The sequence below is a fragment of the Vulpes lagopus genome, chromosome 10 (genome assembly GCF_018345385.1).
Source record: "Vulpes lagopus strain Blue_001 chromosome 10, ASM1834538v1, whole genome shotgun sequence".
NCBI lineage: Eukaryota > Metazoa > Chordata > Mammalia > Carnivora > Canidae > Vulpes > Vulpes lagopus.
The window spans coordinates 36,721,750-36,991,630 of NC_054833.1; the positions used below are offsets into that span (position 1 = coordinate 36,721,750).

Sequence of the window (269,881 nt, forward strand, 5' to 3'; positions counted from 1 at the left end):
TATGCTGTGCCTTTCCAATCCCATGACTCATTCAGTCCGTACTTGGAAGCCTGAACCTCCAGGTCCCCTTCGCTCACTTCGCCCTCTCTCCAGCCCTGCCCCTCTGGCAGCCACCAGTTTGTTCTCTGTCTTTATTAGCATAAAATTCTTGATTGACATTTATCTTCTCACACTCTTTGCACTTTATGTCAATATTTATCAATTTGTATCATTGCTGAGGCTCTGTCAGCTGTTAAAATATTTCACTGAAGAATAACTTACTAATACCAATTTTCACAAGTCATATATTTTTAAACTGTTTCGCTACTACAAAAAATCTGGGATTTTAATATCTTCCTGTTAAATTGATTCTTTTTTTTTTTCTTTTTTCTTTTTTTTTTTTTTTTTAGAGAGAGAGAGAAAAAAAAAAGGGTGTACGCTGGGGAAGGGGCAGTGGGAGAAAGGGCCAATCCAAAGTAGGCTTCACCTCAGTGCAGGGCCCTATGCAGAGCTAGACCTCATGCCCTGAAATCATGACCTGATTAGAAATCCTGAGTGGATACTTAACTGACTCAATCATCCTACCACCACAAATCGATTCTGTTATCTTTATAAAATAAGCTTAATACTCACCGACAAAAACAAATGTAATCTTGCATTCGTGACAACATGGTTGGATCTCGAAAGTGATACGAGTGTAATTAAGTGATATAAGTCACAGAAAGAAAAATAGCATATGATTTCACTTACACGTGGAATCTAAACAACAAAACAAACAAATAAGCAAACAATAAAACAGAAACAGGCTTAACAAATAGAGAACCAAGGACAGTGCCAAATTAGGTGCAAGAAATAAAGGTAAAATTTTCCAGTTATCAAATAATAAGTCACAGGAATTAGAAGTACAGAAAATACATAATTTTCTGTGATGACAGATGGTGACTACACTTATCCTACATTTCCTCATGTAGATCATTGTCAAATCACCATGACTAATATAATATTGTAAATCAACTAGACTTCAATAGAAAAAAATTTAAATATCTTTACATTTCTTACATCCTACCTTAAAGTTCACTTTTTTTGATACGAATATAGACTTGGGTTTTTTCCTGGTGTTTTTGTGGCATATATTTTCCACTCTGTTTCCATTTGTAAGTTTCCATTCTTTGTATTTAATGAATCTCCTTATAAATTAGATAATTAAGAATTTTTATGTCTGTTTGTAACATTTTAATGTTATTTGAGATGGTTAATATATCTGATTTGCTGATACAGTTGGATTTAAATTGAACATTTTTCTATTTGTTTTCAATTCATACCTTAAACTTTTTTTCTTTATTCCTGTGCTTTTTCTGTCTGCCTTGTATTAATCAAAGTATTTAATGTATAAAACAAGAGTCCATCATTTTATTTTTTTGTTATTTAACTTATCTCATTATTCCATTATCTTTTTATGATATGAAATATAATTTTTAGTATTATAACTTACTTACATTAGTACTTTTACCAAATCCTAAAAATCCAAGACTCTTACAATCATTTAACTCCATGTAACAGCTAATATATTTTTATATTTTGTCCTATATTTTATTTCTATGTATGTTATAAACCTCAAAGGATATTATTATTGGTGTTTTAAATGGTCAACATTGCTAAAAAGTGAACAGTGTTTTATATTTACCTATAATTTCCCTTTCCAGTCCTATTTATTCCTTCTTGTACTTCAATCCTTCTCACCTGCTTTAGATATGCTTATGATGCTATTTTACATGTAATCTCTATAGCAGAATAGTTCAATAGCATTAGAAAACTGGAAGAACAGCAATTTGGGACCTTCAATCCCTTGGTATCTCCCAGGGCCATGCTATCAAGAAGTAGCTCCTTTTAGAAGCACTGTCTCTGTGGCTCTTTAAATTTACAATCTCTATAAAAGTCTTTGGGTGTTATTGTGACAAACAACTCTGTAAGGTTCAACAACAGATTTGAGCAAATCTCCCAAAGACTGTGCTTCTTGGGCTTACTTGGAAAAGTTAGAAAGCTGGAGGTTACCCTTTCCTTATACTGACCCTCCTTATGCTACTCATTGAATGGGAGGAGGAAACAGATGTTTAAGGCCAGAGCAAACCAGAGAATGTAGTGACCAGTCCTCTTGCTTACTTAACCTCATGGGCTTTACCTGCCTTGTCTCCTAAATTACACTGTTAACCAGATAATTTCACCTGAAGCCCAAACAGGTTCTTAGGTACTTAGCCCAAACAGTTTCAAAATGAGACTTTCATTCCACCCCCAGAACTCACCTTTGTTACTTTCTCTACTCTCGAGTTATGTCACAGCTGTCAGAGCATACTGACTTCTCCATCAACTTGACGTCCTCACACACTTGGCTACCATGTGCCACCTGCTACACCACTCTCAATGTCTGCTGCTACTGCCTCACCTGGATCATCATGAAGGTGTGTTTCTTCTTTTCTGAGATGCAACTGAAAAGGCTCTCTCGATGTTTCTCCCCTAAAGCTTGCCTTCCTCCAAACTATCTTCCTTGTTGCTATTATGTCTCTAAATGGAAATGCCATCATATTGCTTGCTGTCACATTTGTGTATTTCGATAACCTTCCAGAATGTGAAAGATGAAAGTCCTTTTTCTTATTGTCTAATTTTTCCGACTCCTCTTCTTATGCCCCTATGCATCTTTTATATTGGGGCTATAAGCTCCTTGAAGGGATGTCTGTGTCTCTGTAATCTTTATACCTATGGTGTGTAGGATTTAATACATATTTGTATATTGAATGGGTAAGTGTGTGGATTTAGGCAATGAAAGAGGAAAAAGAGAACAAAAAATGTTAGAGGGTGGTAAAACAACTTTTTATTTCTTTAACCCTCCAACAATCAAACGACTAATATTTGATAGCTTTGTTCAGAGGTAATATTTATGTTAGCTAAAAATCCTCACAGAAGATATCCTTACAGTCTTGGAACTGTTCAGAATCTTTACTGTGATGATGGATACCCCAAACCACTCAGGCATTACAATCATGTACTACTTAATACACACCTACGCACACATATGACACATGTACAAATAAAATTGGGCAAATTTGAATACAAATTGTGGATTAAATCAATACCAATATGTTGCCATTGGGGGAAACTCCATGTATTTATGCAGTGGATGTCTTCACTTTATTGGTTAAACTTTATATGATTCTACAATTATTTTAATAACAATTTCAACTAAAAAATGACACTGATATTTATCTTACATATCACCATTAAACATTTAATTACTTTCAAAATGGTTTTGTTTAACATATATTATTACAGAATTTTTAATCGTTCACCATATTTCCACTTTAAAACTATTAATAGGTCTCTCCTTAGGCACCATACGTACCACAATGTACCCTGGATGATACTATACTTGTTTTTCTCCCTCTCCAGATAACAACCTTCGTGAATACAGAATCTGTCTATTATTTTGGTATATCTATTGCTTATCGCATGACTTAACATTCAGTAAATGTCCTATAATATTTTGTGCTAGGATGAGTAAGTAAAATAGTAGGATGTTACAAAAAACTTGAAAGAATCCAAGTGACTCCAATGGCTAAGTAATTTTGATCTAACTTGTCCTCAATTTTCTCCTTTATAAATTGAGTAAGGTTATAAATAAGGCCATATCAGTCTGGTTTATTGAAATGAACACTGTAACTGACCTCTTAAATGGATCACGGTATCATGGTTTATATTGATCATGCCTTTAAAGATGGTGCAATTTTCTTCCTAGCTTAGTTTCATAACTTACTTAGAGCAAGATATACATCCTAGCACAGATGGGTTGTCTTGCTAACAGGTCCCTGGAAGGCAGATGCTGCAAGTCTGAGGAGTCTGACAAGTGATCTCCAGTTCTAACAGGAATCTGCCAGGTTTCTCTTCTTTCTTGGTATGCTAGGTGGCATTGGCATTTACTGCATTAACAGGATACAGGTGAGACTCAAACCATTTGTTTTCTGAAAAATTACTTTAAGCACTAACAGTATAGGTATATATTTGAATGACTTCTTTTGAGGTTCATGGCCAAAACCTTACCTCCCAATTATGGGATCCAAGTCCATTTTACATTTTAAGTCAAACAAACGTGACCCACAGACAACAATAAGTCCATGTAAGTAACACTTAGAATCTGCTTTAAATTTGGTAGAGACTTTCAATATTTATTGGTAGCATAATTTTGTGTCTAAGATTATTTTCTTATTTTTCATATATTTTCTATTCATCCCTTATTTACTCACAAAACTAATTTTGAGATTGCAGAAATTAGGAACTTTGCATTTAAGATAAAAGGAGCTCTGTAAATATTTAACAACAATCTAAATAGTCATTTCTGTGACCAATTCAGTACAAATACTGCATAAAGTACAAAGGTAGACAAATATTTACTTTAAAAAATCTTGGAAAAAAATAAAAAATCTTGGAAGTCAAAGTGAAAAAATTAAAGAGTTCTACTTTGTAATTATTTCATAAATTTGAATAAAGCCATTCTTGACAATCAAGTATTTTTGGTGTGATATTGTATAATGTAAAATTTCATCATGTAGGTACTATATTATAAAATGAATTGCAATTATTACATGTGATGTTTTTCAATATAACGATCTAAAAATTGAAAGAGAGTTTTAGATAGTTTAATTTAAATTGACAAAATAAAATATAGATATATTGTACTGAAGAGTAATTCTGGAAAATACTCTTTAGGGTATAGGAGTAACCACTTTCCTGATGATTTACTTGGTAGAACATAAAAGGGAAGAAATAAGTCATCATCCTTTCTTAGATTATCACCATAAATGGCTGCTTATACTGGGGTTTTGGCAAGCAGTTAAGAGGGAAAATTAAAAATGTATTAAATTTTAATTAAAAAATTAAGACTGGATAATTGAAATGTTCCTTATAAGTATAATGTTCAGGTTGGTGGTTCAATTTAATTCTAAATATATAAAAGAAAATAAATAAATAAATAAATAAATAAATAAATAAATATATAAAAGAGAAGCTAGCCACATCTGGTCTTTCTTCTTTATTTACATTGGGTGAATATTGACTTACTGCCCACCCTGAGCAGAGCTTTCTTCACTTCCTTGTTCCTCAGGGTGTACACCACAGGGTTTAGAAGGGGTGTCAGCACCGTGTAGAAGACTGCCACGACCCCATCCACAGCATCCCTGGAGCCTGGCCTCAGGTAGATGAAAATACCAGGGCCAAAGAAACAAAGGACCACAATGCAGTGTGAGGCACAGGTCTGAAAGGCTCTATGCCTTCCCTCCGAGGTGCGGATCTTCAGGATGGAACAGACGATGGACACATAGGACAACACTATCAGGAGGAAGCAGCCCGAGGCCACCACCCCAATGTTGACAAAGATCACCATCTCATTCACGGAGGTGTCTGCACAGGCCAGCCTGAGGATGGGAGGGGCATCACAGAAGTAATGCTGGATCTGGCTGGGCCCACAGTAGGGCAAACGGAATGTCAGTGTGGTCTGGACAGCAGAGTGCAGAGAGCCACTGAGCCAGGTGCCGGTGGCCAGGAGGGCACACGTTCTCCCCCTCATCATGCTGGCGTACCTGAGTGGGTGACTGATGGCCAGGTAGCGGTCATAGGACATGACTGTGTAGAGGAAACACTCGGTGCTGCCCAGGAAGTGGAAGCAGTAGAGCTGGGCCACGCAGCTGTGAAAGGAGATCATCCTGCCTCCTGGAGACCCCAAGGTCATCAGCATTTTGGGCACAGTGACTGTGGAGAACCACATGTCAATGAAGGACAGGTTGGTCAGGAAGTAGTACATGGGGGTGTGGAGGTGAGAATCCACCATGATCACCAGCAGGATGAGGAGGTTCCCCATCACGGTGAGTACATAAATCACTAAGAAGATTGTGAAGAGGGGGATGTCCAGGGCTGGTGCATGGGGAATGCCCATGAGGATGAATGTAGTTACAAAGCTCATGTTTGTCATTTTCCACGTCCTTGATGTCTCTCCCTATGGGAATAGAGAGGGCACCCAGCATTAATTAAAAACTTGAAATCCATTTTCATGTGGCAAGTGCATCATCCTTGGTAGATAATTCTAGAGTTAATTCAACTTTGCTTCTTACAAAAGTTTTTGGTAAAGATGATAGAATTATCATCATCATTCTCCCGCATGTACTGTCTCTGTCTTGCACACACACACAAAGGCATGCACACACAAACTGAGGAACACTAGATCTATGTGGTAGAAAAATGCTAGGTATCCACTGTATTAATCTCCTGTTATGCATTATAAGTGACCACAAATGTAGCAACATAAAACAATACAAATTTCCATTCTTACAGTATTTAAGTCAGGTGAGCTCAGTGTTCTGCTCAAGGCTGAAACCAGATGTCAGCTGAGTCTGGAATCTCATGGGAGACTTGGGGTCTGCTTCCAAGCCTGTGGAGATCATTGGCAGAATTCAGTTCCTTGCAGTTTAGGACGGAGGTGTCTGTCTGTCCTGCTGACTGTTAGCAGGGATCATCATTCTCAGCTTTAGAACCCACCCTCAAGTCCTAACCACTTGACCATCTGATAACACAGCCGCGTACTGCTTCAAAGCCGGTAGGAGAACCTCTCTTCAGTTTGCTGTACAAAGTGTGATGCAAAAGAATGCTTCACGAGTGTTTTCCTATCATATTCTCAGGTCTCACCTGAATTCAAGGGGAGAAGATTTAACAGAGAGTGTACACTACAGGGTAGCTGGGGGCGGGGGTGCTTTGGGAATTCTGTTGTCTCTCCAGAATTCATATGGTAACTTAAAGAATCAAGAATTTAATTGTGATACCACTGCACACTTTAAATGTACAGTACACCTGAATAATTTTGGGTGGTCGTCATATATAACTTGGCAGCAGTAATACAGGTTAAAAAAAAACTATAAGTATTAAATAAGGCAAGAGATGGCTCCTTAATAAAGGGTCTGGCACTTGAGAACTGCTTGAGAAATTATAATGAATCATACAAAATTGTTGCCTTGTGATATAAAATTCCCTCTCTATATACTTACCTATCTAGTCTCCTATATACCAATCTATCTATAGAAAGGGAGGAATGAGAGGAGAATAAATTCTCTTTGTGCTATAAAGATTTCTCAGTTTCAAAGCTAGATCTTTGAAGAGCCCTTCATCACTGGTATTGGGACTTGTGTCTCACTATAATCACCAGCTACTTATAAAGGGACCTCCTTTAGAGGAAGTTAAGAAACTCAACTCCATGACATGGTCCCTGTAATCTTCCATATGATCCAGAAAATTCCAAGGCTTCTACACTGCTGGCTCCATGCTTCTCCATGCTTATCCTTCCTAGGTTCTAAGAACGTAAAATTAATGTGTTCTCCGGAACACAATCCACTGGCAGTTTTCTACTTATATCCTTCCATCCTAAATATCTGGATATTTTCTAATTTGCCATATCTTGAGATAATATCCCTCCATCCACCATCCACTCCTCATATTCATAAATTCAGGCAATGCCCTTCTAAAAGAAGACCTCCCCATCAAATGTATGGCTTTTATTTATGACCTACTACCTGAGACAGGAAGAACAGAACCAACTCCAGAGGAAAGGATGTATGCCAGATTGATGTCAAGAAATGTTGGGACTCTGTTTAATAAAAAGTGAGGCAGAATTGATATTTTCTATTTAACCCAAATTAGTCTTGAGTTAAGGATTGTTATTATTATTGTTATTGTTATTATTGTTTGAGGGAAGATTATGTAACTGGCTCCACAGTATGAGAGAACATGAGGATCTCTGTTCTCAGCAAAGCTTAGACAAAATGTATCCCGTGTCTAGACAATGTGGCTCAAGCTACACCAAGCTATAATTTTCATAGGTAAAGGGAGTGGGAGGTTCAGGCTTCCAGGTATAGAATGAATAAGTCATGAGAATAAAAGCACGACAGAGGGGGCACCTGGGTGGCTCAGGAAATTGTGCATCTGCCTTTGGTTCAGGTCAAGATCCCAAGGTCCTGGGATCAAGCCCTGAGTCTAGCTCCCTGCTCAGCAGGAGTCTGCCTCCCTCTCTCTCTCTCTCTCTCTCTCTCTCTCTCTCTAAAATAAATAAGCAAATAAAATCTTTTTAAAAAAAAGCACAGCATAGGAAGTACAGTTTGTATTGCAACAGTGTTGTATGGTGACCCATGGTAGCTATGCTTGTGGTGAGCAGGGCATAAAGTACAGAGAAATTGAGTCACTATGTTGTACACCTAAACCTAGTGTAGCATTGTGTCAACTATACACCCAAAAGAATTTTGGAAGCATAATTTTTCAAATCAGAGAATATATAACAGAGACAAAATTATTATAATCACCTATATTGATACCAGAATTCAAAAACTTGAATAAATGTATCTGAAATTTCTACTTGAACAGGAGTATCCCATACCCAGGATAACTTCATATTCAGATTAGATCAAATAGGAACCTTTCATAATATGAATTGCAAATAGCTTGAGATTTAAGGCAGGACTATCAATTAGAGCTGTCAGTTGTCAGCTGTCAGTTCTTTGCCCACGATGCAGCAACTTAGTCTCCATTTGTAGACCTTTAATTAATAATTTTGAGTGTATGTGTGTGGAGAGAGAGAGAGAGAGAAAAGGCAGAAAGAGGAGACAGACAGAGGAGACAGAGAGAACAGAGAGAATAGACAGAGACAGTGGCAAAGTGAGACTTGGTATCCAAGGTGAAAGGAGGTCTAACAATGCCCAAGCATCCTATCTCTCAGTGGAAGTTCAAGAGGGAGAGCAAGGACACTAAGAGAAATCTACCATTTTATGAACTCACCTTACAGTATGTGCTTCATTTCGGTATAAAACTCATCTGTGTTTTCTTTCTTCCAATTTTTCACTATCATTATTGAGACTGTACTTTGCATTTACTATGATTCTTTGGTGATTCAAGACCCAACTCGTTGAACTGCAGGGAATGGAAACTAACGTGGCTAGATGAATAGGAACTTAACTTGATTTAGTGTCTCAGGGGATGGGATTCCTCTTGGGTCTTTAGATTCCCTTGATTAGCAGAAAAACAGGGAGAAGAGACTGATCAAAGTTTTTTAATAATGCATATATTTCCCACTGTATTTGCTTTTTGAACCTTCTTGAGAAGAAGTCATATCGTTCTGAAAGTAGTATTTATACCGTGGAGGAAGGAGTGCTCGCTTCGAGCACTATACTATATACTATATAGTATACTATACCTAGTGTATACCATATACTATAGCTAGGAGGAAGGAAAGAGGACCCAGTCACCATTTTCCCTCAACGGTAATGTATATAAGCACATAACCAGGACTCTCAACTCAAAATTGTCCAGAATCCATAAATGGTCTCAACTGGTCCCACTCTCTATCTCATGCCACTCTCTTGCCTACTATCTTTTTAAGGCGTGTTTAAAACATAAGTTTTAAATGTTTTAGGTTGTTCAGAGTTTTAGAGCAGCTTTTCTAAAAGAAGTACCTAAGGATACTTAACTATTTCCCAGTTGTATATGTAGTAGATTGCATTGCTGTCATAATTTTTATGCTCTGTGTGTAAACACTTGACATATAGAAGTGGATCTTCATTTGTAAATAAGCTTTTCATGAACTGTATTGATTTCTTGATTTAAGGTAATAGTCTTTTGCTTATGAGCATTTTGAACTTTTACAGACTAAGATAACTAATTCAAGTTACTAATATCAACATCTATTGCTGGCTTGGATGAAGGAAATAGCTTCATCATCCCACAGAGTGTTGGTACAAATCTGTATAGTTATAGCACCTTCTTTAGAAAAGCAATATAACAGTAGTTATTGTGTTTAAATTATGTACACTTTATTTCCAGTAATTCCATTCCAGGAACATATTCACATTTATAAAAAGCACCAGGGTAAAGGGTCTTTATTCAAATAGGTGTTGACACATGGTTTCTAGTGGCAACACAATTGAAAACCAAGTGAATAACCTTAGAGAAAATAAATTATGCAGTTGGAACATCATGAAATCTTAAGCAGCTACTAAAAGATTGAATTACAACCACACAAGTTACCTCTGAGGGATATTGTCAATGGGGAGACAGAAGTATGGTCAGCATTGTGCCATTTTTATAAAGCAAATAATCACAAACTCTATATTACAGGAATATAAGAAAGGAGTAGAAGGATATAGGTGAGGTTATTAATCTGGAGTGGAAAAGTGGTGGTATGAAAAACAGACAAAATATATTCAAAAAATGAGAATAATAATATAACATATGATATAATCTAATTACTTTAAAATTTTATTTATTATTGTATGCCTAAAAAAACAGAAATAAAAGAATTGGATCTTGATCTTCTGACCTGTATAGGAACAGCAACATTATATATTTTAAGTAAAAAAGCAAGCTAAACAAAACTTTATATTTCAATTGAAACACATTCCCCCCACACACACACAAAAAAAGGAAACACATTTCCCCACACACACACCAACATGAACTCTAGTAAAGAACACCTACAAAAAAACAAAAGAATCAAACTTGGAAAAGAACAGGAAACAGGAAAAAGTAGAATTATTCAAAGATCATGCCTAATAAATAAGTGGTGAAGGTCCACTGACCATCAATGTGTGGTGAAATCCACTGGGGCTTACCATCACCACCACAGGGGCTACTAACACCACCATGTGTTAAGGGGCATAAACCCCTTAACACACTGCAGGATGCTATCACCCTACCTTTCAAATCTCTATGCTGCTAATCCTGTCATGATCATCACCTGAATCATCCTCTCTTGCATGTGCCTTTAATTGCCCTTACTTCTGACTCAAAATCTAGGTTGATATATCTTATTGGTCAGTCCAAATCCCATGACCATGTTCCATATTTACTAGAGGGAATGGGAAAGTATCTGCTATTGCTGTTTCTGTAGCAAAATGCAGGCCCACTTACTGCAAGAGGGTTTAAATGATATATAGCCAAAGTATATGAACAAATAAGCGTGCCAATAAAGATCCATGCCTGACCATGGCACTGACTACACACCATCTGTATACATCCTCTCCTGCCTACTTACATGCACACAATGTCAGCACCTGCTACAGAGCAGCTGTATTCTTCATGTTATTTCCTTCACACAAAGAGCCATTCTGATACATCCCCATTTATTCCATCCAGATCCAAACCTGGAATCTCTGAGTAAAGTCAGTTCCATCTCTAGTCTGAGACAACTCTAACTCAACACCATGTGCCTTATGGACAAACTAGCAAAATTCCATGAACACAATTTACATAAGAAAATCCAATAAATAGGGATCCCTGGGTGGCGCAGCGGTTTAGCGCCTGCCTTTGGCCCAGGGCGCGATCCTGGAGACCCGGGATCAAATCCCACGTCGGGCTCCCAGTGCATGGAGCCTGCTTCTCCCTCTGCCTGTGTCTCTGACTCTCTCTCTCTCTCTCTCTCTCTCTCTCTCTGTGACTATCATAAATAAATAAAAATTTTAAAAAAATCCAATAAATAAAGGGAGGAAAGTAAAAAAAATGGCAGTACATACATGCCAAAGTAATGCAGATATATATTTAGAAAATACAAGACTTACTTTGCAACTGGTTATGAGGAAATAGCTAGCATTAAGGACTTCTGTCTTCTTCAACACATCCTCTTATCAGGAAACTCAGAATATCAATGTTGCCGATGGGGTGAATCACACCATTTTTTCTGCAAGGCACAACTATGTTTTGATCTTGCCAAATTTTGATCTTGCAATATATGCTGCAGTCATTTATGATTAATTTTTATGTCTGGATGTAGTTATATGCAGGGGCTTCCCATAGAATCACCTAACTTCACTGCCTGCATCAGGAAGAAAGCAAAATAGACAAATTATTGCCTTATGTGTTTGTACAAATACTTTTTCAGCCGGGGGATAAATGCCAGCAATTCTACATTTTATGTCATATGACAGGGCAAATATTTTTCGTCACATAGTGGGCCAAGAAAATGAAACCTTGGAGAGCCCCTCCATGTGGAAATAGGAATAGCAAGGGAAGTCGTGTCCTTCATCCTATGTCAGTACATCACATAGATCCTTGGAACTACTTATTTGGTATTTCAGGAGTAAAATGAAATAAAAGAAACTAGAGCATAGTACAAGCTGACATTGCTGAACATTATCAAATTGGACTGGATTTTGTTGACTAACCTATCCCAACAGAACTGTCACTGAAATGGTAGTTTGTTTCTGTAGGTTTTATTCCCACAATGCAGTACACATATGAGTTTGCAGGGCATCTGGGTTATCTTCTCGAAATTTCCTGCACACCAGCTCCTATTAACATGATGTCACCAGTATAGTTAACTGACATAATATCCTGAGTGTTTGTGAGCATACAAGTCACTATAGTTAAATCATTACACAAAAAGCATGATCTCAAACTATACCTGTCACATATGGAATAAAAATTACCTTTCAATAAAAAAATGAAAGGTGTAAAGAAGGCTTTCTCTTTAAAAGGCACAAAATCCAGCAGCCCGGGTGGCTCAGCAGTTTAGCGCCGCCTTCAGCCCAGGGCCTGATACTGGAGACTCAGGATCTAGTCCCATGTCAGGCTCCCTCCATGGAGCCTGCTTCTCCCTCTGCCTGTGTCTGCCTCTCTCTCTCTCTCTGTCTCTCTCATGAATAAATAAAATCTTTAAAAAAATAAAATAAAATAAAAATAAAAGGCACAAAATGAATTAAGTAGAAATTCTCAAATTTGATATAGTTGAATTATCAAAAGACATTCTAAAGATAGAGAAAAGGTTAAGTTATGCATTGAGAAAAGGTATTTAATATACATAAACTAAATGGAAAGCAAAAAGTATTAGTAGTTGTAATATAGAAAAAATATTAAATCAGGAAGTAAAGAAAACAAACATAATAGGCAAAAGTCACACACAGACTTTTCAGAGAAATGGAAAACAAGAAACATTGAAAAACCAAAGAAAACATGCTCAAAATCCTTAGTAATCACAGAAATGCATATTTAAACTACAATAATATAATAAATTTATGTTTTCAAGTTTAGATTAAGAAAAATGTCATCTCTGATATACGAAGTACTAGCAAGACCGTAGACTGTAAGAGCCCTTAAGCTCCTAGTTGATGTGAATATCAGTGTGAACACGAGATCTCCAATACAGTTACAGATCTGCATACTGTGTGGTCCATCAGAATCTTCTCCAGGGACCTAATAGATTTTGTACATCTGTTCTCCTACCATATATAAATATATCCTTAGCAGCTCTGCTTGCATGCAGCAAAAAATGTTCATGCTCGAATGTTGTTTGGAAAGAGAACATTGTGAAAAGAGAGACAGAGAGATGAAAAATATGCTTTTTTTTCCACAAAAATGATACCACAGAGGTTTAAAAAAAAAAAAACGTGAATAAGCCACAGCCATGAAAATCAGTGAGTCTCAAAACACACCTTTTAGGTAAGAATACTGCACTATGATGCCCTTTATATAAAGTTCAAAATAGAAATGAACACATATTTGGTAAACTGACGAAAGAAAATCAAGGAAAGAAGTAACAGAAATTTCAGGATAGTTATTCTCTCTCTTATCTGTCTTAGGAGGAGCGGAGGATGCCATGGAAGAAAAGCACAAAGACGATGCAGTGGTTCTTGTAACATTTTATTCTTAAATTCGATCATGGTTACACATATATTGTTTTATAAGTATTTATTCATGTGTATTATGTATACATCATATGAATCTAGTTTGTAAAAGTTTCCGACTACATAGGTGTGCATTAAAACTTTCAACATACAAAAATGTGGAACATATCTGGAAACAGTTACAAATCAGGTATATTTATCAGTTGCAGACACTGATGTGCTGATAGCTGTGCTGATATATCCTAACAAGACCACATCTAGATCTGGACCTGTGTTATTACTCAATACTTCGTTAAGCTTGAAATTTTCTTGGTTCAGAGAACCGTTTATCACCTAACAAGGGAAAGTTCAATAAATGTGTTGGTCTGATTATTTTTTCCTGCGTAGTTCCTGTATGGAATACAGGTCCATTTGGAGAAAGATAGCAAGAATATGCACAGTATATACTTATGTTGTAACTGCAGGGAAATTTGTGTCTTTCCTTCTCCAAAGTGGCATTAAATCAGTGAACTGGCTCAACCAGGAATTGGGTAAGAGCATTTATACCTGTGGTGGCTCAATTTTGGCCTCTCTTTATGTAGGTGTTGTTATGTTAATAAAAATAGACTTCTTGGGCTGGCTAAATTCCCCCACACACACACACACCTCTCATCTGTGAGTTAAGACCCACTGCTTATGATCCTTAAAAATACTGTAAAAATTAAAAGCTCATTTCAATCACAATAATTCCAGCCAGTATCTGGCTCCTGATCATATCCTGTATCAATGTCATTCTTATGACTCTTGTTAAAGGGAATATCTTCTTGGCCCTTTCAGGGGATATTGTTTACATATAAGTTGGCAAGTTGAAGGTATGATAAATCCACTTCCATATTGCCAGTTTCTCAAATCATTAGATTGCTTTCACTGTATTATTATTTAGCATAAGCCACTGTTGAGTCCAACCATCAGCCAACCAATCAGTAAGAAGAAAGAGTAAGGCTACTGTCGTCTGATGAAACTGGCACGATGGCTGCAGAACTTCTGGAAGGCTCATCATGGTCATTTACCCAGATATTGCAGGGCAGTCTTTTCTCCTCAGTCAAATTCTTTTGGAATTCATGTTCACCTGACTAAAACTAATGCTGATGTTGGTGGACTGGGGAGGGAGAAAGGGCACTTGAGGTGTGTGACTGAGCAAAACTTCCCTCCTCCTAAAAGAGAGGCCTCGTGGATTTCCAAGCAAGGCAAGAACAGCCTCATCAGATGGAGCAGGAGGGCTTGATTCTTCTCGGTAGGGAGATTCAGTGTGGGATTGGAGATTCAGGCATGACCTCATCCAAATCCTACCACCAGTTCCCAGTTCATCTCTTAGAGCTCTGTTCTTTCTGGTCATTCCCTAATTTTACATGAGAGCACTAGCAAGCAAGGAAGTTCATCTGATATTCTAGCTAAAAATCCACCATCAACGTATGTGGGGTTTTGTTTTTGTTTTTCACTATTTCATCCCTGCTCCATGACAAAATAAGGTATTATTTATAATAGAAGGCCACTGGGCTTCAGTATGTTCTTTATTTGAATTGACGCAGATTGGGGGTTCTCAGACCCTCCCTGTAAGTTGTCGCTTATGTGAGAAATTGCCACCTCCCTCCCAGAGACCTTCCATGGCCCCATCCATAAAGAAACTCAAATAGGAGGCAAAGGGAGCTCTAGAATAGAAAAACAGCCATGTAGGCTCCCTAAACATGGATAAAAGGTCTTTCCTGACATTCCAAGGCCAAGAAGCCACATCAGAATTAGAACCAAAGCCCCAGTTTGTAATCAGGTATTCTTTTGCCTGGTATTATTCTAGGTAAATATTTAGTCCCATCAGGGATACCACAAAGTTTAAAATCCCCCTATGACAGGGGAATGAGGTGTCTGGAGTCTAAGTTCCTTCCATCTTTCTTTCTACATGTAGAATTCTCTCTCAGCAGAACCCTAAATCTCACTTAAAATTTATATCATGAGGAAGTATAGAAAACTAGGGAATCATGTCCTTATACTAAGGGAATGTACTAATCAACTGATGCTGATTTTCTTAAGTGGAGAATGGCTCAGTCAAAAAATAGAGCAGTTGCAAAGTTGTGTCTCACAGCATGTTACATAAAAATTACACACCAACAATGGTTCAAAGTAAATAATTAAAACACGCTAAGAAACAAAAACTTTTTCAACTAATTTTTATTGATCTATAGTTTGACCAGTACTATTCCAGAACTACATGTTGCTCTCTTCTCACAGATATAGTCCTTATTATATACAACATAGACTTAGAGGAGATTGTATCTACTACGTACGCAGTACAATCTTTCACTTATGAACCTATTCTCTTTATTTTATTTTTTCTCTCTTTTTTTAAAGATTTATTTATTTATTTATTTATTTATTTATGATAGACAGAGAGAGAGAGAGAGAGAGAGAGAGAGAGAGAGGCAGAGACACAGGCAGAGGGAGAAGCAGGCTCCATGCCAGGAGCCCCACACGGGACTCAATCCCGGGACTCCAGGCTTATGCTCTGGGTCAAAGGCAGGCACTAAACCGTTGAGCCACCCAGGGATCCCCTATTTAGAACTGCGTTTTTTTTTCAAGTGTAAAATAGGGGTGTGCTCTAGATCATTTCTCCAAAGGGCCTTCCAGCTCTAATCTAAGTGTGTTTCACTTTTAAGGGATTGCCAAAATTTCATACTCCATCTACCTTGGTCTCTTATTTGCATATTGGATGATCAAGACATTTCTGCTTGAAACAGTATTGACTGTCTTAAGAATTTACCCTTTGAATTTGAGTGGAATTCAAAGGGCACTTTTAGGTGATTAGTGTATGGCATTCATGTAGCATCTTCAGCTTTAAAGTTCTTTCAGATTCCCTCCCCCACTTTTATGGGATAAACAGATAAGGCAACATTAGCTCCAATTTAGATAGAGGAGTGATACTCCCTGACTCCTGATCAAGTGAATGGTCTTAGCAGGATCCTATGCTTCAGGGACACTACTAAATAAACTTCCTGGATTTGCCCTAGCTCACATATTGCTGCTAATAAAGCCCACTGCAACTTGTTTTCATGCAAGTTAATTGCCCCTGAAGGGTGAAGCAGAAGTGATGTCAGCCTCGGCCCCCGCCCCATGGGGACCACAGGAAGGAAGAAGCTACTGGCCAGAAAGTGAAACTCCAGAGCTCAAAGCCCAGAGACATCACTGCCAACACTTTCAAAAAGGCCACAAAGAGAAGGGACATGCCCAGAGAAGTGTACAGAAGGAATACAGTGACAAAATCAAGCTGGGACATGTCAGAGGAGCCCAAGGAACCTGTCCAACTCAGAAAGGGGCTTCCACAAGAAACAGCAAAGAGCAAGAAGCTGAAGCAAGCAGCAGGCCATGGCCTCATGGCAGACTCACAGCCAGGTAGTGGCCCTCAACAGAGAAGACTCCAGAAGGCAGGCAGAGGTGTAGCGATGGAAGTTCTTCTGACATATATTTATTAGAAGTATGTGAGAGGTGCTGGGAACACCCAGGACAGCCAAGATCTCCTAACAGCATATGCTTTACAAATACACAAGGGTGGGGGTGGGGGTGGAGGTACCTTTATGCTCTGCTCACCACCTCTCAGAATTTTCTGAGCTACATGAGTTTTGGGGCCTACCTCAAGCCTAGTTCAGCTCATTCGGGGTTTGAAATGGCCAAAGAATGCTAGTATATGGGTACTGGTGTCCTTTATCCCAGGACTGATTGTGGAGACTGCTTCTTTTTCTCAACACAAAGATGAGTATATCATATGTTGATAAGATCATGTGACCCAGATTAAACTGTATACACCATGCAACTGGAGCAGTTTTAGTTTCTAATGGGTAAAGGAGGGTATTTCTTGGTTCTCCTAGGGGAGAAATTATAATTTCTGTGTAGAGAGAACAAGATATTGTAAAAATGAATGAAAATGGAGATGGCAGGGCAGCAGGGAGACAAGAGAAAAAGTACAATACAAAAGAGAATTGGGGCTAGCAGGAAAATTGATCATCTATATGTAGAAACTAAATTTAAAATTGTAATTTATATGGATGCAGGAGAGATTGTGATTTCTTTTTGGGACGCAGGAGTCACCTCTCTCTCTCTCTCTCTCTCTCTCTCTCTCTCTCTCTCCTTTTTAACAAAAGAGAAACTGAGATTTAAAATATTAAGTGATTTGTTCAAAATAATGTAACTAGGAAGTAGTGACACTTGATACTGTAATTCTTATGATCTCAGAATTAAGACCTACCTAATATTATCCTGGATTCAGTATTTAGACTACAGGGACAACCAGACAGAGGAGAATGAATTTATTCAATAGGATTTAAGAATCTCAGTGCAAGGGGTGCATGTGGACTTCAGTCAGTTAAGTGTCCAATTCTTGGTTTTGGCTCAGGTTATGATCTCAGGGTCCTGACCAGCAATATTGACTCAGGTCATGATCTCAGGGTCATGACCAGCATGGTGGGGCTCTGCGTTCAGTGTGGAGTCTGCTTGGGTTTCTCTCTCCCTCCCTCCCTCCTTTCCATTCTCTATAAAATAAATAAATAAATAAATAAATAAATAAATAAATAAATAAATATTAAAAAAAAAAAAAAAAAAAGGAAGAAGAAGAAGAATCTTCCAGTGCAAGATATGCCACAAACATGAGATGAAAAGAAAATGAGACAAAGTCCCTTTGGAGCTCACAGTCTAATAGGGGAATTCAGGCACTCAGAAGGGTAAATTGCAGCATGCTTCGTGAGCCCATAGAAATGTGAAGGATTGTGGAGGCTACAAAGATGGAGTGACCATCTGGGGGAAAGGGAAGAAAGGATTTCCTTAGTAGATCACACATGAATGAGACTTGAAAGATTACCAGAAAATGTGGGGACATCTAGAACAAGGCCTTCTGGATTAAAGAGATTGATGTTTAAGGAAACAGGAAAGAATGTTTGGCTATAGCATAAATTAGCGGGATGGAGCAGAAAAGGGAGGCTAGGGAAGTAAATCAACACCGTATCGTGAAGCCAGTTTTCTAGGCCATGCTAATAATTCTGCACTTGCCCTTGGGTGCCAGTAAGGATGGTAAGCAAAGAAGTGTCTAAGAAATCTCTAAGAACTCCCTCTGAAATTCTTTCAGAATAGATTCTCTACCTCTATGGTAAGAGATTATTAGTTTCTCTGTGATTTAGACCCTTCCTGAGGGTGACCACCTGTCTCAGTTTGTTCTGGACTCTTCTAGGTTTAACAAGGAAATTCTCATGACAGGAAATTTCTCAGCCCCCATAAACCTGTTTGCACTGTAAGAGTAGTCTCTGTGGCACTGAAGAAGGTGAGGAGGGATAGGATTCTGGATACATAATGAGTCACATTAGAGGAGAGAGGAAGTAGCCAGATGGCAGCCATAGTTACAGTGTTGGGTCTTCTACCCTTTCAGAGTCCAACTGGAAACCAAATTTCAGTCCACACCCACTGAAGCCTTCTGAATGATTCTGGAAGGTGCCACATCATTTTGAATGCTTGCCTCCACTTGGTAAACAGATTATTAAAGCAAAACTGCATAGAAGGAAGGTGACACTAGGAAGGATCCCCTCACATAAGCCCTCAGCATCTGAAAGAGCTCTGGTCATGTCCCTGATTTCTACCTTTCACTGTGGCTGGTGCCAATCACCAGTAGTCCTAGGATAAAAGGTTCTTTGTCATGCTGCTTCAAATCTGGGGACTCAAATCTGCTATGGGACAACTCACAGGAAGCTACAGGCCCACTTCAGACCTCAAGCACAAATGCAATGACTGAATTTGCCTAATAATGAGGACCATGCCATATAGTGGATGGAAGATAATAGCTAATGTTGATGGAGAGCTGCTATAGATTATGTGATTTTATTTAATCCTTACAACAATCCCATGAAATGAGCACAATGAATGTTCCCACTTATAGAATTAAGCAAGGAAAGGGGAAATGGCATTTCCAAGTTTACCAATATATGAGTATAAGTGGAAGAGCTAGGATTTTTAATTCTGGTCTGACCTCTGAGGGCATGCTCTTCAGATATAATACATTCTTCCTTAGTGAATGGATGGATGGATGGATGGATGGATGGATGGATGGATGGACTGACAGACTGCATTTATCAAGAAGCAGAGAGAAAAGATGACAATAGGTGTCTTGTGAATGTGATTTTGCATTGCTTCACTATCTTGAAAGATTTAAAATGGCATGTGTGATTTTGAGATGCACTTCATGAAAATGGTAATTTCTACTTACAACTTCATTCCATGTGTAGCCCAAATAATGCATGTTTAAAATTTTATGCTGATTTTTATTGGGCACATCTACATTAGGAAATATAATTCCAACTTTCATGTTAAAAAAAATGAATAAGTTGTTACTTATCTTTCTGCTATATAGATTACCAATCAAAGTGAAGGAAAACAATGAAATGGCTATTTTTTCATGGATTGATTTAGGTTTTATATGACTGTGCTTCTTTCTGACGTGAATACCTCTGTATATGGTCTTTCTTTCAGTGCCCTGAATTACATACACATAACCTGTTCCATAGGTTTTAATCTTGGACAAAACAATTTCTTCCTGGAATCAAGCAGAATCCCAAAATCAAGGGTTGGGCAGGTGGGTGGGGATGAGGGGTGGTTGGGTTGTGAGGGTGGCAGAATGATTAAGGACGAGAGCTAGAGCATGATCTCTCTTTCTGAGACTCTTCTGTCCATGTTTGAGAATGACACAGAATATATGTTCTATGCCTAGAGAGTTTAAAGGGCCTTGAGCTTTCCCTTCTGCTACTTCTTCTGGCAGATGTGAAGAGCAAGGAAATGCACAGTGGAAACCAGACTTCTGTGTCCCATTTCATTTTGGTGGGCCTGCACCACCCTCCACAGCTGGGGGTGCCACTCTTCCTGGCGTTCCTTGTCATCTATGCCCTCACTGTCTCTGGCAATGGGCTCATCATCCTCACTGTCTTGGTGGACACCCGGCTCCACCGCCCCATGTACTGGTTCCTGTGTCACCTCTCCTTCTTGGACATGACCATTTCTTCTGCCATTGTCCCCAAGATGCTAGCTGGCTTTCTCCAGGATAGCAGGGTTATCTCCTTCGGAGGCTGTGTAATCCAACTTTTTTCTTTCCATTTCCTGGGCTGTACTGAATGCTTCCTTTACACACTTATGGCTTATGATCGTTTCCTGGCCATTTGTAAGCCTTTACATTATGCGACTATTATGACCCGTAACGTCTGTAACTTCCTGGCTTTGGGTACCTGGCTGGGAGGCACCCTCCACTCACTTTTCCAAACCAGCTTCATATTCCGCCTGCCTTTCTGTGGCCCAAACCGAGTAGACTACTTCTTCTGTGACATTCCTGCCATGCTGCGTCTAGCCTGTGCTGACACCACCATCAATGAGCTGGTCACCTTTGTAGATATTGGGTTTCTGGCCCTCACCTGCTTTATGCTTATCCTTACTTCCTATGGTTATATAGTGGCTGCCATTCTGCGAATCCAGTCAGTTGATGGGCGTCGCAATGCCTTCTCCACCTGTGCTGCCCACCTGACCGTTGTCATTGTTTACTATGTGCCCTGCACCTTCATTTACCTCCGTCCTGGCTCTCAGGAACCTCTGGATGGAGTGGTTGCTGTCTTCTACACTGTCATCACTCCCTTGCTTAACCCCATCATCTACACACTCCGCAACAAAGAGATGAAAGCAGCACTGTGGAGGCTGGGAGGCCGCAAAGATGTGCAGCCTCACTGACTCATGTATTGCAGACATGCAGAAGACACTAAAATTTAGGACACAAAATGGGATACAAATAACTGGGGAGATTTAATACAGTAAGGAAAGAAGGATCCATGGAGACGCTAGAAGACTCCTAGGGGCAGAGATAGATATTCTGGATTATTTCCTGCTTTCAAAACAATTTTTTTCATATTTCTTCCTTCAAATCTAATGAGAATCAAGCAAAGCAACTTAGCAAGGATGGAAGCTTGCAGAAAATATCCAAGATAAGTAAACATACACATAAAAAGTCTGTTTCTCTCTGGCATCAATCTACATGTTATTATTGCTTCTAATCCTTGAGCTGATTGCCATGTTGCTTTTTACATGTTATAAATAACCTTCATGCAAAACATGAAGATTGACATTGACATCAATTATATGAGGTAGGTATTATTATTATTCCCATGTAACTGTGGGAAACTGAAGCCAAGGGATAGAGTGTTTTGTTCATATTTCCTGTTTTCAGCCTTCTACTTTAACAAAAATGGTTGATGAACTTGAACTTGAGGAGGCAATTCGACCACACCGTGAGGGAGCCATTTGTGTGCACTGCATCACTACCTCACCAGTTCTAGACTTCGTGGGTTGTGCACTTTGGTAAAACTGAGGGAAGTATGTCAAGGATAAGCTTATCTCTCTACACACATAGACCAGATCCCCTGGTGTTTCCATGGACAGCAGTGAAACAGATCATATGAGGTGGTGTGAGAATGTATGTGCTTCCACATTCCGGCATTTTCCCACAACTGTTGAGCATGAATGAGGAGCAGGATGGCATGGGGCATAGACCTGGTTGCGAGATGATGATCTGAAGCCAGTCCTGTTGGTTTTCCTTGTGACAATATTGCTAGTATGTAGTGGAAGCCCTTCATTCCTAGGCTATGGGATACAGGCTGCAAGACATGGTTTCATTGTTTCGAATGTATGTGAGAGAGTGCAACCCAGAAAGGATCCCTATAGTCTCTAAAACCAATTCCAATTGTTAAAAAAAAAAAAAACTATGATAATGAATAAGAACTATGGAGCAGAAACTCTCAGAGATGAAATGTATATGGTCAGTGGCTTTTCTTGCTGTCTGCTGTAAGAGCAGGGATGCAAGCTTGCACACCTAACTTTGCGCGAGGAGGCAAGCCAGTTCAACTCAACAGAAATGTATTCAGTGTAACTTACAAAATGTGACATTGTTGTCTGTTTCAAATGAGTTTATAGTCTTATGAGAAGGAAGTGCATTTGTATCTGAGCATAGAAATAAAATTTATGAGAATATAATGAGCAAGAAACAACTGGTACAGTTCAGGAAAAGGGGGCAGAGATGTACAATAAGTACTGTAGTAGTTCAGGAAAAGGGGACAAAGAAAGGGCATTGGGTCTAGATTTTGTAAAGCGGGCATTATGGTTTGAAGGTCTTGAAAAATCTACTCAGAAGAAAAGAATAGATGGAAGTTTTTGTGTGAAGGGAAAAACAAAAATCCCCTAAGGATAATCCTAAGAGAATTGTTCTAGAAAAGTCTAGTTACCTATTTTAGGAGGAGAAGCCCTGGGGCTAGGAAAAAGCAGTTACAAACTCTACTTGGCACACGAACAAACTCGGTGTCATGGGCACCTCAACATCCCACAGCCCAAGAGGAGGCTGAATTGAATAAGCCTCTGGGCCAGAACAGACCACCTAGAAGGTGGATGAAAGCAAACATAAGGACTTCTCTTCCCGTTAAGGCCGATGACACATCATCCACAAAACTGAAGGCTTACATCAAAAATTCCATTTGTTGTTTGACTTTTAACAGAGAAATATATGTTTCTTCAATTTTAAAAAAAGACATCTAAAACCATAACACAACAAATTTTACTGTAGCCTCCAACCAGTTACAGCCACAGCAGAGCTGATGGGTGAACCTAAGTCTGAGTCTAGAGTTTGAACTCTTCACTAGAAGGAACCACGGGGAGTAATGTTTTCTATGGAACTTCACCTCTTAGGAGGGTGTTTTCTTTTCAAGTTTGTTTTGAGGTTATCTAGGCTTGGGAGTGGGAATAACTAAAGTGGAGGGAAAGTACTGGCCTGAATGTTTCTCCAGCGTTAAAAATGGAAACTCAGAACATACCACTGCTTAGAGTTTGAATATTCAGTATGCTTTGGCTTCCTGCTAAATTTGGCTCATATTTTAAAATTCAAGAAACTCTCTGGCTTCATATTTTAAAGTTTAAGTAATTTATCCACGTAGGGTTTTATATTAGAGAAAGATGCAAATTAGAAAATTGTGTTAGCTTTCATTCCCAAATGACTAGCTAATTGTCACATGACACTTATTAAATATTTGTCACACATACACACATCCTTAATATGCTACCTTTTAAATATACTAGATTCTTATAATTATTTGATCTTATTTCACAATATCCTTTATATATATGTATGTGTTTTATATATATATATACTCATATCTTTTATATGAGTTTATATGAGTTTATATATATATACTCATATCTTTTATGTATATATATGTATGCGTACACACACACAGACAAAATGCAAATTCCATTAATATGTCTCTTAGCACAAACTTTTTGAATACCTGCACTTTAAAAATATTTTGAAATACCCAGTAGGACTACTCTCCCATCTTTTCTATTCATGTTTGGATTATATCCAACTTATAATTATTTAGGTGGACTTATAAATATTTTATAATTTATATTTTCTGTATTATGGTGTAGTATATATTATATTATTTAGAAATGTCTTGATTTATATGTTTTGCTGTAATGATCTAATAGTCACTCTAGGTTGTGTTTGTATATATCTGTTAAAATCACTTATGTAGCAATTTTTTTAATTTAATATTCCACAAGAAATCTGATTGTGCTTACTTTTAAATTCCTAGAGAACATTTCAATTTACTCATTTCACTTAACCTTTCTAGAACTCATTTTCTTCATCATTTAGTTTTAAAATAAAGTTAAGCAACATACAATCTCTAAGCTACCTTCTGTTTTGATATTCAAAAGCTCTGTAATTGTCCCATTACCACTATTACCATGAAATATTTTTAAGTATGTAGGAAATGTTCTTGAGAGAGAGATAGGAAAAGAAGAATCATAAAAAAAGTATCAAAGACTGACAGCCACTGGCCTGATTTTTTTCAGTCTTCATTTATATGCCAGAAGTAACAAAATATAGTATGGACAATTTTATCAAAACTTTGTTTCTGTTTCTGCTTACTGCATAATTTGATTATTTCATTGCATTCAAAGGGTCAGGGTAGAGCTAACTGATGGAAGTGAGGTATCTTAATTTAAACTGCATGTAAAGAATATTCTAATATATATGAACTGTCCAACAGTGTAATGGGCTTTTCTGTGAAGTAGTATATTCTCATACGGAAAGGGTCATGGAGAAATTGGTGGGTTGGTCCAGTAAAAGTGAGGATGTTGTGCTATGTCACATGTCCCACAGTTAATGGCTACTGTTAACAGAATACTTGTTATGTATAAGTATTTTAGAGAAGTGGAGTTGACATACTGAACATGAGGTGAGAAACTGAGCCATCTGGCCAGTAAGTGATGATGATAGAATGTAAACTCAAATCCATGTAACTCCAAAGTTCAGGCTCCTTGTGCTATACTCTCTCAAAGATGCTCACAGAAAGCACAGAAATCCATAGCACAGCACTTCTTCCTAGAGGGCTCTGATGCATGTACAGAGAAGGTTGAAGTAGTCCACTAAGCCAGTTTGAGAATAGGATCCCCAACACAATACACTGTCATTGCACCTGGAGTTCACAGAGGAGCCAGGACACTCTTAGACAGAGTAGGAAAACCTTCTGGAGGAGAAAAGCTCGATCTTAAGCTCCAATAGTGGTATAGATTCTTGCTTCTCAAAGTGCAACCAACCCATGGACTAGCCACATGGGCATCACAGGGGAGGAGTCAGAAAGGCAGAGTCCTGGGCCCAACTCTACACCTGCTGAATTAGGTTCTGTATCTGAAGATTCTCAGGGGATTCACATGCACATGTGAAGGTCTAAGGAGCTTTGGAGATATTCTCAGATGAAAACGAGAGTCGATTTCTTCAAGGCGGACTAGAGCAGAGTGAGGAGAACAGGAGGAAATTGTGATTAGGAAACGTGAGGAAATCTACCTGAATAGAGAAGTCTACTGAATAGAGGAAGGGTGGAGGAAAAAAGAATAAAGAAACAATAGTCAGATTTTAGATAGTCTTGAATTGTGAAGCGAAAACATTATGGAGCACAGCAAGGAAGCATGTGGGGGTGTAGTGGTTCACATTTCAAGGGGGAGCAGTGAGATACCCCTGGCTGGGATATGATCTGACAGTGACATGCGGGGTGGAGTGACTCATTCAAGAGGAGAGGTGGCGATTGAGGAAACCTTGTAGGCGACTATTCCCATCATCCAGTGAGGATGAAATAAAAGAATAACGGTAAATGTTGTAAAAATTAAGATTCAGATATAGATGGAGAGACATTAGGCTAGTTAGACTGAAATGAAAATAAAAATTCAAAGAGAACTTTGTATTGGGCTTGATCATTGAAGAGACTGGCAAGGGGTGTGCAGAAAGACAATTTCTGAAAACCTGAAGAGACAAAATCCATAGAAGAGCATACCATGAACCACGGGAATTGACTCTCTGATCATCCAGTGAACACACAATCCCAAGCTTTGGGAGAGTCTGTACAGCTCGGGCTACAAAGAGCTCATTCTGATTGTATACAAATTGGGATCATTATGTTTCTCCCAATGTAATAAAATGCAGACTCCAAGCAATAGTTTATACAAGTTTAATAAACCTTTCCATGCCTCTGAGAAATAAGGCCTTAGCCCATCACATCTGCAGTCTAAAAACCTTTTAAAAAGCAAGAGAGGGGTGCCTAGGTGGCTCAGTTGGTTAAGCTTCGAACTCCTGGATTTCAGCTCAGGTCATTATCTCGGGGTCAAACTCTGCCCTGGGCTTGGAGCCTGCTTGAGATTCTTTTTCTCCCTCTGCCCCTTCATGCCCACTACGCTCTCTCTCACATGGACACATACACTCTCTCTAACAATAACAATAAAAAGGCAGGATAGTAAAAGTCTGGAAGAAATCAAGTTTTGCCCCACCTTCAGTAGAAGTTGGATTTTCCAGGCTCTCTTGGAGATAATGCATTTACTCAGATAGGACGTTAGTCCTTTCTCCACCTGGCTATACTCTGTGTGTGGAATGCAATGAGCAATTTCTCTACTGAGGGATTCATACAGACAGGAAGCAGCCAATAATAAAGTTCTCTGACTTTTAAGGACCTGCAGAGTTATATGTTTTTACATGTCCCATGAAGGAAATGGCACTTGGAGGTGACCTCTTTAAAAAAACAAATGTTAAAATGCAAAATTTGGACACAGGTAGGTAAAAAGAGGAGCAAGTAACCAGCTACTCCAAGTGAAAAGATGGTCATGGGGATGAATGGTACAACTACAAGCAGGTGAATCCTTCCTCTTGAGCAGCACATCCAGTGTCACTGTGATTGAGAAGCTCTCATGCTAATGACTGTGGGCTCATTATAAAGCTCACCTTTTCCCCTGAATCTCTTCTTGTATCACTGCTGTAAGCATAGCATCTGTTAGGCGTTGCTAAACTATCTTTATCAAGTATCTAAAATATAAAAGACATATATTGCTAGGCCCCTCAGGAGATACACATAGATCCAGATGCAGTATAAAGCACTAACAAGAGGAATTGGCTATTCACACGGAAGGAAAATGCTAGGTTCAGTTGACAGAGACGGACCTCGGCTGCCTTGAAAAGTGTCGATTGTGCTTCAGATGGTGCAATCTCCACTGTTTAAGTGGAGAATCAAGAACGGTCAGTGCAAAAGCATCATATGGAAATATTGAGAGGAGTGTGAGATACTAAGTGTGACCAATTAGTAGAAATGAAAATATATCAAGTGTGAGTGTTTACATTATTAACCAAAGTGTTTTTAGAGAAAATAGAAAGGTACATAGTAGAGCTAATTCAAAGATGGGCATGAAGTCATAGAATATTAGATGCAGAATTATAAATAGTGACCCATTAGTGAGCAAATTATTCAGCAGTTGCTATAGCACACCTAGAAACCTTGTAAAACCTTACAGCTTAAGTATTTTTTTTTTATCAATTTACATTTGAGGAAACTAAGTTTCAAAAACTTCAAGAGACTTCACAACAAGCTACTCTGCTTGCATGGATTTGAACACAAGTCTATTTCTTTCCAGAACAGATCAATGGAACAGAATAGAGAACCCAGAAGTGGACCCTGAAATGTATGGTCATCTAATATTCGATAAAGGAGGAAAGACTATCCACTGGAAGAAATACAGTCTCTTCAATAAATGGTGTTGGGAAAATTGGACATCCACATGCAGAAGAATGAAACTGGACCACTCTCTTTCACCATACACAAAGGTAAACTCAAAATGGATCAGAGATCTAAATGTGAGACAAGATTCCATCAAAATCCTAGAGGAGAAGACAGGCAACACCCTTTTTGAACTCGGCCACAGTAACTTCTTGCAAGATACATCCACAAAGGCAAAAGAAACAAAAGCAAAAATGAACTATTGGGACTTCATCAAGATAAGAAGCTTTTGCACAGCAAAGGATACAGTCAACAAAACTAAAAGACAACCTACAGAATGGGAGAAGATATTTGCAAATGACCTATCAGATAAAGGGCTAGTTTCCAAAATCTATAAAGAACTTATTAAACCCAAAGCAAAGAAACAAACAATCCAATCATGAAATGGGCAAAAGACATGAAGAGAAATCTCACAGAGGAAGACATAGACATGGCCAACAACCCCCTGAGAAAATGCTCGGCATCACTTGCCATCAGGGAAATACAAATCAAAACCACAATGAGATACCACCTCACACCAGTGAGAATGGGGAAAATTAACAAGGCAGGAAACAACAAATGTTGGAGAGGATGCGGAGAAAAGGGAACCCTCTTACACTGTTGGTGGGAATGTGAACTGGTGCAGCCACTCTGGAAAACTGTGTGCAGGTTCCTCAAAGAGTTAAAAATAGACCTGCCCTACGACCCAGCAATTGCACTGTTGGGGATTTACCCCAAAGATTCAGATGCAATGAGACGTCGGGACACCTGCACCCCGATGTTTCTATCAGCAATGGCCACAATAGCCAAACTGTGGAAGGAGCCTCGGTGTCCATCAAAAGATGAATGGATAAAGAAGATGTGGTTTATGTATACAATGGAATATTACTCAGCAATTAGAAACGACAAATACCCACCATTTGCTTCAACGTGGATGGAACTGGAGGGTATTATGCTGAGTGAAATAAGTCAATCGGAGAAGGACAAGCAGTGTATGTTCTCATTCATTTGGGGAATATAAATAATAGTGAAAGGGAATATAAAGGAAGGGAGAAGAAATGTTGGGAAATATCAGGAAGGGAGACAGAACATAAAGACTCCTAACTCGGGGAAACGAACTAGGGATGGTGGAAGGGGGGAGGAGGGCGGGTGTTGGAGGTGAATGGGTGATGGGCACTGAGGTGGACACTTGACGGGATGAGCACTGGGTGTTTTTCTGTATGTTGGTAAATTGAACACCAATAAAAATTAATTAAAAAAAAAGAAATTTACTCATTTTAGGCATACAATTCAATTTTTTTAAGTCTACACGAGCTGTGCATTCTAATTTTACAGCATTTCTATTACTTTATTCCTATTTGTGACGAGTCCCTGTTCCCACCTGCAGCCTTGAGTTTCCACTAAATCTACTTTCTGCCTTGTTCATTTCACATACATGTCATGATAGAATATGTGATCTTTTGTGTCTGACTTCCTTTTAGTTAACATGCTTTTGAGGTCCATTCACATTCACAGTCAGACTCTTTTTGGGGGCTCATTATTTTAACAATAGTTACTATCCACATATGAAGCATATCAGTACTTCATTCCTTTTTATACTGAATAGTATTACATACTCTACATATTTCATGTTTTGTTTATCCATTTACCAGTCAATGGACTTTTTTTTTTAAGACAGGGAATACTTTATTCAAACCCATCAGAGAAATGGACAGCTTGGGTCTGTAACAAAGCGTTGTGTTTTAAAGCATAGGTCAGTAATTGTATATGAGAGTATACACTGCTACATACAAATTAACTGATCAGAGCACAACTTTTCAATGTTCAAAACAGAATAAGCTTCCCTGTAAAAGCAGCACCTTTGTGACATTTTTGACTTTAGTATTCCTCTTCTTCTTCACCCTCTACTTCAACAGAATCCACACCAACCTCCTCATAATCCTTCTCCAGGGCAGCCATGTCCTCATGGGCCTCAGAAAACTCTCCTTCCTCCATGCTCTCACCCACATACCAGTGAACAAAGGCACGCTTGGCATACATCAGGTCAAACTTGTGGTCCAGGTGAGCCCAGGCCTCAGCAATGGCTGTGGTGTTGCTCAACATGCACACAGCTCGCTGTACTTTGGCCAGGTCTCCATCGGGTACCACAGTGGGAGGCTGGTAATTAATGCCTACTTTGAAGCCAGTGGGGCACCAGTCCACAAACTGGGTGGTACGCTTGGTCTGAATGGTAGCAATGGCAGCATTGACATCTTTGGGAACCACGTCGCCACGGTACAACAGACAGCAAGCCACGTATTTACCATGGCGAGGGTCACATTTCACCATCTGGTTGGCTGGCTCAAAGCATGCATTGATGATCTCTGCTACAGAAAGCTGTTCATGGTAGGCTTTCTCAGCAGAGATGACAGGGGCTTATGTGGCCAGAGGGAAGTGAATGCGGGGATAGGGCACCAGGTTGGTCTGGAACTCCGTCAGATCCACATTCAGGGCTCCATCAAATCTGAGGGAAGCAGTGATGGAGGACACAATTTGACCTATCAACCTGTTTAGATTAGTGTAGGTTGGGGCTCAATATCGAGGTTTCTACGACAGATGTCATAGATTGCCTCGTTGTCTACCCTGAAGGCACAGAGTGCTCCAGGGTTGTGTGGGTGGTGAGGATGGAGTTGTAGGGCTCTACTACAGCTGTGGACACCTGGGGGGGGCAGGGTAGATGGAGAACTCTAGCTTGGACTTTTTGCCATAATCGACAGAGAGACATTCCATCAGCAGAGAGGTGAAACCAGAACCGGTTCCCCCTCCAAAGCTGTGGAAAACCAAGAAGCCCTGAAGACCCATGCACAGATCAGCCAGTTTCCAAATTCGGTCCAAGACAAGGTCAATGATCTCCTTGCCAATGGTGTAGTGCCTTCGGGCATAGTTATTGGCAGCATCTTCCTTGCCTGTGATGAGCTGCTCAGGGTGGAAGCGCTGGCGGTAGGTGCCAGTGCGAACTTCATCAATGACTGTGGGCTTCAGGTCTACAAACACTGCTCTGGGCGTATGCTTGCCAGCGCCGGTCTCACTGAAGAAGGTGTTGAAGGAGTCATCTCCTCCCCCAGCGGTCTTGTCACTTGGTATCTGGCCATCGGGCTGAATGCCGTGTTCCAGGCAATAGAACTCCAGCTGGCATTGCCAATCCAGACACCTGCCTGGCCAACGTGGATCGAGATACACTCACGCATGGTTGCTGCTTGGCGGCTGCCGGGTGGATGGCGGAGAAGAGGAGGGGTTGTTGCTTCTAACAGTGCGACTCTTAGGCAGTTGATGTAAGAGAACCTGCCCAGTCAATGGACTTTTGAATTGGGGCTATGTTTCAGCTATTATGAGAAGTGCTGCCAAGAATATTTGTATGTAAGTTTTCATGAGACCATGTTTCAGTTCTCTCGGGCATATAACTAGAAATGGAATCATTGTGTCATATGGTAACTCTCTATATTTTTTTCTCTATATGTTTTCCTCTCAATTTTGAGGAAATTGCAAACTATTTTCCATAGTAGCTGCATCAATTTACATTCCCACCAACAATGCATGAGGATTCCAATTTTTCTACCATTCTTGCCAATGTTTGTGCTTTCTTTTTTCTTTTTCTTTTTCTTTCTTTCTTCTCTCTCTCTCTTTCTTTTTGTGCAAAAGGATCCTGAAACATCTGTTGTGCCAGAAAATAAGGAAGTATATGAAAAAGATGGAGCATGTCAAGAAGACACAGGCGGCAAAGTAAAGAATCTCCAAATAACCAAAGCAACTACAATTTGAATAACAAAATAAGTAATTACTGTATTGGGTTATAGTTAATCTCATAACCAAATATATATCCATGAGTCCCTACCAATATAAATAATTAAATAAATAAATAAGTGGGGAAGAATAAACAGTTTTTCTTTACAGAAATTCCAAATCATATTGTAAAAGATCAAAGGAGGGTTTTTTAATCACCATTAGACAAACCACAAATAATCATATTTTCAGGAAAAATACATAAATATATTCTAAAATCAGTGAGTGAAAAATTGACAAGAAATGGAATTTAAGCATAGTCTCAAAGTATCTCCCTCCACCCCAAGACATTTCACATTACCAATAATGAGACATATTGATGTCACTTATACCCTGAAATAGTGCCCTGAAAATATACAACATCATTTCTGTGGTATGATTGCCAAAAATGCATAGGCTCAAACTACTCAGGAGAAAGCAACATACATACCCAAAGTGAGAGACATTGTATAAAATAATTGGCAAGTACTCATCAAAACGGTAAAGCTCATCAACTACAATGAAAGAATAAGGACTGTATTGGAGAAGACTTGAGAAGATAAAGATCCTGTGCTGGGTCCTGGAGTAGAAAAAGGAAACCGGGGGAAAACTGATGACATTTCAGTATAACCTGAGGTTGAGTTTATAGTATAAGACTGGCAATTTCCTGATTTTTATAATTTTACTACAGCTCATAAATTGTTAACATTAGGGGACATTGGCTCAAAGTATAAGAGAGCTCTATTCTATTTTTTTTTATTTTTTTATTTGAGTATAGCTGATACAATATGTTACATTAGTTTCAGGTGTACCACATAGTGATTCAAGGAGTTGATCTGTTATTCTATGCTCACAAGTATAGCTACCATCTGTCACCATAAACACTATAAACACTGACTATATTCCCTATGCTGTGCCTTTTATTCCCATGTCATCCAGTTTTTTAAACTTTTCTGCAAATTTAACATTTCAAAATAAAGTTTTAAAAATTAGAAAGAATGTAAATATTTTTATGATACTCCTCCTTGAGCAAACAGTGTCTCTCCATTTATTTAAATCATGTTTTCTGACTCAACAAATTTTTCCTTTTTAAAAAATATTTCTTTTTTTCAACAGCTTACTAAAATATATGTTGCAACCATTAAATTAACCTAAGTACACAATTCAATGATGGCTAGTAAATTTATAAAGTTGCACAACTATTACCACAATTCAATTTTAGAACATTTCCATCACTTCAGGAAGAACTTTCTAACCATTTGTAGTCATTCTCTCTGTCTCAGCTGGGTCCCAGCCACCCACTAATCTATTTTTTTCCTTTATAGACTTGTCTTCACAGGATGTGTCATCAAAATGGAAGCATCTAATATGTGACCTTTTGTGTCATGCTTCTCTCACTTAGAACACTGGTTTTTATTTGTTTTGTTTTTTTAGTGAAAGGGAGAGAGGCGAGGGAGGAACAGAGAAAGGGAGAGAGAAGGAGAGAGAGGGAGAGAAAGAATCTTAAGCAGGATCCCTGCCCAGCACAGAGCCTGATGCAGGGCTTGATCTCAGAACCCTGAGGTTATGACCTGAGACAAAATCAAGAGTCAGACACTCATCTGACTGAGCTGAACCACCCCTAGCAAACTCTTTTTGAGGTCTAACCATTTTATAAACTACATTAGTATTTTGTTCCTTTTTATTGCTGAATTATATTTCATTGTTTGAATATACTCTTTTTTTCAATCTATTCATCAGTCATTGAACAACAAACATGATTGTTTCCAAGGCTTTGGCTATTACAAGTAATTCTTCTATAATCATTCACATTGATAAGGACATAAGTTTTCATTTCCCCTGTGTAGATTCCTAAAAATGGAAATGCCAAATCTTTAGGTAAATTCATGTTTAACTTTTTCAGTAACTGCCAAACTGTTTTCCAAAGTGACTAGACCACTTTACATTTTCTCCAGCAATGTATACAGATTTCAGTTTCTCTACATTCAATAATACTTGTTACCATTTGTCTTTTTTTCTTTATATCACATCCATTCAAGTGGGTGTGAAGAGAGAAATTCTAAACTAAATTCACTGAGCTATCAGGGATACACTGATATAAAGGACATTATGGTATATTGATTCACCCAGAATTGAAATGAACTTTCTTGTGAAGTAGGATTAATTACTCCATTACTGAATTTGTCCAAACAGATGCTATATCATTTTTTGTTAGAAGCATCATGGGAAATATTATTGCACTGAATAAATTAGTGCATGTGAAGAAATATAAGGCCATATGTTATGTGTCCTGCTGCATTCTAAGTAAAATAATAATTACCACAGATGATGATAACCCCATTTTTTAAAAGATTTTATTTATTTATTCATGAAAGACACACAGAGAGAGACAGAGACATAGGCAAAGGGAGAAGCAAGCTCCCTGTGGGGAGCCCAATGAGGGATTCGGTCCCTGGACCCTGGGATCACGCCTTGAGCCAAAGGCAGACACTCAACCACTGAGCCACCCAGATGTTCCAATAGTCTCCTTTTTTATTTGACAAATGGAGGAACAGAGAAACAAAGCACCATGATCCCTCTCCTTCAGCTAATAAGTACCTGACCAGGGATTTAAACTTAAGTTTATAAAAATCGAAATAAACTTGGCTCCTAAATATTTCTACTGTTTCCCAAAATGTTCTTGGGAAACTAGAGAAGGCACAAGATATTTTCCCTGTGTTCCTCTTGAGAAGACATGACATATGCACATGGAACACTAAAGTAGTCGAGACCTACCTGCTTAGGTATTGGTTCATAATTATCATGAAGACCGTAGGTATTAGAAATGAATAAAGGACTTATGGAGGAATTAATGTTCAAACTTAACTATAGAGAGTAGATTTGTGAAAGATTAAATGAATTTCATTCATGTTCAATAATGGAATGCAGTGATGAGATCAGGGAGAGATTATGGCAAATTGCGGAGAAGATGAGGCAAAGCCATCCCTAGATAAGAGAGATTTCTTTAGGGGGTTGCAGGAGATAAAGATTTTGTGATAATAATTGAAACAATGTATAGATAGTTCTGAATATCAGACAAGAATGCAATTTATGCCTTAGGCAGTGGAGAACCATAAAGAACAGAGATAAGTTAAACAATGTTGCTATAAGAAGATTGACAAAGAAGCTGAATACAGAACCATCTGATACATTCAGGAAGAGAGAGAGATGGAACATAAAACCATTGTGAAAAGGTACGTATAAAATATGCAAGTGCAGGGTTAGGTCCATGGGAATTGAAGATACAATAGAAATCAGGAGGTGTTTGTTTGGTTTTAGTTTATTTATTTATTTATTTATTTGAAAGAGATTGAGAGAGAGAGAGAGAGAGCACAGAGGGAGGGGCAGACTCCACACTGAGCAGGGAGCCGGAAGTGAGGCTTGATCCCAGGACCCTGCAACCATGACCTAAACTGAATGTGGATACTTAACCAACTGAGCCATCCAGAGGCCCCTAGAAATTAGGAGTTTAAGGAAAATTTTCATATAATGCAACATCTAATTAGATTTAGGAGGTAAAGGATGGAAAGAATCAAAGAAAATTCTTAGATTTCAATTCCACCTCAACAATCAAAGCACAGGAAAACATCTCCCAAAAGGTTGAAACAAAGATTTACAGGAAGAGCAAGAAATGTACTTAACAATTTGTCCTTGTAATTATTCAGTCAATTCTCTAAGGCTTCATTGTCATACACCGGAGAGATGGTTATGGGTAGTTGCTAATTCCAAAGAATTCCCTCTGGGTGAGGGAAGGATGGAACTGCTGGGTTCCCAGCTGACTAAACAGTACCCAAACTCTGGGCAAGTCTCCCCAGAAGATGGGATACAATTCCCTGGTGGTACATGGCAATAAAAGCCTGCTGATTCATATCTGCATATGGCAGAGTAAATTAGGAGATTGGAGGCATCACAATTCTGGAATATTTGCAAAAAAGAGATGGTCCCTGAGAGTAAGACTCCCAATCCATAGTTCTATTGCTGTTATTTAGGGAATGCATTTCTCCAAACAATTGTTATAGGACTTTATGTGCTTCTAGAAAGATTGTGGATCCCTCCTATTGAAAGATTTATTTTTGAAACAGCAGTAAGAAAACACTAGAAGAGGTCAAAGAGTGAAATGAATCTGTATATCTTTCTCCCATTTATGGGGCAAGACCAAGCTGGCTGGCATAGCCCAGTGACCAATGACATTTCAGCAAAGAGGAATGACTGTTTATTATGTTTGTTGATGTCAGTTTTGCTGCAAAGGGGATAACTAACCGCTCTGGGTGTGAGCAGATGGCCATGGAGACGGAGGACCCCAACCAGACTGTGGTGAGCCACTTCTTCCTGGAGGGGCTGATGTACACGGCTGAACAACCTAGCCTCTTCTTCCTCCTCTTCCTCCTCACCTACAGCATCACCTTGACTGGGAATCTCCTCATCCTCCTGACTGTGGGCTCTGATCCTCACCTCTGCTCCCCTATGTACCACTTCCTGGGGCACCTCTCCTTCCTAGATGCCTGTTTGTCTACAGTGACGGTGCCCAAGGTCATGGCAGGCCTCCTGACCGTGGGTGGGAAGGTGATCTCCTTGGAGGGCTGTGCTCTACAGCTTTACTGCTTCCATCTCCTGGCCAGCACTGAGTGCTTCCTATACACGGTCATGGCCTACGACCGCTACCTAGCTATCTGCCAACCCCTGCGCTACCCAGTGGCCATGAACAGCCGGATGTGTGCAGGGCTGGCTGGCACCACCTGGGCGGTAGGTGCTGTGCACTCCGCGATCCACACCTCCCTCACCTTCCACCTGCCCTACTGCGGTCCTCACCACATTGCCTACTTCTTCTGCGACATCCCCCCGGTGCTGAAGCTGGCCTGCGCCGACACCACCGTTAATGAGCTTGTCATGCTTGCCAACATTGGCGTGGTGGCCGCAGGTTGCTTGATCCTCATCGTCGTATCCTATGTCTTCATCGTGGCAGCGGTGCTGAGGATCCGCACCGCCCGGGGCCGGCGGAGGGCCTTCTCCACCTGCACCTCTCACCTCACCGTGGTGCTGCTGTACTACGTGCCACCTGTCTGCATCTACCTGCAGCCTCGCTCCGGGGGGGCAGGAGCGGGGGTCCCTGCGGTCTTCTACACAATCGTCACTCCCATGCTCAACCCTTTCATCTACACTCTGCGCAACAAGGAGGTCAAGCGGGCTCTGCAAAGACTTCTGAGCCGAAGCCCGCGGGAGTCCCCGGCAGGCAGCCCGCCCCCCTGACCTGCGCTGGGACTCTTGATTTGCCTGCCAAGAAAGCAACCGGTCCCACAGCAAAATGGGGAGAGGGAAATCATTCCAGTGAGAGTCATTGCAACTGAGCTTCAGCTCAGCCAACAACTCTTCCCCTTCCCTTTGGCCAAGTGGCATTTCTCAAGGTCTCAGTCACAAACTCATCTATCAGATGGAAACACTGTCACCAAAGAGTAGCTTCAAGGTCTAAGTTCCATGGCTCAGAGGTATGTGAAGTGCTGTTCATACCCTCGTTTGTTTTAGTAAATGATTTATTTTCATTTTATATGCAATAATCCGGTTAAGTATAAAGCACATGTTGAAGAATACCGATAAAAGAAATGTAATGAGCAAACAATAAATCAAACTTATGTATCACCTAACTTAAGAGAGCAAATCACATTTTTAAAATGATAAAATACAACTACAAAGAGAAAAGTGACTTGCTCAGGGTCACTTAGAAAGTGTCATTATCTTTATTCTCACACTCAAGATGGAATATAATGAAGTAGTAGAAATAAGGTGGATTTTGAAGTCAGTTAGACCTATGTATATTCTAATCTTGACCCCATCAGTCAGTAGATGGAGACTCTTGTGCAAATTTTATAATACTTGGGGTCTCTGTCTTCTATTAATAATAAGGTTAAAAATAACTACTTTGTAGGATTTTATGAGGGCTAAATGATATAATAATGTTAAATGCCTAGTGCAAAATAAATGTTCCTGTTTCTTACCAAGCAGGCCAAGGATAGAGCTAAGGTTCAAAGTATCTCTGAAGAATCGGCAGGGTTTTGACATCTTCGTTGAACACAGAGGAAGCAACCACAAAATATATCTATATTTCTAGACTCCAGGGTAACAGTAAGTCAAGGCTTTAGTTAGAGCACCTTTCTGTATAAGTGGGTGGAGCCATGCTGTGTTCAAAAAAGTGTGTAAATGACCTAGAACTACTCTATGGACTGAAAAGGGCCTCAAATGTCAAACTAAAGAGTTTGGATTATACGCCAGTTCTTTATTTCTCCTGTTCTTCTATAGGAAGAAGAAGCAGTCACATTCTTAAATGCTAAAACGTGGGATAAGTGAGAAGAGAGAGGAAAAGAGACAAATGGTAGAATGACCCGTTAATAGCTCATTATAACATCCTAGACATGAGAGAAATGGTATCTAACTTGAGTGTTATCATTGGAGAAGAAGAGGCATTTTACAGAATGATGGTAGAGGTATTGTAAAGGGAACAAACTGAAAAGTGTTAGAATTGGAATGATAACCATAATCATTTCGAGCATATGCATGTACAAGGCACTGTGCCTGTTACTTTATATTATTCCTCCTTAGAATTATATTTTAAGACATTGTTATAGATCACATTATACAGATAAGGAAACTGAAACTGAAGGAGGTGACATAATTTTTCCAAGGTCACAGAACCAATAATAGTTGAAGCCAGGATTTCAACTCACATCTGTATGGCTTCTGAGACTGTACATTTCAATTATACCAAAATACCTTAGAGAAAATTGAATCTAGCCTTTGGTACTTATGAACTCCCAATTACATCAGAGGTCTTGACGTCATGTTAGACCTTTAACCAAGGGCAGTCCTCTTTGATGTAAGAATTTCCTTACCTTTAAATAGTGCTTGGTCTGCCATAAAGGCAAGGTCTGAAACTGGCATATCTGGAAGGGAAAAAATACACACACACACACACACACACACACACACAGGAAAGACGAAAGGAAGAGAGAAGAAAGAAATGATGAGAGAAATGAGAGAAAGAAGATGCAGCACTCAGCCAAAATTCAGAGTTAATCTCCTTTGTTACTAATATATCTGTGGGAAGGCCAAAAGGAGCTCAGATAAATTCATTATTCCCACAGAGTAAGTTTTAAGCATAGGTGGAATAGAGGGAGAGCCAAACATAGAATGGGAGGCAGTGCAAAAAAAACAAGCTATGGTCCTCTGCTAAAGCATTCCTCTATCTCTTCAAATGGCTGCTTTGTTGAAGTAGGATAAATCACAGAAGAAGACTGTACCTATGCCATTCCAGTCCCTTCTCAACTTTGGCCCTAACCATGTTATTCCTGTCTATCCGATGAGCATCCTTTACTCTTTCAAACTCTACTCTTCCATCTTCATATCTGACCTGGTCAGCATGGATTCTTCATCACATTGATCTATTATAACTTTCACAATGGCACTAAAGCTATCCTGTCTTACATAGTTATTGAATGTGTCACATGCATAACTAGACTATAAGAACTTTAAGAACATATAAAGTTCTTATACCTCTTGTATGTCCCAAAAATTAGCTATAAAATATTTGTTCAGCTCAATATTCAAGATCTGAAAATCCTTATACCTCTTATATGTCCCAAAAATCAACTACAAAATATTGGTTCAACTCAATATTCAAGATCTGAAAATCCTAGACACTCTCTGTTCTTCATAATAAATGTGTCAAGTCAGAACATTGGCTTTTTTTCATCCAGTGGGGAAAGGAGACAATTTGTTCCTCCTGATTGTTTTCTCCTTTTAGGCATTTTGATCTTTAGGTTTCATTTTTAGATTTAGGAGACTTGGTGTATTAATAATATTATTTATAATATTACAGATTCACTTGAAATTTAAGGGAAGCAGACTAGAGAATTACTGAGTATTAACGAAAGTGAAAACAATACTTCACAAAAGGAGGACGACTCCATAAGGTTATCATTCTCCCAGGCTCCCTGCAATGCAAATAGGGCACAGACTGATTTTTTTGTTTTTTAATGAATATGGCAAAGGGACAGGAAACAAAAGCATTATGTAGGCAGGATAATTGGCAGAGAAAGACATGCTACAAGAGTGACTAAGAATTCTAATTATTGGTCATCTATGGCATGGAGCTTCTGAGGAAGAAGTTCACCAGTACTCCTGAAGGTAGAACGTGCAAAGGAAATTGTGAACCACGTGATCAGGAGGCCTAAGGAATCCCATAGAATGAAGGGCTTGCACAGCAGCAGTGGTGGCATTCAGGTAATGAAAATGCAAGTGATATATGATTTCAATAATGTTGTTGTTTCAATAATGTGAAAATCTGGGGCGCATGGGTGGCTCAATTGGTTAAGGGTCTGCCTTTGGCTCTTGTGGTCCTGGGATCAAGCTTCACGTTGTCGGGAGTCTGCTTGTCCCTCTCCCTTTGCCGCTCCCCCTGCTTGTCTTCTCTCCCTCTCTCTCTCTCTCTCTCTCTTTTCTCTCTCTGTCAAATAAATAAATAAAATTTTTTTAAAAAATAATGTGAAAATATGTAAAACATATAATTGTGTCACCCTCACTGGCAGTAGTAGAATTGAATAAAATAACATTTCTTTCAAAATAGTTTGTTACTTATTTTATTTTATTTATTGCCAAGTTTATATCCACTTCCCATTTTAATGATTGCTAAAAGTTCTGCTATGTAATAGGGTAAATATCTGAAAATATTAAAATGGGGGAGTACAGACTTAGAGAAGCTATGACAAGGTAATGTTTGCCCAGAATGTTGTAGAAATGTGTAAGCCTAGGAGTCAGATGTTCAAGAACTGGTTTTACCACTCTTTAATTAAGGGGAGTTCACTTTGAGATAAGGATTACCCAAAGTTTGAGTAGCATTCTTTAAACTTAGATCATTTTCTTTCATTCTCTCTTTCTCTCTCTCTCAGCTTCTCTCTCTTTTTCTCCCCCAAACCTTTCAACAAAGGTTCACTAAATTCTAACATATTGGGGCAGACTGTATTTTTCCGAAGATGACCACAACAGCATTATCCATTCCAAATGTCCTTCCTGAAAAGAAATGATAACACTTTCGCATCAAGAGGTAGTACATCCATTCATTCCCCCTCCCCTCTGAATTTGGAAGATGCTAGATGACTTCGCAGGCTGGATCACTGTAGGCAATGCAATCTCACCCTGGCTTTCGAAGGCATTTACTCTTGGAATTACTCATGGTTCTCTGAGGAAGGGTAGACAGCCATGGACCATGTGGGGAGAGGCCCACATGAAGAGATGTTAAGCCCTGGGCCCTGGGCAGGTAAGTTCTCAGAGACAACCATGAGTATGGGCTTACCAGCCATATGACTGAGCCATCTAACTTCAGGCTGCCCCGGAGAATACCAGTGAAGAAGAGATGAGCCTTTCTCACCATATCTGGCACAAATTCCAGACTTGCGACCAAATCAATGATTGCTGTTTTAAGATACTAAATTTTGTAATGTTTTGTTGCATAGAAAAGAATTAACAGAACACAATCTATATACATGGTCGCTGCCACTAACATGGGTATAGTGTCATCCCCAAGAATCCCTCAGGAAACATTACTTCCAAATAATTTACCTATTGTTCTTTATATTCTGTTCCCTCATACATCTAGTAATAATAGAGCAAATAATAGAACAAACGAATTCCAAAGTTAGCAGAAGTAAGGATATAATAAAAATTGGAGTAGAAATAAATGAAATAGAAAATAGGGAAACAATAGGAAAAAATCTACAAAACTAACAGGTTTTTTTTTTTAAGATAAACAAATTTGACAAACCCCTAGCTAGACTAAGGGAAAAAAGATAGGGAATACTCAAAGAAATAGAATCAGAAATAAAATAATAGCCTTTAAAACTGATGGCCAGAGATAAGAAAGATCATCAGGAACTATTATGAACAAAATAGATTCACAAATTTTGCAATGTAGAATAAATGGATAAATTCAAAAAACATAAAACTTACCAAGACTGAATCATGAAGAAGTAGAAAATCTGAATACATCTATTAACAAATATGCAGATTACATAAGTACTCAAAATCCTCCCAACAAAGAAAAGCCAGGACCAGAAGTCTTTACAGATTAATTCTACCAAACATTTTAAGAAAAATTAATACCAATATTTCTTAAACTCTTGGGTAAATCAATAGCAGATGGTAGGAATCAGGTATCTTGCTATGAAAATTGGCAGCTTACAAACAAGCAAGGAGAGAAAGCAAGTGGTAATGGATTAGAATTGGAGTCATCAGTATGGATTCATGTTTGACTTAATATAGCTACAGATTATTACATATGGAGATATTTATAAATATGTGTATATACATTATTTCCTTGTTCTGTCAGCTTAAAGGGCCCAGAAACAATGATACCCTAGAAGCACCAAATATACTACATGCCCAGATGTTGGTTTCTCATGATGTTATCAATTGAAAGAAGCTAGGAAAAGAACTTGGGCAGGAAAGCTAAGCCTGAAGCATCTTGTGGTGCCAGAGGCAAAGAAGTGCTGAATTACACACACACACACACACACACACACACACACACACACACAGGGTTATATCAAAAAGACACAAGAGCTGGGGCACCTGGGTGGCTCAGTGGGTTAAGTGTCTGACTCTTGATTTTGGCTCAGGTCATGATCTCAGGGTCATGGAATCGAGCCCTGTGTGGGACTCCACACCCAGCTGGGAGTCTGCTTGAGATTCTCTCCCTCTGCTCCTTCCCTCTCTTCTCTCAAATAAATAAATCTTTAAAAAAAAAAAGAAAAGAAAGAAAGAAAGAAGAAGAAAGAAAGAAAAAAAGAAAGAAAGAAAGAAAGAAAGAAAGAGAAAGAAAGAAAGAAAGAAAGAAAGAAAGAAAGAAAGAAAGAAGAAAGAAAGAAAGAAACAGAAGAGCCAATTTGAAGGGTTCTCAATGCCGAAACTTGAATAATTTGAGCAACAAAAGAAATAAAGCAGTAATGGATTATAATTTAAAATGCAAAATAAAAAAAATATATAAAAATAATAAAAATAATAAAATACAAAATAAACGTCCATCGTCCATCATGATATAAATGAATAATGGAATGAATGAATAAAAAAATAAATAAGGAGAATGGACAAATCCTTGTTGCAGAAGTCCAAAGAAAACAGAAAAAAAAAAAATTGCCTCTCTCCTGTGTGTGTGTGTGTGTGTGTGTGTGTATCATGAATAAATAAATAAAATCTTTAAAAAAAGAGATGTCTGGGTAGCTCAGTGGTTGAGCATCTGCCTTCAGCTCAGGGCATGATCCAAGAGTACCAGGATCAAGTCCCACATTGGGCTCTCTGCATGGAGTATGCTTCTCCTTCTGCCTATGTCTCTATCTCTATCTCTGTGTCTCTCATGAATAAATAAATAAAATCTTAAGAAGAAAAAAAAAAAGGGGGATGCCTGGGTGGCTCAGCAGTTGAGCATCTGCCTTTGGCTCAGGACGTGATCCCAGGGATCATGAGTATCACATCAGGCTCCTTGCAGGAAGCCTGCTTCTCCAAGTCTCACATCGGGCTCCTTTCAGGAAGCCTGCTTCTCCCTCTGCCTTTGTCTCTGCCTCTCTCTCTGCGTCTCTCATGAATAAATAAATAAAATCTTTAAAAAAAAACAGAAAAAAGAAATAACAAAGATAAGAGCAAAAATATATAAACCATAAACAATATTTGTAATCCACACACCCAACAAAGGACTTCCTGGAATGCATCTAGAATGTATTTTTAAAAAGAGAAAGAGGGACATCTGAGTGGCTTTGTGGTTGAGCATCTGCCTTCGTTCAGTTTAGGGCACGATCCCGACCTGGGGACTGAGTCCCACATCAGACTCCCTGCGAAGAGCCTGCTTCTCCCTCTGTCTGTCTCTCTGCCTCTCTATGTGTAATAAATAAATAAATAAATAAATAAATAAATAAATAAATCCCAACAGGAAGGAAGGGTGGAAGGAAGGAAGGAAGGAAGGAAGGAAGGAAGGAAGGAAGGAAGAAAAAGAAAGAGAAAGAAGGAAAGAAAGAGAAAGAAAAAGAAGAAAGAAAGAAAGAAAGAAAGAAAGAAAGAGAAGAAAGAAAGAAAGAAAGAAAGAAAGAAAGAAAGAAAGAAAGAAAGAAAGAAAGAAAGAAAGAAAATTCTCAAAACTGTGGTAAAAACAACAACAAAACAGTCCTTTTAGGAAATGGGCAAAAGATATGAAGAGGCGGGTCACTGGAGGTATTATGGTCACATGAAAATATGTTCAATATCATCAGGAATGAAAGTAATAAAAATTAAAACCACAATGAGATATCATTTCACATCCATCAGAATGACCAAAATAATATATAGTGATGAAATGATGGCACAGGTGTGGAAAAACTGGATCATTCATATATTGCTGGAGGGAATGTAAAAATGGTAATTCATTTTCTTTTCTTTTTTTTAATTGAGATATAACTAACATATAACATTGTGAAAGTTTTTAAGTGTATAATGTGTTAATTTGGTACATTTATAATTGTGATATGATTACCACCATAGCATTAGCAACCACCTCTGTCATATCACATAATTCTTTTGGTGTGTGTGATGAGATTAATTAAAATCTAATGTCTTGGGCAGCCCTGGTGGCTCAGAGGTTTAGCGCCACCTTCAGCCCAGAGCCTGATCCTGAAGACCCGGGTTCGAGTCCCTTGTCAGGCTCCCTGCATGGAGCCTTCTCCCTCTGCCTGTGTCTTTCCCTCTCTCTCTCTCTCTCCTCTCTGTGTTTCCCATGAATAAATAAATAAAATCTTTTAAAAAAAATCTAACCTCTTAGCAACTTTGGAGTTTATAATAGAATTGCTGACTATAATCACTATGCTGTGCATTAGCTCTCCAAGATTTATTTATTAGTTGGAAGTTTGTACCCTTAAACAATGTCTGCCCAATTCCTCCATCCCTTAGGCCCTGGTAACCACCATTTTACTCTGTTTTTATTAGCTTGGCTTTTTTAGATTCTACATAAAAGTCATGTCACGTGGTGTTTGTCTTTCTCTGATTTGTCTCACTTAGCATGATGCCCTCAAGGTCCATCTATGTCAAAATTGCAAAAATTTTTTTCTTTCTCAAAGCGCTTAAACATGCAACTAACACTCAACCCAGCAATTGCACTCCTGAGTATTTATCCTAGAAATGTCCATACAATAACTGGTGCACAAATGTTATAGCATCTTTATCCATAACAGCAAAAAACTGGAAACAGCTGGGATTTCCTTTCCAGTGTGAATGGTCAAATTATTGTGTTTACATATTATGGAATACTACCCCGTAATAAAGAGGCAAATATTAATACTTGCAACAATTTGGATGATATTCAGAAAACTACAAGGAGTGAAAAAAATAATGTCCAAAGGTTACCTACTATATGATTCCACTTATGTAACATTCTGGAAATGACAAAATTGTATAAATAACACACAAATTCATGATCGGTAGGTGTCGAGAAAGAGGGGAGACTGAGAGAGTAGTGAGTATAACTATAGAAAGGTAATGTTAAGATCCTAGTTGTGATATGTAATGCTGTTTTGCAAGATGTTACCATGGGGAGGAAACTAGGGAGATGATACATAGGACCTCTCTTTATTACTTCTTACAGTTGCATATGGATTTATAATCATATCAAAATAAAAGCTTTAATCAAAAAAGACTGAGGGAGGAAGAAAGGACTGTAATTCCAGTTATGTATCAATATCGTATTTAATACAGTTGATTAGGGGCACCTGGGTGGCACAGTTGGTTGAGTGTGAGACTCTTGGTTTCAGTCATGCTTTCAGGGTCGTGAGATGGAGGCCTGGTTAGCTCTGCATTCAGCACAGAGTCTGCTTAAGATTCTCTCTCCCTCTGCCCCTCCCCACCCATGCCTTCTCTCTCTCTAAAATACATAAATAACCCTTTAAAAAAATAAAAAATAAAACAGTTGATTAAATATGTTAATCTAGGGCAGCCCGGGTGGCTCAGTGGTATAGCACTGCCTTCAGCCTGGGGTGTAATCCTGGAGACCCGGGATCAAGTCCCACATCAGGGGGACTTTCACTATATTTCACTATATTTCACTATATATATTAATTACATATTCTTTATTCATTCATCAGTTGATGGGCATTTAGGCTCTTTCCATAATTTGGCTATTGTTGATAATGCTGCTATAAACATCAGGGTGTGTGTATATCCCTTTAAATCAGTGTTTTTGCATTCTTCCTCTGCTTCTTCCTCTGCCTGTATCTCTGTCTCTGTCTCTCCTCTCTCTCTCTCTCTCTCTCGAATAAATAAATAAAATCTTAAAAAATATATATGTTAACCTAATAAATGTTAGCTAGTGTCACTAATGTTTTGAACTTGATATATCTGAATTACTTCTTTAAAAATAAATTAAATTTTACTTTAAAAAGATGAGAAATTTTACTAAAATTAACAATAAATGAAATAAAAAACTCACAGAATGGACTTCAGAGTGGATTAAAGGCAACAGAGGAAAGAAACAGTGGACTCAAATGTGAATCAAGAGCGATTATATGATGTGAATAACAGAAAAAAAAATAGACTAGACAAAAGTAAGCAGAGCCTCAGGGACCTATGGAACAATAACAAATATTGTTGTCTTTGGAGTCACGGAACAAAAAAAAGTGGAGAGTAACACAGAAAACAATATTCAAAGACATAGTGGCTTACCCAAAGGGCACAAGAATATTAATTTGAAAGGGCACATGCACCTCAATGTTTACATATACAATGGAATATTACTCAGCAATCAAAAAGAGTATCTTGCCATTTGCAATGACATGGTTGGAGCTAGAATGTATTATGCTAAGTGAAATAAGTCAGTCAGAGAAAGACAAATAGCATGTGATTTCACTCATATAGGCAATTTAAGAAACAAAACAAATGAACATAGGGTGAAAAGAGAGAGGCAAACCATAAAACAGACTCTTAACTAGAGAGAACAAACTAAGGGTTGCTGGAGAAGAAGTGGGGGGCCATGGATTAATGGGTGATGGAGATTACGGAGGGCACTTGTGATGGGCACTAGGTATTATAGGTAAGTGGTGAATCACTAAATTCTACTCCTGAAACCAATTTTACACTATATGTTAACTAACTAGAATTTAAATAAAAACTTGAAACAAATAAACAAAAATAAACAGACATAGTGGCTAAAATTTTCTCAAAATCAGCAGAAGTTCAAGAGCTGTGCAAACCTTAGACAGAATAAATCCAAAGAAATCCATGTCATGGCTCATCATAGTCACATTTTTAAAAACTGAAAACAAAACAAAATCTTCCATGAAGGTAGAGAGAAGTGACAAATAACCTACAGAGATATAATGATTAAGATGACAGCCAACCGAAATAATGAAGAAGAATGGGGTTTCAGCATAAAGGAACTACCAATTTTGAATTCTTTTTTTTTTCAAGTTTTTATTTAAATTCCAGTTAGCATACAGTGTAATATTATTTTCAGGTGCAGAATTTAGTGATTCAACACTTGCATACAACACTAAGTGCTCATCACAAGTGTCCTTCTTACTCCCCATCACCCATTTCACGCATTCCACCATTCACCTCCCCTCCAGAAACTCTCAGTTTATTCTCTATAGTTTAGAGTCTGTTTTCTGATTTGCCTCTTTTTTTTTTCCCCACTATGTTCATTGTTTTGTTTCTACAATGAGTTCCACATATGAGTGAGATTATATGGCTTTTGTCTTTCTCTGATTTATTTTGCTTCACATAATATACGCTAGTTTACCCACATCACTGCAAATGGCAAGAATGTATTCTTTTTATGGCTAAGTAATATTTCACTATATGTAGTGAATATATAGAGAGTAATATTTCACTATATATATTAATTACATATTCTTTATTCATTCATCAGTTGATGGGCATTTAGGCTCTTTCCATAATTTGGCTATTGTTGATAATGCTGCTATAAACATCAGGGTGTGTGTATATCCCTTTAAATCAGTGTTTTTGCATCTTTTAGGTAAATACCTATTAGTGCAATTGCTGGATTGCAGGGTAGTCTATTTTTATCTTTTTGAGGAACCTCCATACTCTTTTCCAGACTGTCTGTACCAGTTTGCATTTCCAACCAACAGTGCAAGAAGGTTCCCCTTCCTCCACATCCTTGTCAACATCCATTGTTTCCTGTGTTGTTAATTTTAGCCATTCTGACTGGCGTGAGGTAATATTTCACTCTAGTTTTGACTTGCATTTCCCAGATGATGAATGATGTTGAGTGTCTTTAATGTGTCTGTTAGTCATCTGTATGTCCTCTTTAGAGAAATGTTTATTCATGTCTTCTGCCCATTTTTAAACTGGATTGTTTTTTGGTGTTGAGTTTTTGTTTTTGTTTTGAGAGAGAGAGATAGTGTGTACATTTGAGCGGAGGTAGGTGCAGAGGGAGAAAGAAAATCCCAAGCAGGCTCCACACCCAGCTCAGACCCCAAGGCCAGGCTAGATCTCAGGACCTTGAGATTCTGACCTGAGCCAAAATCAAGTGTTGGAAATGGTTAACTGATTGAGCCACCCAGGCACCCCAAGTGTTGAGCTTTATAGGTTTTATAAGTTGAGTTTCGTAAAAGAATATTCAATGAAAAAAAAAGACAGTCTCTTCAACAAATGATGTTGGGAAAACTGCACAGCAATATGCAAAAGAATGAAATTGGACCACTTTCTTATACCATACACAAAAATAAATTCAAAATGGATGAAAGACCTAAATGTGAGGCAGGAAATTATCAAAATCCTAGAGGATAACACAGGCAGCAACTTCTTGATCTCAGCCAGAGCAACTTCTTACTAGATATATATACTGAGGCAGGGAAAACAAGCAAAAATGAGCTATTGGGACTTCATCAAGATAAAAAGCTTCTGCACAGTGAAGGAAACAACCAACATAGCCTAAAGACAACTTTTGGAATGGGAGAAGATATTTGCAAATGACCTATCTAATAAAGGGTTAGTATCCAAAATCTATAAAGAATTTCTCAAACTCAACATCAATATTGAATTCTATATCCACTAACAATATCCTTCAGGAATAAAGGGGAAATAAATACATATGCAGATGAAGGAAATCTAACATAATTTGTCAAGATACTGACCCTTTCAGAATGGTAAAAAAGTATATGAAACAGAAAGGAAATGATCTCAGGATGAAGCCTGAAACTCCAGGAAGGAAGAACTATTGACTATGGAAAAATAGAGATAAATAAGCTGTCTTCATGATTTTTTAGAACAATTTTTTGACATTTGAAGCTAAAGTAATTACACCATCTGACGTGACACTCAATGTATGTAGAAAAAAAATACTAAAGACAATTTTTTTTAAAGATTTATTTATTTATTTATTCAGAGGGAGAGAGAGAGGCAGAGACACAGGCAGAGGGAGAAGCAGGCTCCCTGCAGGGAGCCTGACACAGGACTTGATCCCGGGCTCCCAGGATCACACCCCAAGCTGCAGGCAGCGCTAAACTGCTACACCACCAGGGCTGCCCTAAAGACAGTTTTTTTTTAATGGAAAAGAGTAAAGGGAAGTAAATAGAAGCAAGTTTTCTACACTTTATTCCAGGCCATAAAATGTCAATACCACTAGACCATATAAGTTACATATGTATACTGTGCTATCTAGAGTATATAGACAGAGACACTTCCTCCAATCACTAAGTATAAATCAAAGTTGAATTCTGAGAGAGGTCAAATAATTGATAGGAAGGCAAGAAAAGAAGCGGAGAAACAAGAAACAGTGGAAACAAAGAGAAAATAACTCAATATTAGAGTCAGCCCTCAGACACCAAGAAATCAGTAATAGTCTAAACAAATTAAATGGAGAGGCCAATTAAAAAGCAGAGATTTTCAAGGTTCATTTAAAAACTCAACTACATGTTACCTAAAAGAAACTTGCTTCAAATATAACAATGAAAGTAGGTTGAAGTAAAAGAATGAAAAATAATAAACCATAAGAACTAATGAGTTGTTTATATTTTCTTAACACAAGTCCATTATCAAATATATACATCCTTGGTTTATGATTTAACTTTTCATTTTCTTAACTGTGTCTTACAGTTTAATATTGAATAGAGAAATAACCTAATCAGAAAAAAGTCACAGACATGAAAAGAATAGCATAGGGGATATAGTGAATAATATTGTTAACAACATTGTATGGTTGCAGATGGTACCTATATTTACCATGATGATCATTACATCATACATAGAATTATCAATTCACTACATTGTACACCTAAAATTAATATAAAACTCTATATCACCTACATTTCAATTAGAAAAAAGAAAATAGACACAATATTTAAACTGATATTTCAAAGAAGGTATACAATTGGCTAATAAGCATATGAAAAAATGCTCAGTGTTATTCATTAAGGATGTGCAAATTAAAACCAAAATGAGGGCAGCCCCGGTGGCTCAGCAGTTTAGCGCTGCCTTCAGCCCAGGGTGTGATCCTGAAGACGCAGGATCCAGTACTGCGACAGGTTGCCAGCATGGAGTTTTCTTCTCCCTCTGCCTGTGGCTCTGCCTCTCTCTCTCTCTCTCTCTCCCTCTCTCTCTCTCTCTCTCTCTCTCTGTCTCTCATGAATAAATAAATAATATTTTTTAAAAAATGAAATACTACTGCACCACCTGGACGGCTATGATTAAGAAGACAGACATTACCAAGTGTTGGCAAAAAATATGGAAAAAATTGTCAAATATTGCTAGTGGGAATGTAATAATAGTAGAGTCTCTTTTGAAAACAGTTGAGCAGTTTCATAAAAAGTTAAACGTAGACTTTCCATTTGCCCAGTAATTCCCTTCCCAAACTTTTATTTAACTCACTCAGAAGCACAAAGGCATTCATCAGTACCTAGCAGCGCCAGAGCCACACATTTCCCCTTCTCCACTACTACCTCTGGATCCAAATATCTTTGTTGACTTGAGTCTGAACTATTTTTCAACTAAGGATGCTAGGATAATTAGATATCCATATGCAAAAACATTTACTCTGACCAACAACCCACACCATATAGAAAAAGTAATTCAAAACAGATCATGGACTTAAATGCCATACTACTTAGAGAAGTAAACATAACAGAGAAATCCTTGGAACTCTAGGATAAGCAAAAGACCTGTTATATATGACCCCAAACGTTCATGCCATAATAAAAATTGAGACATTAGAATTCATCAAAATTAAGATTTTCTGCTTTTTGAAAGATAATATTAAGAGAATGAAAAGAGGAACACCTGGGTGACTCAGTGGTTGAGCACCTGCTTTTAGCTCAGGTCAAGATCCCGGGGTCCTAGAATCTAGTCTCGCATCAGGTTCCCCACAGGGAGCCTGCTTCTCCCTCTGCCAATGTCTCTGCCCCTCTCTCATGTCTCCCATGAATAAATAAACAAAATCTTTTTTAAAAAAAAGAGAATGAAAAGACAAGATAAGTTAGGAGAAAATATTTAAACCACATGTCTGATATACTTTGCATTCAGAATATATCAAGAAATCTCAAAACTCAAGACTGAGAAAACAACTCTATCTGCCCTGTGAGAGCACAGACATTGCATGTCTTACTTACCACTATATCCACGATGTTTAACAACAGAGCTTGGTCTAGGATAGGTGCTCAGAATCTATTTGTTGATGAAATTACTGTATTGTTTGTGCCATTAAACTTCTGAGACAAAAGGGACAGTGGAAATAATAAAGGGAAAATGCTGTTTACTAAAAGGATTTAAGATTTTTAGGACTATTTGCGAAAAAGACAAAAATTCTTCTACTAATACAGCCTCTCCCATTATCTATATTTCCTGCCCTGAAATCCCAAGAGGCAAAACCCAGTGTTCCTTTTATTCCTGATAGCTCTAAAAGGTTATCTTAATTTCTTGTCCTTAGGATCTAGGATCAGAAGGAAATCTCCCTTTACCACACTCCCTTGAGACCAGAGACCAGAGGGAAAAGGGAATCTTTCTATTTTTATCTTCTTTGGGGAAACAAAAGAATCTCCCTAAACAAAATGTACTACAGCAGTCTAATAGACAACTCTCACTCCACCACAGCCTTTTTTTTCACCCCCAATGAAGGTTTATTGAATGAAGAATAAAAACCAAATCTCAAGTCCACCAAAGTCCATATATCCATGACAAAGCTCACAGGAATTCCAAGCATGCCTCAGCCAAAAATCTCACAATTTACCATTTCTGGATTTACCAACATACAACCCTTTATATTTAAAACTTAATAACTTCTGAAAATAAGCAGAAGAATGACAAGTGAACTCCTTTTTACCTTCTATGAAAAGATAAAGGACTGATCCCTCTTCTTCTTTATGTTGTTTGTGTGCAGTGATTTATAAATAATTAATTTACCCTATTATTTGAATCATTTGCATTTCTATTTTGACTTCTTACTGTTCTCTGCATAGCTTCATACACTGTATGCCCTTGCTAGGATTTGGAATCTGGAACTAAAACAGTTTCCATTTATGAGAATACCCTTTTCTTCAAAGTCTTACTCAGTGCAATTTTAACATCTTTGTTCCTTAGACTGTAAATAAAAGGATTCATCATTGGCCCCACAATGGTATAAAAAACTGTGGATACTTTATCTCGATCCAGGGACCCAGCAGGAGAAGGCTTAAGGTACATGAATGCTGATGCTCCAAAGAAGAGAGAAACAGTAACTATGTGAGAGCTGCAGGTACTGAAGGCTTTGGACCTGCCCTCTGTAGAACGGATATGGAATATGTTGGAGAGGATCAAGGTGTAAGAAATGGAGATAGTGAGACTGGGCACTATTACATTGATGCCCACCACAATGAAAACCATGACCTCATTGATGTAGGTGCTCGTGCAAGAGAGCTGGAGAAGAGGAGGTATGTCACACATGTAATGATTGATGATGTTGCCATCACAGAAGCTGAGTCTCAGCATACATCCGGTGTGGGCAATGGCACCCACAAACCCCATCACATATGTTCCCACCATCAGCATGAGGCAGACCTGATGGGACATGGTGACCTTGTAAAGCAGGGGCTTACAGATGGCCACATACCGGTCATAGGCCATTGATGTCAAAACATAGCACTCATCGATAACAAAGAAAGAGAAAAAACAGAGCTGTGTCATGCACTCTGCATAAGAGATGATGTTCTCCTTTACAAAACTCATCAGCATTCTAGGGATTATGACAGAGGAGTAGCAGAAATCAATGAAGGAAAGGTTGAAGAGAAAGTAGTACATGGGAGTGTGCAGGTGAGGGTTCAGCCCAATCAGAAGAATCAAGCCCATGTTCCCCACCATGGTGACCACATAGAATCCTAAGAAAATGAAGAAGAGAGGCAGCTGGAGTTCTGGCTGTTGTGTTAAACCCAGCAGGATAAACTCGGTCACTGAAGAGTCATTTCCTTTGGCCATTCGTCCCTGGGGCGTATCTGTGAGAACAGGACAAACGGTAACATTAAAATGAGTACCCAGCTGTCTCTCCCCAATTCCTCCATAATGAGACTGAGACCCAGAATGAAAGAATGAACTCAAACCCACCCTGCTGTGTGCCTTGGTCGTCTCCACTGTATAAAGGCTGAGCGACTGTTTAAAGATGTATATCAAAAACAGTAACAGGCTAGTGCTGTTAGGGTAAGACTGAGTTATCCTGTGGCCAATCAAGATGACATTATTTCTCCTCCACTTCTGCTTTGATGATCTACCAGCCCCATTTGATGACTAATCGTTGTCTCAGCAGAGAGGAGATAATAATGCCACTCCAGATCTTCAGTTTCCTCAGGGTTGGGAGGAAGAAGAACAGGACAGATAAAATTCAATACTCACCCTTCTGCACCGGGACTTCAATACTGGGCTTTGCTCATTTTTCTCCCTTCTCAGAGGCACAAGTGGCTTTGATGACTTTTAGAGGGGAGCAACTAAGAACAGATATTCTTCTTCATTACAGTTTTTGTTTTGAGTGAGTTTTGGACCAAGGGAACCAGAGCACAGACCTCTGAGGAGCCACGACTTGCGGAACATGATTTCTGATAGTGGCTTTGCCAAAAGTGTTTTTCTCCAGACTAGGGGGTAGGTAGTAAATATCATCTTCTGGTGCCAAAAGAGCCCCCATGCTAATATGATCTCAGGGGTTTTCATGAGTTAAGAAATACTAGGGACCTGATTAAAAACTGGAAGACCTGTTCTCCCAGTGTTTTCCCCAGAGATCAGGCTTTATAGCAAAAATAAATTACCTACTCTGCATTTATAGCCTAGTTCATTATAGTAACAGTGATGTATTGGAAAATACCATTTTAACACCTTTTGGTGTGTTGTCAAATAAGGCAACATCCCCAAACAGAAAAGCAGATGATCTTTCCTGCATCCATAGCACCCACTGCCATACAAAATACTATACATTGTTTGTTCATTGTGTCTTCCCACAACACATACACACACATTAACACACTCACGTACATTTGAATTTAAGTTCTAAAGGGACACAGATTATGTCTGTTTTCTTCAACACTATTTCTGTAGCAGCTTTGTAATTTGACACATATACAGTCAGCACTGACTAGATATTTTTTTAATTAGATAAATGAATGAGAATCCCTTTTTCCATCTTTCCTGGGACCTATACTAGTTACTAAATGCAACAGAGGTCTTGTTCTATAGGCAAAGCCTTGTGTAGTGTCGATGTTTTTCTTCACACACCTGAGTGTGGAACAAAAAAAAAAAATACCAGTGAAGTATGTGAAGGCCACTGCTGAACTCCTGGTGGCCATGGAGGAGCACTTCAGATCAAAGTTACTGAACTCAAAGAAAGAATATCATTTTCCTCCTCTCTCAGTGTCACATTGAGGACTTCCACAGGCACTCAGAGGGCCCAATGTCTCCCTCCAGGGACTGCAGCACAGACTCAGATCAAAAGACAGATTTGGATCTAGTTTAGGAAGCACTAAAATGCCCAACTCCAGGTCAGCTCACCATGGGAGGCCAACGGGAACCGTTCAGGGTTTTTATTGCTTTTTTGGCACAGGATTGAAATAATCAAAACGCAGACTCAGGAATATTAACATGGTGCACACCAGCAAGATGGACTGGTATAAGATGGAGTGGAGGCAGGCTCAAGCTTTGGGAGGCAATCACAACATCCACTGACTGTGGATGATTTTTAAATGCCCTGAAATAATAGTGCTGCTGTGAGTAATTCCAAGAAACAAATATATTCAAGAGACATTGCAAAGGAAGATTCAGCAGGACTTCTAACAAAGAAGATAGAAAGAAATAGACAAAAAAAAAAAAAATTCCAAAGGATACTAGCCTAGGTGTTTTGATAACTTATGCTGTTACTACCAACAGCAGGAACTCGAAAAGATTGGAAATATTTATGAGAAGTATACATTCAGTGTTGAACATGGTGAGATTGTTGCAGGACACCCAAGCAGAAGTACACATTAGGAAAATGTCCAATGAAGGCTAAATAAATATAAGGAGGAAGGTCAGTACATGCGAAAGAGATTTGGGCATTGTTTCTTTTGAGGCTAAAGCCATGGGATTAGGTAAACTCAGGGAGAGAAAAGAAAGAGAAAAAAAGAGCAGAAAGGCAAGAAAAGAATTTGAGAAATCTTCCAATTGTGGATTTTATATTTAAGAAAATTTTAAACCAAACCATTACTGAAATGAATCCCAATTATTTTTCTCAGACCCCTCAAAATTACTAGGCGGCTAAGAATGCCTCAGGCCAAATTTGAATAGTGTCCCAACTGGATAGACATTCCTTAGGCTACAACAGTGATAAGTACCTGGGAGGGCCCACAAAATGTGTTTTCTTTTTCTGATTTTTTTTTTTTTTTTTTTTAGAGACAGAGCACAATGTGGGGCTAGAGCTCATGACCCTGAGATCATGACCTGAGATGAAATCAAGAGTCAGGTGCTTAACTGACCAAGCCAACCACCCAGGCGACCCCAGAAAAGGTGTTCTCTGTGAAAAGTTACAAACTCTTACTTAGCTGATACAATAACTAGAAATACTCCCTCTAAACATATCAAATCACATTGCAAGAAGGATCTTATGCTAAGGCTCTAAGCTACAGCTGAAAGTCATTCTTTCATCTTTAATATAAACCCATAAATATGGGCAAATGTGGAATGAAGATAGGGAGGGTCTGAGCTTATCCTTATATTGCAAAACCCTCATTCCCTCCCTTCCTTTCTCCCATTCTACATAATGGTCACCTTAGCCTAATTCAGTTATAACATTAAATGGTCTTGTTTTCTCTGACATACATCAGCACTTCTTGCTCATACCTGACTCTTTTTTTTTTTTTTAAGATTTTATTTATATATTCATGAGAGACACAGAGAGAGTCAGAAACACAGGCAGAGGGAGAAGCAGGCTGTGGGACATGATCCCAGGACCCCGGGGGATCAGGACATGAGCCAAATGCAGATGCTCAACCACTGAGCCCCCCAGGTACCCCACCTCACTCCTTTTTAAGTAACTCAAGTTCAATATATTCTAACTGTCAAAGTCAGTGGTAATTAAAGCTTTATGTGATGCTATATTTTCTAAAGATGCAAGAAATCATGTATTTTAACCCGGGGCCTGATGTTTTGATATATGCATACATTGTAAAATGATCATCACAATCAAGCTATTTAACATATTCATTACCTCAAATAATTATGAATTCTCTGTGATGAGAACACTTACAATCAACTCTTACCAAATTTCAAGGATATATTAAAGTATTATTAATTATAGTTACAATGTTGTACATCAAATTTCCATAACTTATGCATCTTGCAGAACTGTAACATTTTTCCCTTTAGAGAGCATCTCCTTTTGCTCACTCCCCAGCCCTTGACAACCATCATTCTCCTCTAGGCTTTCATGAGTTTGACATGTTTAGATTACATATATAAGTGAAATCATGCAGTATTGGTCTTTTTATGTCTGCCCTATTTCACTTAGCATACTGTCCTCCAAGTCCACCTAGGTTGTCCCAAATGCAGAATTTTCTTTCTTTTTTTAAAGGCTGACTAAAAATCATAAGCATTTTTTTTACAAGTTAGTTCATCCTAAGATTAATTCTTCTTCTCTAAATTCTAATCAGTAAAGAATATGCACAAAGGCCTCTGGTCAAATAAGATACAAACCAGCTGTAGCAATGGCAAGGGGGTCATTATCTGTAGAAAGCAGAACTCTCTAGTAAATATTAGATTGGAAAAATCTTTAATCTTAAAGCCAAATGAGGCTTCCTACTTATTCTCTCTGGCCCTGAATCAACAAAAGGAAAATTGTGGACATTCCTCACCAGCAGAAAAGCGATTCTATGTATTAGTCTATTTACTTTGCAGGAGTAAGGGTGACGAGATGGTGCCAAAGAGAGTCATTTTTCTTTTTTTTTTTTCTTTTCTTTAATAATAAATTTATTTTTTACTGGTGTTCAATTGAAACGCCAAGGACACCTGCACCCCGATGTTATGTATACAAGGGTCTTTTTTTTTTTTTTTTTTTTTTTATGATAGTCACAGAGAGAGAGAGAGAGGCAGAGACACAGGCGGAGGGAGAAGCAGGCTCCATGCACCGGGAGCCTGATGTGGGACTCGATCCCGGGTCTCCAGGATCGCGCCCTGGGCCAAAGGCAGGCGCCAAACCGCTGCGCCACCCAGGGATCCCCTTTTTTTTTTTTTTTTTTAATGATAGTCACAGAGAGAGAGAGAGAGAGAGAGGCAGAGACACAGGCAGAGGGAGAAGCAGGCAGGCTCCATGCACCGGGAGCCCGACGTGGGACCCGATCCCGGGTCTCCAGGATCACGCACTGGGCCAAAGGCAGGCACCAAACCGCTACGCCACCCAGGGATACCAAGAGTCATTTTTCTATTAATAAATGAACTGGTCCAAAGAAAAGGATGGAGTTGCCTTCTTGCTTTTGAAGCATGATAGCTCCACCTACTGGTAAAGGTATGGCCCAAAGAATTTTAGACTCCAGATGAGAGGCTCCTCTTCTGTTAGGAAATCAGGTAAAACGGGAAAAATCCAAGATTTCCAGAATGTGGAGAAGAAAGGAAGTCCTTTCCTCCATGGAAATGTGAGAGGAAAGAATAAATATTTCTGAAGTGCTAGGAAACAGGGTCTGGCACAGACTGGGTGCTCCATAAATATCAGTGACGGATGCTGCCATCAGATTATATTCGTCTGGTATTTGTGAAATAATCACACATGTGTAATAAAGTGGGTAGGAGCCTGGATCCTGGGGCAAATGACGATATTTAAATCTTCTGTCGTCTTGTTAGCTGGCTGACCTTAGGCAAGCAGCTTTCTCTACAACTCAATTTCCTAATCTATAAAATAGGGACAAAGTAGTTCCTGCCTCATAGCAGTGTTGAGGATTAAATAAGATTCTGCTAGCAAAGTACTTGGTTTACAAAGAAAGGACTCCTCAAATGTCATTATTACTGTATTGAGCTGTTGGGAGATTGGAATATGTTAATGAATATAAATAATTTAGCATACTTACTGAAATTTAGATAAATATGCACTGGCATAATAATAATGTTATTACTATTATATTAATAATAATAGGTTAATGATTAATATCAATATTCCTAATATTATTGTTATTAAATTATTATTCTATGTATTACCTTCCTGTTTTCCTCAAAATATAAAAGCACAATTCATCTCTAAATGACATATTGTCCCTGAATTCAAATTAAGTCTCTCTCAGTTTCTACTTGTAATTAAATTAAAATTTTATTAATAAGTCAAAATATTTATCATTTGAGTTGTTGGTTTTGAGGCACAACCCAATCACCACACAGATATCCCCACAGTGTAGGATGTTCTTTCATTCATTTTTGAAGCTGCCTGAAACTTCACCAATCTGGTACTCTTTTAGGCTAATCTCTGAATTTTTTTTTATGCTAGTAACTCTGGAATTGAAATAGCGCAGTCAGTAATCCACTGCTCTCGTGTACATATATCTTTCTCGCATACGCTTTACTAAGATAACAAGTGAGGGTAAATTTGTATGACAAAGGAAAAAAGTACCCCTACAAGAGTACTCAAATAGCCAATAAAAGATTTTGTTGAGGAGGAAGATGGTCAGATTCCAGAAAAGGATTTGGAAAGTATCAAAGACAACCTTCACATACTTCACACATATTTTCAACTTGGGCAATTTCTCATATAATTTAATGTTATTATGGAGTAGTTTCTGAGCTAACTCAGCCAATAGACATTTCAATTTTCCCTAATCATTTGCATTGATTCACCAGAGTAAGCAGGTATAAGAGAGAAAAAAAAGAAAAGAGAAGAGGACATGCCTATTTTGGGGGAAAAGATAGCAGTTATGTAATCTCCCCTCAGAATAATATTCCATCTTTATTCTAAGATGAAATATTATCATAAGGACTTTTTTTTTCTCAGAATGAACATAGATATCACCAGGTGTGTTATTGAACAACCCACTTGGATTCATTTCTTGTTTCTTGGCCTGTTCTTATGACACATGGCTTTGGGGTCAAGTAGGGCACAAAACACCCTTGGAGGAAGGTGATTATCTGCCAAGTTTTATAGAAGTCCCACTCTAATTAGAATTTCTAACAGTTAAGTTTCAGTGAAGGAAACAAACTATTCAAGGATTTTTAAGCAAAGAGGATTAAAAGGAATTAAGTGCTTACAAAATCATCAGCTGTGCTTAGGAAATGGATCCTAGACTGGGATTCCAGGATGGACTCCAAGTTCTCTACAGATCCAGATCCAACCCACTGAGGAGATGAGAATGAAGGTGGGAACAGCTCACCCACAGTAACCACCATGGCATTCAACACTCAAGCACACTTCCTCTGATTCTTGAAAATCAAAGCAAGCCTGGCTCCTCACTTTCCCATAGCAAAACTAGATGGCTTTATAGGGGCACCTGGTGCCTCCGTCAGTTGTGTCTGCTTTTGCCTCTGGTCATGATCTTGAGATCCTGGGATCCAGCCCTGCTTCAGGCTTCCTGGTCAGTGGGAAGTCTGCTTCTCTCTCTCTCTGTCCCTCCCCCTGCTTGTGCTCTATCCCTCTCTAATAAACAAATAAGATCTTTAAAAAAAATAAAAATAAAAAAACTAGATAGCTTTTACTGACCTCACCATTCTATCTGATTTAAAGGGACAAGATTTGACAATCTTGGAATGTTTGAAAACTTTTCTCTAGACAGACAACTCTGATCAGTGCCAAATTATCTTTTATCCATTGTATATTTTAAACTATATTTTATTTAGCCTGTGAATCCCTAAGAGTATCATAGAATATCTTCCCATTTTCAAGAAGAGAGGAAAAAAAAAAAAACACAATTAGCTACAAATAAAAATCCCGAGGGTATCCCTGGGTGGCTCAGCAGTTTAGCGCCTGCCTTCAGCCCAGGGCATGATCCTGGAGTCCCGGGATCAAGTAGCACATCCGGCTCCCTGCATGGAGCCTGCTTCTCCCTCTGCCTGTGTCTCTGCCTCTCTCTCTGTGCATTTCTCATGAATAAATAAACAAAATCTTAAAAAAAAATCCCAATGCACAGTCTGACATGACTATATTTCCTAATTCCAACCAAGGTTGGACAACCATCATAGAATTTTTAAATATGTTCTTTTGATTTTATCATATCTCTGCTAAACCAATAGTATTCACAATTCACTTCGTGCTCCAGAGTGTGCAAAATTTTTCAGTAGAACAACATCTAAAAAGCAGGCTCTTGATGACAGTTCACAGTCATTTTAAGGGACTTGAAGTTCAACATTTATTCAGGGGATGGGGGTAGAGTAAGCAGAGAAAAATGGATACTCTGAGCTTATAGAAATCGTATAAATGAGAAGAGAATTTTTATTCTGCTGGATAATGAGATAAAAATTCAAGTGATTTGGGCAGGCCCCGGGGGCTCAGCAATTTAGCACCGCCTTCAACCCAGGGCATAATTCTGGAGACCCGGATCGAGTCCCACGTCAGGCTCCCTGCTTGGAGCCTGCTTCTCCCTCTGCCTGGGCCTCTGCCTCTCTCTCTCTCTCTCTCTCTCTCTCTCTCTCCCTCTCTCTCTGTCTCTCGTAAATAAAATAACTGAAATATTTTTAAAAAATTTAAGTGATTTTTCTAATCTTTATTGATTATCTTAGTGCAAATTATATACAACCCATTCCCTTGAAAGTCCTGTGCAACTCATTTTCCAGGTGAGGAAACAGACACTCAGAGAATTTAATAACATATTCAAGTTCATGCCACAAATTGTGTCACAACTAGTATGTGAGTCGATATCTAGTATTTATTAAAAATAGGTTTATTTTGTTATTAGTGCTGATAATATATAGGTATTTAATTTTTATAATTTCATTACATTATTAAGATAGCCAAGACCTCACTGAGTCACTACCAAGTTCAAAAGTATTTCCTGAAGTTTGAATATAGTGGCAAATTTTCTTCTACCCTGTACTCAAGAAATAGCTTTATTTTTCTTTTTAAAGAAGTATGCTGCCACTCTATGACAAAACTCAAACAACTTACTCCCCATAGCCTCAAAGGACTAATTACATTGTTTATTTTTAACAAAGTTGGGTCAAAGTTGTTCCCTTTTGGGGTTTCAAAGCAAGTTTAAAGCAAGTTAAAGTAAATTTTAATTGATCAGTTATGGCAAGAATTAATCATGCGAAGTTAAAGGAACTTTTCTTTCAACACCACAGTGGAGTTTTGCTTAGTATCACTTGGAGCAAACAGGTGTCAATACAAGAAGCCTTCTGTGCGTTTCATTGACCATGAACAGGAGCCCTGTAGATCCTCTGACTTTACATTCTTCAAATTGGCCAGGAGAAGAAGCCTAAGAAGTGCAGTACTAGAACAGGTACAAGCCAATTTATATCAGCCTCTTCTCTCAGGCAACTTTGTATGCTCAGAATTTATTCTTACTCTGACTTAGAAAGGAGCTTGTTAGAATTAAGTCTTGTGTATACAGAAGTTAAGGCTTATAGTTTTAGAGTACTACAAATATGGCATATTTCATTGCACACAGTAAAACAATTTGTTTCTCTGAAGGAAGATAGGAATGAGAACTCTTCATCGCTACTTTTGGCTGTTGAGTTCTACACACATAGCCAATAAAGTAAGGTACTATGGGAAGCTTTGATATTTGTGTTTCGAATAACGAGTTAATTAGACTAACAACTTTCTCTTTTATTAAGGCCTCAAACACCATACCTCCAGCTTTTGGAAAACTTTGTCCTTATTCTTCTCACTGAAGTCTCATGTAAAGATCAAGTTTTGCATGTAGAGAAGTAATGGGTAACCTATCGTATGTAGGATAGCACAAGACAAAGTACCCTGCCCAACAAATTTCCGGGAAATTTTTCATTCAACAGTTACTGTGTTAGTCATTCTAACTTCAAACCTTTGAGAACTAAATTGTTTCTATCAAGAAGTAACTGAGGACACCCGGATTGGTCAGTGGTTGAGCATCTGCCTTCAACTCAAGGCGTGATCCTGGGGTCCTGAGATCAAGTTCCAAGATGGGCATCCCAAAGGGAGCCTGCTTCTCCCTCTGCCTATGTCTTTGCCTCTCTTCTGTGTTTCTCTCATGAATAAATAAATAAAATCTTTTTTTAAAAAAAAGAGGTAACCCAAAATAGTCACATTTCTTTTTAAATTAACACATTAATGATTATTTGATAATTACCTAAAAGCAAGAATACTGTGTAATAAGTATATAAAGGCCTACTAGCAGAGATGGGAAGGATCCAATTAAATTTTATCTGTCTCAAGAGCCAGTTTATGCTCCTAGAGCCTTTAAGTCCATCAGGTTTGAGTCATTCTTCATCCAAGAAATAGTATGCCCTGGTCTTGCTATTTTTAAGAAGAAATATACTTACATAATAATTATAAGTGTATTTTAAACCGTAGTTTGATAATAAAAAAATGAATAATCTTTATAATCTCATTTTCCTATTGAAAAACTCAAAAGTTGGTATTTTGGGTTACTTTAAACCTGGAAGACTCATATCCTTTCTGGATCTACAATTCCTCCTTAAGTGTTTGGTTAAATGTTATTAACCTTATAAGTATTCCATGCTGCCCCATACACAAAATTTTTTCCTTTCTTTTCTCTGCCCCTACATGACTTTGATTTTACTTTTATCACAGCCTTAAATGAATTCTAATGCAATTTACAATTTGCAATCAATATATCTAACACTTACTACACTATGGCTCCGTAGCAATTCAACTTTTATCTCCAGTACCTGATAAAATAACTGGCACAAAGTGTTCAAGGTTGTATCTAGTCTCTTATGTATGGGGGTACTCGTATGGGGTACTTGGTTAGCCCAGGCCTGAAAGGAATAATCCCTGCATATTTGTGGGCAGACTGGAGCATGGGTTAGCCATCTGAAGTGTTGTAAGAATTAATAGCCTGGATTTATGGCTTCTCTGGGTCATATGTAAAGTTAGCTTTCCACCACATTGGTGATGGTTTTAGTTTAGAAAACTAGGCCTCTCATTTCTGGGCTCTTCTATTCCGTACCTACTACTTAGTCTCCTCTTAATATCTCAGCCCTTTTTCCTAACCTTGCTCAAAAAGCCCAACTGTCTTCTTTCTCTCTAAATCCAGCATTTCTCAAACTCTAAGGTAAATAAGAATAACCCAGATAAATTGTTAAAAATCTGTATTCCTGGGCCCTATCCCCAGAGGATGATTGCATTTTTACAGGTAGAGCCTAGAAATCAGTATTTTTAATCAACAAACTAGATGATTCTGGCACAAGTTTTCCATGCTCTGAGGAAATAATTCAATAAACCTAGATTCTCCCTTGACTAATAAAATATAAAATGTATTCAAACCTCAAGATACCAGGAGTATACCTAAAGAGGAAAAAAAGAGAAACTAGCTATGCAAATGTGTTGCCAGTGGAAATGAGAAGGATTTGGCTAAGGGAAACAGGAGAGGAGCTCTGAATGGATTGCCAGAGGACTAAACAGAGACGTGGACATACATCCTGGAAATGGGAAATTTGCAAGACCAAATGGTCCATGTGGGTGAAAGGATTGAGAAAGGATCTCAGGGACACCGGGGTGGCTCAAGCATTTAACTCTTGATTTCAGCTCACATCATGATCTCAGGCTCATAAGATACAGCCTCAATTTGGGCTCCACATTGAGTGTGGATCCTGCTTAAGATTCTCTCTGCCCCTCTCTCTCTGCCCCTACCCACCCCCTCCAGCTCACATGCTTTCTCTCTCTAAAGAAAAAGAGGAAAAAAAAAGAAAGAAAAGAAAAGGTCTCATAGCCTAAGTTTATGGTAAATTCTGGCAGGAGGGTCCTATATTTCAGAAGGGAGATGGGAGAGTTTTGATTATTCCAACCAGATTTAGAATAATAGGCCAAATGTGTAATGCCATGAAGGAGTCCTTATTGGGAATGGAAAGTAGCTAAGTACCTGTATGTGATTCTAGATCTATAAGCAACCCAAGCAGAATGCTCTGCTTTCTACATGATATAGATCCAGCATACCCTGTGATAGAACTTGAAAGACAAGGAGGACAAGTTTCTAGGATATACTCAGGTAAGGGAGTCCTTCTGGGGATGGAGAGTAGTGATTGGGGCCAAAACACCCAATCTCACTTCTCTGTAGAAGCTGAAAGCCTCCGAGATAAGGCTCAGTCTAGCACACATTCTGAGGGATAGTTTTATTTTTTTAGGACCAAAGCTTTAAACTACAATAACTAATTTCCATATGCACAATTCTTATCATTAACCCACAAATGAAGCAAGGTAACAATTGGAAGTTGACGTCAAATCAAATTTATAGTCACGAACTCTCTCCCGCCTAAGATATTATGGCTGAGCAGTTACAGTCTCTAAAGTCAAACTTCCTAAAATTCCAGTCCCTAACTTTTCTACTCACTAGATATGGGTCCTTACTTTCTACATAATTCCTTTGCCTGTAGAATGGAAGTAATGCTTAGCTTGCCTGGTTGCTGAGAGATTTAACAATGAAATGAATGAAAAAAGTCCTTTCCTAATACTACTCAGTAAATGCTGTTATTATTATGAGGCATTATTATATTGCAGCACTCCAAATTTTTTTCCCCTCTGGCAGGTTCAAATTTCAAGTAAAAATAGTTTTATTTAGTAGTGCCATGGTCTGACATCAGGGTTGGATCATCTTAAATGTTCATCTTAGCTCTACCTCTGAAGTTTTTTTAACCTGATGTGCTCCAATTTGCTCAGTTATAAAGTGGACAACAACAGTAGCGACCTAATTGTGTAGATTAAGTTATAGTGCAGATAGAATTGAAAATGTGTGTACATGTGTGTCCTTCATAGCTCTAATTCCCTCCATTGGCTCTCACCTTGCCAAACACTATTTTTAGTGTGAAGTAGATGGGAACAAGAAATCATTTCCATTAATAACTTTAACAACTTCTAACTATGAGTTTATGCAAGACTTCTTAGACATTAGGCTAACTAACCAACAACATTATTTGGAGGTCCAAAATGAGAAAAAAAAAATTAAGATTTTATTTATTTATTTGAGACAGACAGAGAGCATGAGTGATGGGGAGGGGGAGAGAGAGAGGGAGAAGCAGACTCCCAACTGAGTGCAGAGCCTGAAATGGGGCTGGATACCAAGACCCTGGGAACACGACCTGAGCCAAAGTCAGACACAACTGACTGAGCCACCCAGCATCCCCCAAATGACAAAATTTTAAACACATATATGTAGGGATTATATTTTTATTATGTGGAATAATAAGAACGACAGCCAGCCAACTGGAAATTACTCAGAAACTTGCAAGTAGCCAGTAGGTTAACTGCCAATGGAATGCTGTATAACAGACTTTAGTGTATGTGTTTTATAATAGTAGATAAAAGCTAATATTAAAAATTTGCCAGCTAGGCTTTATAAGCTATTTTTAAACACAATATTTACCCAATACTTTGGGAAAAGCCATAGTTAACATATTTTCCTTATCTGAAATGATTATGTCATCCCTAAATACTCTAACATCCTTTTCTGAGTTTTATTGAGGTATTTAATTGACTTTGGAAGTATAAAGCTTTACTATTAGCTAGCTACTTAATCCCAGGATTTATTTCTTACTGACATAACCAGAACTTGCCCTGAAGGTCTTTCTTTCAGCCTTGGAACCAAGATTCTCTGCCTCTGCTGATAATTTTTCTTAAGACTTCTCCAGACAGACTTGAGAAAATATTTATGTTCCCCATCTTTAATGCTGGAAGTCTGGAGTAATAGATGTTCCTGGATTAAACTTTGCAAAAGCTCTCAACACTTCATTCTTCGTCAATTAAAGAACTTGATGGTAATTTGCATTCTTTCTGTCATAGAATGTTTTCCAACATTTTCAGGCAATGAAATTGACAGGCAAAATCTATGAAATTCTGCGTATTTGGTGCTGGATATGACAAAAGGATCCTAGAACCAAGATGTCTAGTGAAACTCAACCCTGCAAAACTTATGGATAAATTTCAAAGTTCTAAAGTTCTAAAGACAAGATGAACATATCTCCAAATGAAGGTAATAGTTGAAGAGGCAAATTGCTACAACCTATCTCCTTGGGTAAGCTTCCCTCCCCCTCTTCACCTTATGCCACAAACACGTTGGGAGAGCTGAGGATGAGAGGAGGCTAGTCAATGTTACACCTGAAGAGGGATTTTCCCATAACCCAGAGAAGGAAGAGTTGGTAAAAACAACAAACCAGAAAGGACTTGGACTCTCCACAGTTTCATCACCTGTGACACTCTGGCTGATTAAGAAAAATAAAATCTCTAAAGACACTGAAAGCCCTGATTTTTATTGTTATCTTGTGTTAAGCCAGGACATAGAAGGACCACAAGCACTGAGAGTTCTTGATCCCAATAAGATTTTGCTCATAGTTCATTTATTCTGTAAAGTCTTCTCTGACCCCTCCACTCTTCTGGACCCCACTCATGTGATACCCAGCCTGAGTGAAACGGAAAGAAGTATGTGCATGGGAGCCCCAGAAATCTGGTTAGAAATCCTGCCTCTACCACCTGCTCCCTATTTGATCATTGAAAAGTTCCTTAAACTTCTTCAGTCATCCTTTCTTTACCTAGAAGAGAGAATAGTTATATTTATCTTTAAGAGCCACTGTGAGAGGAGATACTGCATCCAAATTTCTTAATACATAATTAATGTTCAATATCATATCATCCATGTTATTATTGATATACAGCTTGCTATCATACCTTATTTCTCTTTTTTGTAAGTCACTCCTAAGCAGAAAGATGAGTATAATCTCAGGATGTAAGGAAGTACCAGGTGCTTATTATTCTGTTGATCCATTAAATGATGATTTATGGCTATGGAACCAGTTACAAAATTCTGTTTCATTTCTCCTCCAGGTCACTGGAGATGAGTCTGGAAAACTGGACTCAGGTGACAGAGTTTGTTCTTTTGGGTTTCCCCAGAAGCCACATCCTACAGTCCCTGCTGTTCCTGGGGTTGATGGTGACCTACATTGTAACGGCCTCAGGCAACCTACTCATTATTGGGCTCACCTGGGTGAGCAGACGCCTACACACACAGATGTACTTCTTCCTGAGGAACCTGTCCTTTCTGGAGCTGTTGCTTGTGTCTGTTGTGGTTCCGAAAATGCTTGTCATCATTCTCACAGGGGATCACTCCATCTCATTTGCCAGTTGCATCCTCCAATCCTACCTCTACTTCCTCCTTGGCACCACCGACTTCTTCCTCTTAGCTGTCATGTCTCTGGATCGTTACTTGGCAATCTGCCGCCCCCTCCACTATGAGACTCTGATGAGCGGTCGCGTCTGTTCCCAATTAGTTCTGGCCTCCTGGCTAGCTGGATTCGTCTGGGTGCTCTGTCCCACCATCCTCATGGCCAGCCTACCTTTCTGTGGCCCCCGTGGTATTGACCACTTTTTCTGTGACAGTTGGCCTTTGCTGAGGCTCTCTTGTGGAGACACCCGCCTACTGGAGCTGGTGGCATTTGTGCTCTCCACGGCAGTGTTACTGGGGTCACTGGCGGTGACCTTGGTTTCCTATGCCTGCATTCTTGCCACAGTTTTCAGGGCCCCCACAGCTGCTGAGCGGAAGAAGGCATTCTCCACTTGTGCCTCACATCTTACTGTGGTGGTCATCGTCTATGGCAGCTCCATTTTTCTCTACATCCGTGTGTCAGAGGCTCAGTCCTCACTGCTCAACAAAGGTGCCTCAGTCCTGAGCTGTATCATCACACCCCTCCTGAACCCATTCATCTTCAGTCTCCGCAATGATAAGGTGAAGCAGGCCCTGAGAGATGCCCTGAGGTGGCACAGAATCATGGCGATGAGAGACTACGAGGATCACAAGTAAAATAAAATATATATATATATATATATATATATATATATATATATTAGATTAGGAGATTAAAAATTTATGCAATTTTTTTTAAGATTTTGTGTATTTATTCATGAGAGACACACAGAGAGAGAAACAGAGACACAGACAGAGGGAGAAGCAGGCTTCATGCAGGGAGCCTGATGTGGGACTCGATCTTGGGTCTCCAGGATCACACCCTGGGCTGAAGGCAGGTGTTAAACCACTGAGCCACACAGATGTCCCAATTTATGCAATTTTTAAGACTGGGTTTGAAGTTCAAATCACTCAAGCAACACCCTGCACTTTTGTCAGACAATTAAAAAATAGTCTTCATATGGAGCACCCCAGTGGCTCAGTCAGTTAGGCATCTGACTCTTGATTTCAGCTCAGGTCATGATCTCGGGATGGTGGGATTGAGCCCCAAGTCAGGCTGTGCAAGGAGTCTGCTCAGAATTCTCTCTCTTTCTTCTGCCCCTCCTGCATACATGCATGTGTGCTCTCTCTCTCTCTCTCTCTAAAACAAATAAAATCTTTAAAAAGTCTTCATAAATATACAATATAAAATAGGGAGCAAGCCTTAATTTTCCTACCTCCTATCTTCCTGATGCCTCCCCTTCTCGCTCCCTCCTAGAGAAGGCTGATCCAATTGGTCAAGTTTCAGAATTCTGGTTAGGACACATTTACTTTGGGGCAGGTAAGGATGTGGCCTTTATGCAGGGAGACCGTTACTCTTTCCTCACCTGTGTTCAGCACATTTATTACAGCTTCAGGATCCTATATCATGAAGCCAACCCGCAGATGCTAAAACATGGAGATTCAGATCAGGAGCTTACAGGGGAAGGAGTAAGAAGCTTTCTGCAGCCTTCCACCTAGACTGAGTATTACAAACAAGATTAACCAGAACCTGTATACAGAAAATTAAATTTTGGCTGTGGTAATAAACGGTTCTTGGATTTTCAATTGCTATTGCTCTTTATGTGACTTGCAGCTCCAATAGGGATCGCATAAAGGAAGAATGCTGTGACCATCAAAATATTTGGATATCCCAAATTCCCAAGTCTAAATACAAGGACAATTATTCAATCATTCCTTTAAGAAATATTATTAAATACCTAGTATGTTTAAGGCACTGAGCCAGGCAGGGATGAGACTAGGGTAATGTCTTGGGCCAATGGAGATGTGTGGGGCACAAATTTTAAAGAGACTTACACCCTCTTGATCACGTTCTTGGTCATGCAAGAGCAGGGTAGGGCTATGCACAAACCTGGGAGTGAATGCCTCCTCAATTATACACCTGAGGCTGCTCTTTTGTTGCTTGTGAATCTACTAGTCTAGTAGTAAACAAAGTAGACATAGCCCTCACTTTTACAGTATCCTACTTATATTATAGTTTGGATTGGTGCCCCAAAAAACCAAACCAACACAAAAACAAACAAGAAAACCTAAATACACATCTTAGTATGTAGCTGCAATTTGTGATAAATGTTTTTGAGAAAAGAGTTGAGTTTTGTTAGAGGAGCTAATAAGGAAAAATAATTTAGATTAAAGACTCAGGAACATACCTCTGGAGAAATGAGCTTTAAATTGAGGCCTCGGACTGAGGAGCAGTTATCCAGGCAAAAAGTAGAGGAGGAGCATTCCAGAAAGAGCAAGTAGCATTTGCCAGGTCCCAGAGTAAGACAAGATGGACTGGGAGAAACAAATGTACAAGAGGCCTGGAAGTGGAGAGGTGGGCTGAGGTCGGTTCAGACAGGACCTTATCTATAAGCTTTATGTGGACCTTTCTTCCTTTGTAAAGGCAATGTAAAGATTTTGAAGGGTCTTAAGTGAGGAAATGATCTAATTGTATTTTTAAAAATCAATCAGCTGTTGTGGGAACAACTGGTTAGAAAGAGGAGTGGATTTTAAAGGATCAAGTAGGAAGCTACTACATGGCCTAGGGGACAGATGTGCTAGTTATGACTTTACAACTGGCAGTGGAGGCTGAGAAAAATGGACAATACGTAGTTTGGAAACAAGCTTGATAAGACGAACCCTCTACCTACCCACATAGATCTTACAACCTAGGAAAGAGCCAGGCTAGTAAAGGGTCAAGCTAGAAGGAGGGAAACAGCAGATTCCTAAGGGAGACTGTGGTATTTTCTGAAGGGAATGACGACCTACATAAGGGGACTATGTGCATTTTTCTGCATAGAAGTAAGTGTACTAGGGGTATCTGGGTGGCTCAGTGGTTGAGCATCTGCCTTTGACTCAGGACATGATCCCAGGGTCCTGGGATCGAGTCCCACATCGGGCTCCCTGCCTGGAGCCTGCTTCTCCCTCTGCCTGTGTCTCTGCCTCTCTCTGTGTGTCTCTCATGAATAAATAAATAAAAATCTTTAAAAAAAAAAAGTAAGTATACTAGATCTTGCTAAACTTGAGCTCTTTTCTCTTCCTATCCAGCAATATGGCAATTAGAAGGAAAATCATTTGGGTTATTGAAAAATAAAGAAGCCGCATATTATTTGCACATTATATGTCCTCTTCAGTGTATTTGCACTATGACTTGTATAAATAAACATGCTTCCCTTCTACAAATCCAAAGTATAGTGGCTAGAGAATTACACTCTTGCTACTAAACCAAACCACATGGAAAGAGAACTCTGACTTAATTCTTCTGATTCCAAAATTATCTTTCCACTAAAATATACTCTTTTCAAATAGCTTACGTGTTTCCTCTATGCTGTCCTATCTGTTCTTCCAAAACCTTCCAGCTCCCTTTTCCCTAAACCTAAGCCTTTCCTCTTCCCAGTTTGACCCACGCTCTAGGCTCTGTATACTACACATTCCCTCTCAACCGGCTACTATTATGGAAAGGAACTTCACTTATACTAACTTACTTACTAAGATATAAGTGATGAGTAATGACTTAATGCTAAGATTGCAAATACATTTGTTAAATATCATCCTCTTTCCATCCTACATCCATGGTAGGGATCACCGATTGATTAAATAACATTTAACATAAATAAACAAAACATTGCTTTGTTTTTATTTTAAAATAGATTCTTAGGTATGAGAGTGAAGATAAAAAAAAAAGGTGCAGGTCCTATGATAAAAATAAGAAGCCAAATGGTTGACTTGGTGGTAGGAGACGCAGAAATGTGGATCAGAGAGTTAAACTGTGAAGGAGTATTAGAGAGACGATGTAAGAAAAGACCATGAGCATCTCTCCCTTCCCTCTTAAATTGCAGTATAGCTTCTAGGGGTACTGATGTTACCACTTCAGGTGTTTGTGGCAGTTGTACCACTCCTTATTTAGGGGCCGGCAAGTAATCTATTTTTCCACATTAAAACCCAATTCTGGGGGGATCCCTGGATGGCTCAGCGGTTTAGTGCCTGCCTTCAGCCCAGGGTGTGGTCCTGGATTCCTGGGATTGAGTCCTGAATCGTGCTCCCTGTCTCTGCCTCTCTCTCTCTCTCTCTGTATGTCTCTCATGAATAAATAAATAAAATCTTTAAAAAAAAAAAACAACCAATTATGCCTTTTCCTTTGGGTTCAGTTGTCAACAAATTATCTTTTTACTCCATCTCCCCACATTCCAAAATCCAGTCCATTTCACTCTCTCGACTACACTAGACCAAGACCAAGTTAGAATGTATTATCTCTACCCAAGATGCCAGTTTAACTTGCACAAATTCTCAAAAACAGAGTGACCCTTAGTGGCTTCAAGGAATTTTAGATATGACCAAGAACTTGCCTTCTAAAGTTAAACAGATCTGGGTTGGATTCCAGAAACAAGCTCTAAAGACTTAAATAATTTAATGTCTCTCAGTTGCCACTGATTCATCATTAAAATGAAGATGATACCTACCTTGTAAGAATGTTGAGAGAATTAAAATAAATAGTAAATGTAAACGACTTGGGACAATGCCTGGTACATGGTAAGCTCTTAACAAATATTATTTAGATCATGATGATGGTGGGATGCCAGGGTGGCTCAGTGGTTGAGTGTCTGCCTTTGGCTCAGGACATGCCCCCTAGGTCCTGGGATCGAATTCTGCATCAGGCTCCCAACAGGGAGCCTGCTTCTCCCTCTGCTTCTGTCTCTGTCTCTCTCTCTGTGTCTCTCATGAATAAATAAATAAAATCTTAAAAAAAAAAAGATCATGATGATGGTGACTGCCTTAAGAAATTACAAGAAGGAAGTAATTTTCCCAAAACAAGTCTATTTCTCTTTGTTGACATTAAATTCAATCAGCCTTTCAAAATCAGAACTCATTGTCCCACATTTAGATTAACCTCCAGATCACTCCTATCTCCAGGAAGTTTATAGTTGTTTTGAGCTCCTCATATATATTTTGTGTCCAAGAAGAAATATCAGAAAAGAAACACCAGATGTACCATCTCCATGCATACTGCAGCTGGAACTTTCTTAGTAGGGCCAACATCATCACATGGGCAAGGGGCACCTAAGCCAAACACCATTTCTGCATAGCACCTAAGACCTTTTCTCTAAGAGACACTTGGGAGAAGTTCTAGGATACTCATTTCATTTTCTTTTTATTTTTTTTAAAGATTTTATTTATTTATTCATGAGAGACACATGGAAAGAGGGAGAGGCAGAGACACAGGCAGAGGGAGAAGCAGGCTCCATGCAGGGAGCCAGATGTGGGACTCGATCCTGGGTCTCCAGGATCTTGCCCTGGGCTGAAGGCAGGCGCTAAACCACTGAGCCACCCAGGAATCCCCTGCTCATTTCATTTTCTGTGTTAAAAGTTCAGGTCACCAGAACTTGACTGAGGCTGAGAACAATAGAGAAGCAAGTAGTAGAGCAAGTATTAGAATAGACAAGTAGTTTGGACTACTTTGTAGGTCTTCTCAATCAGGCTGCTACACTGAAGCAGCTCTCAGATTCTCAGGCTCTGCCCCTGCTAATCTGGGGGAGGGCAGGGAGGTCAGTGCTCCAGGGGACCCAGAAGGTCTTTTTGCCTTCTCCACAGCTTCTTCATGGCCATGATTGCTTCCTTGTTTCTCAGGGTATAGATGGCAGGATTCAGCATGGGAGTGACCATCGTGTACAGCACAGAGACCACCTTGTCCATAGGGAAGGTGCGAAATGGCCTTGCATAGATGTAGACACAAGGCACAAAGATTAAGGTCACTACGGCAATATGAGAAGCACAAGTGGATAGGGCTTTGCTGCGGCCCTCCCAGGAGTGGCCTCGGAGCATGACCAGCAGTGCCGTGTAGGATCCCAGGAGCACCAGAAAACACATCAGGGTCACCAGGCCATTGTTAGACACCATCAGAAGCTCTAAAACAAAAGTATCTGTGCAGGCCAATTTGATCAGCTGAGGCACATCACAGTAAAAGTTGTCCAGCTTGTCAGGCCCACAGAATGGCAGCTGGATAGTCAGTCCAACCTGTACAATGGAGTGGATGAAGCCCCCCACCCAGGAGGCTACCATGAGGAGCCCACAGACTGTCCTATTCATAATAATCCTGTAGCGCAAGGGCTGGGAGATGGCAATATAGCGGTCAAATGCCATCACAGTCAGCAGGAAGATCTTGATGCCTCCAATGAAATGGAAGAAAAAGAGCTGAGTCAGGCAGCTACCAAAGGAAATAATGGGGTTGCCTGAGAGCAAGTCAACCAGCATCCTAGGTGCCGTGATGGTAGAGTAGCAAAAGTCTAGGAAAGAAAGATTGCCTAAGAGAAAATACATGGTTGTGTGGAGGCGTGGGTCAGAGGTCACTATGGCCACAATAAGGAGATTTCCCATTACAGTCATAAGATACACAGCTGAGAAGACAATGAAGAAGAAGAACCGGAGCTCCCATACCTGAGAGAGCCCCAGGAGGACAAAACCTGTCACCTGGGTATGATTTGCTGGATTCATCTGCTTGATATGACCTGGTAAGTGAACCTGCTGAGGAAAGCGGACATATTCATCATGGGATCCATCAGCTTCTCTGCAATAATTTCCCCTACCCTGTCTGGGAAATTCTCCCCATCTCATTTAGTATAAGACAAATGTTTTAAGTAGTTCTATAGGAAACCAAGTACTTGGACATCAGATACTGGTGCAATCAAAGTCCAAGAATATAAAACTCAGAGTAACACTGATACTATTTATAATTCATGAAAATCAAAAATAGTCCTCAAAAGTGGAGAACTGATATGCAGAGAAAACTTCTACCCTGGGAGTGACTCTCACTTCTCCCAGTAGCCAGCTGCACAAACAGGGACAATCTTTGAAAATTCTCTAAGACTCATACTCATTTCCCTCATCTAGGATGTACATTAGCTAAAATGCCTGCAAGGTCTCCTGTAGTCTAATATTTTATAACTATAGGTGACCTTTATTAAGAAAACCCAAAAAAATCCCCCACTGGCCAAATATTTGGACATTATAAGGTTTGTGAATTACTGTTTCTCTAAAGCCAGATAAGAAAACATGTGGTACAAGGAGCTTCATTTCCAGTGGCTGCAAGAAACCCAAAGAAACTCCAGTCCCCGGGGAAATACAGGGAAGGGCAACTAAAATATTGAACCCCCCCTGAAAAGTTTGCTTGTCACTGCTAATTTGGGGGACATCATCCAAAGACTAATTTCTTATTCATATGAGAAGCAGCAAGAGAAGGCCATAAATATTAACTGAAGGTAAAAAAAATCACTAGTTAAATGCAAAACCTGCCTCAACCTTTGAAAACCTTAAAAATAGAAAGGATGTTTTTATAGAGTTAAGTATTTTTTCAAAGATACTGAGAAAGCTGGCTATTTGTAAGAATTCTATAATTAATCTCTTCATACTGTTTAAGAGAAATGTGAAGTATCATTCCACACTTAATTTTAAGTATGACTTTTCAATTATATTTTCCTTCCTTGGTTCTTTCTTCATTCAATATGCTTTTATTAAGCATCTTCTATTTACTAAGCACTACTTTAAACACTAAGGATTTTAAAAAATAAGACACAAGTGATCTAATGTGTCATACTCTGCATAGGACCTTCACCCTGACACCTGCCCACCACCACCACCCCCCCGCCGTTTTGTCCTTTTGTATGTAGCACCCACACACACAATGATCTAGCATACCGAGCTACTTCAAGTTACTCAAACTTGCCAGGTTCACCCCATGCTTCCCTCATTTTCTTTATTAATCTCCATTTTATCTTATTTTAATGAAATCTTTTTATTTTATCTTAATTGTAATGATTTTATCTTATCTTATGTTTATTGATTTTATCATCATTTTGTCTCATCCTCATGTTAATGAAATGTCTCAAATACACAAAGTTGGGATTTCCGGTTGTACCTAAAACATGTGAAGAACTTGGAAATCAATATCCTTACCCTTGAAGCAAGAAAAAGCCAAGAAAAATGAAAGGCGATGACTCTTCTCGGAGCCATTAGAGAACAGAAGGTCACAAGGCAAAACACTCCCTCAAAACCTGGAGACACAAGGAAAGCAAGGGAGAATCATAGCAAAGACCCGCCTACCTGACACAGGACCGCTGGAGTCAAACACTGGCAAGAGCCCTTAAATAGCAATTTTGACAAATTGTGGGAATCTGAGTGTAGACTGGCATGGTAGCCCAAGACTCCTGGGAGCTGCATTCGTAGGGAAACCTCACACTTTCAAGGGCTCTATCTCCACAATGAAGAGTGAAAAGAGATACTCTCCTGGCACTAGCAGTGTGGAACTGGCCTAGGTGATTTTCCATAAAAAATACTTATTCTTGGGGTGCCTAGGTGGCACAATTGCTCAAAGCGTCTGCCTTTGGCTCCAGTCATGATCCTAGGGTCCTGGGATGGAGCCCCAGGTCCAGCTCCCTGCTCAGCGGGGAGTCTGCTTCTCCCTCTCCCTCTGCTGCTCCCCCTGCTTGTGCTCTCTTTCTGTCAAATAAATAAAATCTTTTTAAAAAATACCTATTCTCTAGGATAGAAGATATTACTAGAGCCATCTCCCACCTGGGAAAAGGACATTTCTCCCACTTCAGCACCCTATAAGCCTTGCTGTGTTGAGTAAGTGACAGGCGGGGCTAGGTAGGGAGAGATAGATAGGGGCTATGTGGTCAGGCTCACAGAAATTCCAAAAATGTGGAGGTGAAGGAAACCAGAGATGAGGGAACACACCAGACCACCTTGGCCTAGGTGTGTGGGAGGAGGAAGGTGTCTTTTTTTATGACAGTCCCCTGTGACCAACAAAGGATAACCAGACTCCAAAAAGAAGTAGGCCATTAAAGATGTTATCACCTAGTCCTTACTCAAACCAAGATTATCACAAGAATGATGAGGCCACAAGCTCCCTGGTCAATTCTAAATTAAAGACTGCCAGTGAAGCTCCTATAGGCAACGCTATCAGGAGCCTTCTCACTTCTGAGAGCTTTTCTTGTATCCTGGCTTAATAATCTTCCATCGCTTTACTCTCATTTGTCTACAAAATTCATTCTTCAACTCCATGAAACAAGAACCTAGCTCTCTTGCTTCAGTGTCAACCTAAGGGTGTGAGTGTAGGACACAAGCCCACTAAAGACTGAAGTTTAATCACAAGATTATAGAATGCTTCCCTCCCTCGGGGACCTCACCTCCATGTCAACCGGGCTCCAGTGCTGATGAGGTAGCAGAAGGCAAGCTGAAGACAAAGCACAGGCTGACACCTGCAACCTTCACCTCCACCCCAATTCCTGGATGGGATAGTGAGGTGGCATTCCTCCAGGAAGCTCCCAACTGTCTTAATGTTAATGCCTTGCTAGAGGACAAAACAACCTTAATTTGACAATGACAAGGCTGGTCTCCTGTGAGTCTTCTTTAACATATGAAAATCCTTCTGAAACCTCTGTTTTCGTTTACCTCCCCCAAATATATAATCAGTCACCCCCACAACCCTAGCACAGCAACCCTTCTGCCCACAGGTCCTGTCTCTGTGCTTCAGTAAAACCATCTCTTTGTGCCAAAGACATCTCAAGAAGTCTTTCTTGGTCATGGACCCCGGACCTTAACCCACCAAATCTCACCTGCGTTCCAAAACTACATCAATGTGATAACAGTGGGTTACAGCTAAAGCAGCCACAAAGTACAGACTCTCTAAGAACAAGTACTTAAGGATGCCTAAAGGCAATGTGGGAGACCACAGAGTAACGTGAAACCTTGACTCCTGCAACTACTAGCCAGATTCACATAAATTCTCATATTAAGATTTCTTTACCTCAGTTCCTATTATTATTATTATTCCTATATTCCATGCTTGGTTTTCAACAAAAAAGTCACAAGGCATGTAAAAGGCAAGCAAAAGCACAGTCTGAAGAGACAAAGTAAGCACTAGACTCCCCTGTCACACAGATAGTAGAATTACTGAGTAAAGAAGTTGAAACAGCTATGATTAATATGTTACAGGCCCCAACAGAGAGAGTGAGCTACCTGCAAGAACATGTTGGTTATGTAAGGAGAGCGATGGAAATTTTATAAAATTATGAAAGTGAAATGCTGGAAGTCTAAAACACTGTAACAGAAATAAAGAATGGCTGTGATGGGTTCATCAGTAGGAGGGACACAGCCAAGGAAAATACAAGCAAGCTTAAAGATAGGTCAGCTGAAATGCAAGCAGAAATGCAAATGATTGAAATGGCAGAGATAAACAGAACAGAGCATCCAAGAACTTTGGGATATAGTTCTAAACGGTGCAATATACACACAATTAAAATACCACAAGGAACAACAAAAAGAAGTATAAGAAGTCCCCGAAATAAAAATGGGTGAGAATATTCTAAAAATCATGATATATACGAAGCCACAGATCCAGGGAGGTCACAGCACACCAAACAGAATACCAAAAATTTTTTAAATTATACCTACGTATGATGTAGGAAAGATATTAGGGTTTGAAGCCAATGGCCCAGAAAGAATTATTGAAATGTCTTTGGTGCAAAAAAGGTGGTTTTATTAAAGCACAGGGATGGACCGGAGAGCAGAAAGAGCTGCACCAGGGTCAGGCCCATTATATACTTTCAAGTTGGGAGGGGGTTAGGGAGAGCGTAAGTCTCTAAAAAATTTTGGAAGCACGGTGTCCAGGACCGTAAGGGGACTAGCTATTGTTGGGAAGAGGTCATTTATTACTGTCTAATCAAATTTTAGTATGAAACCTTTCATATGCATATCAGTGGGTCATATGCTTGGGGAATGATTGCCAACATGTATCTTGAGATGGTAGAGATAAAGGAAGTTTCCAAAGGAATTTTTATATGTTAAAGTAGACAGACTCACAGGATCCTGGGGGTTGGGCTAAGATTGTCTTTTGCCCTTAGCAAAGTATGAACATCAAGCAATTGAGTCCCTAGAGGAATGTCACTCTGCCTGTTTCAAGGACTTATAATTGACTTATAATTGACTATAGGTTGTAAGGAAATTTAATTTTTCTTTTGCCTTTGTTTCCCACATCAGGTACATCATAGTCAACAACAGAAAACCAAAGACAAGGAGAAAAATCTTGAAAACAGTCAGAAGGAAAAATTTCTCAACAAGAGAGGAACAAAAATTAAGAATTAGAGTGCAAGCCTTGTCAGAAACCAAGAAAGCAGGAAATAAGTAGGCTGATTGATACATCTAAACAAGTATTGAAAGAGACAAAAAGAGCACCAGCCTAGAATTCTAAATCCAGCAAAATTATCCGTTAAGCATTAAAGAAATACAGACGTTTCTCCAGCAAATTCCAGCTGAAAGAATTCATCATTAGCAGACCTGCCTGACAAGAAATGTTAAAAAGAAGTTCTTTAGGGAGAATGAAAATGATGTTGATCGGAAACTTGCATAGACATAAAAAAAAAAAAAAGGAAGAGTGTTAGAGAAAGAATAAATGAAGATAAAATAACTTTTTAAAATTTTTCTTATTCTTAAGGGAAAACTAAGAATGCATTGGGTGACGGATAACTAAAGTTAGGAGTTAGTAAAAGGAATGGTATCAATGTCATAAGAGATGGGATTGTGTTCACTCGCTAGGGCTGCTATAACAAAGCACCCCAAATTAAGTGTCTTAAAGAGCAAAAATGTATTGTCTCAGTTCTGGAGGATGAAGTTTCAAGATCAAGGTATTGGCAGGATTGGTTCATTCTGAAAGACGTGAGGAAGAATCTGTTTCTTGCTTCTCACCTCACTTCTGGTGGATTGCTGGCAATCTTTGGTATACCTTAGCTTGTAAAAACATCACCTACATCCCTGCCTTCATCTTCACACTCCATTCTCTGCATGTGTGCTTCAGATTTTCCCTTACAAAAAGATACCAGTCATTGCAATAAGGTCAATCCTAAAAATCTCATTTTAGGTTGATTTCCTCTGTAAAGGAGCTGTGTTAAAATACAGTCACATCTGAGACATTAAGGGTTAGAACTTTAACATAGAATGGGGAGAAGGGGTGAAAAATACAATCCAAACCGAGAGAGAGGAATTGGGAATACTCTTGATGAGAAGGACAAAGGCAAAAGAAATGTAGATAAAATTGAATTTCCTCAAACCCTGCATCCCATCTATAAATTCCCGAGATATGCAGAGTGTGATATTCCTCCAGAAACTCATTGCTGTCTTAATGGTAATACCTTGCTAGAGGCACAAAGCAACCTTAGCTTGACAATAGCCAAATCTCCAGGATCCTGTAAATCCTTTTTTAGCACGTGAAAATCCCTTTAGAGGGCACCCAGGTGGCTCAGTGGTTGAGTGTCGGCCTTTGGCTCAGGTCACAATGAGGTGGGGGGGGGGGGGGGGGGCTGGGATCAAGTTCTGCATAAGGCTCCCTGCAGGGAGCCTGCTTCTCCCTCTGCCTGTCTCTACCTCTCTCTGTGTGTCTCATGAATAAATAAATAAAAGCTTTTTTATAAAAAAAAAAAAGAAAATCCCTTTAAAAACTTCCTTATTTAAATAAATAAATAAATAACTTCCTTATCTCTACTGCCACTACCACCACCCCCAACATAAAAATATATAATCAATCACTACTCACAATCACAGTGCAGCTGTTTCTGCCCCCTGGTCCTGTCCTTGTGCTTTAATTAAAAAACCTTTTGGGATCCCTGGGTGGCGCAGCGGTTTGGCGCCTGCCTTTGGCCCAGGGCGCGATCCTGGAGACCCGGGATCGAATCCCACATCAGGCTCCCGGTGCATGGAGCCTGCTTCTCCCTCCGCCTGTGTCTCTGCCTCTCTCTCTCTCTCTCTGTGACTATCATAAATAAATAAAAAATTTAAAAAAAAAAAAAAAAAAAAAAAAAAAAAAAAAACCTTTTTTTGCACTGAAAAGGTTTCAGGAATTCTTTCTTGACCATTTCCACAGTGGCACCACAGCACTCTGACCTATAGATGCAACACAATCTCAACCAACATCCTGGCAAGCTATTTTATAGATATCAACAAGCTGATTCTAAAATTTATGTGAAAAGCAAAAAGCTTAGAACAACCAACAGAATATTGAAGAAAAATAATGTTGCGTGACTGACACTAACTGATCTCGATACTTAGTATAAAGTTACCATAATCAAGGCAGCATGATATTAAATATAGAGAAAAATAGAAATATAGGTCAATAGATTATGATTGTCCAGAAAAAAATAGACAACTGATATTTGTCAAAGAAGCAAAGGAAACTCAGTGGGGAAAAGGTTGTCTTTGCAATAAATGATGCTGGAACAATTGTACATCCATATGCACAATGAAATTGTACACAGATTTCATACCTTTCATGAAAATTAACTCAAAATGAGACATAGCCCTAAATGTAAAATTCACGCTGTAATATTTCTACCTTCCAAAAAAGGAAATTTACTTAATTTTGAGTTTGGTGATCAGTTTTTACATGCAACAGCAAAAATATAATCCATAAAAGAAAAAAATTATAAATTAGACTTTCTTAAAATTAAAGACTTCTGTTCTACAAAAGACACTGTGAAGAAAATCAGAAGACAAGCTCTAGCTGAAATAAAATATTTGCAAAACATGTATCTGGTAAAAGATTCGAACCCAAAATATACACAGAGCTCATATAGTCAACAATAGGAAAGTAAACAATCCAATGAAATGGGCAAAAGATCTGAACAGCTGTTTCACCAAAGAAGATATACAGGTTGCATAAAAGCATATTAAAAGATGCTAACCATCATTGGTCATTAGGAAATTACAAATTAAAACAATAACAAAAAAATACACCTACACACATCTACTAAAATCACTAATTTTTTTTTTAAGTTGATAATATCAAACACTGTTTATGATGCAGAGCAACAGGAAATCTCATTTGTCGCTGGTAGGAATGCAAAAGGACACAGCTACTTAGGAAGGTAGTTTGGCATTTTCTTCCAAAGCTAAACATTGTCTTGCCATACAATTCAAGGGTTGAACTCTTTGGTATTTATCCAACTGATTAGAAAATTTATGTCCACAGATAAATATCTATAGCAGCTGTATTCAAAATCACCAAAATCTGGAAGCAAAGGAGTTCTCCTTCAAGGAATGAATAGATAAACAAACCAAGTTGCATGTGTATAATGAAATATTATTATTCATTGATAAGAGGAAAGGAGCTGTCAAACCACCCAAAAAAAAGAAAGGATGAATCCAAAGTGCATGTTACTAAGTGAAAAAATCTGGTCTGAAAAAGCCAGAGATTGTGATTCCAATTATATAATAATCTGGAAAAGGTAAAACTATAGATAGAGATGATAAAACACTCAGTAGTTGCCATGCTTGTGGGGAGAGGATGTTGAATAGGTGAAGTACTGGGGGGCATTTAGGACAGTGAATCCACTGTTTGATATGTGTTAGCGGATACAGAATACTCTGCATTTGTTAAAACCCATAAACCTTTAGATTATAAAAAATGAGCTTTAATGTATGTGAATATTTTTTTAAAAATTTTTAGGAGGTCATGGGATCCCAGGGTGAAAAGCACAATGTTACAAGACAATCTAATTGTATTGCAAATGTATGAAACAACCTCGCTGAGGAGGGTGAGAGGAATAAGTACTGATCTAAGTCATTTTGGAAATAGGTACAGTCAGTAGAGCTAAAGAGCATTGTACTCTAGGTGATAAGAGTAGTTTTCCATAGAGATAAGGATGACAATTCTGGTAGCACTATACATGTATATAGGAGCTGAACAACTAAGCAAATGACTGACAATGCAAAGAGCCAAGTTTCTCACTGTTGGAGTATAAACTTACAGATAGGCAAGAAAAAAAAAGCCTAGAATGATCCATGTTATAATGGACTAGAGTTGGAGGCATCAGGCATCAGTATAACTCATGCTTATCTAATAAAGATTAAGATGGTTACATATCAAAATATTTATACACACACACACATGTATATATATATACACGGGTAAGTAAACACATATATATCCTTGGTCTGTCAGCATAAAATACCTGAAAGGGATGACATCCCATAGCAAAAGCACGCATAGCACTCACATCTTGGTTTCTATTGCAGTCGCTATTAAAAGGGACCAGGACTTCTTAGAGAAATAGTGGATTCTGGGACTAGGGAAGGAAAATGCAAGAGGAGCCTGGAACACTAGTAAAAGAAAGTATGGAAGCACTCAAAAGAATTGATGGAAAAAAAAAAAAAAAAGAATTGATGAGATATGTGAAAAGGACACAGGAGTAAAATAAACAAGCTCTCAGTGGCCAAAGCTGAAACAATTCCTGCAACAAAATAAAGTAGCATTGGATTATAATCTAAAGCATAAGATAAATATCCATGTTATAAATATATGATTGAATAAATAAATGAGGGAGAATAAACACACCTTCCTGAGAGAAGAATTCTAAATAATTTAGGTAGATTCTTTATCCTCAAGGAGGTAAACTCTTAAGTGTAAATTAAACACAGTCACTATCAAGGTATGAAAGTGAGAAAGAAATAGTTTCAAATGGAGAAAAGCTGAAAAACACTTTTATAGTGACATCAACAGTGAAGTTATGTTGATATGTTTTCTTAATATATGTGACATTTATATCACATACATGATAGGATGTCATAACAAAGTACGGTCTATTTCAGAAAAGTAAGGATGGTTTAACATTTACAAAGCAGACATTGTGAATTATCATATTAATAGGATAAAAGAAAAAATGATATGATCATTTCAACTGATATGGAAAAAAGCATTTGGCAAACTTTGACATCTGTTCATGACTATTAGAAATAGACATATTTTTTTATTATTTTTTAAGCCTTTTTTTAATTTTTATTTATTTATGATAGTCACACAGAGAGAGAGAGAGGCAGAGACATAGGCAGAGGGAGAAGCAGGCTCCATGCACCGGGAGCCCGACGTGGGATTCGATCCGGGGTGTCCAGGATCGCGCCCTGGGCCAAAGGCAGGCGCTAAACCACTGCGCTACCCAGGGATCCCAGAAATAGACATATTTTCAACCTCATAAAAGATTCTTACAAACAATCTATGCTGAAATATTGACTACTTTCATCTAGGTCAAGAACAAAGGAAAGTTGGCCCCTCTTATCAGTATAAAACAAATGAAAGACATAAAGAGTGGAAGGGGGCAGCCCTGGTGGCTCAGTGGTTTAGCGCCAACTTTGGCCCAGGGTATGATGCTGGGGTCCTGTGGTCAAGTCCCAAGTCAGGCTCCCTGCATGGAGCCTGCTTCTCCCTCTGCCTGTGTCTCTGTCTCTCTCTCTCTCTGTGTCACTTGTGAATAAATACAATTAAAAAAAAAAAAAAAAAAAAAGACTGGAAGGCAAGAAGTCAAATTGTCCCCGTTCACAAACAACATAATTGTTCATGGAGAAAATCCTAAAAAAAAATTACAAATTTTAAAAACCAATTATAAGAAAAATGCTTTAAAAATATACTTTAAAAAAACCACTTTGGGATTTATTCATCTAGCAATATAGTTTCAAAATATCTAAGAAAAACATGTTATAATTACAAAAAAATATAAATAGTAAGTCCAGATGTGAGAAACTGCCAAATTATGTAAGCAAAATATATATAATGCTATAGAGAATTTGAATGACACACCTAATCAGTTTAAACTAATAAATTTATAAAGCAGTGTACTCCCCAAGAGAGAAAGTGACATTCTTTTCAAATACCTATGTTTTCCCCCAAATTGTCTAAATATTACATCATAGAAAAAAATTCAAGAATTCAATAAATTCTTAATGACAGAAGTTATGCTATATTATTAGAAATTAGTGGAAAAGTAGGCAAAACAAATCATCCCCTAAGAAATTTTAAAATATCTTGTAAGCTATATATATATATATACACATATTTTTAATATTAATAATAATTAATATCTTATTTTTTAAAGATTTTATTTATTTGAGAGAGCAAGAATAAGATATCAAAGAGGGAGAGAAAGAGGGAGAAGCAGACTTACCACTGAGCAGGAAGCCCAATGACAGGCTGGATCCCAGGACCCTGAGATTATGACCTGAGCCAAAGGCAGATGCTTAACAGACTGAGCCATCCAGAGGCCCCTATACTATATCCCTTCATTAAATCTTTCATTTAAGAACTCAAATGTAAACTAAATATATTTAGAAAATAATAATTAGAGTACTGTAAAAAATTTGTAGATGGTTGGCAAAGTAGTAAGAAGAAAAAATATAACCATAATTTTCTATATTTGAATATTAAAAATAAGAAAACATATGAATTAAAAATCTAACAGAAGACACTACAAAAAGGAAAAATATTGAGAATCAAAAAGGAAGGATATCCCTCCCACTCCAGCACCACCCTGAAAAAAAACTATAGGCATAATAATAAAATCAAAAGCTTCATTTGAATAAAATAATAAACTAGAGACAAAACTATGGAAAGTTTGAACAAGTCCAAAAAGAAAACACTACTTATACATACACAGCAGTAAGAACTGCCAAATTATGTCTATGTGAAATTATACAAATAAATTTTAAAATCTAGTGAAATGAATAAAAAAATATAAATAAACTAACCAATTTATTTAAAGGGGAACCATGATTGTGTAAATAATAATAAAATAAATTGTAAGGTTAGTCAAAGATTTTTCCTGAAAGGCAAAATCTTTTGTAGAGAGGATCTACCAAACCATCAAGATACAGATTATCCCACATGCTACTATATGTCCAGCAGAACTTAAAACAATTTCAGGCACATGATAAACCAGAAACTCAATCCATCATTGCTGAATGAATAAAAGTTCTATTAACTGTTAGTAACCACAAAAACGATGACCCTCCTTATTCTTTTGATAATGCTAATGTAATTCTATTCCTACACTCAGAAAAAAACTCGTATATCCAACAAAGAGGTAACTATAAATTAACCTAAACACAACATAGGTTTAAATTCAGAGTATCAGGGCAGCCCAAGTGGCTCAGCGGTTCAGCGCCTGCCTTTGGCCCAGGCTGTGATCCTGGAGACCTGGGATCGAGTCCCACATCGGGCTCCCTGCATGGAGCCTGCTTCTCCCTCTGCCTGTGTCTCTGCCTCTCTCTCTGTGTCTCTCATGAATAAATAAATAAAATCTTTAAAAATAAAAAAAATAATAAATTCTGAATATCATAGTAGAAAGTTAAATTCTAAAGACAATGACATTTTTTGTCTTCCTGAAAGAGTTCTGGAGGAAAAAAAAGAAAAATAGATTATACTCTTATTTCCAATAAACCCAAATGCTACAAAACTACCTAAATTAAGCCTTATGAGACATATGTATGACCCATTTAAAAAAAAAATCTAAAATCTGACTGATTTATTTATTGACTAACCTTAAACATATGCCTGTTTGAAGGATAAGAAGCTACAATATATTTTAAATTTTTAACATTTCCCCTTCAAATTTATAATATTAAGTAATTTTAGCCAAAATGTCACCAGAAATTTTTAAGGAATTTAACAGGATATTTTGAAATTCATCTATAAAAGGAATGTGCTGGAGATACTGGGTGGCTCAGTCAGTTGAGCTTCTGAGCCTTTATTTCGGCTCTGGTCATGGACTCAGGGTTGTGAGATCGAGCCCCACCTAGTATAAAATATTTTATCTTTTGTTCTGCTTGCTTTGCTTCCTACCAGTCTGCATATGCCCAAATGAAATTCCTCTGTTCATGGCTTCAGCAGATATCTTACTCTAGGACCAATCTTCATTTCCGATCACCTCTGATTTATTGCCTTTTTTTTTTTTTAATCTCAGGTGTCCAGTCTAACTTTTCCTCTCTCCCTAAAGAGCATATCATGGAAAGGTTTTGCCCAACATATTTGCCAAGTAAATTTCAGTTTCTTTTTTTTTTTTTTAAGATTTTAAAAATTTATTTGTTTGACAGAGAGAGCACAAGCGGGGGGCGGGGGGAGGGATGGTGGTAAGGGGAGAGGCAAAGGTAGAGGGAAAAGCAGACTCCCAGCTGAGCAGGGAGTCTGATGCAGGGCTCGATCCCAGGACCCTAAGATCATGATCTGAGCCAAGGGCAGAGGCTTAACTGACTGAGCCACCCAGGCACCCCAAATTCTAGAGTCTTCATGCATGACTTTTTGACCCCAGGAAGCACAGCCTTTCTTGGCTAAATATTCAGTCCTATAAACTTAGCCTAAATGGAGTCAGATCAGAGTAAAGGTCAAGTACAGGCAGTGTATTTTATATGCACCACATCCCCTCTCCAATTGCCTACACAATTCATAACTGCAATGGCTACTAATTCAAACTGGTGCATGAACCATTACCACATAATATCTCCACATAGCTTCATTCTGTATGAAATCATTACCCAAGCACCTGCCTCTCCTATGAGCCTTTAAGACCATAAAGACAGAGACTGTGCCTTACGGATCTTCCTAACCTAGAATATTAATGGGGCTTGATACCTAATAGAAAATCAACATATATTTGTTAAAGGAAGAAGAAAAGGAAGGAAGAAAGGGAGGTTGGGAGAGATTGAAGAAAGGAGGGAAGAAAAGAGGGGAAGATAGAATGACTGGTGACTGGCCACCAGGAAGCATTTTGGGGGTATTCTCTTCAGGTGACCCCTGACATCACAGTACCTGTTTAGATAGTAGGGTTAAATAATAGAGAGCACCATCTTGTATAAAGTAGAAACTATTTGTTGGATACAGCATTACCTTTAGATCCAGGCTAAAAATACTCTTGCTAAGGACCACTTACCTTCACAGGGGCAAGGCATTAGAGGGGCCAAAGTGAAGTGCTCGTGGGGTCGTTTGCCCCCACCCCCTGCCATAGGGAGAGTACAAATGGAGACCTGAGATCAATGTCCAGTTATTTAAATTTTTTTTTTTTAAAGATTTTATTTATTTATCCATGAAGGACAGAGAGAGAGAGAGAGAGAGAGGCAGAGACACAGGCGGAGGGAGAAGCAGGCTCCATGCACCGGGAGCCCGATGTGGGATTCGATCCCGCGTCTCCAGGATCGCGCCCTGGGCCAAAGGCAGGCGCCAAACCGCTGCGCCACCCAGGGATCCCAATGTCCAGTTATTTAAAGTTACAACTAAAGCTAGTAAACTGTTAAATGAAATATATTCTTGCTCACTTGTTGAATATACCTTTGTAAGGTCCAGAAAGCCAGGTCTGAATTTGGAAGTCTTGGTCACATAGGAATTCTGCTCTGAAATGTGACAGGACGGGAAGAGACAACTCCAGCTTGCTTGCTTTGTCTTCAGAATGGTTCCATCCCACACGGGAGAGGCCCTCATCATGTGTGTGTGTGTGCACCTGCCCCACCACCAGTAATACAGTAGTCATCCCCAGACAATCTCTCAGGCATAGGGAGATGTTTACTCCTGTCACAGCCCATCCTTGGGAATGCAATCCTCAAAAAAACTGGAAGTGGGATTAGGACCATTTAGACAAAGTCCTAAGTATGGTAAGCATGGTAGGGAAGGGTGAACTGGATCCCTGGGCACTTCACCTTGATACTTCTGCTGCTCTGCCCCTCCAAGGGTAAGTGGTCCTGGGTAAGAGTCCTTGTGGCCTGAGTCTAAAGATAACACCATATCCAACAACCTGAGTGCCTACTTTATACAAAACTGTGCTCTCTGTTACATGTTTTTTTTTTTTTTTGTAAGTGTACTTCAGTGATGCCTGAAAAAAATTAAAAGAAATATTATAATAAAAGGATAAAACAAAACACCAGAAAAATGCAGGATAGACAGAAAACCTAGGAAAAAATAGCTGGAAAGCCTTTTATTGTTTACTCAAATTCCCACCTTTCTGAAACACTTCAGCTCCAATGAGAATAATCTAAATTTGTGCTACCCAATACAGTAGCCCTTGGCCACATGTGACAACTTAAAATTAAATTAATTAATTTTTTTTAAAGATTTTATTTATTTATTCACGAGATACGGGGGGGGGGGCGGCAGAGATACAGGCAGAGGGAGAAGCAGGCTCCATGCAGGGAGCCCGACGTGGGACTCGATCCTGGGTCTCCAGGATCACACTATGGCCTGAAGGCGGCGCTAAACTGCTAAACCACCCAGGCTGTCCAAATTAAATTAATTTAAATTGAAAGATCAGTTTTTAAATTTTACCAGCCACATTTCTAGCACTCTCAATAGCTCCATGTGGCTAAGGGCTAACATATTGAAGAATACAGATTAGAATATTTCTATCATGACAGAAAGTTCTGGTGAACAGTACTTACAAAGAAAGAAAACGAGAAAGAAAAAAGAAAGCTCCATTTTGACCTTTAAATAACTTTCATTAATGACATTAATGAAAATCAAGCAATAACCTTCAAGGTTAATTGTGTTACAATGATTTGGTGCCACTTTTGTATTCTCTATCAATATCTCCCACACACTCAACAGCTATTTAGGAAATTGTGATGTAAGCAATACCTTCAAAAAATCTCGTTCCTGAACTGAAATATTTTGTAAGACTAGCCACAAAACCTTAAAGAATTAGACAAGATGTTCTGTTTGGACCAAGAGAGAATACACTAGTTTGAATCCAAGATCCTATGAACAGCCTGACAAAAGCCTGTACTCTTATGGAAACCATATCAGAAAGTCTAGATTCTAATTCTAGTTTTGCACTAATATATGTATGTGATCTTGGCAAAGTTAACGTCTCTCAACTTTAGTTTGTCAGTAAAATGAAAATGATAAAAATATGCCAAATTTGCCTCAGTGAGGCATTCTAAGTATGATATAAAAATATCATATTTAAATAAGGTATGATTAATATCCTAAAGAAGATAAAATTTTTTTTTCCAAACTAATTTTAAGCAGACGTACTGCTACAGATGAGCCAAGATGGGGAAGATTTTACTCCAGTTCATCATCACATATGAAACCTTCCTTATATTTTATGGGATCTTCACTGCAATAGATCTTATAGCTAAAAATGTAAATGTAGATTTCAGATTTTTAACTGGCATAGTCGGTCTCCAACACACATTGTTAGGTATAATTCTGTACATACAAGTATGAGTTTTCTCTTCCATCCAATTCAGTGATGATTTACTCTCAGAATTTTTTGTTTGAAGCAGAGAGTATCAGCAACTAAAACACAGTGCATTAGTTATTTATTATAATGTTATTTATTATTATGTATATGTTGTGTATATTATTTTAGATGAAAAGACAAGGAAATAATCACTTTGTAAATTAAGAATAAATTTGGGGTGCTTGGCTGACTCAGTGGGTAGAGCATGAGACTCTTGATCTCGAGGTTGTGAGTTCCAGTCCTATGTGTGGCATAGAGTTTACTTAAAAATAAATTAAAAATTTAGAATAAATTTAAAATGTGATAAATGTCCTAAAAGATTATATTGGGAGGAAATATTGGGAGGAAAATATTCCTTCTGTTTGGAAGACCAAAGAACTGTGATATGCTAAGGGCAGGAGTATGTTTCATCACTTGGTACATAGAGGAAGCATCTGACAATAGGCCATGGCTGTCACAGGGATTGTGTAAACTTGCAGGTTTTTTTTTTTCCTGCCAGGTGTTGTATGTATGGTGGTTTATGTTTCAATATATTGGAGACTTTTCATTTTATTCAAGGAATCTGTTCCATGTTTAAAAGCCTTGATTAAAGAAGAAGTTTTTTATAATCTTAAAAAAAAAAAAAAGAGTATGTTTCATTCATTTGAGGATCTGTACTCGCAGGGACCAAACAGGTACTCAGTAACTTTCACATTTGCTAACACTATACCAACAAACTTGGACAAAGGAGATGGCAGGTACCTAGTACCTCTGCATAGACCCTGGCTTTGGCACCCATTAACTGTGAGCACCCAGGCAACTCCTACTTGTTCTAAATCTATTCTGTATAATGTGGGCTACGATGCCTACCTTGCAGTTTTCTATGTTGTAAAATGAGCATAATGACACTTAACCTTTAGAGTTTTGGGTTAAGTATGAAATGAGATCATGTATAGAAACCTTTTAGCTCAATGGCCGGAAGGGTACTAAGTAGCCCTATCTTACATATAAATAAATGGTAGCTGTATCATGAAATTTGGAAAGGATTTTTAACTGTCAGAAATAGGGTGGAAGAGAAATGACACATTTCAGAGCTAAGAGACAGATGAAGAAAATATGTGGAGAAAAGACAGTGAAGGGAATGTCTGGGTAAAGTGAAAATGTCTAGCTTGAACTAGAAATAGTGGTAAGAGATAATATCAGAAAAGTAGATAGAAGGCTGACTGTGACGTCACCTTCAGGTAAATGTCAGGTTAAAGAGTTCCTTTTTTCAAGTTTATGAACAGGGGAGTGAGGAAATCAGATGTAGGCCCTATTACTGTCCAGCTGTGCCATTCCAGCATCCAATTTAAGGAATGATTTAAGGTTTGTGAATTCTCTCTGGCTAAGAGAATCACAGAGGCTTAAACTATTTGTTCAGTTACGCTATTTAAGTGAACGTGTGTTGCTTTTTAAAAAGGAACCACTTGGCAGCCCGGGTGGCTCAGCGGTTTTAGCGCCTGCCTTCAGCCCAGGGCCTGATCCTAGAGACCAGGAATCGAGTCCCACGTCAGGCTCCCTGCATGGAGCCTGCTTCTGCCTCTGCCTGTGTCTCTGCCTCTCTCTGTGTGTCTCTCATGAATTAAAAAAAAAAAAAAAAAAAAGTTGTGTTTTAAAATAAATAAATAGGAACCACTTAATCTAATTTTAAATCTTATTCCTCATTCTGAAAGTGGAGAGACCACAGCAGGAAAAATGGTCTTAGATTTTAACACCAAGTCATTCAAATTAGAGACCCCGAGAGGTGAAATAATTTGCTGAGTTCTCAATGTTAGCAAGTAGCAGAGTCATGAACTAATCTCGGTGCCATGTTTCTCCAATGGACAATTTCAGGATTAACCATCTCCAAATGATTGAAGAAAAGCCTAAGAAATACATGAGCATAGCCATGATGCACTTACCTGGAGCTTTCCATTTAGGATATCCCTATAGTAATCATCAATATATAAATTCAGGTCAAAATATTTAAGACTACAAAAGATTCCGTCAGGCCTCTGACAGGGCTTTGGGGAATGGAAGTTGCTAATTTTAGTGCAAAGGGATTATTGACAGAGCAGGAGGTAAATACCAGGTGTGGGGTAAGCAAACCAGCTAGGTGCTCTCCCAAGCCAAATGTCACTGGGGACCACATAAAGGAACCAGAGCTTGAGAAGGGCAATGACTCAAGTAAACCATCCCTACAGGATAAATTAACTGCTCTCCCTCTAGTTTGGAGATGTTTCTATATCGTATCCCAGCCCCACAATTCAAAGATCAAATTTGTAAATATTCATCTCCAAAATTCCCTTTTCCCATCTTCATCTTGCATCCTGTTTTACAGCCATGCCGCAGTACTATACGGATCAAAGATTTAAATTATTTATTTTATTCATGAGAGACACAGACAGAGAGGCAGAGACATCAGCAGAGGGAGAAGCAGGTCCCCTGCAGGGAGCTCAATGCAGGACTTGATCCCAGGACCCTGGGATCATGCCCCGACCGAAGGCAGACACTCAACTGCTGAGCCACCCAGGCATCCCCAGATCAAAGATTTAAATGCAAAAAAGTAAACTAATGAAAAGTTCACTGAGAAAGTAAGAGTTGGGAAAACCACCTTGGACCTGTACTTCAACCTGACTTTATTATCCTCTACTAACTGCTTTTTGCACAATTATTCTTGTTGAAGATTTAAAAGATCACTTACAGCGGCCCTCTGGGTGGCTCACTGTGTTAAGTGTCTGCCTTCTACTAAGGTCATGATCCCAGAGTCCTGGGATCGAGCCCCATATTGGGTTCCCTGCTCAGTGGAGAGTCTGCTTCTCTTTCTTCCTCTGTCCCCGCTCCTGTACACTCGTCACACTCTCTTACTCTGTCTCTCAAATAAATACAATCTTTTTTTAAAAAAGATCATTTATATATTTGATAATACTTGTACATATATTCATGTGGAAAATTATATACTACACAAAATTCTCAATTTGTTGACACCTTAGAACATATCCCTCAGAGATACTCAGTGTACAGAATGCCGGTTGAATATTGATTTCCAGAAAATTTATTCCAATTCAGTTATGTGAGATCCAGTCACACCACATTCTTGCCATCAATAGATATAATCCATTTTTATGTCATATTTGGTAGAATTTCCTGAAAACATAACTTATTATTGAAAATAAATTTTTAAAAAGACTTTATTTATTTATTCATGAGAGACACAGAGAGAGAGGCAGAGACACAGGCAGAGGGAGAAGCAGACTCCCTGCAGGGAGTTTGATGTGGGACTCGATCCCTGGTCTCCAGGATCATGTTTTGGGCTGAAGGCAGCGCTAAATTGCTGAGCCACCCAAGCTGCCCGAAAGATAAATATTTTTTTTGTTTTTTGAAAACTCTCCAAGCTTTCTTTTTTTTTTTTTTTAATTTTTATTTATTTATGATAGGAACATAGTGAGAGAGAGAGGCAGAGACACAGGCAGAGGGAGAAGCAGGCTCCATGCACCGGGAGCCCGACGTGGGATTCGATCCCGGATCTCCAGGATCGCGCCCTGGGCCAAAGGCAGGCGCCAAACCGCTGCGCCACCCAGGGATCCCTCTCCAAGCTTTCAAGTTGATATTAGTATCTTTTCTGTTCCTTGCCCAGACTTCCCATGCATTATTTGTTTTTGTAGACTTTATTTTTTTTTTTTAATTTATTTATTCCTAGGGACACACACACAGAAAGAGGCAGAGACACAGGCAGAGGGAGAAGCAGGCCCCTTGCAGAGAGCCTGACGTAGGACTCGATCCCAGGTCTCCAGGATCACGCCCTGGGCTGCAGGCGGCGCTAAACTGCTGCGCCACTGGGGCTATCCCCACTTTATCTTATTTTTGCATTACTTCTTGAGAAGCTGTAGCTACATATAAATAAGCACTCATTTCCATATTCATATGCACGTTCACAAGCATGTACATTTATATGTAAGTAGGTAGCCATGCATTTAAATGTTAATTTTTAAATATTATTTGTGTATTTATTATTATATAAACTGTTTAAATATCTATTATTTGTGTAAAGACTGCTTCTTTTGTTTTTTAAATGTTATTCCAAGAAGGAAGTTCATATTGTAGTATATTTCCCAAAAAGAGCTTATGTAGAATTCCTTGAGCATGTCACATGCTTAAAACTGTTTTCAATAGCCTTGAGTTTTGAAGGAATGCTTGGCTGGATATAAAGTCATCATTTTAGCTTTTTTTTTCACCCTTTTTTGAAATGTTGCTTCATGACCAGATCTACAAGTTGTGTTGGCAAAGTCTTATGTCATTTAATTCTCTTTAAGTTATTAGTCCCTTTGCCTTTTCTAAGCATATGTCTATACCTGGAATTATCATGTTTGTTCTTTTAATTATTTCTGTTATTACCTGCCACTCCCTACCCACCAAAAGTAGAGACCTTGTATATCTACTTAGTCATAATATTCCAGCACTTAAAATACTAGCTTACACACAGTATCCATGATCGTGTTCTTTGACTATAAAAGTTTTTAATTTTGATGAAGTCTGTTATTTTTTCTGTTGTTTCCTATACTTTTGGTGTCATAACTAAGAAATCATGACTGTCTCCAAAATTATAAAGACTTTCTCCTGTGTTTTCTTCTGTGATGGTTATTTTGTGAAGTTTAAAATATATTTATAATAAAAATTTATGATAATGTGAAATATTGTATTCAAATGGCATCAGGGAGACTTTAGAGTACTGTTAATATTGTTTCTTTATTTGAGTGCTCATTACACAGGCCTGTTCTCTTTGTGAACATTTAAAGAGCTATATACACACTTCTCATTTGTGATCTTTTGTGTATGCGTGTTATACTTCAAAAAAGGTTATTCAAACTATCCTCCAAAATAAAACAAAGCAAAAGTAACAAGATAACATGTAAAATAAAACAAACTGGGCAAGGAGAGCACAAAAAGAGAAATTATAGCCAAATTTTCCTTATAAAGACAGATTCAACCAAAATAAATAAATAAATAAAAAGTAAAGACAGATTCAAGAATTCTTAATTAGAAAATTTATTTCAGCAGTTTATTAAAACAAATGTAACATGACTAAAAAGGGACTTTCCCAGGCATGCAAAGCGTTTAGTAATGAGAAACAGGAGAAGAAAATTAGTTTGGGAAAATTTATATGGGAATATCAGATGAGTCTGCAAATTTAATTTAAAACAATCCAAAAAAAAAAAAAAATTAAAACAATCCAAAACAAATGGGGCATAACGTTAAGGTTTTATAAGTCCAGGCAATAAGACAAGGTGGTTGTTGCATTGTTTTCTACTTTGTTCTGTATGTTTGAAATATTTCACAATAAAATACATAAAATAAAATTTTCCAAAAATTATAATTTACATAAAAGTACATCCTATTTTTGGAATAAAAAAATTCAACTGATATTTCAATAGATGCATAAAATTTCAATAAATTTACTTTTGGTAAAGTCACTCTGCAAATTAGATATATAAGAAGTCCTTTAATTTGATGAGGCAAATATGCCAAATTCTACAGTGCATATAATAACAACTATTAGGATTAGAGAGGCATTTTGATTAAGATAAAGAATACAGAAAGGATGCTTATAATCTTCTTCCCATTCAACCTTATCTTGGAAGTCTGTGCCAATGAATGAGACCACACAATAAAAAAGAAATAAGTGATATAAGTATTGGAAGGAAATAAACATCTTTTCCACAGCCACTGTGTTTTCCTCCAAGGATAACATGAAAGTGTATATAGATAATTAAAATAAGGATTTAGTAAGGTTTCTAGATACAAAATCAGCAACTTTACACCAATAAGAGGCAACTAGAAAATATTATAAAATATTTCAACTCACAAAAGCACAAAACTGCTAGTTACCTATAAAAGATCTCTGTGGAAAAAAAAAATCACGGAACATTGTTGAAGGACATGAAAGAAGCCCTACATAAATATTACCATATTTTTGGATTAGATGGATAAATATTATTAGCATTGTTAATTCTTCCCAAATTAGTTAATAAATTAATATAATTCTGAATCAAATCATAAGTAGGATTTTTGTGGAATTATACAAGGTAATCCTATTTATTTGGAGACCAAAAGGCCAAGAACAAATCGAGATAATTTTTTTTTTATTATTTTGAACAAGAACAAGGACTTGGACATATTAAATATCAACACTTTCTTTTCCAATTGTGATTAAGATTGTTGTACCATGCAGGGATATAAAAATAGACCAATGGAACATGCTATAGAGATCAGAAACAGACTCCCATCTGTGTATATCTGATGTATGAATATACTGATGTTACAAATCAGTAAGACAAGAAATTAAGCCATAAAAATGTTCCAAATAAATAGTTATCCATGTGGAAAGTAGATAAAACTGGATCTATGTATCATTCACAAATATTATTCCCAGCAAGAGTAAAGAGTAAAGAAGGATTTCTTAAATAAGATGCCATAAAGCACCCACTAAAAGGGAAAAGTTGATATATTATATTTCATTTGAATGCCTCTGTAAAACAAAAAAGACATCGTAAGCAAAATTAAAAGCCAAGGCACAATAAGTTAATATTAGTTTCCAATATATAAGAACTACAAATCAGTAAGAAATAGGCAATTCATTTAAAAAATGATCAAACAGTAATTCACTGAAGAGGAAATACAAAAGCTCAATAATGAAATGAGAAGGTGAGAAAACTCCATGATAGTTCAAATAGAGACCAAAAAAAAAGACTAATTACATAAGTGTTGGGAAAACTTAAAGAGACTAGAACTCTCATCTCATACACTGGTGGCTGAAGTATAAATTTTAACAGCCATGTTTGACATCATCCTGTCAACATTTAGGTAAGTTGAAAATGAATCACTTATTGATTCAGCTATTCTGGTCCTAGATAAATACCCTAGAGAAACTCCAGCTCATGGACAGGTGTGTGTAAGAAGGCTCATAGCAGCACTATTGTAACAGAATAATAATAAAAAAAAAAACTAGATTTTCATCAACTGGAGAATGAGTTTTTTACATTGTATCTCTACAATAGAAAGCTTAATCGTAGTTTTAATGAAGTAAAACAAAACTTAATGAATCACAAAACCTCTACATACAGTTGAGTGAAGAAAAAGCAAGAAGCAAGTTGCAAAAAATGATCTGTACGGTCTGACTTTTAATAATCTCTGAACGCTTGGAAAGCTAATCTATATAATTTTTAAAGATGTATACAGTGGTAAAAATAACAGTATAAAATGATCAACAGTGCATCATTAAAATTATTTTGTGAATAAGAGCACGGGAGGGAAATGGGATTAGGGAACTTTTTCAGTTGAATATCACTTTTATCTATAAATTTAACTTGAAAACATCTAAAGCAAATAGGGCATAATGTTAAAATTTTGTAAATTTGAGTGATGTATGTGCAGGTGTTTGTCATCATTTTTTGTACTCTTTCTGAATGTTTGAAATGTTTCACAGTAAAATAAAGTACAAAAGATATTTTACATTATTTAGATCTTTGTGATGTATAGAGTTAATAATACGGCAAGTATTAGTTATAGGATAATATTTATTATTATATGAATAACAAATGTTATTAAATCGTGTGAACAATTAGAAGAAACTGTTTTTTTTTTTTTTTTTAAAAAGCCACCTTCTGGATTTTCTTATAGACCCTGACCCAGGCATAGTCATTAAATAATGCCAAACAAAGACAATACAGTTGTAGAGAGGCACACAGCACATATCACGCAAAGCTGTTTCCATTAAGATAAGCATATACTGAAAGATCAATTGTCAAATCATAGAGCCCAGGTTACACGACGAGTTTGGAGTTGTGGTCTGTTTGGAGAACCTTCCCTTGTATGAACAATACTACGAGGCGCTGCTGCATTTTCTGGTAAGGAAACAATTTTTACAGAACTCTCAGATTCCTCTATGTCCTCACTTTCTCTTTCAGGTGTATGGATGAGGGTCGCACAGGCACAAGCACTGGTGGACTTTTTACACTCTAGGAGAGAGAGAATTCCTAGGGGAAAAGAGAAGCCAGTGAGAGTGATGAAGAAACAATGGAAAGTTACAGAAACATTTCCCTCTGTGTCAGCGGAAAGACTCCAACCCAAAGCTCAGTGGGTCCCTTTGAACTGCCCCAAGATGGGAAGTGTATGTAGAAGAGCTTAAATGCTGTACATGTCAACAGCACCGAGGACTCATGTTGAAAGGAGACATGCTTCTGAATTTGTATGTGCTTTCCAAATGACATTTTAAAGACTTTTGAAGAAAAGAAAGGTCTCCAGTGTTGGCACATGGCCATTTAACATCAAAAATTGCTTGTCTCTGACCTCAAAGTGCCTTGGCACCACACTGGATACCCAAGGTACCCTGTCCCTCTCCACATCAGTAAACATTCCATATCAGCCACTCTCCTTCATCCTGACTTTGATGATTATCTCTGCCCTGAAGGGAGAAAGGTCTGAAAGACAGTAGAAACAGCAGAAATTAGAGCTGCCCTAGGAGCAAACTTACTGAACATTCCACACAGCTCTAATCTCCACCTCTACCCTTGGAGGAACTGTCCCCAAAGAGTGAGTCCACTTGAACTTTAGCCCTTTAAAACACAAGGTTGGCACCTTTTCTCCATGCCCCTTGCCCATCCTTTTTGACTCTCCTTTCTATCATGTATGGACTGGTTCTTATTACCCACTGGAGGCCCTGAATATACTCACCAGAGGCCATAAAGAAGGAAACACTTAAGTAGGCAGTGAAAACGATCCAAGTGATCTTGTAAGTAGAGTAGTACACAGATTGACCTTGCTTTAGCTTTAGCTGATACAGTATGAGTGCACAGAGCAAAAGGCTACCTTTCATAAAAGGAGAAAAAAAGTCCCTTCTGAGAAACTTTGGCTCTTCTATTCAAGTCTCAACCCCAAATATGCCTGACTTCCAAGCTTCCACCCTGTACACCTGCACCTTGTCCAAAAACCAATCCCATTCAGGGGTAGATCCAATTCAGAAGCTGCATAATTGATCCAAAGAGCTAGGAAGACTACAGCCTGGACCCATAAACCAAGTCTGTCCCCAAGCCTGTGTTAGGGAAACCAGGAAGTTACCTGTGAAGAAACTGAGGAAGACAGTGATGAAGAGGACACATTTAGTTTGAGGAATGAAATAGGTAAATTCCAAACCCAGGAACAAGTTATGGACAAAGGAAAGGCTGAGACACAAAATCATCATGATCCTGACCACTTCCAGGCCATCTGTTGGAAAGCAGAAGCTGTGTTGAGAGAAGGACAGACATTTCTTCTAGGCTCATTTCCACCTGAGGACCACAAATTTCTAGGTAAAAATTGGAATGGGGTAAAAAGATTTGATTAAATAAAAAAGAGGGACAAGGGGAAAGAATTAAAAGGCAGGGATCCTTAAACTGAATGAGAGAACCAGAGGAAACTGCTCTCTATCTTGTTGTCTCTATAAGCTTCTTTTCCTTCTATTCTTTTGTCAGAACAGATTTCTTGTTAAATACAATTCATCCTGTCCTCCTCTAGTGGCAATACAAGATAGTTTCCTTGTCGCCAGTTACCTTTATTTTATGCCCTTATGTCCTAGATGTGCTGACCCACCCTGCTGCTACTGCCAACACTTCTCAAATGTCCAGTAATTAAGTCTGTGAACTTTTAAACTTTTCCCAAAAATATGCGAAATGGTGAGATTTTGGAGTTGGTCTTAACTGTTGATTATGGAACTGGGCACAGTACACCCTGAGGAATTTGCCCCAGAGAACAATGAGTAAGCTGATGAGACAAATGGAAGTCAAGGAAAGATGAACCCTCCCATTCCACCCATCTCTTTCTAGGATGGTTCTGACCTTCTGGCCAAAGAGTAGTGCAACATATCCAAGGACTGTGGCTTATTGTATTTTTCTTTGTTTCCAATGTCAGTTCAACCCATTCTTCTCTGAGGATTCCTAGCGCTAAGAAGATTAAGGCCCACGAGGAGAAGAACATGTTGGTGGCCTGGATACCTCTGGGTGATACTTTTGCCATTGCGAGTGGGGATTTCAAGCTGAGACCACCACCAATATCTCACATCTCTCTTCTCTTATTTGATTACTTCTTCACAAGGAAAGAAAAAAGTCTAAACTCTTAGTAATTGCTGAGGCACTGGAAGTGGTGGAGCTGATGTAGCCTATAAAACAGAGAAGATAAATCCCACTCCCCACTACTCCTGTATCTGGGCCAGGCTGCTGTCAGGGTAGCCAACTGCCATGGAATCATCTATTGGCTTGACCCTTGACCCTGGTGACTAGTACAGTGGAAAGACCAAGGGGACTACAGGTCCTGAGTGAGTTGTCCTTTATAGGGCAAGATATAATATCACATATTAGACAGAGCTGCCAGATATGGTGATAACTAGGGGCCTTGAAAGAAGTTAAACATGCCTGACTGAAGAAGCCCAATTTTAGAGCCAGGGATCAGTGAAGAGCAGAAGGAATTCAAGAACATTGAAGGAGTAATCAGCCAGCTAGCATCACAAAAGGGAATGACCACTCAAAACTTAGGATGTTTTGGAGAAACTCGTGTCCTCATTTGGAGAGCCTAAAGAAGTCTAGTTAGGTGGGCCTCTGGGAAATAGACCAGTGCCTCAAAACCACAAGAAGTGGCTTGGAACACTGAAGCATTTCAGTCTAATATCATTTATAAGGCACAGACTATTAATTCTTGACTATTTAATCTGTAACGTGGCAGAGAAAACATTTACTGATTTCTTGTGTAGAAAACCATGGTATGCAGTAAGCTCAGAGTCAAAAGACTTATATTAAAATCCTCCCTAAAAAAGCTTTTTACTGAACTAAGATAAAAGTTATACCTAATGGCCTCTCTTTGCCTATTTGACCTTATTGCAGTCTACAAACTGGCTTTCTTTCATTGCCTCAAACATGCTATGCCGTCTTTCTTCTAGACCTCTGTACATATCTTGGTATATTTTTAAATTTATTTAAATTTTTTAAAAACAATGCTCAATATACTTAATTTTACAAGGGACACTTTGTAGTTAAGAAAATGGACTCAAGGGTCACCTGAGTGGCTTAGTTGGATGAGCAGCAAACTCTTGATTTCAGCTCACATCATGATCTCAGGGTTGTGAGATCTAGCTTCTCATCAGTCTCTATGCTCAGAGGTGAGTCTACTTGAAATTCTCTCTCTCCCTTTCCCTCTGCCCCTCCACTCACATTCTCTCTCTCAAAAAAAAGAAAGAGAAAAAGAAAAAGAAAAAGAAAATGGACTCACGATCCTAGCTCTAAATCCTAGCTCTACCACCAAACAGCTTTGTGATCCTACAGATAATAATTTGTCCTACTACATAAGAAGTTTGTAGATTATAGGAGTTTAGAGATGTAAAGCACTTAAGAAGAGTTCTTGGCATGACAAATGATATGTAAGCAATTACCATAGCATTAATTTAGTCTCCCTGGGACAGCAACTCTTAAGGCAGAGAATTGTGTGTAGACAGTTTATTGGGGAGTATACCTAGCAGTCACACCTGCCAGTGTTTGTGGGAAGTAGATTTGAGCAGAATTTGAACTGAGATGTAGTTGCAACAAAAGAAACATTAGCCAACCGCCACAGGAGCTCTGGATCTGGAGCAGATTTCTGGAGTCATCTCGAATGGAGCAAGAAAGCTCAGTTTGCCATGCAATGCAGGCTGTCCCTGGACTGGTATCTCCGTTCTGTGTCCAGGACAATTCCTTTCTCTCAGAAACTGCAAGCCTCAGTTCCATCACTTATGGTGAGCAAGGGAATAAGCTCCTATCCCTGTCCCACTCCTATATCAGGGCCAGCTTGCTTTTAGGGCTGCCAACTGCCATGGAATCAACTATGGGTTGACCTTTGACCCTTGGGGACCAGTGTAGCAGAAAGACCAAGAGAGTTACTGGCATCCATGATAATTTATATTATTGTATTCTTACATATTGATGCTTTTATATCAATGCAATAGATCCTTATGAGTCAGATTCTGGGCTGAAAGGTTTATGTCTCTTTTAAACTTTGATAGGTAGCGACATAAAGATATAAAGATGTAGCCAGATTAGAGAAACTTGTGAGATGTGATGGATTTGTGAGATACAAATCAAAGAAGAAATCATGTGCCCAGCTAGGGACAACAGTAGTCAATGATGCCGTTAAGTAAGGTGTAAAATGTGGGTGGAAGCACAAGTCTGGTGAGGAAGAAGCTAGTAAGTAAAAACTGGTTTGGGTTCAGTTTAAGGAATCTATGGCACATAAAATAGATAGAATTTAGTTCTGGAACTTGAAGACAGATTAGGGGTTACCAGCCTGGGGATGACCATTGAAACATGGGTGTGCATATCCCTATACAGGGATGTGACAAAAGAAGGGTTAACTGTTGGCTATGTTTCTCACATTTTCATATCACTTTTCCTCTATCAGACCTCTTCTCAGGATTGCCTACGGAGAAAGGAGCTTCTTCCCTTCCAATGGGGAGCTCTAACCACTGTCATTCATGTTCCTCCAAGAGGACTGACTACTGACGAAGAAACTCCAGAATCACAAGGCAATATGCTTTACCATTGCTATAATAAGTTACAATAAGCTGCAAAAAAAAATGTTATTAAAGGCAAGTATTACCAAACTTGAAGCACACATATAAAAGTGTATCCATTGAATGACCCCAGGTCCATTGAACCCTATGTAACCTACTCTAGACCTCAAACCAGGCTTCTCAGAATTGGTGAGGAGATGACTGAAGGCAAAGATTTGCAAAATTGAATTTATAATCCCCACTTCGTGTGACAATCAGAGATCTGGACTCAGAATTTTGCCTCATTTGTGGTGGTCTTTCCTTTTTGACCTGTCTATACCTCTTTCAGTTTCTGCTCAGAGGGATCTAAGTACTCAAACTTGAGTGATATGGCTTTTTTTCACCACCCTTGTAATTTCACTTTTTGTTAGACTGCTATTTTGTTATTTCCTTCTGACAAGAAACCACAGCAGAATTCTGTTCCTGCATTTGTGGGCTATTATACTAAGGAAGTTCCCTTCATGACCTCCAGAAGCATTTATACTCTCATTCCACTAGAGAGCCTTAGTTATATTCATATCAAAGAGAAAGCCTATTGCTGGATAAAAGAAGACGTTTGAAAATACACATCACTGACATGGGAGTAATATCCAGCATACTTAAGGAACTGCTATAAATAAATATGAGAAAGAAAAGTTTTCCAGTAGGAAAATGTGTTAAACATATGAAACAGACACGTCACAAAGAGAATATCCAAACGGTCACTAAATATATATATTTATATATATATATAAATGGTCAAACTTATTTGTCATCAAGAAATTGAAGAAAGTACAGAAATGTTGAGCAATGTAGTGTGTGAAACATTCTCAAAGTGAAGAATTATGGAACAAAGGTGATTTGTTATTACCTGTATTACTTAAGCAGTTTCTGAATGCTCAAGCAGTTTTAGGGCCTTTGAGAATATAATAGCCTCTAAGATACATCTATGAATAGTAATGAAAAATGTAAAACATTTCCATGCACATATTCCCTTTGTTCTCTTTGGAGAAAACTAGAAATTCTACCAGGGGGATGCCTGGGGGGCTCAGTGGTTGTGCATCTGCCTTTGGCTCAGGGCATGACCCCGGGGTCCTGGAATCGAGTCCCACATCAGGCTCCCTGCATGGAGCCTGCTTCTCCCTCTGCCTGTGTCTTTGCCTCTCTCTGTCTGTCTCTCATGAATAAATAAATAAAATATTTTTTTAAAAGAAATTCTACCAAGTTTCCTGTTATATCACTACGGAATTAGTTCTTTGCAATATGTAAATTATGCAGAAGAATGAAAGAGGAACCTCTTGAATAGTCTGTGTGAATCAATGCAAAGGATGCTATAAAGCAGGAAAAAAAGACCTGCACTCTACTTCCCATTCTGCCCCTAACGGGCCTGCCCCTAACAACCCTAAGGTTGTGACCTGAGCAGAAATCAAGAGTTGGCCTCTCACCTGACTGAGCCACTTAGTTGCCCCTCTTTGCCTTTTTTTTTAAACAAACTTCTTTTCTAAAGTTCTAAGTTATCAGAGACTAAAAAGTTTTGCTTTTCCAAGATCTATGTTTTTAACTTGCACTTGCAGTTATAGAAGTAGAAGGGAATCTCACTTGATTGTCATACACATCCGTGGTTAGAGAGGATTCTATCCCCATTGGGTCCTCTGATACATTTGACCTTCAAAAAGAGTTAAAATTCAGATAGAACATATTAGAATTATGTCTATCTTATCAATAAGAACTCTTACTTAGATAACTTGCACAAAGGCCACATAGCAGCTAGTCAATAACAGGAATGGATCTTAAAATATCTTCAAAATGAGCCCACGTGAGTTTTCTCTTTCTCTGAATATCCACTCCATGCACATATTAGCCATCAAATTAGAAGCGTCCATGAAAGAAACATATGGCACAAATCATGAATCATGTCACTCATAAGACAGATAATAATGTAAGGTCCAGTTATAATTTTAAAAATTGGAATCCTCTGCCTCTCTCTCTCTCTGTGACTATAATAAATAAATAAAAAAATTAAAAAAAAAAAAAAAAAAGGGATCCCTGGGTGGCGCAGCGGTTTGGCGCCTGCCTTTGGCCCAGGGCGCGATCCTGGAGACCCGGGATCGAATCCCACGTCGGGCTCCCGGTGCATGGAGCCTGCTTCTCTCCCTCTGCCTATGTCTCTGCCTCTCTCTCTCTCTGTGACTATAATAAATAAATAAAAAAATTAAAAAAAAAAAATTGGAATCCTTTTGGGACTGTGTACCTGTGCACAAATGTTCTCTCACATGAAGGTATCCTGGAAAGTAAAAAGTATAATATTGTAGCATTCATGATTACAGTATTCACTTGTAAATAATTGAACATAGTCCCATCTGGGGCAATTAAAACTTTTCCTAAACAAAATGAACTCCAGAGACTATAAGGGAAAATGGAATAACTATGTATCTAAATCAGTGTCTATGTCACTTATTAGCTTGATTAGGCATCTCCATGATCCAAACAAGAATTTCGAGAACAAGAGCATTGTGAGCCTCAGTCTCCCAGGACCAAGAATTAATGGGCAATTCGTTATACTGTTCTGGGACTCTCAGCTGGATAAAGAGTTTTCCTTCACTTTAAAGGGAATGGTGTTAAAAAAAAAATAAAAAAAAAATAAAAAAAAAAAATAAAGGGAATGGTGGCTACTTCCCCGAACTCCACCAGAAATACTGCAGTTTGGAATTGAGAGACCATATGCTAACGGGCCTCATATCCTGAGGACCTGGCTTGTCTGATGCCTGTCCTAGGAACATGTATTCAAGGCAACACTGTGCTATTCCCTGTGCCGAAACAGCTATTCCTAACATCTTCCTAAAGGGAAAGACATAAAGAATCCACATGAAACCCTGGAGCACATGTATAAAAGTGGGATTTCCCCTTCTACCTGTTGGCCCTGATGGTAGTGATTGTGGTGTTTATGGGCAGATATTAGTTACACAGCACGTGTTTATGGTCTGTGTCTAAACTCCCACTCAGACGATTTTTTCCTGTCGCTCAGCTGCCCTATTCTCTTCTTCACTGGGATGTCCTCCTGAGGTTGGGTTGGGCCTGGGCTTCCAGGACAGGATCCTCTGAGGTACAGAACTGGGTGATGACGTTTTGACATTTTCAAATGGATAAAAATCCCAGGATCTCTTGATTCTGTGCCCCTCTGGAATGCTTATTGAAATCAAAGATTATTTTTTTCAACCCCAGATCTATGGAATCAGAAGTGTGTGTGTGGGGGGGGGGGGGGGGAACCATTTTGGCCAAGTTCCCGAAAGATTCTTCAACAAACTAACATTTAAGAATTTCTTGTGGGATCCCTGGGTGGCGCAGCGGTTTGGTGCCTGCCTTTGGCCCCGGACGTGATCCTGGAGACCCGGGATGGAATCCCACATCAGGCTCCCGGTGCATGGAGCCTGCTTCTTCCTCCGCCTGTGTCTCTGCCTCTCTCTCTCTCTCTCTCTCTCTCTGTGACTATCATAAATTAAAAAAAAAAAAAAAAGAATTTCTTGTAGTCATAGCACTGACTGCCTGGGAATGATTGCGGTTCCTCGTCTTCGGATGTGTTCCTTATGCTTCTGGCCCCTTTCCACAGAGATCAGAGTCTTTGAGATGGAGTACAAAAAACCTACCTGTCCAGGAATCCTAAAATGAGAGGGCTTTTACTTCTGGGGCTTCTTTTTCATGAATTGCCTGAATATCTATGCAGATGATGAGTCTGGTATATTTTTTAAAGAGGTCATTGAGAAAAAAGATTAGCAAATATTTTTCTAGCCACGTGTGCCAGCTTTATTACTGAGGGAAATCTTTGCCTTCACATCGGTTTGCTTTTCTTTCTTATTTTTTCCGGTTTGCTTTTCGAGTATAATGATGTGGCTAAATCCCCTAGGAGACACTTAAAGTTCTCTTTATCTAAATCCAAATATAAGCAGCCACCTTCTTGTTTGCTATCCTTTTGGGGGGAGCAAGACATGGGCTCTGGGATAAGGCTTTGTGGATTTGCTTCTTTGTGGATCTGCCACTTACCAGCTGTGTGGCCTTGAGCAAATTTCACAATCATGCTGAGCTTTGTAGTCTCAAGGGTAATATGGAGTTCATTAAGTACTTACTGCTAGCAAATGGGATTTGCTAAATGTTTACCAAATGTCTGGATCAGTAATCAACAAATATCAAGTCCATTCACCTTATCTTCACCTCATGTGTGTGTGTGTGTGTGTGTGTGTGTGTGTGTGTGTATGTACGTACTTGCATCAAATGTCTGTGGGCAATGGGCAGTGCAGACACATCTGGACGCAAAAGATGATATAATGGGGGCCATCTTCAAGTTTGTGTTTATATCAAGACCAAGAATTCTTGAAGAATTCAAATGGAGAAAAAGCACAAACTTGATTTGATGAGTCTGACCCAGTAAAATAAGCTCTATCCAACCTCAGAGAGGTATAAAATCTGAAGTATGGAGCAGTCGGTGAAATTTGACTCTGGGCCATCTCCTTTTGTGATATTGGAGGGAGCAAAACCCAAAAATCTAATTTTAGTACAACTCTCTGTGAGACATTGCTGCACCATTAGCATTTCTTGGATCAACACCTGGCAAAGTACAACGTGCAAAGTGTTAAAATACGTCTTCACCCCCTGACCTTAACTCTGTTAGAGCTGGAGTAGCAATGCCTGGTGGAAGCTGCTCCCACTGTTGGGTAGTGGTGGGGCAGGAACTCTCCTGATTAGGGTATTTCTAGTGCTAATGATAATGATAGCAAGAGTTAAGGCTGTGAGTGGGTCCTGTGGTTCTGCCCAAACCTAAGTGCCCTAACTAAATGCCTCAGAAGGCTCTAGTTTTGGGGCACCTGAGTGGCTTAGTCAGTTAAGCTACCAACTCCTGATTTTGGCTCAGGTTATGTCCTCAGGGTTGTGAGTTGGAGCCCCACATAGGGCTTTGACTGGGCATGGAGCCTGCTTGGGATTCTCTTTCTCATTCTCCCTCTGCTCCTCTCTCCCCCTCTGCTACCCACCTCATGCACTCTCCCTCTAAAAAAAATAAAATAAAATGCTTTTTAAAATCATTTAAAAAAGAACTCTAGCTTAGAAGGGTTTAAAAAGCAAAACAAAAAATCATACAACAACAAAACCGAAAAGTAACAAAACAACCTCTAGTGTCCTGGCTTTATTCTAGCTCATCTGACTTTATAATTTTCTCATTTCTCTGGTTTGTGACAACACCCTGAATATTAGTGTTTAACGATAGGAGAGTGAGAAAAGGAAGAATAGAAATGCATCCAAATCATTCTCTGTCTTTACACTTACATTTCTGTGTGGCTTCTTGATCTCCATGTTTTATTTCATTATAGAAACTTCCCCAGAGGAGGCAAGGGAGAGTAATTGGGTACACAGTCAGCTAAATCTATAATTTTATCTCCAAAGGAGCATCTAAATTGGTTATCACATCAGTCATTTTACTTGATCCCAATACCCCAAATCCTGTATCCTTTGCCTAAGAATTAAAGACAATGCTCTCCTAGGGTAACCTGTACCCAGTAGCATCTTTCCAGTTGATTCCACATGCCAATGATGGAAAATAAATAATATAATTACGTGTATGGAAATGAGGATCAATGATTTGCTGGGCTCATCAGAGAAAGAGGTTGATGAATCAGGAATGATTACTCTAAGTCAAATAATCGTTGGTTATATATAGGCCTCAGCTCATCTTTGATTCAACAGTGAAAAAGTAGAACACACAGTTAATCACCTAGATGATCACATTCCACATTGGAAGGGACTCCTGCTATAACTATAAAGACACTGCTTTTCCTGAGTCAGCTTTGACTTATCCACATTACAAGGAAGAATAGCAGATAATCTGAACATTTCTCTTTGCCTTTGGGTTATGTTTATTCATGTGCATTTTGCAATCAGGCATCTCCACATATTTGTATAACAATTTACAAATAGCTTTTTTTTAAGATTTTATTTTTAAGTAATCTCTACACTCAACATGGGGCTCAAACTTACAACTCTAAGATCAAGAGTTGCATCAACCAGCCAGGTGCTCAACAAATAGTTTTTTTCCAAAAATAAACTACTTTCATGGTGAGGCAGTCTCTCTCTCTCTCTCTCTCTCTCTCTCTCTCTCCACACACAGCACATCATAATAGGATTATCTGAGATTTATTTTACTAAACATTCACAATATGCATGATTCATGGGCTGTTAACAAGTATCTTTACAACACATGAAGTGTTATGCTTAAAATACAGTTCCAGGGGCACCTGAGTGGTTCAGCTGGTTAGGCATCCAACTCTTGGTTTTGACTTGGGTCATGATCTCATGGGTCATGAAATAGAGCCCCACATTGGGCTCTGTGTTCAGCGGGGAGTCGGCTTGAAAGAGTCTCTCTCTGCACCCCTTCCCCCATTTATAAGCACTCTCTCTCAAATAAATAAATCTTTTATATATATTATATATATATATATATATATAAACTAAAAGTCTACTTCTGTATATATTTCTATTAAAAGAATTTCTGTGAGAAAATAATAACCTTTTTAAAAAATCTATTCCATTTCTTTAGCATTATATTCTAAATAATTCCTAATGTTGGGCCATACTAATTGCATTACTCTAGAATCATGACCACATCAAATGGCTAAGTTTACTTATGTGAAAAGAGGATGATAGGCCAGTGCAGAGACAGTTCTTACAAACAAATATGCTAAACCTCAGGAGGTAAGAAACCCGAGAGGATTACTTTATTTTCCCAGACATATAATACTTGAACTGAGACTAGAAGTCACAAATTCATTTAAACCTGATCTTTGTTTGCTGTGGCTGTTTACACACTTAAGGAGAAAAAGGTATAATTATCCCATCTCTATCCCTAACGTAAAAGGATAGGAAAAAGAAGAGGCACTCAGCACGAGGCTTCAGAGGAGGAAAGTGAGTTTCACAGTTATAATGTTCATATTGCATAGGTACTAAAACATGTTCAACATCGACTGCTGATTATCCTCAGGAGCTCTAGAGGTTCTGATGTTTGCATGCCACTGAGCCCAGGAACAAAGGGCAGAAGCCATGGGCATTCATCTTGTACTCAGCTGTGCATTGCCTCCTCACCTACCTCATCTAAGAAGACTTGTTTCTAATCTGTGAATTAATCTGTGAAATCACCAGCATCTAAAATATGAGTTTTATAAATATATACTCCTAACAGTGCACAGAATATATTTACCCTTATGTCTTATTTAATTTGCACAATTTTAAAAGTATTACTTATTTTTTACAGATTAAAATATGAACCCGTAAAAGAATTTATGAGTCAAATATTACACCATAAGTCTCAGGACAGTGGTTGAACTAAATCTTATGACTCATAGCTCAGTGCTCTTTTTGCCAACTCTGGGCTAATGATTTCCTTAGTTTAAAAGGGGTCATGGAAATTTGATAAGTCAGACATAGAAAAAAAATTCTGGATCTGTGATGCCCAATACTGTAGCCTCTAGCCACATGTGGCTACTGAGCATTTCAAATGTAGCTAGTGTGATTTTAGAAGTGCTGTAAGTATAAAACACATTAAGAACTTCAAAGGTCTGTACCAAAAAATAAGATAAAATAGTTCATTAGAATTTTTATAACATAATACATAGATCCTTAAAGAAGGAATTTTTATATCATTACATGTTGAAATGAGAAAATTTTACATATATCAAGTTAACTGAAGTAGTAAAACTGACTTCAACTCTTTGTTTTCACTTTTTTAAAAAAAGGGACTTCTGAAATTTCCAATTACCCATATGACTGCATGTATTCCTATTGGGCAATGCTGACCTGGCATTGCTGCCCAAGCTGTAAAATACTTTTGATTGTGATAGTTTTAACAGCACTGTGTGGGGCATTCAAATGTTTAAAAACACGTTGTAAAAAAAAAAATTAAAAAAAAAAAACACGTTGTAAGCTATTAAATTACTTTTGAGTTCCTGAAAATATTTGAGATCTGAATCAGGTCTGAGTCAGTATAGTAGATCACTTTGGAAAGTGGTCAAATACAACCTAAAAATTTTTAACTCCTAAAAACCAAAACTTACTATTTGGTAGATGATTAGATAAAGTAGATACTTCTTTTTTTTTTAATTTTTTTAATTTTTTTTTTTTGGCAATGTTAGCATTGTGAGCTCACATTGTTAACAATGCTAACATGTACACACTGTTAGCATTGTTCGTGTCTATGTGGATTAAGGTATGACTTTATAACATTTCTTTCCTGCCAACACAAAAGCATAATACAATTTGTTGAAATAAGCTATGAGACCTGCAGCTTTCACTGTCTGAAGTCTCTGAGTCTACATAGGTAGCAAAATACTGAAATGCAAAATACAGTTTTATCTTCCATCCAAGAAAGTTATTCTTGAGAAGCTGTTTCCAAAGATGGGCTTCCCATCTTTCCCAGAACACTTTCTGGTGCAGAGAAGAAGCAAACAAAGAGGTTCAGAGGAAGATAACAAGAATGAAGAATGATGATTTCAGCTCCAGGAGACAATAACCTAAAACAATGCTTCTCACACTTTAATATACACACAGATCGTATGGGAATCTTGCCAAAATGTAGATCCTGACTCAATTGGTATGGGTTAGGTTTTGAGATGGTACATAAATTTGCAGATCTTACAAATTTCCAAATAATGCTGGTGCTGGGTCTGTGGACTGCACAATGAGTAGCAAGGACCTAAAGCACTGAAATGTGTGAAAAGCAGAAAATACAGGAGAGAAAATCATAACTAACTGCAGTAGAAGGCAGAAGGGTTCAGGGCCCTGGAACGGAATAAGGAATAGAGGCAGGACAGAAGACATGTGAATTTGATAGAGATTCCAGTAGGAATTAGAGGAAATGTGGGACAATTAGAAATGTAGCCAGACTGCTCAGTGTGCTTGTGTCTGAAGACACACATGAGAAGAGATTTAAGGCCAAAACTGAGTTTATGTATCTTCTTGAACATCCTTTGATATCTCTCTCTCTCTCTCTGTGGTCTCTATGACCAGACTATTCTTGTGTATGCTGATTGGTAAGGGATGAAGGGAAAGGAAGATCCTGGAATAATTCAGCATCAGACTAATTGGACAATCTCTCTTTTGCACATGGTTCCCCTATGTCACCCCTCGGGATGGGAGAAGAAGAGCAGATGCAAAAGTCATGTGTTTCTAGAATTCTTCAGAGAACAGCCATTCAGTGTTATGAAGCTTCTTTGTTTTCAACTGATTTGGGAAATCAGGAGGAGGCACCTGCATCCTTGAGAATGCAAGTGGCCAAAGGAAGTGTGCTTTGTCCTAATGTGACAGTAATAGATTGAAAGTAGGAGGACATGAACGGCTCCTTGAAGAGCCAGGCAGAAAGATAGGTCCTGGGCTGGGCAGGTTGAGAAAATGCTAAACTGGGTGTCTGAGCAGGGCTCTGTATAAACTCTGGGTGAACATGAGTCTAGGCAGTGCTCTATGACAGCCCAACACTGAAAGAAAAATTTAAAGTTTTTCAGAGATAAGGCCTGGGTTGGCCCCCAAGCAGGTAACTCCAGGTCATGTGCCATCTTTGTCCCCTCGTGAGAGAAGTGTGAGTGAAAGAGAGTGAAAGATAGGACACAGTACATGGGAGCCTCCAGTGGAAGCACAAATATCCGGGTTGTTTGCATTGCCAAAAGCAGCAGTGCTGACTATAGAGCATTCAATCATGCTCAGAGGCCTTGGTGAGAGGGGTAGGCTTAGCCCACAGGATTACCCAAGAGTTGGAAGGCAAAAACTGTTTTAGGAGGTTTGCTGTTCTACCGTTATTCAGCTTTACCAAAGTGTATGAAGAATAAACTTCCTACCTAGAAATCACTTGTGATTAGATTAAAAATAGAACGAACATGCAAATGAAAACACAGTTTCTTAAAAGGTTCCAAGGCACACTAGTGCTAAAATATGTTTTGTTAAAAAGCAGGTGGGGGACTCTACAATCAAATGAATTTGGAAAATATTGTTACCTAACTCTCTTGAAGATTCCTAAATATCTTGCAGTTAAGAAAATTAATTAATTTATTATTATTATTATTTTAGTTAAGAAACCTATTTAACTTTGGCTGATTTGCTTTAGAAAGCCTCTCCTGTGTCTTTAGGCTTCTCTCTGGCTCTAGAGTTAAGCATTTCATACTTGGCTAAAAGAATTTGACACGCCGGAGAGCCTGCTAAAGTTCATTTCTAGTTCCTAAAACCTACAGTTAAACAGATGCTTACTTACTATGTTATCAAAGTTCTGCCTTGGGGGGTGTGGGGTTCAAAATCCCTGCACATCAATGAAGGCACAAGCGTGGTGCCAAGGTGATAAGATAACCTTAGTTGCACATTTTCATGCCAGAAGTACCTGGGCTACAGGGAATCAGAGACAGGCTAGGATTCTGACTGCCTGATTTGGCTCTTTTCCTCTCATCTCCACAGATTTCTCAGAAGAGAATGGGTCTAAGAAATCAATCTGCAGTGACTGGGTTTCTTCTTTCAGGACTAACCGACCAACCTGAGCTTCAGCTGCCTCTTTTCTGCCTCTTCTCAGGGATTTATGCAGTTACGGTGGCGGGAAATCTCGGAATGATCTCAATAATTGGGTTGAGTTCTCAACTTCACACCCCCATGTACCATTTCCTCAGTAGTTTGTCTTTTTTAGATGTATGCTATTCTTCTGTTATTACCCCCAGAATGTTGGCAGACTTTTTATACAACGATAAAGCTATCTCCTATTCTGGATGCATGACTCAGCTATTTTTTTTTTGCATTTTTGTCATTTCTGAGTGCTACATGTTAGCTGCCATGGCCTATGATCGCTATGTCGCCATCTGCAGCCCCCTGCTGTACCATGTCATCATGTCTCCTCGGGCTTGTTCTCTGCTGGTAGCTGCTGGCTTCTCAGTAGGCTTGATTGATGCTATGATCCATGGAGGTTGTATATTAAGGCTGACTTTCTGTGGCCCAAACATCATTAAACATTATTTCTGTGACATCATTCCACTTATTCAACTCTCTTGTTCAAGCACTTATATTGATGAGCTTTTGATTTTTGTCATTGGCGGATTTAACATGGTAGCCACCAGCCTGACGATCATCATTTCTTACGGTTTCATCCTCTCCAAAATCCTCCACATCCACTCTATGCAGGGCAGGTCCAAAGCCTTCAGCACCTGCAGCTCCCACTTGACAGCTGTTCTAATATTTTATGGGACTCTCATGTCCATGTATCTCAAACCTGCTTCCAGCAGGTCACTCATCCAGGAGAAAGTGTCCTCGGTATTTTATACCACTGTGATTCCCATGTTGAATCCCTTGATATACAGTCTGAGGAATAAGGAAGTAAAAAATGCACTCATGAAACTCTTAAAAAGAAAAATATCTTTATAATGAATATGTTCTTTAGTAAGATTTATTTATGTTTTTATAATCATCATATGCATGTATACGTGTTTATACCTTGACTCTTTAAAAGTCATTTGAGGTGAGATGAAGTTATATACATAATTTTATATATTAGTATATACATAACATAAATTTGTAATATCTAAAATGTAATTAATATATATTTATTAACATTTGTACTCTCCAGAGAATCCCTCTTTGTTTCCATCCACGATGTATAAAATAGATTTAGGGGCACTTGAGTGGCTCAGTTGGTTAAGTGTCTGCCTTCAGCTCAGGTCATGATCCCAGGGTCCTGGGATCCAGCCCTGTCTCAGGCTCCCTGCTCAGCAGGGAGTCTCTTCTCCCTCTCGCTCTGCACCCACCTCCTGCTCATGAACTCACACTCTCACTCTCTCTCAAATAAATAAATATAATCTTTAAAAAAGATATACTTTTAGGGACAAAAAGTCAATATATTCAAGTAGCAGACAAGTCATTAACCATAAAGCAATAAAACTGAAATCTCAGTTTTATTTTATTGCATTGTGGTTAACTTAATAGCATTGTATGGTGACAGATGGTAGCTACACTTGCAGTAAGTATAGCACAACATATAGATTTGTTGAATCACTATGTTGTATACCTGAAACTAATGTAACCTTGTGTGTAAACTATATTTGAGTAAAAAAAATTTTTGAAAAAAAGAAAAGTGCATAAGAATTGGGAACAATAATGTAATCTACCAAAGTTGGTTAATATTTGCCATATATATCTTTTTTCTATCCTTTTATTTTTTTCAGCTATTTCTGCTTCTGATTTAGATTTATCTCCAGTAACCAGATATAGTTTGATTTTTTTTAACCTAATCCAACAGTTTCTGACTTTTAATAGAAATGTCAAAGTTTCAAGGCTTTGATTGGATGAACCAATGGGTCCCAGGAACTAAGTGATATTGTGATATAGAATGAAACACAATAGACAAAAGCCACAACGCAAAGAACACACATGAAAGGACACTGTCAGAGAGTAATGCCAGTTGGACACTTCTCCATTACATATCTTCTCTTTTGGAAGGGTCTCAACCCCGTATCTTTTGGAGATTACATTTAGTCAATTTAGAAAATGTCTGTATTCACTTATTGGCACTTAATCATAACTCCAATTCACCAACCTAAGGATTTTTAGGCCAATATGAGGACCAAGTATAGTCTAAATATAATAAATGAAGAGAAAGTCACCTTTTGTAGGTTTTGGCAAGAATAGGAGAATTTTTCTTCATTTTAACAGAGGGGGGAAAAAGGAAAGATTATCTTTTTCAGAGCAGTGACAGGATTATTATTGCCAGCATCCCTGGGAAAGGAAAACTGACATAATTTTGTCAATTATTAGGGAACATCAAAAGTTTTCTAGGTTTCAATTTCCCTAAAGTTCTAAAGCAGGCCACCAAGCTTTTATTAACTGAATAAAACAAAACACCTGTGATAATTCCCCTGGAGTCCTGAATGTGTCTATTTGGCATCTCTAACTAAACTTTGTGATTGTTTTTTCAGGGCTAAAATTCTTTGATTACAAAATAGCAATTAACCTCTCTCACCTCATATTCCCAAGAGCTATTCTCAATTAAATCCTTGAGAGCGAGCAAGAGCTTCAAATATTACTGTTTTTTCATGGCCTATTTTCATAGAGGAAAGGACACATCACATCCCACATACAGGAAAAAAAAAGGTAGAGATTCAAAGTTCCATTTATCTATAAAGGATTCAGAGTTTTCAGAATAAATACAGAAAACAAGCGGTAATCAGCTTGATGGATTTTGTGACAAAGCTGTACAGATACAATAGGCCATCTATAGTAAGTCTCTCAGGGTAGAGAAATATTGAGAAGGTTACTGATTTTTAGACCTCGATAGAACTACATGATCCTAAATATCCCTTCCAATCCTGAGATTATTCTGAATCTAAAATGCTCTGGTTATTCAATTACTCAAAGTAGCAAAACCAGCATTTCCAGACTTGGAAAACAAGGTGACAGTAACATTTCTGTTCTGGCTAAACTAGAAAACTGAGTCGATTTAGCTTTGTGTATCTTGTCACTCATTTGGACCATAACTGGAGCTTCTATGACCTTGTCTCTCTTCTCTACAAAAGTGGAGATAGGAATCTATATTATGCTTATCTCTAAAGAATGTAGTCTTTGGAGTCAAACAGAAATGTACTTGAATCTGGCTCTGCCACACACTATCTATGGGACTTTGGGTAAGTGATTCAACCTCTACAAATTTCAGGGGGCTTTTGTGTGTGCAAAATGTAGATCACAACAATACCTACTTCCTACTTCAGAAGGTCATTGAATTTATTCATAGGAATAGCAGAGCCTCGAATAAATTAAAACAACTGACAGGAGAATATGACAAACTCAGAATCAATCATAGGGGTGATTTAATATTTGCCTATCAGAAACAGCTCAAAACAAAAAGGTTGTATGGAAACAAAAGCTGCAAATCTAAAAATTGGCAAGAAAATATTGCATATAAGATATGGATGATACACATTCTCTTCTGATGCCATCTAAATTTTTTTTATTTATTTTATTTTTTAGCCATCTAAATTTTTAATGTTACAGAATGTCTGGCACATAATACCAAGAACTCAAAGTATGCTAGCTCATATCACAACTATGACTTGAAACCTAAAAGTAGACATCCAAGACCTTTTGAGGAGATGAGAATAGTGACTTTGAAAAAGCTTCAAGCCAGTACTGGGACAATTGGTAGAAGTAACTACCAGGGGAAAAAAAGGTAATACCTTGAGCAAATAAGGAACTTTCAAAGGGTCAGAAATAACCAAATATGAAATAAGATAAAAGAATTAGCAGTGAATTTCCCACAACTGAAAGATTCTAAACATAGATGGTTTGACTTCTGCTGAAGAAGAAGCAGTGACTCCTGGACAACCAGTAATGAGTCTTCCAAGAAATCCAAATCAGAGGGGAAAAAAATACACCATTTCATCATTCAAGGAATCAAACAAATACAATTGTGAAAAATTATATTGATTTTATATTTAAATATAAAAATACATGCTTATAGTATCAGTTTTGAGTTGTCTGCAGGGTATAAGAATAGCTTCCTTTTTTTTTTTTTTTTTTTTTTTTAGATTTTATCTATTTATTCATGAGAGACACAGAGAGGCAGAAACACAGGCAGAGGGAGAAGTAGGCTCCCTTGGGGAGCCTGAGTCCAGGACTCCAGGATCACGCCCTGGGTCAAAGGCAGACACTCAACCACTGAGCCACCCAGGCATCCCAATAGCTTCCATTTAACTGCTATGAGAAAAGCATATGCTAAACCACGTACATGCAGAAAGCAGTGTGGTTTACAAGGTCAAATCGTTTTAGGATCCTCACACAGATTTTGTTAAGGATGGAAGTCCAGGTTCCGTAGAGATCTGTGTTACCACATCTCCACTGCATATTAATATTTTTACTTTTTTATTATTCATGGAGATGAAATTGACAGTATTTTTTTCTTGATTTATCCTTATAGGTGCCTCCTTCCCTTCCATCCACTGCTCCTAGTCCTGTTTATGCTGTTTGCTTTCTTAGCCAAACATTTATTGAATATTTGTGTCAGGTACTGTTAGTTGTTTGCTGATAAGAATCTTGTGTTATTCCAATCCTTACTATCATCATAAGCAGAAGATATTTATGGTATTTCCAGTGAGAAAATTAAAGTCACATCTAGGAATCACGGCAGTGGAACTCCTACTACAGCTTTCCAACTACAAACATACTTACCACTATACTATATGGCTCCGCTTACTCATAAAACTTGAAGTGAGAAATTATTTGATTTTTTTAAAGACTCATCCACAATTTCAGAGTTAGGGCTTATGAAAGGATTCCAGAGTAATTTGTATTTATAGGAGTTGACCAATGGAAATGAAGGGAGATATAAATTTTAGTAAGGAGACTAAGACCTGGATTTTAAAAGAGATTGGTAAGAGAGAAAATATTTAATTATTTGCAGATTTTACGCAGCTTAAGTTCGGTTAGCTATTTTATCTGTGGTCCACTTAGCAGGGAACAAGTTTATTTGGCAACAAGGAATATGGACACATGCACAGAAACCTTGGATAAACTTTGTAAGAGCTGTGCCTTAGTAACTAGCAAGAGAAATCATATCAAATTATTTGCATATTTAATGAATTGTTCATACAAACAGTGACTTGTTGATCTTGTTCCATACACAAATATTTTAGGATTTAAAATATTAATCAATGTATTTGTTGAAATCTTCCCCTACAATGATACTTTGTTCTTATGGTTCTGTGATTTTTCTTTTCCTTATAGGTGTTGAAGTTCTTTATTAGGTAAAGATATATTTAGAACTGTAATAAGTTCATGATGAATTGAAACTTTTAAAATCAAAGAGTGGCCCTGTCAATCCTTAATTTTGCCTTACTGCCTATTTTGCCAGTTATTTTTTTTTTAAAGATTTTATTTATTCATGAGAGGCAGAGAGAGAGAGAAAGAGACAGAGACACAGGTAGAGAGAGAAGCAGGCTCCATGCTGGGAGCCTGATGTGGGACTTAATCCTGGGTCTCCAGGATCATGCCCTGGGCCAAAGGCTGAGCTAAACCATGGAGCCACCCATTTTGCCCTATTTTGCCAGTTATTAATATAAGTTCCCCCACTATCTAAAAGTATAGCATTGCTATGAAAACTCTGGTAAACCAAGATGGGATAAAGTGAAGAAACAATTACCATTAATTTATATGGAAAATTCTTTAAGCATTCCTGGATGCCAAAAATAACTTCTCTTCTCCGATACCTTTAGGACATCTCTTGCTAATAGATGCACAAAGTAAATGGAGGTAAAGAACAGATACTGGCAGACAGTTCAGAGCAGAGTTCAATGCTGAGATGCTGAGTGTAGCTCCCTGGGAAAAAGCTTGGTGATGCCACTTTCTGCTCCGCATGGGTGCTGCCTCTACAATGACTCTACAAGTACAAAACACACACAAAGATTCTCATGGGGTTTCTGGATTTCTATAAGATAGCAAAAACAGACACCAATAGTATGTTGGCCTTGAAAATGAAGTGGCAAAATGGGAACTTTTGAAAAGGAAGGGACACTTACATGGACACATTAACTTTCTTTGGGATTAGTATATGTTTGACAAATCTTTTTTTTTTAGGATTTATTTATTTATTTATTTTACAGGGTAGGGAGGCAACAAGGGAAAGAATATCAAGCAGACTCCCTGCTGAGCGCGAAGTTGCTTTGGGGCTTGATCCCAGGACCTTGAAATCACCACCTGAACCTAAACCAAGAGTCAGGCGCTCAACTGACTGAGCCACTCAGGTGATCCTAACAAATCTTTTCTAAAAATCCTTTCATTTTCAATTTTTCTATTTCTTATCTTTTATGTATGTCTCTTATAAATAGAATAAAGCATGAATTGTTTTTTAATATATTACAACATCTGTCTTTAAAGAATTTAGTTCAGTTTTTCTTTATTGTGATAATTAATAAATTGGAACTGGTTTCTACAACTTACCTTATCTTTTCCTTTGTCCCAATTTTTTAATTAACGGATTGCTTTAACCATTGGTATTTATCTGCATCTTTGTTGTAGTGGAGTTTTGACTTCCTTATGTCATTTTTTCCTTTCTACAGATTTGGAAATTATCTACTCTATTTTCATTCTTTCAGTGAGTACTCTAGAAAATTTAAGAAGCTTATTTAACTTAAAACCTAAAAGAAAACAATGATTCATCCCCTCTCAAATGAAGGCCTTAGCTACAATTGTCCTCTCCACACTTTTATCCTGTTATCATCCTTATAGCAATTCTAGCTTAACTCCACAAATTCAACACTATTATTACTTTTCACGGAGAATTTCTATTTAGACTTCTATATGTATTTACCATTTTATTTATTTCTCATTCCTCTTTATACCTTAAATCATCTCCATTATTTTCCTTATGCTTGAATTATATTTAGAAGTTACTTTGTAATTCATTCCTTGGTAGCAGATTTCTGAAGTTTTTACCTGAAATATACTTATTTTACAACAGAAGATAGCCTTACTGGATTTCTCATTGTGAGTTGGCAGTTTATTTTCTGCCACACTTTAAGATATTATTTAACTAATTTTTAGTTTCACAGCTGCTGTAGAGAAGCCAACAGTCACTCTGTTTTCCCACGTAAGTGACCTGCCCTTTCTTGTTCTCCACATCCTCTCTTTGGTGCTCTGACTCTGTTTCTCTGTAAATGCTGTCCACCTTCGCTTTCTGTGCTCCCTACTGCAGGACACGACACACTATACATATAAATGTTCCCATTCCACCATTTTGTTTTGTTTTATATTTTAAGCAAAATTCCATTCCTTCAAACACTCATATTTTGCAAGTATACCTCTCTTCCTTTCATTAAAGAGAAATTCCTTTGATACATCTTCCTATTTGCTAATCTAGTTGGGTTGTTTGGGTTTTGTTTTTCCGGATCAGATGAGATAAACTACCAGGAGGGTATTTTTGTTTTGTTTTTGAGTATAGTTGGCACACAGTATTACTTTAGTATCATATGGTACACCTGAAAAAAAAATCTTTTTTTAAAGATAGATTTATTTATTTATTTATTTATTTATTTATTTATTTATTTATATTTGAGAGACAGAGAGAAAGTGTAGGGTGGGAGGGGCAGAGGGAGAGGGGAGAGAGAATCCCAGGCAGATTCTATGCTGAGCATGGGTCCAACACAGAGTTCAATCCTAGAACCCCGAGGTCATGACCTGAACCAAGAATTGGACATTTCACAGACTACACCACCCAGGCACTCCCAACATGGTGTTTTAAATTATATCTAATCCATTGTTTATCCCATCTCACCTTACTTGAAACAATTGAGTTATTACTTCAACAATACTCTTTTTCTTTTTTTTAAATTCTGTACATTCCATTGGGTCTTTTTAGAAGTCAACTTGATAGTTTTAAAAAGCACTGATATTTTTTGTGGCATTCTCACTTTTAAAATTACAACCTTTATTTCTTGAAATATTCCATATGTAAGTGTACTATATAATATATCTGATGGTTCCAAACTCTGCTGTCCTTGTGCAAAATCTCTTATTCTATTATTTCTTTTATCTACTCTCAATTTATGGTAGTGCAATTGTCAGCCTGTTTGGAAATCTTTGTCCAAAAGTTCTTTGCTTCTTCTTAATGTCTGGGAATTCTTGGGGGCCTAATTTGGGGAATTTTTCTTCTGGAAGGGATTTGCTTCTCTTCCCATTGCTTGGCATTCCTCACCGAGGGACACTTCTCTCCAAGATGTGGTTGAGAGATGGTCTCAGAATTTGCTTTCTAGCTTCACTGATGTTCCAGCACTGGAAGTTTCATAGCAAGGTCTCCATAACAGTATGATCACAGGGTCACCCTGCTTCTCACTGATGCTTGTTGGTACAAGTCAAATCTTCTGCTTTGGTTCCCTGCTCCTTTGGTTCTCTCTGTTTCCCTCACCTATTCTCTGTCATGGCTGGTGCAGGTCCCAGCCACCCTAATCTTGGCTACCAGGTCTTTATGCTTCAACACCAGCCCCTGAAGCTTTGACACCTGACTGCCTGGCCTCAGCCCCCTCTACTCTGAGTTCAGCTCTTGTTTGTTTCTTTGTTTGTTATTTAGAAAATGAATCCAGACACCTCTCAGGGATTGTGTCCTATCCAATTCTTATTGCAGTTTAAGAGAATCCTTCAGATCCTAATAGTCTGGTCAGCCTCAATACAGGAGGGAAAATTGAATTTTTGTCTGATGACTTGTCTTTCCTCATCAAAGTCTGATATGAGGTTATCAGCTAACCTGGATTTGGATTTGGATTAAAGGAAGGAAATAACGAGAAGAAATATATTCATGTAATAGAAATCAAAAAGTTGAAGTTTAAAGGAACCACAGAAATATTTTTCCAACCATCAACTATAAGGATGGGAACAGAGGCCAAACAAGATAATTTGATTTGCCTGAAGCTACATAATACAGTCAGAGACAGGACTAGGTCCTCACCCTCTTGAATGTTCTCGCTAGCAAAATTTGAAAGGCATCTTATACTATTCTATTTTTCTTCACCCCTCCAGTAGACATGGCTATGAGAAATCAGAGTACTTTGACTGAATTTACATTGGTCTCCTTTCCTGTCATCCAAGAGCTTCAAATCTTGCTATTTGTCATTCTTCTGATTGTTTATATACTTACCATAACAGGAAACATTGTCATCATTTCCTTAATATGGACTGATAATCGTCTCCAAACACCAATGTATTTCTTCCTTAGTAATCTGTCATTTTTGGACATTTTGTTCACAACCACTATTGCCCCAAAGTTGCTAGCTTGTCTCTTAGAAAAGAAGAAAACGATATCCTTTGCTGGGTGCATCACTCAAACTTATTTCTACTTCTTTCTGGGGACAGTGGAGTTTATCCTCCTGGCAGTGATGTCCTTTGACCGCTACGTGGCCATCTGTAGCCCTCTGCGCTACACCATCATCATGAACAGCAGGGTTTGTCTCCTGCTGGTTCTGGGCTGCTGGGTGGGAGCCTTCCTCTCAGTGCTGTGCCCAACTATCGTGGTCTCCAGACTGCCTTACTGCACTGAAGAAATTAGTCATTTCTTCTGTGACATTGCCCCTTTACTGCAGGTGGCCTGCATAGACACTCATTTCATTGAGATGATAAACTTCCTCTTGTCCTCTCTTGTCCTTCTGACCTCACTGGTATTCACCATCGTGTCCTACACCTACATCATCTCTACCATCCTGCGCATCCCCTCAGCCCAAGGACGTCAGAAGGCCTTTTCCACCTGTGCTTCTCACATCACAGTTGTGTCCATTGCCTATGGGAGCAACATTTTCATGTACATGAGGCCCAACCAGAGTCATTCACTGGAGTTTGACAAGGTGACAGCTGTCCTTACCACAATGGTAACCCCTCTTCTGAACCCCTTCATTTACAGCTTAAGGAACAAAAAAGTAAAGGAAATCTTGAGAGAGTCAATTAGCAGGATAGTTCTACCATATTCCAAGGGCACTTGACAGTAAGCAATTTCAGGGAATCTGAGCTATGCCTTCTCTACATGACACCTGGAGCTGTATGAAGAGTGACACCATAGTGGACTGAACTCTCAGAATCCATTGGCAAGATGAAGCATGGAAAACCAAACACATATCAATAGTGAAGCATGAAAAACCAGAAAAGAATAAAGAATCCCATGTCCCCTCAGTCCTGGAAATATTTTGCACATAGTAACATAGGATTGAGTCATGAGAGCTAATGTCCAGTATTTTTTTAGGCACAAATTTCAGTGGTCCTTGTGGCTATAAAAGAGATCATTTTATAAAAGTAATATTGTCATCACACATAAAGTTTGGATAAGTACAAAGTGAGAGGTTTTTACCAGCCCTGAGATGTTCCTCCTTTGATGATTTTGACTAGATTAAGAGGCAAGAATTTTAATTCTACCAGTCAATATGGTGGTGGTGGGGGGGGGAGTTTAACATACTAACAAATTAAAATATCAATCAAATTCTACTTCTAGGAAGAAGGTCTATCCTGCACACAAGTCAGGTATTTGCCTGTTGTGGCATTGGCAGCCTCAGGTTATCTTTTCCTGGTTCCATTACATATTTTATTTGGGTTACTAATTTTCCTTGTTCTGACTCTAGATTCATCAAGCACCTTTATATCTATTTTTTCTTTCCCATATAGCTTGCTTATTTGGAGAAAATATTCTGGTCAAAGCAAATGTTGTCTAGCCATAAAGTAGTGTCTCTGTCTTTGTAAATTGATTACTGTTCTATTTTTGATTAATGTGAATCTGACCTCAGATTCATTGTGTTGATAAATAGAAATGTGCTGAATTTATCAGCATAATATGATCTTACAAGGAATATGTCTAAAAGAATTATCTTTTAATGTTATCATTTCGCATAGCAATGTGCATAGCGCTGTTCTTCAAACTTTAATATTCTGCTGAGTCTTTCAGTGAGAATGGGCAACTGGGCAGTATGCTCAGTGTAGCCAGGAAGGGATAGGGGGGAAAGGGTTGTTAGGAAGCAAGACTACAGAGGGAAGTAACCATGGAAATTCAGATCTTGCTGCCTTAAAGGATAAGAAAGCCTGACTTACCTCAAAGGGGAATGAGGTGTTCAACAACTAACTACAATCCGAAGAAATGAAGTAGGATTCAGCCCAAAGAAGGGAGTCCCTGACATCCAGAACTGATCTTATGTTCACAGATATTTCTTGGTATTATTACAAAATGATGTGATGCTTGTACATAAGTCATGTTTTCCTCCCACTGGACATAAATAAACAGTTTCACACAGCATTCACTTCACACAAGGTCACCATTCAACACAAAACACCAAACATTCCCTTACTTTTCCAAATTGAATGGCTGTTACCTCTTTACTGATTTCAGCTTTATCTGACACTGTCCCCACCCTTCTGAGAGCACTCAATCCAGTATAACCCCTACTGCCATAGACCCTCCCCAAAAGTTCCCAAAGAAAGACTAAATCCTATACTAGGTACTGTCTTAGTGAGACAATCTACTCTCTCCATAGTGTGGGTTCTTGGTCTTGTTCTCTCAGTTATCAATAATACGTATGTTACTAAATCCCTGGGTTAAAGAACTCCATTCAGATATTGTTCATGCAAAACATCTAAATGTAAGTGAGCACAACTAATATTTGTCTATGAGTTTAGTGCCAGAGGCCTATGAGGGCATCAGTTATGGGAACACTTGTAACCCAGCCAGGATGCATAAGGAATGACCCCATAAAGAATTGCAGGTAGATCTGTTCATGTAACACTTCACAATCAGAAGAGCCTCCCTTTGATTATATCTTCCTCAAATCCTATTTTGAATTTGATTTTTTCCTTTGGAACTGCCCACTTTTAAAATCCTACTGTCTTTTGCTCACAGGTTCAGACCCTACATCCAAAGAAATCTGCTTGGATTAATTTATGAATCCAATTTACTAAAATTGCTCTCTTTTACTAGATTTTCTCATACAATTTTGTGATAGTTGAAAATATTGTTACAGGAGGAGTTAAGATGGCAGAGTAAGAAGGGGATCTTGCTTCATCCCTTGAACACAGCTAGAACAATATCAAATCATTCTGAACACTCAAGAAATTGATCTGAGGATACAGAGAACAAACTGTACAACTAGAGGGAGAGAAGAGACAGCATGGTGGAAGGTAGGAGGGACAGAGATGTACTTTGGGGGGAGTGCTACAGAGGGGAGAAGTCCTCACCATGGCCAGTGTGGAGCCTGGCAGGTGTAGCAGTGCTCCTATGGAGAAGGAGGGCAGTGTTGTCTTAGGATTCCCTGGGTCCCACTGGAAGAGACCATTCCTCTTCTTGCAGTTCATTTGGGAGAGGTGACATTATCTCTCAGGGGACAAAAGAGCCAGAGGGTGCTATTGAACTGCCCTGTTAATTACATAGAAGCAGAGACACCTGCTGAGAGCAGCTAACCTGGACACCAGCTTTTTGCTGCACTTTACTCTAAAATCCAAGCTTCTACACATTGATGTAACTGCCTTTATGGGACAAATCTGCAAGACCCTTTCTAAGAGGACCAGCATCGGTATGTGCCATGCCGGGTCCCTAAAATTTGGACTTTTGAAACTTAGCCTGGATGCCTAAGGGAAAATACAGGTGCACTGAGCTGCCGGTGGGCAGATAGCCTAGACACAGACAGGGCGAATGTGACAATCTGTGGGGCATTTGGGACATAAGAGGGAAGATTGTTCTCTCTTCTGTGAGAGCTTCGAGGACAGCATAGGTGTGAATGCCCCTCTCTGGGGGGAGACAGAGAGGCTGGCATCATTTTTCTCCCTCCACCTATCATCATGGACTACCTTCAATGAACAACATAGTGTCCACAATGGAGACCTGAGCCACTTATGCCAAGCCCCCACTGCCTGTATTGTGCAGGTGTTCTGTACTAGCGCAAGTGTGCTTGAGAGTCAGAGTGGCAGTGGCCCCCTACACCAGAAGACCAGCACAACATCCTCCCACCCCACCTATGCACACACCAAACCTACTCACCATAGACTGTTGAAAAGCTTCAGCTCTAGTGAAAATAGGATCAGGCCTCACACGGAAGACAGAGACCTAGACAAAATGCCAAGATGGAGGAATTCATCCCAAAAGAAAGAGAGGGTCATGGCCAGAGATCTAATCAAAACAGATATAAGTAATATGTTTTAAATTCTCGATCAGAATTTAAAACAGCAATCATAAAGATACTAACTGGGCTTGAGGAAAGCATGGAAGACACCGGGGTGTCCCTTACTACAGAGATAAGAGCCCTAAAATCTAGTCAGGCCAAAATGAAAAAATGCTATAACTGAGATGCAAAACAACCTGGAGGTAATGACCACAGGATGGAAGAAGTAGAGGAAAAAAAAAAAAGAAGTAGAGGAATGAATCAGTGAGATAGAAGATAAAATTTTGGAAAATAGTTAAGCTAAAAAGAAGGAGAGAAAAATATTGGACCAAGAATGTAGACTTAGGGAACTCAGCCCCCTCATAAACTGTAATAACATTTGTATCTTAGGAGTCCAAGAAGAAAAAGAGAGGGGAAAAGAGACAGAAGGTTGATTTGAGGAATTATAGCTGAAAACTTCCCTAAACCGGCAAAGGAAATAGACATCCAAATCCAGGAGGCACAGAAAGCTCCCATCAAAATCAACAAAAGCAAGCCAACACCAAGGTATATTATAGTAAAATTTGCAAAATACAGAGCTAAGGAAACAATCCTAAAAGCAGCAAGGGAAAAGAAATACCTAACTTATAAGGAAAGAAAAATAGAGTAAGCAGCAGATCTATCCACTCTACTTGCCAGGCCAGAAAGGACTGGGATGATATATTCAATGTGTTGAGTGAGAAAAATATGCAGCCAAGAATATGTTATCCAGTAAGACTACCATTCAGAAGAGATGGAGAGATAAAGTTTCCCAGACAAACAAAAACTAAAGGAGTTTGTGACCACTCAACCAGCCCTGCAAGAAATATTAAAAGAGACTCTTAAGTGGGAAAGAAAGATCAAAAGCAACAAAGACTAGAAGGGATCAGAGAAAATCTCCAGAAACAACAACTCTACAGGTAAGACAATGGCACTAAATTCATATCTATCAGTCATCACTCTGAATGTAAATGGACTAAATGCTCCAGTTGAAAGACAAATGGTATCAGAATGCATAAAAAACAAGACCCATCTATATGTCACCTCAAGAGACCTAAAGACACCTGAGGTTGAAAGTGAGGGGATGGAAAATCATCTATCATGCTAATGGATGTCAAAAGAAAGCCAGAGTAGCCATACTTATCTCAGAAATACTAGATCTTAAACCAAAGACTGTAACAAGAGATGAAGAAGGGCACTATATCATAATAAAGTGTCTATCCAACAAGAAGATCTAATTATTATAAACATTTATGCCTCCAACTTGGGAGTCACCAATTATATAAAATAATAACAAACATAAAGGAATTCATTGATAATAATATAATAACAGTAGCAGATTTTAATACCCCACTTACATCAATGGACAGATCATCTAAGCAGAAAATCAACAAGGAGACAATGGCTTTGAATGACACACTAAACTTAACTGATATATTCAGTACATTTCATCCTAAAGCAGCAGAATATACATTCTTTTCGAGCACACATGGGACATTCTCCAGAGTAGATCACATACTGTGTCACGAATCAGGCCTTAACAAATATAAAAAGATTGAGATTATATCATGTATATTTTCCAACCACAACGCTAAGAAACTTGAGGTCAACACAAGAAAAAATTTGGAAAGACCACAGATACATGGAGGTTAAAACACAGCCCATTAAAGAATGAATAGGTTAACCAGAAAATTAAAGAAGAAATTTAAAGATACATGGAACCAAATGAAAATGAAAACAAGACAGTCGAAAACCTTTGGTATGTGGGAAAAGTAGCTATAAGAGGGAAGTATATAGCAATACAGGCCCACTTTAAAAGCAAGAAAAATCTCAAATATGCAACCTAACCTTACACCTAAATGAGCTAGAAAAGCACAGCAAATAAAACCTGAAGCCATCAGAAGGGAAATAAAGATTAGAGCAGAAACAAATGTTATAGAAACAAACAAACAGAAGACAGTAGAAACAGATCAATGAAACTAGGATCTTGTTCTTTGAAAGGATTAATAAAATTGAAAAAACCCCTAGCCAGACTTAACAAAAAGAAAAGAGAAAGGACCCAAATAAATAAAATCATGAATAAGAGAGGAGAGATTACAACCAACACTACAGAAATATAATTATAAGAGAATATTATGAAAAATTATATGCCAACAAATTGGACAATCTGGAAAAAATAGATAAATTCCTAGAAACATGTAAACTACCAAAACTGAAACAGGAAGAAATAGAAAATCTGAACAAACACCAAAGAAATTGAATCAGTAAATCAAAAATCCCCCGACAAACAAAAGCCCAGGGCGAGATGGCTTCCCAGAGGAATTCTACCAACATTTAAAGAAGAGTTGATACTTATTCTTCTCAAACTGTTCCAAAAAAATAGAAATGTAAGGAAAACTTCAAACTCATTCTACAAATCCAGCATTACCTTGACTCCAAAACCAGACAAAGACCCCACTAAGAAAAGAATTACAGGCCAATATCCTTGATGAACATGGATGCAAAAATTCTCAACAGGATACTAGCCAATTGAATCCAACAGTACATTAAAAGAGTCATTCGCCACCATCAAGTGGGACTCATTCCTTGGTTGTAGGAGTAGTTCAATATTTGCAAATCAATCAGTGTGATACATACACCATATTAACAAAAGAAAGGATAAGAACCATATGGTCCTCTCTATAGATGCAGAAAAAAAACATTTGACCAAGTATAGTATCCATTCTTGATAAAAAAAAAAAAAAAACCCTCGACAAAGTAGGAATAAAGGGAGTATACCTCAAAATCATAAAGGTCATATATGAAAGGCCCCCAGCAAATATCATCCTCAATGGGGAAAAACTGAGACCTTTTCCTCTATAGTCAGGAACAAAGCAGGGATGTTCACTCTCCCCACTGTTATTTAACATAGTACTGGAAGTCCAAGCCTCAGCAATCAGACAACAAAAAGAATAAAAGGCATCCAAATTAATAAGGAAGAAGTCAGACCTTCACTACTTGCAGACAACATGCTACTCGATGTATAAAACCCAAAAGACCCTGACCAAAAAATTGCTAGAACTGGTCACAAGTTCAATGAAGCTGCAGGATACAAAATCAATGTACAGAAATCGATTGAGTGGCTAAAAATAACAACACAGGAAACAAGAGATGTTGGTGAGGATGCGGAGAAAGGGGAACCCTTGTAACACTGTTGGTGGAAATGCAAACTGGTACAGCTGCTCTGGAAAACAGCATAGCAGTTCCTCAAAAAGTTAAAAATAAAACTACATTATGACCCAGCAATTGCACAACTAGGGGTTTACCCAAAAGATACAAAAATACAGATTTGAAAGGGCACGTGAACCCTGATGTTTATAGCAGCAATGTCCACAATAGCCAAACTATGCAAAGAGCCCAGGTGCCCATCAACAGATGAATGGATAAAGAAGAGGAGGTATAGATGAAATTGAATAGTATTCAGCTATAAAAAAGAACGAAATCTTGTCATTTGCAAAGACATGGATGGAGTTAGTGTATTATGCTAAGCGAAATTAAGTCAGTCAGAGAAAGACATATCACTCATATGTGGAATTTCAGAAACAAAACAGATGAACATAGGGAAAAGGAAAAAAAGAGAGAAGGAGGCAAAACATAAGACAGACTCTTAACTATAGAGAACAAACAGGGTCTCAGGAGGGAAGGTGGGCATGGTGGGGGGAATTAAATGGGTGATGAGGATTAAGAAGGGCACTTGTGATGAGCACAGGGTGCTGTATATAAGTGATGAATCATTACATTCCACTCCTGAAACTAATATTACACTGTATGTTAACTAGGATTTAAATAAAAATTTGAAACATAGATCTTGGAAACTAGCCCTTTATCCGATACGTCATTTGCAAATATCTTCTCCCATTCTGTAGGTTGTCTTTTAGTTTTGTTGACTGTATCCTTTGCTGTGCAAAAGCTTCTTATCTTGATGAAGTCCCAATAGTTCATTTTTGCTTTGGTTTCTTTTGCCTTTGTGGATGTATCTTGCAAGAAGTTACTGTGGTCAAGTTCAAAAAGGGTGTTGCCAAAAAAAAAAAAAAAAAAAAAAAAAAAGGGTGTTGCCTGTGTTCTCCTCTAGGATTTTGATGGACTCTTGTCTCACATTTAGATCTCTCATCCATTTTGAGTTTATCTTTGTGTATAGTGAAAGAGAGTGGTCCAGTTTCATTCTTCTGCATGTGGATGTCCAATTTTCCCAGCACCATTTATTGAAGAGACTGTCTTTCTTTCAGTGGATAGTCTTTTCTCCTTTATCGAATATTAGTTGACCATAAAGTTGAGGGTCCACTTCTGGGTTCTCTATTCTGTTCCATTGATCTATGTGTCTGTTTTTGTGCCAGTACCACACTGTCTTGATGACCACAGCTTTGTAGTACAACCTGAAATCTGGCATTGTGATGGCCCCAGCTATGGTTTTCTTTTTTAAAATTCTCCTGGCTATTCGGGGTCTTTTCTGATTCCACACAAATCTTAAAATAATTTGTTCTAGCTCTCTGAAGAAAGTCCATGGTATTTTGATAGGGATTGCATTAAACGTGTAAATTGCCCTGGGTAACATTGACATTTTCAGAATAAAGAACTTATTAAACTCAACACCAAAGAAACAAACAATCCAATCATGAAATGGGCAAAAGACATGAAGAGAAATCTCACAGAGGAAGACATGGACATGGCCAACACGCACATGAGAAAATGTTCTGCATCACTTGCCATCAGGGAAATACAAATCAAAACCACAATGAGATACCACCTCACACCAGTGAGAATGGGGAAAATTAACAAGGCAGGAAACCACAAATGTTGGAGAGGATGCGGAGAAAAGGGAACCCTCTTACACTGTTGGTGGGAATGTGAACTGGTGCAGCCACTCTGGAAAACTGTGTGGAGGTTCCTCAAAGAGTTAAAAATAGATCTGCCCTACGACCCAGCAATTTCACTGTTGGGGATTTACCCCAAAGATACAGATGCAATGAAATGCCAGGACACCTGCATCCCGATGTTTATAGCAGCAATGTCCACAATAGCCAAACTGTGGAAGGAGCCTCAGTGTCCATCGAAAGATGAATGGATAAAGATGTGGTTTATGTATACAGTGGGATATTCCTCAGCCATTAGAAATGACAAATACCCACCATTTGCTTCAACGTGGATGGAACTGGAGGGTATTATGCTGAGTGAAATAAGTCAATCGGAGAAGGACAAACATTATATGTTCTCATTCATTTGGGGAATATAAATAATAGTGAAAGGGAATAGAAGGGAAGGGAGAAGAAATGGGTAGGAAATATCAGAAAGGGAGACAGAACATAAAGACTCCTAACTCTGGGAAACGAACTAGGGATGGTGGAAGGGGAGGAGGGTGGAGGTTGGGGGTGAATGGGTGACGGGCACTGAGGGGGGCACTTGACAGGATGAGCACTGGGTGTTATTCTGTATGTTGGCAAATTGAACACCAATAAAAAATAAATTTATTATTAAATAAATAAATAAATAAAAATAAATTTGAAACATTAAAAAAAAGAAAAGGAAAGACAACGTTTTACCTAAATTGCCAATTATAAAATCAGTTACTACTTTTGGAATGTCTTTTTCTTTTTATGATTTCTTTCCACTTTCTTTTTTTTTTTTTTTTAATTTTTATTTGTTTATGATAGTCACAGAGAGAGAGAGAGAGGCAGAGACACAGGCAGAGGGAGAAACAGGCTCCATGCACCGGGAGCCCGACGTGGGACTCGATCCCGGGTCTCCAGGATCGCGCCCTGGGTCAAAGGCAGGCGCCAAACCGCTGCGCCACCCAGGGATCCCTCTTTCCACTTTCCATCACTATCATTGGTTTATGAGAGAGCAGGCTGTCAGACAACCACCCCCAAATCTCTTGGAGAACAGTTCTTTAAATAAGAGCATAAATCCTATACACTAAACAGCTAAGTTGAAATTATATGTTAATAGGTTTTTTGCTATTTATGCACATGTGGGTGACATCCTGGTAAAGATTGGATTCAAGTAGCAGTAACTTGATTTGAGTCAAGTATTTAAATGTCCAGGATGGTTGTATTTGCTTTAAGATAACTTACATTCCATTCAGCTTACACAGTGAAGGTCGGGAGGAGGGGAAATGATGTTCACATAAGAGGTGAAACGCTTACAAGGAAAGCCTGTAAGGGTAAATATGTAAATAGCTAGAAAAGGGATTTTCAAAAATTCTTAATTTATTCATAGTTATTTAACAGTTTAGAATCTCTTAAAGCCTAAAAGGAAATGTTCCAAATGGTCAATGCTGGTTAATCTGATATTTTAGGTGACTTTTGTTTTAATTGAAGTACAGTTGACACACAATGTTACATTAGTTTCAGGTGTACAACATAGTGATTTAAGAAATCTATAGGTTATGCTGTGTTCACCACAAGTGTAGCTACCATCTGTCACCATACAACACTATTACTTTACCAGTGACCAGTGACCAGTGTCTATTCCCTATGCTCTACCTTTCATTCTCTTACCTTATTTATTCTCTAACTGGAAGCCTGCACCTCCCACTCCTCTCCACCCATTTTTGCCATTAGGAAATACACACTCTACTTTTCTACATTTTCTAGATTTTCTGTGCTCAGGATGCAAAAATGTTAATTTAATAACATTTGGATGGGCACTTTTTTGAAGAGGTTAAATTCATTTCCATACTGATGCACAGGTATCTATCTAAGAAGTGATCCCCCTTCTTGGTGTATAAATATGAAATTACTTTATTCAATCCATTTTAAACTCTCATAATTCATATTCTTAAATTAGATATCCATTTTAGGAGTAGGAATAAATATCTAAAATTTGTCCTTTTTAAAAATCCAGTTGTTTCTTTTGTTTTATTAGTATAGTTAAATGTACTATGGAATTTATTTTTCCTTAAGTGAAAGTTTGAAGATTAATCCAGATGGAAATGTATTGAGCCAAAGTGAGTTGATTGAAACGTTTACTATTTTCAAACTTCTTCCACCGGTAGCAAGTTAGTGGTAACATTCCTAAATGATCATAGTGACTAAAGAATACAGTAATTAATCTGGGACTCTAGGTCCCATGCCCAATGTAAATAAATCATAGCTTTAGGGCAGAAGTGAAATTCATTTTAAAAATTCATAATCTAACTCCTCTTTGAAAGATCATGATTCAGAGTACCACCTCTCCTCAAATGACAGTAGTGATTGACATAAACTTTTGAAAGAATTTATTATTTGTGATTATTTATAAAGCCCAATCTGATGTATTTTGGTTCTGTGTGCAAAGAAGCACATCGAGAGAGAATTTGAAGCTATATGACACATTGTGTGTTTAACCAAGAATTTCTGAATAATTTTAAAAGCCACTAAAAGCTATCTGGCCATCCATGTCAGAAAGTGGAATAAATTAGAGACTCCTTCCTCAGTGCCCATAAGGAATGGTCAGCCCTTTATTCTGCTTCCTAGCCTTCATATCTATTTCTCCTCTTCATCACTCTTACATTTCAAAAATCAAGGCCTTATTATGCACCAGGGGATTATTGGGAAGGCAGGTTAACCAATGTCCCTATCTCTAGCTTTATCTCCATCAGATTAACCCTCCATATGTTTGCCAGAGTAACATTCTAAAATACAAAGATGATCAAATAGCATTTTCTCAATGATTCTGAATGACCTCTCACAATATGTCCATATGCAGGGTGCGTGGGTGGCTCAGTGGGTTAAACCACTACCTTTAGCTCAGGTCATGAGCCCAGGGTCCTAAGATCAAGCCCTGCATCAGGCTCCCTGCTTAGCAGGGAGCCTGCTTCTCCCTCTCCATCTCCCTCTGCTGCTCTCCCTACTTGTGTGCATTCTCTCTGTCTCTCTCTCTCATAAAAAACCAATATGTCATATGAGACCATCATATCTGTCCCTCACCTGTGTCAGCCTCACCAATTGCTCCTCCTCCCAAGTGCCTAACTTACCAAATAACTTGAAGTCCCCAGATGCTCCATGCCCTTCAAAGTCTTTTATAAAAATTTTTATAAAAGAATTTTATAAAATTCTGTTTATTTGGATATAAATATTTCCCTCCAGCACTACTACCACTAGTCTGTCTAAAAATATATTCCTTGTCCTTCAAGAGTTGTTACCTCCTCTGCATTGGCATTCTTGTCCAACAATCCCATAAAACTTTCCTCCCTCTATCAGTCCCACAATAGTCCTTGAGTCTTCTCATCATCCACCTGTGAACTACATGAAGGTGGATATTTCCTTGAATGTGTTGCAGTATCAGTAGTTCTGAGCATCAGTTAGCTACATTTAATGAACATGTATTCAATCATCCTATCAATAAATATTTATTTAGCACTAAATGTGCCAGGCACGCTCCCAGGCACTGGGGATTCAGCAGAAAACACAAGAAACAGTCCATTCTCAATAAGCTTGCATTCTAGTAATTAGATGACTTACACAAATAAATTAGAAAATATCAAGTGGTGATTAATGCTACACAGAGAATTGAACCAGAGTGAACAGATTGAAAGTGACTGATGCTTCAGATTGAACGGTTAGAGAAAACACCTCTGAGATACTAACATTTAACTTTAATGACAAGTTAGCCATGGAAAAATCAGGAGAAAAGAATTCAGGACCTCCAAAATGAGGTAACACCTAAAGCCAAAGATCTTAGAAGGGAATGAGTTTGACATGTTCAGGAGGAAAACGGAAGCAATGTTACTAAAATATGGTGGCCGGTTAATCACTGGAACTTGAGTATAAAAGTTAAAGAAAAAAAACTATTAAAACTAACTTTAGTGAGGCACCCAGGTGGCTCAGTTGGTCAAGCCTCTGACTTGTGGTTTTGGCTCAGGTTGTGATTTTTGCATCTTGCAATCTAGCCTCACTCCACATTGATGCAGTGTCTGCTTGAGATTCCCTCCCTCTGCCTCTACTCTCACTTGTGCAGTCACTCTCTCTTTCTCTCTCTCTCTCTCAAATAAACAAATAAAATCTTTTTTAAGGGGATCTCTGGGTGGCTCAGCGGTTAAGTGGCTGTGTTCATCCCAGAGCGTGATTCTGGAGTCCCAGGATCAAGTCCCAAATCAGGCTCCCTACATGGAGCCTGCTTCTCCCTCTGCCTGTCTCTGCCTCTCTCTCTCTCTCTCTCTCTCTCTCTCTCTCTCTCTCTCTGTGTCTATCATGAATAAATAAAATCTTAAAAAAAAAACTTTTTTAAAAAACCTATAGCTACAATAACTTATTAATGGATATACAATAAAAAGGAGTATAAAGTTAACCCTCAAACAACCCAAGTTTGAACTATACAGGTCCATTTACACACAGTTTTCCATAAATACAGTACTGTAAACATATTTTCTCTCCCTTATGATTTTCTTAATAACATTTGGTTTCCTCTAGTTTATTGTGACATTACAGTATATAATACATAAGAAAATATGTGTTAATTAACTCTCTATTGGGAAGACTTCTGTTTTGAGAGAGTCAAAAGTTTTGCATGAACTTTTAACTGTGCAAGAGGCCAGTGCCCCTAACTCCCATGTTGTTCAAGGGTCAATTGTACATTACAACATCAAAACCATAAAATGTAGGTGGGAAGAATGAGCAGGGAATAGAAGGATAGTTTTTGTATGTGATAAAAGTTAAGTTGTTATCAGCATAAAATGGACATATCTAACTACAAGAGATTTTATGGGAAATTCATTCATGGTAACTGCAAAGCAAAAACCAATAGTAGATATCCAAAAGACAAAGACAAGGGAATCAAAGCATACTGCTGTGGAAAATCATCAGTTTACAAATTAAGACAACAAGGGAGGAAGAAAGATGTAAGGGAACCATAAAAAACAAAAAACAATAAGATGAAAAAAATGAAAATAAATTTGGAAAATACCATGACTGTTTCTTATATAGTTAAACGTATACTTACCATAAAACATAGTAATTCTACTCCTAGGAATGTATCCAAGAGAAAAGAAAACAAATATTCATATAAAAACATGAACTCACCTGTTCATAGGAACTGTATTCATAAGAGCCAAATACTGAAAACAACTCAAGTGTCTATCATCTGATGAATAAACAAACTGTGATCTGCACAATCTACATAATAGATAATCCTCAGTGATACAAAGGAAGAAATAATTGATACCTGAAACACTTGGATTAATTTCAAAGCATCTGAGTAAGTGAAAAAAACAAACAAACACAAAAGACTACATGCAGTAAGACTGCATTTACATAAAATTCTACAAAATTCAAATTGCCCTGATGGAAAACACCTCAGTGGTTATCAGGGACTGAGATAAGGAGAGAAGAGCATTTGCTTCAAAAGGGCACAGGACAGTTTCTAAGATGATGGAAATATTATAAACCATCACAGTGATGCTGGGGGCTTCGTGAACGGATCCATGTGTCAAAATTCAACCGACAGTATACTTAAATTGACTATTATCCATACGTCGTACATCAATGAGATGGATTTAAAAAAGGTACATAGACATATAAATCTATGTAAACACTGCTTGGAAATCAGCTTAAAGCTTACTTTAATACATAATGATTATTTCAGAAAAAAACATGTTTTAAGTTTTCCAAGTTTCTAGTTCCCTGGGGTTTCAAAGCAGCTCAGTTTCTCTTTAAATAAATAAAATAAACAACCAAGAGAATGTCCCAGGAGACCCTAACTTTTATAATGTGATTAGTTACTTCCAATCTAATGTTCTGTGATTGCAATAATAATAATTAAACTTTTCTTATGCCATAGTCCCAGGTGCCATTGTAAACCAAATCTCTGAAGAAGAACACAAAATCTCATTAAATTTCAGTTCATCCCATTGTAATCATTTTAATATAGGCAGGGTAATGTTATTATCTGAAGAGAGTAAATAAAGGCGGTTATATGTAAAATCAAGTCACAGTATACCTGATAAATGAACAGGGGTGACCCAGGTAAATAAAATTGTCACCAAGGGTGAGAGTTAGACAGATGTTTCAAGGAATGCAAAAATGAAATCTTCTGACAATCAGGATGGATCCACAGAAGAAATGGAAATTCACTGAATAGACAGGAAGTCACATTCCCACAACTAAAAAAAGAAAAAAACCCAGCTGAGATTTGGGAAGTCCGGGCCACTTTTGGCAGAGATCCAAAATAGAAGTCAGAGGACCTGCTCTAGATTCAGGTGTGTGACCGCTGCATTCACCACCAACCCCCCACCCCCCATTCTATCCCTCTTGACAAGAATGTGCTCCAGAATCCATAGGACTTGAAACTCTGAGGAATATCCTCAGGTTGACATACACTGGACGTGTCACATGAAAGATGACAAGATAATATAACACTAGGACTCATTCCTAGTGTAAATAGAGACTTAGCTTTTCCTGTGGAAATTCAAAAAGAATGGAGAAAAATCCACAGAGGTAATGAAGAAGGACAATTTCTCATTCAGAGGAAGAAGGATGGAGCACTGAAGCCAAAACTGAACAACCATTCGGTGTGGTTTTGATTAGCTACCTCATGGGGAACGGTCTCAGATGAGGACAGATTTACACACAATTCAAGGCTGAAGCATCACAGAATTGAAAGAATAACAGAGCGAATGCAGCAGGAAAACAGCCAGCGTTCCAGTTTCCTCGCATACTCGAATAGAGAAAATACCAACTGTGCCACAATCAGTATGATGTGAGTATACTTTATTATGCAATTATCCATATTTATATGTTAAATAGTTCGAGTCTCTCCTCGAGACATGTAAATTTGTTTACATGTATAGTTTATGAATTAAAGTGTAATTATGGCTGTCCCTGAAATGACAGTGATGGCAGCTGTCAAGTATGATAGCTTTACTGTAAGTATGTAAATGAAAGTCCTTAATGTACTTTGGTTGCAATTAAATTTTGTCACGTTTTACTGACAGCGGCAAAGATCCCAAATTACCTCTTATCCCCACCCCCACCACATCGTAGTCCTTTTCTGTTCCTCCTTCCCCATCCCAATGCTCTTAACAAACATGTACCGAACACTAAGTATACATACATCACGGGATATAGAGGCCCTAGCTGAGGACCTCAATCTGTCACTGTCATTATCTCCATTTTACAAAGCAGATGGTTAAGACCAGGATGCTTAGGAGTCTCATTAAAGATCCAAAGCTATAAGTGGCCAAAGGAGAAAAAAAACATAGGTTCTCTGATTCCAAATCTGCTATGATTTTTCCATTAGTCTACATTTTTCTGACTGAATCTGGAATCTTGAAATGTGCCATTTAATGCCACTTTTCAAAGATCCACAAATGGTAACGAAGAATAATCTTCCCCCAAAATGAAAGCCTTAACTTGGCAAGGTTACAGGTAAATTCTTAGACACAGATTGTCATAATCCAGAACCTTTCCCCCTGGACAGGATGGGCTCTAGAGAGGTCATCTGGAGAAGACCAACACAAAGCCAGCTTGCTCTCCAGGATCATGAAGTTAAGAGACTCTCCAAAGACAACAATGTTGCATCTCTAGTTCTTCTCAGAGTTTATTTGGCCCAAATACAGCAGAATAGAAAGCTCTCGATGCCATTTTTCCCATTCATATGTGACCCAATGACAACCATGGCAAACGTAACTGTATTTGTCTTCAACTATCTTGGAATCTTGCTGAAAAATGGCACAATGTTTCTGCAGATCCCGTCTTGTCTAACTTTTACAACACCAGGAGGGAATCAAGCTCCTATCAGGACAATCAGAAACTAAATACCCAAGAAGAAAAATGGAGGACTTTAGGGAAGTTGGGAAACAATTGGCTAGACAAATGGAAGCAACACTGGAATAGATGACAGGCAGCTGCATGAGAATCCACATTCGTCCTCTTTAACACCTGCTAGTCTCTAGTGTGGTCAGTAAGGAAGGTGGGAGAGGGGAAAATGAAAGGGAATTTCAAAGCATTTCCACTTGTCCACATATCATGCTCTATTCTATTTTTATGTTATATCTCAGTAACATTAACACGCGTCCACCCAGACTTGGTCATGCCTTTTTCTGCTGTAGTAATTAGTCTGGAAGTTTATTACCTGGGTATAGGATAGTGGGAGGAGGGGTGAATATCATAATATTTATGATGGAAGCATACCTACTGGTACCAAGGCCCTATTTCAATAGATCACCCTTTTGAGGTCCTTCGATAACTTAAAAGCAGTTTATTTTTGGAATTAATGAATCATGAATACAAAAAAAAAAAAAAAAGAGCAACTACGGGGACCAGAAAAAGTCACAGCAAACTTTTCAAATGGAAATCCATTCAGAGAAGATTTTTTTTTAAGTCTTTAGGGCAAAAAAGGCTGCTATGAATTACTTTTCTTAGAGAGCATGAGGAAAATGTCCTACTTTCAAGAGGAACCTCGTGGGCTCCAAACCTGTAGGGATCCTAGCTCTTGTTCATAAATTAGTCATTTTAACATAAAACTAAAAGATTAGTCACAAAATAAAATACCAAAGGACAGAACTTCAATTGAATTAAACAGGCATGTAGTAGATATTCACCAAAATTGAGCAGTGTTCCACGAGAAGCATTTCAAACACCATCCATCTGCATCCACTTTCTTGGACTACTATTTACAATAAATGTCCAAATTGCTGAAAGAATATAAGGCAAAGTGCCCTATTTTAGAGAATCTGTAGGAATTCCCAATCAGGGAATGGGAGGGAAAAGATTTGTTATTCTTCTGGATGCTGCCATACACACAACATTGCAAGGAAGAAAGATTATTTTCCGAAAAGATGTTTTTCAAATGTGTGAAATAGGTTATGTAGATTATGAACCATACATCATACACCTACTTGCTCCATAACAGAGTAGACATCAAAAACTCTTTACCAGGGATCCCTGGGTGGCGCAGCGGTTTGGCGCCTGCCTTTGGCCCAGGGCGCGATCCTGGAGACCCGGGATCGAATCCCACATCGGGCTCCCGGTGCATGGAGCCTGCTTCTCCCTCTGCCTATGTCTCTGCCTCTCTCTCTCTCTCTCACTGTGTGCCTATCATAAATAAATAAAATTAAATTAAAAAAAAAAAAAAGAAAATGTGAACTATTAAAAAAAAAAAAAACTCTTTACCAGTATAAGCAATAAGAATAACCTATGCAGCCTTATGAGAAACCGATTATTAGTACATCCAAACAATGTGGGTACAGCCATATATCACATTGAGACTCACACAATCCCAATAATAAAAGTGAGGGGAGACAAATGCAGGTCAGATTCCCTTTCTTTGGACTTTCTTGGTTTCTATTCTTTTATGTGGACTATACCTGAAGGGTCAAAATAACTCGGGGGTGGGGGGGAAGGAACTCAACTTTTATTAACATTCCCTTGCACCATTTTGCAAACTAACTGGCTGGATTCTCTCTTCTCATGCACAGAACTTAGCTGGGAAAATAGTAGATCAAGAAGAAAGAAAGAAGAGAAGAAGCACTGGCTCAAAGACAAAAACCATTGTAAAGACCAGAGTTTAATGGGACCGTGGAGGTAATTTCATTCAATCAAAAATTTTTAAAAGGAGAATACTGAGGTTAGAGGAAGTCACATAATCTATCCAAGGTCTTATGTATAGGAGAGTGAGTAGCAGCATGAAGTCACTCTTGACTCTTCATCCAAAGCTTTTACTACCTCATCTTTAGCACTGACATCGAGAGTTGAAAACTTACTGAACCTCATTTTCATCTCTATAATTTTTTTTTCAGAGACGTGCTGCCCAGTAGCTATTGCATGTGATGGATGTGCAAAATCAGTCCAGAGTGACTGAATTTACGCTGACTGCCTTCCCTGTTATCCGGAAGCTTCAGATCTCCCTCTTTGTGGTCCTCCTGTTTACTTACATGCTAACTCTAACAGGAAATACTGTCATCATTTCATTAATATGGGCTGATAATCGCCTCCAAACCCCAATGTACTTCTTTCTCAGTAATTTGTCATTTTTGGACATTCTATACACTACCTCAGTTACCCCAAAGTTGTTAGCTTGTCTCCTAGAGGACAAGAAGACCATATCTTATGCTGGCTGCATCACCCAAGTATACTTCTTTTTTTTCCTGGGGACAGTGGAGTTTATCCTCCTGGCAGTGATGTCCTTTGACCGCTACGTGGCCATCTGTAACCCTCTGCGCTACACCGTTATCATGAACAGCAGGGTCTGTCTCCTGCTGGTTCTGGGCTGCTGGATAGGGGCCTTCTTTTCTGTGCTGTGCCCAATTATTGTGGTCTCCAGACTGCCTTACTGTTATAGGGAAATTGGTCATTTCTTCTGTGACATTGCCCCTTTGCTGCAGGTGGCCTGCATAGACACTCATTTCATTGAGATGATAAACTTCCTCTTGTCCTCCTTTGTCCTCCTGACCTCACTGGTATTCACCATCGTGTCCTACACCTACATCATCTCTACCATCCTGCGCATCCCCTCAGCCCAAGGACGTCAGAAGGCCTTTTCCACCTGTGCTTCTCACATCACGGTTGTGTCCATTTCCTATGGGAGCAACATCTTCATGTACGTGAGGCCCAGCCAGAGCCATTCACTGGAGTTTGACAAAGTGACAGCTGTCATGACCATAATGGTGACCCCTCTTCTGAACCCCTTCATTTATAGTCTAAGGAATGAAAAGGTAAAGGAAGTTTTGAGAGAAGCAATCCTCAAAATTATGTCCTTATGGCACAAGAGAACTTGAAAGGTTTTTTTCCTAAAATGGCTATTTTCAACCCTGGACTCCATGTGGATAACAGCATGCTTGAAGACCATAAAATTTGTGGGAAGATATAAAAAGGCTTCATGCCGCATTAGATATAAAGTATTTTAGTCAAGATCCAGAGGAAGCAATTCAAGCATAGAGAAAATAATACATTTTAAATCTATGAATGGACCATATCACACACAGAATATCATGAATTAATTTAAAATACTTAAGTAAAGACACAGAACATACATTTTAAGCCTGGATATACTACTTTTTTATCATATGACATTTACACTATCTGAACTTTTGTTTTCTCATTGGCAAAGTAGGAAATATTTTACACTTTTCCTTTCTCTTTTTCTTATTATAGGCTTAATCTAAATGGTCTAAGAAATCCAGCCACAGATAATTTTAAGTTAATGCTTCTTCTGGGTATTATGATGATGCAACATGATTGGCTTCATTCTAGAAAACTAAATACCACAAAAAATACTCTATTACTACTACTACTAATAATAATAATAATAACAAAACAAGGAAGAGCAGTAACATACCCAATGTTTGTTTTTATTTACGTCGTTGTTAGATAAAGATGAATATAGTCATATTTTAAATAAATGCTTATATTCTTTCTTAGTTTACCAAATTTACACATTGTTTATGAAATGAAATGTTATGAAAGTTGAGTGTTAAGTTCTTTGGTCATTTTTCTTCCTCCTATATCTCCTGTACAGAGATATCATAATTTGGATTGAACAACCTGACTTTTTACACAATTGTGCTATATTAATACTGTTCACTGTTAATACAAGAAGGATATTTTAAGCACTTCTTTTTCTTTGGAAGATACTTTTCTCGGAGACAAACCATAAGAAACTCTTAATCATAGGAAACAAATATAGGGATGGTTGGAGGGGAGGCGGGGCAGGGGGGATGAGGTAACAGGGTGATGGACATTAAGAAGGGCATATGATGTAATAATGAGCACTGGGTATTATATAAGCCTGATGAATCACTGACTTCAACCTCTGAAACCAATAATACATTATATATTAATTCATTGAATTTAAATAAAATTTTTTTAAAAAGAAAGATACTTTTTTCTTAATATTAGTTCCATTATTTATTTCAAGGATTTTATTTTCTTAGAGCAATGTTGAGAGGAAGATGCAAAGATTTCCCATATGCCCATTGCCCCTCTACGTGCACGGCCTCCTCCATTACCAACATCCCTCGCCAAAGTGGTACATTCGTTATCACTGACGAAGCCACGCTGTCACATCACACAAAGCCCACAGCTTACTTTAGGGCTCACTCTTGGTGTTGTACATTCGGTGGTGTGGACAAATGTACAATAACATGTATCCATCATCACAGTATCATACAGAGCATTTCACTGCCCTAAAAATGCTTGGTGCCTTGCCTATTCATTTCCCTCTAGTCACATCACCACTGATCTATTTACAGACAGACTCCATAGAATTTCATAGGGTTGGAATCACAGAGAAGTAGTTTTTTCAAACTAATTATTTTGTTTGATACTATACATTTAAGTTCTCCTCCATGATTTTTTATGGGATGATAGCTCGTTTCTTTTTAGCTTTAACTAATATTTCATTGTCTGGATGTACCACAGTTGATTAACCATTCAGCTGTCTTCTGCTTCCATTAAGATGAAAAAATAGTTTGTGTTAATGTGGTAAATTACCATTCTTGATATTTTAATGTCAAACCATTTTTGCCTTCCTGGGAAACACCCACCTCTTTTATATATTTTGTTTGCCAGGATTTTTGTAAGGATTTTTTTCATCTAGATTCACCAGCGAGATTAGGCTGTGCTTATCCTTTCTTATAAAATCTGGTATTGGAATCTAAATTAAAGTAGCCTTTAAAATTAATAACACGGAATTGTACATTTAAAAAATTCTCTTGGTGAGTTATAAGATTGAAATGATCTAGTCTCTGATATTTGGTAAATTTGCTTGTAAATTTGTCTGAGCTTGTGTTTTCCTTATGTGGGGGATATAAGAAAATTATTTATTGAGGCTTAATTTATATAAAAAGGCACAATGATTTTAAAGTTAATTTAAAAGTTTTAATGAGGGATCCCTGGGTGGCGCAGCGGTTTGGCGCCTGTCTTTGGCCCAGGGCGCGATCCTGGAGACCCGGGATCGAATCCCACATCAGGCTCCCGGCGCATGGAGCCTGCTTCTCCCTCTGCCTGTGTCTCTGCCTCTCTCTCTTTCTCTCTGTATGACTATCATAAATAAATAAAATAAAAAAAATTAAAAAAATATTTAAAAATAAAATAAAATAAAATAAAAGTTTTGATGATAGTATAGGACCGTAAACTACCATTTCAAACAAGATATAGAACATTTTTATTATTCCAGAAAGATCCCCCATGTCCTTCCCAGTCATTACATACCTCCTATTTCTTGCAGTGATTTTATTTTTTTAATCTTTTTTTTTTTTTTTGAGATTTTACTTATTTATTCGTGAGAGACAGAGAAAGAGAGAGGCAGACACAGGCAGAGGGAGAAGCAGGCTTCCCACAGGAACCCGATGCAGGACTCGATCCCAGGACCCCAGATAACGCCCTGAGCAGAAGGCAAACACTCAACCACTGAGCCACCCAGGCATCCCGAGATTTTCTGATTTCTATTAGCATAGGTTAGATTTGCCTGTTTGTGGACTTCACAAAATGTAATCACATAGTTCTTTTGCATTGGAGTTATTTCTTAACATTTTTCAAAATTCATCCAGGTTATTGTATCAGTGATTCCTTCCATTTTAATGTTGAATAATATCCCATTGTAAAAACATATTATATCTGCTTATCCAGCATCCTGTGAACAGACTTTTGGGTCATTTTAAGTTTTTGGATATTATGAATGAAATGGTTTTGTACATATAAGTACCGGTTTATGCTTTTGTTTCGTTTTTAAGTGAAAGAGAGAGATAGAGAGAGACATGAGCATGGGGAGGTGCAGAAAGAGTGAGAGAGAGAGAGAGAGACTCTCAGGTACACCCCCTGCTGAGCATGGAGATCCATGCAGGGCTCCATCTCAGGACCCTGAAATTATGATCTGAGCCAAAATCAAGAATCAGACATTCAACAGACTGAGCTACCCAGGCACCCCAAGTACTGTTTTTTTTTTTCATTATCACTCTTGTGTCTGCTGCCTAAACAGGAGACATGTTTGCCTAAATCAGTAAAATGACACACTGCATTTTTTGCATCTTCTCCTAAAGTCAGATAACTCTGAATTCAGTTCTACATCAGGAGGATATATACATGTATTTCTGCACACGGAAGAGACTATTTAAGTACTAAAGTATTATATAATAACTTGATACTTAATTTACTGATTGTATATACTTCTCTATTTGACATGTTATTTCAAGTTCTTCTCTTTTACATTTACTGTGCAGTTATATGATGGTCAATTGTTTTCAAGATCTCTACTCAGAACACTAAAAACCTGGGATGCCTAGGTGGCTCTGTCGCCTAAGCATCTGCCTTCTGCTCAAGTTATAATGCCAAGGTCCTAGGATCAAGCCCCAGGTGCGGGTCCCTGCTCAGCCAGAAGCCTGCTTCTCCCTCTCCCTCAGATCCTCCCCCTCTCTCCTCTCTTCTCCCTCTCCCTGCTCGTGCTCTCTCTCACGATTTCTCTCTCTAAATCTTTATTTTAAAAAAAATTAAAATAGGTTAAGAGTGAAAATATATTACTAAAAATTTTATAGCTAGAAAGAATTTATACATTATCATTTTCAACATTATCACCTTTTTTAAGGGGGAGGTTGCCTTACTTTCTGAAAAATGCTGAAGGTAAGAAAGCATATTAATGAATGAATCCTTAGCTTTAAACAATATACTTGGGGTGGGCCAGTAGTCCTAGATAATGAAAAAAAAAATGTTTTAATAAGATTTTAAAGTTCACAGAAGAACTACATGCCTCTGAAATGGACCACACATACAGACACAGCTACTTTTTAGTACATTTCAAAAATGAAGCAAGTAGTCATATGTAGTTGTACCACCTTGTTATTAATTTATCAAGTTAACATTTCTTAAGAGAAGCAGAGGGTGCCAGATAGTGAGCTATTGTTCAGCAGACCACAAGAGGAATTACAACAGAGTTTATTATTCACAGGTCCTGGCATGCCTTGGGGTGGGGGGCACCCTTGGAGAGACAGAGAGAAGCAGGTCCTGGGGCACATATTTTCATTAGAATCCATGGGTGGAGTGCGTTGGGGTTCCTAGGCCAAGACCAGATTGGTTAATCGCAACCAAAAGAGCAAATTTTGGTAAATCACACTGGGACCTTATTTAAGGGACCCAGGAAGGGGAAGATGCTCGTGGATGGGGAAGATGGTTGAGCACAAAAGCTGTTGGGGAGGTCATGTCAGAAAGGTAACATTTGTGACTCTGCAGGACACTATCTAGGGCGTGTGCTTGTGGGAGGAGCTAGTGTCAGTTTACAGTCACAGCAGGCTGCTTGGCCATGGAGTAGCTTAGCTAAACTCTTGACCACTAATAATAAATCCTTTGGTATATTTCACTGCAGCTTTTGAGAATTTGTGATGTAATTGAGACATCTGTTCATAGTTGTTGCTCTTGAACACTTTCTTACAACTGAGTCAGGAGGAAGGAATATGTGAGAATTGGCTGGCAAGAGGAAGGATCAATGAATTCATTACATAAAACAGTGGCTCTCTGGTTGTCATGCCCTTTGTCCATAGTTGGAGGGATATAATTCATCTAGCAAGTGGATGTACTTTGAAATTTCTATAGGCTACTTTGGTCTGTTCCTCCTCTTCTTCCATATTCCCATACTGAAAAAGAGTAGTTAAAACACTCTTCTTCCCATATTGAAAGAGAGTAGTTAAAACACCCAGTTATAGTTGAAAAGTAAGAGATTTCCCAGCTATCACCACATTTGGGACAAGTAAGTCAACTAATTAGAATCAATGTAGAAACTGATATTATTACTCTGTATTATAACAATGTTGGTCATAAGAACAATAATCAACATCAAAGTAAACCAGTGTATTTATGTTGTTTTTCAGAGTTTATGAAGTCTTTTTAAATTTTCAGTGTCAAGCCTGACCCAATCTGGGGCCAGGTATAGTTGGATACCAAAATTATGTCCAAATTATCTTATTCAGGGTACCTGGGTTGCTCAGTGGTTGAGCTCAGGTCATGATCCTGGGGTCCTGGAATGGAGTCCCACATCAGGTTCCCTGCATGGAGCCTGCTTCTCCCTCTGCCTATGTCTCTGCCTCCTTCTCTCTGTGTCTCTCATGAATAAATAAATAAAATCTTTGAAAAAAATTTCTCTTATTCATTTAGGATTTTCTTTTCTGTAGTAATCATACCAGATTGGAGCTTTGGAGTAACAGAGACACTCATGAAAAAACAGTAAAACAGCACAAAGGGACAATTATATTCATCTTTACCTAACAATAACATAAATAAAAACAATCATAGCTGATATAAAATATGTATTTCCCAGATATTTCATTGCTTTTCACTAGCCTCTTCATATTCTAGATTTGTAAATTCTTCTAAGTGATGACAGCTAGAAAGAGTGTAGGAATTGAGTATTGGGCTTGTGGTGGGGTAAAGTCATACCATGTTCATTCTTTATTTGTCATTTGTGGATCCTTACCCACTGGCAACTATAATCTGAGTAAGCAAAGAGGGCAGCCCAGTGCTCCAGTGTTTAGCACACATGAAAAAACAGTAAAACAGCACAAAGGGACAATTATATTCATCTTTACCTAACAATAACATAAATAAAAACAATCATAGCTGATATAAAATATGTATTTCCCAGATATTTCATTGCTTTTCACTAGCCTCTTCATATTCTGAGATTTGTAAATTCTTCTAAGTGATGACAGCTAGAAAGAGTTTAGGATTGAGTATTGGCTTTAATAAATCATACCATGTTCAGTTCTTTATTTTGTCTTTTGTGGATCCTTACCACTGGCAACATAATGCTGAGAAGCAAAGGAGGGCAGCCCAGGTGGCTCAGTGGTTTAGCACCGCCTTCAGTCCAGGGTGTGATCCTGGAGACCCGGGATGAAGTCCCATGTCGGGCTCCCTGCATGGAGCCTGCTTCTCCCTCTGCCTGTGTCTCTGCCTCCTTCTCTCTGTGTCTCTCATGAATAAATAAATAAAATCTTTGAAAAAAATTTCTCTTATTCATTTAGGATTTTCTTTTCTGTAGTAATCATACCAGATTGGAGCTTTGGAGTAACAGAGACACTCATGAAAAAACAGTAAAACAGCACAAAGGGACAATTATATTCATCTTTACCTAACAATAACATAAATAAAAACAATCATAGCTGATATAAAATATGTATTTCCCAGATATTTCATTGCTTTTCACTAGCCTCTTCATATTCTGAGATTTGTAAATTCTTCTAAGTGATGACAGCTAGAAAGAGTTTAGGATTGAGTATTGGCTTTAATAAATCATACCATGTTCAGTTCTTTATTTTGTCTTTTGTGGATCCTTACCACTGGCAACATAATGCTGAGAAGCAAAGGAGGGCAGCCCAGGTGGCTCAGTGGTTTAGCACCGCCTTCAGTCCAGGGTGTGATCCTGGAGACCCGGGATGAAGTCCCATGTCGGGCTCCCTGCATGGAGCCTGCTTCTCCCTCTGCCTATGTCTCTGCCTCCTTCTCTCTGTGTCTCTCATGAATAAATAAATAAAATCTTTGAAAAAAATTTCTCTTATTCATTTAGGATTTTCTTTTCTGTAGTAATCATACCAGATTGGAGCTTTGGAGTAACAGAGACACTCATGAAAAAACAGTAAAACAGCACAAAGGGACAATTATATTCATCTTTACCTAACAATAACATAAATAAAAACAATCATAGCTGATATAAAATATGTATTTCCCAGATATTTCATTGCTTTTCACTAGCCTCTTCATATTCTGAGATTTGTAAATTCTTCTAAGTGATGACAGCTAGAAAGAGTTTAGGATTGAGTATTGGCTTTAATAAATCATACCATGTTCAGTTCTTTATTTTGTCTTTTGTGGATCCTTACCACTGGCAACATAATGCTGAGAAGCAAAGGAGGGCAGCCCAGGTGGCTCAGTGGTTTAGCACCGCCTTCAGTCCAGGGTGTGATCCTGGAGACCCGGGATGAAGTCCCATGTCGGGTCCCTGCATGGAGCCTGCTTCTCCCTCTGCCTATGTCTCTGCCTCCTTCTCTCTGTGTCTCTCATGAATAAATAAATAAAATCTTTGAAAAAAATTTCTCTTATTCATTTAGGATTTTCTTTTCTGTAGTAATCATACCAGATTGGAGCTTTGGAGTAACAGAGACACTCATGAAAAAACAGTAAAACAGCACAAAGGGACAATTATATTCATCTTTACCTAACAATAACATAAATAAAAACAATCATAGCTGATATAAAATATGTATTTCCCAGATATTTCATTGCTTTTCACTAGCCTCTTCATATTCTGAGATTTGTAAATTCTTCTAAGTGATGACAGCTAGAAAGAGTTTAGGATTGAGTATTGGCTTTAATAAATCATACCATGTTCAGTTCTTTATTTTGTCTTTTGTGGATCCTTACCACTGGCAACATAATGCTGAGAAGCAAAGGAGGGCAGCCCAGGTGGCTCAGTGGTTTAGCACCGCCTTCAGTCCAGGGTGTGATCCTGGAGACCCGGGATGAAGTCCCATGTCGTGCTGAATTTGGCCTGGCGAGACTTGTGACCTACATAATGGTCAGATGATACATTTGTGTTGTTTTAAGCTGCCAAATTTACTATGACAGCATTAGGAAACCAATATAGTTACTTCTCAAATCTTATTTAGTGTCTTATAAGGAGTAGAGAGCAGATCATTAGATGACTGCTTCATTGCTGGTGATATTGTCCTACTTTATCTCAAACTTTAAACATTTGCTCACTACAATATCTTCTGATGGACTATTTTCTTTTATGCTATTCTGAATCCATTCTTAAGAGCAGCACTTTCTCTACCTGCTGTCCTAAGATAGAGCCCATACCAATTGTTACGGTCTCTGCTTCATCCACATAAATAGAAGGTTAATGACCACCTTGGTAGGACTTTTTTTTTAATCTAAGAGATATCTAGTGTCTCTCTCAGTACTGTGCTTTCTCCATAGCACCTGCCCAGTGGCTGAATAGAGGGCAATTTAACTCCTTGCCAACCTTAAATTCTTCTTCCAGGAATTTGGATTTTGAATTCAGATCATTTTAAATATATAATCTAAATAAATTCTCTCTCTCCATATATATATATATATGTATATATATATATATTTACTTATATTAGATATATATCTAAATACATTCTCTCTCTATATATATATATATACACACACACATACATGCTAATATATATGAATACATATCTATGACTATATGCATGTATTTACAAATGACTGAAACATCATTATCTCCTAGGTGCACAGAGAAGTGGAATAAAATAGTTGGCAGAGAGGGAAACAGAAATCAGGTATGTATGGTTTGCTGCAGCTGCTGTAATAAATTACCATAAATTTGGGGTCTTAAAATGACACTAAGATACTCTGTCACAGTCTGGAAACCAGAAATCCAAAATAGTTCCACTGTGCCTAAACAGGTGTCAGTGGGCTGTGCCACAGGCTCTACATAAGAAAGGACCCATTTCCTTGCTCTTTCCAGCTTCTAGAAGTGCATTCCTTGGCTCATGGCCCCTTCCCCTATCTTCAGATCAGCAGCATAGCAATTTCAAATCTCTCTCTGCTTTCATTATCACATTACTGTCTCTTGTGTGGTCAAATCTCCCTCTGTTGTCTCTCACATGACACATGTGATTATAATTAGGACCCATCTAGATAATCCAGGGTAATCTCTCTTTCTCAAGATCTTTAATTTAATCACATCTGCAAAGTCCCCTTGCCATATGTACCTTATTTTTTATTTACATTCACAGGTTTTAAGGATTAGGACCTCGATATTTGAGGAGGGGCCATTATTTAGCTTACCGCAAGATATATGGAGAAAAATAGTAACACAGACATCATATGACCCCAGAGAGAGCAAGGGAAGAGGGAACTTGCCTTGGTTCCTCAAGATTTTCCAATTTCTGATTCTCATCCCTTAGCTGGTCTTCCTGTTCCTTATCTTCTGGGATTCCGTGTGGTGCTCTTGATTATTATTGTCATAAACACCCATTTTACTTAAGCTAGCTTGATTGATTTTTCTCCTAACCAAAGGAATTCTAGAATGCTTATTTTTTCTGCCTACAATTGTCCCATTGGCTGGCTGCCACAGTTGATTAGTCTAGACTCTTGGTCAGTTATGGCCTCAAGATAATTGATTTTCCTTTCAAACGAATTGCCTTTCAAGTCTATTCTGACTATAACCTGGTCTGCCCTGATCTGCAGTTCTGCCAAAGTGTTAGGGCAGGCAGGGAATGCTCTAGTTTCAGAAAAAGTGCATAACTTCAGGGGTTAACTCTTCCTCTCTCAAGTTTCTTCCCATTTCAAGTTTCCTGGTACAGTGAGGTGCTAAAGGAGACTGGAGTCTGCATTCTCTAAACTTGTGCCACCTTCTAGAGTGTAGTTTGGGGCAAGATGGTTAACCTCTGGAACCTCAGTTTTCTCATCTGTAAAATGGAGACAATAATATCAGCTTCTCAAGGTTGTTAAGAAGATGAAGTGAGATATACACATGTACATATCTAAGTATACTGTACAAACTTGGGATATTCTTCTTCCTGGTTCCTCTAATTATCTGCAGTATTTAGCTGTTGGGAATGAAGGCAATCATCTCAAACATCTGAGATGAACTGGTTAGAAAACCACACTTTTAGTTACCTGTGTTTGTATTTCTTAGGCCATCTTGGCTAAGTTTATAAAGAAAAAGTGCCAACTGCATTTCCCACTTTATCAATGAGAAAACTAATATTCAGGTAGGCCATGTGTCATGTGATAAAAAAACAATAGACCCAGGCTTAAATTTCAGGTTTTCTGACTTCAGTTAAGTAATTTTCATTAATTCATGATATTCTGTGTGTGAGATAATCCAAAAATAGGGTTTAAAATGTATTATTATCTCTATAATTGAATTGCCTCCTCTGAGGCTTGACTACAATACTTTGTATCTAATGTGGCATGAAGCCTTTTTATATCTTCCCACAAATCTTTGACTTTATGGTCAAGCATGCTGTTCTCCACATGGAGTCTGAGGGTTAAAAATAGTCATTATTAGCAAACAAACTTTCAAGTTCTCCTGTGCAATAAGGTTCAAGTCTCTTGTGCCATAAGGACGTAATTTTGAGGATTGCTTCTCTCAAAACTTCCTTTACCTTTTCATTCCTTAGACTATAAATGAAGGGGTTCAGAAGAGGGGTCACCATTGTGGTGAGGACAGCTGTCACCTTGTCAAACTCCAGTGAATGGCTCTGGCTGGGCCTCACGTACATGAAGATGTTGCTCCCATAGGAAATGGACACAACCGTGATGTGAGAAGCACAGGTGGAAAAGGCCTTCTGACGTCCTTGGGCTGAGGGGATGCGCAGGATGGTAGAGATGATGTAGGTGTAGGACACGATGGTGAATACCAGTGAGGTCAGGAGGACAAAGGAGGACAAGAGGAAGTTTATCATCTCAATGAAATGAGTGTCTATGCAGGCCACCTGCAGCAAAGGGGCAATGTCACAGAAGAAATGACCAATTTCCCTATAACAGTAAGGCAGTCTGGAGACCACGATAGTTGGGCACAGCACTGAGAGGAAGGCTCCCACCCAGCAGCCCAGAACCAGCAGGAGACAGACCCTGCTGTTCATGATAACGGTGTAGCGCAGAGGGTTACAGATGGCCACGTAGCGGTCAAAGGACATCACTGCCAGGAGGATAAACTCCACTGTCCCCAGGAAAAAAAAGAAGTATACTTGGGTGATGCAGCCAGCATAAGATATGGTTTTCTTGTCCTCTAGGAGACAAGCTAACAGCTTTGGGGTAACTGAGGTAGTGTATAGAATGTCCAAAAATGACAAATTACTGAGAAAGAAGTACATTGGGGTTTGGAGGCGATTATCAGCCCATATTAATGAAATGATGACAGTATTTCCTGTTAGAGTTAGCATGTAAGTAAATAGGAGGACCACAAAGAGGGAGATCTGAAGCTTCCGGATAACAGGGAAGGCAGTCAGCGTAAATTCAGTCACTCTGGACTGATTTTGCACATCCATCACATGCAATAGCTACTGAGCAGCAGGTCTCTGAAAAAAGAAATTATAGAGATGAAAATGAGGTTCAGTAAGTTTTCAACTCTCGATGTCAGTGCTAAAGATGAGGTAGTAAAAGCTTTGGATGAAGAGTCAAGAGTGACTTCATGCTGCTACTCACTCTCCTATACATAGGACCTTGGATAGATTACATGACTTCTTCTAACCTCAATATTCTCATTTTTAAAATTTTTAATTGAATGAAATTACCTCCACGGTCCCACTAAACTCTGCTCTTTGCAATGGTTTTTGTCTTTGAGCCAGTGCTTCTTCTCTTCTTTCTTTCTTCTCAATCTATTATTTTCCCAGCTAAGTTCTGTGCCTGAGAAGAGAGAATACTTAACTGAGAATCCAGCCAGTTGGTTGGCAAAATGGTGCAAGGGAATGTTAATAAAAGTTGAGTTCCTTTTCTCTGAGTTATTTCGACCCTTCAGATATCATCCACATAAAAGAGCAGAAACCTTGGGTGCTAAATGAAAAAATATATATGTACAGCCAAGAATACTTTATCCAATAGATGTCATTCAAATTAGGAGAGATAAAAAGCTTCCAGAACAAGCAGAAACTAAAACAATTTGTGATTACTAAACCAGGCCTACAAGAAATATTAAAAGGGAGCCTTTAAGTGACGAGAAAGCCCAAAAGTAACATAGACCAGAAAGGAGCAGAGAAAATATACAGAAACAGTGACTCTACAGGTAATATAATAGCATTAAATTCACATTTTTCAATAGTTACTCCGAGGGGTGCCTGGGTGACTCAGTCAGGTAAGCACGTGATCTTTGACTCAGATCATCTGTGTCTTTGACTCAGATCATGATCCTAGGGTTCTGGTATTGAGCCCTGCATTGGGCCCCCTGCTCAGTGGGGAGCCTGCTTCTTCCCCTCCTCCCTGATTATGTTTTCTCTCACTATATCTGTCTCTGTCTTTCAAATAAATAAATAAATAAATAAATAAATAAATAAATAAATATCTTAAAATAGTTACTCTGAATATAAGTGTACTAAATGCCGAAATCAAAAGACACAGGATATCAGATTGGCTTAAAAAAGCAAGACTCATCAATATGCTGCCTGCAAGAGACTCATTTTAGACCCAAAGACACCTCCAGATTTAAATTGAGGGGGTGGAAAACCATTTATCATGCTAATAGACATCAAAAGAAAGCAAACATGGCAATCCTTCTAAAAGATTAGGTTTTAAACCAAAGACTGTAATAAGAGATGAGGAAGGACACTGTATCATAATTAAAGGGTCTATCTAATAAGAAGACCTAAAATTGTAAATATTTATGTCTCTAACATGGGAGCAGTCAATTATATAAACCAACTAATAAGAAAATTAAAGAAGCACATCAATAATAATAATACAATAATAGTAGGGGACTTTAACACCTCACTCACTACAATGGACAGATAATCTAAGTAGAAGATCGACAAGGAAACAAGGGCTTTGAGTGTCACACTGGACCACATGGACTTCACAGATATATTCAGAGCATTCCATCCTAAAGCAACAGAATACACATTCTTCTCAAGTGCACGTGGAATATTCTCCAGAATAGATCACATACTGGGTCACAAATCAGGTCTTAACTAGTACCAAATGATTGGGATCATTGCCTGCATATTTTTAGACCATAATGCTTTGCTGAAACTCAATCAAAAAAGAGGAAATTTGGAAAGAACTCAAATGCATAGAAGCTAAAGAGCAACCTATGAAAGAATGAATGAGTCAACTGGGAAGCTAAAGAAGAATTTGAAAAATTCATGGGCACAATGAAAATGAAAACACAATCATTCAAAACCTTTGAGATGCAGCAAAGGTGGTCCTAAGAGAGAAATATATAGCAATGTAAGCCTTTCTCAAAAAACAAGAAAGGTCTCAATTACATAACCTCACACACCTAAAAGATCTGGAGACAGAACAGCAAATAAACCCTAAACATAGCAGGATAAGAGAAATAATCAAGATTAGAGCAGAAATCAATGAAATAAAAACAGAAAGAATAGTAGAACAGATCAACAAAACTAGAAGATGGTTCTTTGAAAGAATAATATTGATAAGCCCCTGGCCAGACATATTACCAAGAAAAGAGAAAGGAACCAAATAAATTAAATCATGAATGAAAGGGGAAAGGTCACAATCAACACCAAAGGAATACAAACAGTTATAAGAACGTATTATGAGCAACTATATGTTACAAATAGGCAATCTGGAAGAAATGGATGCATTTTTAGAGACATGTAAACTACCAAAACTGAAACTGGGAGAAATAGAAAACCTGCAAGGAAATTGAAGCAGTAAACAAAAAATCTCCCAACAAATAAAAGCCCAGGGCTAGATGGCTTCCCAGGGGAATTCTACCAAACATTTAAAGAAGAACTAATACCTATTCTTCTGAAGCTATTTCAAAAAATAGAAATGGAAGGAAAACTTACAAACTCTTTTTATGGGGTCAACATTACCTTGATCCCAAACAAGACAACAACCCCAACAAAAGGGACAATTACAGACCAATATCCCTGATGAACATGGATGCAAAAAATTCTCACCAAAATACTAGGCAAGAGGATCCAACGGTCCATTAAACAAATGATTCACCATGACCAAGTGGAATTAATTCCTGGGCTGCAAGGGTGGTTCAACATCTGCAAAACAATAAATGTGAAACATTTCATTAATAAAAGGGAGGACAAGAACCATATGATCCTCTCAATAGATACAGAGAAAGCATTTGACAATATACAGCATCCTTTCTTGATTAAAACACTTCACAGTGTAAGGATAGAGGCAGCATACCTCAATATCATAAAAACCAGGGTGCCTGGGTAGCTCAGTGGTTGAGCATCTGCCTTTGGCTCAGGTTGTGATCCTGGGGTCCTGAGATCGAGTCTTGCATCAGGCTCCCCAAAGGGAGCCTGCTTCTCCCTCTGCCTATGTCTCTGCCTCTCTCTGTGTCTCTTATGAATAAATAAATACAATCTTTACAAAACATTTCATAAAAACCATATATGGAAAGCCCACAGTCAATATCATTCTTAATGGGGAAAAACTGAGAGCTTTTCCCTTAAGGTCAGGAATACTACAGGGATGCCCACTCTCACCACTGCTGTTCAACACAGTATTAGAAGTCCTAGCCTCAGCAATCAGACAACAAAAAAAATAAAAGACATCTGAAACAGAAGTCAAATTCTTACTCTTTGCAAATGATATGATACTTTATGTGGAAAACCCAAAAGACTCCACCCCAAAATTGCTAGAACTCATATAGGAATTCAGCAAAGTGGCAGGATACAAAATCAATGCACAAATATCAATTGCATTTCTATGCACTAACAATGAGACAAGAGAAAGAGAAATTAAGGAATTGATCCCATTTACAAATGGGATCAAATGTGTTTACAAAGCCCTTAAGATACCTAGGAATAAACCTAACCAAAAGGGCAAAGGATCTGTACTCAGAAAACTATAGAACACTCATGAAGGAAGTTGAAGAAGACACAAAGAAATGGGAAAACATTCCACATTCATGGATTGGAAGAACAAATCTTGTTAATATGTGCATGCTACCTAGAGCAATTCATATGTTCAATATAATTCTATCAAAATGCTGTCAACTTTTTCACAAAGCTGAAACAAATAATCCTAAAACTTATATGGAACCAGAAAAGACCCCAAATAGCCAAAGGAATGTTGAAAAAGAAAACCAAAGCTGGTGGCATGACAATTCCAGATTTCAAGCTCAATTACAAAGTTGTAATCATCAAGACAATGTGGTACTGCCACAGAAACAGACACATTGAACAATGGAACAGAATAGAGAACTCATGAATAGCCCTCAACTCTATGGTCAACTATTGTTTGACAAAGCAGGAAAGAACATCAATGGAAAAAAGACAGTCTCTTCAACAGATGATGTTGGGGAAACTGGACAGCCACATGCAGAAGAATGAAACTGGACCATTTCCTTACACCATATACAAAAATAGACTCAAAATCAGTGAAAGACCTAAATGTGAGACAGAAATCCATCCACATCCAAGAGGAGAACACAGGCAGCAACATCTGTGACCTTGGCCATACAATATCATGATAGACACGTCTTCAAAGGCAAGGGAAACAAAGGCAAAAATGAACTACTGGGATTTCATTAAGATAAAAAGCTTTTGCACAACAAAGGGAACAATCCACAGAACCAAAAGACAACCAACATAACGGGAGGAGATATTTGCAAATGTCTTATCAGATAAAGGGCTAATATCCAAAATATATAAAGAACTTATCAAATTCAACACCCAAAGAACAAACAATCCAATGAACAGAAGACATGAACAGACATTTCTCCAAATGGCCAACAGACAAGTGAAAAAATGCTCAACACCACTCGGCATCAGGGCAATACAAATCAGAAGTACAATGAGATACCACCTCACTCCAATCAGAATGGTTGAAATTAACAAGTCAGGAAACAACAGATGTTGGCAAGGATACGAAGAAAGGGGAACCCTCTTTCACTCTTGGTGGGAATGCAAACAGTATGAAGATTCCTCAAAAAGTTGAAAATAGAGTACTCTACGACCCAACAATTGCATACTGGGTATTCACCTCAAAGATACAAATGTAGTGATCTAAAGGGGCACCTGCACCTCAATTTTTATACCAGCAATGTCCATGATAGCCAAATATGGAAAGAGCCCAGATGCCCATTGACAGATTAATGGATAAGAACACGTGGTATAAGGGATCCCTGGGTGGCTCAGCGGTTTAGCACCTGTCTTCGGCCCAGGGCGTGATCCTGGAGTCCCGGGATAGAGTCCCACATCGGACTCCCTGAATGGAGCTTACTTCTCCCTCTGCCTATGTCTCTGCCTCTCTCTCTCTCTGGTATCTCTCATGAATAGATAAATAAAATCTTTAAAAAAAAAATAACACAAGGTATGTATGTATATATGTATGTATATGTATATATATATATATATATATATACATATACACACAATGGAATACTACTCATCATCAAAAAAAATAAATCTTGCCATTTACAATAACATGGATGGAACTAGAGGGTATCATGCTAAGTGAAGTAGGTCAGTCAGGTAAAGACAAATAGCATATGGTCTCACCATATGTGGAATTTAAGAAACAAAATAGAAGATCATAGGGGAAGAGAGGAAAAATAAAACAAGACAAAATCAGAGAGGAAGACAAACCACATGAGATTCTTAAACATATAAAACAAACTGAGGGTTGCTGGATGGGAGCAGGTTGGGGAATGGAGTAACTGGGTGATGGGCATTAAGGAGCATTCTTGCTGAAATAGCATGGGATATTATATAAGACTGATGAATCACTGACTTCTACTCTGAAACTAATAATACATTATATGTTAATTAATTAAATTTAAATTAAAAATGAATAAACTTAAAAAAAAAAGAGCAGAAACCTGAGACTGGCCAAGAGGGTCCAATGAAAGGGAACCTGACCTGCATTTGACCTGCATTTGTTATTGGGATTGTGTTGAGTCTCAATGTGATATCTGGTTGTACCCACATTGTTTGGATGTAATAATAATTGATCTCTCATGAGGCTGCATAGGTTTTTCTTATTGCTTATACTGGTAAAGAGTTTTTGATGTTTACTCCGTCACGGAGCAAGTAGGTGCATGATGTATGGTTCATAATTTTCATAATCTATTTCATATATTTGAAAACGTCTTTTGAGAAAATGATCATTGTCCTTTGCAATGTTGTGTGTATGGCAGAGTCCAAAGGAATAACAAATCTTTCCCCTCCCATTCCCCAACTGGGAATTCCTACATGTTCTCTTAAATAGGTCTCTTATGTCTTATGTTCTTTTCAGCAATTTGAACATCAGGTTGTTAATAGTAGTTGAAATGCTTCTCTTGGAATACTGCTCAACTTTGGTGAACATCTGTATGTCTATAAAATTCAGTTGAAGCTCTGTCTTTTGGTGTTTTATTTTGTGACTAATCCTTTAATTTTAAGTTCAAATGACCAATTTGTGAACCTGAGCTAGGATCCCTGTAGGTTTGGAGCCCACCAAGTTCATTTTGTAAAGAGATCACTTTCCTCACGATCTCTATAGGGAAAAGTAACTCCCAGAAGCCATTTTTTACCTTAAAGAAATTTTTTTTTTCTGAATGGACCTCCATTTGAAAAGTTTCCTGTGACTTTTTCTGATCCTTATAGTTGCTCTTTTTTTTATTCATCTTTATTTATTTCAAAAATAAATTGCTTTTAAGTTACCAAAGGACCTCGGGGCCTCTGGGTGGCTCAGTTGGTTAAGCAGCTGCCTTTACCTCAGGTCATAATCCCAGGGTCCTGGGATTGAGCCCGGCATTGGGCTCCCTGCTCCACAGGGAGCCTACTTCTCCCTCTCCCTCTGCCTGCTGCTCCATCTGCTTATGCTCTTTCTCTCTCTCTCTGTCAAACAAATAAAATAATTTTTTAAAAGTTATCAAAGGACTTCTAACATAAAAATTGAATAGAGCATGACATGTGGACAAGTGGAAATGCTTTGAAATTCCCTTTCATTTTCCCCTCTCCCACCTTCCTTACTGACCACACTAGAGACTAGCAGGTATTAAGGCAGACGAATATGGATTCTCATGCAGCTGCCTGTCATCCATTCCAGTGTTGCTTCCATTTGTCTAGCCAATTGTTTCCCAACTTCCCTAAAGTCCTCCATTTTTCTTCTTGGGTATTTAGTTTCTGATTGTCCTGATAGGAGCTTGATTCCCTCCTGGTGTTGTAAAAGTTAGACAAGACGGGATCTGCAGAAACATTGTGCCATTTTTCAGCAAGATTCCAAGATAGTTGAAGACAAATACAGTTACGTTTGCCATGGTTGTCATTGGGTCACATATGAATGGGAAAAATGGCATCGAGAGCTTTCTATTCTGCTGTATTTGGGCCAAATAAACTCTGAGAAGAACTAGAGATGCAACATTGTTGTCTTTGGAGAGTCTCTTAACTTCATGATCCTGGAGAGCAAGCTGGCTTTGTGTTGGTCTTCTCCAGATGACCTCTCTAGAGCCCATCCTGTCCAGGGGGAAAGGTTCTGGATTATGACAATCTGTGTCTAAGAATTTACCTGTAACCTTGCCAAGTTAAGGCTTTCATTTTGGGGGAAGATTATTCTTCGTTACCATTTGTGGATCTTTGAAAAGTGGCATTAAATGGCACATTTCAAGATTCCAGATTCAGTCAGAAAAATGTAGACTAATGGAAAAATCATAGCAGATTTGGAATCAGAGAACCTATGTTTTTTTTCTCCTTTGGCCACTTATAGCTTTGGATCTTTAATGAGACTCCTAAGCATCCTGTCTTAACCATCTGCTTTGTAAAATGGAGATAATGACAGTGACAGATTGAGGTCCTCAGCTAGGGCCTCTATATCCCGTGATGTATGTATACTTAGTGTTCGGTACATGTTTGTTAAGAGCATTGGGATGGGGAAGGAGGAACAGAAAAGGACTACGATGTGGTGGGGGTGGGGATAAGAGGTAATTTGGGATCTTTGCCGCTGTCAGTAAAACGTGACAAAATTTAATTGCAACCAAAGTACATTAAGGACTTTCATTTACATACTTACAGTAAAGCTATCATACTTGACAGCTGCCATCACTGTCATTTCAGGGACAGCCATAATTACACTTTAATTCATAAACTATACATGTAAACAAATTTAGAGAGACTCGGACTGTTTAACATATAAATATGGGTAATTGCATAATAAAGTATACTCACATCATACTGATTGTGGCACAGTTGGTATTTTCTCTATTCGAGTATGGGAGGAAACTGGAACGCTGGCTGTTTTCCTGCTGCATTCCCTCTGTTATTCTTTCAATTCTGTGATGCTTCAGCCTTGAATTGTGTGTAAATCTCAGTCCTCATCTGAGACCGTTCCCCATGAGGTAGCTAATCAAAACCACACCGAATGGTTGTTCAGTTTTGGCTTCAGTGCTCCATCCTTCTTCCTCTGAATGAGAAATTGTCCTTCTTCATTACCTCTGTGGATTTTTCTCCATTCTTTTTGAATTTCCACAGGAAAAGCTAAGTCTCTATTTACACTAGGAATGAGTCCTAGTGTTATATTATCTTGTCATCTTTCATGTGACACGTCCAGTGTATGTCAACCTGAGGATATTCCTCAGAGTTTCAAGTCCTATGGATTCTGGAGCACATTCTTGTCAAGAGGGATAGAAAGGGGGGGGTTTGGTGGTAAATGCAGTAGTCACACACCTGAATCTAGAGCAGGTCCTCTGACTTCTATTTTGGATCTCTGCCAAAAGTGGCCTGGACTTCCCAAATCTCAGCTGGGTTTTTTCTTTTTTTAGTTGTGGGAATGTTACTTCCTATCTATTCAGTGAATTTCCATTTCTTCTGTGGATCCATCCTGATTGTCAGAAGATTTCATTTTTGCATTCCCTGAAACATCTCTCTAAACTCTCACCCTTGGTGAGAATTTTATTTACCCAGGTCACCCCTGTTCATTTATCAGGTATACTGTGACTTGATTTTACATATAACTGCCTTTATTTACTCTCTTCAGATAATAACACTACCCTGCCTATATTAAGGTGATTACAATGGGATGAACTCTGAAATTTAATGAGATTTTTGTGTTCCCCTTCAGAGATTTGGTTTATAATGGCACCTGGGACTATGGCATAAGAAAAGGTTAATTATTATTATTATTGCAATCACAGAATATTAGATTAAAAGTAACTAATCATAGTTATAAAGTTAGGGTCTCCTGGGACACTCTCTTCATTGTTTATTTTATTTATTTAAAGAGAAATTTAGAGGGACACCTGGGTGGCTCAGTGGTTGAGTGTTTGCTTTGGGCTCAAGGCATGATCCCTGAGTCCTGGAATCAAGTCCCACATCAGTTTCTCCGCAGGGAGCCTATTTCTCCCTCTGCCTATGTCTCTGCCTCTCTCTCTCTGTCTCTGTCTCTCATGAATAAATAAATAAAATCTATTTTAAAAATAAACAAAGAGAAACTTATCTGCTTTGAAACCTCAGAGAACTAGAAACTCAGAAAACTTAAAACATGTTTTTTTCTGAAATGATCATAATGTATTAAAATAAGCTTTAAGCTGTTTTCCAAAAAGAGATTATTTACATAGATTTATATGTCTCTGTACCCATTTTAAATCCATTTCATTAATGTACAATGTACACATAATACACAATTTAAGTATACAGTCGGTTGAGGTTCAACACATGGATCCATTCAGGTAGCCCCCAGCACCACTGTGATGGTTTATAGTATTTCCATCATCTTAGGAACTGTGCTCTGTTGCAGAAAATGCTCTCCTCTCCCCATCTCAAGCCCTGATAACTACTGAGGTGTTTGTCAGGATAATTTGAATTTTCTAAAATTTTATATAAATGCAGTCTTACTGCATGTAGTCTTTTGTGTTTGTTTTCTTTCACTTAAACAGGTACCTTGAGATTAATCCCAGGTGTTTCAGGTATCAGTTATTTCTTCCTTTGTTTATGAAGGATTATCTATAACATAGATTGTGAAGATGTATCACAGTTGGTTTATTCATCAGATGATGGATACTTGAGTTGTTTTCAGTATTGGCCATTATGAATAAAGCCTCTAAGAACAGTTCATGCTTTTAATTTTTTTAAGATTTTATTTATTTTTCATGAGAGACCCAGAGAGAGAGGGGCAAAGACATAGGCAGAGGGAGAAGCAGGCTCCCTGCAAGGAGCCCAGAATAGGTCTGGATCCCAGGACTTCAGGATCACAAACTGAGCCAAAGGCAGACACTCAACCACCGAGCCACCCAGGCACCCTAAGTTCATGTTTTTACATGAATATTTGTTTTCACTTCTCTTAGATACATTCTGAGAAGTGGGATTACTATGTTTTATGATAAGAATATGTCTAATTATAAGAAACTATCAAGATGCTCTCCAGAGTCATTGTATCATTTTCATTTGTATTGGCAATATATCAGACTCTCACAGTCCCACATCCTTAATAATGCTTGGCATTGTCAGTCTTTTTAATTTTAGCCAGTCTAGTGCATGTTGATGGAATAACCTAATGCATTATATTTTTTTATTTTTTAAGCTTATTTGATGTATAACTGTGACAAATGAAATTACACATATTTAAAACATACATCATAAAGATTTGACATAAATATATATGTTGGGAAATGATTACCACAATCAATTAATTGACACATCCTTCACCTCATATAGTTACCATTTTTTTGTTTTTGTTTTTGTTTTGGTGAGCATGTTTAAACTGTCTACTGGTTAGCAAATTTCAAGCACACAATTCAGCACTATTAACTGTAGTCACTGTGCTGGACATAAGATACCCAGAGCTTATTCATCTTATAACTTATAACTTGGTGCCTTTGCCTAGCATCTTCCCATTATCCTCTATTCCATATATGAGTGAAAACTTAATATATTTGTCAGACATGTTCATTGCAGCATTATCTACAATAGTCAAAAAATGAAACAGTTCAAGTGTCAATTGATGAATAAAGATGTAGCATATATATATGCATATATACAGACACACACATACATTTATATATAATGGAATATTATTCAGCCATAAAAAATAATTAAATCTTGCCATTTATAACAACATGGATGGAGCTAGAGCATATAATGCTAAGCAAAATCAGTCAGAGAAACACAAGTACCATATGATTTCATATGTGGAATTTAAGAAACAAAACAATTGAGCAAAGTGAAAAAAAAGAGAGAAATGCAAACCAAGAAACAGACTCAGCTGTAGAGAACAAACTGATGGTTCCCAGAGGGGAGGTGTGTGAGGGATCGGTAAAATAAGTGATGGGAATTCAGGAGCACATTTGTCGTGATGAGCAACAGGTGTTGTGTGGAAGTGTTAAATCACTATATTGTACACCTGAAACTATTATCATTTTTATGTTAACTAACAGGAATCTAAATAAAAGTTTTTTTTAAAGGTAATATATTTTTTTAAAAACATGCTATGCTGATGGAGACAGAGGTAGTTGATGGCATCTGAAATTTGAGAATATTTATTGTTGGAGAGCATTTTCTATTGGTTCAATGACTTAAAAAAAGGATGAAAAGTTTTTTAAGTATTATTTTTCCCTTTAAATAAGGCAAAATACCAAGCAAATCCCCCAGGAACCCCTAGCAGATTTATTTGGCACCTTCTAAAACTTCATAATTGTGATTAGGTAGTTCAAAACCAACATTCAAAAAAAAAAAAAAAAAAAAAACAACAAACCAACATTCTTTTGTAACAATATTATTAATTAACTTTCTTTGACCTGTATCCCCAGGAGCTATTTTCTTCTAAGTCTCTAAGGCAAATAAGCTCAGGAAAAAACATAGTTCATCCACTTACAAAAGAAGAGAAAATTTACATAAGAAAGGAAGCTTTATAGAGAAAAAGAACAGGATAACTTTTTAAAAAATGTTCAAGTCACTTTTAATCTGCTGATTTAGAGTATTCGAGGCCATTTAGTAAGCTCTCCAGCGGAAAATTTAATATTCTAGGAACCGTGAAGTTGGAACAAGACATCAAAAACTATATTAAGTCCCCGTCACTGGGCTGTCACTTGGCAAGAATGATGTAAGAAGGATTCTGCATCAGCCAATTCTGAGTTACTGTATGAGGTTCTATACCCAAAACAACCTGGCTTCTAAATAATTCTAATGATTGAGAATTAACCAAAGACTCAAAACTAGCCTTCTTGAAAGGGGAAAAATACCTGTGAATAGAGAATCAATGATTTTCTGGGATAATTCTTTCAAATAGAGTCAGGAATGATCTACTCTAATCCAGCTGATTAATGCCTGCAAGTTTTTCAAGCCTCTTAATATTTGGCCACCACATTCTCTGCCTGCAAAACCAGACTCTAGATTCATTTCTGTGTGGAACTCACTGGGAAGTTAGGGAGCAAAGGGGATTTCTAGATCATGGAGGTATTTAAGGGCTGCCATTTTGAAAAAAGGTCAGTATTTGGTTCGAAAAGTCAGAGCATGAGCGTGTATTTGGAATTTACAAAGAAAGATTTTTCTATTCAACATAAGAGCTTTTTATTCAGCCAGTGCTAAAGCAAGATAGAGATTTCCCCCTCACTAAATCATCCAAGCCATGGCTGAATGTAAATGATGGGGAGGATGCTAATCACAAGGACACATATTGGGGTTGGGTGGTTCAGTGACCCAGTAAATTTTATTTTATCTTTAAGAGATATTTCTATGAACTAGACATAAAAATAGAAGTGGCAAAAGAAAAATGCCAAAGTACAATATTTAGAGTAAATTCATGCACACATAATATCACAATTGGAGCCTCTTACTATGTCTACATGTACAAAACATGCTTGGAGAATCTTACATCATCTATACAATTGGTGAAATGTAAGTAAACTTTTTCATCTATGTTTTATTTACTAATACATTACTCTTGTTAAATGTATCTTCTCATGTATAGTCTCGCTAATCTGTCATATTCTTAGTGGGATCAGATGCAAATCTGGGGGATTCATGTTAAGAGTGCACTAAAAATATTCCTCAGTTCCAAATTAAACTTTCCATAATTTATTGCTATTTATTCAAGAAACAGTTTGCCCTAATTATTCACCTCCTTTAAATTTATCTCAATCCTTTCCGAACGAAGCCATATTTTTTTAACAAGAATCTGTTAATATTGTCACGCGTTTGATTTAATTTAAACTTCACAGTAGCTTATCTTGAATGTTGTATTTATCTAACACATTAATCTGAAAGTGTGAACTATCATTTGTCTGTTGAACAACCTCATGGAAATAACAAGATGACACACACAAAAAAACAGACACGCAGTGCCTCAGAGAGAAAGTTCATATAAGATTTCACACACTATTATACTGGTATAGATATTCATGATTAGCCACTTATGTGCAGTAATTTATAGGATCATTTGAGAGCTTGTTTACTAGAGCATAGATTAGAATCTTCAAAGTCGGAAAGGGAATTGAAAACTAACTGGCAGCAGGACTTTAAGACATTGAATGGATCTTGTGAATGTGTAGTCCAACATTCTGATTTTTCAGATAAGAATACTGAAGTCCAGGCTGTCCCTGGCTGGCATAATTTGACGAGTTTGAACACATACACACCTTCATAATATCATCACCACAATTAAGGCAACACACACACTCAACACCTCCCAGAGTTTCCTTTACACAATCATGCTACCGTGAGATATTTAGCCAGTTGATTAGCATTGGTAATTTAGATGATCGACATTTCCTTCCTGTATAGATAATGACTGAGTAAACGTTCTTGCACATAAATCACATAAAATTCATCAAATTATGAGTATTAAATATGGACAGTTCTTTGTTGTATTTTTTTTAAGATCTTATTTATTCATGAGAGACACAGAGAGACAGAGAGGCAGAGGCAGAGACATAAGCAGAGGGAGAAGCAGGCTCCTCACAGGGAGCCCAATGTGGGACTCGATCCCAGGACCCCAGGATCACACCCTGAGCCAAAGGCAGACACTGAACTGTTGAGCCACCCAGATGTCCCTTTTTATTGTTTTTAAGATTTTATTTTTAAATGACATCTACACACAACATGGGACTTGAACTCATGACCCCAAGATCGAGTCACGCTCTTCCCCCACAGAGCCAACCAGGTCCCTCATGTGCAGTTCTCTTTATATCAACTGTACTGAAAAAAAAAAAAAAAAGCCGATTTAAAAAAATGAGTGTGCAGAGTTTTAGTAGTTGATATGGATTATTATATACGAAAAAAGAAAAATTGGAAAAGTCAGTTACAAAATAGTATGTCAGCATCATTTATTTTAGATACACATATGTATGTAATTTAATTTTGAAACAGCCTGGAAATACATTCGCCAAAATGTTGTCCCTGTATCTCTAACAGATTTGCTTACAGATTAAAATTTTCTTTTTTATATTTGCATATTCTATTTTTTTGCACTGAAAAATGTGAAGTTTTTTTTTTTGTAGTGGGAAACAAAAAATGAAATAGGAAGGCAAAATTTTTATGTTGGTAAAAGGGTAGAGAGGGAGATGGGAAATGGAAATTGAGAGGTATAAACTCTATTTGTTAAGGATGAGCTAAGTAAAATCTAGACCAAAAAAGAGCATTGAGGTTAAAGCCTGGATGCTTTTAACCTGAAATGGGGATATCTGTGCCAAAGAACATTTCTCAGATACCAGGATAAAGAATAACTAGATTATCTTGATGCATAGTTTTATGATTTCAACTAATCAAGTAAATGGAGTGAGCTAAATTACCTCTATTTTACCCTCCTGTGTATAATCTGTACCTCTCTGATTTTATCACAATTATATCACGTCCCCTTAAATAATCAGCCAGACATAAGGGAGACAAAGAAAAATACCATATGATTTCACTTACATGTGGAATCTAAAAAACAAAACAAATGAACAACAGACTTGTAAATACAGAGAACAAGCTGGTGATTGTCAGAGAGGAGGTGATGGAGGAATGTGATTAAGAGGGTCAAATTAAAAAAAAAGGGTCAAATTTCCAGTTATAAAATAAATATGTTACAGGGATGAAAAGTATAGCATATGGAATATAATCAATAATAATGCAATAACGTATGGTGGTGACACATGGTAACTACACTTATGCTGAAATGAAGTAATGCATAGGATTATTGAATGAATATGTTGTATACTTGAAACACTGTATGTTAATCATCCTTCAATAAAAAATAATAATCAACCAGATATATGATGTATAGCTTACATACTTCACAGAATTTGTAGAAGATAGGTTTTGGACACAGGGCATAACCTAAAGATAAGATAAGCAGCACCATGCCCTTTTGATGTGTCACCTAAAGTGATGAGCAGGAACCATGAATCATTGTTCCTTTCAGATATTTCTGGTCTGTTTCCATAGATCTATATATGCAAGGAAAAGACTCAAAATGGACTCTGGAGATCACCAAATATCAGAAAAAAGAAATCAACCTTTATCTCTTACTCGTGGCAGCTCACCAATGTCAAGTGCCCAAGGGAAGAAAATTTGTTCTAGAAAGGGCTGGAAAGTATTTTAAGATTTCTCTCTCAGTGACTGTAAACTTCAGAAAAATAGTTCTAGTTAAAGTGTGGGTCGAGGGCGCTTGGGTGGCTCAGTGGTTGGGCATCTGCCTTCAGCTCAGGTCATGATCCCGGGGTCCTGGGATCGAGTCCTGCATCAGGCTCCCTCTGCCTATGTCTTTGCCTCTCTCTGTGTCTCTCATGAATAAATAAATGAAATCTTTAAAAAATAAAGTGAGTCAGGTCTTCCATACCACATTTTTTTAATTAATTAATTTATGTATTTATTTATTTTCATACCACATTTTTAACCAGGAAAATGAAGCTGGCTGCACTGAAGAGAAGAGAAATTTCATTTAATGAGAATGAATATAACTGTATTACTGGAAGAAAGCTTCAAAAAATTTTTAATTCACTCTTCTCTCTTTGTTTTATGGGAAAAGTTGTGTCGAAATGGTATTTTGATTTTCCCAAGGATGCCCAATAATGACTTTCCAATAGAGGGTTGACCCGTCTCCCAGTGGAAGACACTCTCCACAACACATTTCCAACAGATATTTGTAAAATTTCGTCCTGAGCTGATTTTCCTTTTCTTGCTTCTTAAGGGAGACGCTGCCCACCTCGTAGCCATAGCCATGGGGAATTGGAGCACAGTGACCGAATTTACCCTAATTGCCTTCCCTGTTCTCTTAGAGCTTCGAATCTTCCTCTTTGTGGTTCTTTTGCTGACTTACACACTAACAGCAACAGGAAACATTATCATTATCTTCCTAATATGGACTGATAATCGCCTGCAAACTCCAATGTACATTTTCCTCAGTAATTTGTCCTGTCTAGATATTTTATATACCACGGTCATTACCCCAAAGTTGCTAGCCTGCCTCCTTGGAGAGAAGAAAACCATATCCTTTGCTGGCTGCATCACTCAAACGTATTTCTACTTCTTTCTGGGGACAGTGGAGTTTATCCTCTTGGCGGTGATGTCCTTTGACCGCTACGTGGCCATCTGTAACCCCCTGCGCTACACCACCATCATGAACAGCAGGGCCTGCCTCCTGCTGGTTCTGGGCTGCTGGGTGGGAGCCTTCCTCTCCGTGTTGATACCAACCATTGTAGTGACAAGGCTGCCTTATTGTAGGAAAGAAATTAATCATTTTTTCTGTGACATTGCCCCTCTTCTGCAAGTGGCCTGTGTAGACACTTACCTCATTGAGCAGATAAACTTCCTTCTATCTGCCCTCGTCATCCTGAGCTCCCTAGCATTCACAGCTGGGTCCTACACCTACATCATCTCTACCATCCTGCGCATTCCCTCAGCCCAAGGCCGCCAGAAAGCTTTTTCTACCTGTGCTTCTCACATTACGGTTGTGTCCATTGCTTATGGGAGCAACATCTTTGTGTATGTGAGACCCAGTCAGAACTATTCCCTGGATTTTGACAAGGTAGCTGCTGTCCTCATTACAGTGGTGACCCCTCTTCTGAACCCTTTTATTTATAGCTTAAGAAATGAAAAGGTGAAAGAAGTGTTGAGAGAGACAATGAACAGAATCATGTCCTTGATACTAAGGAAAACTTGACATTCGTGTTTAGTATATCACACAACATTTCTTATCTTCAATACATTCATTCTGAATCAATATAGTACCATGTTGACATTCCAGAAACCTGAGACTGTCAACAGGATGAGCAATGACTGTACCAAATTGAAGGAAATTCTGCTTACATCTAGAAAAAAAAAAAAATCTAAGCCATAAAAAAAAAAATCTAAGCCATCAACTCGTATATTCAAGGCTTTAAACCATGAAACATTACCTAAATAGGATCTAGAGTTTCCCAAATCTAATCTCAGCTAAATCAGTGTATTTTCCAGATGACTTTGACCATGTCACAACTTATCTAAGCCTTAATGTCTCCATCTCTAAATGAAATAATAGATAATAAAACATCACTACTTGTAGGAAGACAAGTAAAGTTAGAACATTTAAGCTCTTGGATTAGGCACTCTTGAAAATTTCAAGAGTTTCAGTTTTCACCTACACATACCACTAAAATTAGAACAATGCAAAGATTAGCATGGCCCTGCAGAAGGATAACATGCAAATTCATGAAACATTCCATATCATTTGGTGGCAGATGGTAATTAGACTTGTCATTTCATAATGTATAAAAATATAGAGTCCCTATGATATGTACCTGAAACTAATTCGTGTGTCAATTACACTTCAATTTTTTTTTAAAGGTACTGAAAAAAAAAAAAAAAAAAAGCAAACCTGAGTGAAAGGTGGAGATATTTGCTGAGAAAAGGAACATAAGAAAGGCAGGTCACAAATGACTTTGGTAAAATATTTAATAAAATTTGGGGGGGTAAAAGCCAAAATGAAGTAGGTACAATAATCTGAATATATAAAGAAACAATATAAATATAATCAATATTTTCAAGCAGGTTAGCTGAGATTATAAGCAGTATGATAATATAAAGGAAATATGTGTTAGAAAATATTTTCTAAGAGGAGATGTGTTTGCTTTTTTCCAATACTAATTGGAGGAGGATAGTCGTGGCCTTAGGCTGAGGCAACAGGAGAGCATAAATGACTACTATGATGGGTTACCCAAATGACCAAAGGTGAGGACATCAAGAACATGAAGGAAAGGATAGTTATTGGCGGAAGTTTGTATTACATACTAATAAATATGAATGGATGAATTCAGAAGTGGAACCTATAGCAACCAGGTGAGAATTGTCACAGTCCTTTGTGACGGATGGCCCAAAATGAACCTTAAGAAGAGGCTTAGCACCTAACTTTGGGTAGAAAAATGGCCAAAGAAAAAGTATAATTTTTAATAATGTATGAAGAATAGAGCAAGTGACCTAGATCCCCATCCATCACATTCCTATTTATTAGTATGTAATACAAACTTCCATCAATAACTATCCTTTCCTTCATGTTCTTGATGTCCTCACCTTTGGTCATTTGGGTAACCCATCATAGTAGTCATTCATGCTCTCCTGTTGCCTCGGCCTAAGGCCACGACTATCCTCAGACATTGAATAACAAGCAGTGGAGGATCGTGATTGTTGCAAGAGGGAATTGAAGTGAGCCTACAACCGCCCTGGGGTGCGGCCTAAATGCAGTTTCTAGACGGCAGCGGCAGCGTGGGGCTGGAGCATTCAACCAGAGGCTGGCAGGGTCTCTGAATTGAGCAGAGATCAGAGTTTGGGAAGGTGGGTGACTTGTCTTTGTAGAGAAGAGGAGCAGGGATGAGAGACATACACAGAAAGAAAACTCTGGAGATAGGCAGAAGGATATCCTCAAGACTTCAGCTAAGTATAGAGCTAAGCATCCATTAAAAAAATAAAATAAAACAAAAACAAAAACAAAAAAACAACCTGAAGGTGCAAAAGGATCCATGAGAAATAAATTTTTTTTTTGTGATCACATAGGGATGGACAGAGTTTTTTTTTCCTAGCAACCACAGTGAAAATTGAAACTACATGAGGCATAAGATAAAGTAATGGGGATAAATTATGCCAAAAGCAAAAGAAAACCCAGGTTTTTCTTGAAAGAGTTTTAAAATGAGATTTGAAAGGATTAACTTGATCCACAAGTAACTGAAGTGCCAAGGAGAACAACGTCTAACATGCCTTAAAAGAATCCAACCAATTCCAACACTTAACAAAGTAAAATACACGGCATCCAAACAAAAATGTGTAGGCAAAACAAAGAAGCAGGATATTGTAACACATAACCAGAAGGGAGGTCATCGACAGAAACAGACCCAGAAATGATGGGAATTACCAAGCAAAGAATATTTAAGTAGCTACTATAAATACATTCCATATGCCTGAGAATGTAGAATGTAAAATGATTTAATGGTGAAATCATTAAATGCATAAAATTAAAAACGACTAAAAGCATTTATGATATAACTACTCTCAAGCAGTGGTCATAACCCTGCTCTATCATAACCTCCCCTTCATCCTGCACTTTTAAAATCTTTATTTGTATTATTCTATGTTTTGTTAACAACCATTATTCTCAGACAGAATTGGCCATGATGATACCATATTCTCAAAGTATTAGACAAAGAGCTTTGTAGGAAATGTTTTTGCCTGAAATGCAATATACATAAACTATAAACAAAATGCCCAAGGCTTCCACGAGTTCTTCTACCCTTGATGTTGCACGCAAGATTACGTGTAGGAGTTGGGACGCAATTTCCTCGTGACCTCACCAGTCTGTGAACATGAAGCAAGTCACAATAAAATTCCAAATGTCACCGGTGCTCGCCCTTCTCACCCAGACCATGTACCATAGGTTCTCACTCTCCTATGCGATTCCAAGTATTTCTTGGAATCCCCAAGAGATGTTTCATGTATAGTTATGAACTTCACTTAATATTATCTGGCTCTGTCTGTCCTTTGCTGATTTATACCATCTTTGAAGTGGCTTGAAAATACCACTTTCTCATTGTCACTGCAGACTACTTCCTCAGTAAGAAAGTGGAAGTAAGTGACAAAGAAGCTTTAAATGTCTTTGAGTGATCCTAAAATACCAGACCACTGAGATGCCAGAAATGCTGCTCTGAGCTCTGATATACCTGCTATAGTTAGGGACACTAAGCCGTATCCCAAGCAGAAGTCAGGAGAACCCCCATTATCCACCTGGGCACAGATGTAAGAAAGCTTATGCCCTATATCCCAAAGAGCCCCTCACTTTCTTCAAACAGCCCCTTTGTTTATAAGATTTAAAAAATGATGGAGCACCTGGGTGGCTCAGCTGGTTGAGGGTCTGCCTTCAGCTCAGGTCATGATCTCAAGGTCCTGGGATGGAGCCCTGCATCAGGATCTCCACTCGGTGGGGAGCCTGCTTCTCCCTCTCCCTCCTCCTGCTGCTCCCCCTGTTTGTTCTCTCTCTCTGTCTCTCTCTCAAATAAATAAAATCCTTTAAAAAAAAGATTTAAAAATGAACCCACAGGGCTTGGGTAGATAACCAATATCTGAAACAGATGTCACGTTATCTTCCCCACCCTGGTGTTACCTACACATGTCCACCACCCCCAGCTGAAATTCTCATATAAGTGGACTCAGAATTTCTTTACCTGCCAATGTGTCACATAGTCTCCACCTGACACCTTTAAGTCAAACAGAATTCAAATGTAGTATATTTGAATATCTGAGATGACTTTGTAAGAACTCTCATATCCCTTTCAATTCATGCCCCTGTCCTTTGGATAAACTGAAGAAACAACTAAAGCAAAGCTGTGCATGCTTGGTATTGCCCTACATGAAACAGACACAAAGAAGAGTAAGATATTAAATTTCTTGGAATTGGAGTGCTCATGAATGCCTTAGAAGTTTGAAAGTGATTAGCATCTATTAGAAAAATTCTCTAGAGATTTTTATATTTATGAATTTAACCCCTGGTTTTTAATATAATCAAATGGAAAAGAAAGATTCAATGATAAATCCATCTTAACGGCAAACTGATAATCCATGAAAATCCATTCTCTTAACCAAATTGAATTTAAATAAAACCAAAAAAAAAAAAAAAAAGAAGGAAAGAAAGTAAGAAAGAAAAGGAAAGGAAAGGAAATCCATTCTCTCAATTAGTAATTTACCAGGTATAGATCTTACTGATAGAAATTTGATGCTCTTCCCTTTAAATGCCTAATCACAAGGCACCTGGGTGGTTCAGTGGTTGAGCATCTTGATTTGGCTCAGGTTGTGATCCCTGGGTCCTGGGATCCAGTTCCACATCGCCCCCCCACCCCCCCCGCATGGAACCTGCTTCTCCCTCTGCCTATGTCTCTACCTCTCTGTGTGTCTCTCATGAATGAATGAGAGAAAAGAAGAGAAGAGAAGAGGAGAGGAGAGGAGAGGAGAGGAGAGGAGAGGAGAGGAGAGGAGAGAGAGGAGAGGAGAGGACAGGAGAGGAGAGGAGAGGAGAGGAGAGGAGAGGAGAGGAGAGAGAAGAGAAGAGAAGAGAAGAGAAGAGAAGAGAAGAGAAGAGAAGAGAAGAGAAGAGAAGAGAAGAGAAGAGAAGAGAAGAGGCCTAATCACTTTTTTGTTTGTTTTCATAAACATCATAAGGAAGTTCTTGATCTTCGCAGGGTTAAATTTGAAAATTAAGTTTCATTCGCAACACACTCCAACCACAAGGGGGAGAACAAGACACACACAGCACCTGTCACACAGACACGCAAAACCCCCAAGCACTTTACCTCCTCCTGTCAGAGGGGTTGTAATTACCCAGTTCACTGAATTGTGGTATTCCAGGGGATCACGGCTCACATTGTACTCTATGACATATTTCAAATTCAGGATCTATAAAGCCTATGTGTTTGGGGGCTTTAGATGTGATAAGCGCATCAATTAAAATGGTTAAGAATCCTTGGAATCCATTTTTCAGAGAAGTATATATACTGCACATATATATGGTTCAGTAAGAGAGACCTTCCTCCTACTGAGGAAGACAGGTTGCCCTTCCCCTATGATAATTCCCACATTAAACTATTATTGGTACAGGGCAGAGGGACACGACACCTTTACTGAAGGCATGTGGCTCTAGGTCTTACAGACAAATTCTTTTTTTCTCCCCCTAGTGTGCTTCCCCTTGGATTCTTTCCATACTTTTTCTTTTCTTTCTTTAATCTTTGAATGTTTTGAAATACTTATTTTTATAAACAAAATATTTCTCTCTGAAAGCTCATACCCAAAAAGAAATTTTATAAAAATGTAAAATGACTTATGCCCTTGTCCATTAAAGTAACCTCAATGATCTAAATATTGAAAATTAATATCAATAGAATGAATATTTTTATATGTACTTTAATCAGTTTTTCTAAGAATGCATCTTTTTCCATTCAGTATTACTTTTTAAACATGTCAACAACTGGGGCACCTGGGCAGCTCAGATGGTGAAGCTCCGACTCTTGATTTCAGCTCAGGTCATGATTTCAGGATCTGAGATCAGGCCCCACAGCCAGCTTGGCACTCAGCAGGGAGACTGAGATTTTCCCTCTCCTTCTGCCTTTCCTCCCATTGTGCATGCACTCTCTCTCTCACTCTCAAAACAAATAAATAAATAAACATTTCAACAACAAAAAATCTACAATTTTTTTCAAGTCTGCATTTTTCTTAATTAAAAAAACTATACATACACAGAGAGAGTGACTGAAATACAGCTGTTTTCATCATGGGCTAATGGTGGATGTAATGAAATTTAGGGGAATTACTATCTTCGTTTCTGTAGCCACTTTAATTCTATACTGTTTGAAAGGCATTTAGATTTTGGTTGCATTTTGTTCAGAGTAAACCAGCAATGTTCAACCAAACTTTTAACAAATGGAATGCCAAATAGTTTCACGTTTTGAGGTGTTAGGAAATAGCAATTAATGAAATGGAGTTTGCAAACATTAAGACATCGAAATTTATACATACTAAAGCAAGGGAAGAGTTGAGCAAGCTATAAAATTAAAACTCCAATGGCATACAATACTTAATTTTGAAATCCTTTTAATTTTTTAGGGTAATTTTGTGTATACACTAGTTTGTTTTAAGGAAACAGAATTCTAGAATTAAAACTATTTAGTCTTGAAAAATATGAATGTTTTTAAAATTTAAATTGCTTTCCACAAAGTTTATATTAGTTTTTACTGCCAAATACTGTTTATAGAAACTACCTCTGACTTAAAACATACTCCTGAAAGAGTATAGTAGGCTCAACAAGATATAATCTCAGAAAACAAAGGTAGACTGATAGATAATAATATTAGTGAATAATTAATACTAAGTATGTCGTGATAGATTGCATTACTTTAAGAGTAATTTTTTATTATAGTAGCAAGACTACTTCACATAAGATCTACCTTCTTAAAATTTTAAGTGTACAATATAGGATTGTAATCTATAAGCACAACTTTGCACAGCAGATCTCTAGAACTTGTTTAACTTACATAACTCAAACTTTAGATCTTTGAACAGCAACTACACCCAGCCCCTGGCAACCACCATTCTACTCTCTGTTTCTATTAATTTGACCATTTTAGATTTTTCATATAACTAGAATCATGCAGTATTTGTCCTTCTGCAAACTGCCTTACTTCATAATGGACTTCAAGACCATCCATGTGGCAGGATGGTAGGATTTCCTTCATTTTTGAGGCTGACATTCAGCTATATACATTCCATTTAAGGTATACAGCACCCTTTTCTTTATCCATTAGCCATCAGTGGACACTTGGGTTTTTCCCATATCTTGACTATTGTGAATAATGCTGCAATGAACAGGAGAGTTTAGAGGAGGAAAATGTCTTCTTCTCCTATTCCAAGTTCTTTGTCTGGACTAATAATTGGTATCAGACAGGGGCACCTGGGTGGCTCAGAAGTTGAGCATCTGCCTTCAGTTCAGGTCAAGATCCCAAGGTCCTGGGATCAAGTCCCACATCAGACTCCCCACAGGGAGCCTGCTTCTCCCTCTGCCTATGTCTCTGCCTCTCTCTCTGTCTCTCATGAATAAATAAAATCTTTTTTTTTAAATGATATAAGACAGATTAACAGAAGAAAACTGAATTTAATTCCATATTACTGAAGCCACACAAAGAAGGCTCTGAGAAAATCAGGCAAATGAGGTTTGTATGCCATCCTGAGTTAGAGAAGGGGTAGAGGTCTGGGACTTCTAAGAGAAGGAAGACAACTCACAGGAAAATGGGAAAAGCAAATGTTTGCCAGGTGGAGAAGTCATTAAGTTAAAAAAAAAAATAGAATCTTTGGTGGTAGCTCTCTTTCTGGCACAGGCTCCCTATCTAAATTCTTTTAGGCAATTAAAGTGGAGGTAAAAAGCTCTCCTTGAGTCTATTGGACCTTGATCATCTTCAGCTAAAAATAATCTGCATGCTAAAGTGGCACAGTCTTGGGCGCTTGCTCTAAACCCATTGGGGTGCAGCAATCCTGATTCAAGATTGTGATTTCAAATAGTTTGGATATACACCCGGATTTCTGGATTATGTAGTAGTTCTATTTTTAATTTTTTGAGGGACCTGCATACAGTTTTCCATAGTGGCTGCACCATCTTACATCACATCAGTGGTGTCCCTGGGTTCTAGTTTCTTCACATTCTTGCCAACACTTGCTGTCTTTTGTTTTTGTAAAGTATCCATTTTAACAGGTGTGAGTTTATATCTCATTTTGGTTTTGATTTGCATTTCCCTGATGATTAGTAATGGTGAGCATCTTTTTCATATACCTATTGGCCATTTTTATGTCTTCTTTGGAGAAATGTTTATTCTTTTGCCCACTTTAATCAGCTACTTGGGGGATTTTTTGCTACTGAAATATAGGAAATCCTTATGTATTTTGGATAGAATCTCCAATTAGATACATGGTTTGCAAATTTTTCTCCCATTCTGTTTCTGTCTTTTCACGCTGTTGATTTTTTCTTTTATCATGCAGAAGCTTCTTCATTTGAGGTAGTTCCACTTGTTTATTTTTGGTTTTGTTGTCTATGCTTTTGGTGTCAAATCATTGCCAGTCCCACATCATGAAGTTTATCCCCTGTTTTCCACTGTAAGCAGCCTTACAGTTTGAGATCTTATGTTTAAATCTTTCAATCCATTTTGAGCTGATTTTTATAGATGATGTGAATCCAGTTTCATTCTTTTGCATGTGGATAGCTAATTTTCTCAACATAATTTACTAAAGAGACTGTCCTTTCCCCATTGTGCATTCTTGGCTCCTTTATCAAATATCAGTTGAGTTTATATGCAGGGATTACATATGGATTATTTTGTTTGTTAAAAAGAAAAACCACAGGCCCAAAATGGAGTCACTTAGGCCGAGTCAATGGCCTATTAAGTCTGGGGCTTAATATCTAACCTAACTGTAATTTCAACCTCCCCCAGTAATGTAGTCTTAACTGATCAGTCAGGAATTTTCTGGTCAGGACCAAAGAGGTAATCAGTGACATGGACCTCTCCATCCCCCAGAGGAAGATGAGGTAATCAGCATGATAAGATCCACTACTCCTTCCCTTAAGGGAACGTGATCTTGCCTGAAACAATCCTTTCTTTTCCCTTTGCTAATTATCCCACCCTCTCTCTGTTTATAAAAATCCTTGCATTTTGTAGAGCTCCTTGGAGCTTTTTGCTGATTGCTAGACATAATGCTGCCTGATTCATAATCACTTGATAAAGCCAATTAAATGTTCAAATTCAGCAGAAGTTTGTTTTTTTAACATGTTTCATTAACATGTTTTAAAGCCAATTAAATGTTCAAATTCAGAGTAGAAGCTTGTTTTTCAACATGTTTCATTGGTCTATATGTCTGTTTTTATGCCAGTGCCATACTGTTTTGATTACTGTGGCTTTATGATATACTTTAAAAATCAAGAAATGTGAAGCTTCCAGCTTTATTCTTTTTCAAGATTGCTTTAACTATCCTGGAGTCTTTTGTGGTTCCATATGAATTTAGGATTTTTTTTTTCTATTTCCTTAAAAAAAATACAATTAAGACTTTGATAGGGATTACATTGAATCTGTAGATCACTTTGGGTAGGATAGACATTTAACAATATTAAGTCTTCCAATCCATGAACATGGATGCCTTTCCATTATTTATTCATATCTTCTTTAATTTCTTTCATCAGCAATTTATAGTTTTCAGTGTGCAAATCTTTCACCTCCTTGGTTAAGTTTATTCCTAAGTGTTTTATTTTTTGTATACTATTATAAGTGGGATTATTTATTTTTTGGATATTGTTGAATAAAAAATGCAACTGATTTTTCTATGTCAATCCCCTTCTTTTTCTTTATGCCATCAAAATAGGAAGATATCAAGGACCAATATTGGAGTGTAATCCTGAGGTGACAACTGAAGCTACTTTTAATGGTGGATCTACCTTCTTTTATAGGCAGGAGAAGTCTTGGCATCAAAGTCTCACATCAAAGAAATACATTGAGATTGCACTCCAAGACTAGTGACAAAGAGCATTTCTTTCCTGGCCTTATCGTCTAGGCACTCGTGGAAGAAGCTGCAGCTGCTATAGACAGCTGGTTGCAAAATTGAGAATTTGGTATAATGGGTCCCAGCCATCTCTCTTTCTATTGATTTCCACCTTACAAAAATTTTAAATTTTTGAGAGAAATGTATTGAGCATACATGAGAATTTGAGTTTTTATTATTTACAGATTGTATTTTGGATAACAGAAATGAAGACTTTAGAGATACAGGTCATAATAGTTGGCTTTTGAAAAAATTCAATAACTTACATAGCAATTTACTTCCAATTTCCAACCTAGAAGGGTCCTGGTGTTGAAGTAGAATCAGGTTCACAGAATGCAGAACTCAAATTTAGTTTAATAAAGAATATTTTTTAAGACTTTATTTATCTAACACAGAGAGAGAGAGAGAGAGAGTATGAGGGGAGGGGCAGAGGGAGAGAGAGAACCAGGCTCCCCTCTGAGCAGGGAGCCCAACATGGTGCTAGATCCCAGGATCCCAGGATCATGACTCAAGCCAACGGCAGATACTTAACCATCTGAGGCACCCCAACAAGTAACAATTTTTAAGAAAGTGAGAAACAGAAGTCTCCTATATCAAGTGTGACAAGGAGGTCCTAAATGGGCCAATTCTATGAACTTATAAAATATTTTCATTTCTACAAATATTAGTAAGGCATCAGTGATATAAACTGGCAATTTGGGCGTAGGTCACATGGCATATTGATAGAAAGTCCAAGTGCACTCTCTGTTCTTCATGCATGAGAACATTCTGCAAGTCCACAATGCCAGGAGGCCACTGGCAGGAGGAACACACAGCTGTCTTCTATCCATGGATCATCATTGAACTGAGAAGTTAAGAGCAGCTGACAGGAACAGCTGAGGCTTACAACAAGCTGGCACAGATGAGAAGAGTGAAAACCTGACCGGGAATGAACTCTATGAAACCTGGAAGTGACAGACTAGATGGTGGTTTAGAAATAATCCTTGAATGGGAATCAGATACTCTGGGTTCCAGTCATGGTCCAGCCATAAACTAGATCAGTAGCTTCACGTAAGTCACTAAATTTCTGAGCTGCTTCCATGATAAAAGATGTGATTGTGTTTTATATATCAGGCCTTCATCCAATTCTATAACAGTGCTTCTCAAACTCAAATACACATACCAATTACCTGAAGAACTTGTGAAAAATGTAGATTCTAATTTACTAGATCTGAAGTGGAGCTCAATCTTTTGCATTTCCAATTAGCTCCAATGAGATGCAATGCTATTTCTTTGCTTGTTGTGGTCTTGTAGAAAGGCACCCGAATTTGCTGGTTCAATACTCCTAGGCAGGATCAATCAATAAGGGAACATTAAGTGTCTGATTGGTCCTTTCAAATAAAGGGCTGAAGAAGGAAAGTAAGTAGAAGAGAGATTAGGCCAGGAAATTTGACAAAGATCAAAGCACAACTCCAAAATATAAGGAACTGAAGTCAGGGCTTACCATGCAAGTAGATGTTTAATGGTTGTGTCAAATATCAAAATATATGAGCATTGCTAAGAACTTTTGAGTCAGTAAGGAACAGCAGCCCTAAGGGAATTTCATTTGTCAAGTGGGTTATGCTGCTAATAGTTAAAAAATACTTGTAAAAAGTAGTCTCTTAATTGGTCATTTGTGTATTAAACTTGCCCAAAGAATACTTTGTTGAAAAGAAGTCTTAGTTTTGAGATAACTCAAATTTATCAATTCTTTGAGTTATAATTTATAGCTTTGAACTTTAGTTTAATCAAAACAAAAGCACTCACCCCAGATTACAAAGCCATTCTCCTACATTTTCTTCTGTACAGTTTTGTTTTGCTTTGTTTCAGAGGACTCAGGCAAGAGCAGGGTGGTGGGGGAGGGGCTGATGGAAAGGGAGAGAAAGAATCTTAAGTAGGCTCCACGCCATGCAAGGAGTCTGACTCGGGGCTCCATCTCATCATCTCATGACCTGAGCCAAAATGAAGAGTCAGATGCCCAACTGACTGAGCCACCCAGGTACCCCTCTTCTTTACAATTTGTTTTACTTTTTCCACATTGAGGACTTTAATCTGTAAGAATCTTCCTTTTCATGAGATGTTTCATACAGACACAGTTTCAATTTTCTCTTCTGTTTGTCGCTCTATAAGCCTTCTCAATTAGAGATTTATTTTTTCCTAATTTTGGGAAATGTCTCTATTATTTCCTCAAATATGACCTCTCTATTTTTTTCTTTCCTACCTAAACTCCTCTGTATCTCTTAGCTTTAAATATATATATATATTTTTTTCTCTCTTGTCCTTCTTTCCTGTTGCCTTCTAGACAGTCTTCAGTGTGACCTTCCAACTCATTAGTTGTTCTTCAGTTATATCCATGCTACAATTTAGTTGTTTTCTTTTAATTATTAAATTTCACAGACTAACATTTCTTGTTTGGTTCTTGTGTCTGACTTCCTATTCTTTTTATTTCTCTAGTATCTTCCCTTATTTCCTTGAATATTCTTACTTTGCATATTTAAATTGCCTTCTATTAGTATGCTACTTCAGTTGGTAGCTGGTGATCTTTTGTCTTTTTTTTTTTAAGATTTTATTTATTTACTTGAGAGAAAGAGAGCACAAGAGAGAGAACACAGTGTAGGGGACAGAGGGAAGGGAAAAGCAGACTCCCCACTAAGCAGGGAGTCTGACTCTGGGCTTGATCCCAGGACCCTGAGATTATGACCTGAGCTGAAGGCAGATGCTTAACATCAAAGACTGAGCCACCCAGGTGCCCCCTGTTTTGTCTTTTTTTTTTTTAATAGACATTTTATTAATTTTTGTCTATTGTTTACCTGTGAACTCATGTACCTTGGGAAATGCCAACTACTCTTTTTGGTAATTCATGTTGATAAGGAGCCAAAGGCCATGTACTAGTCTTTGATCTGATAAATGTAAGGCAGTAGTCTGCAAACTATGGCCCATGGGCCAAATTGGCCCCATTTCCCATTTTATAAAAATTATAAAATTTATAAATACAGTTTATTGGAGCATAGAAACTGCCATTTGTTTACATATTGCCTATGGCTGTGTTAGCACTCTACGGACAAAGTTGAGTAGTTGCAGAGAGATCATATTATTCACAAGGCCTAAAATATTCACTATCTGGCACTTTACAGAAAAAGTTAGTCAACCCCTGATTTAAGAAGTGGAGAGAGGGGTCACCTGGGTAGCTCAGCGGTTGAGTGTTTGCCTTTGGCTCAGTGTGAACCCGGGGTCCTGGGATCAAGCCCTACATCGGGCTCCTTGCAGAGAGCCTGCTTCTCCCTCTGCCTCTCTCTGTGTGTCTCTCATGAATAAATAAATAAGTAAAAGCTTAAAAAAAAAAAAGAAGTGGAGAGTTGAGACCCAAGGTAGGACAACTATCATAAACCCCTGTCATAGTGTCCAACTACTGCTCTTCCATCAGGCAACACCTCTGATCTGGATTGCACCTGGCAGTGGCTCCCTGAGACTGTAACACCAGGCCTTGATAGTTTACAGGGGAGCCATGAGGGCACAAAGACTTGTGTGTGGTTGGTCAGTTTACACCTATTTCCATCACTTCCTCACTCAGTCCAGAGTTTGAACTGCCCTGATATTTCATGCTTAGACTGTTGCTACTTATTTTTGTCATGATAGGGCAAGCAAGGATTGTCTAAAGGCATTGCAGATGAAAAACAATCTAGTCTCCCAATGCTTCCTCTTCCTGCCAAGGACTAAGTGGCCACTGTCCACCCAGGAAAAAAAGATGACCTTCTGTCTCCTTGGAGTTTCTTATGCTTTGTTATTGTTGTTTCATAGTAATTATCATTAGATTCTGGAAAGCCTGCTTCCCTCTTGTTCCTTTGGTTTCTCCCAGATTATTTTTTGTCAGGGAGCCAACAACACATGTTGCTTCACCCTTTGACAGAAACCAGAAGTCTCTGATGTTTATATAGATTAAGCTCATCTCCATAGTAACATCTTTTCCAAGCCCTTCTTCACTCATTCCTAATCCCTCCCAACACAAAACCAATACAGACATGCCTCCTTGCTTTATGTTATTGCACCTTGCAGATACTGCATTTTTTATAAATTGAAGGTTCGTGGCAACCCTGAATCAAACAAGTCTATTGGTGCCATCTTCCCACAGCATTTGCTTCGTCTATGTCTGTGTCACATTTCAGTAATTCAAAAACCATTTCAAACTTTTTCATTGTTATTTATATTTGTTATGGTGATCTGTGAATCAGTGATAATGACTTGCTGGTTAGCATTTTTTAGCAACAAAGTATTTTTTTCAAAGTATTTTTAATTAAGGTATGCCCATTTTTTTAGACATAATGCTATTGCACACTTAACAGACTACATATAATGTAAACAACATTTATATGCACTCGGAAACCAAAAAAAAATTTATTTGACTCACTGTATTGCAATATTCACTTTACTGCAGTGGTCTGAAACTGAACCTACAATACCTCCAAGGTACAACTGAAACCCAGAGGGAACTGGGGAGCCAAGAGCTAAGGAAGAGTAAGACTTATGGTGATTTTTCTCTAGGATTCTTATTTAGTGGTCCTTCCTTCTCATGGGCTCCACACAGCTTATAATATATATCACCTGCTGTTATGAACCCAAAATTCATAAGTCAAAGCACTACTCCTCAGCTGATAATATTTAGAGATAAGATCTTTAAGGAGGTAAATGAGGTTAAATGAGGTCATTAGGGAGACACCTAACCCAATATGACTGGTGTCATTAGAAAAAGAGACACCAGGAGTATGCATAGAGAAAAGTCCATGTGGGAAAGTTATAGCAAGAAGGTGACTCTCTATAAACAAGAATGAAAGGGCCTCACCAAACACCAAAAACCTTGACCTTGGTCTTCCAGCCTCCAGAACTATGAGAAAGTACATTTTTGTTATTTAAGACACATATTCTGTGGTATTCCACTATAGTAGCCTGAGTAGACCAATACAATTGCCAACTAGCACTAAAAAGTGCCCAGAGGATTCTGGACATTTTAAACATCCTGATAGCAAGGTTGCTGCTTATAAAACATGCCTTCTCCAATATATCCAACACACACACACACATGTGTATATATGTATATATGTGTGTGTGTGTATATATATATATATATATATACACACAAGAATTTAAGAATTTATACATATGTGTATGTGTAAGAATTTAAGAATTTATATATATGTGTATGTGTGTTTATATATATATACACAAATATATACACAACACAAGTTTGGTGTGAGATATATATCTCACACCAAATTTCACGCATCCTATATCACAAATTCTGAGAAAGAAAAGAACCCCAGTTGTAACTATCCAACTATATTCCAAATGGATACCATAAAAATATACTAGATGAAGAAAAGTCCTTCTCTGGTAGAGAAAGCAGATGTTGAATGTCTATTCCCACATACCATAACTCCACCTTGCCAGATAAAGAATGTCTTAAATCTGGATGAGGAAAGTGTGTTAATAGAAAAAGAATGATCCATCATCCAAGCACAGTCTCAGAGTATCATAGAACTTTTGAGGCATTTGGAAGATATTTCCTATGCTAATCACAGATAAAGAAAGGCAAGAATTTAAAAGCCTGGAAAGAACATATACTACCCAGAGCAATCTAGAGATTCAATGCACTCCCTATCAAAATATGAACAGCATTTTTCACAGAACAAACAATCCTAAAATTTGTATAGAACCAGAGTAGACCCAGAATAGCCAAAGCAATCTTCAAAAAGAAAAACAAAGCTGGAGGTATCACAACTCCAGACATCAAGCTGTAGTAATCAAAACAGTATGGTACTGGTACAAAATAGACACATAGGTTAATGGAACAGAAAAGAAAGCCCAGAAACAAACCCCACAGTTATATGGTTAATTAATCTTCCATCAAGGAGGCAAGAAAATGTGATGTGAAAAAGATAGTGTCTTCAACAAATGGTGTTGGGAAAACTGGACAGCTACATACAAAAGAATGAAACTGGACCACTTTTTTACACTATAAACAAAAATAAACTCAATATGAGTTAAGGGTTTCAGTGTGAGATCAGAAACCATAAAAATCCTAGAAAAGAACAAAGGCAATAATTTCTCTGCATCAATCATAGCAACATTTTTCTAGATATGTCTCTTGAGGCAAGAGAAATAATAGCAAAAATAAACTATTGGGGCTATATCGAATATGCACAGCAGAGGAAACTCAACAAAACTGAAAGACAACCTACTGAACGAGAGAAGATATTTGCAAATGATGTATCCAATAAAGGCATAGTATCCAAAACATATAAAGAACTTATACAACTCAACACCAAATAAGCCCCCCCCCCAAATAATGCAATTTAAAAATGGGTAGAAAACATGGATAGCTCCAAAGACATACAACTAGTCAACAGACACATGAAAAGATGTTCAACATCACTCATCATTAGAGAAATAGATATTGAAACCACAATGAGATATCACCTCACACCTGTCAGAATGACTAAAATCAGAAACAAAAGAAACAGTAAGTGTAGCGAGGATGTGAAGAAAAAGGAACCCTTGTGCCCTATTGGTAGTAATGTAAACTGGTGCAGCCACTGTGGAAAACAGCATAGAGGTTTCTCAAAAAAAATTAAAAAATAGAATTACCATATGATCCAGTAAATGCACTACTGGGTATTTACCCAAAGAATATGAAAACACTAGTTCAAAGGGATACATGCACCCTTATGTATATTGCAACATTATTTACAATAGCCAAATTATGGAGGTAGCCCAACTGTCCAACAATAGATGAATAAAGAAAATGTGATATACATGATGGAACACGAGGAAATATTACTGAGCCATAAAAAGAATGAGATCTTACTGTTTGCAACAACATGTATGGATCTAGAGAACATAACACTAAGTAAAGCAAGTCAGAGAAAGATACCATATGATTTCATTCATTTGTGGAATTTAAGAAAACTAACCAATGAACAAAAAAAGAGAGACAGAGAGAGAGATAAACCAAAAAAACAGACTCTTAGCTATAAAGAAAAACCAGATAGTTCCCAGAAGGGGGGTAAGTGGGAGGAACAAGTAAAATAGGTGGAGGGGATTAAGAGTACGCTTAACATTGATGAGCACTGAGTAATATATAGAATTGTTGAGTTACTATATGGTACATTTGAAACTAATACAACACTATATGTTAACTATATTAACTAACTAAAATTTTTGAAAAATGGTAAGATTAGAAAAACTTAAATACATAAATAAAAGCCTGGAAAGAACAAAAAGATAAAGAATATAGTGAAGAGAGGTTTACATATTCCATTTACACCTGGCTATCCCCTTTCCAGCCCTCTCAACATATTGCATACGAGGGGATTGTGGGGTTCTCCAATCAGATAGGGGGCCACCAAACGTGGGGCATCCCACATTATGTGGGGGCTTATAGCCCAAGTGGTGAAAGAATTCACCCAAGGCAGAACAAAAGAGTTAAAAGAGTATTGAATACACTGCAAAGGAGCAGCAGACAGGACAACAAAGAAAAGAGTGTCTGCAATGACCTGGTGGTGAGGAACCACAGTTATAAAGTTGAGTGAAGAGGTATGGGAACATACAGAATTTTACCTTTTTGGTAATAGTGCCTGATTGTAAGTAGTCCATTGGTTACTTAGGGCCTGTGGCTATTTCAAGGTGCATTGCTTAATGAGCCTGTTTGCATTGACACCCTCCCCCCGGGGGGGGGGGTCACTGTGAGCCCTTTTGCCTTGATCACAATTCCATGACTCAAGCCTGTTGCCTAAAAGTGGCCTCTACAGGGATCTTCTCCATGAATCATCATGAGTTTTCTAAGATCCTTTAAATGGAGAGGATATTAGTTAATGTGGGTCCCCCTAAATATATAAGAGTTAATTGCAACATAAAGAAAAAAATTTAAAAAAATTTTTAAGCCAGATAAAATTTCCTTACATGGAAAATAAAAGTCAGCACACAATTACCAATATTGCATCTTACCACACCCATTCCCCTTTCTGTTTATGTACTTGTTGAAATCAGAAATCCTCCTCTGGGGACGCCTTGGTGGCTCAGTGGTTGAGCATCTACCTTTGACTAAGGGTGTGATCCCGGAATCCCGGGATCGAGTCCCACATTGGGCTCCCTACATGGAGCCTGCTTCTCCCTCTGCCCATGTCTCTGCCTCTCTCTCTCTCTGTCATGAATAAATAAATAAAATCTTAAAAAAATATCCTCCTCTGATAAGGAAATGGGATGCTATGATCCTGTATATAGAGAACCCAAAAGACTCCACCCCAAAATTGCTAGAACTCATACAGTAATTCAGCAGTGTGGCAGGATACAAAATCAATGCACAGTAATAAGTTGCACTTCTATATACTAACAATGAGGCTGAAGAAAGAGAAATTAAGAAAATGATCCCATTTATAATGACACACAAAAAATGAGATGCCTAGGAATAAACCTAACCAAAGAGGTAAAGGATCTATACTCCTAATAACTACAGAATATTTATGAAAGAAATTGAGGAAAACACAAAGAGATGGGAAAACACTCCATGCCCATGGATTGGAAGAATAAGTATTGTGAAAATGTCTATGCTACCCATGGCAATTACACATTCAATGCAATCCCTATCAAAACACCACAGACTTTCTTCACAGAGTTGGAACAAATAATTCTAAGATTGGCATGGACCCTGATTAGCCAGAGGAATGTTGATAAAGAAAACCAAAGCTGGTGGCATCACAATGCCTGACTTCAAGCTGTATTACAAAGCTGTGATCATCAAGACAGTATAGCACTGGCACAAAAACAGACACATAGATCAATGGAACAGAATAGAGAATCCAGAAATGGATGCTCAACTCTATGGTCAACTATTCTTTGACAAAGCAGGAAAAAATATCCACTGGAAAAAAAAGACAGTCTCTTCAATAAATGGTGTTGGGAAAATTGGACAGCCACATGCAGAAGAATGAAACTAGACCATTCTCTTACACCATACACAAAGATAAACTCAAAATGGTTGAAAGACCCAAATGTGAGACAAGAATCCATCAAAATCCTAGGGGAGAACACAGGCAGCAAACTTTTTTAACTCTGCCACAGCAATTTCTTGCAGGACACATCTGTAAAGACAAGGGAAACAAAAGCAATAATGAACTATTGGGACTTCATCAAGATAAAAAGCTTCTGCACAGCAAAGGAAACAGTCAACAAAACTAAAAGACAGGGATGCCTGGGTGGCTCAGCGGTTGAGCAGAGGTCTGCCGTTGGCTCAGGGCGTGATCCTGGTTGTGGGATTGAGTCCCTCATTGAGCTCCCTGCATGGAGCCTGCTTCTCCCTCTGCTTGTGTCTCTGCCTCTCTCTGTGTGTCTCTCATGAATAAATAAATAAAATCTAAAAAAAAAATAATAACTGGCCAAACCCAACACCCAAAAAACAAATAATTCAGGCATGAACAGACATTTCTCCAAAGAAGACATACACACGGCCAACAGACACATGAAAAAATGTTCGACATCACTTGCCTTCAGGGAAATACAAATCAAAACCACAATGAGATACCACTTTACATGGGTGAGAATGGCTAAAATTAACAAGACAGGAAACACATTAGTGATGGATGAGGAGAAAGGGGAACCCTCTTGAACTGTTGGTGGAATGCAAGCTGGCGCAGCCACTCTGAAAAATAAGGTGGAGATTCCTCAAGATGTTAAAAATATTACCCTGCAATTGTACTACTTGGTATTTACCCCAAAGATACAGATGTAGTGAAATGATGGGACACCTGCACCCCGATGTTCATAGCAGCAATGTCTGTACTAGCCAAATTGTGGAAGGAGCACGATATCCCCCAACAGATGAATGATAAAGAATATGTGGCCTATATATAAAATGGAATATTACTCAGCCCTCAGAAAGGATGAATACTTATCATTTACATCAACGTGTATGGAACTGGAGGGTATCGTGTCAAAGAAAGACAATTATCATATAGTTTCACTCATATGGAATATAAGAAATAGTGAAAGGGACCATAAGGGAAGGAGGGTAAAGTGATCAGGGAAAAATTACAGAGAAGACAAACCATGAGAGACTCTAACTCTGGGAAGCAAAGGGTTGCAGAAGGGGAGGGGAGTAAGGGAATGGGGTAACTGAGTGATGGGCACTAAGGAGGGCACTTGATGGGATGAACACTGGGTGTTATGCTATATGTTGGCAAATTGAATTTAAATTTTTTAATTTTTAAAAATTAAAAAAAAAAAAGGAAATGGGATGCTAAGTGGTGAGCATGTGCCATGAGCTCACCTTGCAGGTTAAGGCTAAACAACAGTTCAAAGCAAATGCCATGGAAGAGAGTGTCACTTGCCTAAATATGCTCCCCACTACATCTAAAATAATTCCCTGCACATAATTTGCACATCATAAACACTCGATAAATGAAAAAAAGTAAAGAAAACATAAGAAGGCACAAGACAGTAAACTGATGCAAATGGAAATGTCACCATTATTGCTGATGGAATGGATAGGGGAACATGTGTTTGGCTCACCTCTACTCCATCCGAGAATCAGAGGTCACATGCTCTGGTCACGAGCAGTGCTATAAACATCAGAGGAAGGTTTGCTCAGATAAGCCTACCCATGGTGACACAACAGACTGAAATACGGCGCACCCTCTCCGGAGGTGGCCACGTCTGAAAAACAAGAGCTCCAAAAAGCTAAGTCAAACATGTTTAACTCTTTCTCCCAAACTTGCTAACGAGATAAATATGTTGTCCTCCTTCGGATGAGTGGGTGGAGGTGTTCAAGTATCTCCACAAGATAACATGCCTCCAGGCATTCTTTGTTCTTTATTTTCCCACAACTTCTAAAGTTGGATGCTTGCCATGATCATTTTCAGTCCTTCTCCTTTCCTTAGATGCTTTTCTAAGCATTTAAAGCTATAAAATGCCTTTTATATACCACTTTCGCTATATTGCATATATTTTGATATTTAGTATTTTCATTATCATGCAGTTGCAAGCATTTTCTAATATACATTATGATTTCTCTTAATGAGAAACCTAAGAAGCCAGGTGTTTCTTAGAAGTGTGATTTTAAAATTGCGAAGATAGGAGATGTCTTTAGTTACCTGTTTAAAAAAAATTATTACTTTCATCTAATTTAATTTCATCATAGTCTGAGAAGGTGTGATCAATTATGATCCTGATTTTTAAAATATTTTTTAGGACTTGATTTATGTATGTAAATATCCTGTGAGTGTCTGAAAAGAATATGTATTCTCTAGTATGGGGCTAAAAGTCTTCACTCCCATATTAGAGAATACAGATTCTTTTATCTATGTTCATTAGGTCAAGCACATTGTTATATGATTCCAGTGGTCCATAATCTTATCATTTCTGTCTTCTTGATCTATAAATTATTGAGAGAGATGTGTTAACATGTCCCACCAAAATAATCAATTTATCAACATCTCTCTGAACTGTCTCAAGTTTTGTTTATGTAGTTTGGAGCTATTTCATTGGGTGCATGAAGGTTTAGATTCCCATTGTGTCTATCTTCTGGTGAATTATATGTCATATCACTAGTAGTGTTATTCTTTATTTATAATAACACTTTTTAAAAATATTTTATTTATTTATTCATGAGAGACACACAGAGAGAGGCAGAGACATAGGGAGAAGCAGGCTCCCTCTAGGGAGCCCGATGCCAGTACTCGATCCCAGGACCCTGGGATCATGACCTAACCAAAGGCAGAAGCTCAACCACTGAGCCACCCAGGTGCCCCTATAATAATACATTTTTATCTTAAATTTCATCTGATATCATATAAATAGAGCTATACCTGATTTCCCTTGTTTTGTATTTCCCTGGTGTATAATTTTTGATGCTTCTACCTTTGACCTTTTTTTTGTTCTTATATTTTAGGTATGTTTCTTGGAAATATCATACAGTATACTTCTTTTTTCAAATCTAATCTGATATTCTGTCTCTTACCTGAAGAGTTTAATTCATTTACATTTATTTGTATTATTGCTATATTTGAATTTATTTTTACTTATATTATTTTTTTCATTTGTCCATTTCAGTGCCTTTTTTTTTTCTCTTCTGTTGTTGTTGTTGTTGTTATTGTTAAGTAAACCACTATATTCAACATGGGCTCAAAATCATGACCTCAGGATCAAGAGTCACATGCTCTACTGACTGAGCCAAAAAGGTGCCTCTCTTACTTTGTTCTAAATTAAAATTTTGGTTGGTTTGGTTTACTGATTTGAGAGTTATTATATTTGTTTTCTTCTGGGAAATAAGTGGGAATTCTTGAGTTTTTTAAGTGCACATTTAAAGTGTCTAAATTAATCAATACCCTTCCCCTCCTTAACAATAAAAGACCTTTATATCTCCACTTTCTCCTGACTCAAGTACTATTGGCATCCACAAAGCTTTGCCTTTTTTAGGCTCTCAAATTAGATGTCTTAATAGAATTTTTTTCATTGAGACCCTTTTGGTAGCAAATTGTCTCAATCTTTGTTATTCTGAAAATGTCTTTTTGTTTGTTTTTTAAGTTTGCTGGATGTGAAATTCTAGGGTGGCAGTAATTTTTTCTCATACTTGGCTACCATTGTATTGTGCCATAGTCAGTAGTGTATTTCATGTTCCTTCATGGATAATGTGTTTCTTGACTCATTTTATGGTCTGTTCTCTTTTGTGTTCTGCAGTTTCACTTTGATATGTCTGTGTGTTGAGTTCCTTTTACTTAATCCACTTGCGATTAAATTGGTGACCTTCTGTTTCAGTGATGAAGTGATTCCTTTCTTTAAATCTTGCCTTTCCCCAGTATCTTGATGCTCTCGTTTTTCTATCTGTAATTAATTAGTCATTAGAACACTAGTCCAAGGGTTAGCAAACATTTGTGTCCACTGGAAGCCATCTGGTTTTATAAAATTACAACTGGATCACAGCCACACCAATTTATGAATTGTCTGTGGATGCTTCCAAGCTACAACAGCAGACCTAAGTAATTGTGACAGACATGAGAAGGGTCCCTGGGTGGCTCAGTGGTTTAGTGCCTGCCTTCCGCCCAGGGTGTGACCCTGGAGTCCTGGGATCAAGTCCACATTGGGCTCCCTGCAAGGAGCCTGTGTCTCTGCCTCTCTCTCTCTCTCTCTCTCTCTCTCTCTGTCTATCATGAATAAATAAATAACATCTTTTTAAAAAATTTTTTTTAAAGAAACGAGAGGCTCACAATGCCTAAAATATTTAGGCATCTGACCCTTTAAGAGAAAATTACCTGATTTCTGTTTCTAGCCTTTGTGACTTCTTTTTTTTTTTTTTACTTTTTCATTTTTTAAATTTGCTAAATTAAATTGCTTTTCTAAAGGCCTCATCATCTATGTCTTTTTCACATCTTACTTGGTAGTTTTTTCATTGTCTTTAGGTCTTAACTCATTTTTTATTCCTCTCATCTTTTTAAACACATTAAACATACCTTTTTTCTGGATCAAATAATTGTGATATTTTAATATCAAAGTTGTTACAAGCCTACTTCTGATGCTTATTGTTTCTGCCCATTCTTGTTAACAGTGCCTCATATCCTCATGAGTTTTGTACTTTTTTTTTTTACCATGAGGTTGTATTTCTTATATCTCTATGGGGATTGTTTCAGGCCTGCTTTAGGAATGCTTTCCTCTGCAGAAGATTGCATTTGTTCCTGCCTATTGACTGGAGAGCACTACACTATCCGCCCAGCTCTACTTTAAATTACATTTACTGCTTATAGTTTTCAAAGAATAATGATGTAAGGGTCATTAAATCACAAAATGACTATTTTCCCTCAATTCATAGCCAAGGTCAAAATACAAAAGTAGGATGGAAATCTTTTCTAATTCTCTCTTTTTCTGAGAGTATAGCTCTTCCTTGGTCTGTTTTATGTGAGGGGTTTAATCCTGCCTCCATACCCTTCTCAGTTGCAAGGCTTTGCCTCCCATACCTGAGGGTATTTCCATCAAAACCAAAGCTCAAGACTACCTGGTGTCAGGAGGTGCCATGTACAGCTGGCTTAGTATCCCCACTCTCCTGGCTTGAGAAGCTGCCACTACTCTGTCAGGTTCACTTATGCAATTGAAAGACTGAAAATGTCTATGCTACCCACGGCAATTACACATTCAATGCAATCCCTATCAAAACACCACGGACTTTCTTCACAGAGTTGGAACAAATAATTCTAAGATTGGCATGGACCCTGATTAGCCAGAGGAATGTTGATAAAGAAAACCAAAGCTGGTGGCATCACAATGCCTGACTTCAAGCTGTATTACAAAGCTGTGATCATCAAGACAGTATAGCACTGGCACAAAAACAGACACATAGATCAATGGAACAGAATAGAGAATCCAGAAATGGATGCTCAACTCTATGGTCAACTATTCTTTGACAAAGCAGGAAAAAATATCCACTGGAAAAAAAAGACAGTCTCTTCAATAAATGGTGTTGGGAAAATTGGACAGCCACATGCAGAAGAATGAAACTAGACCATTCTCTTACACCATACACAAAGATAAACTCAAAATGGTTGAAAGACCCAAATGTGAGACAAGAATCCATCAAAATCAAAATTTTCCACCAAAATTAATATTTTCAAAGGTTGTATAACATGAGACTTTTAAATATATGGTCTTTATAAATATATGGTCTGTAATATTGCCAGGAGTAGGTCAAGGTTAATTATATTTATTTTAAAACTAAAACTTCTGCACAATAGAAAACTCCCATTAATTGTGAGGTGATGGGAGATGCTTAGACAGGGAGATAATAATTGCAACACAAGAAATAATTTGTATACAGATTATACAAAGAATTAATTTTTTAAAATGGTTGAGCAATCTCAGGAAAATAAGCAAAATAAAGGGAAAAAATACATGAAAGATGTTAAATTCAAGAGTAATAAGGAAAAAGTGAGTGTCTATGTCGTATGGACCACTGTATCAGAATGTCACAGACTTAAAAAAAATATTTCTTTATCACAGTTCTAAAGGATATAAAGTCTAAGATCAAGGCGCCAGCAGATTCACTGTCTGAGGAGAGCCCACTTCCTGGTTCATAAATAGCAGTCTTCTTTCTGTATCTTCCCATGGCACAAGGGGTAAGGAAACACTCTGGAGTCTCCTTTACAAGGGCACTAATCCCTTTCATGAGGGCTCCACCCTTGTGACTTACTCACCTCCCAGAGGTCTCATATCCTAATACCATCATATTGGGGATTAGGATTTCAACGTATGGATGGGGAATGGGGGAACAAACATTCCTTCTATAGCTACTTAATATCAGGCAAATTCACTAGAGAGATATATTATCTAAATATTACACTCTGCAGAAGATATGGGCAAGAAAATGGATACAATAATTTTCATTATAACAAGTTATAATTCTGAAAAATTGGAAACAGTATCTATTCAGCAGGAATCAAGTGAATCAACTCTAGTTTATACCTACACAAAATATTACACAATAGTTAGCAAGAATGAGTTCAAACTGTATGTGTCAACTTGGACAAATCTAAAAAACAAATTATTAAATAAAAAAAAGACACAGTATAAGATACAATTGTACTACAATAGCATTTATTTACATTTTAAACACACAAAACAACACTGTATATTATTTATGGATACTTAAATATCTATAAAAATGTAAAAACATGTATGGGGTCAATACTTGAACTTTGGGGAAATATTTCCTCTAGCAACAGAAGCAGAAAGAGAAAAGAATGGTGTTTTAGCACTACTTGCAATTTTCTTTTTAATAGAAACATATCTAATGCTATTACAGTAAAATATTAACATCTCAAATATTAATATCTCGGGACTCCTGGGTGGCTCAGCAGTTGAGCATCTGCCTTCAGCTCAAGAAGTGGTCCCAGGGTCTGGGGATCGAGTCCCGAATCAGGCTCCTTGCGAGAAGCCTGATTCTTCCTCTGCTGTGTCTCTGCCTCTCTCTGTGTCTCTCATGAATAAATAAATAAAATCTTTAAAAATATATATTAACATCTCAAATTTGGTGCTAAATATTTTCTGTGCACTTCTCAATGCCTAAACCACTTTATAATTATTTTTTTAAGATGAAAACAAAATTAAAGAGTGTAAAAATTGCCAATTTTTTTTTCCAAATTTTTTTGGACAAGAACACTTATGAACAGAGATTTGAATATATAAATATATGTACTACCATAAGAAAATAAAAAATTAATTGGGGTTTCGGAATATAGTCCAGAAACCAGCCCAAGTGTTGATCAGATTGTAAATTCCATAAGAAAAAGAATGTTAACTGTTTCCTTTTCCCTGAATAATTACCAGCACCCAAATAGAGACTAGCACATATTAGCATCTTAAAAATCTTAAACTTCTGCATGATAAAAGAAAATATAATCAAAGTCAAAATGCAAATGATAGAGCAGGGAAAATATTTGCAACATACATAATGGGAAAAGCTTAATATTACTAACATTTTGAAGACATCTACAAATTAATAACATATGAAGGGCAACCTAATAGGAAAAAAATGTCCCAGATACATGAACCAGCAAGTCATAAAAGAAATTGCAAATTGTCAACAGACATATGAAAAGATAGGCACTTTAATTATTAATTAGGGAGATATCAATTGAAACAATAACTTCTCTGCATATCTAATTGGCAAAAATTTCAAAAGACAAATAACATCCAGAATTGGCACTGGTACAGGGAAACTGACACATTTACAAACAGTGCATAAAACTATGACTGCAAAAGACAGCAAAGCCCCAAATATGCATATAAATAAATCCCTCAAATCATTGCCTCCTAAGATGCTCAAGAAACCCAGAGAAAAGCAACATCTGGAAGGCTGAGAAACCAATACTTCAGTTCCTGCTTGGGACAAAGGAAAGAAAGTTTGGAGCTTGAGTTCTATCAATTTGGAAGGGTTAGTAAACAACTTAGAGTTTCCACTGAAATTGCTGAGGTCTAACAGCTGTGGCTCAACACTGGGTATTTTTTTTTTTTTTTAACACTGGGTATTATACAAGACCGATGAATCACTGACCTCTACCTCTAAAACCAATAGTACATTATATGTTAATTAATTGGATTTAAATAAATAAAAAATAAATAAAAGCTGTGGCTCAAAGGAGTTGTTCAAAGAATAAAAGCAAAACCAAAACAGACCAGCCTCTAAAAAGTATAAAAACAAACCTCCACTGGTTCAAAGTGATGGGCCAATTATTTGTTCCTGTATAGAAATGCTCTTTGGGAAAGATTATAGAACACTGAGTCTCTATAAATTATCATTCTCTAGTACCCAGTATATATGACAACAACACAAGCAAAACTCATTAACTCTGTGAAACATGAGACCTGTAATCAAAAGAAAAAATAGTTAATAGAAACTGACTCATAGATGACCCAAACACTAGAGTCAGGAACACCTTTAAAACAGATATTAAAAATATTTTTTAACTTAAAGAAAAATATGGTCAAAATCAATGAACAGATGGGGAAATCTCTGGAGAGGAATGGGAATATTCAAAGAAAAAAATGGAAACTCAAGATTGAAAAGCAAAATATCTGGAATGCAAAAGCCATTGGATGGGTTTCATGGTAGAATAATGGTAAAATGAAGGATCAGTGACCTCAAAGACAGACCAGTAAAAATTATTCTATTTAATGAAATAGAATTTTTTCAATAAAAAACAGTATAGAATTTTCAGTGACCTCTGAAATAATATCAAGGAAATGTGTAAGAATTAAGCCAGTTCTATTTGAATTCCAATAGAGATGGGCATTCATTATAAGTATGCCAAACTATTTTGAGTTGTTTAATTTTGTTCAAATAACTGCATTGCTAAATATGAAATTTTTATCCTATAAGATCTGAGGGATCAGAGATATTTTCAAAGAGAATCTCAGTCATTCTGTAAATAATGAGAAAATAAAAAGAAGTATATTAAAGAAAAGAGACACCTGCCTGCAAGCACCTCTTCTCTTTCTTAGCCCCTCCTTTCTCTTAAGTTTTTGGCCATTAAATCATTGCATGACTTGCTTTCTGATAATAAAAAATTAATGTGAGATTTGTCTAGTTCAGAATGATAAAGTGTTTTGGGTAGGGGGAGTTAGAGAACAGAGGAGTTTAAGGTAATTGCTACCTAAAAACTAATGAGCATCTTTGATGGTGCCCTGCTTTGATGTCCTTTCCTTCTATTTCTTCAGTCCCTCCCTCCAATGCTTTTCCTTCCCCCACATATTTCCTTTGAACTCAACTACAGCCTAAAATTAGTGCAAACACACATAATTGAATATAAACGTAAGGGACTTTTGATAAGACTATGTGGTCATTAAAATATTTATTCTGCCCAGGGCCTCAAATTTTATCTTCCATAAACTTCTTGGGTCCATCACCTTTCTCACAAGAGTCCTAGTGTCCTCTCATTCTTTCCTCATAACTGCCTAGTGTATACATTGAAAGAAATGTTAGTGTTTTAAGTAAAAAATGCTCTTACAAAGCTACTGCTTGGTCAACTATATTTCCTGGGAAATCCAACCCTGTCATATTTGTATGATATCTTGAAACAAGAGCTGAAGATGTAGATTTGAAGAAATCAGGCCTCCAGAACCCCATCACCCACAGAGTTTGCAACTGCAGGACAAGCTGAAGAAGCTTGGCGAAGGCGAACCTGCCTGCAGCTGTTGGAGAATTATTCCCAGGAGTTTCTAGAGTTGAGGCTTCTTCCTGCCAAGTTCTCAGGATGTGACTCCTCTCCTGCCAGAATGCAATGTCATCTAAAATCTCTTCTCCCACCAGTTCTCACTTGTTTCTACTTTCCCCAAACCAGCTACTCTTCCCCTCCACACAATTTTATGATTCCTTTCTCTTGATGGTTTTGCAAATTTTCAAAATAAGACTGACTTTTTCCTCCCTTTTGTCAACTTTTTTCTAAATGCTAATTAATGCATGGTCATCATAAAAATAATTGTAAAACTGAAAAGACATATAAAAGGAGTTCACTTACCCAAAGACAATTGATTTTAATTTTTTACTGACTGATTCCTTTTGGGTTGAAATCCATTGGAAAAGATAACCTCAATAAGTGTGTGTGTGAATTAGATAGCCAACAACAATTATGTATCCAGCTGTAGAGCCCTATAGGGAGGCACTGCAATGAAACGTATGAAGGATAATAGAGAGAGAGTTCTGGAAAGTTCCAGAAAACCAGGGTCCTGTCCAGGTTCATCCACTAAATCACTGTGCAACAGTGATGAAAATCACTTTATCTCCCTGAGGTCAGTTTCTTTTTCTGTATAATAAAGGAACTAGACTTGAAAACTTTAGGTTTACTTCCACCTGGTATTATTAATTTTTTTTGTCCCACCCAATTTGCACTTGACTTTCTTGTGCATTTGGGTTTTGTAATTATTTGTTTGTATCTGTGCTCCTCTGTTAAGTTAGTAAATTAGTCTTGACGGGGACAAGATTACCCCAAAATATGCCACTTTTGGCATATTATTTTGAGTTAAAATTATATAAGAAAGAGCCCATGCAAAAAGGACACTCTTACTCTCTTTTGTCTTCCTGAAAGCAGGAAATAAATCTGCCTTGTGAAAGGAACCCTCCCTGTACCAGGAGGAAGAGAGACATTCTTATCACCAGAGACAGAATTTAGGGCCAGGAAAGGCCCTAAAGGTTGTTTAAATAAACCTTGTTACTTTACTAATTTACCATACCAAGCCCAAACTTCTTTGCCTTGTAGATTCCTCACAAATGTATTGTTTCTTTGGCTAAAAGATATAAAAGCTTTGGTCATTTATTTATTATTTGGTCTCATATTTCTATGTACTTCCATACATGTGAATTAAATGTGGTTTTCTCCTGGGATGTCCAGGTGGCTCCATGGATTAAGCATCTGACTCTTGATTTTGGATCAGATCATAATCTCATGGTCCTGAGATTGAGCCCTGCATTGGGCATGGAACCCACTCAAGGTTCCCTCTCTCCCTCTGCCCCTCCCCACCCACTGGCTCTCTCTCAAAAAAAAAAAAAAAAAAATGTTTTTCTCCTGTTAATCTGTTTTATGTCAACTTAATTATTAGACCAGCCAAAGAACCTAAAAAGGAAGAAAGAAAAATTTTCCCACCCCTACAGCCCTCTTATCCTATGCATCTGCCCAAATAGTGTTGGAGGAAAAAAAAAAAAAAAATGAAGACATTTGCCCTCCCATGATAGCAAACCAAGACTGAATTACAGTTTTAGCATACCCCAGAAATGTGACCTTTTAAAAGTCCATCTGAAATCTCCTGATCAGCTGCTAGTGAAGTAATGTGCAGATAAAAAAAAAACCCTGTTGTTTCCTTCCCCTAAAAGAACATGTCCTGGCCTGAAATAATTGTTTCTTTTCTTTTTCTAATAACCTCTTGTTCCACCCTCCATCCTATAAAAACCCTTCATTTTGTACAACTCCTTAGATCATCTCTCTACTTGCTAGATTGGGTGCTTTCTGAATCATAAGTTGCTTAATAAAGCCAAAGAGATCTTCAAATTTGCTTGGTCAGATTTTGATTATTAGCAATAGTTATAGCATCTAATAGGTGCTCAATAAAGGTGGGAAGGATGGAAGTGAAGGGATTCTTAAGAATATGTAAGTTTTTACCCTTTCAAAGACTCAGATAACAGCTTGTAGAAAGTAAAACAGATTTACTTACAGATTTTACTAGAGTCTAGGCTTTTGAAGAATTGGCTCACCAAATAAAAGGAAGAAACAAAATCACCAAAGTTACCAAGTTTACAATTAATCTGTTCATAGTGGGAAATAAGAATATTCTAAAAGAACTGGTATAGTACCTCTGGATGGCTCAGTTGGGTAAGCCTCCTACTCTTGGTTTTGGCTCAGGTCATGATCTCACGGTTGTGGGATCAGCCCTGCCTACACATTTATAGTAATATCCACAGAATGTCATTATATGTATCTTTACATAACAGCATTGTGAAGGCTAGGAGCAAAGTTGTTTTTGTTAGAGTCAGTAATCCATAGGAGTTGCTCAAGATTTCATTTATTTTATTTTAGGGACTCAAACCACAGAGGATGACCTTGTTTGTTTTCTTGGGGGGCTGGGGATTCTTTATCTCAGCACCAGGTGGCCATGGTGGTGTCCTTGTTCCTGTAGCATCTGGTGTCATTGACACTGCTCTTAACTATGGAGGCGCTGTGTACAATCACCCCCAGTTTGTTTGTTTGTTTGTTTCAAATATTTTATTTATTCATGAGAGACACAGAAAGAGAGGCAGAGACATAGGCAGAGGGAGAAGCAGGCTTTCCCGCAGGGAGCCCAACTTGGGACTGGATCCCAGGACACAGAGTCAAAGGCAGAAGCTCAACCACTGAGCCACACAGGCATCCCAATCACCCCCAGTTTAAACGGGAAGGTAGCAGTTTCATTCCCCTAGCCCTTGAAAAGAATAAAATAGAAAAGAATTAAATGAGCCAGAACAAGATAAGAAGCAGATTTTTCCTATAAATATATAACAACGAAGACTTGCAGTAAAGATAGATTTCCCAGGTCATTCTAACTTCTTTTTTCCCTTGTTTGAAAATAAACTGAAATAAGAGGCTGAAAGGGAATTCTTTTGTCATGTAAATAATTTTGCTCCCAAATTCATTTGTTTGCAAATTACAGATTAAAGGTCAAGATTATAATGTGAAATATTCTGTGGAGTAATGTAAAGGGTTGTCCCATTGGGAAGGACCTGAGGAGAACTGGGGGTGCAGAGGAATTGTTCCCACTGTGGGAAGAATTTTTCCTCACGTTCACGTACACTTCCACCTCCATGCATCCTCCTCATCCCACCTGCCACAGTCTGGCCTTTCTTTTCATCTTATCTCATTCTTTACTTATTTTCTTGGGACAACTTCGAAGGCTCAGCTTGAGTTAACTTGGTGTGCCCTCCAGAAATGAAGCATGTTCTGTTATGTCTTGAGACCTGGAAGGGATGGTGGGGTCAGGGATTTATTTGCCTGAAAATATTTGGAAGAAATGTGAGAGGGGCTTAAGATGTCATGGAGCAGATGTTTGTTGAACCAAAAAAATTATTGTTTTTAGTCACCATTTCCATTGCCCTGTGTCTGTCCAGGATTGCAACCACCCAAGACACTTGGCTTAGAAGATCTTTATGCCTATTAATAAGTCATGAGAATTCATGTGCAAATAGTCTACTTGGGAAATTTTCATGAAGAAGGTGAATATTGAGTAGAGCCTTCAAGTATGTAGACTTCATGTCAGGGTGAGATATGGCTTTATAAAGAGAAAAGTGGACATCTCAAGCAGAGAGTATACTGTGTACCAAAGCTAAATGATGAGGTAAAAAGAAATTTTAAATATATATATATATATATAGTAAAATTGATATCGATTGTGGTTAAACATTGGCTTTGAAGCTAATGAAAGTAAAGAAATTTACCTGCTGGGTGTTGGTTCTCTAGGAAGTTAGGACTGAAGCCCAACATACTTATCTACCAGCAATATCACATCAAAAATAGTGTAGCCAGGAGTGGTTCCTCAAAAATTTCCCCCTAGATTTTAAAAAGAATATTTGATGTTCATGTTTCCATCACTTTTTGGTTCCTTCTCTCTGCTCCTAGATCACCCTGCACTGTCGTCAGCTCCACTTGCCTATTTTCCTTAGCAAACTGAACATCCTCATTGGTATATTTGCAAAGAGTAATATTAAATGGTACCCTACCCATTTGGATGTTTGAATTTGAAGAGGGACTAAAGACTCAGAATAACCTAAGATCAAAAATAATTACTCTCCCATGGTGATTTTCAGGTAGATAACAGTAGATGATTTTGGACAGGTGACTTCCTTGCTACTGCTAAACTTCTATCACATAGTCTGATTTTCCATAAAGTAATCCCCAGGTAAATCTACAATGGAAAACAGTGGTATCCTCAACCATTATAGGTTTATAGATTCTAATTCCTGCCGTTCGCACTGAGTTTAACCAAGATTACCTGTGCACAAACTTATACAAAAGCAGATTTATACCACAGGAAATGATGATTCAGTACCAAAATGCAAAGAGATCATTTGTGACTGATGTTTACGTATCATAGAATCATACTAGATTTCTCTTATAGAAGTATTCACTTAGGGCCTATTTACCTCTCAAAATTGCTATGAGATTAACTAGAGTTATATAACTTAAAAAATGGGATATTAAAAGCACTTAAAGGGGCACTTGGAGGCTCAGTCGGTGGAGCATGTGATTTGTGGTTATTTACAGCAGAAAGGACAGTCTGGGAAGAATATGAAGTTGGCAATTAACATATCTCTTGAAAGAATCGCAGCTGGAACAAAATGAAATTTCAGAGGGCCCCAAAAGATTAAAATAGACCATAACAGAACATCTGAGGCAGGTAATACTCAGGAGCCAACCAGTCGGCATGTAGCATCCATGTAGATAACCAACCAGTAGGAAAGGTTCCAGTTACCAGGATGATGCTGGGGCAAGATTCCAACTCTGGGAGGAGGTCTAGGGAAAGCCCAGTTATTACAGATTTAACTTTGGGTTGGTAGAAGTTTGGGGAATGCAGAAAAAGTCTGGACCTCAGGATCCAGGCAAAAGCTCAGTCTTGAGAGTTTACTGAGACTGGAAACTGAACCCTTGATCTTAGGGGCTTACCTTCTGCTGTAGGTCAGTTTCAGTCATAGGAATGAAATGAAGAATGGCATCTGAAGAGGATTATCTAGCTACGACAAAGAGGCATGCAGAAGCTAGGAATATATTTGGACTCAACACTTCCTTCTACGTCATAGCAACACTTTGTGCTTCCTTTTGTACTTCTATAAATGCTTCCTCTTTTTCCAGGGATGCTATTTTCTCAAACTCAGTCTCTGAGACCATGTTTCCTGTGTTGAAATATGTCATTTACTACCTATATGGCTTGGTCAATTTACTTGACCATTCTGTGCCCCGGTTTCATCATCCATTAAATAGAAATAATAATAATAGTAACATACTGCACAGAGTTGTAAAAATGACAAAAACTCAGTACTCATAAAAGCCCTTAGAATAAACAGTGTCTGGAGCTCAGTGAGCACTATGCAAATGTTTGTCTTGATTATTATTATCTTCATTTTATTTTATTTATTTTTTTATAATTTAAAAATATTCTTCATCTTTTTTTCTTTTTTTCTTTTTTTTTTTTTTTTGAGAGAGAGAGCATGAACGTGTGTGCTTGGGTGGGGAGGGGCAGAGGGAGAGGGAGAGAGAGAATCTTAAGCAGGCTTTACACCCAGCAGGGATTCTGATGCAAGACTCAATCTCCTGACTCTAAGATTGTGACCTGAGCCAAAATCAGGAGTCAGACACTGAACCAATTGAGCCACTCAGGCACCCCCTTCATCTTTTTTACTTTGAGAAATTCATACTGCCTTCTGACTTGAGACAACCACAAATTTTGTACTTGAATTTGTAATCTCAGCTGAAACATTCAAAAATAGAAAACTGACACATCAGAATAATGTTCTGAATCTGAAAATGTGCTGATAACCTGATATGACTTTTAAAATTTCCTAACACTCTTCTGAATCTATGTACTAATGTACTAATTCTCATTTTTGTGCCTAGTAATTTTTTTCAAAGCCCAGAGATTTCAACAGCCATTCTGAGGCACCTGAGTTTTGAAACAAAAGGCGGCATTTCATGTCTTGAGAGGAAGAAGAACCAAGATTGTGTGTGTGTGTGTGTGTGTGTGTGTGTGTGTGTGTGAAGTCTCCCTATTCAGAAAAGACCCTAACACAAGTCCTTTTCCTGGTAGCTGATGGTTTAATCTTTTTAATATTTGTGATAATGGATCCAGACTTACGGTAGCTAAAGCATATACAATCAAGCAGGCCATCCTTAAGAGGAGGAACCCTAAACTGAAAATATAGACTAAGTACAAAAGTTGATATGTATTTTAAATGAGAGGGGAAAATAACAACAAATGGCAATTGTAAAAAACAAGAAAATATAAATATCACACAATCCAGAAAAATAACACAATGTTTTATCAGCTGACACTTCTCTTATTAGTGGAAGTTCCTGGTTTTTTAAAATGAATATTAAACTATTTTAGCATATCTTTGATCATAAAATAATGATTTTGTAATATCATTTTCTGTAGAGAAAATGGAAAATTAATTTAGGTTTTCTCTAACATGGTTAACTGAAAGTATTTTTAATTTGTATATGTTAGAGAAGTCACTTTTATCTTCTCAGTAATTATTTGTAGTAGATAATATATATAGTTTTGTCAAATTTATGATAAAGCTCTATAGTGCATTTGTTTATATGCATTATAGAGTATACGCCTGAGAGTAGAGAATTTCTGCTTGAGTAGATATTAATGAAACTGTCTGCTTATAGTTTCACATGATTAATAACAGGAAGAACCTTTCACAGACTCACTTCTGTTCTGTACAATTCTGGTTCTGAACATTTTATTTATTTATTTTTTAAGATTTTATTTATTTAAGAGAGCATGAGTGGGGGGAGGGGCAGAGAGAGAAGCAGGCCTTCCACTGAGCAGAGAGCCCAATGCAGGGCTTGATCCCAGAACCCTGGGATCATGATCTGAGCTGAAGGCAGATGCTTAACTGACTAAGCCACCCAGGCATCCCTGGTTTTGAACATTTTAAATCTATTTTCTCCTCCATTACCACTGTTGGGAAATATAATTAAAAACAAAATCTTCCAACCCAGAAAACCTCTCCACAAAGGTAGCAGAGAAAGAAAATACCTGTATTATTAAATAAGCATTAAACCAGAATGTGTGCAGCCTTGTGATCCCAGGGAGTTCACTGAGATCTTGCAAAGACAGAAAGAAATCTCACCCTTTTATATAACCAAGCAAACACAATCCATTACAGACATGCTCTCAGGATAAACAGTAACTAGTCCTCAAGTAAAAGGACTTGACAGCACAATTTGTAACACATAGTTTATCTTCGACTCATCTAGTAATTGGAATGAACATTTGTGTTAGCTAATTGGCTTTATCCAGAGGAAGAAAAATTTTCTTATATCTTTTTGACAGGAGATAGTTTTGTAACTCAGAGTAAGATACCCAAGGAAGTTAGGCTCCTATCCTCTCACAAACTGTGAGATAGAGTATTATTACCCTTGCTTCAAAGAGATCGTTCTCAGGTCCTTGAGAAAGACATTTCTGAGTCATAAAGCTGACAAGAGGCTTATTTAGATTCTAAAAATAATAATAATAATAATAATAATCATACACATTTCAAAGAGACAAACAAGGAAATTATAATTTAATGTTTTCTAAACTAAATGCTCCATAAAAGGAAGAAGAGAGAAGTCCCTTCCCTTATTTTCAACAGGGAGAATTAAGCCTCTTATTTTTTATTTTTATTTATTCCTACACCATATATTCAAGTGCTTGCTAGAAAAAATCTCTAGTCCTATTCTTTTGGGTCATGACATCCAAGTGAGTCAGCCTGGTGGGTATTCCCAGAAACAATTCCTATGGCCATTTGTTTCCCTTGTAACAAAATTCTTCATTTGACACTGTTCTTATTCCCAGAGCAAACAAGCACTAGGGGACAGGGGAAAGATCACTGGACCAGAAGAGTGCATAAGCATGGCTTGTCCTGTATTTGGGAACATCACTGTCTCTTCTACAATTGTTCCCCTGAGAAGCCAACCCTACCTACCAGATTTCTCACATATGCTGATTTTTTTTTCCCTCAGAATTTACAAAGTGCTTCTCTCATGTTGCCTTCCTTGCTTTTGAACCCTTGTGTCTCTTCAATTATAAATAAATCTCTGTTGGGGACCACTGCCATTTCAAATTCCCATTCCATTATTTTAGAAGAGTCCAATAAGCAACCATAACAAAGCAATCCTACTAGACCAACTTTCCAACACAAACACATAAGAAAAACTAGACAAAATATATGAAACTACTATTTTCAGGCAGTGGACAAGGAGTCAAGAATGGAGATCTATGAAAGAAAGGGCACAAATTAGTTGAACCCTAAAATAGCCAGGACTCTCCATCTGGAGGTGTCTGTTATACAACACTGGAGGGCAAACCCAAGCAACAGGTGGAAGGACAGAGTTCAAGGATAACGAAGCAACTAAGAGGCAGAACACAAAAAGAGAAAAATCTCCAGAAATCTGCAAAGAAGTATTTTCTAGTTTATAGCTGAATATAATAAGGTATACATGCACATGCAGGTTGAGACTCCAGAAGCCCAGGAAAAGAACAATTAAGAGAGAAAGAATAACTACTGGGGAGGTGAATGCTGGATTGCAGAGCTTGCAGATGGTGAGATGTTTGAGATCTAGCAAACAAAATGGAAATACCTCATTGAACACTCAGTGCCTTAGAAACCATATGTCTTAGCAGTAGAGAGAAATTAGCTCTAAAATGATGTCCACTCTAAATAAATAAATAAATAAATAAATAAATAAATAAATAAATAAAATGATGTCTACTCTATTGTGACCCAACAAAGTTTCAAAAGAGAATATTACAATAATCAAGTAAATTTACAAATAAATTGACAGCTTGTCAGTACCAACTACAATATTCTTTAAAGAAAGAAAACAAGATACAGACGTCAGCATTATATGTCCAGCATCCAATATCCAATCTATAGTCCAACATCCAACCAAAATTAACTAGACAAAGATTAAAAGGAAATGTGATTCAAAACGAAGAGGAGTATCAGTCAATAGCAACACATCCAGAAATAACATAGATGACAGGATTTATCAGACAGAGAATCTGAAATAGCTGTGGCAAATATGTTGTAAGGGTTTTTTTTAATGTGAAAAATTGGAAGATTTAAAAATAAATAAATGTAACTGAAGAGCATATAGAGCTGAAGTGAAAATTTCACTAGATGTGTTCAATAGCTAATTAGACACTTTAAAATAAAAGAATTTGAAGACTAGGATGCCTGGATGGCTCAGCAGTTGAGCGTCTGCCTTTGGTTCAGGTTGTGATTCTGGGGTCCTGGGATTGAGTGCTGCATTGGCTACCCCAAGGGAGCCTGCTTCTCCTCTGCCCCTGTCTCTGCCTCTCTCTCTGTGTCTCTCATGAAAAAACAAAATCTTTACAAAAAGAAGAAAGATTTTGAAGACTAAATATAAAAACTATCCAGGCTACAGGTCATAGGGGGAATAAAAATGAAAAACAAAATGATTAGAGCCTCAGTGGCTCTTGGGACACCACCCAACAATCTAATGTATGTATAATTGGAGGACAACAAAGGAGGTGAAGGCAGAAAAAAATATTTGAAGAAAAAATTCAAAGACAATGAAAAATAATTCTCAAAATTAGGTAGAAAATATAAATTCACATGTTCACAAAGCTTGATAAATACCAAGCTAGACAAAAAACAAAACTACACCTACATATATCATAATTAAATTTTTAAAAATCAATGATAAAAAAATCAATGATAAAAAATTGTTAGGACAATCAGAAATTAAAATACCACCACACTCACCTACACGTTGCAACATGTTATATAAATCTGGAAATATACATAACACAATGCTTATGTCTCATGAGAATCATGCAAGCCAGAGGACAATGGAACAATATCTTTAAACTGCTTGGAGGTGGAGGTGGAGTGGAAAATCCTTTATGCAGTAAATCTATCCTTCAAAATAGAGGGCATATATATAACTTTCACACAAACAAAACAGAAACATTTTGTGCCATGTAACCTTCACTGCAAGTAATGTTAAAAATTAACTCAAAATGAATCATACACTACAACATCTAAAGAAAACATAGAGAGACACTTGGATGGCTCAGCCAATTAAGTGTTTGCCTTCAACTCATGTCATGATCCTGGGGTCCTGGGATTGAGCCCCATGTCGGGGGGCCCCCTGCTCAGCAAGGAGCCTGGTTCTCCCTCATCCTCTGACCTTTCCCCCTGCTGTGCTCTCTCTTTCTCTCTCTTACTCTCTCTCTCTCTCTCTCTCTCTCTCACTAAATAAATAAAATCTTTATTCAAAAAAACATAAATAAATAAATAAATAAATAAATAAATAAATAAATAAATAAATAAAATAATAGAAAGGCTTTGCAATCTTGAGGTTTACAAAGATTTCTTAGACAGGATGCAAAAAAATGAAACATAAGAAGAAAAAATAAATTAGATTTCAAAAATTTAAAACTTTTTTTATATCAAAATACATTATTAAAGAATTGTTGGTGTGCCTCGGAGGCTCAGTTGGTTAAATGTCTAACTCTTGATCTCAGTTCAGATCTTAATCTCAGGCTCATGAGTTTGTGCCCCATGATGGGCTCCACACTAGGCATGGAGCCTTCTTTTAAAAAAAAAAAAAAATTTCTTGGTAAGCCACAAACTGGGAAAAAATAGTAATTTTCTTTAACTGACAAAGGACTCATATCCAGAATAGAGAACTTTTGTGACAATAATAAAAGGAAAATCAAACTTTTTTAGTGGACAAAGTATTTAAATTAATCCTTCACAAGAAATAAATATATGAAGTCAATAAACATATGAAAATTTGCTCAATATCACTATTCATCATAGCAATGCAAATTAAACTAACAATGAGGAAGCCCTACCCCTACCATACTGTCTTTTTTTACATTGACAATAACAAATATTGGTGAAATGTGAAACAACTATAACTCTTATTTGTCAGTTGATGGGACAGCAAAATGGTGAAATCTAACTGGATAATAATTTGCCTCTTTCTTAAAAAATTAGACACTTACCTCTTACTCAGAAATTCATCTAACATTTATTCATCTAAAATAAATAAAACATATGATCACAAAAAGATATGAATAAAATGTTCAACATAGCTTTATTTATATAATCAAAACTGAAACAACTCAAAAGCACATCAACCACTAAATGAATAAATAAGGTATGGTATGTTCATGGAATATGGAACATGAAGGGAAGGAAAACTTTTCATCTCTTTCTTTCAGTTTCTTTGGCTTGTCTAATAATTAAATTGATATAAGACAGATTAAGAGAAGAAAAAAAGCAAATTTTAATTTGGTATGTACAGGATCTCCTTGAAATATAAGACTCAAAGAAATGACCAAACCAGGAAGCTTTTGTTTGTTTTAGACAAAAAAAAAACCAATAAATTTGTGGGGAGGAATTGACAAGACAGAAAAATTTGGGCTTGGGGAAATAAATCGGAAGGCTAACAAGGTTCATTTATATAGCTTTCTTGACCTTACATTCTCCATCTCTGGTAATAAAAATGTCACTCTTCCTCTCGGTTGAGGAAGGGTATACATATTTCACATGGGAGATTTATTTGCTTTTAGGGAGACAAAGGAATTCAATGTTCTTCTTGCACTGGCCACTTCTAAAGTAACTTTAATTTTAAATAATCAATATGCCAAAGTGTTATATTTTGGGGCGGCCTACCCTGAACCTTACCAAATACTACCCAGTAATCAGAAGGAATGAACTTTACATTTGACAATATGTGTGAATCTCAAAAATCGTTTACTAAGTGAAAGCATCCAGATACAAGAGTATACAGATTGTATGATTTCACTCATATAAAATCATAAAAAACTCAAGACTACTGTAGAAATTGGATCAATGGTTGTTGGGGTGGGAGCAAAGGTGTTGAGATAGACTAACTGAAGTGGGCATAAAAGAATATTTTGCAGGGCTGAGAACATTCTAAATATAGTTTTTTAAGATTTTATTTATTTGTTCATGAGAGACAGAGAGAGAGAGGCAGAGACATAGAGGGAGAAGCAGGCTCCACACAGGGAGCCCGATGCAGGACTCAATCCTGGGATCATGCCCTGAGCCAAAGGCAGACACTCAACCGCTGAGCCACCCAGGCAGCCCACATTCTAAATCTTAATGAAGTGGTGTTTCTACGGTATACACATCTGTCAAAACCCACTGAACTGACTACTTAAAATGATTGTATTTTATTCTATGTAAATTATACCTCATTAAAGTTTTAAAATTCCAATTCCAATTTCATTTTCTCATTTTGCAGAGTGTCCCCCAACAATTAGTTATGCTTACTATATCCCTCAACTCTCTGTTGACCCTCAAGAGTTCAAAAACCCATCTTTTCACTCATTACCATATGATAGTTTACAGAAAAGTTGTATAATTCTATGCCGTTCACTCTTGCATATCTGCATACCTGGCCACTCATCGCATCATTAATCATATTTCCTACCCTTGATTCAACTTAGTTCAGTAGAGGATACCACTTAATTATTAAAAGACCACTGATTTTTACTTCTTCCAGTAACTGAGAAATTCAAAATCTAAAACCCATAAAGTCATGAATTCTCATATTTTGATTATCTCAGGAGTGGAGGGATGATTGATACCAATTAGAATTTAGAGAACTGCCAGTGCCCTACCTTGACTTATGAATTAACTTTTAGTGAGACTTTGTTTTCTCCTGGGAGTCTCTGGAGCACATCCATGGAGACAATGTCCCAGAGGAAGCTAGGAGAGTGCCCCACTAACAACTCGTTATTTTGAGAGACGAAATCATGACTTAGTGTGGACTGATCTATTAATCACTTTGAACACAATTCACTTAAACACTGGAGCCATCTTTCCATTTCTTGAAAGCTTTACAAATAGAATTCAGCAATGCATATCAGCACTTACCTTAAATTTTAGATTCATTTTCCTGGTACAAAAAGAAGAAGGAAAAAAAAAAAAGGAGAAGGAAATTTTGTTTCAATGCTGTGCCTTTATAAAAATCTCTCGTTCTCTTTCAGTCGGCTGGAGGATAAGGACCCGCCTGAGGACCAGAACTGTTTCCCTGAGAATCATTAGTGCTGTGAGTATTGCTTTGCTACAGAAAAGCAAAGAGTACTATTCTGGGTAAAGTGTTACTCCTCTGTAGAACGAATAGATATGGCTAGCGTTGATGCCTTGAAACTTTGAAATAAATTCCAGTAAATGCATCTCAGTATCATATAGAAAAGTCATAACCAGTGACTGGGCTTACACCAGCAAGCAGTCTTAATCCACTGCATTTTACCCACATCCATCAATCCTTGGGATGAATTTCAAACTGGCTGTCTTTATTTGCATTCCTGTTTTTCACAATCTTCTAAGTAGTGCTTCTTGACGCACTTCCTTTTGCGGAGCTTATAGAGTATAATCTAGGTGCCTCTGCTTTAAGGTCATACGGTATTGGGCATCTTCAAATTCAGTACATGATAAAATTGAAATTGCCCCCAGCAACAGTTTTTTAAAAAGCCAAATGAAGAAGCAAACAAACAAAAGGTGAGGTTTGGGACATATTGCCCAGATTCAGAAAAAAATATTTGTTAATACTTTTCTATTTATTTTTCTTCTTTTGAGACCATGACATGTTTAAGGAAAATGAAGGATACTTGATTGCAACAACATAGTGCAGAGAACATGATTCCACTCTACCATTGAGCATTAAGCGCCAAGTGGGTTAAGAAAACTCTCTGTACTCTGGGCAATCTGGAAATCTGGGAGAATAACCAGAACACAGTAAGAAACACAAAGCCCTGATTAGGGAAAGATGGAGCAGAAAGATTTGCATGCAGCAACATTTACATAAAAGCTGGAAGCAGCAGCAGCGGACTTGGAAACAAATTATTTAGCAAACAGTCCCTGCTATGTCTCCAGCATTTGAAATACAACAGTAGCATTTTATACACATATACATGTATGTCTACATAAACTCATAGGTAAGTGGGGACACAGTGTCCACAAACTATCCATTTATATAATCCTTTAGAAAATCTCTCTTGAGGGTTTATTTTATGCCAAGCCAATGCATAGGCCCCACAGATATTTTTGCTGCCCTTAGGGCCTTAGAGTTTGTGGAGGAAGCCCCCCAAAAATGTAAATACAATTTTGTAAATGTTCAGATATGGAAATGCCCAGGGGGTTACAGGGAGTGAGAGTAGCACCAGAGCTAGACTGTGGACATGGGGAGTCAGGGAAGGCTTCCCATGACGTAGCTCCTCGGCTGGGGTCTAGAAGTAAGATAGGACTTAGCCAAATGCTGGAGACACTTGCGGAGGACGCAGGCCACAAGGTAATAGCATGTGTAGTGATTAGGTGACCCAGAAGGAGGATGGCGCCTTCAGAGAACCAGAGCAGGGGTCAGCAAATTGTGGCTGTTAAAGGGCGCCAGCTCAGGAGTATTTTAGGCCTCGGGGGCTCTGTAGCCTCTGCTGCAACTCCTCAACTCTGCCAACTGTAGCACCAAAGCAGCCACAGGCAATATGTAAATGAATTAACCTGGTTCCAGGGAAACCTTATTTACAAATAGTGAGCCAGACTCTACACTTGGGTAACTCAATAAGCATGGTGCATAGAATGGGGAAGGTAAACGGCAGATCAGGCTGGAAGACCAGGTGAGGTAAGAGGAGATCATCAACGCCTTGAATGCGTTGATGGTCCTGAGGAGCACCATGGTCAGAATTGTGTTTGAGAATGACCACTCTTGCTACAATTTGAAACATGGGTGGGAAAGAGTATGACAGGTCAGGGGAGAGGGAGTTAGGAGGCTGTACTGATGCTAATGGAAGATAACGGCATGAACAGAAATAGCCTGGAAGAGAAAGGAGAAACAGATTGAAGAGTAAGGAGCGAACAGGAACAGAACAATTACCGATTGCCACGGTGAAATGAGGAGCAACACCATATGACTATGTTGTAACTTCTCCAAAGGAAAAGAAAAAGAGTCTAGACTCTACTTAAATCTGGTAACTATGTCAACTGCAAAATTTAATCCAGTATTTTAACCTTATCACCTTAGCTTCCCAAGGTTATTTTCCTTTCTTTGAATATTGCTATTACCTGTTAACTCACGCTATCTGACCTTCCTCCAAATCTCACAAAACTTCACACATGCTCACCACCCAGTCTAATCAGTTGTCCAAACAGCTACCACCAGGTTCCTGCCACTTCTCTTTTGCTCTGCATCCCTTCTGCGGGGCACCCCTGCCGTTGCTGCTCGGGCCACTGTTCTCACCAGGCATGGCCACTTCTGCTGCTACCATTTTAGCTGACACCATTGCTGCTACTCCTGGGTCCTCGTGGTGCCAAAGCCAAGTCATGGCCCTTACAAAAGGGCATAAGGTCTGCATTGTCTCTGCCTTGCTTTGTCACCTAGATACATAGCAGTGCTGTCTGTGACCAAGGAGCGCATTCGATTACCACCTGCAGCCCCTTCCTCATGAAACACAGATAAATGTGTACACAGGTTGGCAAAGAAGGTGACACTGTATTTTCTGCACATTCGCATATGCAAAAATTTGCCCCAGGTTCGCAAACTCCCTGGCTCAAGATTCACTCCTCCAAGAGTCTCATGAACCCATCATGTAAACTGATTCATAGGAGGCCTACCCCATCTGTTAGCTTATCAGAAGTGCTGGGACAGGCCCACCTCCCAGCTCCAGTTCCAGCTGAATTTTCTGCTTTGGCCATCTTTCACAGCTCCAGGCCTTGTCTGGAATGCATTTGCCCTCCCTACCCCACTCTCTTTTCCTATTGAACTCCTTAGGCCTCTCCTTCTCTAGAAAATCTTCTCTAACCCCCACCCAGGCTGGGTAAGGGGTCTCTCTGGGTGTTCCCAAAGCACTCTGTGCCCAACTCTACACTATCACTCCCTACACTATCACCCTCCCTATTTAAATGATAAACTCCTTAGTCCCTGAGCAGGACTTGGAACATAGGAAGCTCTCAACAAATGCCTATGGAATATATAGGTTTAATTCTCTTCTCCAAATTATGGAATGTTTAGCCCTTAGTAATTTTGTATTAACCAGGAGAGACTGCCACTCCTTCTGAGCGGGGAACGAAGATAAATCTGTATCTGCCCTATTTTGAGGGACAAGGCCAGTTATATTGACCATTAGTACAAATTCAAATACTTCTGTGTCTCTGATAGTCTCATGGGAAATAACTAAAGCTTTTGACTTAATAGGCAAAAAAATAATCCTTCCTGGTCTAGAAAAGAGTCTGAGGAAATGGAAGTATTTTTCTCCTCTAGGCGCTCAGAGAGTTCTTGTTCTCTCATATGGGGATAGAATTAAGTCATATATCAATAAACTATGAGCTGCCTCTTTCATGCAAAGTTTCCCATACTTTGAAAATGGGGCAATTCATTTCACAGCAATTACCTTATCCATTGCAAAGAAGAACCATGTGGAAGAATAAGATATCCTCCTCAATAAGATAGGAAGTAGTGTTACTGTTTTCCAGTGAATTTTAAGAGAACAAGAAGAAAGTTCTCAACCTATGAATTTGCAGATACAAATAGAAATGCTTTGCTTGGTATGAAGATACTTAATCATACAGGAAGGTTTTGTTAGGGATGTGTATTTTCCAGGATCCACTTTGTTATCCCAAGCATTTGCCAGCCTTTTTCGCTTTTTTAGTTTCGTGTCTATGGATCTTTATCCAGTATACATTGATTAGGTACTTCTGCATATTAGGCCCTAATTCAGCTGGTCTTGGCATTTCGAATTAAAGTTTAGTACATTTTCCTACTTGCTTAGCAATTTTATTCATTTCATTTGAATGTTTTTTAGTCTCCTTTGTTAAGAGTCTGAATTAGGATTTGGAAGTGGATTCTTGAGAAAAACATCTGTTCTATTATCTAAGTTGTATTTCACTGCTAATATACAACAGCTATGGTTTTTGGTTGTAGAAATACACACACACACACACACACACACACACACACACAGACTGGGGGTGGGGAGTCGTAAAATCAGCTTTTTAAAATGTATTTATAATATAAACCAAGAATTTCTTTTAGAATATAATAGAGGAGTGTGGATTAACTTCTTATGGACCACAGTTCAGTTTATGCAGACATACCATTATATACACTTCTAATAATCATACGGATTATTGACAGTTATAACACATTGCAGTGATTACCCTTATAGCTGTATATGGATGGAAAACTACTTCTCCAGTTATCAAGTGTACTTAGTACTTTCAAAGTCTATCAAAAGCTGTTTAGAGACTGCTGGATGGCTCAGTGGTTGCACATCTGCCTTTGGCTTAAGGCATGGTCCCAGGCTCCTGGGGTCGAGTTCTACATTGCTTCTCCCTCTGCCTATGTCTCTGCCTCTCTTTCTGTGTGTCTGTCATGAATAAATAAATAAAATTTTTAAAAAAAGAAGCTGGTTTAGCTGGCAAAGATCAAGCCCAATCATGAGTAAGGAAGGCATGCTTAGGGTGTATGTGTGTATGTGGGAGGAGGGAGACATCCTGAAGGACTTTAAGTAGAATCAGAATACTCCTTTTTTGTTTTTTTGTCCATAACCTGTATTTGAGTATGGTTCTAAGGACCTACTTTCTTGCTCGTCTTTCTAGACTATCAAGGGACATGAGAAATGGCACAACAATCACAGAGTTCATCCTGCTAGGCTTTCCTGATATCCAAGGACTACAGATCCCTCTCTTTATAGTGATCTTTTTCATCTACATATTAACCCTTTTGGGCAATGGGCTCATAATTGTCATTGTTTGGGCAGAGCCCAGGCTACAAATACCAATGTACTTCTTCCTTTGCAACTTGTCCTTCCTAGAGACGTGGTACACCACCACAGTCATCCCCAAACTGTTGGAGACTTTTGTGGTGGCAAGAGCAACCATTTCCATCCCCTGCTGTCTACTTCAGTCCTTCTTCCACTTTTTCCTGGGTACCACTGAGTTCTTTATCCTCACCATCATGTCTTTTGACCGTTACCTGGCCATCTGCAAGCCCCTTCGCTACCCCACCATTATGACCAGCAACCTCTGCCTGCAACTTGCCCTCAGCTCCTGGATGGTTGGCTTTACCATTGTCTTTTGTCAGATGCTTCTGCTCATCCAGTTGCCATTCTGTGGCAACAATGTCATCAATCATTTCTACTGTGATGTTGGTCCCATTTTGAAAGCAGCCTGCGTAGACACAAGCATTCTGGAGTTCCTGGGCCTTTTGGCGACCATCCTGGTGATCCCAGGGTCACTCCTCTTCACAGTAATTTCTTATATCTATATCCTGTCCACCATCCTACAGATCCCTTCAGCCACTGGCAGACAAAAGACTTTCTCTACCTGTGCCTCTCACCTGACGGTAGTCTCCCTGCTGTATGGTGCTGTCTTGTTCATGTACCTGAGACCCACAACACACTCTTCCTTTAAGATTAATAAGGTGGTGTCAGTGCTAAATACTATCCTCACACCCCTTCTGAATCCCTTCATTTACACAATTAGAAACAAGGAGGTTAAAGCAGCCCTAAGGAAGACAATGACTTGTCCAAAGACTCATCATCCAGAGTAAAACATGCAACATGTGACAGATACAAAAATTAAATGTGAAAGAAGACTGTAGAGAAGATAAAAATGTGAAAGTAAACTATGACGGTTAAGGTCTCCTATAAAGAGTTTGTTACCTATAAATGAACCAAGAGTCCTCCTTCAAAAGAAGTGAACTCATTCTCCAACAAGGAAATCCCAGAATACCTTCAGATGCATGAAGTAGGACTAAGGACTTTCTCAATTATAAGCAGAATGTAGAAACCACAAAGGTCAAGGACAACTGTCATTAACTTAAAAAAAAAATGCAAGGAATCCTGTCTCCCTGTTTGTTTATAATAACTCTTCTTGCCTCATTTCCTTGTCAAAGGCATAAAACATCCCACGCATTTTCTCAGTACTTAGTTTCTTCACAGTATACGTCAGGCTCCTAATCAACTCTAATGGGTCTTTCAAAAATGTTTTAAATAAGCCAGGTTCTTGTTTGATAAGGGGACTTTAATTTTAATAGAATACAAATGTTTCCATACCTGTAAAGGTGTTTATTTCCAGATAACAACAAAACTTGAGGACATGATGTGAAAATGTCCAACTGAATTGGGCCAGTTCCTATGCTTCAATCTAGGTAAGCCAGGTGCCTAGGAAACCAAAAGAAGTCAGAGAGCCAACTATGAAGGCTTTCTTCCTGGAAAACTCAGCCCCAAGTTTACATTAAAGACAGGGCTTATATGTAAGGTTATCATATAAGGTCCCTCAAGGCAAATGACAAACCCATTCATTTAACCATGTTCTCAGGCAAGACATTTGGCAGAAAAAGTTTATTACAAAATGATGATGGAGGTGAGCCATAGTTTGTAAGAATGAGTATTATATATACATACCCCTCTTCCCACAGCAAAGAAAGTGTATCATTAAAAGCCCATTAAACTGTGATTTTTTTAAAGAAAGGATTGATGCACATTCCTTTTAATATTGAATTGAAAATTGCAAAAGCAAAACAAAGTGTAATGAGATGAAAATGTTATTATCTCAACTGTCCAATCTGATTTATCTTAGAATTTGAAGGCAGAGAGACCCTAAGGATGAATATTTTCAAGAGCCCTATCATCAAAAGCATGGTTTAAATTGCCCTGAATGAGAATATCTGGGTAATATCTAAGTGCCCCTCAGAGAGGAAAAGTAAAGAGAGGAGAAATGAGCCAAAAAGAGGAATTTAGCAGAAGTCTCAAAGTTGGGGAGCCCACAGAACATTTTAAGGATGGAGATGCCTATCCTCAATTTGAGACCACATTTCTATGCTGCTTTGTCCTTGAACCCTCAGTAAAGTCTCCTACATTACCAAATATACGTATGAGCAGGATGTGTATGTCACACTCATTCACATACATGTATGTTGTGTGTGTAATGCAAGGAAGAACTGAGTTTCTTGTCTGGAATGATGTGGTTTGGATTAGAGACAGCAATGGCTACAGAATATGCAGAAATTTTAGGAAGAACGTCAGACTTTCATTAGCTTGGGCATGGCTCCAGGTAACCTATATCTAGGGGAACTGAGACACCTGGGTTATATTATATTATATTATATTATATTATATTATATTATATTATATTAAAAACTTTTTAAAAATCTGCTTTCAAGTTTCACAAATATTAGTTTTCCTAGATTTAGCTTATCTAAGAGTTACCTATTTGATGGCAGACAGAGGGTAACATGAAACACCTTGACAGATCTTATAAAGGAGAGAAAAAATGTGAGAGTACGACTCCACATTCATGAAAATCAAAATAGTGCCATTTACTCATGCATTTTTCATATTTTATTTATATGTTGGTATCATGTACCAAGCAATGTGCTGGGTACTGATTCTGTTGGGAAAAAAAATACATTTTTTTTATATTCTCCCAGAAAATCAGTGCTTGGAGTTGGAAATACCAGAGTTGAAAAAGTCTATCCAACAAAGAAGCTCCAACACCTGAATATCAAGAATGAAATGAGTTACAAGACTTCTAGGCAGCCCTGTCTTAGATCTTCACCAATATGGTCCCACCAAAGTCCCCAAGAGGTATGTTGTCTACTTCCAGTGCCTGCAGGAGCCAGAGTGCTATTTTGGGGAAAAGGAGCCCTGGCCACAGAGACAAGATACCATAGCTTGATTTCACATTGCCCCTTGTTTCTTAGGGCTCTAGAGCCAAATACCTTCCCCAAATGTACACACCCCAACTTTCTCCAAGAGAATAAGAAATTACAGAAGAAGTCATCCAAGAGAATAAGAAATTACACAAGAAGTCATCCATTGGATAAGTCATCCAATATCATAAACAAACCCTTACTCAGATCCCTGGATATTAATTATTTTTCTACTACTCGTAACTCTAATGACAGGGTTGAGTTTGTGCATACATCTGAGCCAAATCCTTGACAAGGAGCTCTTGAGTTAATTTGTTCCTGAAAAATGTACACACTTAAGCAAAGCCATTGTTTTTGCGATATGTTCCAATTACATATTAGTTAATAAGATCAGGGTTCAAGTACTCAAATTGGAGGAGATACAGAGGTAGACAAGGTTCAGTAAGTTCCTTCACTACTCAATTTCTCAGAACATTTAACGCTATGTTGAAAAAAAAATTCTAACTCCCAGGCTTACACATATAAAACTGCCTATTATATCATCTTATTTTTACTGAGAACTGTGTCCACTATTACTGATGTAAACCAGAGCAGTGGCCATTTCAAAAGCAGCCTTTACAATCCTTTCCTCAACCAATCAAATGGTGACCTCATGTTCCTGTCATATTTGGGCAAAACTTCCTTTCCTTATTTACCAAGTAATCTTTCCCTTGTAACTCACAGAGCCCAAAGTCACTTTTGAGAGATACAGCTCTCCCTTACCTGTCAAGTAATAAATTCAGCTTTACCTGTTCAGTTCTAGTCACCTTCACGCACATTAGAAATCCCCAAGAGAAAGATAGAGAATATGCCTTTCTTTCCCAAGCTTCCCCAGCTACAGACCACTTTCTTCAATTACCTCAGACTAAAGATTTCCTGCTGTCTTCCTTGAAGTCCATCTAAAGTCATCTCTGTTTTTATCAGACTCTTATAATTCCATTATATTCATAAATGACCAATCAACTTAGAGATAAAAATTTAAAACTCCAATACAAGAAAGGCTGAGATGCAATACACAAAGAATTGGATGTGATTACATATTCACCTAAGCATCTAGTGCCTGATCAAGTGGCTCACCACCCCCTTTGAATGACATATTCTCCCTGCAAGTTTAAAGGACTCCAATTATAAAAATGCCATTTACACATAACTCTTCCAGAACCATCTGCTTCTGTACCCGGTATTCAGCTAGTCTCAGACTAAACAACTAAAAGAGTAGAGCTATATACACTTTCAGAGGACCCCCCTCCACTGATTACTCCCAGCACTTTTGGAAAATAATCTCTCCAAGATCATTCTTCCAAGTGCAGAAGCAACCATTTTCCTCATAATTAGTTCTTTGCTCTTCAAATATTATTAAAGAAAAAAATAACAACCTAATGCCCCCCATCTCCACACTGTGGCTTTAGTCCAAGCACTGGATCTACAATAATAACTTTGTAAATCCCCTTTCTATAGCCCCTCTTGAACTTTTCATTCTCCTCAGGGGCCAGAAGGATCTTATTAAGATGTATATATATATAGGGGATCCCTGGGTGGCGCAGCGGTTTAGCGCCTGCCTTTGGCCCAGGGCACGATCCTGGAGACCTGGGATCGAATCCCACATCGGGCTCCCGGTGCATGGAGCCTGCTTCTCCCTCTGCCTGTGTGTGTGTGTGTGTGTGTGTGTGTGTGTGTGTGTGTGTGACTATCATAAATAAATAAAAAAAAATTTTAAAAAAATTTAAAAGGGAAGCAAAGAAGATAAAGGCATAAGGAGCAGGAGAAATCGGGGCTCCCTGGGTGGCTCAGCAGTTTAGCACCGCCTTCAGCCTGGGGAGTGATCCTGGAGTCTCGGGATCAAGTCCCGGGATCAGTCCCACATTGGGCTCCCTGCATGGAGCCTGCTTCTCCCTCTGCCTGTGTCTCTGCCTCTCTTTCTCTTTGTGTCTCTCTCATGAATAAATAAATAAAATTTTTAAAAATGTATATATAATCATGTCACTTAATTAAAATCCTTCGATGGCTTCCCATTAACTGTAGCAGATAATGCTTAGTCTATAAGATCTTTGATCTATCAGATCTGATCCCTGTTCACAATACCAGGTCCATCTCATATATTTTTCTATTGTTCTCTGACCCTAGACCCTATCCTCTCAGTTTCTCCAACACCCGAAGCTCAGGACCCTTGCATATATACTATTTCCAATTACTTCAAATATTATTTCTTACTCACTCTACTTCTCACTCCCACCCCCAACTCTGCTCAGAGGTTACTAATCAAGAAAGCTTGCCCTAAGCACCTCTCTACCAGCACTACCACCAGGATTAGGACCTCCAGTCATAAGCTCTCATAACATGCTGTACTCCTACTTTGTAGAACTGTCCATAATCATAAATAATTTATTTAAATATGTTCCTTTCCTCCAAAACACACACACAGCGATGAAAGTTAGCTCCATGAAGACAGATATTATGTCTTTTTTCTTCTCCACTGCATTCCATATACTACCACAGTGTCCAGCACTAGTAGTTACACAATAAATAAATCCCACTGATGAATGAAGGACCAGATAACTGGACTGACAGAAAATCAGTCACATCACACATGGACTACAATCTCTGTAGTTCTGTTATGTAAATATCCCACACTCTGTGTTTTAAAAATATAAATGAATTACCATAGACAATATTAGATTAGAACCCCCAGTTTATACCAATCACAAAAATAAATTAAATAAATTCAAAATCTAACCATAAAAAGGAGAGCAAAAAAATAGTAAAAGAAAATATAGGAGGAAACCCTGATGATTTTGGTGTGGAAAAATGTTCTGAAATAAGATGTGAAATTCAAAGCCACTGAGAAAAAGAGTGCATCAAATTTGAAACTTGAAGACCACAAACACAGTTAGAGTGTAAGCTATAAAGTCAAAGAAAGTATTTGCCAAAAAAAAAAAAAAATATATATATATATATATATATATATATATATAATTACTATCAAGAATATATAACATTGAACAATGAATTAGAAAAAAATCCAATTGAGAAATGGGCAAACTCGTAGGAAAACTGTAAGTTATGGAGAATGTTCATTTTCATTCTTAATCCTGGGAAGGAAAGGTAAAACAATGAGACATCACTTTTTACCCATTTTACAAATTTTTTTTAGAATGAGAGAGCAGGTGGGGGGGGGAGGGCAGAGGGAGAGAGAGAGAGAGAGAATCTTAAGTAGGTTCCCCACTCAGTGCAAATCAGTCAGGGCTCAATCTCAGGGCCCTAAGATCATGACCTGAGCCAAAACCAAGAGTCTGATGCTTAACTAATTGAGTCACCCAGGCACCTCACACTTTATAAGGTTAGCAACATGAATATAGGGGGGAAATATTCTCATATATAGCTGTTAAGTTTATGTATTGGTGCAGTTTCTGGGGAGATAATTTGGTATTCAATGTATACAACCTATGGCCCAGCAATACTTCTTCTCCGTCCCAGAGTAACATTTGCACGTATGAATGAAGAAGATGTTTATTATAGCATTGTTTGTGATAAGTAACAAATATAAACAACATGTATTCTCCATAGGCAAATGGCTAGCCACACTATGGAATGTTATGCAAAAAGTGGAAAGAATAATTTGTATGCACTATGAACAGGTCTTCAAGGCCCAATACTAGGAGAAAATAACAAATTGAGGAATCCAGGGCAGCCCCGGTGGCTTACCGGTTTAGCACCACTTTCAGCCCAGGGCGTGATCCTGGAGACCCAGGATCGAGTCCCATGTGGGGCTCCCTGCATGGAGCCTGCTTCTCCCTCTGACTGTGTGTGTGTGTGTCTCTCTCTGTGTCTCTAATAAATAAATCTTAAAAAAAAAAAATTGAGGAATCCAACATGAACCCACACATATATGCATAGCACACAAATAATATATGGGATCTATGAATGCATATGTATATTGTATGTAAAAGTATAGAAAAGGGCCTGGAAGGTAAATACATCAGAATAAACGTTTGGTGAGAGAGATGAGGAAGCCAGGAGTAGTAAAAGGTCATTAACTTTATATGCAGTGTTTGAAATGTTTACAAAAAAACATTTATGCATCATTTATGAACTTAACATTTAAAAATATTAAATAAAATCTATAATGAGAACATCTGGCACATAGTAGGTCTTCACCAACCATGTATTCCTGTCCCTCCACCAAAAGTAATGAATACTTCAAACACAATAGACTGGTCCCAGCAACGTGTCCCACAAAAATGAAAGGTGTAAGACATAGCTGGGGGAAGAGAAGGCCTTCCCATGGCACATGGACAGTAGTGAGTTCCGGGGCTTGAGGGACAGAGGCAGGCGGAGCAAAAAGAGAAATAGCTGTTACAGGTAGAAATGTCACTGACCAAGACACAACTGAACAAATAAGATCAGAGAAGTCAGTCTTGAGGAAACACAAAGACACACTCCAAGGAAAACAGAAGAGAACAGGATACTATAAGGGCTCTCTTACTGAGCTTCTACAACATTGCAAGAGTTCACATGCAATATACCCCTTAGCTCTCTGAGCAAAGGAATCATGACACCCGTTTTATTTATTATTCATTCATTCATTCATTCATTCATTCATTCATTCATGAGAGACACAGAGCCAGGCAGAGACACAGGCAGAGGGAGAAGCAGGCTCCATGCAGGGAGCCCGATGTGGAAGTCGATCCCAGGACCCCGGGATCACGCCCTGAGCCAAAGGCAGATGCTCAACTGACTGAGCCACCCAGGCGCCCTCCAACACCCATTTTAGCCGCTGGACACTGAACTTCGGAGGGGTGGAGGGGAGGAGGGGTGGTGGAGTGGCGGGGTGGTGGGGTGGAGGGGTTGATGGGGTGGTGGGATGGTGGGGTGGAGGGGTGGAGGGGGGCGGGGTTGATGGGGTGGTGGGATGGAGGGGTGGCGGGGTGGCGGGGGGCGGGGTTGATGGGGTGGCGGGGGGCGGGGTTGATGGGGTGGTGGGGTGGAGGGGGGGCGGGGCTGATGGGGTGGTGGGGTGGAGGGGGGGCGGGGCTGATGGGGTGGTGGGGTGGAGGGGGGCGGGGCTGATGGGGGGGCGGGGCTGATGGGGTGGTGGGATGGAGGGGGATCGGGGTTGATGGGTGGTGGGGTGGAGGGGGGCGGGGTTGGTGGGGTGGTGGGGTGGAGGGGTGGAGGGGTGGCGGGGTGGAGGGGTTCGCCCGCGGCCACACAGCTGCTGGCGAAGGCAAGAGCCAAAGCCCAACTGCTCTCCTTGCTACCGCGCTTCACGGACAACCAAGAAAAACAAGCAGAGGTACAGATGTCAACAATCAAAGCAAAGATCCGACGCGGAGGAGCGGGTATGTAAATGCAGACACAGGAGGCCCAGAGCCGCAGGAGCGGCGGGCGGAAGCGGCCGGGCCCCAGGCTCCCCGCCCGGGTCCCCGCGGAGCTCGCAGTCCTCCACCCGCGCCGGGCGCACCGAGAGACCAAACCTCCCGGCGCCTAGAAGGGCCCCAGCGCCGCGAGGAGGCGGGGCGAAGCGCAGCTTCCGGTTCCGGGCGCAAAGGCCCCACGTGTTCCGACCCGCCAGGCCCCGCGCGGCTCGGATCCGGCGGCGCTGCTTCGGCCGGGAGTGGGTGGGGGAGAAGCCGGGGCAGGGGAGGAGCCGCCGGAGCTGTCGGAGCCGTGAGTGCTGAGGGGCTGGGCCGGGCCGGGCCGGGCCGGATCGCGCAGAGCCGGGCAGGGCGGGGAAGGGCGGGTGGAGGGGGGGAGGCTGAGACCCCGCCCCCCGGAGCCTGGGGACATCGCGCTGCCGCGGAGCAGGGGCGGCTGCGGGGTGGTGAGGGGCCCGGGGCGTGGCGGTCCCCGAGGCTGCAGCGGCCGGGGCTCGGGCCTCGGGGACGCGGGGGGCGCTCGGGGCTCTCCTCGGTGCGGCCACCGCCCTCCGCCCTCCGCCCCCTCCCGAGGCCTGCGGAGACGCCGCCGGTTCGTCCCTCCCGCGGCTGCCGCGCCTGCCGGCCCCCGGGCACCGAGGGGGGTGCTCTGGGCCCCTTTACCCCCCCAGCCCTTCCTCACCCCGCCTTCCAGACTGTCGAGGAGCACCCCCCTGCGCCCCGCCCCCCGGCCCTCCCGGCCCCGGCCACCCCCATCACTTACCATCACCCCCCCCGCCCCCCCAACACACTCCGCCGCGGTCTTACCGCCTCGGACACCGCCTGGCCTGTGGCTTCTCAGCTGCCCTGTGACCGACCCCTCGCTTCCCCTGAGGCTACCAGCTTCTGTCTCCACTTGCATCTCCCTCCCCCGCCCCAACCCCTCAACACCCAGTTTGGGCACTGCCCCGACACCACCCGTACCCACCGCAGGAGTGCACGGGGCCTCGGCGGCTCGCCTGCTTGGGACCAAAAGTTTGTTAGTTCGTATGCCACGGATGTGCTTTCTGCGTTCTCTCGGGTGTCAGCCCGATTTTTATTTTCCTGGCCATCGGAGAGTGTCGTGTCCCAGGCGCCGTGACCTCCGCGCTGCCTCTGCCCGGGTGCCCTGGGCTGACCACCCAAAGGGCAGGCTCCCAGGCCTAGCCGGGGTTTGGCCGCCTGGGTCCTGGACAGCGTTGCCGCCGCATCCAGGCTCCGGCTTGGGGTGGGGGTGTGGGGGGGTGTTGAGGGTTAGAACTGTTGCTTGCTCTCTCCGTGCACACGGCAGGGGACACCCAGGGCAGCCTTCCTCCTCCTCCGCTAGTAGTGGAGCTCCCCCCGCCCTCCCAGCTCCCCTTCCCTCCTCCCAGCTTCTCTTCCAAGTTGCCCCGTGGGCTTGGTCCAGAAAGCCCCTAAAGAAGGGTGGTGAGAAAGCCATCGGGAGGCAAGTCTGTGGGAAGTAGGTGACCACCAAGCAGTTAGGGTTTGTGGCCCTGTGTCTTGGGTAACTTTCTGCTGATACCTTCTAGTCTAAGCGGGTGGGCAGGGTGGGAGGTAGGGAGGGAGGGGATTTTTCCTCTTAGGACCAAATACCTGGGATTCATAATCTTTCCCCCTTTCTCCTCCAGCTGTACCCCTTTTTGCACTCTTTTAAGTACTATATTGCAGTAGACAGTCATTTCAAGGGCACAGCAAGGTTTACTACACGATGTGAGGGACTCTTGGGCATTACAAACTATACAGATGAGGTAAGTTACAGGTTTACATTGTTTTCCGGTTAATTTGGCACAGGCATGAAACAACAGTCCTAGACTCTTTTGACTCTTGCAAACCCTCCTGTAAATTTGGCCAGCCCTGGAAAAGTTGGATGCTTTCTGCTTGAACCTCAGGTTTACTTCCTTTGCCTTAGGTACTGGCTCTCAAACTCACCCGTGCATCTCGAGCACCTGAAGGGAGAGCTTGTCGAGCAGATTGCTGGGGCCATCCCCAGATTTTCTGATAATAGGCCTGGGCCCGGGCTTGAAAATTTGCACATTTCTGACAAGTCTTTAGGTGCTCGTGCTGCTGGTTTAGGTTTCTCACACAGAGAACCACTGCCTTTGGCCAATCTCCTTCACATAAACAGTGCAGTGGTTTGGGGGATCAAAAGAACTGTGTGTGCACTTCTGCGTTAGAAACTAGTAATATGATCTCGTGTGGATAATTTAACCACTTAGGTCTGAGTTCTTTCGTTTTTAAAGTTAAGAAAGTGTACTTTAAAAAGAAAGAAACCCTCCAAATGCTAGTGATCTTAGGCCAAATGGAAGATGAAATATTGATGAGTTTTTCCCTGGATTTTCTTAATTCTCTCAATAGGAGCTTCCATTTTGACCATATAGCTTATATCTGTATCTAGTTTTTTACTGCAGATTGGTAGTATGCTAAAGTCCCTGCTGTTTCTTAACTACTTTTTACATTCTTTAAGGTCTGAGCCAGGGCTTTTCTCCTTCTCGTCTCTGCCCAGCACCCTGAATTGTGTGGGACACACAATCAATACTCAGTAGATATTTGTAGAATGAGTAACCCCACCCCCTGTTCTCTTTTCCCTTTGAAGAAGTTCTGTGCCACATTGTCAAGCAGTGTATGGCTATGCCAACTTAATTCCCCCAGTGGATTGGGATAAATGCCAATGCCAAATTCCTAAAACTGACCCTGTGAGTGGTTTATTACCAAAGCCCTGGCACCTACTGATTTTGAATTTTAGTGCATCTGTATCCAAGTTGGAGTAAGAGAAATAGGTAAAATTCAACACCTATGTATTTACTGAGCACCTTTTCTACCAAGCATCTGACAAAGTTTTAGGCACTCGGAATATAACAATGTATAAAGAGATCCTTGACATCCTGGGATGACTTCTACTATTTGGACCATGGTTTAATCTGCAGTGGAAACCTGCTACTCTTCTGATTCCTGTGGCCCAGCGGGCATGGGTCCCATCTTTTATCATCTTATATCATAAGTGAGGGAGCCTCAGGCAATGCCAGAGGGAAGTCATCTAGATATACAGCAAAGAGTATTTTGACAATAGCAGCTTTATTTTTTTTTATTTTTAAAAAAATGTTTAATTTATTTATTCATGAGAGACACAGAGAGAAAGAGAGGCAGAGACACAGGCAGAGGGAGAAGCAGGCTCCATGCAGGGAGCCCGACGCTGGACTCCATCCCTAGTCTCCGGGATCATGCCCTGAACCGAAGGCAGCGCTAAACCGCTGAGCCACCCGGGCTGCCCGACAATAGCAGTTTTAAAACTAAAACCATAATATAAGACTCTTGAATTGACTGTTCTGAATTACCCATATTTACTCCTCGGGCCAGGCTCTAGTTACAAGATATATTTTCCTGTTATTTGTCATTAAATAATGGTTCCTCTAACCGTCCATGTGATTGGCATTGACCGTGTTTATTGTAGTAATGAATTAGGTACAGCTAGTTTAACTCTGGCTGCAACATGGAAGCTGACACCCTCCTCAGGATGGGTATCAGTTTTGATGAGTGCCCTTTTCCCATTTCAGATTAATTTGTGATGTTCTATTTTAAACTGAGGCCTGTAGATTGACCTGCTTTATTTAAGGCATTAACCACCTCTAGGTAACCGTTAAGGTTAGAAAGCCTAGCTTCGTGTTGGAGGTTAACCAGTATCATCTGGATGGCCAGATACTCAATTCTGGACTCTTAGAGTCTGTCTTTGGCTACTAGCCCATCTAAACTCTTGAATAAATCCTTTTCACCATTTTAGGCTAATACATTATGGCCCAGCTATTCAATAAAGAAGCCATACATCCTTGTTCCTGTCCAAGTCCCTCTTATCACCATTACAAAGCAGGATGGTTTCTCAAAAGATGATCCAGCTCTCTGCCTTTAAGTGGAGAATCATTTCCATTTCCAAGGTGGTACATCTTGAGGTAGAGCACAGATTGCGTGCCTCCAAAGGCAGAAGTGCCAGCAGTCCAACATGGCCTTCTGGGCCTGTGGTCCACACGTATAGAAAAGATTTTCATTAAAAATAAAGTGAATTGCTACTGTTTTTATAGCTTTATTTCACAGAATTTGTGTTTATATTTACTCAATCACGTTTTTATACCCTTATACCTTGGTCCTAACCACAAAGACTACAGAATTTCAGGGCAAAAGATACTCATGTCTTAGCTCCCACTGATTTCTTGTACCACCCACTGCCACTACTTATTTGGCCTGTTTGTTTCTTCTGGTCTTCCCCTTCACTCCAACTTACTCTGTTTCTTTGAAATCCATTGTAATAAGCTTTGAGCCACTCCTCCCCTTGTCACCCAGATATTTTATGCTGAAGCTAATGAAGGAACCATGTAAATGGCAAAAATACTTTAGAGAAACAGTTTTTAAATATGGTTTGAAGCATGCTGATCATGATGTGTTAGAAGACCAAAAGTCAGTGAATGCATTCTCTTTCATTTCTCTGGCCTTCTGGGTTAAGTTTCCAAGGGATTTAGTAACTGTACTAACTGGGCTTGCCCCAGATTGCCTCTTCCCAGGTAGAGAGAGGAGACAGCACTGTGACATTGGTAAGTAGAAGCACTGTTGGTATGGCCTTGGACAAGAGAACCTAGCTCTAAGGTTCCATCCTATCTGTATTCCAAGAGTCTTGTTTAATTTTAGCTGATAAGTCCTTCAAAGCAAGGACTCTTCTTTCACATTAATACTTTGCTTTTGATATAACAGGAAACAGACCAAGATTTTTCCTGTGCATTTAAATTTTTTTGGAATGACAATGAAATAAAGGACTGTTTGCTTGTTTATTGTTTAAATCTTTCCTTCTTCCCAAAAGGATTTAAAGCAATTTGAAGGAAGAGAACAAAATATATTGAGCATCTACTTACTCTACCAGTCTCTAAGCTGCAGTAATTTTATACATTACTTCATTCACTCCTTAAAACAACCATGGGAAATTCGTAGTATAGCCACATTTTGAAAACGAGACCAAGACTTAGAAAGTGTCACGTAGCCAGTAAATCAGGAAATGGATCCAAACCCACGGTTCCAAAGCCCCAGACCATTATGTGGAAAGCATGGATAAACATTTGTATACAGGATAATTAACCATAAAAGATCATTTTTCTGGTAGAAGGATCATACTAGATAATCTTTATTTTTTAAAATATTTTATTTATTTATTCATGAGAGACACACAGAGAGACAGAGACACAGGCAGAGGGAGAAGCAGGATCCCTGCGGGGAGCCCAGTGGAGTACTCAATCCCAGAACCCCAGGATCACAACCTGAGCCAAAGGCAGAGGCTCAACCACTGAGCTACCCAGGCGTCCCCAGATAATTTTTCGTTTTAAAGAAGAATACAGCAGGGTGCCTAGGTGGCTCGGTCAGTTAAGTGTCCAACTGTCAATTTCATCTCAGGTCATGATGTCAGGATTATGAGATGGAACACCACACTGGGCTCCATGCTGAGTGTAAAGCCTGCTTAAGAGTCTCTCTGTTCCTCCCCCTTTAGCCCTCACCATTCACTCTCTCTCCCTCCCTCCCTCTCTAAGAAAAAAATATAACATTAGAACAGGGCAGTTAACAGTTTTTATTAGGCGATTTCTAGTCTAGAACAATAAGAGGACTATTTGGAAGGTCTGATTGGCTCCAGAGTACAGACGTATCCAGATTTCCAGGTTATGGGCCAGCATTAGGGTAAAAAATAGAATGGGAGACAGGAAGGGAAATAGGTATTTGCTAAATGTTATCATTTGAACCTCTCTGGTTACTACTGAAGATTATTTGCCAGTAAATCGATCACTGTCTCTCTATTGTGTAGACACTCTATGACCACAAAACTTGTCGTCATTCAGGGTTCAGAAAGCTCTTTGCAAGTAATAAGACTTTAAGGTAGGGAACCAGATATCCTTTCATTGCGTGCAGTTTTCTGTTCTTGTCAATGGAATGGAGTTACCGCTTTCACTGGCATGTGACACATTCAGATAAGGGGCAGAGGTAACTGGACCAAAGACTAGAGAAGGCCCTTGTCTTTTCCACATCTCCCCAGTCCTGCTTCATACAGCCTAGAAACACACTCAAGAGACTAGGTCATGGAGCTCACCCAGCCCTAGGCTCATGAAGCCTATCTGTAGACCTTGTTTCAGAGCTTTCTGGAACCAAGTCCTATGCCCTTCCTGGCCTGGCTTCAGTCTCTATATAGTCCTCTTCAGTTTTTATCTGTCATTATGGAACCCGTCCAAGACAGACATTGAGGGAAGGTATTAGAATAGCTAGGGCAACAGATTGCAAGGTGAATTTACAGTGTACCATATCCCACAAACTGTAGAATAAAACAATGTCCGTTTTCTCTTTCTAATACACTTGACATTCACACAGCACATTTTAGTTCATAAGCTCACAGAGTTCATCTAATCCTGTGAGTTGGGAGAGGGCTTTCCCCTTTACAAGGGCTCTTGTATGTGTTATCTCATGGAAGCCTTAGAGCTGCTCCAGTTACTTAAGGATGTGGGGCTGGGACCCACATATTTGGATACCTAATCCAGTGTTCTGTCCATGGCACCACCTGCCTCCCATTCCTTCCTATCTCTCGCCCCACTGGGGACACCTCTTCTGCCCTCCATCTCACTATTGCTGATCTATTTGCCATCATCTCTTCCTAAGCTGCCAAAGTAAATCCAAAACAAGCAATAGAAACCTCAATTCATTATTTCTGAAGATGATTTAGAAATGGCAGGTTCATTTTTCTTTAGAGAGCAAAGCCCAATGAGAGCAGAAATGCTTTCATGAGAGCAGAAATGCTTCTGTCAATGCAGAACTTTTATAGACTCCATAGTAGATAATCTCTGGTAGCCAGTGCTATGTGTAAACAAGGAAAGCTTCTAGTCTGCTTCCCTGGGCATGGGTTCTCAGACTTTGAAGATAATTGAGATCCCTTCATTAAACCAAAAGACTTACTGATTCCATCTTCTCTCAGGACTCCCCCCCCCCCCCCACAAAAAAAAAAAAAAGTCTCACTGAAGGTGGACATAAAATGTTAAAAACTACAAACCGTGTAGAAAACAGACCATCGTGAGGTAGGGACAGCAGATTCAATAGGTAGGGAAATTACCACATAAAGATCTAGAAAATTAGAGAACTCTTTAAAGCAGACTATGAAAGAATGTAGTGGATATTTGAGGGTCCTGGAAGGAAGAGAAATAAAAGCATAAATGAATGAAGAGCCATTTGAGATAGAGATGATAAGATCAATAATAGGGTCATTGAAATTACAGTCAGTTTGATGTGCAGCATCACATTAGACCCAGCTCTTAAGGGTGGATTGTTAACCTTGAATGTGCATCTTAGACTTGTAATGAAGCCCAAAAAGACAGAGAAACGAAGAATCCCTCAGGTTGAATGTAGAGAGTGCTCTAGAGAAGGCAGGACCCGGAAGAGCAGGGGTGAAACTTGAACCAAGTCATTCATTCAACATGCAAGTGCCTGTTAAGGCCGGTGTGGTATAGGGGATGGTCCTGTTCTCAAAGGGTCCTGTTACTACCTTTCAGTGGTTCGTAATGACTCAACAAGGGGAATAGCAGTAGAGATGAGATGGATGAATTTGAAAGACACTTGGAGGAATTAACAAGACCTGTGAATTTAAAAAGAAGTACAAACAGTGGAGGGAAAGGTGGGCTCTTCCCTGATAAAAAGCAGGAAGAAAATTTTAAAGTGGAGGTTTATTCTTTTAAATTCACTTAGTAGGCACTTTATTATATGTGGTGGAGATTGATCGAAAACCTAACTTGAAGCTCCTAACTTTAAGGAGTTTTTCAGGAATGAGAAACTGTAGATCTGTGGTATCACAGTATCAATACCGCAGATATTGTGAGAGAGGCGTGCCCAGGTTGCTGTAGAAGTGATTCTACATTGATTTCTAACCATTTTACGGGTAGGGGGAATGGAATCAAAACATCTGAGAGACCTGAAGTCAGAGCTGCCTTATAAGTAAAGTTTGACCTAATGAAGGGTAAAGAATCAGAAAGAACAACATGCTGTAAAGCAAAAGGGCATAGGGCTTGTATGTTCTTCCCATGCACACACTGTGTGTGTCTGTGTGTGTGTGTGTTTGAAAGGGTTGAAGAGAAGGTGAAAGGAGTAACAAGATGAAAGTCGGCCTAATATATAATACGTAAGAGTTTGCTTTTCACTTCTAAGACAAGGAGGAACAGTTGAAGATCTTAAATAGGCGAGGGACATGATTCCATTTGCCCAGAGTGCTGGTCACTCTTGTGATACTGTCATTGGTAACTTGCAGGGAACAAACCTGGAGGCAGGTAGCTCACGATTGGAGGCGGTTGGAGTAATCCCGACAAGAACTGATAAGGACCTACAGTGTAAATCATGGGAGTGAAGAAGAGGGGACATGTTAAGAAATGGAACACACCATGCGGCATTGGAGGTTGGGGGGTGTGAATGTTGCATTTAAAAGGAACAGCCTTCCTACAGGCATGGTGACGTGAAAAGACACCCCCTTTTGGTTGGAAGGTCAGCAACGTACCCCTTCTAGCTCGTTGATAACACAGCAAAGGGTGGGATATGGGGCTTGAAAAATCAGCTGAGGGGCGATTGTGAAGCGGTTCATGTACCATGCCAAGGATTTTATAGCTGATCTTACTAACAGAGTATTTTTATTTTTTTTTTAAAATTTTTTTTATTTATTTATTTTATGATAGTTACAGAGAGAGAGAGAGAGAGAGAGAGGCAGAGGCACAGGCAGAGGGAGAAGCAGGCTCCATGCACCAGGAGCCTGATGTGGGATTCGATCCAGGGTCTCCCGGATCGCGCCCTGGGCCAAAGGCGGGCGCCAAACCGCTGCGCCACCCAGGGATCCCTAACAGAGTATTTTTAAATGTTGAATGGTGCAGTTGTGACTGTAATTTAGATAATAGTTAACATTGGGTTGCCATTGCTCTTCTAAGCACGGTACTGATAGTGACATGTTTAATCCTCATAGTCCTGCTATTATATGGATACTGTTCTTACCTCCAAGCCATAAATGGGCAAACAGGCAAGGGGGCATAGAAACTTAACTATGGCCTCACATCTATGAAATAGCACAGCCCAAAATTAAACCCTGGCAGTCTGACACCAGGACTCTCACTCCTGCCTTACACAGCTTGGGTGCTTCTCATCACACACATCAGAACCACACCTAGCATTTCTTTTTTTTTTAAATGACAAGCTCAGGGGCTCAGCTTTCTTTTTCTTTCTTTCTTTCTTTCTTTCTTTCTTTCTTTATTTATTTATTTATTTATTTTTTAAGGGGTTGAGCTTTTTTTTTTTAAACATTTTTTTTAATCTTTATTTATTTATGATAGTCACAGAGAGAGAGAGAGAGGCAGAGACATAGGCAGAGGGAGAAGCAGGCTCCATGCACAGGGAGCCCGATGTGGGATTCGAGCCCGGGTCTCCAGGATCGCGCCCTGGGCCAAAGGCAGGCGCCAAACCGCTGCGCCACCCAGGGATCCCCACCTAGCATTTCTAAAGACACAGTTGCCTCCGTTGACCAAATCCCAAGGAACCAGAAAAGTGTTGAATGATAGTTATTTTGCAAAAACCCCACCATAATTATGCTGCCTTGCACTCATGGTTGAGTCCTGCAGGGACCCCAGTTAGGAAGTTATGGCAGTAGCCCAGGCAAGAGCTGAGGGCCCAAACTAAAGCAGTCTGTGGCAAAGGAGGAGGAAACAGATTTAGAGGCTTAAGAGGTAGAATTGGTTTAATGAGCTGTAAGCAATGGGGAAGAATCAGTCCAAAGAGTACAGAGTTGAGTGTTTACTTAGCAAATGATGATCTCAGCCAAGACAGGATCCCAGGAAGAGGGGTGGATTTGGGAGTCAGCATCCTGAATTCAATTTTGAACACTTGGGTTTGAGGATCTGGAGGTCTTCCCTTTAAGATGTCTTAATGAGCAGGAGATCGCTTTTGGGGGCGCCTGTGTACCAGCAACCGTGTAAGGGGCTTTCCTCACTCTTACCTCGTACAAGCTCCCCCTCAAATCTCTGAGAGTTCCCATTTTACAGAAGAGTTAAATTGAGTGTGGCTCAATTTGAAATGAACTTTCATAAAGGCTTCCCCATCTGTTTCAGCCTGACTGATGTGTGTCTTCTCAGAACACACATCCTGCTGTGTATGTAAACACGTGTATGACACAGATGGTGGTCAGTACCACGTGTTCCAGCAGGCGATGAACGGTGTCCTTTGTCCTCACCATTTTCCTTGCAGATTGACAGTGTTCATGAAGTAGAGATGCAGTTTTTTTCTGTTTCTCTAGGGGGTGTGAACCCAGCCTAGGAAACCTCATCCAGGATGAGGCCTAGATCATCATATTTCAACCAAATTTATTTATAGCTGATGGTTGCGGAGATCAGGAACAGGGGATTTAATAATGTGAGGAAGTGTTACGTGTGTGGGGTTAGGAGAACTCAGAATTGTCATCCCTGTGCATAACCTCCTGCTTATACTGTTGTTTGTCTCTACTTCTCTGCCCCAGGTCCCTTGGGAGAAACTCCTTGAGGTGCCCAGGCTGAGACTGGGGGGTAATGACAGTGTGAGTTCTAGATGGTGTGAGACCCCTCCCCCCGCCCAGAGCCAAACAATGGCTACAGCCTTGGAACCAGAGGACCAGGATCTTTGGGAAGAAGAGGGAATTCTGATGGTGAAATTGGAAGATGATTTCACCTGTAGGCCAGAGTCTGTCTTACAGAGAGATGACCCTGTGCTTGAGACCTCACACCAGAACTTCCGGCGCTTTCGCTACCAGGAAGCATCAAGCCCCCGAGAAGCTCTCATTCGACTGCGAGAACTTTGTCATCAGTGGCTGAGGCCAGAAAGACGGACAAAGGAGCAGATCCTAGAGCTGCTCGTGCTGGAACAATTCCTTACTGTCTTGCCTGGAGAACTGCAGAGCTGGGTGCGGGGCCAACGGCCAGAGAGTGGCGAGGAGGCAGTGACGCTGGTGGAGGGTTTGCAGAAACAACCCAGGAGACCAAGGCGGTGGGTGAGGAGGGGGAGTCCTGATCTGTGTGACGTGGAGGGGGACTATTTGCTGGAAGGATGGATTTGGGGGTAGAGCATACAGAGTCCCCATCATTTACCCTTTAAAACTAAGTGGCTCTGCTCTTCGGTTGCCCCTAGATCCATTAGGGGCAGGGATGTGTGTGTGTGTGTGTCTGTGTGTGTGTGTGAGTGAGTGAGTGTGACTTTCTGGTTTTTTAAACACCTGCCAAGGACCATCTTAGGGCCCTTAGCACTCCAGGGTCATATGGCCTTGGTTTTCCTTTCTTTGGCTATCGAACCTCCAGTTCCTGGAGAGGCCAAATTTGTGACTTCCTCAAAGGTTCTAGACTCTTGGGCACAGATCCCCCTCCCAGGACAATATGACAGGGAAGCAAACCACAAGGAGAGCTACAGGTGGGAGAGGTGGAGATGGGAAGGACCGGTATCTCAGAGCCATGGGTGATAGGAGTAGCTGAGGGGAGTGAGGAAGCCGTGAAGCATCTAAACGTCCCTACCTTGTCCTAATGAGGAGAACCTTCAACAATTCTTGCATGCCTCCATGGAACCAGAGACTCCCATCCTCTCCTGGGATCCTCTGAGAGTGTTTCTGTTGGTAGCTTTCCCTAAAATAAGCCCTGTTGTCAACTGAGACTTTCCTCTTGACTCCATGCTGACTGGAAATTGGAATTATTCCCAGGTGACTGTCCATGTTCATGGCCAGGAGGTCCTGTCGGAGGAGACCATACATCCAGGAGCAGACCCCGAGTCACCTTGCGAGCTGCAGAACCCTGTGCATACCTTGCCTCCTGAGGCGTCCCGTGAGGAGACCATCCAGAGCCCAGATCTGAGGCCACCAGAAGAGCAGAGCCTATGCCATGAATTGGAGTTCCAGCCTCTGCGGGAGAGCGGTGGGAAGCCTCAACAGAAAGGGGGCATTGTGGCAGGCAGAGTGTGGGAATGGGGATGTTTCCCACCTATGAAGGAGGCTAGGTGGAGCAGAGTGGGAATAAATCATAGAATTCAGGGTGTTGAGACAATAGTAGCTAGAGTTCCCCCAGAAACTGGACCAAGCTTAAGGAACCAACCAATTCTTGGGTGTCCTCTTGGCATTTAAGTAGAGTTCCAGATGGTAACATTGGGATGACTTGAGCTGCCTTTAGACCAGTTTCTTGATTCCTACCAAAGAGGATGGGAGCTGTTTGCCAGTTACAGGGGTGCGCTGCACATCACTCATCTCTGCCGCCTTTTCTTCATAGAGGTTCCAGTGTCCCAGGACCCAGACCTTACTGAAGAGAGGAATGCCGGAAACCCAGAGATGGTTGCCCTTCTTACAGCTCTTTCACAGGTGTGCCCTAGTTTCTGTCCATGTCTGTGCCGCAGAGAATTCGAAGAACCACCAGGCATTAGCTCTACACTGAATAGGTCGGACAGGACACAAATTTCTACTCTGCTTTTGCCAACTTAGGTTCTCAGTTCTAGACGTGTCTGCATCCCATGGGAGGAATTACAACAGTCTCAGTTGGATCTGCAGGCTCCGGAGCCTCTATTTGCCCCTGCCCAGAGAAGGAGAACTAACAAAATGGGATTCTTTTATTTATATGTTTATTTATTCATGAGAGAGACAGAGGCAGAGACATAGGCAGAGACATAGGCAGAGGGAGAAGCAGGCTCCCTGCAGGGAGCCCGATGTGGGACTCGATTTCAGGGCCCAGGGATCACGACCTGAGCCAAAGGCAGACGCTCAACTGCTGAGCCACGCAGTTGCCCAAAGGGGTTCTTCTACGACACTGGACTACAACCCAGAAGTTGCCGAATGAGGGCTTGTTTTTGTTTTATAGTAGTGAACTTGATAGTCATTTGTAAGAATGGCTGTCTGCTGCAGAAATGACTTCTGGAACTGTGTGGTGTCCACTGGCAGGGACTGCACTCAGGCCTTGCCACGTAGGAAGCTCTCACCATGGTGAGGGCCCCAACACTAAACAGACTGGAGAGGAAAGGAATAGAACACATCTGTGGTTTTGGGTTGTAGTCTCACTATGGCAGAAGGGCCTGTGTGTGCTGTGCCAACCCCGTAGGTGACGGGGGTGGCTGGAGGTCAGTTAGGGAGAGCTCTCCAGAAAAGGTGAATTTTTACACAAATGTAGGTGGCATCAAAGCATCAAATAGGGAGTTAATGAGGACTTTTAAGACTTTTCTTATATATTTTAACCAATATGCTCAAGAAGAAGAGCAGAGGCTGGCCCTGAGAGAAACCAGTGGAACTGAGGGATCCAGAGGAGGAAGTTGGAAATGGAAAAGTAGGAAGTCGGGGAGCAGTAGCCAAGGGTGCAGCAGGTTTCCCAAAAGGCCCCCAGGGTCCTGTGTGTGCTCCTTTTGTCTTCTGGAATAACCTTCATTCCATGAATGAACTAGGAGCTTCAGGAAGCATCCTGTTACAACTGAAGTCTGTGTCGTTTCAGGGATTGGTAACTTTCAAGGACGTGGCTGTGTGCTTCTCCCAGGACCAGTGGAGCGATCTGGATCCAGCACAGAAAGAGTTCTATGGAGAATATGTCTTGGAAGAAGACTGTGGAATTGTGGTCTCTTTGTGTAAGGAATTTCAAGTGTTTCTAGAGTGTTCTGAGCCCAGAGGTCTTTCTCCTATTGGAAATTGTAGGGGTCTTAGACCTTAGACTGTATGCACCACGCTTCTTTTATGCCTGCCCCACCAGTGAGATTGAAGGATTAGCTAAGGAAGACAATATCCTTCCAAGTTAAAGGGAAGAGATGCCTAGAAAGTGGTTGGAAACTTCTAATAAAGTGAAGTTATGTTACAGCTTTAGTATATTTGAGGTAGCATGTGAGTTTTGAAACAAGCAATAGAAGTTGAGGATGATCTGCTTGCTTGAATATGGGAAAAGAGGGAGTATTAGCAGTCCTTGATTATTGAGTTACAGATGAAGGGCAAGAAATATGCAGGATTTGGTGAGAGGTGCTCGAGCTAAAAAGACCAGATTTGATCCACTGACCAGGCTGTCCATTTGTTCTCTACAGTCTACCCGACAGCAAAGATCTGCTCTTAACTCAGGGAATTGCTGAACCAATCATAATGTCCCGCTTTCCCTCTCTTGAGCAGCATTTCCAATCCCCAGACTAGATGAGATCTCCCACGTTAGAGAGGAAGAGCCTTTGGTCCCAGATATCCCAGAGCCTCAAGAGCCTCAAGAGCCCGAAATCCTGAGTTTTACCTACACAGGTGAGGAATACAAAAGGCATCTTCCCCTGCAGAGCTGGCACTTCCCCTCTCCCTCTGGGGTGCCCCTCTCATCGGTTCTTCTAACCTGTTGGCCATTACCCCTGTCTCCCTCTGAATGCCAGATTCTTCTGTCCTCATCCTCCTCTTTCCCCTTCCATCGTTCTTGTGAGGGACATGTCATGCAAAATGGTGAGAGAAGATAATCGGGAACTTGGGAACGCAGCTGTAGTCATCTACTAAGCAGGTCACCTAAACTCTTGGTCCTCAGTGTCCACATTTGTGAAATGAGGATAACAGTCCTTGTCCACCCTAAGGCTTGTCAACAGCATGAGATAACATATAAGAAAGTGCCTGGCACATAATAGAATTCAGTTGACTGGTTATTTCCTTCTTTCCCAGCCTCTACCGTTATGAAACATGGGCTTCTCTCTATGTGGTCTTGCCTTTCTAAGACTTTTAAAATCCTGCTGTTGTGTGGAAGGCATCATCATCTCTATAATTTCTCCTGTTCTCTCATCCTCTCTATAGGAGATAGGAGTGAAGATGAAGAAGAATATCTTGAGCAGGAAGATCTAAGTTTGGAGGATCTACACAGATCAATTTTGGGAGATCCAGAAATTCACCAGACTCCAGACTGGGAAATAGTCTTTGAGGATGATCCAAATAGACTTAACGAAAGACTTGGTACCAATATTTCTCAAGTTAATAGTTTATCGAATCTTCAAGAAACCATGCCTATCCACCCCCTGTTAGGGAGACACCATGACTGTCCTGTATGTGGGAAAAGTTTCACTTGTAACTCACACCTTGTTAGACACCTGAGAACTCACACAGGAGAGAAACCCTATAAATGTATGGAGTGTGGAAAAAGTTACACGCGGAGCTCACATCTTGCCAGGCACCAGAAGGTTCACAAAATGAGCACTCCTTATAAATTTCCCCTAAACCGGAAGAATTTGGACAAGACCTCCCCTTTGGCTCAGGCTGAGAGAACTCCACCGGTTGAGAAACCCTATAGATGTGACGATTGTGGAAAAAACTTCCGCTGGACCTCAGACCTTGTCCGGCATCAGAGGACACACACAGGAGAAAAACCCTTCTTCTGTACTATTTGTGGCAAAAGCTTCAGCCAGAAATCTGTGCTGACAACACACCAAAGAATCCACCTTGGAGGCAAACCCTACCTGTGTGGAGAGTGTGGAGAGGACTTCAGTGACCACAGGCGTTACCTGGCACACCGGAAGACACACGCGGCTGAGGAGCTATATGTCTGTAGCGAGTGCGGGCGTTGCTTCAACCACAGTGCCGCATTTGCCAAGCACCTAAGAGGACACGCCTCAGTGAGGCCCTGCCGGTGCAATGAATGTGGGAAAAGTTTCAGTCGGAGGGACCACCTTGTCAGGCATCAAAGAACCCACACTGGCGAGAAACCATTTACATGCCCGACCTGTGGAAAAAGTTTCAGCAGGGGCTATCACTTAATCAGGCATCAGAGGACCCATTCAGAAAAGACCTCCTAGCTAGGTCCCCATGTTCTGCATTCAGCCCTCCCAGGGAAGGCGAGGAGAAGCGCTCTTGTCAGCTTGGGAAGACCTTTTCTGGGGAGTCTCCCTGACTTGCCCAGATCTACATCACCTCTTCCCACAGCTAAATAAAATCCCCCAGGCAGAACCTCTCAGCCTTTTACACCTCAAGGAGATTTTTTTTTTTTTTTTTTTTTTTTTTTTTTTTTTTTTTCCCAAAGTACAACCTGGGTGGAGGCTCTTCCTTGACTGGAGTGCTCCTGCCTCTACCTCATGGGTATGAAGTAGGAGATTTAAAAGACTTCCGAGGTTGTGGTTATTATATTTTCCCCAAAGTAGGCTGTTGAATATCCTAAAGACTGCTCCACAGCCTCAAGTATAAAGTCGCCCAGGGACAGCCCTTTAGGTTTGGTACGGGACCGGCTTCTAGGATCCTGTCCTTACTGGGCTCAAATCTTAAAGCACACAGCCCTGAACTCCAGGCAGGAGATTTGTACCTGATGGCTCTGCCACACACTCAACGGGATAACTCTACAAATCTCTCACTGGTCCACTTCTTCACCATGCACTTTCCTTCAGTCCTGGGGAGAGATGGGAGAAGTGCCTGATGGGGGGAAAACCTCGAGGCTGTTTCGTATGGACCTTCTCAGGCTGCTCCCTTCCCCATTGCCAAAATACCAGGTGCCAGGCCCTGCTAGGAAGGAGGACCTAGTCAGAAGCCCCTCTTCATGCAGGGTGTTTTCCTATTAGAATACTCATGCCCACCCTTCCTACTGTTCTACCGCCTCTTGGTTTTGCCCCCAGCACTTCTACTACAAGTGAGGTGTAACAGCTGGGTGCTGGGGGATTCAGTAAAGCATAATGAAATCATAACAAAATATCTACATTCCCACATGTGTACAAGCCTGCCCATCCTGCCCTCTTTGCGTGGGTTTGTGAAGGGATTTTGGAACAGTGTCAGCTCATGTAGGTACTAAAATAATTACAGAATCATGATTGACCGGGTCACTTCATTTACGTGAAGAAACCAAGAACACCTGAGACCAAATTATGGAAAAAAAAAAAATTTAAAGCTATTGCTGCTGGCTAAGGCCATCAAGACTATACTGACACCCAGCCCCGATCATCCCTGCCTTGGTCCTCTGATATCAGGGAAAATTATGAACCCCAGCACTGGGACCCTGAAGAATTTACCAGGAGTAAATGGCTTTCATGTATTTGCGTTGTTTGCTTTTTCTTATGTGATTTCATTTTTATGTAATTAAGAACTAAATAGTAGTATCTCATGGCCTGATAGTAGGATCTCTGTTGCCTGATAAAGGTTCCTTGGAGATTAGGCTGAATAATTAAGAACCTCACCTGCTCTGCTTGTGGGAGTGGCAAGGACTGGATGAGCATCCTCCATAAATGGAGCACAGGGTATGGGATTAAAGCATGAGAAGGGAGATTGTCTTCTGTGCCTGGTTTCTTCAGCTATTTCTCAATCCATTATGTGCCAGTGTGTACAGAGAAAATGGGTAGGATAACAAGACCCCAACCCTAACAGCTCCACGAGGCAATTCTCCACGATACTCCAGTTGGCCAGATTAGCTTTAGTACCAGTCAGCCATTGTCCTGGAAATAGACACAGAATAAATGAAAATAACACCAGCAGCCACATTCCCTGGTTTCTAGGACTTTTACATTTTATCTGTTCACTTTCCAAGGTTTCAGGTTCCAGATGGTTCTGAACATCATACATACAAAGAGACCAGGGAGTACAGAGTAGTTTTCCATGAGGATGGGGGAGGCATGGCATGGCCAGCAGAGCCAAAGGTGGAATAGGTGCATGATGAGGTAAGATCTGTGCCTTTGGTTTGCAGAAGACACTCCTAGTGTGCAGACGTTTCTGAAGTCTAGATCCAAGATCCAAGGTCTGAGCACAATTAATGCTGGGTGTGAAAGATAGCCTCAAGAGATCATTTTTCTTGTACCAGTTATGGGAGCTGATAACATTCTGGAGGTAAAAGAACAGTGACTAAGATTTTTTTTATAAGAGACACACAGGCAGAGGAAGAAGCAGGCTCTCTGCAGGGAGCCTGATGCAGAACTCAATCCCAGGACCTAGCATCAACCTGAGCCAAAGGTAGACTCAACCACTGAGCCACCCAGGTGCCCCAAACAGTGACTTTATTCACTGATTTACCTGTGTTACTGCAATAAGTGAGAGACTGTAAAGAGCATTCTATGTGAGGGAAAGTTTGAGAGACTGGTCCAATTTGTTGGAATGTCACAGTTGTTACATTGCCAGTTCCTCTACAAAGTGTCATATGCTGATACTAAATCCCTGCTTCCTTGTAAAATGCCATATTTTCTGAGGTTCTTGGAGGGGCATGCTGTCTTCTAAACCTGAGCATGAGCCAAACTGCAGTTTGCAGCAGAAGGGCCCATGCAAGAACCTGCAGGGAGCAAGAGGGTTGAAGAGCTGAAGAGGCACAAGTGCTGGTCCACCCATTACCCTTAAGGGATCACCACTAGAATTTTGTAACCGTTGAATACTGATGTTCTTGAGTACCGTACTAAAAGTTTCTGGAGAATAAAGAGGGAGGATTTTAAAGATAATATTTGGAGGAAGCTATAAAGTAATCAACAACTCAAGAAAATTGATGAGTGCTGGAAATGATGAAATCACATGCTAATAAAGTTACAAAATCAAAATGGTAATATTTGAGCTTTTGGCCATTAGTTTAGGAATCACCAAGGAATATTCAGCCTCTTCTCCATCCCACATAAGCCAAGAGAAAGAAAGAAATGGAAAAAAGTCAAGGCAAAATATATTTTTATTATCTGGAATTTAGGCCTCAAAGTCTAGAGCAGAATTTAGTGAACTCCAATGAACCCCCATGGAGAGTTTTATTTAGTGGATTAACATCAAAGTGCTAGAACCAAAGCAAGCTAAAAAATGCCTCTTTCTCCAGAGCCACCTCAACCGAAGGATCTACTAAAACATGCCTTCTTTCCAGTAAGCAGCAAAATGGTGAACAAGAAAATGCCGCCACTGAGATCTGCAAAGTTGGCAGAAACCATTTGCTCCAATCTTCTCATCTCAGACCATCAACCTCCAGATGGCCCATTTGCATGAGGAAAATAAGCTAATGTGCACACCTTCCTAAGCCATTTTGATTTCACCAAGCTCCCAGGAAGGACAGCAACCCAGATGAGAGTTAATCTGACCCTATGATGGTTTTATAGAACAAAGGCTGTACTGAGAAATAGTGAATTGTTATGTGCTGTGCACATTAATAATGTAGTAGTTTTCCATACTGGTATTTTTTAGTTAGTTTTACCTTTAACATCTTCCTTAGCTGACCAAAGTATTTTGTCCAGCCACAATAACTTTTCCTGACAGAAATACACATATAATTTTTTTTCTGTCTCCTTAAATTTCTAGTGATGTTAGCCACCTGAGCTGTTAATATGATTTGTGGGAGAGGAACAGACTAAAAGCTGAAAAATGGGTGCCCTACCTATGTACTCACTAATCTTTGTTTTGGCAGAATTAAATATTCCCAAATTTGAGCATGTCTCCTTGTAGGTGGAATAATGGGATTCCTTCTTGGGGAAGCCATGAGAAGCAGGCAAGGAGTTTTGATCTCTCTTTAGATATCAATTGTTGTAAATTATCCTAATAACAAGAAGAAACAGAATTCTTGTCAGGGCAGCAAAAGTAAGGATATCCTATAATGAACAGTCCTGTTCTAACTATATGTGTATGCTCATGGAAGTTTCTGATAAAAAGGAAGAAGAAGGAATGCAATATCATTTTTTTTTAAAGAGCATAGACTTGGGAATCCCTGGGTGGCTCAGCGGTTTAACGCCTGCCTTTGGACCAGGGCGTGATCCTGGGGTCCTGGGATCCAGTCCCACGTCAGGCTCCCAGCATGGAGCCTACTTCCTCCTCCTGTGTCTCTGCCTCTCTCTCTCTCTCTCTCTCTCTGTTTATCATAAATAAATAAATAAATAAATAAATAAATAAATAAATCTATCTTAAAAAAAAAGAAAGAGCATAGACTAGACTATTTGGTAATCTGTAAGGATTGGGGCTTTTCAGTGAAAACTGGGTGCTAAAAAACAGAACTTATATAAAGACTTCCAGAAGCAGAAGTAATAGGTAGCCAGAGCAAGAAGACCCAATCCTCTGTAAAGGTGTATGAAAAAAAAAAAATCTTTAAATACAGTATAAATCTCAGTAATGATCCATGCAGAATATGACGAGGCTTCAAAAGACCATTTGTACAGGAAGATAACTGAAACTATAAATTTCCAGGATTTCCTGTAAGACTACTGCTCTGTGCTCTTTTATCTGTGGTTCCTCCATTAGTGGTACATCTTATGATCCCTTGGAAGAGTCCAAGAGACTATTTATCAAGGGATGATTTCAGGAAGAGGACTACAGCAACTGTTTGGTGCTTTGGTTCATCTGCTGAATCTCTGCAAAAGGTCTACTGAGAAGAAATTTAAGGCTGAAGAGCTGGGGAGCAGTTGGAAATAAGAACCCAAACAGTGATGAGTTAACTGTGAGCCAGGAAACATCAATACAACAGTGGGAAACTGGATCTAGAAACAAAGGGAAAAAAATCTGTGCTTCTTTACCTCTGAGGAGGTATTCTGAAAGGCCCTCTTCTACGATGAAACTATATTTTGTATAAACTACTAAAGTAGAGAACAGAAATAACATGTAAATTGGGGTAGGATTCCCGGAATTTTAGTGTGTTAGCATTCGTGAATTGTTCAGAACAAAAGCTTTAAGATATTGATTAACTTTGGATATTAAATATGCACTATTATTACATTAAATTATTAAATTAAGTATGCACTGTACAGTATCAAGGATACTTATTACAAGAAATGGAGTAATATTCTAAATAGTGGAGGGAAAATTGGAAATAATTTAAAAACAAAAGCAGGAAAGTGACTCATATTGTCCAAAGAAAGGCAAAAAATAAACATCTAAGAAATATAGAACTAACAGTTGCAGAAAGCCCAAATATGTGAAGAAAACAGACAAAATATTGATTAAATAAAAGAGATTATTAAGGTGGGCTCAAAAGTCAATTAGAGCAATAGGCTATATATCAGAGATACACAAAAATATAAGAATAATGAACAGTTGGGGCACCTGCATGGCTCACTTGGTTAGGCATCTGCCTTTGGCTCAGGTCATGATCCCAGAGTCCCAAGATCAAGGCCTGTGTCAGCCCACTCTACTGAGTGGGCTCAGTAGAGTCTGCTTCTCCCTCTGGCCCTTCCCCTGCTTGTGCTCTCTCTCTCTCACTCTCTTGGAAGGAAGGAAGGAATGAAGGAAGGAAGGAAGGAAGGGAGGGAGGGAGGAAGGGAGGAAGGAAGGAAGGAAGGAGAAAAAGAAAGAAAGAAAAAAGAAAGAAAGAAAGAAAAAGAAAGAAAGAAAAAGAAAGAGAAAGAAAGGAAAGAAAGAAGAAAAAGAAAGAAAGAAAAAGAAAAGAGAAAAGAAAAAAGAAAGTTTAAAAGTAGAACAATGGAAAGAATATACCAGGCAAATACTAATCTAAAGAAGCTAAGGGTATTATTTTAATAGTGACAAAAGATTTTTTATTCAAAAAGTATAATGAGAAGTAAGGCATCTACATAGTTAAAAGTTTAATCCACCAGGAAAGTGTAACAGGTCTAAATTTCTATGTGCTTAATGAAGTAGCCTCAGATTATATGCCAAAAATTGGTAGAAGTACATAGGAAAATTGGCAAATCCATCCCCTTAGTCGTGTTCTTAAATATTACCTCCCCCAGTTATTGATAGATCAAGCAAATGGAAAAACCAGTAGGATACATATTTGTATAACACAATTTAATGTTTATGGGGAGTAAAAATGCATGCCTTACAATTATAGGATATATGTTCTCAAACATATATAACACACTTAAAATAATTGCTACTATAGAGTGCAGTAAAGTAAGTCTCAACCAATAACAAGTGTATATTATATAGATCATGTTCTTTGACCACAATGTATTTTATTTGAAAACCTACACCAACAAAAATTGTAAATTACTATGGGGACTTTAAAATAGCCACATTAAAAACTCTTACATTAAATAACTCTAGTATGAAGGAAGAGATCACATAGAAGCTTACTAATACTTAGAACTAAAATGAAATGTAAATATTGTTTATCAAAACATGGAATTCAGGGAAAATGGTATTTAGATGATTACAAGAGAGGAAAAGCTGAAAAAATAGTGAACTAAATTACCAACTTAAGAATTTTTAAAATTCTTAAAAATTAATTTATTTAAAGTAGACTCCACATCCAGCATGGGACTTGAACTCATGACCCTGAGATTAAGGGGTACACACTCCACTGCTGAGCTGGCCAGGTGCCCCTCAACTTAAGAATTCTTTAAATATAAGAACATAGAAAGGAGATAACCACAGAAAGTGATGACAAAAAAATTAACAAATTAAAAAACTGGTTTTATTAAAAGGATGACTAAAAACCCCTGGCAATATTGACTAAGAGATAGAAATATAGTGAATACTAAGCTACAGAAAGGTAAACGTGTAGATAAATATATATCAATACTGATGATATGAAAATAATGTCTTATGAATATTGAAATACTTGTCAGTAATACATAAAATGGAGAGAGCGGATGTTAAATCTTCTAAGGCTCTAGAATTATGAGGAAAGTGGTGAAGTACTATATTTTTTTAGACAGTAATAAAGGATATATGATGTGATCTCTGAGATAACGACCAAAAAAATATTAAAGGAGGGGAGCCTGGGTGGCTCAGTTGGTTAAGCTTCTGGCTTCCCTTGAGGTCATGATCTCAGAATCCTGGGATTGAGCCCCATGAAAGGCTCCCAGCTCAATCAGGAGTCTGCTTCTCCATCTCCCTCTGCTCCCCACTCCCACCAGCTCATGTTGTCTTTCTCTCAAATAAATAAATATTTTTAAAAATTGTAAAGGAATGTGTAACTGACGAGTTAATAGAGGGAAAACAATGAACTTGTAAAAGATTAAGGCAAATGAAGGCAACAAGAGAATATAAAAAGGTAGATCAAGTAAATAACGAGTAGCTAAACAGCCAAATATATAAATACTACATTAAATATAAATGGATTAAATGCCCCCAATGAAAGTCCAGGCTGACATTATATACGAACAGACACGGAGACATACCTTAAAGATGACAGGAAAGGTGAACAGAAAAGGTACTCTTTACAATGACTTGTCCTTAGCAATTGGATAGAGCAGAGAAGGGAATGAGAAGACCATCTACATCACAGTATTGGAGACAGAGACAACTCACTCTGGGAAACCCATTCTGAGCCTAAGAAGAAGAGTGGGTTTGTGGGAAGAGGAATGGGATAGGAGGGGCAAGGCGTTAGGAATAGCAGGAACAGAGTCATCTATTCTCTTTCAGTTTATAATCCTTTCCAATCAGTTTCCGCTCATTTGTTGAGTATAATCTGATCCTTGCTTAACATAACTTATTCATGAAAACGTATTACAGGTATTTTTATTATTATTTTACAGATTTAACCACAACCGAAAGGAACAAAGTCATTTATTCAATTTCTAATCATTAGGGGAGTAGGTTCAAAAGCAGGACTGTGACTCCAAAGCCGGTAATTTTTTTACACGAGCAGGGAAGAAGGAATGCAAGATGTCAAAAGAAAGAAGAAAGTAAGTAAAAGAAGATGTTGGTATTTGTTATCAGTCAAATACTGCCCCATAATAACACAAAACTTTGGTGGCTTTCAACAATTAGCACGTATTGGGCTTGTGCATCTGCAGATAAGTCTAGATTTCCAGAAGCTGATCTTGTCTGGGTTTGGGTGTGTGGCTTTGCTTCTCCCTGGTGATCTGTGGGGCAGCAGGGACTCCACGTGTCTTTCATTCTCCTCCTGAGCCCAGTGGTACTAACCTTGGTATATGAGTCCTATAGTGATTGCAAAGTACCAGAAGGGAAATCTAACCACCAAGTGCATGCCACGCCTAATGTCTCAAGTTGGCTAACATTTGTCAGTGAAAGCGAATCATATGACAAAGCCCAAGGTCAAAGGGTGGAGTCTTTCACTGCTGAGTTATATGGCAAAGGTTCGGATATAAGGGGAGAAAAAGAGAATCAGTAATGTACTCTACCATTTTCCAAGCAAAAATCACAATTTACTTTTTTAAGGAGTTGACATTCGTACCGATTTGGAAAATGCCTATTTTTATATAAGTCTTCTAAAGACTAGCCCTCTGACTAGCCCTCTGATCTATATAAAAAACATAAAGCATTTTTGCTTATCACTTTCCTTATAAGCTGATAATGGAGAATGGGATCAAACACTCTTTATCAATCACCAACAGGGTGATCAAAATGTTCTGTGTATACTTATACATATTCCTTATCCTTAAGGAATGGAAAGCCCAGATTTCTGTCCTTTCTTATATACTTATCAAGCCTTGGTGGCTTAGTCAGCTAAGTGTCCAACTCTTGATTTCGGCTAAGGTTGTGATCTCAGGGTCATGAGTGGAGCCCTTTGTCGGGCTGTAAGCTGAGTGTGGAGCCTGCTTAAGATTCTCTTTCCCTCTCCCTCTACTCCTCCCCCCTTTACCTTCCCCCTCCAGTCATACTCTCTTGTTCTTTCTCTTTCAAAAAGATACTTATCATGTAAACAGATTCTGTTCTAGATATTCAGGAAATGGCAGTAAACAAGAGACAAAGATCCCTATCTTCGTAGAGCTTAAATTGTAGTGAGGAGAGACAAACAGTGAACAAAATAAATTGCTGTTGCAGTTATATAGCATACTAGAAGGTGACAGAGGCCAAGAAGAATGAATCAGGGAAAGTTTAAGGCACACTCTAGGGTTAGGGCAGGAAGCAAGCAAGGAAAGATCACAGTAAAGGAGATATTTGAACGAAGACTTCAAAGAGCACAAAGGAGTGAGTCATGAATATTACAGGGAAGAGGCATTCTAAAGTGAATAGCAAGTGCAAAGTCCCTGAGACAAGGTTGTGCTTGGCATATTTGAGAAGCAGCAAGGAGACCTGTGAGCCTGGAGCAGAGAGAGCAAGGGAGAGGGTTGTAGGAGGTACGATTAGGGGGATAAGAGGAGGCAAATCATGGAGATCCTTATAAGCCATTGGAACAACTTGAGCTTTTATTCTGAATACATTGGGGATCCACTAGATTCTATCATTCAAAAAACTGTTACACGATCTCACTACATACATAGAAACATGCTGATAGTGAGAATGGGTTGTAGGGGAACAAAGATGAAGAACGGGGACCACTGGCAGGATGATACAGTTATCCACATGAAAGATGAACTGAGTCTGGACAAGAACAGTAGCAGCAAAAATGATGAGATGTGGTAGGGTTCAAATTATATGCTTAAAGTAGAATTTACAGGATTTACTGATGGATGTGAGATTTGAGAAAAAGACAAGTCAAAGAATACTCTAAGGTTTTGGGCTGAGTAAATGGAAGAAAGTAGACACCAATGACTAGGATGGGAAGACTGTTAGGTAAAGCACATCTCACCAGGAATATGAGGAGTATGGTTTGGACATGGTAAGTTAGAGATGTCTACTAGAAAGACTAGTGGAGATGCTGCATAAGTCACTAGATGTAAGCATCTGGAGAATAAATAATAATATCCACCCATTTGTTAGACATTTATTGGGCTTCTGCTTGGTGCCAAGCTTTGTGTTAGGTACAGTGATTACTAAGAGCTTTGCTTCCAAAGAATTCATGAACTGGTGGGAAAGACTGGCCTCCAACCTGATATATGAGGTGGGCTAAGTAGATAGCATAGAAGGTGGTGGGGGGAGGGGTGGGTGGTCAACTTTGCTGGAATAGATGACTCAATTAAGACAGAGGCAGAACAGGGCATTGGTTAAGAGCACAGACTCTGGATAAATGGACCTAGATATGGACCTAGATTTGAGTCCCACCTCCATCATTTATTAGTTCTGTGATCTGAGCATGTAAGTTACTTAACATCTCTAAGGTTTCTCCTATGTCAACTAGGGATATTAATAGAACCCTTAGGAGCCAATATTTCTGTTAGTTGTCATATTAACCCAAATTACTTACTGACTGGACCTGTGGTCAACCAGGCTGCTACTGCCCCTGCATGAGATGTCTGTGTATCAGAAAAGCCCTGGCCATGTTTTCACGATGGCCTCATTCTGATTCTTTCTACTGCTTATAGGATCAATGAAAAAAACCACTTTGGCTCCTCAAGGCTATTATGAATATCTCTGTTTTTACAGTTCCAGAAGCCACTGAGGGTGAGGATGTTACTTCAAATACGTTTTCCCTATGGCGTAAAATACACTGAGGAAAAAAAATATATAGCTCTTGACTCAGATCCATTCAGTATATCCACCCAAACTTGCCAGAAAGAGTTATGTAATGAGAACCAAATGATAGCCCTATGATAACCAGTATTGTCGCCATAAAGTATCTTGAAATTTGATACTACCCTATAAAATTTAATAATATGAACTCTTTCCGTTTTCAAGTAAATCTTCTTTTGCCACAGGTAAATTAAGTCCCTCCAGATGATCTTAATTTTGTCTTTTTCCATAAGGAAAATCAAATATCCCAACTATGTGTTGAGTCTTTCCATTCTAGTCCCTGCGTGGTGCCCAGTTATCTTCTCCAACCATGGGTCAGAGGCTGCTGCTTCTGGGTTTAGGACCCAAAGTGGCTCTGAACAATGTCACTCATTCATCCTACTCTTCTAGGAATCCAGAATTAAAGGACACATAGGATTGTCCTGGCACCAGCCCCACACCTACAAAGTTTAGAAAACTCAAGGATGTCTCGGAACCAGTGTGACATCTGCAGTACTGCCAACTCCATTAGATATCATCTCTCCCAACAAAAACGTACGTTCTTAGATCCATACTGTCTTCTAAATCCACATTGCTATTTCCAGCAATTTTCCAGCTATTTCTACTACTATGTCCATAGACAAATAATGGCACCTTTAAGCAACTAAAGGGAAGGGGCGGGGGAAAGGAGTGATAAGAAAAAGGCTATGGTTTTGGTTTCTGTGGAGTACCAATCAATCCAAGTCCACCACTTACACTGAGAGAGAAATATGCCCTTAAGAAGCTTCCTATGCCGTAAGGGAATATCCATCTTTCCTGCAAACCATCTCCTCTCTCGAAGAATGGCTTTTGAAATCCTTCTCTTCTTGCATGATTTGGAAGTTTCTGGCCAGTTTGTGGGTTTTCTCTGAGTAATCCCTTCCTTTAGCCTCCACACTATGTTTTTCCAGTCTCTTTTAATTTCCCTTCCCAATTCCCATTTAATTCCTGCCTATCTGGCTTCCCATTGCTGAATTCTTCGGAGTGAGGGATAGGGAGGACCTCTACCTTGATTGTCAGCTTCCTCTTCCCTGTATTCCAGAGTCAGACAAACCAAGTTCATAGGTTTATACCCTTGCTCTACCCAAATCCCAATCTCCTACTCTTATGCCTGTATTTTTCCAATGTCAGCAAAATCCTAAATCTTTCCTAGCCCTGTGATGCTGCTGGTGGTTCTCTCCAATCTTGTACCTCAGGGACCGAAAGAAAAACAATAGGTTGGAAACTTGCTTATCTGCTGTGATTGGGATCAGTAATTTTTTTGGGGGTGGGGTGTTCAGTAACTTGTCACACAATCTACAAAGCTGGCAAAGCATTTTTAAAAGATACATTTGTGGTATACATTTTAATTTCAAACATGTAAATCTGCGTTTATTTCCCATTTTGTAAAGCCTGTATTGCTTGATTAGTCTGAGTTTAAATCTAGATCCATTGTTGACCACTTTTGTGACTTTGTGGATTGATGAGAGCACACAGCACTTACCTGTGCGAATTTCCTAAGTGCTTTATTATGTTCACTAATTTACTCTTTACAAGCACTCTATTATATTAGTCTTCTGGGGATGACGAACAATTACTATAAACTGAGTGGCTTCAAACAACAGAAATGTATTCTCCCAAAGTTCTAGGGGCTAGAAGTCCAAATTTAAGGTGTCAGCAGAGCTGGGCTCCCTCCAAAGGGAAGAATTCTTTCTTGCCTCTTCCTACATTTTGATCACATCTGCAGAAGCCCCATAAGGTCACATTCACAGGTACCAGGAAATTGGACTTCAGCAAATCTTTTGGGGAATCATACACCTAAGAAGAAAGAATTCGTGACTAATTTCACAAATAAGGAAACCGAAGCACAAAGAAATGAAATAATTTTCTTAAGGTCACACAGCTAGCCATTAGTAAAACCGACATTTAAATCCAGGCTCCAGTTTGGCTCACAATTCTTTCTCTTCACCACTAGTTAAGACTCCCTCTAGGCAGAAGAAGGAACCCCAAGGGTAGTGCGTGCTGCACCTGGCACTACCGAACCAAAGCCTGAACTCTGAGCTGCCAGAGGCTAGCAAAGGGGATCCAAACCCAAATATCTGAAAGGTCAGGTTCTGCTCACTTGCAGACTTGCAGTTGCACTTGCAGTTTAAGGAATTACCACTGGAGGCCGACACCCAATGCCAGAGGCTAGGTTCCTCCACTGAGACTCCAGGTCTGCAAAACTGTTGGATGGAATGAACTAGGACCATGTCCGGGACCTCGAATTTTTGAAAGCTCCCTACTGCTGCCTCAAATTTTAAAGAGATATCTGTACAAAAACTGGGCTTCCTGGAATCACCTAGATCTTTGGACCTCAAGCCTTCATACACGGTCGAGCTAAGTAAGAGGCAGTATATTCACCTTCCGGCACTCTGACCTGAGCAATCTAAACAGGGAAGTAAAAGTGACCAGGGTACAAAAATATATCACGATCCCCATGGGCCTTTTTCCTTATTACAACCAAAAATGGTTAGTGAGTAAAGCCAGGACTCCCAAATCTGTTATTCTTCTCGAAAGTGACCGGCTACCATCTACCTAAGGCAGAAACCTGTGATTTGTCCCAGACTCTCTCCTCTCCCTCTCTGTATCCCATTAGTGATGCTAATTCTAAATTATCTTTACCGACTACATCTGTGCCTTCCTCTTATTTCCCCTCTTTCCTCCTCCCCACAGCTGTCGCTGCAATGGTCCAGGCCTCATGTGTGAGTTATCACAATGGCCTTCTAACATACACCCAGTGTTGCCCTCCTTAACTCATCCTCTGCATGATGGCCAGCAAATTTTCTGAATATCAAATTGCATCCTATTACTTCTATTCTGTCCTATTGCTCAGTGACATATTCAAGGTGGAACACAAACTCCTTAGCTCTGCAGGCAGGCCATTTACTGACGCAGTTTGTCCTGTGCACACCCACTCCATCCATGGAGCACCTACTCTTTCCTGCTCATTCCTTTTTATTTTGAACTCAACTCGTGGTTTACATCCTGCAAGAGGCGTGCTCTGATTTGCTCTTCATATGCTTCTTACATGGGCCTTTGAACATTGCCTTGTGATCATCTGTTAACTTTTCTCTTGGTTTTGTCTGTTCAACACTGAGCACAATTCCTGATACAGGGTAGCAGAACCATGATTTTCAACACCTCCCCTCCACCTTAGTTGGCTTCATGGAAAGCATTTTTTACCTATGGCCATCTTGTTCTATGTGTAATCTTAATAAAGACTGGAGTCTCACACGGCCTATTGTCTGTAGGGATTTACATTGGAAGGACAAACATGCAAATCCAGAATCCTCGAAAAATAATATGTGCTTTTACAACAAGTTTTCTTAGAGCAGTCAGGTTTTGGACAACACACCTTTAGATGGTTTGTACCTAAACAGTGCCTGGTGCCTGGTAAGTGCTCAGTAAATATCTGTTGATGAATGAATGAAAGAATGAATGGACAAATACCTATTTCAGGCATTTATTTTGGTATTTTACTCTGATTTCTTATGTTTCTCCCTTACTTACCTCTAAGCACCTCAGGTCTCTTGAATATACTTCAGAGTATGTGCTGGCACTTACCACAGGGCTAGAATATAGTAAGCACTGATTGTTGTATCTACAAATACCACAGTTAGCTCTTGAAGACGTAATCACCCTAAGAAAAAAGTTCCCCAGGCCCAAAATCTAAATAGATTTAAAAAAAAGAAAGTACACATGGCAAATAAAAAAGAGCAAGTATGCAGAGGCAATGCAAGAAATAATTTTTTAAAAGATCATATGGAAGGGAAAGCTCAAATAGAAAGCCTAACAAACTATATAAATGGAGCTTTACGTTGCTCCATTTCTCGTTCACTCCTATTGACACCAGATGGCGATATTTTATCATGATTGACTAAGTCTTGGCCATTTGCTAATTTATTTAGCAAATGTAGAGTGAGAACCTTATGCTAGGCACCAAAAGCTTGTAAATGAAGGACATATAGACCTTGATATCAAAAAGTGTAATATATTGGGAGAGCAGATAGCTATACTGGTCATTAAAAAGTACAGTAGTGGGGCTCCTGGGTGGCTCAGTTGGTTAAGCATCGGACTGGATTTCAGCTCAGATCATGATCTTGATGTCTTGGGATCAAGCCCTGCATTGGACTCCGTGCTCAGCACAGAGTTTGCTTGAAATTCTCTCTCTCCCTCTCCCTCTCCCTCTGTGTCTCCCCTCTACTTGTGCTAAATAAATAAATAAATAAATAAAATATATGTTTTTAATGTACACTAGTGATGATACAAAATAATAGCTAACATTTTTTAAAGGGACAAAAGACCTAAAAAGACACTTTTTAAGCAACAATTTCCAAATGGACAAAAAGCACACAAAAGTAGTCGACATTGTAAGTCAACAGGAAGATGCTGATTACAAGCTCTGTGAGATACTACTATGTCCCCCTTATGATGACTAAAATGAAAAGGACTCAGAAAACCAAGTGATGATGAGGCTGGACACCTGGAAGTCCTACACATGGCTGTGGGGAACAGAAACTGGCACAAATTTTGGAGAAAAGTTGCTTGGTGTATCTACCAGGGCTAACCTTGAGACCTAGCATTTCCACTTCTGGGTATATACCAACAGAAATGAGTGCTTATGTGCACCAGATACATGCACAAGTGTATTCATAGCAGATTATTTATAATAGCCAGAAATAAAAACAACTCAGTGTTGATCAATAGTATAACATATAAGTAAAGTATGGTGTATGTGTAATATATTCAACAAATGGAATATCATACATCAAGGAAGAACAAAATTCTGTTACTTATGCAACATGGATGAATATCACCAAATATAATGTTTACTGAAAGAAGCTAGTTCCTAAAGAACTATATAATTATATTTATGTGAGATTCAAGAAGAGGAAAAACCTTTTCTTCTTCTTTTTTTCTTTAAGTAGATCCATGCCCAGCATGGAGCCCAACATAGGACTTAAACTCACGACCCTGAGATCAAGACCTGAGCTGAGATTAAGAGTCAGTCACTCAACCGACTGAGCCACCCAGGCGCTCCAAGAACAGGAAAAACTCATCTGTGCTACTAAAGGTTAGAATATTGGTTAATTGGGGGAGCAGATGGATCATGATGGGAAGGGGACAAAAGTGAGACTTTTATTGTGCTAGAAGAATTCCATATCTTGATGTAGGGGTGGCTACATAGGGATATACAGATGTAAAAATTACAGAGAAAACAAAATTTACAGAGGTATATAAGATTTGTGCACTCATGATTAAGTTATTTCTTAATAAACTAGTAAATAAAAATGAAGCAACAACAGCTAACATCCTTGAATATTTATTAGCTGCAAAACATTTTGTTGATACATGTACAATCTCATTTAGCCATCACAATAATTTGTTTCCTCCCAGCTCTGTTGAAATATAATCAACATACAACATTATGTGATTTAAGATGTACAAGGTCATGATTTGACACATGTATATGTTGCAAAATGATGACCACAATATGTTAGTTAATTCATCCATCATCTCACATAGTTACCGTGTGTGTGTGTGTGTGTGTGTGTGTGTGTGTGTGTGTGTGTGATGAGAACATTTAAGATCTACTCTCTTGGCAATTTTCTTTTTTTTTTTTTTAAGATTTTATTCATCTGAGAGAGAGAGAGAGAGCATGAGTGGGGAGGGAGGAGCAGAGGGAGAGGGAGAAGCAGACTCCTCACTGAGCAGGGAGCCTGACATGGGGCTCAATCCTGGGGCCCTGAGATCATGACCTGACCCAAAGGCAGACATTTAACTGACTGAGCCACCCAGGTGCCCCATTTTTTTTAAAAAAAGCTTTATTTATTATTTTAGAGAGAGAGTGTGAGGGGAGAGGCAGAGGGAGACAGAAAAGGAGAATCTCAAGCAAATTCCCCACTGAGCACACCCGGATGCGGGGCTCAATCTCACAACCCTGAGACAACAACCTGAGCTGAAATCAAGACTCAGATGATTAACCCACCGAGTCATCCAAGCTCCCCAGCAACTTTCAAGTGTACAATAAAGCATTGTTAACTATAGTCACCCTACTGACCTCAAAACTTCTTCATCCTATACACTTTTAAAAATATTTATTTATTTATTTATTTATTTATTTATTTATTTATTTATTGAGCCTATGAGCAGGGGGCATCAGAGGGAGAGAGAGAATCTTAAGCAGACTCTCCACTGAGCAAGAAGCCTGACTCAGGGCTCCATCTCACGACCCTGAGATCATGACCTGAGCTGAAATGAAGAGTCAGATGATTAACCGACTGAGCCACCCAGGCGTCCCTGGAAGTTTCTACACTCTGACCACCTTCACCCATCTTCCCCATCTCCCTACTTCTCCCTGCCCTGGGCAACCACCAACCTATTCTCTGTTTCTAGGAGTTCAATTTCTTTTACATTGCACTTATAAGTGAAATCACACAGCGTGTATCTTTCTCTGTTTGACTTATTTTACTTAGTATAATGCCCTCAAGGTTTATCCACGTTGTTGCTAATGGTAGGATTTCCTTCTCTTTTATGGCCGAATTGTGTATATATATCACATTTTCTTTAGTCCTTCATCCATTCACAGACTAGATTCATCCATCTAGATTGTTCCCTTATCTTGGCTGTTGTGAATAAAGATACGTGGGAGCGAAAATGTGAGTTGATAGAACCACTATGGGAAATAGTATGGAGGTTCCTCAAAAAGTTAAGTGTTGGACTCCCATATGACCTAGCAGTTGCACTTCTGGGTGTCTATCCACTTCTATTGTGGGATACAAATGAAGTCTTGAAGAGATATCTTCACTCCCATGTTCAGTGCATGGGGGTTCCCTTTTCTCCACATCCTCACCAAAACTGGTTATTTCTTGCCTTTTTGAGATTAGCCATTGTGACAGGTGTGAGGCGCTGTCTCATTGTGGTTTTGATTTGCATTTCCCTTTTGCGTGTGGCAAAAGATTCTAGATCAGTCTGGTTATAAAGCCCAAGCTCTTACTTATTTCCCCATTTCACGAAACCCAGTAGGACCGATGAATTCTGTCTTATGGTGAAGTAGGTTATCAAGGGCTTCAAAGAAAAGAATGACATGAGATGCCTGGGTGGCTCAGTGGTTGAGCATCTGCCTTTGGTTCAGGTCATGATCCCGAGTCCTGGGATTAAGTCCCACATCAGGCTCCCCGCAGGGAACCTGCTTCTCCCTCTGCCTATGTCTCTGCCTCTCTCTGTGTCTTATGAATGAATGGATACAATCCTTTAAAAAAGGAGGGGGGCGGAATCCCTGGGTGGCTCAGCAGTTTAGCGCCTGCCTTCAGCTCGGAGCATGATCCAGAGATCCTGGAGTCCCTGAATCGAGTCCCACATCGGGCTCCCTGCGGGGAGCCTGCTTCTCTCTCTCTGCCTGTGTCTCTGCCTCTCTCTCTGTGTCTCTCATGAATAAATAAATAAAATCTTAAAAAAAAAAAAAAAGAAAGAAAAAAAAAAGAAGAAAAAAAGGATGACACACTTTGAACACTTTGAACCAAACAAGTGAACCAAAATGTTATCAGTCTTCTTGTTTTCTAGTAGAACTAGAGAATTCTGGATTTGAAGGAGGTGCAGAGATCACATAGTCTAATCCAATCCTCTATTTTATTTGCGAAGGAAATAAGGCTCAGAGTGGCAACAACATTCATTTGAGGCTAGCAAAGAACAGAGCTAAAGTCAATGAGAGAACAGCTGATGTTAACCAGGGCGGTGACGTCATTGCCCATGGCCACTCAGAGGTAAGTGATGGAGCCAATTTCAGAATCCAGCCTGTGAGATTACAGAGCCTGTTCTCTTAATCACTGTGCCAAACACCGTCCTTACTCCGAGCCTGTGATCCATGCACTGGCCCAGCCTGCCTCCCTCGGCTACACTGAAATGTCAGGAGGACAATAGAAGAGACTGGAGTGGTTGCAGTCAGAGGAAGGTGGAGAGGCAGACAGGGAGACTGGCATGTTCACCATTTCAAATTGGGCCACACTCAAATGCAGACAAATTGGGCAGGTCATTAGGAATTGCTGGCCAAGGTCAACCTCAAGCAGAAAGAAAGCAGAATTGGGAAACCACCTCATCTAAACCAAGGGATCGTTTTAAGACTTGAATTTAGACCAGAAAGGGGGGCGGGGGGAAAGCTCACTTTCAGCAAAGTTCAATTAAGGCATAAAAAAATCCAATTTGGATCGAATTGGTGGGTCTGTCTCAGCCCAGGATACGATGCTTATCTGGCCAAGCCACCTCAGCCCAGAGTCAACAGCTTCTCCCTGCCTCCTCTCTCTCTGCTCTGTCTGCGGCCCCCTCTTCCCCAGCTGGACTTCCTCCTAGTTTTTTCCTAGGACTTCCTCCATCCTTACCCACTTTTCAATGTTCCATTCCATGCATCGGTGGTCAACTAGCTGGGGGTCTTTGTCTTGGTACAGTAGGCTTCATTGAGCCTTCTCTGCATTAAGCCAGCTGACTATAGCGGCTATAACAAATACCACAGACTTGGTGGCTTAAAACACCAGCAATTTATTCTGCCCCAATGCTGTAGACCCAAAGTCCAAAACCAGTATCATTGGGCCAAAATCATCGTGTTAGCCCAGCAGCACACCTGCTGGGGACACTAGGGGAGAAGAATCTTCTCTGGCCTCTTCCATCTGTAGGTGGCCACCTGCCTGTGTGGTGACCCCTGGCTTGTGGATACTTTGCTCCAACGTCTGCCTCCATTTCACGAGGCCTGCCCTGTGTATGTCACCTGCCTTGGCCTCTCTCTTACAAAGACCCACCTGGATAATCTCCTCATTACAAGACCCCTAACTGAATTACATCTATGACCATATAAAATAGTATTCACTCTTTTTCCGAATAAGATAAAATATTTACAAGTTCAAGGGGGTTAGGACTTAATCTCTTTGGGGTGGCCCTTATCCATCCTACTAATTTTCAAGCTATAGAAGTACAGAAAAATAGATTTTTAAAAATAAAGAAAACCTCTCTAATGACCCACTAAAAATATTGCCATCGAGGAGAAATCTGATCTTAAACCCTCTTCAATCTGGCTTTTTTTCTTTGCCATCCTCTGGAAACACCTTTGACTAGGCTGCCAAATCCTGTGGTCATTTCTCAGCATCTTACAGCGTTCTAGCAGCATTTGACACAGGTGAGGACTTCCTCCTAAAAATTGCCCTCCTGCACCACCTCTCTCCTCTACCAGCTACTTCTTTTCAGTCTTCTCCCCTGGATCATCACCCTTGTACAAGGTCTGAGCGTCAATATGCCCATGACTCAGCCCTTGGACTTCTTTCTGTCCTCATACTCTGAGCCATATAACCCAGTCCCACCCCTAGCTGAAGTCACCAATACGCTGATGATCCCCAAATATGCATCCCCATCCCAGTCTCTCCTGTAAACATCCAACTTTTTAAAGTTTACTTATTTATTTTTAGTAGTCTCTACACCCAACATGGGACTTGAACTCACAACCCCGAGATCAAGAGTCTCATGCTCTTCCAATTGAGCCAACCAGGTGTCCCTTAACATTCAACTTTAGTCAAGAACAGCTGACTTGACAACGTCTCTGTTGGAATGTCTAACAGGGATCTCAATCCTGACATATCCCAAACCAAACTCCTTATTCCACTCCTGTCCCCAAACCTGTTCTTTCCCCAGTGTTCCCCATCTCAGCAGAAGACTCTATTTGCCCCATCACTCAGCCCCTAAATCCTGGGGTCATCTTTGGCCTCTCTTTCTCACCTCTCCTTCTACCAGCCACTTAGCAGCAAATGTTAGTTCCATCTTGTAAAAATTTCCAAATTCTACTCCTGCTGTCCACCTTGACCACTACCACTTAGTCTAAGCCACCATCACTTCATGCCCAGCCTCCAAACTGGTCTCCCTGCTTTCCCTTCTGCCTCCTTACAATCTGTAGAACCATGGAGGTTATTCCAAACCCATGTATTGGGGCATCTGAGCGGCTCAGTGGTCAAGCGTCTGCCTTTGGCTCAGGTCATGATCTCGGGGTCCTGGAATCAAGTTCCACATCGGGCTCCCTACAGGGAGCCTGCTTCTCCCTCTGCCTATGTCTCTGTCTCTCTCTGTGACTGTCATGAATAAATAAATAAAATCTTTAAAAAAATAAATTCACGTATTGCCCTTCTCAAAATGTTCCAGTAGCTTCCCATTATATTTAAAGTAAAATTCAAAGTCCTTACCATGGTCCTTGATGATTCTCCAACTTCATTCCTTATTGTTTCTGACCTTGCCCTTTGTACGCCAGGCTCATTGGCTCCCTACTCTTCTTCAAACTTACCATCCTCACTCCTGCCTCAGGACCTCTCTGTTCCCTCTTCCAGACCACTTTTCCCAGATAATTGCCCAGCTTGCTCCTTGACTGCATCCAGGTCTCTGTTCAGTTGTCATTCCCTCAGGGAGACCTTTCCTGGCACTCCACCTAATAGCATTGCTGTTTCCCTCTAGCACCATTTCATAATTCATCCTCTTTCAGACATTTGTCACTATTTACCATTATAATATGAATTTACTTATCTGATTGATTAATTTCTATCTCCCCTACTAAAATATCGGTTTTCGGAGAACAGGAATAGTGCCTATTTTTGCTCATTGCAAGATCTCTAGTGCCTAGAACAATGCCTGACACAGAATAGGAACATGTTAGATATTTTTTGAATGAATGAATGAAAATTTAAAGATTTCAGAGGGTAGCCGGCTGGATTATAAAAGGTAGGCTCTTAGAAGGGACCTCCCTCCACTGCCCCCTAGCACCACCACAGACTCTGATCCTCATAGTTAACGCTTCCCCTGCCAGCTTCAATGGCCTGCCGGGCCTGCCCGCTCCAGCTGAATGTCAGCTCTGAGAGGCAGCGTGGGCCTCCACCCCCACCTCGGCTTTCTGACCAGCCTCCCAGAGGAAGTGGGCAGGCAGGCCACGAGTCAGAGAAACCTGCCTAGGAGAGCACAGCTACTAACGGACTTCTTGTGTTACAGCAACTGCTAGGACATGCAAATGCATGCTTAAAAAAAAAAAAAAAAAAAGAGGTGGTGGATTGTAAGGAGAAAAAAAAAAAAGCCTGGTGGGATTCTTTGTAAATTCTCGGCAGCAAAAGCTGCATTTGATGTGCCACTTGGAGCAACAGTGAAAAAAAAAAAGAGTGTCCACATGTGAGTGCTGTGGGCATCCTTTTGGGGAGAGGGGGTCTCAGTGGGTCACAGGCCCAAACATAAAGCCTGCCTTCCATGTCAGACACTGCTCCCACCTCCACCCCACCCCCAGTGGCCAAGAGAAACCCACACAAAGTACAGAAGCAGTGTAACACAATGAACAACGGAAACTGTAGAAGCAAGCCTCAGCCTGAATTCCCACTATGCATTGCTAGCTCCGTATTCTTGGGGAAGTGACCTACTGGGCATCAGTCTGCTCATCCATAAAATCAAAATCACGCCTCTCTCTTGGGGCCCTAGTGAGGGTGGACTGGTCGGGCCCAGCACTGGGTCTCCATGACTGGGAGTCGGTGGGTAGGAAGGCATGGAGGGTAAGGGGGAGGGTGGAAACGGCTAGGACACCAACGTCCCATGACATCACTGGCACCGGGTGTGGCCAGCCTGCTCTGTGGAAGCCAGAGAATCATAGAATGATGAGGTTACGGGAGATTTCGCAGTTATTAAAACAGACAAGTGAACAAAACCTTGCATTTTACAAAAAGAGAAATGGGCCTACAGAGATGAATTGATTTGCCCGAAGTCACACCGTCCATTCATAACAAAGCCAGAACTGGCACCTGGATCTCCACCGTCGGTCTCACGCTCTTACCAGAGCTTGTGGGTATTTTCCATAGCCTGGGTGATTCGTGAGGAGCCCCCACTCCTGACTCCCAGGCCTCCAACCACACAGCAGGCCCAGCCACTCTAGCCCATGAGCCCTGACTCAGGCACAGCTTCTCTAGCCCATCAGGCTTGTAGGCCTCTCGGCTACCTTGTCCCCAGCTCTGTTAATCTTCCTTCCTCCTGACCCCAAACTTCCTGCTCCCACTCCCTCCCACCAGAAGGCCCACTGGTCTGTTGCAGAGGAGGACATTTCCTAGAGGTGAGGGTAGGGGAGCCTCAAGGTCAATCCGAGGATCCCTTTCCTTGTGTGGCAGCTAAAGCCCTCCAGGTGACATGCTTCCCAGGCCGGGCCTACATAGAGCCTCTCATTCCTTTCCTATCCCCACAGCTCTTCTATAAGCTTGTTGGTGATGCTATGTTGCCAGAGTTTCCATGAGTTAAAAATGAAGGCAAACCCCCCACCCAGATCTCTTGGGTCAAAGACCACATGCCTGTCTACCCCCTTCATCTCTCTGTTCCTTCTCCTTCAAACATTTTTGGAAACGTCTTTTCTTCTGCTGAGATCTGCAAATGGAGGAATCATTCTGAGCCGGGGCTCAAGGCTTTAGCTGTTCCTCACTGGTTTCCTCATGACTCTGTGACTCAGTTTCCTCATCTGTAAACCAAGGCTATTAGTAATAGCTCTCTCCTAGGGTTATTGTGAGATTGTGAATAAATACATGCAAATCACTTATAGAAATGCCTGTCACAAAGAAATCCTCAATAAACATTGTCTGTGATTATCATCATCATTTTTACTATTAAGGAAATTAAACTCTCCCATTTCAAGCAGGAATTTACCTGGGATCCCAACAGCTCCATTACATGTATTTCTCTCTCTTTCTGTCCATAACTAAGCATATGTTAGTGCCTTATCTGATGTAATCCTCTTCACTGTCGGTTGTCCTGTCTAGTGGCCAGTGTCTGATGTAGGGAGAAGCTCCCAGCGGGGCCGGGATCAAACCTGGTTAACGCTCCTCTTCTGTCAAATGGATCTAATCCCATGTGCCTTGTACTGATAGTAACCAAAATAGCATTACAGAGTAAACAGTAGATAATACCATCATCCTTATTCCTGATCATCTTCCTGTGTAACCTGACTTGCATTATGTTTATGATAAGAAATCATCCATTTTTATAAATCAGATACAGTCTAATATCAGCAGTTTCCTGTAGTTCAACCTTCTAATAGTAACAATAATTGTAATAAAAGCCAATAGCAACCAATGTTTATGTTGCAACTCTCTGCCGAGTACTGTCCTCTTCCTTTCACATGGATTATGCCATTTAGTGTCCACGTCTCTGTGCGGTGTGTGCCATTATCATCCCCATATGTCAGAAGAGGAGACTGAGGCGCCGAGACTAGTAAATGTCCACAGGTAACACAGCTAGTAATGGGATGCAAACCAAGGGGGCTTACTTCTGAGTTCACACACCCTGAAAATACTCTACTGCTAAGCTTTCTGAGTCCAGGACTCTGCCTTGTTCTTATGAATTCATCCTTCGAGCCTCAAAGATTGGAACTCTATCTTGACACCCAGCTGGCATTTAGGCACCTGCCACCTAATGAGAAAATCCTCTGCTTCTGCCTTTCGTCTGCTTGAGTCCCCGAATATGGCTTTCTCCTAGTCTCCTTATCCCCATGTCCTGTCTGTCCATCCAAGAAACACTCACCCATTATTCATGTTGGACCTTCCTGGTGAAAAGTGCTTTACTGAGTGGCTCCCATAGTGTACGCTGTCAGGTGCCGTGTTCCACATCTCAATCTGTTTTTGCTCCACCTCCAGCTGAGTCTTCCACCTCGGTCCCTTCCCCTTTCCTAGGGGGCTTCTACTGTCACTTCCATGCCCACCCCCTCTGCCATTCCTGTGGTCTCCGGCATTCATACCCAGCCGGGCTCAGGCATATGACACTCTGTGGGGAGAATCCCGGGGGTGCAGAGTGCATGAGACTTGTCCCTGCGTGCAAAAGGCTTGCAGTCTCATTGGCAGACAGAATATAGAAAAAGAAATGCAACATAGTGCATACCGAGTGGTATGATGATTAAGTGGCACGAACATTTATTATGTACTAAAGGCCTAGCATTAAGAAGAGAGTGAAGAATCGTGATCAGGATACAGTCCAAATGGAGCCTGCCTAACATCTGCACCAAGCCCAGTTTTCCAGCATTAAAGGGGACCCCAGAGGGGCAGGGAGGGAGCTCACCTAAAAGGCCAGGGTGGCAAAGCAGCTCTGTCGAGTGTTCCTTCACCTCCAACCCTCTCTGTGTAATGGCAGCACATGAATCTCATTTCTGTGTCTCCCTAGACTTATCCTGAGCCTTTCATCCACAAATCAGAAGTCCAGTAACCATAATGTAAATTCTCCCCAGTGCCTTGGCTGGCAGGGCCCCAGTAAATTGCAGCCTAAAAGCTACATTTGTTTTTTGTTGTTGTTGGGACCCATACAAGCCATGCATTTTCTGGCTTTTTTTTTTCAGCCTCCCTCCTGCTAGCTGAACAAGCCTCTTTTATCTGCAGCCATTAAGTCTGTCCACAGGCAGGTATCAGGCATGACCAAGAAATCAATATGAGCCAGTGAAACAAGATATTTCCTCCCTGTTTTGCTCATCTAAATGAGGAAAGCTTCCAGTGGTGATCAGGGAACAGCAGTTGCTCAGTCCCTCTCTCCCTGTGTGGCAGACACAGGAATCATTTTCTCCTATGAACATGGGCCAATGCAAAATTCAAGGAGTTTAATAGTAGGATGAAGTCAGTCTAAAATATTCTTCACATCTTGGAAGCTATCACAGAATCTGTTCTGGCAAGGGGTAGGAAAGAGGGATCAGAGAGTGAGCTGGTGGAGATGTATGAGGGATCAGGTTCTCTATTTCCAGACAGCACCACTCACATTCACCTCTAAAATTCTCAGAAACCTTGATTTCCAAACCCCATACTCGAGGCTTGTATCTGTATACATTAGGACTTGTTTACTACATTGAGCTTTTATTCATCTAAGATAATTTATTATTGATGACAGCCTTTTTCCTTAAGCCTCTGTTGTTCAATAAGACTTTGTAATCAGCAGCTTTGTGACTAAAGAGTAGGCCCCATTCACCATCAACTGGTAGAGGTAGACACTGGGTAAGTTTGAGGAGGAAAGCCGCAGGTAAGGTACTCATCTTGGTCTGCCCCAGTAGCCATAGCAAAATACCATACACTGGGCGGCTTAAACCACCGACATTTATTTTCTCACAGTGCTAGAGCCTAGAAGGTCAAGATTGAGATGCCAACATGGGTTGATTTCTGATGAGAGCTGTTATCTTGAGTTACAGTGGCCACCTTCTCGCTGTGTGCTCACTTGGCCTCTTCATTACAATGGAGAGAGAGCATATAATCAAGGAAGCTCTGGCGTCTCTTTTGTCAGGACAATAATCTCATCATGAGAGCCCCACCTTTATGACTTCATCTAAGCCTGTTCCCCACCAAAGTTTGCATCTCTAAAACCCCCACCACGTTAGGGATTAGGGCTTCAACACATTAGGGCTTCAAAGCAGAATGGGGGGAAAGAGGGAGGGATACAATTCAGTCTGCTGCAGCATTGAAGCATAGATGTTCTCTGAAACCATGTAAACTACCTTGATCAGGGAATGAGGGGTTCGTGAAATCCACAACCACATATTTCTGTGATGTCTTCTCCTATGTTTTCTTAGGCAGCTGTGGTTGGTGTGATGTGATGTAGTTTCTGTGTTGTGGTAGGAGCTGTACTGGACTTGCAGTTAAAAGAGAAGGTTTCAAACACCTCACTCCCATTGGGATGGCTACTATAAAAAATATAGAATATAGGGGCACCAGGGTGCCTCAGTCGGTTAGGCATCAAACTCTTGTTTTCGAGATAGGTCATGATCTCAGCGTTGTAAGATTAAACCCCAAGCTGGGTTCCCCGCTCAGCGTGGAGTCTGCTTGAAATTCTCTCTTCCACCCCCTCTGCCACTCTCTCTGTCTCTCTCAAATAAATAAATAAATCTTTAAAAGATACAGAAAAGGGGATCCCTGGGTGGCTCAGCGGTTTAGCACCTGCCTTTGGCCCAGGGCGCGATCCTGGATTCCTGGGATCGAGTCCCATGTCGGGCTCCCAGCATGGAGCCTGCTTCTCCCTCCTCCTGTGTCTCTGCCTCTCTCTCTCTCTCTCTCTCTCTCTCTCTCTCTCTATGTCTGTCATAAATAAATGAATAAATAAATAAATCTTAAAAAAATAAATAAAAGATAGAGAAAATATTAAGTGTTGGTGAGGATGCACAGAAATTGAAACATTCATGCCTCGGTGCCTGGGTGACTCAGTTGTTGAGCATCTGCCTTCGACTCAGGGCATGATCCTGGGGTCCCAGGATCAAGTCCCACATCAGGCTCCTCACAGGGAACCTGCTTCTCCTCCCTCTGTCTATGTCTCTGCCTCTGTGTATGTGTCGCTCATGAATAAATAAACAAAATCTTTTAAAAAATGAAACACTTATGCACTATCAGTGGGATTGTTGAATGGTGCAACTACTATGAAAAAAAAAAACAGTATGGCAGTTACTTAAAAAATTAAAAATAGAACTACCAGCAACTCCACTTCTATGTACAATACATACAAAAGGATTGAAAGGAGGATCTTGAAGAGACATTTCAACACCTATTATTCACAATAGCCAAGAGGTAGCAGCAATCCAAATGTCCACCAATGGATGAATGCTGGATAAACAAAATGTTTGTTAGTTTCTGCACGTACAATGGGATATTATTCATCCTTAGAAGGAAATCTTGTCACATGTTATAATATGGATGAACCTGGAGGACATTCAGCTAAGTGAAATGAGCCAGTCACAAAAAGCAAATACTGTATGATTCCACTAATATGAGATATCTGAAGGAGTCAAAGTCATAGAAACAGAAAGTAGAGTGGTGGTTGTCAGAGGAAAATGAGGTTTTGTTTAGTGGGTGCAGAGTTTCTGTTTTGCAAAAGATGAAAAAGTTTTGGAGGTGGTTGTACAAGAATGTGAATATACTTAACACTATTGAGCCGAATACTTATAAATTGTTTAGATGGTGAATTTTATGTTATGTGCTTTTTACCACAATTACACACACACACACACACACACACACACGTTTTTAGTCCAAACAAACAGGTACTAGCAATGAGAGAGTCATTTGAACTTTCTAAGCTTTGGTTCTTTCATCTGTGAAATGAGGGTAAAGTGTCCATCTCTGAGCTGCAATGAAATCAAAGAGATTAGGGCAAACACGTTAGGATAAAGGTATATGGGAGGTTGTGGACAATCAAGTGCAAAACTGAAGTAGTGAGCTAGTATTGATGTTGCTGGAGATTGCTCTGCCACAATTTTAACTGTATTAAATGCATTAGTTACCTAGAGGTGTTTTAATTCTGGCCTCTATAAGGAACTTTATGCAATGTAGGCATGGGAACTGCCCTCCATATCAATTCTCAGTTTTGGAGAATCATGCGGGTTTTAGTAGAAAACAGAATAAATTACTTATGTCTAAAAGCATTCAACTAGGATTCGTAAATGGTAACTTGGACTCATTAATGATTTCTATTTGTTGGAGAATGGTCAAGAGGACTGGTTTTGTGTGATTCATGTTACTGCTGCTACTTCAGGAAGGGGTAAACCAGTAAAATCCATTTGTGGGTTGTGAAACACTTACTGCTCATTTGTACTGATGTCTTATATCAAGCAAAAAAGTTCATTTATAAAGAGGACAGCAGGAATTTGGAAGCAATGCATCGTCATGCTAACCTGCCTGTCCATCTTCAAGAAGCTCTGCTCCCAGGTTCCTGGGTTTTGGATAAAAGATGGGGACCAAACATAAGTTCCCTGCTCCCCACTCTGCCTAGACCGCCAATGTCCTTTTTCCATGGTTTGCCAACTAGCAAAACTCAGTTCTCCTTTGGACATTTTCAAGAGAGGCTAGAAAAATACTTTAAGAGAGACTTTTAGTAGTCCTTCATTCACAGACTATTCCCAGAGAATCGTCACAAAACCAGCAGATGGCTGTTCAGACTGTCCTGCTGTTCACAGTAGGTCTCTGAGGAGGATCCACACTGGGTGGGTTCTAGAGGATTAGCGATAGGGGATGACACATCTACCGCGCAGTTAACTCTCATGATCTTGACAACACAAGGGAGCAATGAGCAGTGACAGGGCTAACCCCAACTAGTACGTAATATATTTTTTAAGTTGACTATGACTTTTGAGTTGCTATTTCTTTTACAAAGTTGATTGGGTGGATGCAATTTAAGAGAGTGTTTCTCTCTGAACCATCGTCTCGGTGTCTGAGAGGCCCGATCAAAAGCATTTTTGCTGTTCCCCCAGGAAAGCCTTGAATTTTTATACCAGTTCATATCCTAGCAGTTTGCCCGTTATGTCAAGAATCCTGAAACTGACAGAAAAATGAGGAATTCTGCCAAAATATTGTTACAAACAGGGCAGCCTGGGTGGCTCAGCAGTTTAGTGCCGCCTTCAGCCCAGGGCCTGATCCTGGAGACCCCGGATCGAGTCCCACGTCAGGCTCCCTGCATGGAGCCTGCTTCTCCCTCTGCCTGTGTCTCTGCCTCTCTCTCTCTCTATCTCTCTGTGTCTCTCATAAATAAATAAAATCTTTAAAAAAATACATTGTTACAAACACATAAAAAGCACACACTCAGACCTCATGAGAATGTAAGCTCAGTGAGGAAAGACATTTTTGTGTGTTTGCTTTGTGGCTTTATTCCCATCACTTGGAAGCATTCTGAGCACAGAGTGGTGCTCGATAACTCTTTATCAAATGAACAGATGAGTCCTTGCTGCATATGCACTCACACACAAACTCACAGAACGGATGAGAGCAAAGCAACCAGCGTCTCATGCAAGGCAAACACAGGCACAACATCTATGACTGAAGATGGCCAATTTTCCCACATGATGGTGAGGTCTAACACATCTACAATTGGAAAGAAAATATGTAACGACATTAAGCTTAAATCCAAACACCGTATCCAGAACACTAAGAATGTATTTAGTTCAGGGAAAAACAATTGATGTGATCTTTTGAGCAGCCAAAGGATGTCAAAAAATTAAAAAATAGTCGTATCACAATTATGGACATCAGGTCTCAAGGTCTAGTTACTGCTTTATTATTTTCTCTCTCTTTTTTAAGATTTTATTTATTTATTCATGAAAGACACAGAGAGAGAGGCAGAGACAGAGGCGGAGGGAGAAGCAAGCTTCCATGGAGGGAGCCTGACGTGGGACTCGATCTGACGTGGGACTCGATCCCGGGTCTCCAGGATCACACCCTGGGCCAAAGGCAGCACTAAACCACTGAGCCACCTAGGCTGCCCTATTATTTTCTTTCTTAGACTTAATTTACAAAGATTTTATTTGACTTGACATTAATCTGGACCTTAACATGAGTCTTTGTAAAATGAGAGATTTTCAAAAAAGTTTCTAGCTCGTTACAGTTTTTGAAGAATCTTTACACTCATTATCTAATTTCAAATATCTATACAAAGACCGAGGAAGACCAGATTTCTGCCATCCAGAAAGCCTGAGAGATCATCCAGTTTATATTTTTCCTTTTCCTCTGCAGTTTGCCTTTAGATACTAATTTTGACTCTCTGTGGCTTCCTCTTTAGTAGAGACTAAAGTAAATGGAGGAGAGATGGAACTGAAATTCCTTAAGTAATTGAAATTAGAATTCTGGATATGTGTGCCCCCTAGTGCCTGTGAAGTCTGTCATGGTTCAGAATAAACAGGGAAGTGAAAACCAAGGTAGGTAGCAACAGCTCCAAATACTTCATCCCTCAAAGCTAGGCATAGACAACTGTGCATAGAAGGCCAATGAGACAATGTGCGAGTGTGTGTGCGTGCACGCACATGGCATGTGCATATGTGTATTTTCCAGGAGGCATCAGACTTTGGAGTCAAATTTTCAGAGTTCAGA

At 39.1% G+C, this 269,881-nt stretch overlaps 14 protein-coding genes and 2 pseudogenes across 19 annotated transcripts; 10 read left to right on the forward strand and 6 right to left on the reverse strand.

Annotated features, from left to right (window-relative positions):
• Positions 1-5,056: 5,056 nt before the first annotated feature.
• On the reverse strand, positions 5,057-5,992 carry LOC121500806 (olfactory receptor 10G7). The gene has a single exon (XM_041772905.1). It carries the CDS (start codon positions 5,990-5,992, stop codon positions 5,057-5,059), a length of 936 nt encoding a protein of 311 aa, XP_041628839.1.
• A 14,461-nt stretch (positions 5,993-20,453) lies between these two features.
• On the forward strand, positions 20,454-21,443 carry LOC121500785 (olfactory receptor 10G6). Its single transcript, XM_041772854.1, has one exon. It carries the CDS (start codon positions 20,508-20,510, stop codon positions 21,441-21,443), a length of 936 nt encoding a protein of 311 aa, XP_041628788.1. The 5' UTR covers positions 20,454-20,507.
• An 8,050-nt stretch (positions 21,444-29,493) lies between these two features.
• LOC121500256 lies at positions 29,494-31,059 on the reverse strand (annotated as a pseudogene).
• A 4,867-nt stretch (positions 31,060-35,926) lies between these two features.
• Positions 35,927-36,916, forward strand: LOC121500518 (olfactory receptor 10S1). The gene has a single exon (XM_041772261.1). The coding sequence runs from the start codon at positions 35,948-35,950 to the stop codon at positions 36,914-36,916; it is 969 nt and encodes a 322-aa protein (XP_041628195.1). The 5' UTR covers positions 35,927-35,947.
• A 15,279-nt stretch (positions 36,917-52,195) lies between these two features.
• Positions 52,196-224,669, reverse strand: LOC121500517 (olfactory receptor 8B3-like). The gene is made up of 3 exons (XM_041772260.1): positions 224,603-224,669; positions 155,344-155,439; positions 52,196-53,145 (listed from the first exon to the last, which is right to left on the reverse strand). Exon 3 carries the CDS (start codon positions 53,126-53,128, stop codon positions 52,196-52,198), a length of 933 nt encoding a protein of 310 aa, XP_041628194.1. The 5' UTR covers positions 53,129-53,145; positions 155,344-155,439; positions 224,603-224,669.
• On the forward strand, positions 67,114-68,076 carry LOC121500875 (olfactory receptor 6T1). The gene has a single exon (XM_041772988.1). The coding sequence runs from the start codon at positions 67,114-67,116 to the stop codon at positions 68,074-68,076; it is 963 nt and encodes a 320-aa protein (XP_041628922.1).
• LOC121500514 (olfactory receptor 4D5) lies at positions 73,024-73,968 on the reverse strand. The gene has a single exon (XM_041772256.1). The coding sequence runs from the start codon at positions 73,966-73,968 to the stop codon at positions 73,024-73,026; it is 945 nt and encodes a 314-aa protein (XP_041628190.1).
• TMEM225 (transmembrane protein 225) lies at positions 97,320-99,560 on the reverse strand. Its single transcript, XM_041772989.1, has 4 exons — positions 99,383-99,560; positions 98,628-98,774; positions 98,244-98,378; positions 97,320-97,546 (listed from the first exon to the last, which is right to left on the reverse strand). Exons 1-4 carry the CDS (start codon positions 99,558-99,560, stop codon positions 97,320-97,322), a joined length of 687 nt encoding a protein of 228 aa, XP_041628923.1.
• Positions 112,582-113,517, forward strand: LOC121500516 (olfactory receptor 8D4). The gene has a single exon (XM_041772259.1). It carries the CDS (start codon positions 112,582-112,584, stop codon positions 113,515-113,517), a length of 936 nt encoding a protein of 311 aa, XP_041628193.1.
• LOC121500877 (olfactory receptor 6M1-like) lies at positions 121,659-122,600 on the forward strand. Its single transcript, XM_041772990.1, has one exon. The coding sequence runs from the start codon at positions 121,659-121,661 to the stop codon at positions 122,598-122,600; it is 942 nt and encodes a 313-aa protein (XP_041628924.1).
• On the forward strand, positions 140,548-141,495 carry LOC121500878 (olfactory receptor 6M1-like). Its single transcript, XM_041772991.1, has one exon. It carries the CDS (start codon positions 140,548-140,550, stop codon positions 141,493-141,495), a length of 948 nt encoding a protein of 315 aa, XP_041628925.1.
• Positions 151,750-152,751, reverse strand: LOC121500879 (olfactory receptor 6M1-like). The gene has a single exon (XM_041772992.1). The coding sequence runs from the start codon at positions 152,749-152,751 to the stop codon at positions 151,750-151,752; it is 1,002 nt and encodes a 333-aa protein (XP_041628926.1).
• Positions 168,527-169,468, forward strand: LOC121500515 (olfactory receptor 6M1). The gene has a single exon (XM_041772258.1). The coding sequence runs from the start codon at positions 168,527-168,529 to the stop codon at positions 169,466-169,468; it is 942 nt and encodes a 313-aa protein (XP_041628192.1).
• Positions 169,916-170,015, forward strand: LOC121501061 (annotated as a pseudogene).
• Positions 215,289-216,278, forward strand: LOC121500513 (olfactory receptor 6X1). The gene has a single exon (XM_041772255.1). The coding sequence runs from the start codon at positions 215,289-215,291 to the stop codon at positions 216,276-216,278; it is 990 nt and encodes a 329-aa protein (XP_041628189.1).
• Positions 223,593-241,670, forward strand: ZNF202 (zinc finger protein 202). 6 transcript variants are annotated; one of them, XM_041772252.1, is made up of 9 exons: positions 224,003-224,087; positions 225,445-225,564; positions 232,119-232,348; positions 234,357-234,863; positions 235,560-235,770; positions 236,119-236,207; positions 237,322-237,451; positions 237,978-238,097; positions 238,626-241,670. In XM_041772252.1, exons 4-9 carry the CDS (start codon positions 234,462-234,464, stop codon positions 239,615-239,617), a joined length of 1,944 nt encoding a protein of 647 aa, XP_041628186.1. In that variant the 5' UTR covers positions 224,003-224,087; positions 225,445-225,564; positions 232,119-232,348; positions 234,357-234,461; the 3' UTR covers positions 239,618-241,670. The 6 variants fall into 6 exon arrangements, with proteins under 6 accessions (XP_041628184.1, XP_041628185.1, XP_041628186.1 ...); XM_041772254.1 differs by lacking the exon at positions 232,119-232,348; XM_041772253.1 differs by lacking the exon at positions 225,445-225,564.
• The last annotated feature ends 28,211 nt before the right edge of the window (positions 241,671-269,881 follow it).

Excerpts from the sequence above, each read along its gene's own strand:
- LOC121500806 (XM_041772905.1), bottom strand. The coding sequence starts at position 5,992 with ATGACAAACATGAGCTTTGTAACTACATTCATCCTCATGGGCATTCCC.
- LOC121500785 (XM_041772854.1), top strand. The coding sequence starts at position 20,508 with ATGCACAGTGGAAACCAGACTTCTGTGTCCCATTTCATTTTGGTGGGC.
- LOC121500518 (XM_041772261.1), top strand. The coding sequence starts at position 35,948 with ATGGCCATGGAGACGGAGGACCCCAACCAGACTGTGGTGAGCCACTTC.
- LOC121500517 (XM_041772260.1), bottom strand. The coding sequence starts at position 53,128 with ATGGCCAAAGGAAATGACTCTTCAGTGACCGAGTTTATCCTGCTGGGT.
- LOC121500875 (XM_041772988.1), top strand. The coding sequence starts at position 67,114 with ATGAGTCTGGAAAACTGGACTCAGGTGACAGAGTTTGTTCTTTTGGGT.
- LOC121500514 (XM_041772256.1), bottom strand. The coding sequence starts at position 73,968 with ATGAATCCAGCAAATCATACCCAGGTGACAGGTTTTGTCCTCCTGGGG.
- TMEM225 (XM_041772989.1), bottom strand. The coding sequence starts at position 99,560 with ATGGCAAAAGTATCACCCAGAGGTATCCAGGCCACCAACATGTTCTTC. Across the intron at positions 98,379-98,627 it reads CTTCCTCAGTTTCTTCACAG|GTAGCCTTTTGCTCTGTGCA; the intron begins GTAACTTCCTGG and ends CTTTTATGAAAG. Across the intron at positions 97,547-98,243 it reads TTCCTTCTTTATGGCCTCTG|GAATTCTCTCTCTCCTAGAG; the intron begins GTGAGTATATTC and ends CTTTTCCCCTAG.
- LOC121500516 (XM_041772259.1), top strand. The coding sequence starts at position 112,582 with ATGGGTCTAAGAAATCAATCTGCAGTGACTGGGTTTCTTCTTTCAGGA.
- LOC121500877 (XM_041772990.1), top strand. The coding sequence starts at position 121,659 with ATGAGAAATCAGAGTACTTTGACTGAATTTACATTGGTCTCCTTTCCT.
- LOC121500878 (XM_041772991.1), top strand. The coding sequence starts at position 140,548 with ATGGATGTGCAAAATCAGTCCAGAGTGACTGAATTTACGCTGACTGCC.
- LOC121500879 (XM_041772992.1), bottom strand. The coding sequence starts at position 152,751 with ATGGATGTGCAAAATCAGTCCAGAGTGACTGAATTTACGCTGACTGCC.
- LOC121500515 (XM_041772258.1), top strand. The coding sequence starts at position 168,527 with ATGGGGAATTGGAGCACAGTGACCGAATTTACCCTAATTGCCTTCCCT.
- LOC121500513 (XM_041772255.1), top strand. The coding sequence starts at position 215,289 with ATGGTTCTAAGGACCTACTTTCTTGCTCGTCTTTCTAGACTATCAAGG.
- ZNF202 (XM_041772250.1), top strand. The coding sequence starts at position 234,462 with ATGGCTACAGCCTTGGAACCAGAGGACCAGGATCTTTGGGAAGAAGAG. Across the intron at positions 234,864-235,559 it reads CCAGGAGACCAAGGCGGTGG|GTGACTGTCCATGTTCATGG; the intron begins GTGAGGAGGGGG and ends AATTATTCCCAG. Across the intron at positions 237,452-237,977 it reads TGGAATTGTGGTCTCTTTGT|CATTTCCAATCCCCAGACTA; the intron begins GTAAGGAATTTC and ends TCTCTTGAGCAG.